At 44.0% G+C, this 288,358-nt stretch overlaps 2 protein-coding genes and 1 pseudogene across 2 annotated transcripts; 1 reads left to right on the forward strand and 2 right to left on the reverse strand.

The window, feature by feature from the left end:
- Positions 1–66,276: 66,276 nt before the first annotated feature.
- On the forward strand, positions 66,277–166,203 carry Col6a6 (collagen type VI alpha 6 chain). Its single transcript, XM_041676770.1, has 36 exons — positions 66,277–66,337; positions 68,709–69,305; positions 70,646–71,266; positions 72,334–72,894; positions 73,597–74,154; positions 76,426–77,001; positions 80,522–81,091; positions 87,879–88,222; positions 88,312–88,390; positions 91,474–91,628; positions 93,394–93,486; positions 94,721–94,774; positions 96,123–96,194; positions 96,280–96,306; positions 98,735–98,779; positions 98,871–98,924; positions 100,124–100,186; positions 103,636–103,701; positions 105,203–105,256; positions 112,822–112,857; positions 113,618–113,680; positions 115,404–115,466; positions 119,439–119,501; positions 123,363–123,425; positions 124,424–124,474; positions 128,017–128,052; positions 128,916–128,978; positions 140,948–141,010; positions 142,173–142,208; positions 142,320–142,360; positions 144,579–144,586; positions 147,905–148,398; positions 151,170–151,266; positions 154,131–154,802; positions 157,507–157,600; positions 165,945–166,203. Exons 1-36 carry the CDS (start codon positions 66,277–66,279, stop codon positions 166,138–166,140), a joined length of 6,789 nt encoding a protein of 2,262 aa, XP_041532704.1. The 3' UTR covers positions 166,141–166,203.
- Positions 166,204–168,963: 2,760 nt separating this feature from the next.
- Positions 168,964–229,190, reverse strand: Pik3r4 (phosphoinositide-3-kinase regulatory subunit 4). The gene is made up of 20 exons (XM_041677446.1): positions 228,804–229,190; positions 226,784–227,557; positions 220,788–220,921; positions 218,298–218,880; positions 215,335–215,469; positions 212,855–213,076; positions 208,675–208,848; positions 205,124–205,269; positions 203,393–203,596; positions 200,266–200,467; positions 199,050–199,237; positions 198,296–198,506; positions 188,324–188,489; positions 182,048–182,212; positions 178,752–178,963; positions 174,572–174,703; positions 171,660–171,760; positions 170,586–170,674; positions 170,246–170,354; positions 168,964–169,537 (listed from the first exon to the last, which is right to left on the reverse strand). The coding sequence occupies exons 2-20, from the start codon at positions 227,514–227,516 to the stop codon at positions 169,367–169,369; spliced, it is 4,077 nt and encodes a 1,358-aa protein (XP_041533380.1). The 5' UTR covers positions 227,517–227,557; positions 228,804–229,190; the 3' UTR covers positions 168,964–169,366.
- Positions 229,191–265,103: 35,913 nt separating this feature from the next.
- LOC121464503 lies at positions 265,104–265,587 on the reverse strand (annotated as a pseudogene).
- Positions 265,588–288,358: the final 22,771 nt, after the last annotated feature.

The raw sequence follows: 288,358 nt of genomic DNA on the forward strand, positions 1-288,358 counted from the left end.
TAATAATAATAATGCATCTTTCAGAAATAATAATAATAATGCATCTTCTAGAAATAACAGAAATAGGAGGACTCAGCCTTCAGGTTTATGTAGAAGATGTGGAAAGGGCAGACATTGGACGAATGAATGCAGGTCTACAAGAGATAGACAAGGCAACCTGATACAGCCGGGAAACGTGAGAGGGGGGGCCTCACAGGCCCCCATGGCAAACATGGTTCAGTCATATCCAGTTTCTGCAGAGAACGTGCCTCATCAGGACAATTAGGAAGCCCCATGCCTACTGTTACAAGCAATAATGATCAGAAAGATAAGTTACGTGTGTTTTGGCAAACTTCTATAAATGATCAAAGACCTAAACTGAGAGTGTGTGTAAATGGCATTTTTATTACTGGCCTGCTGGACACAGGTGCTGATGTAAGTATCATTACCCCAGAATCTTGGCATCCGTATTGGCCTCTTCAGAATGTAAATGTTCAGCTCCTGGGAATTGGAACCCTATCTCGAGTAAGGCAGAGCACGAGATGGGTTGAATGTATAGGGCCAGAGGGACAAATAGGAAAATTAAAGCCATATGTAGCCAATATCGCAATGAATTTATGGGGTCGTGACCTATTACAACAATGGAATACCGAAATTAACATTCCTGCAAAATCTAGAGCCTATATTTCTGAGAATAATATTAAAAGATATTACAAATGGAGAAAACCGGCCATTCGGGCTGTACAAGAACAAGCAATTGATGTCCCTTCAGAGATACCAACAGCCTTGCCTCTAAAATGGTTGACTGAGAAACCAATATGGACAAAGCAATGGCCTTTAGCTGAGGAAAAGTTACAGGCTTTAGAACAGCTGGTACAAGAACAATTAGATGCTGGACATATAGAAGAATCTACAAGCCCTTGGAATTCTCCTGTATTTGTGGTTAAGAAAAAATCAGGTAAATGGAGAATGGTGACAGATCTCAGGGCCATCAACAAGGTTATTCAACCTATGGGCCCTCTGCAATCTGGAATTCCTTTGCCCTCTTTATTACCAAAAGGATGGCCTCTCATAGTTATTGATTTAAAGGATTGTTTTTTCACTATACCTTTGCAAAAAGAAGATAGAGAAAAATTTGCCTTCACAGTGCCTAGTTATAACAATTCTCAACCTTCGAGGAGGTACCACTGGACCGTTCTCCCCCAGGGTATGTTAAATAGCCCCTCCCTGTGCCAATATTTTGTGAACCAACCATTGCAAATAATACGCAAGAAATTTCCCAAATCTATAGTATACCATTACATGGACGACATCTTGTTATCCGATTCAAACATGGATACCTTGAACAGACTGTTTGAAGAAATAAAGATACTTTTACCTAAATGGGGATTGCAATTAGCTCCTGAAAAGATTCAGAAGGGAGATTCTGTTAATTATTTAGGTTATAAAATAGGTTTGCAAAAAATTAAGACACAAAAAGCACAAATTAGGAGAGATCGCCTACGGACTCTTAATGACTTTCAAAGACTGTTAGGAGACATTTCCAGTCTACGACCAGCTATTGGAATAACACCTGATTTAATAATTCATTTGAACAAAACCTTGGATGGTGATAAAGATTTAAACAGTCCCAGAGAATTAACAGCTGAAGCAGAAAAGGAACTGACAATGATTGAGGAAAAATTACAACAGGCACATGTGGACAGGGTGAATCCAGAGCTCGATTGTATTCTCGTCATACTACCATCAAAAATTTCTCCTACAGGAATTTTAATGCAGAGAGATGATATTATTTTGGAATGGATCTTTTTACCACATAAACCAAGTAAGAAACTGAAAACTTATGTGGAAAAAGTCTCTGAGTTAATTATAAAAGGCAAGCTGAGACTTCGTCAACTAGCAGGCATAGACCCAGCAGAAATTATAGTGCCTTTCACTGCTGATGAACTAAAGAAATTATGGGAAGATAATGAACCATGGCAAAGAGCTTGTGCTAATTTTTTGGGAGACATTAATAACAACTATCCAAAAAGCAAGCGGCTTAACTTCATAAAGAGAACTTCTTGGATTCTTCCTCGAATCGTCCGTGATGCTCCAATAACTGGAGCCCGTACATTCTATACTGATGCCAATAAATCAGGGAAGGCAGGTTACAAATCAGAAGACTTGGATAAGGTGGAACAAAGTCCGTATATCTCTGTCCAGAAGGCGGAATTATATGCCATTCTTATGGTGCTAAGGGATTTTAAAGAACCTATTAATATAGTTACAGATTCACAATACGCAGAAAGAGTTATTTTACATATTGAAACTGCTGAATTTATACCTGATGATACTGAACTAACCTCATTGTTCCTCCAGGTTCAAGATTTGATCAGGAACAGGCTTTGCCCTATGTACATAACACACATCCGATCCCATACGGGTCTGCCAGGTCCTCTAGCACAAGGTAATGCAGAAATTGATCAATTATTGATTGGTAGTGTGCTACAAGCCTCTGAATTTCATAAAAAACATCATGTTAATAGCAAAGGTTTGAAGAAAGAGTTTTCAATTACATGGCAACAAGCTAAGGAGATTGTAAAGAAATGCCCTACTTGCTCTTTCTATAACCAAACGCCACTGCCTGCAGGGGCTAATCCAAAGGGCACCCAAAGGAATGAAATCTGGCAGATGGATGTGTTCCACTTTGCAGAATTTGGCAAATTAAAATATGTACACCACACCATAGACACATATTCAGGTTTTCAATGGGCTACTGCCTTGAGCTCAGAAAAGGCTGATTCAGTAATCACACATTTATTGGAAGTTATGGCCATCATGGGTATACCTGCGCAAATAAAGACAGATAATGGTCCAGCATATGTATCTAAGAAAATGAAACGCTTTTTTGATTATTATAATATAAAACACATTACAGGTATACCAAATAATCCTACAGGTCAGGCAGTTATAGAAAGATCAAATCGTACTATAAAGGATATGCTGAACAAACAGAAAGGGACTGAAAATACCCCCAGAAATAGATTACATAATGCTTTACTAACCTTGAATTTTCTTAACGCTAATGAGAAAGGAACGACAGCAGCAGAAAGACATTGGATAATGGAAAAGTCTGCTGAACTAAATCAACCGATTTATTTCAAAGATGTGCTGACCTCTCAGTGGAAGCCAGGAGATGTGCTACGTTGGGGAAGGGGTTTTGCTCTTGTTTCCACAGGAGAAGAAAAATTGTGGATACCATCAAAATTAATAAAGTTTCAATTTGAAGAGGAGAAACCTCTTGGAAAGGAGAAATGACAACTCATCCACAACGATGATATTCATACAGGTGGTAAGAAAAACATATAGAATGGGGGCAGGGTTCTGTTCTTATCTCCACAGGAAAACACTCATCTTTGAGAAATTCAAGGGACCCTGGATGTTTGGATACTGACAGATGGAAAAATACCTGCCCAATAGGAAATATCAAGACAACTGAATGGGTTGTGTAAGTAATATTAAACCATATTTCTAAATTTATAAAGCTGGTTTTGAAGTTGGACTCTGGCTCAGTCCCTCTCCAATTCCAAGCCTGTTAGTAAGAGAAAAACCCAGAGTTTCTGGAGTTTCTGTCTCATGTCAAGAGCCATGATATGGGACAGAAAGAAATATGAGTTTAGAAAACATCTTTGCTTCTCTTCATATCTATCATACTTTTCATTGAATATATCTATCATGTCTTTCATTGAATATATATATATATATGTCTATATGATTAATGTTTAAGTTTTTCATAATGAACAATGAGTTTTTCCTGAAGTGACATTTTAAGTTTCCAGGAAGAAGATGGGGCCCCATAACAACAACTCCACCTGGTTGATATGACGTCATGATACTGATAGCGCTACTACAAGACCTGCTTTTGATACCAGCTGCACAAGACAGTTCCAACTTGGTTAGCTGAAATGGTGCACATCTTATACAACATTTTGGCCAGACCTGCACGAAAATACTCAGAGACTATTTGCAATTTTAAAAGACATTATCTTGAAATTTAACCATCATTTTACTTTCACAGGATCCCCCAGAAAGAACGTCGCCCCTATGACAGCAGGAAGTAATTCTAGAGAACGACGTCCCCTCTCCCAGTAAAGTTTGCCCTTGGGTTTAGGGACATCATTTAGGGGTTGATTATAATTAGTATATGATTGAGGGTTGGGAGAGGAATTTTATAAGCTCAAGGATCATTTTGAAAAAAAAAAAAAAGAGGGAATGATGGGATAATAGATTTATAATTGTGAGTTACTGCTTTTAGACAAATATATTGGTATCAATTCTTGTATAATGAAACAAAGTTAAATTATATGGACTATTGTACGCATGCATGTTTCTACCTCTGTTTAAAACATTTTTATGTATTGACATATATTGTATTGATATATATATTGTATATATTTACCATATTGCAGTGTACATTTCTACCTCTGATTAAGATACTTATATAATATTTGTGTATTGATATATATTTACCTACTGCAATGTATATTTGTACATTGTTTATATTTGGAGGTCATTGTCCTCATTTCTTTCACAGTCGTTTATTGTCTTATTCTTTAAGTTAGATAGATATTGAGAATTATATAGACTAATTGTCATCTAAGTTTGTCATTTATAATTAGACTAATCAGGTTCTTTAGATATATAGAGATTATACTCAGTATAGATAGATAATCTTCAACCTCTTCAAAGAGCTGTAGAAAATGGCCTTTAATCTAACTCAGAGTTTCGTGATAGTGAGACACAATTGCTCCTGGCAACACCGCTCTATTCCCGAGAGAATGTTGAGCACCAAAAACACTCCATCTGGAGCCTTTCTATTTGGCAGAACTGGCCTTTGGGCAAAGAAATGCCCATACCTCAACCACTGACACAGATACAGAGCGTGCATCAATGGATAAAACAGGACTGTCATATCCTGCCAAGACAGGGTAAGATAGTTTTGAAAAGTTCCTTGCCTTTAATAATGGTATGTCAGTTATGTAGGCCTTAGCCAAAATTGGTTGACTCAACGTTGCAAACGAGACTTTGGGTGATTGCCCAGGTAGTCAGTTGTCTCTGTCAATTGTTGCACATTTTGGATATATCTCGTTTGTTGAGTAGTGTTTATTCCCTTCTCAGATCTTTGACTGAGTTGAAGATTATATAATTGTAGTTACTCTTTACATTATTTGGACTTCTTGAGATAGAATGTGTAGCAAAGCTTTTGTTCTCAATATTGTTTGTTGTATTTATTATTTGTTGTTATTGTATGTAGTTGTATTTGGTTTAGTTCTGTCTTATTTAGACAAAAAGGGGAGATGTAGGGATAAGTCCCACCCCTTATGGGGCGTGTTCGCCTCGGGCTAATGTCTGCCTATAAATTTGGCGAGCAAGCTCCGAGCTTCTCGCTTCTGCTTTCCTGGTCTCCGCGGGAACGGTGGTTCTGTAAGTCTATTTCTACATTAAAGCTATATATATATTTTTACACTCTGTCTGCATTCATTTACGCCGTTACAGTATAGGAAGGAAGAATTAGGGCAGACATAGCCAAGGAGAAGTCATTATCCACACTAGGTGTGGACTTCAGTGTGGCTACCTTACAGTCATCTGTGCCCTTGCCCTTAGCCCCTCATCCATGGATCTGCAAGTAGACCTAATAAATTCATGGGTTTCCCTGAATGAACTTGAACTGTGCTGGAATCACAGCTTGGTTTGTCATTAGCAACAGCAGCAACAGCATCTGTCCTGGACCTCAGTAACAAAGAAATGGAGACACACCTTTCCTAGGAATAGGACTTATTTCTAGATTATTCTCACCTCAGCTAGGCAGTCACGCGAGGCCATGATTTCAGCAGGAAAAAGGAGGACACACCACTTCCTCCCCACCTCCCAAACTTAGCTGGAGGGCTCTACTCCTTGAGCTGACAGTGTGTAGGAGGGGAGTCAGAGCAAGTGTGCTCTCCCCCCTTCTCAAGTGGTGCAGAGAGAACGCCCTAGGCTCTGCTACCTGCAAACGGCTAGGGAAACTCAAGTCCCAGGAAATAAAGCTTTCCATCCGGAATCCATTGAAGGAGTGTCCCAGCCCGTTAGGGAATCATCTCACAAATGGCTATGGCTTCTGCAGTGGCTCCACACAGGAACCCGGTTTTTATTCCTCAGAACCCGCAGCCTCAGCCATTTGGAAGAGCACCCATATCAGTTTATGCACGGAGTGTGTGTGTGCACATGTGTGCCTGCCCCTGATGCTTCTCTGCCAGGAGTCCCTGTGTGTGGGTGACAAATAACACATCTCTGAGTATCTTCAAAGCTTTCAAGAGAATAGGTTGTGGGGAGAATTCTGTAGCCAGTGATAAAAACAAGTTCAGCAGGAGAAGCTGACGCGTGGAAATAGCCTTCAAGGTGCAATGAGTTTTGTGAGACTGGATTTTGGGGGAGGGGGCAGAATCATGCAAGGGTTTTCCTGAAATAAAGTCTGAGATGTACATACATACATACACACACACACACACACACACACACACACACACACACACAGAGAGAGAGAGAGAGAGAGAGAGAGAGACAGACAGAGACAGACAGAGACAGATAGAGACAGAGACAGAGAAAATAATCTTCCTTATGGAAAAAGGCTTGAATTCTCAGTATTCCTCATTGTCTGCTATGTTCAGCTAGTCCGGATTTATCCCATGCTTTTTCAGACCTAGGCCAGCTGGCCTTGGTGAGATCCCAATAGAACATCCCCATTGTCTTAGTGTGTGGGTGCACCCCTCGTGGTCCTGAGTTCCTTGCTCACGCTCCGTCTCCTTCAGCTCCTGATTTGGACCTTGAGATTTCTGTCCGGTGCTACCGGTGCTCTGTCTCTGTCTCCGTCTCCTTTCATCGCCTGATGAAGGTTAATATTCCTGAGGATGCCTATGTGTTTGTCTTTGGATTCACCTTATTTAGCTTCTCTAGGAACATGAATTATAAGCTCAATGTCCTTTATTTATGGCTAGAAATCAAATATGAGTGAGTACATCCCATGTTCCTCTTTTTGGGTCTGGCTTACCTCACTCAGGATAGTGTTTTCTATTTCCATCCATTTGTATGCAAAATTCAAGAAGTCCTTGTTTTTTACTGCTGAGTAATACTCTAATATGGCTTTGTGGGAGCCTAGGCAGTTTGAATGCTCACCTTACGAGACCTGGATAGAGGTGGGCAGTCCTTGGGCTTCCCACAGGTCAGGGAACCCTGATTGCTCTTCGAGCAGATGGGGGGGGGGGACTTGATCGGGGGAGGGGGAGGGAAATGGGAAGCGGTTGTGGGGACGAGGCAGAAATCCTTAATAAATAAATAAATTTAAAAAAAATGACAATAACATCAAAATGAATAGGGACCTTGTAGTTTCACAGTGTAAAATAAATTTAAAGACATTCACAGGAAAGGAAGTTGGATGACTATTAAATAATAAACATATTGAATTTTTCTCACAAAAAAAAAAAAGAAAATGGCTGATTGGAGATATGTTGGTCACTATAACATAAATCTCAAGCCTATAATAAGAATCATTAGAATTTTCGGTTTCTCGATTATCTTCCTTGGTTGACTCCAGTCTACCGTAGAGACTAGAGAAAGCCATTAGAAGGGCTGGGGTTAGCTCAGTGATAGAGCGCTTGCTCTAAGCATGAGTCCAGACCCTACCCACCATGAGACTCTGGTCAGTCATTACTAAATGGATGAATCACATCCTTCAGAAATCCCGACCTACTTGTGATTATTTTTAACAGTAGAGATTTGTTGTTTCCGTGGAAGCCTGGAATTTAGCTCAGGCAGCTCAGATAACCCCATCTCCTCTGCTGAGGGATGATGGGGGAGAGCATCTTCAGGGCAGGGCCTCCACCTCTGACTCCCTGGGAAAGTCTTTCACATCTAATGACCCTTATCTGAGCTCTTCTGACCACGTGCTCATCACAACACCCTTCTCTCCAGACTCGCTATTTTTTGTTTTCATGTTTCAGGAATGGTTGCAAAGTGGTGTGATCAGGAAGCTGGGGTTATGACTTCCCAGAGCTGTTCACAGTGCTTCCGAAAGCCTGTGTCCCGGGAGTGCTCTAACTCCTTAAACATGGTCACCCGGCATACGCATGCCCCCAAGGGAGAGCACACGGCCCAGGGATTTCATATCTAAGCTGACCTTCTGAAATTTCACCATTTCAAAATGTGATATCTGTGCCTGTTGCAGAGGAATAACATGCCTAGTTTAAAAACATGAATATCTAGGAAGTGATTGAAGAAACTCAAGTCTCGCCTCCACTTGGAGCTGGAGAGTTGGGTCCGTGGTTTAGAGAACAGGCTGCTCTTCCAGAGGATCTGGGTTCAGTTCCCAGCACCCACATGGTAGCTCATAACCATTTGTAATTTCAGTACCAGGATATCTGGTGTCCCCTTCTGGCATCTGCAGGTGCCAGGCATGTACTTGGCACATAAACATACCCATGCAGGCAAAATACTGACACACATAAAAAAGAAAAAGAAATTGCCTCTGAGGAGTGCCATGCATTCTACCAAGGAGTTTCCTTACAAACCCCTGAGAACCTCAGAATCATCAGCCCCAACTTGTTGGCACCTCACACTACACTAAGAAAGGTATATTAGAGGAAGACAGATAGCGAGCATATGGAACCGTTTATAGGTGGAGTGTGGGGTAAAATGTCAGCCTTGGAAGGAGAGTGGAATGCTGATCGCTGGGGACTGGGGGAGGTGGGTGGGGTGAAATGTAGGCCAGATGGACAAAGCATTGGAATAGGAATAAGATGGAGCATTAAATAGCATGACAACTATAGCATTTTATCCATGGAATTTTATACACAGAAGGTTAAGCATAAGCATTCTCACACACAAAAAGATACCTGTTTGAAGTGATACATGCATTAGTTAGCTTGAGTGGGGTGAACACTTCACAATACGTACACCAAGCCACATTATACACTTCAAATGTACACAATTCTAGATGTCAGTGACTCTCCAATTAAGCTGAAAGAAAAACAACTAGATAAAGGAAACAAAAATGAGGAATCTGCAGTGGCGCACGCCTTTAATCTCAGCATTTGGGAGGCAGGGGCAGGTGGATCTCTGGGGTTTTGAGACCACACTGGTCTACATAGGTAGCCAGGGCGATGCAGAGAAAGCTTGTTTAAAAAAAGAAAATGAGGTAGAAACTAAAATGGGCTCATCAGGGTGAGGTCTAATCCAGCAGTCCCTTTAGAAGAGGAAATGGGGGCACCAGCAGGAATGCGAAGGAAAGGCCTGTGAGCCCTGCAGAAAGGGAAGGCCATATATAAACCAAGGTGCAAGAACCGCAAAGAGATGGGCACTTGAGTTAACTTTGAAAAGTCAATTTATTCCGTTTAAGTGTTAGGAAAACTTCGAAAAATGTCATCTACCAGATTAACCTGCCTCTTTCTTTGTGAAAAGAAAATATGTCCGTCTAAAGCACTCGCATTAGAGTTTAAACTTTTCTCATAGGTTTTATGTAACTCCTGAGTCAGAGGGACTTGTAATCAAGATATCAAATCACTGAAGATTTATCCAGAAAAATAGCACTTGTCAGATTAAGGTTAATCACATTCTAAACCAGCTTTTGATGTATTTTTTTCAATACGTTTTAATTAAACTCATTGACAGCTCACGTTTGGCTTTTGTTTTAACACAATTAACTCTTTCCCAGCCCCACACACATGGCTCAACTTCTCTGACCAGCAGAGAGATACTTCTGCCCACTTCCCTCAAATATAAGGGTGGGTAAATGTTGGCCTACCTCTGCCATGAATACCGGAGGACCAGTAGGGTCACCAACACTGCGTGAGACACAGTTTGGGACAGGCCAAGACCCTGTGAGGAGAACAGCAGTGGGCCAAGCTCCAAGCTTTCCAGCACACAACCGCAGGAGGAGTTTGCGTTCTGCGAGGTCCAGGTAACATAACCCTCAATTGGGTCATTATTTCCCGTGCTGCTTTGCTGTTCCATAGTCCTAGGGGCTTACCCAGGCACACAGACTGAAACAACATCTCCAGCAGATGTTGTCACCGTGCCCCTTTCCCGCCTCTTCTCTTAGAACTGTGCTGACGGCTCTCAAGGCTGGCTCACCGAGTGCCAGAGAGCGAGCGCAACCTTCCCAGCTCTCAGCCAACAACACACCAGGAGTTGGCAGAAAAGCAGAACTGAGGAGTGCGCTGCAGTTTCCCAGCATCCCCCAGGGGGACTGAGCTCCAGCTGTCCACTAGCCGGTGGTCTCTTGGTCACACATCCTGCGCTGGCTGCCTTGCCTTTACTATCTGACTTCTCTCCCCGAGGGGTATTGAATGCCTGCACACGAATCCTTGACTTGGGTTCTGCTTTTGGGTGGGAGTTAGGGGGAAATGAGACAGTCTCTGGCTGAGCACACGGGAGACAGTAAAATTGTTTAGTTGTACAAAACGAGAGAGACTGAGCGACTGCAACTCTTTGGAAGTACAACCCGCCCCGTATGCCTTACAAGCTTGGTTGTCTCTTACAGCCTTGTCCGCTTCCTGCTTCATTTTCTGAGTTTCAATTATGACTTCAAGTTAGTAGCTGTGTGGCAGCTTGGATGGCCTTCTCCCTGTAGGTTTGTGCACATGCGCACACATGTACACGCTCCTGCTTATTTTATTATTAAAATTTAGCTGCGTCATGGAGGCAACTCATTATTTTTCTATTATTATGCTGCATCTTCTCACAGGGCTTTCGAGCACTTGGTTATGACTCAGAAATCAAGGGAAAGTTTTTGAGTCCCCTCTTGAGGTCAAATGGTTAAGGTGATGTATCTGAGACCAAGAGCAGCATCCACAAGGGAAAGCTGCCATGAACGAATGAATCCAGGGGTCAGTGGTCAGATTCACAAAGTCCACTTCCCTCCCTTATCCATTCGCGGGAGTTAAAGTCTGGTTGACTACAGGGAGGTTCTGTGATGGAAGGTCTGAGAAAGCCTACCCTCTCCTGGGTTGTGTTTGCTGTCTGGTCCTTTAAGTGTGGAGTATTGGCCATTCAGCCTTAAGAAGGGAATTTAGAAATTTCCCATTGAACCTAATTACTCCCTAAAGGCCTATGAAAGCGAACTGACCGCTCATAAATTATACAAATGGAACAGATCACACACTGAGGGGATTTGGCTCAGCATCTCTAGCTTCTTGCCATTATGAGTGAACAGGGAAGCAACCCAGGGCTCCTCTTGTTTCCCAGTTGACCTTTGCAGCCTTCCTGCGCACAGTAGGAGCTCGAGCCTGTGGGTGTTAGTTCCTCTTCCTGTTGCTGAGACGTCATATCTGACCAAAGCAGCCCAAGGGAGGTGGGGTTTGTTGTGGTTGACCGTGAAGGCATGGTGGCAGGGGGATGAGGTGGCTGGTCACACTGTGTACAGTCCATCATGGTGGGAAGGCAGGGTGGCAGGGGGATGAGGTGGCTGGTCACACTGTGTACAGTCCATCATGGTGGGAAGGCAAGGGTGGTAGCAGCATGAGGTGGCTGGTCACATTGCATCTAGCCAGGAGTGGAGAGGGACAAAAACTGGTTGGTGTTCAGCTTGCTTTCCCTTTTTTTCCAGTCTGGAACTTGAGTCTATTCAGGGTGGGTCTTCCTGCTCGGTTAAACCTTTCTGGGAACTCACTTTGGACATATCCACAGGTGTTTCCAGGGTGACCCTAAATCTGGTCATGTGGAGAGCCATGAAGTATCATGCCGCCTCTAACCTAAATGAGGGTTGGTGGCAGGTGGCAGTCTGTCTCCTGTGGTGAGTGGTCCAAATCCACCTAACCTTGGGCTTTCCTGGACCACTTGAGCATCCCATGAGTAGTCAACATGAGACTATACAAGAACTCCCCGTTTCTGAAGCATTGCTGTAAGACTCTTCCTACAAGCATCTGATGGCGGCCTCTGGGTTCTCTCTCCCTCCCTGGCCATTCCTTCACCAGCAGTAGTCACATGCTGCAGTCTTAAGTTCTAAGGTCATTCTTGAGATGACCTGTATTTGACCTCCACCAACCTCCCTACTGCCCTCTTCCTCTCTTAAATGTCAGATATTCCTGGGACTCTGTTATCTTTGTCTTAAAAGCATCACCATCACCAGAGGTCACACCATGCCACTCTGTTTCCATTTCTCACCTCAGCCTACCTGGATGATGTCATGTCCTCCTATCTGCGTCATTACTCTCCTGCTTTAGCCACATTGGCGTTTTCTTTTTGCCCCAGTGCACAGAGATGCTCCTGCCACTCACAGGGTCTTTGCATGGACTGTTTTCCCTGCCTGCACCTCTTCTGCCGCCTCTGAAACTTACTTCCTATGTCTATTTAAGGCTCTCCAGAGCCATGGGGGCTCAATCCCTAGCTCTACAACAAAACAAAAGAAAAACAAAAACAAATACCAGTCATGTCCCCTGCCTTCCAGTAAGGTATTACTAGTCCCTCCCCCAAGAACCCCCAAAGAGTGATTTTCTTTACTTTATTCTCAGGTGTGTATCATTAGGGTTTGGAGCAGTGTCTCCCACAGACTGGGTCTCAGTGTATTTCTTCAATGAACGACTGAATGCTGAGGGGATGAATGCTTCCTGTACCTCTGCACACACCTGTGACTTTATTTACCCATTTCATCACAAACCCAATTCATGTCTCCAGTTCAGGACTTACACCAAGCCTGGACCTATCCCTGTCCACCTGACTGCTCAGTACGGTCACTTGAGCAGCTCCCAGACATGGGAGACTCACAATGTCCTAGATAGAATTCCTGTCTCCCACCTTCTTTCTCAAACCTCTCCCTCCTCCTGTGTTCATTGTCCTACATAGAGCCATGACCTCTACCCCCTCTAACCTCATTGGATATCATATCTGTTCTGTCACCACCAGCTTCCGTCATTGTGTCTCATTCCGTCTTATTGCCCCTTCCGTCATTGTGTCTCATTCCGTCTTATTGCCCCTTCCATCATTGTGTCTCATTCCGTCTTATTGCCCCTTCCATCATTGTGTCTCATTCCGTCTTATTGCCCCTTCCGTCATTGTGTCTCATTCCGTCTTATTGCCCCTTCCCTCTCTACTTTTCTCATTCAGCTCCAGGTCAAGTGTTTATTCCAAGCACCATGTTCTTACAAGCGCCTCCTATAGTGATCTGTTCTGTCTCTTTAAGAGACAAGCCATGCCCACTCCCTCCCCTGTCCACTGAGGCAGGCAGATCTTCCTTCCTGCTTGCAGCCTGAGTCTCTTAACTTTTCTGCCTCCCTCTTAAAGAGCTTCTGCCTCTCTCCACTTTTCCCCTTCCTCCCTTCCCCCTTCTCTCTCTCTATTTCTCTCTCTCTACCTCTCTCCCCCTCTCTCTCTGCCTCTCTGCTCTTCTCCCCTTCTTCATTTTCCCTCTATAACCCACTGAATAAATATCCAACCTCACTTTGCATGGCATGCCTATTCATCTGTCTTTTGCCGGCCACCTGGGACCAGCCGCCTTCAGAGACCTGTGGCCTGGTCTCGTGCACATGGCCCTTTATTAAGCTGAGGATTACCTAGTTTATCCATCTCCAACACTAGCTCTTAGGTCCCAATGACAGAATCTATGTCTGATTGTGTGCCCTTATCTTCCACATGGGATCCTAGGGATCTAGTATTTACCACATAGTAGGCATTTAGCAAACCAATAGATTCTAAGAATCTAATAAGAAAAACTACTTCAGCATAGTATTTCTTTGAGCTTTAAACTCACTATGCAGCTGAGTGTGACTTTGAACTTCTGTTCTTCCTGTTTCCTTTTCCTAAATACTGAGATTACAGGCAAGTGCAATCTGTGGAGGTCCAAAATTATGAGCCTGTTTCCAGGTCGACCAAAGGTCAGAGAGTTTGTAACTTTCCTCCAATTCCTTCAAGGTTACTGTGCTTTACCCTCAAACAAAGGCCCCACCTAGGTGTGGAGCAGAGAGTTCTGCTCTCTCAAGGTTATTGTCAGCAGGTGTGGCTAATGGCCAGACCTTGTGCTCCAGGAATAGAGAAGATCTGTTCCTACCTCAAACAAAATTATAAGGATCCAACTAAGCTCCCTTTATGGAGATAACTTGGGATTCCACCTAAGGAGTGGTTTGCCTACAGAATGTTTTGGTTTAGGGCGTGAGCACGACTTGGTGACTTGTTTTGTTCTAGCAACAGAATGTTTAACTACAGCCTGCAACTTTCAATTGGTATGTTCATTTCCTTGTATCCTGTCTTTCGTCTTATTCCTACCTTTTGAGGTCAGGGGTATTTTAAGCAGTTGGAAATTAAATGTGGGCAAATTTTCAGTACTCACATAAATTCCCTCCCGATACTATCCTGTATGTTTCTCCGTTCTATTATTTTCATTTGTGTCTTCATATGCTTTACTATTTTTCCAAATTCCCATGCTCTTAACCTGGTGAGAGGTATTTTTGTCAAGACTAGTCCCTGACAGCAATCAAGTCTTGCTTTAGGTAAGTGTGTGTGTGTGTGTGTGTGTGTGTATAAAGGATTCATTACCTCAGATTCAACAATGAATCATTACTCATAATATGAAAAGGATAAACAACAAATGAAAAAAGAGGTAATTGTTCCTCCTCAAATTGAAAACCTGCTGCAAAGGACACTATCGTGAAAGTAAAGAGCACGTAATGAGAGAAACACAGATGTACCATGGATGTAAAGGAGTGGAAACACGGATGTACCATGGATGTAAAGGAGTGGAAACACGGATGTACCATGGGTGTAAAGGAGTGGAAACACGGATGTACCATGGGTGTAAAGGAGTGGAAACACGGATGTACCATGGGTGTAAAGGAGTGGAAACACGGATGTACCATGGGTGTAAAGGAGTGGAAACACGGATGTACCATGGGTGTAAAGGAGTGGAAACACGGATGTACCATGGATGTAAAGGAGTGGAAACACGGATGTACCATGGGTGTAAGGGAGTGGAAACACAGATGTACCATGGGTGTAAAGGAGTGGAAACACGGATGTACCATGGGTGTAAAGGAGTGGAAACACGGATGTACCATGGGTGTAAAGGAGTGGAGACTGTGGGAAGCACTAAGACCTTGATAATACAAAATCCCCTTCTCCCTTCCTTCCATAACCACTAAATAAATATCCAACCCCACTCTGCATGGTGTGCCTCCATCTGTCTCTCACCTGCTGCCGCCACGTGGCTCACCACCAGGGACCAGCCACCTTCGGAGACCTGCCTGGGACTGGCTGCTCTCAGGACCCCCTGCCTACTGCCTGCTGCCATCACTGGGGACCTGCAGCAATTTTTATTAATCCATTACACCTGGAATAGGCAAATCTTGAAAGGACTGAAGGCTGACAGACAGAAGGCAGGGAGGGTTCCCTTTGACAGGAGGTGTTGTAGTGTTTCTAATAGTCACATATCTGAGAACATGCTAAATGCATTGAAATTGGTGGATTCCATATGAATTATAGCTTATGAAGACCAATACATGTACATATGCAGACTGCAGGTAGATTATTACTGTAAAATGATTCCATTTGTCACAATGCTTGGCCTGTAGGAATTTTATATTTAATTTAATATATAATATTTAATGTACAAATAGTTTATGATGGTCAACCCGGCATTTTCTTTTGACTTGAACTTTGATATGCAAAATTTATGTTTGTTTGATAGATACTTTATTTTGAAATTTAGATTTAGGGTTTTCCTGGGCTACTAGTTCTGTCTTGCCATGCTAGGCAGTGGCAGTGAGCCACTGCTCACAGTTTAGATCATCAAAGCCAGCAGAGTGATTAATCAGGGGGATGGCTTATGAAGATGTTTGCCAGAATGAAGGACGACTTGGCAGGGTTTGCAAAGGATGAAGGGGAGAACATTGGACCCTGGAAGATCCAGGAGAAGGTGAACTGGGTTTAAAGGGGCAGATCCAGCTGGGTTGAGGTTTGAAGACAGTTCAAAAGCCAGTATGGCTCTTCCCAGGCTAACAGTAGCTGACTTTCCCACAGCCTTGATTTATGAACCTACTGGGTGGTTCTTGAGTCCCACACTGTCAACAATAGAGCAGCTTGTCTTCTGATCTAATCTATCTCTAGTTGACTGAGGTTGTCAAAGACTTCAAAGGTGCCCCCAAACATGTATGGCACCCACACTTAGCCTTAAGTCACAGATGTTTCCGAAAAGGCCCGGATGCACAGCAGAGAAACACTGGCTATTGTCCCCTTGTGTCCGGAAATCATGAGCTGCATAATGATGAAAGCTTGGGGTCAGTTTAGGCAGCTTCTTCCCTCTCAAAACCCAAGAACCTCTTTTCTTCCTGTCATTTTCATCCGGGATGGGCACGAGGAAGCTCAGTTCTTTAGATGCTGGTCTCAGCTGACTCAGGTGTGAAATCAGTTTGGACAGCCCAAGACCCAAGGCATCAGCTCTGACATCAAGACACTTCAAAACAACACGCCGAAGAGCTCCGCACGCCTTCCTGTGGAACAGGCAATGAGTTATAGGTTCTTGACTCCCATGAGCCCTCTTGTCAAACTGGACTTTTTTATGAGGGAACTACAGAATGGTTGATGTTCTAGTGTGTAGAACACTTTTGCAAGTGACTTTGGGTGGGCTGGCGATTGGTGAGAAACCCTGCCCTGCTATTCAGAAACCTCAAACCTTCCTCTTTCAATACCAACCTTGGAGTCAGGGGAGCGTGCTCGGGTCCTAAGTGTGCTGTGACAAATAATAACTATAGAAGAATATGAAGACGGGGACTGCTTGATTTTAACTACGTAAGGCACAAGCAATCACTTGGGATCCACTAATGGTGACTCCCGTTGTGACTCTTGTGACCCCTGAAGTCCTCTCAGCCGCCCTCTCTCCAAACCACAGGAGGTAAAGAACCACCTGTCCTGATGAGGAGTCTCTGAAACAGAACTCAAAGCCTAAGGCCCAGGACACACAGTGAGGGACATTAGTATATGTCTTTATGCTACATTAAGAAAGGGCCTAAGGGCATGGCCAAAGGGCACAGCGGATTAAGCCATGTGCTGTCAAGCTTGGCGAACTGAGTTCAGTTTCCTGGGACCAATACGGTAGAAGGAGGGAATCAACTCCCATACATAAGTCGTGCCCCCATACATAAGTGCCCTATACATAACTTTAACTAAAAAAAGGGGGGGAAGGAAGAAAAAAGAAAGAAAGAAGGAGGAAGAAAGAAAAAAGGAAAAAAGGAAGGAAGGAAGAAAAAGAAAGAAAAGAAAAGAAAAGAAAAGAAAGAAAGAAAGCGAGGTGGAGGGTGTGGCCAAAGTGCAGCTGGTGACAGCTGGCAAATGGCCTGGCAGAGACTTAAGTTAATTCTCTGTGGCAAACCACTGCTGTCTTGAACTTGCCCTCTGCAAAGTTAAGGCTGTGCAGCAGGGAGATTAACAGGTGGAGCACAAAGCAGATTCCGGCTGTGTGTGTTCTGTTCCAGTTATCCCCCACACAAGCTTACCATCTCTTCATGCCGTTTTTTCTTCCCACATAAGATGACCACACAATACATTCCGAGAAGCAAATTTCTGGTCATCCCCAAAGCACCCTTTGTCCTTCCAGCTGCTGGTCAGGTGTTTGGAGCCCTCCCCGCCTAGCTTAGTCTTCAGAATTTGGCGCGGGGGGGGGGGGGGGGGATTGGAAGAGAGAGAGAGAGAGAGAGAGAGAGAGAGAGAGAGAGAGAGAGAATATGTTCTGGTGCGCCCTGGCCCTGGCGCAGAGAATGAAGGCAAGCCCCAAGCACGCCCCAACTTCCCCCGCCCTCCCCTTTCCTCTAGGGTCTGCAGGCAAGGGGGGCGGGTCACATCCTAGAGAAGCGGGAGGGATAGTGTCAGCCTCCAAGATCTCCCCCACTTGTACTTCTGTCAACTTCCCCAAGACTGGAGACACACGCCGGACCCTGGGGGCCACCAGGGTGGGGAAAGCAACATTCATAAGCAGAGCCAGGGACGTGGGAGCTACACCCTGCGGGACCCCGAGGCCAGAGGCTTCCCTGTCCCTGGAGAGTCACTTCCAGGTTCCAGCGGCTATCCTGCAGGGGACTGTGCGCTCTGGTTGTGCGCTCCGCAAATCTGCTTCAGGCTGGGTAGAAGTTTCCCCGAGGTAAGTCCAGGAGTCCTTTGGGAAAGCAAGTGACAGAACAGAGTTAACAAATGACCAGTGGTGGGAGGCAGGGGATCAGCCAGATGAGCGGGGTTGTGGAGGGCTGCGGCGAAGGAAAACCTTGTATTTCAACAAAGAAAACCTTGCATTTAAACGACTTGTCACCTCCAGGCAGAGTGAGAGCAGATGCACTCTCTGGGCTCCTTTAGTTTTTTCTGCCTCAGGCTGTTGGAGACTCAGCAGCAGGCACAAGCCATTTATCTGCCTTGGGTTGGGAGTTCCCCACTACACACCCGAGGTTCTCCAGGGGTGAGAGGTGCCTCACCCAGTACTGTGTCCCCACAGCCAGCTCAGGGCCTGGCGCGTGGCAGGCACATAGGGCCACTTAACTAGGGAAAGTCACTGCCAACCCCGTAGATACCCAGCTTCTAAATGTCCCTGTCCCATGCATGTCACACAGATCTATTAAAGACAACACTGGGATTTTATTGTTGGTGCAGGGGCCGAGGCAGGCAGAAAAAGTGTGTCTTTTTAAAAACCAATTCAAAGTCACACAGACTGCTTGGCTCATAATCAACCTTGCAAGTAATTCTGACCGGAGGAGGCCAGAGGAGGAAAGGAAATCCTGGAACTAGGAATGTTCTTGTCTATGTGGCCTCTTGTGATACAGCTTCTTGTGGCTCCTTTAAAGAAATCTCTAGTATGGAGATGTTTCAAGAGGACTTTTGAAAATGCCAGGAGTTAGTAGGGAGACCCCCACCCTCCCACCCCATAGTGTTGAGGAGTTGCTGAATACCTAAGACTCAGGGTAGATCTGTAGAAGGATTTTCTTAAGGGATTTTGTTGCTACAGAGTACAGAAGCCATACTGCCCATTTAATTTTTAATTTTTAAAGATTTATTTATTTTTAATTGTGTGTGCACATGCGTGTGCGCGTGTGCGCATGTGTGTGCGTGTGTGTGCATGTGTGTGCATGTGTGTGTGTGTGTGTGTGTGTGTGTGTGTGTGTGTGTGTGTGAGCGCACTCTTGGGGGAATCTGCTGCCCCTAAGTAACAGTGCTGGTGACTGGGGACTCCAGAAGAGGGCTTCTAATCCCCTTCAGCAGGACAAGTGGTTGTGAACCACTCCAAGCAGGTGCTGGGGAACCTCCTTAGTCCTGAGGAAGAGCAGTGCACTCCCTTAATGGCTGAGCCATCTCTCTGGCTGTGTGTTGCCCTCTTTAAGCTATCCGATGAACATCACTTTTTGTTTTATTTATTATTTTCTTTGCATTTCTTCCCATGCTTAAGGTTTTGCCTCAGCAGTTTCTCCTGGAACATCTTTCCCTTCAACTCAGCCTCCTCTTCTGGTATAGGCACAGTTTGTTCCCCAGGAGAGAGTCTCACCTCCACAGGGCAGGGCGCACTGAGGTGTGGGCTAGTTCTGCTCTAAGCTCTGTGGGTGTGACAGGGCCTCTCTGGTGCTTTGTTCACCTGGAGATGCTGCATGACCCAAGAGCCCACATCCAGCTCCTCAATTCTCAGACAATTCCCCTCAATTTCAAGCAAGTTTGCCCACTTGTTGGGACACCTTGAATCTTGCCGTGCGGCTGGCATCTGCCTATTCATGCGTTTGTTCTGTTAGAATGGAATACAGGCTCTTATTTTTCTTAAATTAATTGTATGTATACCTGTGTGTCTTTGGGTACTGAGGATGTGCCCTCAGGTCCTTGTGGTCCAAAGATTTTACTCTTTGAGGCAGTTCTTCACAGTTAGGGCCATGCTCACAAAGATCCAGAGACTTAAAATAATGGTTTGAAATAGCCTTAAATGTTCTCATTCTTCTGAGAAAAACTGTTCTTTCCTTCCACCCTTCCATAATATTAGAAACGCAGAGGAGGAACCAGCGAGATGGCTCAGTGGGTAGACACTTGTCTCAAGCTCAGAGACTTGAGTTCCATCCCTGAGACCTACAAGATAGAAGAAAACCTACCTCTCAACTTGTCCTCTGACCTCTGCATTTGTATCTATATCATGGCATGTTCAGATAGCACACAGACAGACACACGCATTCACACACGCGTGCGCACACACACACACACCATCACACACACACATACACACACACACACAAACACACACACACACACACACGGAATGTAAAAGGAAGGAGGAGGTGGATAAGGGTTCCCTCCCACCCATAAGTTTGGTATACTTAAGTGCTCTGTGGTAAGAAGTCAAATTTTATGATATTCACAAAGATTTGTTAAGCATTCGTTAGGAAATGAATTTTTACTTCAGGAACAAAATCCTTTGGTTTTTGCTAAGTTTGCTAGTGCCACAAATTGGACAAGAATATTGTTGTTAAATGTACAATACAATTTGTCTCAGTCCCTTCAGAGAGTCTCAGTTTATGAGTTTCAGTATTTTCAATATTCTTGTAGAGAATGTTTATTTATTCATGTAATCAGTACTGACGTGAGCTAATTAAGTCACTAAGTAAGGGCTGGGCTATAAGAGCTATGGCTAGCAATGGGTCTCTATCTATTCATCTGGATACACGCTTTGCTACATAGTCCTGCTAATATAAAGCTCCTAAAAATGACAGCTGAACCCTTCGTGAATATGCCCTGCCTCAGAATTTCTCAAAAGCTAAAATTGATGTTGTTGGCTATATTCTAAGGTAAATAAATAGGATCCAGGCTCACAATTTTTGCATTTGAAAGCAATGATTGCTCACTCTGGCAGCCCCAAGAAATGAGTATGACGAATCGAACATTTTCCATGCTTTTACTTATTTTTTTTCTTTTCAATTTGATTTTTTTTTTTGTGGGTTTGGAGACAGTCTTACTGTAGCCCTGGCCTGGTTGCAGGGTGGTGGTGATGCATACCTTTAATCCCAGCACTCGGGAGGCAGCATGGTCTACAAAGCTAGTTCTAGGACCACCAGAGCTGTTACACAGAAAAACCTTGTCTAAAAAAACCATAACCAAAACAAAAACCACGTAACCCTGGCTAATCTGAAACTTACTAAATAGACTGGGCTGGCCTTGAACTCATAGAAATCCTCCTGACTCCTGAATCCTGGGCTGAAAGGTGTGTTCCACCACTTACTTATTCTTTTATATGTGACACGAATATGATTTTTCCTTGGCGATTTCATGTTGGATAAAGCACTTTTAAGTTTATAATTACATTTTATTTCTTTTAGATGTTTGTGTGTGGGTGTGGGCAGTGGCCGGGGGAACAACACACAAGCCAGAGCATGTAGGTAGAGGTCAGAAGACAACCACCTGAAGTGGGTCCTCTCCTTCCAGTGTCTGTCTGGGGACGGCACGCAGGTTGCCAGGCTTGCCTGGTGACTACTAAACCAGGTCTCTGGTTTCCAAAGTGTTTTTTTTCTCTCCTTCTCTGACTTTTGGTTCTTATAGTAGGGGTGGCCTAAGTTTGCCCTTCAACAGACTTAGTTTTGTGTGACAGATGAGCCTGATGAAGCCGTTTGACCTCTTGGAGCCTTGCTTTGCTCCCCTTGCCCACGGAACAGTGAGCGAGCGAGAAAACGGGAGAAAACGTGGAACACAGGTGCCCCTCCAGCAGGAGGGTGGCAGGAAGAGAACCAGGCAGGCACAGCTGTTTGGGACAGCCCTGTCAATGTTGAACCCAATGTTGTTCAGTGTTGCCACCCCAGAGGATGGCTTGTTTCTGAGGAGTATTACACACGATGAGCGGGAACTTGTCAAGTGCAATCTTTCTTTTGTTCCTTGATGTGTTCTGGTTCATAAAGAAAAGGCCTGCCACTTAGGCCTGCAGATGTCCTGGAAGATGTTGCTCAGAGGGAGGGTGGGGGATGGGTGTCTGGGCTGAGCTCATCATACATGTCCCCAGAGCTTAAGCTTTATGGTTTGAGGAAACTGCCCATAGGTAGGTGACTATAGAAAGCACACTTGAGAGGAGGGAGAGATGGCTCGGTGGTTAAGATCACAGGCTGCCCCACCAAAGGACCTGGGTTCAATTCACAGCACCCACATTCTAGCTCCCAACTGTCTGTACCTCCAGTTTCAGAGGATCTGACACCTCGCGTGGCCTCTGCTGACACCAGGCAAACTTGTGGTGCACAGACTTCCACGCGTGTGAAACACCCATACATATAAAAGGGTAAAACAATAAGGTATGTTTGTTGCTTTTGAGTCTATGGATCACGGGTCTGTGATGCTGGAAACATCTTTTGAGTCCACCCCCTCCACTCCTGTGTAGTTTGATGTCAGGTATCTTCCCTCAACCCCTATATAGTTTTGAGACAAGTCTCTCACTGAACCTGAGTTCTGACTGACCAACAAGGCTCAGGTCTGTCTCCCCAGCACTGAGACCACAGTCACATGTCCCAGCACCCAGCTTTTTAGACAAAGGCCAGGTGTCCAAACTGAGGTCTTCATGCTAGCCCTGCAGGCACATTAGCCCCTAAGACCCTTTCCCCAACCCCTGCTCCGACCGTCAAGAAGGTTATAAACCTCTGACTTGGTGTGGTAATACATACCTGAAATCCCTTCCTTTGGAAGGCAGAGGCAGGAGGATCGGGAGTTCAAGGTTAACCTGAACTACATACTGAGGTTGAGGCCAACTAGGGCTACACTGGCTAGATAGATGATAGATAGGTAGATAGATAGATAGATAGATAGATAGGTAGATAGATAGATGATAGATAGATGATAGATAGATAGATGATAGATAGATAGATGATAGATAGGTAGATAGATAGATGATAGATAGATAGATAGATGATAGATAGATAGATAGATAGATGATAGATAGATAGATAGATAGATAGATAGATAGATAGATAGATAAAATTCTCCCCTAAGTATGAAGTATAACAGCGACATTCAGAATATCTATTGAGGGGCAAAGTGTTAGAGTACATTAAAAAAAAATAACGTTCACCTGCCTTTTTAAGATTTTAAAGCACTCTTCCATGGGAACCCAAGCTTTTCAAGGGGAAGAGAACAGCACTGCAGAGATCCTTTGCCACATAGTGGCTAGTTAAGAGGCTATCAAGAAATAATAGTCTCTGCCTCCCTCGGTCGCTATCCTGGTTCTCACCCTGCTTCCAAATCTGGTCTTGGAATGAGCTCACAGTCCTGGCATGGGAATTTGGAAGAGATACCCCAGGGCAGAAATGGACACTGTTTAGCCAACACGAACCATATGCCAAAGGAAAATATGTCTTGTGCTTTCCGTATCCCTAACTTTTCCCATGGGACCTGTCACTTAATAGGTAGCCAATAAATATGTAGTAAAGAAACGACTGTTAGAGTTTCCAAGTTCTGGCTGGGGTGTGTGTTTCCTTGAAAGCTGGGACCGATGCTGTTAGACAATTCAGTAATGTACAAACCTCCATGAGGCTCTGGAAATCCTTAAGCTGTACAATCGAAAAACCTATCAACGTGACGAATCTTATGCAGGATAAAGGAAGCCATTTCAATACCATTCATAGCCCTGCTGCTGAAGGTCGGTCTGGCCCAAGCAAGCAGCAGCTGGTCTACCATACTCTGAACCCCTTGATCAGCTAAGATGATGCTCAGAGTTAAGTTTTTTTTTCCTGGTTCCAACTAATATGTTTGTGGAAATTTTCTGCTTTATTTTTGGCACCAAGAACACAGTTTTTCTCCAAATGCCTGAATGGTAAAGGAAAGAGAAGAAAAATACAACATGAAAATGAATTTAGTGTAATGGACGCGGACCTCAAAATTCTCCTTGGTTTACGAGGTGTTAAATATACACTCAGTTATTTAAGCATTTATGGCTAAGGCTCTGGATTCCGCTGTTAGTTAGTATTATATGTGCTCTAACTTTAGACGGGGGACAGTTTTGCCAGGATTAGTTGACAAAGCCATTTGTGTTGGCTTGAAAAATCATAAGCTAATCAAATAGCTTGATTAATGTTTGGCAAGCAATTCTGACCCAAAGTCTCCATCATGTGGATCCAAATACAACTGAACTTTGAAGCTCATAGCAAGCCATCATATCGGATCATTATTGTCTAGTGAGGACAAAAATCATTTGGAGCATCAAATGGTACACGAACAACTTTTTGTACTTCCGCCTCACCCCAAGCTAGCATGTACAAGTGAGCGTGTGATCCATTTCCTTCTCATTCTCTCTGGGGCAGTTAGGATTTAAAATGCTAAGACAGAAAACTTTCAAGCAGGGTCCAGACCTCAGGGTCCATGGAACCCTGCTCTACTGGCTAGCAGATGATATTGGAGTCCCAACCATGTTCTCTCTTCGTTCATGTCCAACACCTTCTGCAGCCTTCTTATCTGTAGCCCTGTGGTTCTGCCTGAGAGCTGTCTCAGTCTTGGGGATCTCTCTGACTCATATGGGGTACTGTTGGGGACTTAAGAGCCCTGGGAGTAAAGCAGTACTTACATCAGGTTAAAGTTGATGAGGAAATACCCCATCTTTATGAACAACTCCTGAGGTCTGACCTATCCATTTTTCTCAGGTGGCCAAGGGACAAGTTCCAGGTGCACATAGTGGCAGATTACTTGTACATTAACATTGGTTTCCTTCCTCCTCTGTCTCTTTCCCGGCTTCCATGCTTCTAAGAGTCACTTTCCAAATAACCCAGTATCCTGGCGCATTTTTATTGTCAATGTGAACACAATCTAGAATGACCTCAGCTGGAGAATTGTCTTAATTGGATTGGCCTTAGGCTGTCTCTCTGAGAGATTATCTTGACTTATGAATGATGTGGAAGGACCCAGTCCACTGGAGGCATCCCAATCCCTAGGCAGGTGGGCTTGGACTGTATAAGGAAAGCTGTCTGAGCAAAAGTCAGGGACCGAACCAGTAAGCAGTGTTCCTCCGTGGTTCTTTCTTTGGTGCCTGCCCTGACTTCCTTCAATGATGAACTGTGATGTGGAAGTGTAAACCAAATCAACCCCATCAGTCTCTAAGTTGCTTCTGATCCGTGTGTTTTATCACAGAAACAGAAAGCAAAGCTTTCTTGTCCAGGGTCTGCTTTTGAGGAAACTGTTGCTTCTATTTCAGTGCACAGAGCAGATGATGTAATTTAGCTAGCTTAAATATACTTATCCATGATCATAGTTTCAATGGCATTGGAGCCAAATATTAAGAATGGAACTCTTGCTTTTCACACTAGAGAACAGAATTCTGTGCCTAGCTAAAGTTCTTCTACTTGTGCCTGACATGGTTGGTTTCTTAGTTCTGATTTGCTCCTAAATTACCATCGGTGTTTCAGAAACTGTCTTTTGGGACATGGAGGGAAGCAGTGAGGATTCAGCATGATCTCAGAGCAGAGGGGTCTTTTCTGCAAGCCCATAATCAGAAAAACAGCACAAAACACTGTACTGATTATGGAATGGCTTGGGGGTGCTCGTGAAGGCGAGGCTGGACCTGCATGTGCTCCCAAGGTGTTCCAGGCACCTCTGTGGGTATTCGATGTTTGCTAAGCAACGACTTTCCAGTCCTCACCTTCAGGCCAGACTCTCCAGCACTCAGCTCCAGTTCCCTGACTGCCCACAAGGAGCTTGAACCACACATGCTGCAAGCCCAACAAGCCCCATACAGTATCCAACTCCTTCCCCACTTCTATGAATGGCACAACCCAGGGGCCTCCCAGAAAGTCTCGGAGTAGCCTTGCAGCCCTGCCCTCTCCCCCAGCCCTCAAAAACCATCCCACTCGATCAGTTTCCAATCCCTAATCGTTTAATTTGATCCCAGTGATCTTTACAAACCCTCCCTTGTCCCTTGTATAGTGGCTTCCAGTTCCAACAGCGCCCTCTCTCTTGCTTGCCTAAACCTGGTCAACCTCCCCACCATTCTCGACTCTGCTTCTCTAACTCCAGCCTCCGAATTTCAAGTCAGGGGATCTTCCTAAAATCACCTGCATACACTTCCTCTGCTTAGAATGTCCTAGTGGCTCCCTTAACTTGCATATCATCATAGAACCTTCATCTGGTAATGGATGGAGATAGAGACAGAGACCCACACTGGAGCACTGGACTGAGCTCCCAAGGTCCCAATGAGGAGCAGAAGGAGGGAGAACATGAGCAAAGAAGTCGGGACCACGAGGGGTGCACCCACCCACTGAGACAGTGGAGCTGATCTATTGGGAGCTCACCAAGGCCAGCTGGACTGTGACTGAAAAAGCATGGGATAAAACTGGACTCTCTTAGCATGGCGAACAATGAGGGCTGATGAGAAGCCAAGGACAATGGCACGGGGTTTTGAACCTACGTAATGTGCTGGCTTTGTGGGAGCCTAGCCAGTTTGGATGTTCACCTTCCTAGAAATGGACGGAGAGGGGAGGACCTAGGACTTACCACAGGGCAGGGAACCTGACTGCTCTTTGGACTGGAGAGGGAGAGGGAGAGGAGTGGGGGGAGGGGGAGAAGGGTGGGAGGAGGGGGAGAAGGGTGGGAGGAGGGGGAGGGAAATGGGAGGCTGGGAGGAGGTGGAAACTTGTTTTTTTTTTCTCCTTTTCTCAATAAAAAAAAAAAAAAAGAATGTCCTAGTGACTTTGGATAAAACCTATCCCGGTTCTGGCTAAAATTCTTCCCACCATCTAACCCAGTGGTCAAACCTGTGGGTCCTTGACCCCTTTGGGGGCTGAACAACCCTTTCACAGGGGTCACCTAAGAGCATCAGAAAACACGGATATTTACACTATGCCTTAACAGTAGCAAGATTACAGCTATGAAGAAACAAGAAAAATGATTTTACGGTTTTGGGGTCACCACAACATGAGGCTCATATTAAAGGGTCCCAGTGTTAGGAATGTTGAGAACCACTCACCTGACTTGAATTCACTCTTCCTGAGTCGTTGCCTCCAGTGCCTTCTACTAGGTTTGTAGGGAGACTTTACTCTCTCTTGCTTCCTGCATTTGCGCCTGAAATGTCTTCTCCCTAGGACAGAGTTGTTCTCTAGGCTCTAAGGCCTGGCTAACTGCTTCCATCCATGTGGAGTCTAAGTACTTGCTATGCTCGTTCCTGAACTCCCTCTACTGGGAATCAGTACAGTGCTCTAGTCCTTCTTAATCAGATTGCTCTCCTGTAAACAGAGTTCTTTGACGTGTGTGTGTGTGTGTGTGTGTGTGTGTGTGTGTGTGTTTCCTCCAGGCCAGTGCCTGTCACTTAGTAAATGCTCAGCCAACATCTGTGGATAAATAAACAAGTTATATTTGGTTCTTTAAGAGATGACAAGTACTGGAGACTAAGAGATGCTCTTTAAACTTTGACTTTCCCATTGACGAATGGAAACAATACCCAAACCAGGAAGACTGAGAGGATTTGATGAAATTATGGGTTGTGGGTTCAGCACACATTTGGTGCTTAATAATAGTTCCTTTGGAGTCAGCAAGGTAGAAGTATGCTTGAGTTGGTCCTGCGACATTTTGAGATGGGGTGGGCCATGTTCCTGGAGGTGGAAGCTGAAGCCCATGTTGATAGAGTTAGTACTTTTGGATGACGCCCAGAGACAGAAAGGCGTTGATAACCCAGCTAAAATACATGTTTTTTTCTGACGTCTTTTGAGCCCAGAGTGGGCTTTTAGGAAAGCCAGGCCTCCCATAACTCTTCCCCAGTTTCCTCTAAATGAGCCTTCCCCTAAGCTGTCAGCTTCTGCATTCCCTGACTCAGAGCCAGGAACAGAGCTTTTTCTGAGAGATTTTGCCTCACTAAACTCCTCCCCCTGAGAACACTGCCTGGCTCTCCCCCTTCTCCCAGATTACTGTCAGCATCCTGAGGTGGGGCCATTAAGTATCTAATTGTTGGGCCTCCAGGGAACTGTTACCAGGGGGCTCCTACAATGTTAGGTATTTTTGCAGATGATTTCACTGCCTGGGGACACACAGTGAATGGATTCCAAGACTTGTACCACTGGGCGAGGAAGGAAAAAAGAACACATCTCAGATCTGTGTAGTAGGCAGCCTAGTACATAATTGTGGAAATTGAGATAATGGCCCTGAAGGGAGGTGCCAGGCTCTGGGGACTTTTAGGTATATCCAGCAAGTTGCTGCCTTGGTTCACTTACTTAGGAGCCATAATAGGACTGTATTCATACTGGACACACAAACTTTGCAAGTTCCCCATGGTCATATCCCAATAATTACGGGACACAAATCACTTGTAATGAACAGTTATTAAAATAGGTAAATTAGCCGGGGGTGGTGGCGCATGCCTTTAATCCCAGCACTCGGGAGGCAGAGGCAGGCGGATCTCTGTGAGTTCGAGGCCAGCCTGGTCTACAAGAGCTAGTTCAGAACAGGAACCAAAAGCTACAGAGAAATCCTGTCTCAAAAAAATCCAATAAATAAATAAATAAATAAATAAATGAATTAGGTAAATTAATGATTAATGATGTTTATATTAGGTTCCCACACCATTTTATCAGATAGACCTGACTAGATAAATCCACAAATATTCATTCTGTGGTGCAAAATACTTTAAATGATTGCTCCCTCACTCTCCAAGCCTGAAGGCTCCATTTATCTGTTAACTGACTTCTTCCTTGGGGCTTCAGCAGACCAGCAGTCATTTTCCTTTTCTCTCTTTTTGCATGTGTATATGTGTGGTGTGTGTATAGGTATGTGTGCTTGTGTGTATATAGACACATGGATGTATGAGTATACATGGACATGTGTGTAGAGGCCTGAAGTTGACATTGAGTGTCCTCCTCAATTTTTCTCCTCTTTATTTATTAAGATGGGGGGGGACTTCTTCTTAACCCAAAGCTCACCTCTTTGTCTAGTCTCAGCTAGCCAGTTTATTAGGGATCCCTTGTCTCTGTTCCCTGAGCTCTGGGGTTACAGCTATGCTATTGCCTGCTCAGCTTTTACACGGGTGCCAGGGGCTCTAAACCTCACTCCTGTTTGCATGGCGAGCATCTTATCCACGGGCCCATCTTCTCAGTCGCTGTGCCTTTCCTAGGATAAAGCTGCTGTAGATGGAGTTGCTCTGCAGCCACGTTGGTCAGCTGAAGCAGCAGGGAGGGGCGCTGAGCTGGGCAGTGCACCAGGTAGGTGTGCAGAGGACACCTGTGCTGCCCCGGCCCCTGTACCTGCTGACCTCCCCACTATGAAACTGACTATGGGTAATATTTTCTCATTTTACTGTATGGCTTAAAACAGGGACTTAACAAATCTTTTCGAATATTTTTAGTAAGTAAAAATGATTGGTTATTTCCCTAACGCTCCCAAGTTAAAATCCTTTCATAGCCTAGGAATAAAGACCCAAATCATGAATGGGTCCTGTACAGCCATGAACAGTCTGGCCACTTCCTTGTATCCGGTTTCATTCAGGGTTGTGCTGGCCAATTTTGTGTCGGCTTGACCCACATAGAGTCATTCTCGAAGAAGGAACCCCATGTGAGAAAATACTGGCACCTGATTGGCCTGCAGGGAAGACAGTCATGCGTTTTTCTTGATTGCTGATTGATGGGTGGGGGGCATCTCAGTAGTGCCGCTGCTGGGCTAGTTGTCTGAGGTTCTGTAAGAACGGCTGAGCAATCCATGAGGAGCAAGCCAGAGAAGAGCATCGCTCCAGAGTCCCTGCATCAGTTCCTGCCCTCAGGTTCCTGCCCTGACTTCTCTCAGTGATGGAGTGTTAACTGGAAGTTAAAACAAAACAAAGCCTTTCTTCCCTATGTTGTTTGTCATGGTGTTTCACCACAGCAATAAAAAGTCTGGCACCTTTCTCTATGTTCTGCTCATGTTGATGATCTTTTTAGACCCCCACCCCCGTGTGTGTGTGTGTGTGTGTGTGTGTGTGTGTGTGTGTGTGTGTATGTGTATGAATGTGTGTTCAGCTGTACCGAGGGTATGCATTTGTGTATGGAGGCCAATGGCATCCTTGAGTATTGCCTTAGGATCTGTGCATCATTCTTTGTTTTTCTATGGAACCATCTATCTTTGGCTTACAGTTTGGCAAGAAGGCTAGACTGGCTGTCCAGCAAGCCCCAGGGATCTTCTCATCTTTTTCCTAGCCCTGCAATTACAAGCGCAGGCCATGCTGCCCAGGTCTTTTGTTTGTTTGTTTTATTTTTGCAAGGTCTCTGAGAATCGAACTCAGTTTCCAATGCTCACACAGAAACACTTTACCCACTGAGTAATCTCCCCTGCTCATCTTCCAACTTCTTGACTCTCCAACTTTCCTTCCCACTCCAGAGCCTTTGTTTGAGCAATCTCTGCTTCCCAGCCAATACCACACTCCTCTTGGCCCTGGGAAGCTCCAACCATTGTGTTCTCCTCCAAGCAAGCCTTCCCAGATCTCTCTGGAATAAGTAATTCTTATCGTGTCAGGACTTACATCATCCCAGTTTAGAATAAACAGTAAATTAAACATTATTCAGCATCCTTTCATGTCCAATGTCCTTTAAAGATGTTTGAAAAGGATATGAACCAAGTCCCACTTCCAGATAAGAAACAAATGGCAGAGACGTCAATCACTAACTCCCAAGGGGAATTAAACACCCCCTTAGGTAAAGGATGAATTAAGGGGCTGGCAACTGATTGGGGTTGGGGGGGTGATTCTAGGTGAGCAGGAAGGACTCTCTGGAAAGGTGACATTTGACAGAGATCAAAGTCTCTGGGTACCAATATCTCAACATCTCTGAGAGAATATGGGAGCAAATGAAGCTAGCTGGGGCCATACCCAGGTGCATTTGTGTGTGGGGGTCCCTTCAAGTGTGGGGGTCCCTTCAAGATCACGACTGGGAGGGAAATGATCTTGGTGAGGTAAGAATGAAACTCGGTTCAACCCAACTTAGTCAGTGCTGGGCCAAAATTCCGGTGTCTGACACCGGGTGGTTTACTTTAGCCATATTTAAGCACAGAACAATTTTGGAAAAGTTTCCTCTTGGCAATTAACTTAGGCCAGTGTATACCACAAAGCTGAAGATGTGTTTACATTGAAACTTTACAAAGTGCATACGGCTTCTTCCATAAGAAGGGGTGTTTGGACTCAAAACCAGTGCTCAAGAGCAGGGGCTAGGGAAAATTACCGAGGTAAACATAACACCCGTGGGGGTCTGGACTGGCCTGGCCCCAAGATAGCTTAGAAGTCAGTTAGGCTGCTGTAAAGTACAGGTGACATCTGTCATAAAGATGGGTTTATGGACTGAGAAGTGATGCTCAAAATTACGGGGAAGGGGGTCTGGGATTAAAAAGAAAACCACAATATTCTGGAAGATTCAGGTGAAGCCAGGCCCTACAGAAAGCAAAGGATTACCAGGTTATAAACTCCATCCTTTCCCGGCGTTCTGGTGGAAGATAGGCCAACATCTCCTTCCTGTGAAGAGACAAGCCTGTGTGTCTAACTTTCCTGGGTTCTCCAGTGCTTACCTGTGTGCACCAGGACCTCTGATTCACTACACATTGGCGCCCTCAGGGAGCACGGAGGTCCGAGTGGCTAGAGTGGAGGGCTGGAAGGAAAGTTTCGGCAGATGGAATCAGGGCCCACGGGGCCTGTACCATGCAGATATCCTGAGCCTTCCGAAACTGTGCTTAGTCTAAGCATGACAGAAAGTCACCAGAAACTTCTGCGTGGCACTTATGGATCTGATTTAGAGTCTTCAAGAATTGATGTCTCTGTGAAGAACAGATTAGGTTGGGGCAGAGCTGGTGCAGTAATCCAGCTAGAAGCATCGGTGGCATGGACGTAGTTGGGAACTGGCATTTGGAATGCATTTTGAAGATATGGATTACAAGACTTATTGATGAGTTAACTGGGGGGTGTCAGAGGGACCCTTTCTCTATAGTATGACCATAATTGTACCGTCATATTTAGTGACCCTCTCCACAAGCACAAACACCTCGTTTCCTCAGTTGCTTGCTAGGCTTCATGAGGACAGAGTGCATGCATGATTTTGCCTTCATTGTATGTCTTCTGCCTAGCACCTTCCTGCCATTTAGTATGTAAAGAACTCCCTTGAATGAGAGAGCAAATGCTAAGGGATTGGATAAAGATGTGAACTAACATTTATTTCACTTTACAGGTGGGGGAAAATGAGTCTCTGAGGGTTTAAGTGACAGTGGTAACTTAGGGCCTCTCGGCGTAGACTCTGGAGTGTAGACGGTGGAGACTCCACTCTGAATCTCTCAGTGTAGACCGGAGCCTGAACCTCCACACTCTGCTTTCAGGTCTTTCTCTCCTCTTGTTCGAGTTTTTTAAGGCTCATTCTCCTGTATCAGCAGGAGGGAGGGCTTTACTAAAATGCACACTGAAAATTCCCCTTGGATAATCAGTTTGTTTAGCATGAAGATAGCAACATTATTCCAATTACTTTGAGAAAAGCTTTCACTATGTGTGTGAGCATGTGTGTGTGTGTGTGAATGCACATATCTGTGTTGTGTGTATGCATGCATGGAGGCCAGATGTCCGTATTGGGTTGTCTTCCTCAGTGACTCCCCCTTGCTTTTTGAGACATGGTCTCTTGTTGAACTAGACCCCACCCATTTGGACAGCCAGGCTGGCCAGGGAACTCTAGGGAACCTCCTGTCTCCACCTGCCCAGTGTTGAGATTGTAGCTGAGTCCAACTTCTCTGCTCCATGGTACTGGGGTTCAGAACTTAGGTTCTCAACGCTTCTGTGTCAAGCACTTAACCTACCGATCCATCTCCCCAGCCGTATCTTCTCGAAGCTTGTTTTCTTCTGAGAAAAGGCCATCAGTGTTAGCTCTCCGTGGGTAAATGTGAACCAAGGACCTCAGCGAAGTCAGCCGAAACCATCTGACATGAATCCTGTTTTGAAAGACACTACAGATCTCTTGCCAGGAGCCGCTGGTCCTTCATCTCCACACAATAAGTTAGTCATTCAAAATTGCCAGACCCACAAAGTCAGTTAGGAGGGCTCTCCTCAAGAGGGAGAGGAGCATAGAATTCAGTCAGGGCTCCCTCTGGTCTCTGGGGGACAAAGCAGCTGCCTGCAATGTAACTTTCTCAGGCAGGATCACATTCTGGGCTTTCTAATTAAATTCCTGATAAAGATGCTATTTCATGTAGCGAACAGCTGGTGAAATTGGATCCTTGCTCTGCAGAGGCTTCGCAAAGCACTTGAAATTTTCTGTGTGATTGAATAGTAATGTTTAGCCCTAGAATGCAGAGGGAGGGGATTAAAGCTAACCTACCCGCTCATCATCCCAGGCCTCCGGGGCGCCGTCCTCCTAGGTCTAATAGCTTCCTAACAACTTACTTAGTTTATTACCTTTTCTCTTTTGGTTGTTTCCTACTTACTGCTAAGTCAGTGTGGTTTACACTTCTATGTGTGTGTGTGTTGTACACATATGTTGTATTTGTGTGTATGTGTGGTACACATGTTTGTGCATATGTGTATTATGTGTGCATGTATGTATGTGTGCTTGTGTCTGTATGTGTGTTATAGATATATATGCAATGTGTGTTTTGTACATATCTGTGTATATGTGTATCTTGTGTTTTGCATGTGTGTTGTACAGTATACATGTGCATATGTTTATGTGTGTTGTATGTGTGTACATGTTTATGCCTGTTGTACATATGTGTGTTGTACATGTGTTTGCATGTGTGCCTAGCAGCACACTTACCCATGTGTGCACATGTGAAGGTCAGAGGTCAACTTCAGAGGTCCTCCCCTATTGCTCTGCCTTATTTGTTTTTAGACAGGGTCTCTCATTGAACCAAAGTTCACCACTTGTGACAATTGACTGGCCAGTGAGCCCCTGGGATCTGCCTGTCTCAACTATTCCCATAGCGCCCAGTGCTGGGAGTTCAACTGTGTGCTGTTATGTGTTGGAGATTTGAATTCAAGTCCTTTTGCTTTCCTAACAAGCACTTTACCCACTGAGCCATCTCCCCAGTACTGTTTTGTGTTTTGTTTGCTTTTCAAGTGGGGTCTCCTGTAGCCCAGGTTGGCCTCAAATTCCCCACACAGCCAAGAATGACCTTGAACTCCTGATGCTCTCCTCCCACCTTCAAACACTAGGATTGCTAGCGTTTACCACCACGCCCAGACTTATAGAGGTTAGAGATCTTTTATGTGCTCCAGTCTCCTGGAGGGACAAACATCAACGAGAAAAATACTCCAATGAATGCTCAGCCACAGGTTTGCATGGTGCTGAAGGAAAATAGAAAGATGCTAGGACGGAAAACGCAGAGAAAGGACCTGATTTAATGGAGAATGAACCAGGAGCAAGGAGAGGGATAAAAAAACGACAGAGGGGTCGGCGAGAGAGCTTAGCCAGTAAACGCGCTTGCCACCAAGATTGGTGACCTTAGTTCAGTCCCTGAAACTCACATGGTGGAAGGTCAGAACCGACTTCTGCAAGCTGTCCTCTGACCTCTACATGTATGCCATGGTATGTATTTTTAAGGCTAGAGGACGTGGCAGTAGTCAGATGGGCACAGTGTAGGACTCCTCAAGCCTTGCCATGCCTGTCCATCACCTGGGACTTCTGTTAAAACTGCAGCGTCTGGTTCAGGGTCTGTGCTGGAGAGTCTGTTTCCAACAGCTCCCCGGAGATACTGGCGATGCTGACCGAGGACCACACTTAGAGCCCGACGGAGAATGCTGGCTGTTTCTGGAAAGTGCTCCATAATAAGCTATTTAGTTCTACAGCCACTCAAGTGTGCCGCTGTGGTGGAATCACAGCTGTAGCTGGTTTGTAAACGATCAGGTAAGGCTGTGTTCCCGTAAAACTTCAATTAGCAAAGCCCGCACGAGCCTGGCCTTGCCGGCTGCTGTGAGTCACTCCAGCTAGGGAGAATCGGGTGGCACCTGGACCCTGACTCAGCTGTACCTAGAACCTTCTGAGTTAAAAAAAAAAATTCATCCACCAGACTTTTCAGATCAGTCAAATCACGCTTTCTGAGATGAGGCTGGCTGGTGAGAGGTTCATTAGCTCCAGTGTGAGGACGGCAGGTTAGGGTCTGGACCCGGGAGCCAAGACGCTTCACTCCACATCCTGGATCTTTGGCCTGTTTATCTAGTTCTGGGTACTCTGAAATGCATCTCTGTACCCTAGCGTCTGACCTAGGAGATGAAAATTGATAAAAATCGTGGGGACTGACGTAGTTGGGTGAGAAGAGAGAAACAATAGAGCGATTTCCACACTGCTCCTGCGCAAGGTAAGTCTTCAGCCCGGAGACGCTGCTAGCGTTCTGGGCCTGGGCACCTAGCACAGAGACTTTACACTCTCCGTGTTTTCCTCCATTTTTAAACAAATGGAAACTCTGCTTTCATAGCTGTTTTTGCTAATTAGGTGACCGTCGTGGTAGTTTTCAGAAGTTATTACTATTTAATTCAGGAGATGATGGCCGGCTTCATTTAGGCAATGGAACTCTAAGAAAAAGCCAGAGGTTTCCCCTGGAGGAGAAGAATTCTCTTTGCAGATTGCCTCGGCACTGGAGGCTGAACTTCGGTTTTAGTTGCCATTTCCAGTTTGTAAATTTGGGCCCCGCTAGCCCTCGTGATTGTGTGAACCGATTCTTTACATCTCTCCTAGCTGCGGCACACGCTGTTCTCCGGAGGAAGCCACTGTGCTCAGTCTGCTCAGGTTTCTCGGCCTGAATCATTTATCAGTCATTGGCTTTTGTACATAATGACGCTTTATTGCAGGAAACTGTCCCATGCAACTGTCCTGTGGGAGTCTGAGCGTCATTCTTTTGTGTACCGGGTGCCACTATTATCTCCCATGCCAGCTGTAAAAAATCAAAGCTGTCTCCAGATGGTGCCAAGTGTTCTGTAAGAGTGCAAAATTGTCTCCAATGCAGAGACTCCGGCACCAACAAATGACAAAATACAAGGTCCTTTTCTTCTACCTCCACCCCGGCTGAACCCAGCGCTATGCTGCTGCCTGTGAACCCCACAGGCTCGTCCTCATCAATTACAGGTGCCTTAATGGTGGAGGACAGCATAGTAAATTAGAAGCATGGTGGTCAAAGTACGGTGTTTAGACCAGACCACATCAGCATCACCTGGACACCGTTACACACGTAAATCCCGGCTAGAGGTACTCACACAATAAACTTAGCACTTTTTATGAAAGAAAGCTCAAACCCCTACCATCAAAGTGGGCCTCGAAACGCTTCCAGATCCCACATTCCCACTTGGCTTCATCAGCTTCCCAAAAACTTTTCACAGCCCTGGAGACTTGGGCTGCTTTTCCCTATCACTGTGGAACCTTCTGGAAGGCAGGGGTGGCCTTGAAAGAGAAGGAAATCATTTGAGCTCAAATCCTGCTGCTTTTCTACTTTGACTCAGAGATTGGAACCCTTTGTAAGTTTCGGTGTTCGCATCCCCAGGAGGGGAGTGGAGGGTGTAGAGGGTGTGCTTTATAGGCCAGTACTGGGGTCGGGATGCAGAGCGTGGTCTTCCCGTACAGACACTAGCCCCTGTGAGAGTGTGCGCTTATAGAAATGTCACTTCGGAAATGTGCCAAATGAAAGAATTTACATGTTATGTTTTGCCTTTACTTCGTTTGAATCGCATTTGAAATAATGTGTAGACTCTGAGATTAACCCATGAATTACCCAATGGAACTGTGGCCAAGGCAAAGCAGTTTGCTTAGTTGTTGATTTCAAGTCAAGAACTCATAACTATCCTCCCTGTCCCCAGTTGTCTAGGTCTTTATTCCCTCATGAGCACCTGTGTTTGACACGACGCAGGCGCAACTATATCATGGAAATAGAATTCCTGCATCCTCCCCAGCTCTCCCTCTGAAGCAGTGCTTCTCAACCTTCCTAAGGCTGTCACCCATTAACACAGTTCCTCGTGCTGTGGTGACTCCTAGAGCCTGGTGTATTATAACACATCTCTTCCATAAAACTATTTTTGTTTTCTTAAAACTATTTTTGTTGCTATTTCATAATAATTTTGCTACTGTTATCACAGTGTAAATATCTGAAATGTGACCCATAGGTTGAGAGCCCGTTTTGAAGCATTGAGTCCCTTCAGTTCTGATCTACAGCCCCTCCCCACCCAGCTGCATCAAATCGTGCCAGGTCCACGTGCTTCACCTTGTGAGTTCCTTAGGTTCAGGGCTGTGTTCACTGGGCTTGCATTTTCAGGGGCTGGTGGACCAGAGCAGCCAATCACATTCATACAAACGATGGTGACTCACTAAACTCCAGTACTGCAGCTGCCTACTGCTTCTGGGATGCCTCAAAGAACCAGACTTGGGATTCTTCTCTATGTACCAGTTACCTGCATTTATAGAACAATACATTTCAAAACCCAGTGACTCAAAGTAACAGGTCTTCCCTATGGTTCGGTGGCTGGGCTAGGTGCTGGCTAGAGTCTTGTGTGGGGTCTTGGTCAGCTGTCAAGGCTGTAGCCATTGAGATCTTTTCCAGTTCTGAGCCCAGCCATTCCCAGTTTGGGGCAATGCCTCTCTCCTGAGCTCTCTACATGGAGTTGGCCTGTTTTTCTTCAGGATGCTGTACTCAGGAGCATCTTACATGATAGCTAGCTCTGGCCAGCATAGGTGATCCTAGAGCCTGGTGTATTATAACACATCTCTTCCATAACCGGTAAGGGTGGGACCTGTCCATGCCTACCAGCCATTTATATTACTCTCTCCTGTGAATTTCATGCTCATAACCACTGTCCGTTTGTCTGTCCAGATTGGTGGTTTCTATGGGTTTGTCAAAATACTCCATATATTCCGCTTCTTCTGTTTGGTATATTTGTGACTGTTTCTTTGAGAATTTCTTCCAAAGATAAGATGGTTTTGGTTTGCTGTTTAGCATGTGGCCCTTGGAATGTCTCTCCTGTGACATGTACAGTTTAGTCTTAGCATCTAGACATCCCTTAAATAATACACAAATCCCAAAGCTGTTTTTCTTAAAACCCCAAATTTTATTTTTTCCAATTAGTTCTAAGACTGTCCCAACAACTTGATTTATCACTATGCTTTCAAATTCTTTTTCTATTGTTCCTACATTCCATTTTTTTTTTCTGACTGGTTTTAATTTTCTTCTTACTCAAATACATCCTTTAGCAGTGTTTTAGGTAAGGATTTCTTTTTTTTCGTGTTTTTTTCTGTTTTTTATTTTTCCATTTAAAAATTTCCACATCCCCCCTCCTCCCATTCCCCTCCCGCTCCCCCATTCACCCTCCTCCCTCCCTCTCCAGTCTTAAGAGAGGACAGGGTACCCTGCCCTGTGGGAAGTCCAAGGCCCTCCCCCCTCCATCCAGGCCTAGGAAGCTGTGCATCCAAATAGACTAGGGTCCCAAAAAGCCAGTACAAGCAGTAGAAACAAGTCCCAGTGCCTTAATCAATGGCTTTTCAGTCAGCCACATTCAGAGAGTCCAGTTTGATCACATGCTCGATCAGTCCCAGTCCAGCTGGATTTGGTGATCTCCCATTGGATCAGGCACACTGTCTCAGTGGGTGGACCAACCCCTCATGGTCCTGACTTCCTTGCTCATCTTCTCCCTCCTTCTGCTCTTCAACTGGACCTTGGGAGCTCAGTCCAGTGCTCTGATGTGGGTCTCTATCTCCATCCATCGCTGGATGAAGATTCTATGGTGATATTCGAGATAATCATCAGTGTGATTATGGGGCAAGGACAGCTCAGGCACCCTCTCCTCTGCTGCCCAAGGACATCCCCGTAGGCACCTGGGATCCCCTCTAGATCCAAGACTCTTGCCAACCCTAAAATGGCTCCCTTAATGTAGATATCTTCTTCCCTGCTCCTATATCCCCCAAGCTCTCAACAGTCTTTCCCTTCTCTCTCCCCCTCTCTCCTTTCCCCAATCTCACCCCCACGCTTACTCCCTTCCCCATGCTCCCAACTTTTGTCTGGTGTTCTTGTCTGCTTCCAATTTCCAGGAGGATCTAGATATGCTTTTCTTTGGGTTCACCTTGTTATTTGGTTTCTCTAGGCTTGTGAACTATAGGCTCAATGTCCTTTATTCATGGCTAGAGTCAACTAATGAGTGAGTACATACCATATTCTTCTTTTTGGGTCTGAGTTATCTCACTCAGGATAATGTTTTCTATTTCCATCCATTTGCATGCAAAATTCAAGATGTCATTGTTTTTTACCGCGGAGTAGTACTCTAATGTGTATATATTCCACACTTTCTTTATCAATTCTTCCATTGAGGGGCATCTAGGTTGTTTCCAGGTTCTGGCTATTACAAATAATGCTGCTATGAACATAGTTGCACAAATGTTTTTGGAGTATGATAGGGCATCTCTTGGGTATATGCCCAAGAGTGGTATTGCTGAATCCTGAGGTAGGCTGATTCCCAATTTCCTGAGAAACCACCACTCTGATTTCCAAAGTGGTTGCACAAGTTTGCATTCCCACCAGCAATGGATGAGTGTTCCCCTTACTCCACATCCTCTCCAGCATAGGCTATCATTGGTGGTTTTGATTTTAGCCATTCTGACAGGTGTAAGATCATATCTCAAAGTTGTTTTGATTTGCATTTCCCTGATCGCTAAAGAAGTTGGATGTGACCTTAAGTATTTTTTGGCCATTTGAACTTCTTCCATTGAGAATTCTCTGTTTAGCTTAGTACCCCATTTTTTAATTGGGTTATTTAGAATTTTAATGTCTAGTTTCTTGAGTTCTTTTTTTGATAGTGATTTTTTCTTTTATTATTAATTAAACTTTTTGATAGTTAATTAGATATATTTCTTAATTAATTAATTTATTTATTAAAGATTTCTGCCTCCTCCCCACCACCACCTCCCATTTCCCTCCCCCTCCCCCAATCAAGTCCCCCTTCTTCATCAGCCCGAAGAGCAATCAGGGTTCCCTGCCCTGTGGGAAGTCCAAGGACAACCCACCTCCATCCAGGTCTAGTAAGGTGAGCATCCAAACTGCCTAGGCTCCCACAAAGCCAGTACATGCAGTAGGATCAAAACCTAGTGCCATTGTTCTTGAGTTCTCAGTAGTCCTCATTGTCTGCTATGTTCAGCGAGTCCGGTTTTATCCCATGCTTTTTCAGATCCAGGCCAAGGCTGGCCTTGGTGAGTTCCCGATAGAACATCCCCATTGTCTCAGTGTGTGGGTGCACCCCTTGCGGTCCTGAGTTCCTTGCTCGTGCTCTCTCTCCTTCTGCTCCTGATTTGGACCTTGGGATTTCAGTCCAGAGCTCCAATGTGGGACTCTGTCTCTGTCTCCTTTCATAGCCTGATGAAGGTTAATATCCAGGAGGATGACTATATGTTTTTCTTTGGGTTCACCTTTTTATTTAGCTTCTCTAGGATCACGAATGATAGGCTCAATGTCCTTTATTTATGGCTAAAAACCAATTATAAGTGAATATATCCCATGTTCCTCTTTTTGGGTCTGGCTTACCTCACTCAGGATAGTGTTTTCTATTTCCATCCATTTGTATGCAAAGTTCAAGAAGTCATTGTTTTTTACTGCTGAGTAGTACTCTAATATGTATATATTCCATACTTTCTTCATTCATTCTTCCATTGAAGGGCATCTAGGTTGTTTCCAGGTTCTGGCTATTACAAACAATGCTGCTATGAACATAGTAGAGCATATACTTTTGTTGTATGATAGGGCATCTCTTGGGTATATTCCCAAGAGTGGTATTGCTGAGTCCAGGGGTAGGTTGATCCCGAATTTCCTGAGAAACCGCCACACTGCTTTCCAAAGTGGTTGCACAAGTTTGCATTCCCACCAGCAATGGATGAGGGTACCCCTTCCTCCACAGCCTCTCCAGCACAGGCTATCATTGGCGTTTCTGATTTTAGCCTTTCTGACAGGTGTAAGATGGTATCTTAAAGTTGTCTTGATTTGCATTTCCCTGATTGCTAAGGAAGTTGAGCATGACCTTAAGTGTCTTTTGGCCAATTGAACTTCTTCTGTTGAGAATTCTCTGTTCAGCTCAGTGCCCCATTTTATAATTGGGTTGATTAGCCTTTTACGGTCTAGTTTCTTGAGTTCTTTATATATTTTGGAGATCAGACCTTTGTCAGTTGCAGGGTTGGTGAAGATCTTCTCCCAGTCAGTGGGTTGCCTTTTTGTCTTAGTGACAGTGTCCTTTGCTTTACAGAAGCTTCTCAGTCTCAGGAGGTCCCATTTATTCAATGTTGTCCTTAATGTCTGAGCTGCTGGGGTTATACGTAGGAAGTGGTCTCCTGTGCCCATGTGTTGTAGAGTACTTCCCACTTTCTCTTCTATCAGGTTTAGTATGTTCGGACTGATATTGAGGTCTTTAATCCATTTGGATTTGAGATTTGTGCATGGTGATAGATATGGATCTATTTTCATTTTTCTACAGATTGACATCCAGTTATGCCAGCACAATTTGTTGAAGATGCTCTCTTTTTTTCCATTGTATACTTTTAGCTCCTTTATCGAAAATCAAATGTTCATAGGTTTGTGGGTTAAAGTCCGGGTCTTCTATTTGATTCCATTGGTCAACTTCTCTGTTTTTATGCCAATACCAAGCTGTTTTCAATACTGTAGCTCTGTAATAGAGTTTGAAGTCAGGGATGGTAATGCCTCCAGACAATCCTTTATTGTATAAGATTGTTTTGGCTATCCTGGGTTTTTTGTTTTTCCATATAAAGTTGATTATTGTCTTCTCAAGGTCTGTGAAGAATTTTATTGGGATGTTGATGGGGATTGCATTGAATCTATAAATTGCTTTTGGTAGAATTGCCATTTTTACTATGTTGATCCTCCCAATCCAAGAGCAAGGGAGGTCCTTCCATTTTCTGGTGTCCTCTTCAATTTCTTTCTTCAAAGACTTAAAGTTCTTGTCAAATAGATCTTTCACTTCTTTGGTCAGAGTTACCCCAAGATATTTTATGCGTGAAAGGTGATGCTTCTCTGATTTCCCTCTCTGCTTCCTTATCCTTAGTGTATAGGAAGGCAACTGATTTTTTGGAGTTGATCTTGTATCCTGCCACATTACTAAAGCTGTTTATCAGCTGTAAGAGTTCTTTGGTAGAGTTTTTGGGGTCACTTATGTATACTATCATATCATCTGCAAATAACGAAAGCTTAACTTCTTCCTTTCCAATGTGAATCCCCTTGATCCCCTTATGTTGTCTTATTGCTATTGCTAGAACTTCAAGCACTATATTGAAGAGTTATGGAGATAGTGGACATCCTTGTCGTGTTCCTGATTTTAGTGGAATGGCTTTGAGTTTTTCTCTGTTTAATTTAATGTTAGCTGTTGGCTTGCTGTAAATAGCTTTTATTATATTTAGGTATGACCCTTTTATCCCTAATCTCTCCAAGACCTTTATCATAAAGGTGTGTTGAATTTTGTCGAATGCTTTTTCAGCATCTAATGAAATGATCATACGGTTTTTTTCTTTCAGTTTATTTATATGGTGGATTACATTGATAGATTTGTGTATGTTGAACCAGCCCTGCATCTCTGGGATGAAGCCTACTTGACCATAATGGATAATTTTTCTAATGTGTTCTTGGATTTGGTTTGCCAGTATTTTATTGAGAATTTTTGCGTTGATGTTCATGAGTGAGATAGGCCTGTAATTCTTTCTTGGTTGGGTCTTTGTGTGGTTTTGGTATCAGGGTAACTGTAGCTTCATAAAAGAAATTTGGCAATGACTCTTCTATTTTTATATTGTGAAATACATTAAGGAGTATAGGTATTAGGTCTTTTTGGAAGTTCTGGTAGAATTCAGCATTGAAACCATCGGGTCCTGTGTTTTTTTTGGAAGGGAGATTTTTGATAATAGTTTCTAATTCTTCGCGACTAACAGGTATATTTAGATCATTGACCTGGTCTTGGTTTAACTTTGATATATAGTACTTATCTAAAAAAATGTCCATTTCTCTTGCATTTTCCAGTTTTGTGGCATACAGGCTTTTGTAGTAAGATCTAATGATTCTTTGAATTTCCTCTGTTTCTGTGGTTATGTCCCCCTTTTCATTTCTGATTTTATTTATTTGTGTGTTCTCTCTCTGTCATTTAATTAGTTTGGATAGGGGTTTGACGATCTTGTTGATTTTCTCAAAGAACCAACTTTTTGTTTCATTGATTCTTTGGACTGTTTTCTGTGTTTCTATTTTGTTGATTTCAGCCCTCAGTTTGATTATTTCCAGTCTTCTACTCCTCCTGGGCGCATCTGCTTCTTTTTTTTCTAGAGCTTTTAGGTGTGCTGTTAAGTCCCCAATGTATGCTTTCTCCGTTTTCTTTAAGTGGGCACTTAGTGCTATGAACTTTCCTCTTAGCACTGCTTTCATCGTGTCCCATAGGTTTGAGTATGTTCTCTCTTTATTTTCATTAAATTCAAGGAAGACTTTAATTTCTTTCTTAATTTCTTCCTTGACCCAGGTGTGGTTCAGTAGTTGACTGTTCAGTTTCCATGTGATTGTCGGCTTTCTAGGGGTGGCATTGTTGTTGCCTTCTAGCTTTAATTCGTGGTGATCTGATAAGACACAGGTGGACACTGATTTTTTTTGTATCTGTGGAGGTTTCCTTTGTTACCGAGTATGTGGTCAATTTTCGAGAAGGTTCCATGAGCTACAGAGAAGAAGGTATATTCTTTCCTATTTGGGTGGAGTGTTTTGTAGATGTCTGTTAAGTCCATTTGCTTCATTACCTCCAATAATTCTCTTAATTCTTTATTAGGTTTCTGTCTGATTGACCTGTCCATTGGTGAGAAAGGTGTGTTGAAGTCTCCTACTACTAGTGTGTGTGGTTTGATGTCTGCCTTGAGTTCTAGTAATATTTCTTTTACATAAGTGGGAGCTTTTATATTAGGGGCATAGATATTCAGGATTGAGACTTCATCCTGATGAATTGTTCCTGTTATGAGTATAAAGTGTCCATCTTAATCTCTTCTGATTGATTTTAGTTTGAAGTCAGTTTTGTTAGACATTAGTATGGCCACACCTGCTTGTTTCTTAGGATCATTTGCTTGAAAAACCTTTTCCCAACCCTTTACTCTGAGTAGATGCCTGTCTTTGTGGTTGAGATGTGTTTCTTGTAAACAGCAGTATGTTGGATCCTGTTTTTGCATCCAATCTTTTAGCCTGTGCCTTTTCATAGGTAAATTTAGTCCATTAATATTAAGTGATATTAATGACCAGTGGTTGTTTACTCTGGTTATTCTTATTGTTTTTGGTAGTAGAGTTTGTGTGTCTCCCTTCTTTGAAATGTGCTGGTGAAGGGTCGCTAGATGCCTGAGTTATTGTAGGCAGTGTTGGATTCCTTGGGTTGTGATTTTCCTTCTATTACTTTCTGTAAGGCTGGATTTGTGGCTACGTATTGTTTAAATTTGTTCTTATCCTGGAATGTCTTGTTTTCTCCATTGATAGTGAACGATAGCTCGGCTGGGTATAGTAGTTTGGGCTTGCATCCATGGTCTCTTAGTTTCTACAGTACATCTATCCAGGACCTTCTGCCTTTCATAGTTTCCTTAGAGAAGTCAGGTGTAAGTCTGATCGGTTTACCTTTATAAGTTACTTGGCCTTTTTCCTTTGCAGCTCTTAATACTCTTCCTTTAATCTGTATATTTTGTGTTTTGATTATTATATGGTGAGGGGATATTTTTTTTTTGATCCAGTCTATTTGGTGTTCTGTATGCTTCTTTAATATTCAAAGGAATATCTTTCTTTATGTTGGGAAAGTTTTCTTCTATAATTTTGTTAAAAATATTTTCTGGGCCTTTGAGCTGTGACTCTTCTCCTTCTATCCCTATTATTATTAGGTTTGGTCTTTTTGTTGTGTCCCATATTTCCTGAATGTTTTGTGATGAGATTTTGTTGGCTTTGCTGTTTTCTTTGATCAGTGCGTTTATTTTCTCTATGGTGTCCTCAGAATCTGAGATTCTTTCTTCTATCTCTTGTATTCTATTGATTATGCTTGTTTTTGTAGACTCTGCTTGTTGACCTAGATTTTCCATATCCAGCCAGTCCTCAGTTTGTGTTTTCTTCCTTTCTTCCATTTCGGTTTTCAATTCTTGAACTGTTTCCATTACCTGTTTGATCGCTTTTTCTTGGTTTCCCAGGGTATCATTTATGTATTTAATCATTTCTTCAAACTTTCTGTTATACTTCTCATCCATTTCTATAAGGGCATTTTTTACATGTTGTTTAAGCGACTCTATTGCTTTCATAAAGTCAATTTTTTCCACTTTCGTGTTAGGGTGTTCAAGTCCTTGTGTTAGGGTGTTCAAGCCCTTCTGTTGTAAGATCATTGGGTTCTGGTATTTTCATGTTTTTCAGATTGTTGGGTGAATTCTTGCCTTGGCGCCTGCCCATCTCCTCCTACGGATGCTATCTAATGGGTCTTCTAAAACAGGATCAGGTTTTCCTGCTGGCCAGGGGCCCCCGCTTACAGAATGCCCCCGCTCCGTTTCCTGGCTCCCTCCATGAGCCAAGATCCCTCTCACCACTCAGAATGGTCTTCAGGGACAGGACAAGGCTCCTCGTTTGCCAGGGACCTCACCAATAAAAGGCCTACTACTCTGCAGGCCAGCCACCAAAAAAACCTACTTGGTTTAATTGTAGTGGGACAATCTGCTCTCAGTGTGGGCTTCACTGTTTCATCTTGGACCATCCCGCGTCCGCTGCGTCTGCGCCGCAGTCTCTCCGCCACGTCTGCCTCTTGAGTTCGTTATATATTTTGGAGATCAGACCTTTGTCTGATGTGGGGTTGGTGAAGATCTTCTCCCATTCAGTAGGATGCCTTTTTGTCTTAATGACCATGTCCTTTGCTTTACAGAAGCTTCTCAGTTTCAGGAGGTTCCATTTATTCATTGTTGCTCTTATTGTCTGTGCTACTGGGTTTATATATAGGAAGTGGTCTCCTGTGCTCATGTGTTGCAGTCTACTTCCCATTTTCTCTTCTATCAGGTTCAGTGTGGTAGAATTTATATTGAGGTCTTTAATCCATTTGCACTTGAGTTTTGTGCTTGGTGATAGATATAGATCTATGTTTATTCTTCTACAGGTTGACATCCAGTTATGCCAGCACCATTTGCTGAAGATGCTTGCTTTCTTCCATTGTATACTTTTAGCTCCTTTGTGGAAAATCAGGTGTTCATAGGTTTATGGGTTAATATCTGGGTCTTCGGTTCGATTCCATTGGTTGGTGTCTTTGTTTTTATGCCAATACCAAGCTGTTTTCAATACTGTAGCTCTGTAATAGAGTTTGAAGTCAGGGATGCCTCCGGAAGTTTCTTTATTGTTTAGGATTGTTTTGGCAATCTTGGGTTTTTGAGTTTTTCCATATAAAGTTGATTATTGTTCTCTCTCAAGGTCTGTGAAGAATTTTGTTGGGATTTTAATGGGGATTGCATTGAATTTATAGATTGCCTTTGGTAGAATTGCCATTTTTACTATGTTGATCCTCTCAATCCAAGTACATGAGAGATCCTTCCATTTTATGGTGTCCTCTTCAATTTCTTTCTTCAAAGACTTAAAGTTCTTGTCGAATAGATCTTTCACTTCTTTGGTTAGTGTTACCCCAAGATACCTTATGCTATTTGTGGCTATCGTGAAAGGTGAAGTTTCTCTGATTTCCTTTTCTGCTTCTTTATCCTTTGTGTATAGGAGGGCTACTCATTTTTTTGAGTTGATTTTTATATCCTGCCACATCACTGAAGGTATCTATCAGCTGTAGGAGTTCTTTGGTAGAGTTTTTGGGGTCACTGATGTACATTATCATATCATCTGCATATAATGAAAGGTTGACTTCTTCCTTTCCAATTCGAATCCCCTTGACCTCCTTATGTTGTCTTATTGCTATTGCTAGAACTTCAAGCACTATGTTGAAGAGATATAGGAGAGGGGACAGCCTTGTCTTGTTCCTGATTTTAGTGGAATAGCTTTGAATTTCTCTCCATTTAATTTGATGTTAGCTGTTGGCTTGCTGTATATTGCTTTTATTATATTTAGATATGATCCTTGTATCCCTAATCTCTCCAAGACCTTTATCATAAAGGTGTGTTGAATTTTGTCAAATGCTTTTTCAACATCTAATTAAATGATCATACGGTTTTTTTCTTTCATTTTATTTTATGATGGATTACATTGATAGATTTTTGTATGTTGAACCAGCCCTGCATCTCTGGGATGAAGCCTACTTGATCATAATGAATGACTTTTTTTGATGTGTTCTTGGATTAGGTTTGTCAGTACTTTATTGAGAATTTTTGCATTGTTGTTCATGAGCGAGATTAGTCTATAATGCTCTGTCTTGGTTGGGTCTTTGTGTGTTTTTGGTATCAGAGTAACTGTAGCTTCATAAAAATAGTTTGGTAATGACTCTTCTGTTTCTATATGTGAAACACATTAAGGAATATAGGTATCAGCTCTTCTTGGAAGTTCTGGTAGAATTCTGCATTGAAACCATCTGGACCTGGGCTGTTTTTGGTAGGGAGATTTTTGATAACAACTTCTAATTCTTCTATTTCCTCATGACTTATAGGTCTATTTAAATTGTACACTTGGTCTTTATTTAATTTTGGTTTCTTTTACATTTTCCAACTTTGTGGCATACAGGCGTTTGTAGTAAGACCTGATGATTCTCTGAATTTCCTCTGTGTCTGTGGTTATGTCCCCCTTTTCATTTCTGATCTTATTTGTGTGTTCTCTCTCTGTCATTTAATTAGTTTGGATAGGGGTTTGATGATCTTGTTGATTTTCTCAAAGAACCAACTTTTTGTTTCATTGATTCTTTGGACTGTTTTCTGTGTTTCTATTTTGTTGATTTCAGCCCTCAGTTTGATTATTTCCAGTGTTCTACTCTTCTTGAGTGAGTCTGCTTCTTTTTTTCTAGAGCTTTCAGTTGTGCTGTGAAGTCTCTAATGTGAGCTTTCTCCATTTTTTTTTAATGTGGTCACTTAGTGCTATGAACTTTTCTCTTAGCACTGCTTTCATAGTGTTCCATAGATTTGGGTATGTTGTGTCTTTTTTTCATTGAATTCAAGGAAGACTTTGATTTCTTTATTTCTTCCCTGACCCAGGGGTGGTTCAGTAGTTGACTGTTCAGTTTCCATGAGTTTGTAGGCTTTCTGGGGGTAGAAGTGTTGATAAATTCTAACTTTATTCCATGGTGATCTAATAAGACACAGGTGGTTACTAAAATTTTTGTATCTATGGATGTTTGCTTTGTTACCGAGTATGTGATCAATTTTCAAGAGGGTTCCATGAGTTGCTGAGAAGAAGGTATATTCTTTCCTATTTGGGTGGAATGTTCTATATATGTCTATTAAGGACATTTGATTCATTACCTCTGTTAGTTCTCTTAATTCTCTGTTAGATTTCTGTCTGGTTGACCTGTCCATTGGTGAGAGAGGAGAGTTGAAATCTCCTACTATTAGTGTGTGAGGTTTGATGTGTGCTTTGAGTTCTAGTAATGTTTCTTTTACTTATGTGGGTGTTTTTATATTAGGGACATAGATATTCAGATTGAGACTTCATCCTGATGAATTGTCTCTGTTATGAGTATAAAGTGTCCATCTCGATCTCTTCTGATTGATTTTAGTTTGAAGTCAATTTTGTTAGATATTAGTATAGCCACACCCACTTGTTTCTTAGGTCTGTTTGATTGAAAAACCTTTCCCAATCCTTTACTCTGAGATGTCTGTCTTTGTGGTTGAGGTGTGTTTCTTGTAAACAACAGAATGTTGGATCATGTTTTCATATCCATTCTCTTAACCTGTGCCTTTTTTATAGTTGAATTGAGTCCATTGATATTAAGTGATATTAATGACCAGTGGTAGTTAACTCAGGTTATTATTATTATTTTTTCTTTGGTAGAGTTTGTGTGTTTCCCTTCTTTGAGTTATGCTGGTGGAGGGTTATTAGATGTCTGCGTTATTATGGGTGTTGTTGGCTTCCTTTAGTTATGGTTTTCCTTCTAGTACTTTCTGTAAGGCTGGGTTTGTGGCTACTTATTGTTTAAATTTGTTTTTATCCTGGAATATCTGTTTTCTCCATTGATGGTAAAAGAAAGGTTTGCTGGTTTTAGTAGTCTGGGATTGCATCCATGGTCTCTTAGTGTCTGCAGCACATCTACCCAAGACCTTCTGGCTTTTATGGTTTCCATAGAGAAGTCAGTGTAATTCTGATAGGTTTACCTTTATATGTTTCTTGACCTTTTTCCTTTGCAGCTCTTAATACTCTTTCTTTATTCTGTATGCTTTGTGTTTTGATTGTTATATGGCAAGGGGATTTTTTTTAATACAGTCTATTTGGTGTTCTGTATGCTTCTTATACCTTCATAGGAATATCCTTCTTTAGGTTGGGAAAGTTTTCTTCTATAATTTTGTTGAATATATTTTCTGGGCCTTTGTGTAATTCTTCTCCTTCTTCTACCCCTATTATTCTTAAGTTTGGTCTTTTCATGGTGTTCCAGATTTCCTGGATGTTTTGTGTTAAGAATTTTTTTGGATTTTCTGTTTTCTTTGATCAATGAGTTTATTTCCTCTATAGTATCTTCAGCGTCTGAGATTCTTTCTTCTATCTCTTGTATTCTGTTGGTTATACTTGTCTCTGTAGTTCCTGTTCATTTACCCAGATTTTCCATCTCTAGCCATCCCTCAGTTTGTGTTTTCTTCATTGACTTCATTTCAGTTTTCAAGTCTTGAACTATTTCCTTTACCTGTTTGATTGCTTTTTCTTGGTTTTCTAGGGTATCTTTGAGGGATTTATTCATTTCTTCTAACTTTTTGTTAGTCTTCTCATCCATTTCTTTAAAGGAGTTTTTCATGTCCTGTTTAATGGACTCTATCACTTTCATAATGTTATGTTTAAAGTCTTCCTGTTGCATGATCGCTGGATTCTGCTGTTATCATGTTGCTTTTCAGGTTGTTGGAAGAATTCTTGCATTGGTGCCTGCCCATCTCTTCCTTCAAATGCAGTCAGGAGAGTCTCGACGGTTTGGTCTGATCTTTGCTGTGGCTTACCGTGTACTTGGGTTTTTTTTTCTTGTTCTGCCCTTTCTTAGGTTCCCTCAGCACTGGAGTTGGCTCTCAGATTCCCTCCTCCCTGAAGTAGGCTATGGTGGTGGATTTAAAGACCTCGCAGATGGAAGGGTGTTCTTGGGTGCAAGCTGGGATAAGTAGAGAAAGCCAGTAGCCAGGGAGAAGCCCACTGAATGGCCAGAAAGTTTAGGGGATTGGAGGGTCCCTGTACTTGGTTCCCAGGGTGTCCAGCTTGGCGGGCACACACTTACTCCTTGGATGGATGTCCTGATACTGGATCAGGGCCACTTGCTGGCCAAGGACTTCACAGACAAAAGGGAAGGCTTGGTAGGTGCCAGCTCGGTGGAACAAAGAAACCCATGCAGCCATTGCACTCACCACTGTGTCCCCAGACTCTCAGCCTGGAAACAGGCTGAGTTGGGGGATCCTAGGACCCTGCAGATGGAAAGGGTGCTGGGGGCAAGCTGGGATGGGATAAGTAGAGAAAGCCAGTAGTCGGGGAGAAGCCCCACTGAATGGCCAGAAAGTTTAGGGGATTGGAGGGTACCTGTACTCGGTTCCAGGGGTGTCCAACTGGGTGGGCACACACTTACCCCTCCAGATGGATCTCCTGGTCTTTTTTATTTTGAGACAAGGTTTGCCCATGTAGCTTTGGAGCCTGTCTTGGAACTAGCTCTTGTAGACCAGGCTGGCCTCAAACTCACAGAGATTGGCCTGCCTCTGCCTCCTGAGTGCTGGGATTAAAGGCCTGTGCTTCCACCACCCAGCTAGGTGAGAATCTTGACATAGTTTCTGCTAGAAGTGAGGACAACAGTCACAACTCCAGCCTGGGGACTTCCTTAGCCTTTTAGGGACCCTGGCTCAGACCAGATATGGATTTGTGGCTTCACCACAGGAAAGAATTTCAGGCCTAGCTGGTGAGAAGTAGAGCTATGATTTTATAGGAAGAAAGGAGCTCGTGAACAATAAAAACATCATCGAGAACATGGGCGTGAGCTTCCCTGAGATGGAATTGTAGGAAGACACACCCCCGTGTGGGTTTGGGTTGCTCAAAAGACGATGACTGTCTTAGCACAATCCATAGACAGCATTTGGGGACTTTTAAGTTGTATTTTGAAACCTTGCTGAGGCACTGGCCCTGCTTCCTCTTTTCTTTTGCATTAGGTGAGACTGCAGGGTGGCTCCACAGATGCCTTGTATGGATTATCTGATCACCTCGAACCAAGATCCAGGAGGATTCCACATGAGTTTAATTCACATCCTTTCCCCGTAAATAAATGGGCTTTCTGGGGTGATTCCTAGACAATGGCAGGTTTATGGCTCCAAAGAGAGAAAGGTTGGAAGCAGTATTTAATTTGCTGAAATTCTTCCTTCATTGCTGGCAAGAATTTGCACCAGGCTCCAGGGTGGGGAATCTGTTTCCTCTCCTGCCATCATCGGTTTCCCGCTCTTTCTGTCTATTCCGCCTCAGTGGAAACACTCTTCACATTTGTCTCTAATTATAAATGAATTCAATATAAAAATTTGTCTATAACAGAGGTACTTACATTATTTTTCTGACATTTGTTGGCATGAATAAGAAGTCTGTACAGCATACCTCTTCACTGTTGATGTACTGAGCACCACAGAACTATTTGTCTTTTCCTGACATTTTGGTTGTGAGCCTAGCCTTTAATGACTAAGCCAAATCTTCAGCCCCGGCAATTTGTATTTCCTATCCATAACCTCTTCACAAAACCACCCCCTCTTCCCCATCTCTTCCCCAGGTTTTCTATTAGACCTGTGTCAGCTCTCTCAGCATGGTGTTCACACCTCGCCATTCACACCATGCTGTTCACTCTTCGTTAGATAATTGTAAAAATCTCCTGTCGTTGCTCCACTCTGGAAACCCAGTTGTTTGCTTTCAGCTCTCTATATAAGCAGGATGCTTACCAAATCCACTCTAGTTCCCATGGATACCCTTTGCATGAATGGCATTTTGATGTTTCTTTCAATCTCTTTTATGCTCTTTGGGGTTCAGTAGCTCTATGTCCTGTGATGATTGTCATGTGATCCTTGTGCTTTCCATAGTCTCTTTAAGCACCTTTCATATAGTTTACAGCTGCATTTGGATGGTCTTATTGCCTCATGCAAAGAGATAGAACATGGCATATAGTAATTACCTCCGTGTTGCTGCCTGGACACAGTGCAGAAAGGCAGTCCTGGTCTGTGAGTGCTTGTGACTGTGACAAATTTAGCAGCTAACTGTTGCTGTATTTGCTACAGCTCAGCATTCGATTGTAGGTGTCCTGTTTGCCACCACACAGGCAAGCAAGGCTGAAAACACTGCTCGCATTTGACCGACTGCAGAAAAATCACTGATAGCAGCATGGCTTCTGCCAGGCTCCTTAACCTTTGGATTCAGTCTCATCTGTAATACAGTCTGGATGATTTTTAATATTCCACTAGATTGTTGGGAAAATTGTGTGGCCACCTGGAACAATGTCTGTCATATAAGTAAATGTTGAGTATGAGCTGGTCTTTTATTTTCTTTGATTTTTTTAGAGACAGGATCTCATGCAGGCCAAGTTGGCCTAGAAATCACTAACCAAAAATGACCTTCCACCACTGATCCTTTTTCTACCCCAGTCCCCAAGTTCTGAGATCCCAGGTACAATGACACCTGGTTTTGTAGGATCCTGCGGATCACACTCAAGACTGTGCTTTCTAGGAAAGCATTGTGCCAGCCTTGCTATCTCCCTAACCTTGTTCTTCCTCATCTCGGGAATGGCCCTTTGTCCCATCCATCAAGCCTCTCAAGTCAAAGATCTTAAACATCATTCCATGCTACTTTTGCTCAATGCAAGGTCAGAATGCATTTTTCTTAGTTCCCCTCTCCCATCTTATTATTGCTGATATTATTCAGTGTCAACTGATGAAGAAAACTCACACCAGCCTTGCGAGGCTTCTCTCTGTGTGGTTCTTTCTAGCAAAACCTTGCTTTTCTGAACTTGGGTCTTATGGAGTCTACCATCAGCAGATGTTTGGTGAATATCTATTTTGTGCTCGCTCTGGGCTGTAAATAGAACCAGTTAACCTTGACCGTACTTCCTACCATACTAACCCAGGCATGCTTTTGATTTAATTTTGATTTAGCTACAGTTAATAAATTCCAGGGACCAATGTCTTTTATTACCTCTCTGGTTCTCCTGGGTTCCATTGGACAGATTTCACTAGCTTATGTCATTGTTGGCTTTTGTGAGTTGTATCGGTTTGGCTTTTGTCTCTTTTGTGAAATACAGAAAGCAGTAAGTTGGAGAGAGGGCTCCTCTCTTCAGACTTAATGGGATCAGCTGTAGTCAGAAGGGAGTGCCTGGTCTGGTTTCCCCTTCACTGCTGCAAAAGACAACTTCAAGAAATAATTTCAAGTACGATAAAATAATTGTGATTATAGATTATCTCGGGTTTTCAAACATATTAAGTAAGATTCCCTCATCCACAGAGAATGGGGCATTGAACTGAGCTTTGCCTTGAGGGCAGCAATGGCGCAGTGGAGGTCTCTGGAGCTGGAAACACTCAGCCTTGCCAGGCCTCAGACACTCCTCAGTGACAAGGAGAAGGGAATTACTATGAACTTCACACATATGCTATAAAGAGCCAGAGAAACAGTGACCATGGAAAGACCTGGAGAGGTACAAAAACACTGGACTCGGACAAGCCTGGACATGTGATGATGTTAGGAAGCCTGCAGGGAAAACTCAGGGGGAATACGATTTCTTTCAGGGATGTTCCTCAGATGGTGCCTTTTCTAGATCACTTGCAAAAAGTCCCATTGTAAATAGAGCAATGACAAGAATAAAAACAATGCCATCCAGGGCTGGGGATATGGCTCAGTAAGAGGGCTGGCCACAAAAGCACAAGGACCCAAGTTCGTATCCTCAGCAACCACAGCTAACTTTCTTTCTTTCTTTCTTTCTTTCTTTCTTTCTTTCTTTTTCTTTCTCTTTTTTTTTTAATAAAAGTCTTCATACAGTAATATGAGCCAGCCAGCCCAGCACCAAGGAGACAGAGGCCAGAGGATGCCCAGGGCTCACTGGCTAGCTATTATAGCTGAATTAGTGAGCTCCAGGTTCAGTGAGCTCAAATGGGATGAAAACCAACATGGGAAGACACCCAGCCTCTATGTGTACACACACACACATACACACTGCACACAGAAATAATGCCAACTAGCATTGACTTATAAAGTTAGGTATGTTATTTTCTGATCACAGAGTTAGGAGTTTGGCTAAGAAGCTTCTTGCCAGAACCTCTGGGATTTAACTGCTAAAGAAGCCACATAGCTTCACAGCCAATCTGAGTGCATATGCAGCCTGACCTGAGCATGGGCTGCTGAAGACGTGTGTTCAGTGGAGCCCACTTCCCTTTCCTCCTACCACAGTAGATCAGGAATTTGTTCTACTCTTTGGACCAGCTCACAATTTCTCTATTTCATGTCATATTTACCGTTGTGGGTGCTGGAGGCTACTTTGGTTTGGGCAGCATTCATTGTACCAGATAACCTCCAAATGCAAGGGTGTGGTATTCATTGTACCAACTTTGGTGCTTGTGGGTATGTCCTTTCCAGGTTGGCAGAGGGAAAGGACTGGAAGGGAACCCTATAGGAGACTCCTTTATTTCTGTGGGTGGCAGTTCCCACCCTGTGCCTACAATGGACTAGGAAATGTAGTCCCACCTGGAAGCCACCTGTTACCTCACCATGTGCTGTGCTGTGCTGAATGGCTGGCAGTGCCCACACAGGGACCTGGGTTGCTCCTTGATAGTATTTTGTTGTAAAACTTCTCTTTCCTCAAGTTTCTTTAACTGGATCCTGCTTGATGCCATGAAGTACAGACTTCATGGAGAAAGTTGGTATTTTGTTTTGGGTCATACTCTGCTCCTGGCATCACTGTTTCCTTTCCAGCTAACACTGCATGGAAACACCACAAGTGACAGTCTTGGGGGTCTTCAAACCCCTTTATGTGCATTTGGTGACCCAGTGGCTTCACTATTGGCCTTTCTCTTTACTCTAACGGTATCTATTTTTTCAGTGTGTGTATCATATCTACACATGTTTATTGAGTCTTGGGTATACAGAGAGGATTTATCCTCACTCTCATTCTGCCACCCAGCTCCCACCACCGGCTAGCTTTACCCAAAATAACAACACACAAATTGTATTCATTTAAACACTGCTTGGCCCATTAACTCTAGCCCTTACAGGCTAATTCTCATATCCCGATCAATCCATCTCTAATAATCTGTGTCGCATCAGTCTTACCGGGAAAGATTCAGCATGTCTGACCTGGCAGCTTGCTTCATGGCGTCTGCCCAGGAGAGGGGAGCATGGCCTCTGAGCTCACTTCCTCTTCCTCCCAGCATTCTGTTCTGTTTACTCCTCCCACCTATGTTTTAACCTATGAGAGGAAAGCAGTTTCTTTGTTATAATTAACCAATGACCTTCCTCCATCACACGGGACAGCACAGGAATCTGCAAAATTCACGCAGCTCGCAGGCTCTTTTCTCTCTCATGATATTGGTTATTCTTTGGGCAGTTTTTAGTTTTATTTTGTCAGTCACACACACGTGCAACAGCTGTAATTTTCTCTGGAAATTCTGTTCTTTTCAAATATTTTCCCCTAGGAATCAACAGGGAGCTAATGATTCTCAGATCTCTTATCTGGAATTACTAACTACAACTCCTAATCCTGGGAGAGCTGGTTAGGTCCATCTGAGAAAACAACACTTGGAATACTGACCATGGCTCCCAGGGCTGCAGACAGAGCAGGGCAAAGGCCTCAGGAACGGACATAGAGGCCACTGTTGAGAGTGCATTCCCTGGACACCAAGCATACAGTCATTGGTAGGATCTGGGATGCTCCAGGAGGGTGGAGAGATCCAGCTTTACCCTACTCAGGAGCTTATATCGGTGGGAAAAGTGTGGTATGGTGAATGGGAAGAGAGCGCCTTATCAAAGTCTGCCTTTACCGAGAGATGGACACGTGGGACCCTCTGTAGAAAAGAGAACGTATAAATGTTGAAATAAGAGTGGCGGGACTGCGTTCCCAGCACCCTGGCTGCTCTTATTACTACAGAATGGCGCCCAACGTGGGGCAACTGAATCCACAGAAAGCCTGAAAAAGCTTGGGAAAGAGTAAAGCATGTTTTCTTGATAGCAGTGATTTCTTGGATCTGCTCTGCTTGCTAGAGGCAAGCAAGCGCTCTCATCTAAGAGAGGCTTCCTGACTCAGCTTCAGCTGCAAAACCCTGCAGCTCTTAAGAGGTCCTGCCACAAAACACTTAAACAGTGTTGATGAAAAGCTGAACGCATGCTTTTCGGTTTTCAGCCGTAGCAGGAAAAAAACTGCGACGCCAGCTTTCTCGGCTGTCCTGCCAGGGCAAACTCTGACTCTTTTACGCAGGCGGTTCATGCGGTTTGCAAGCACAGGCTGCTGAAGCTCGCTTGCTGGCAGGGACCTTGAAATGCCATAGAGTTGTGCAGTAAACATGGCTACAGCCAGTACCTCAGCCATGAGGCTGGAAAGCTAAGGAATGGGCTACATCTAGCTGGCAAACAACGCCTTTAGTCCTACTGAAATTGCTTGGTAAATTAAAGACTCATGTGGTCAGAAAAAGAGAGATATACAGTAAAGAGAGATTCAAAGATAGAGAAAATTTCTGAATGGTTTAAAGTGTGTTAAAAATATATGCAGACTAAAAGTTGAAGTTCTTAAAGTAAAAAACAAAAAAAGGAAAAGAGTTGTTGTGTGTGGTAGTACACACCTTTAATCCCAACACTTGGAAGGCAGTGGGAGATTGACCTCTGTGACTTCAAGGTGTGGTAGCACACACCTTTAATCCCAGTGCCTAGAAGGCAGAGACAAACAGATCTCTGTGGGTTCAAGGTGTAGTAGGGTACACCTTTAATCCCAATGCCTGGGAGGCAGAGACAGGCAGATCTCTGAGAGTTCAAGGACAGCCTGGTCTACAGAGTTATTCCAGGTCAAAGATACAGAGAACCTGTCTCAAAAAGCAAAAAGTTAAAAGTAAAAATAAACGAAATAGAGGTTAAAACAAAGCTGCACAAAGATGGAAAATACACAGAGAATTTTGATACTGTATGCTATTATGCTCTGTTTGAATTGTTTGAATGCTGAGGAAGGAGCAACAGCTGCTAAAAGGTATTTGTTTATAAATGCTGCTGAACTAATCCAACATAAGATACTTTGAAAATGCCTTGACTTTGAAATTTGGATCTAAGGACATGATACTTTGGAAAGGAGTTTCTTATTTTGTTTTCACAGAGGATGAGACCCTGTTCATTTCTTCTATTCCGATTTGGTATGATGGACCACACCCTCCTGAAGGGTTAGTGTGAACACCTTCAGAAAATTGCTTCGCTCAACTGCCAACTGAGATGAAACTAGCACACAGGTTATACCATGAAAGACCTAATTAACGACGCCCCCATTCAGCAGGAAGCAGTTTGGAGAGAAAAAACTGCGTCCATGTTCCCAAATATGGTTTATAAACGTTCTTTAACATTTAAAGGGGGATATGATATAGATATGAATAATTTGTATTAGTATAGATTTTGCTTTATTGATAGAGATTTAAGGTCAATTTTGTTATATGTATATGCATATTTCTGCTATTGTTTAAGATATTGTGATTGTGTAGTTCATTAAAAAATGTAATGTATAATTAAGAAATAGGTTAATGGATAATCATCAGTAATGGTCAAGCTTGTAGTCATGTTAGTTAGATTTTCTAGATATATAGAGATACATTTCAGTTAGATAGACATTCTTCACATCTTTCAAAGACTGCAGAATATGGCATTTAATGTTTTAATAACTTAGGACTTTTCATGACAATGAGACACGTCTGCTCCTGGCAGCACCAATCTACTTCAAGAAGATGGGCATCGAAGAGGCACCTTATGGAGTTTTGATAGCCATTTGGGCAAGAAACTGCTCTTGCCTGGACTATTGCATAAACTGGACACAGAGAACCCGCAGAGAGAGGACTACTGAACTTGCCTAAAGGTGAGATGATCTTTCGGGGTTCCTGATTCATAAAAGAGTCTGCAAGACATTCTTCAGGACACAACAGATAGTGACTGAACTGACTTTGAAATGTCCTGCTTCATGGAAATGTCTCTGGATACCATGGGCCTGAAGGCCGAAGATGGATGCCCCAATGGTACAGAGGAACTTTGGGTGACTGTCCAGGCAGCAAAATGTCTCTGTCATTTCTAGAGTTTGAAAGTTATTTATTTCTTGTTTGCTTAGGTAATATTATATCCTTCTGGAGTCTTTGATGTAGTTAAAGAATATATAGATAGTTATAGTTTTCCTTAGTTATGAAAAAAGATAAAATAGATGTAAATATTGTAACTTTTACTTGATAACTGTTTTGTTATATATAATTTTGCTATGTTAAAGTTAAAGCCTTTTTTTGGTTTAAACAGAAAAAGGGGAAGTGATGTGGGAGTGTCATATATCAATCTGTTGATTTCATTGGTTAAGTAATAAACAAACTGCTTGGGCTCATAGCTTAGAACATAGGTGGGTGGAGTAAACAGAACAGAATGCTGGGAGAAAGAGGAAGTGAGGTAACATGCCTCAGACAGAGATGCCATGCTCTGCTCTCCTGGGCAGACGCGATTCAGCTCCGACCCAGGATGGACGTAGGCTAGAATCTTCCTGGTAAGCGCACCTTGGGGTGCAACACAGATGATTAGAAATGGGCTAAATTAATATGTGAGAATTATCCTGGAAGAGGCTATATAGAAATGGGCCAAGCAGTGTTTAAATGAATACAGTTTGTGTGTTGTTATTTTGGGGCATAAGCTAGCCAGGCGGCCGGGGTGCTGGGGACGCAGCCCCACCACTCTTACTACTACATATAAAAATATATCTAGCAGACATGAAATAATTGTCTGGGTTTGAATACTGTATTCCTTAGAGCGTTGTGCCCATGTCTCTTACTTTTTAACTTTGTAACCGCAAGTAGCTGTCAGCGGACAAAAGCACTGTGAGAGCAGGATGCGTCTGGCTCGATATTTAGTTAAACCTGCAAAAGTGCTGAGCTCTAAGTCTAGAATAAGGTTATGCAGGGGGCGGGAAGGCGAACTGGGAACATATGAAGGGGAACAATGGGGGCTATCATAATGACCACTATATCCCTTAAATTGTGATGTATTTAAAGCCAAAACTAGAAGCCAGTAGTAAAGCTGTTTATGTAACCCTGGTAAGAGAAACTCAGTTTAAGTAGAAATAAAGATGGCCTGAGCTATTCAGGGCCACTTGAGTGTAACCCACTTGGTGGTCAGAAGTTTTCCTTGTGGCGATGCCCCTTCCCTGCCTCAGGGCCTGAACCCAAGCAGAAGCTGGACCCTGACACCCACCAACAATGTTTATGGTTTCTTTGGTTATCCAACACTTATCTCTTGTTTTGGTAACAGCCACCCTAACAGGCATGAGAAGACATCTCTTCGAGTTTTGATTTACATTTCCCTGAAGATCAGTGATTTTCCCCCCACATACCTGATGGCCCTTTTCGTCATCTGGAAAAATTTCTACCCAGTACCTGGGTTCTTTTGAACTGTTTTTTAATCAGGTTGTCCATTCTGCTGTTAACATCAGTCTTCAGGCTCTCCGAGAGTGCATTGTGAGTTCTTTGTTTTTATATTAATCCCTGACAGATATATAGCTGACAGACGCTTCCTCCCCATCTGAAAGCTGCCTTTGTGTCCTGCCGGCTGCTGCTTCAGTTTGATGTACTCCAGTGAATCTGCTTTTGCTTATGAAGGCTGAACTTTGATGTGACAGCCAAACGCCAAGGCCAGGGCCACTGTCAGGATACCTCTGCCCATCCAGCTTTGTGGCTGCAGGTCTGCTAGTCAGATGCACCATTTTGAGTTGATTTCTGTGTGTAGCGTGAGTAAAAGGTCCAGTTTCCTTGTTTACGATGTGAATGCCTCATTTCCCTAAACCACTTATTAGAGAGTAGAACCTTTTTCTTGTTCTGTCTTTTTGGTGCATTCTTCTTCACATTTTTGTAGCAAGAAAGGGTTTTAAAGAGATAAGAGTCTCATACTGGCTCAGGCTGGTCATGAAGTCACTGTGTATGTAACCCAGGCTGACCTCAAACTTGTGGCCATTTTTCTGCCTTACCTTCCCACAGTGATGGGATTATAGGTGTGAGCCATTATGCTCTGTTATTTCCTTCCTTTTTTGGTGTGGGGTATATAAATTGTCTGTCTGTCTGTATGTATGTATGTATGTTCTTTTTTTTTTTTTAGTTTTTTCGAGACAGGGTTTCTCCGTAGCTTTGGACCCTGTCCTGGCACTAGCTCTTGTAGACCAGGCTGGCCTCGAACTCACAGAGATCCGCCTGCCTCTGCCTCCCGAGTGCTGGGATTAAAGGCATGCGCCACCACCGCCCGGCTGTATGTATGTTCTTGAAAGAGCAATTTATGTGTGCATGGCATATGTACACATGTGTGTGAGGACGCAGCAGAGGCCAAATGAGGACATTGGGTACCCTACTCTCTTACCCTCCACCTAGTGCTTTGAGACAGGGTTTCTCACTGAGCTTGAGACTGTGGTGGTGACTAATAAGCCTCAATTTATCCCAATTCTTGTGTCTTTGCCCATATCTCATACCAGAATTGTAGACACATGGGTGCCATGACTGGCCAGGCTAACAGTCATGTGTCTAGCCACAGGCGGCCATGTCCATTTGTTTTATTTGTTTGGTATTGGGGTTTAAACTCAGATCATCATCATGTTTGTGTGTCAAGAATGTTCAGTACACTGTGCCATCTCTCTGGTCCCCTTTGGTTTTGAAGGACAACTTTGTAGGATGGAGCATCTTCTCAACTCGAGATATTTTACTTTCTCTCTTCTTGCTTTAATGGTGTTCTGGATATTTTATGTCAAACTGACACAAGCTAGAGTCATCTGAGAGGAGGGAGCCTCAGTTGAGAAAATGCTTCTGTAAGATCAGGCTGTAAGGCATTTTTTTAAAATTAGTGATTGATGGGGGTGGGCCTAGCCTGCTGTGGCTAGTACCACCACTAGGCTGGTGGCCCTGCGTTCTATAAATTAAGCAGGCTGAGAGAGTTAGGGAAAACAAGCCAGTAAGCAACACTCCTCCCTGGTCTCTGCTTCAGCTCCTGCCTCCAGGATCCTGCCTTGCTTGAGTTCCTGTCCTGACTTCCTTTGCTGATCAACTGTGATGGGGAAGCATAAGCTGAATAAACCCTTTTCTCTCCAAATTGTTTTGGTCATGGTGTTACATACATCCCAGCAATAGTAACCCTAGCTAAGACCCATGGTTTGTAAGAAAGTTACATGTGTGTTTTAATCTTTCCTCCTCTATGGGTGAAAAAAAAATTACCCCTTAGGTTTCTTTCAAGATATCGTCTTTATCTTTGATTTTCCAGATGTTTGGGAAATAATGTTCTAGTGTGCCGTGCGCATTCACTCTGCTTGCTGTGTTCCCTGTTCTTTCTGTGCCTCTTATTTAACATCTGTCACTAACCTGGGGACACCTAACCATTTCTTTAAATATTTTTCTGTTCTCCATTCTTTTGATATCTTTGTTTCCCCTCTGTAGTCAGGCAATTCTTGGACCTTCTCTTTTCCTCCTTCCTCCTCTTCCTCCTGTTCCTCCTCCTCTTCCTCTTCTTCTTTACTTTGCTTTTTTCAGTTTGGGAGGTTTCTGCTGAGATAACTGTAGGTTTGGAGGTTCTTTCTTCTCTTGGGACTAGTCTAAAAAGCTGGTGCAAGGCAAGGCATTCTGTCTTTCTGTTACAGTGTGCTGTTTGCCAGCAGAGACACGTCTGGTCCTTCACTGGAAGTGTTTGATGTGTCACTTGGCTTTTCTCGCCTACTGTCTATTCTTTCAAATTCCTGAGCTAACCCCATCATCTCAGTTGTATCTGAGTCTGGTTCAAATGCTTGTTGAGTCTCTTTGAATTGTGGTTTTGACCTGTAATGATCTTGATAGTTGGATATGATACGGGGGTAAAATGAATTTCCATATGTAGTTGTTCAATAACTTGGTGGTCGATGGGGAAGGAGGGATGTTCTGTAGTTCTGTGGTTAACTCTTAAACTTGTAGAGAGCCTGAGCCTCCATATGTCTAATTTACCCATAATCCTCAGCCCTACCTCCACAGGGAGGGACTGACTAGCAGGAGTGGGCAAGAACCAGGCCCTTACAGTTTCCTGTGTGGACGGCTAAACACACTGAAGGCTAAAGGGGCTGTGGTTGGATATTTCCTTTCCCCAAAATCATTAGGCTTGGGAAAACTCCTAACAGATTGGACCTGGTTAAATTGTTTCTCTTAAGAGAAGACCTTACAATGAACAAATGTTGTTTTCATTGACTAGTCCTCTGAGATTTGTTTTTTCAAAGTCCAGCTAAATTTTAAAATTTTCTTTTAGTTTACCTATTTCTGATCTGATCATTTTGTGTCCTTGTTTCTCTCAGACTGTGTCTGTGTTTCCAGGTTCTAAGTGGACAGTTCTAGCTAGTGGATTTGCATTCTGAAGATTCAGTCCCCTGTGCTTCATGTAGTTGAGCCTTAAAGGATTTCCCCAAGTTTTTGTTATTGCTGCTGTTGTCTGTCTGTGAGTTAGTTCATTGTAGTACTGGCATGTACTAGGCAAACATTCTGTCACAGAGCTAAATCCCTAACCTCCTGCTCTTTAATTTACTTTTTGTTTTTGAGACTTGTTTCTTGTTAAGTTACCCAGGCTGGCCTCAAACTTACCCGGTAGTCTAGGCAGGCTTTGAACTTGGGATCTTCCTGCTTCAGTGTTGAGATTATTGGCCTACACTACTAGGTCTGCCACTATTTTTGACTATATATTTGTTTTTTTCTTTATTGGATTATAGGGTTAGATAGAAGAACAGTAAACTGGGGGCCTTCTGGACATGAGACTACAATCTCTGTGCCTCCTATTAGGTACCTCTGGAAGTGGGGTGGCATTGTGTAGCATCAAGTAACCATTTAAATACGAGCAGAGCCTCAATCACAAAGCTTTGGTTTATATTCTTTCTTCTCTGCCAAGCATCTTAACCCAGAAAAGTGTTGATTTTACAAAGTGACAAGGTTACTTGATGACTTTGTTCAAGTATGATGAACTGATGAGCCTTTGAGAGATTCTGAAGTGTGTGACATTAACAGGTAACTTGTTTGTGTCTTTGCTTTCTTTATCATCATGGAGGCCATACTCATTCATATTGTCGCACGCCAAGGACTTGTCCTTCAGCGTCTTCACATAGACCTAAGACCACCTTAGAGCATTTCCTTTTCTTCCCTTTGAGTTGGCCGGGGGTAGAAGAACCGCTTGACGGAGGGAAGTGGTGGCACCTCTAAAGGGTTAACGAGTAAACAGCCATTAAGCTTTGACACTATGGCAAAGACCCAATGTTTACCCCAGTGAAGCAGCTGATAACACTTCTGAAGAAAAAGCCAGTGCTTAGAACTGCATTCTGCATGTCCCAATTAAACAGAAATGACATTTATCTTAATGCTGCCAATGTTGCTTCTACATTCCCCTGGGCTCTAAACTATCTTATTTGATAGATATGGCCTGGATTATGAGTTGGCTCGTGTAGGACAGAAGTCTCTCTGTGACTGCTGATTTCCAAAACCTCAAGAGAAGGCTTGATCATGTTCTGAACCCTCTGAGCGCAGAGCCAATGCTTGGGTGACCAAGTTAGCTTCTCAGCTGTAGTATAAATTTCTGCACTGCAGAAATTTTACAAAGACAAGATTTTTTTTTAAAAAAAAAAACTATTTCATAACATGTAGCTTCCAGAAGAGCCACATTAACCTCTGCTTGCTTGATTCTGAATGGATGTAACACAGCAGAATACAGATTAAAAAGACCCGCACTTTGGTTTCTATAATGAGAAGCAATCAGCATTAAGATGATATCATGGTAGGAAGGTGAAGTATGCCGGGAATCCAAACTTTATGCTAATTACCTTAAGTCTCCCTTGTTCGTTCTTCATTTGCCTTTAAGGGATCAGATATTTCTGAAATACTCATGAGAAAATCTGATCATCTGTGGTAGCACACCAACCTTTAAATCGTGGGCACTTGTCTATGCTTTGATACAGTAAACATAATTTCTGCCTTCCAAGCCTTTTTACTTGGGACAGAAGATAGAGGTGAACCCTTCACCACTGAGCTCCAGCCCAGCCCAGCCCAGCGCAACCCTGCTGCCCAAGCTTGGCCTTAAAGATTTCCCTTCCTTGTTTTATTATAGCCCTCCTCTTCCTCTCTCTCTTGCCACACACACACACACACACACACACACACACACACACACACACGGAGCATTTGTTTATTCTTACATACACTAGTAACTCATGTACTGATGATACTCTTACTGTGGGCATTCTCTTTTAAGGTATCCTTATCCATTTAAAATGAAAAGGTTGGCTTGAAATGACCTCTTAGGAGCCCAGCCCCAACCCACTCATTTCCACTTGCCTGGAGCTTGATGCTTTGCATAGCTTCCAAAGTGTGAGGTGTCTAGACTCCTGCGAAGGATTGGAACCATGTCTCAAAGAGGAGAAGGTCAAAGGGATGATGGGGCAGGCAGGGAAATAAGGATAGAGTTCCTCAGTCTAGAGTCCTTTCACTGAACATATGAGCTGTTGAGCTGGAGGGGCACCCTGAAGTAGAGTGCGGTGACCATAGCTGGAATGGTGAATATACCTTTGGGTAGCAATTAAGCCAGACACTGTAATATTATTCAAGGCTCAGAAATGGACCAGCTTACTTTTTATTTACTGGGGAAATAATTGAAAACGTCCTCCATGTGCTTATATTGATTTGTAATGTATTCAATATTCTGTCTAACTCTACAACTGGCATTCCAGGGTGGCTGAAAATGCCTTTTAGGCCAAGCTGGGACTGTGAGCCCCTTGCTCTGTGTGTGTCTAGGCAAATGGGCACAAACTAAGAAGTGAGCCTTCTGTCTTCCATCAAAACACAGCTCGTGTTCCTTTTTCCTCTCTCAGATTTAAGAATAAAGCACACATCAGTGGAATCCACCTAATTGTCCATCAATAGACAAATGGATAATGAAAATTAAATATATAAGCTACATTTACATATAGAAATGCTACTCAGGTCTACAGAAAAATGAAAGCACAAAATTCATAGGAAAATGGATAGACTTAGAATGTATAATATTAAGCAAGCTCCACAATCTTGGAATAACAACTTCATGCTCTCTTTGTATACAGAACTAGCCGACGGTGTATGTGTATGTGTAAACAAATGGACATGTGGGCGAAGTATACCATGAAGGAAACAAGAAAGGCAAATCTAAGGGCGTCAAGATGAGTGAACGCAGGTTATGGCCACCAGTTATGAGCGGATAGCAGGCTAATTGTTTGCTCAGTTCTAACTCGGTCATGACTTTAGAGTGTAGATAAGTGTTTAAAATGTGTTCAATAGTGAAAGAATAAGATCCATTATGAAGCTACAAAGCTTCTATTCCAAAATAGCTACCTGTCTTGAGTTGTATAGTCTTTTGCGGTCTGGTTAATTTTCGTACATGATATTTTTATTTATAACTTTTTAAATATATAAGAAAATCTAAAATTAAAAATGAATATAGGAGAGAAAAATAGCTGGGCATGGTGGTACATATAATCCCTGGAGCCAGAGAAAGGGAGAACTCTGAATTCAAGGACAGCCTGGTTTACATAGTAAGACGTTTCAAAAATAAAAATATAAATAAATAAATGGCAATCATAACAGAACTAACTAAGGAGGGAGTGGGGAAAACAGGGTTTTCAGCCCAGACCTAGAATACAAACGGTTTAACATGAAGCACCTACTACATGTTCATGTTGGGAGACAACATTAGCCGTGTTAGACCACAGCACAGTGAACTCTGCACTGTCCTGGTGGTGAGCAGACAGGGTGCACTGAGCATGCGGGAGAGACTAATGGGAACACAGTGCGTCTGGCCACCTGCACTGTCTCTGTTCAGGGTCTCATGTTTCCTCCAGGAAGCACACCTCTCAGGGAGTTGCTTCGTTTTCCTCCAAGGCACCTCACAGGTTCGAAGGCCAGTGAACCTTAGCCAGCCCTCACCCCTTTTCACACCAAGTTTATTATCTAATGTTGTCTGCTGTCATCTACGTGAGTCTTGATTCACAATAACAGTCAAATGATTTCCTGTATCTTTCTTTTTTAGCTTTAATGTTGGGGGTTGTCAGCCTGTAACACGAAAATGCTGCTGATTTTGATCCTGACAATGGCTTGTTTCCATGTTTGTGTGAGCCAAGATTCTGGTAAGATATGGAATTGTTTCCTTGCATTATTTTGTATACACATATATACTCAATGTTAGTCAATGGGTGGAGGCCGTTTAAGTTATGGTATTAGCTTCACATTGCTTGATTTCAATGGCAGTAAGGATGTGGGGGCGAGGTTTTATCTTTTTTTGTTTCCTCATATCTGGAAATCCCAAGCTGCTGATAAAATATATGAAAGCTGTCATCTGTCCTTAATTCAGTCTACTCTAGATCTCTTTGGAAAACTCAGTCTTTAATTGTCTTGATTGCAAATGCTGCTTTGGCTGAGAGTGTAGATTCTGCAGCAGCTGCAGTGTCTTGGACTGACCGCTGCTTCTAAAGGCATCCATGTGTTTACCCTGGAGAGAGAGCTCCTAGTACTGGATGTCAGGGTTGTGGTCAGGAACTCACGTGAAACAGCCCTGCTTAAGTTGGTGCGTGGGGGCCAGCTCACATCCAGAACCACCTACACCGACTTTATAACTTTCTCTAGGATTGTGACCTTGAAATGAGCTTAGTGGAGATAAGCCAGACTTTGCCCCTTAAAATATCATTCGATGTCTCTCTGAGCCTTAAGCTTTGGAGGAAGGGTCCATCTCCACCCCCGCCCCACAATTACGTGGCTTAGACATGAAGAAGGACCTGGAACTGTCGCTTTGCTAATCAGCCAAATGCCTTTCCCACACAAAATAGAGGAGCTTCTGCATGAGTAGAAAGGCCACTGATGGTCATACAGCAAGCCACCCTCAACAGGGTTCTCTGGACTGGGTACTCAACCTTCCCTTGAAGAAGGTCCGGACTGGCCCCTCTGCTCATTTTCTCCCAAATGTTGCTGGCTGTGTGGTAAAGGGTAGAATCTCAGATTGCTGGGCGTGAGGTCACTTAAAGTACTAGAAAGGACCGATTGATTTGGTCAGATACTCACAGAGACCGAATGATGGAGGCCAGGGCTAGTTTCCTAGCAGTGGGGGGAAAAAAAAACAACTCAAAACCCAGGAACTATTATGACTTGTGATAGCCATTTATCTAGTAACCAAATGTGATGAGATCTTAAAGCGAGGAGATAGCCTGGCCATTTGCTAATCAAACCTCCTTATTTTAAAATAGAGGAGATTGCGGCTCCTGCATAGTGTCTGACTTGATAATGCTCGTAGAAATAGCTGGTGATAGGCAGGCTTCCCTGTCACTCGATCCAACTGCACTGCATTTTCTCAGATAACGTGCACACAAATACGCATGGTTTCTCTATCTGCCTTCATGATAAAGTAGTGCAAGTTCAGGGACCAGACAAGCAGCCATGAGGAAATGAAGCAAGTATGGAATCTCTCATTTTCTGTAAAATAAATATTTAGTTCCAGAGACTATCACAGTGATAGATACATGCCTGTAACTCATGGGAGGTGCTGGCAGGAAATCAAGATTTCAAAGCCAGTCTGGGATAATGATACTATGTCATTCATGCATATATATATACATACATACATATATATATATATGTATACATGTGTGTGTATAATATATATAATACACATAATCTACATGCTATTTATATGTATTCAATTATATATTATAATGACAGCACACGATATATATGTGTGTGTACTATATATATGTGCTAAGTCCTATACAACTAGCAAATTGTTAATGGTTCGAAAAGGTTTTTATATTCCAAAATAAGATATGTTTTTAATTGAAACCAAGATTATAGTCTCATTTCTTACCTCAAATTCTTTGCTGCCATTATATTTTGCATATGTGTAAATAAATGTATCAATCATAATGCTCATTCAATGACTTGCTGAATATATTATAGCTAACTTTTCCACAGAGTAAGTTAATCCTGTGTATTTGTGATGTCTTACACTTCATCAATTCAGCACTTTATAGTACAAAAATGATGTTTACAAATCAAGTAGGTAAGCTAAGGCATTGGTTAAATGCGAATTGGAATGCAAGACTTTAGGTTTCATCGCTCAAACCAATTTGGAGAAATCAGATTTGATGAAAACTTTCAGTGTGGGTGTGTGTCCCAATTCTGTAAAAAGAACAGGGGAAATTGCCCATTAAGACAACACCTCTGCCTTTTTATTTTGCTAAATTTACACATTCCCAATTTGCTAATTCTTTGCAAAATGATGTTTATTGTTGCAAAACTTTGCCATATGAAGTTGTACAAAGCACTCACACCATGAACTAAACCCTTCTTCTTCCTGAGAGATTGTGGGATGTTGATTCGTTCACAAAGGTACTGAAACAAAATTCAAAGATGAAACCAAGTTTCTGTTCACACACACACACACACACACACAGTTGGCATTAAATATGGAAAACAATTTCTAAAATTTTTGCTGTGTTTCTGACTTTATAGATCCCGAGTATGCAGATGTGGTGTTTCTGGTGGACAGCTCAGATCACCTAGGGATGAAGTCCTTCCTTCTTGTGAGAACTTTCCTTACCAAGCTGATCAGCAGCCTCCCCATAGAGGCCGACAAGTACCGTGTGGCCCTGGCCCAGTACAGCGATGCTCTCCACAACGAGTTCCAGCTGGGCACCTTCAAGAACAGGAACCCCATGCTAAACCACCTGAAGAAGAACTTCCAGTTCATCGGTGGGTCCCTGAAGATAGGGAACGCCCTGCAAGAGGCCCACAGGACCTATTTCTCTGCCCCCACAAACGGAAGAGACAAGAAACTGTTCCCCCCGATCCTGGTGGTGCTGGCTTCATCCGAGTCTGAGGATGATGTGGAAGAGGCTTCAAAGGCCCTGAGGGAAAATGGGGTGAAGATCATCTCAGTGGGGGTACAGAAGGCTTCTGAGGAAAACCTGAAGGCCATGGCCACATCCCAGTTCCATTTCAACCTCAGGACGGTCAGAGACCTCAGTGCATTTGCCCCAAACATGACAGAGATCATCAAGGACGTAACTAAGTATAAGGAAGGAATGGCTGATGACATTACCGTAGAAGGTGGGTGTCCTGATTTGCTTTCTGTTGTTGTGATAAAACACTGACCAAAAGCAATGTGGGGAGAAGGGGCTTATTTTAGTTGACAGGCTTGGGGTCCATTGTGGAGGGATGCCAAGATGAATATTCAGTCAAGAACTGAAGCAGAGGCCATAGAGGGACGCTGCTTGCTAGGCCTGCTCTCTTATGTACTCCCACTTGCTTAGGGATGGTGCTGCCCGCAGTGGGTTGAGCCCTCCTACATCACTTATAAATCAAGAAAATGCTTCATAGGCATGCCAACAGGTCAATCTGATAGAGGCGGTTTTTCTTCTAAGTGTGTCAAATTGATAACAAAATTTAATCAAGACAGTGGGTTGAGGCTGTATGCATAGGACCAATGTCAAAATGATTTTGAAAAAAATCAGTGTAGGAGAAGGATTAAAATTCTGTGAATACCCTTTTTCTCCAATAGGTGGTATTTTCAGGTATTGAATATCTCTGTATGTTCAAGAAGATCTAGTGATTGTGGCTATTTTTAAAAAAACTAATAAATCCCACAGGGATTGGTTTTCTATGACTTATTTAGCCCCAGACTAGAATTTAAAATGTTTGCAGCACCCTCTCCTTGCCACCTAGATTCCCACTGAGACACCTTCCTAGCTTGTTCTTGCTGTGGTTTTATTGCTGGTTCACTAAAAACAAATTTGCTCCTGGAGAAACCTTCAGCTTCTGGGACCACATAATGAAAAAATGGCAAGGCGCTAAAGCCAGCCTTTGATGATCCAAATCTGTTCTGAAGCAAAGAACTAAAATAATATGGTCTGCCCCAGTGCCAGGCAGCCTTGTGTAGCCAGAGCTGGATCAAGTCTCCTGGTTCCAGTCAGGTAGCATACACTCACACTGCCTATTCTGCTGTTTGATTCTGAATTAGCTTCTGAGTTCTTTACAGTCTGTCCTCTTGGTTAAATCAGTTTGAGATGACCTATTGAAGATACAGAATGCTTATAAAATATGAATCTTTACTACTAGTGCCTTTCCCAAATAATTGACAATGCAAGTGTACTCATTCTCATTTCTTAGACTTGAGCTGTTGAGTATAATGAAGGCGACACTTAAATGTTTTTCATTTAATAGCTAGTCTTCATTAAATGACTTTTCTGTGCCAGTCTCCATGCTGAATATATTATTTCATACCCTGTATCTCATTTTTAAAGCTGGGACCTGGCCCCTGTCATCTCAGCCTCACAATCATGCCATGCCTTCTTTGAGTACACAGATGAGTTCTAGTGTATGTTCTGCATGTCCTGTGAAGTCCCAACCCTCCTGTATAACTGTACTCATTCATTCCTTTCCCCACACAGCTTGCCAAGGCCCTTCTGTGGCTGATGTCGTGTTTCTGTTGGACATGGCCATTAATGGCAGCCAGGAGAACCTTGACCATCTGAAAGCATTCCTGGAGGAAAGTGTCTCTGCCCTTGACATTAAGGAAAATTGCATGAGGGTAGGCCTCGTGGCCTACAGCAATGAGACGAGGGTGATCAATTCGCTGAGCAAGGGTATCAATAAGACAGAGATCTTGCAGCACATACAGGACCTGTCTCCCCGCACAGGGCAGGCCTACACTGGGAATGCCCTCAGAAAGACCAGGAAGGAAGTCTTCAGCACACAGAGGGGCAGTCGGAAGAACCAAGGGGTGCCTCAGATTGCCGTACTGGTGACCCACAGAGCGTCAGAGGACAACGTGACCAAGGCAGCTGTCAACCTCCGGCGTGAGGGAGTGACCATCTTTACCATGGGCATAGAAGGGGCCAGCCAAGATCAACTGGAGAAGATTGCATCCCACCCCGCAGAGCAGTTCGCCTCCAAACTGAGCAACTTCTCCGAGCTGGCCACCCACAACCAGACGTTCCTGAAGAAGCTGCGGAACCAAATCACACACACGGTCTCTGTCCTCTCAGAGCGGACTGAAACCCTCAAATCTGGTAAAGCCTCACTGAGACAAGGCCGTTCTAGAGGCTTCTTTATTCTCACCTTCTGTGTGTTGTCTGTACAGAAGGGACTTGGGGGTTCTGAGGTGGGTGGGCAAACACATCTCTAATTTTAAGTTTAGTTGGGTTCTAGGAAGTCCAGCTTGGGGGACACTAAAATCTACTGCAGTGTGACTGTGGGGAAGGGAATGTCCTCTTTGGCATGGCTTTAACTGGGCTGGTTCTTTCACTATGTCCTGGATCATCATTTTCTTCTCCGTCCCTTTTGCTGATTTGCATTCTTACCTGACCAGTTCCCTTATCTTTCCTGTACTGCGTTCTTATTTCCTTTCTCTTCCTTTAACCCCAAGGCCAAATTAGAGAATAAATGGTCAACATGACTTATGTGGAAGACAAATTAATAAGTAACAATCTATTGCCTGCAAATTAAGAGAGAGAAGGGACTGTATGTTTGCATGTGCATGATATTTGTTTTATACATATGTACATATGTACTCATGGGTGCTATATAAGTATTTTCATATCTGTGTATATGTAAACATATTTGTATATATTATGCAAGGATTATTTATAGCTTCCTTACAGTATCACTGTGTCTCAGACTCAAGGTCATTGACAACATCCCTAGTGGGTCTCAGGACTAGGAGAGTGTAGAAAGTAAATAGTTTCTTCTAGATTGTAGGAAAGAGAAGTCATACGCTCACAGTGCTGTGTTACACACCATCTATTCCACAGTCGATCATTTTCCTGTGAGTGTGACTTACTAATGGAGAAAAGCAACTTGCAGAGAGCAGCTTCTAGTTTTCCTATACCTATAGCTATCTTTATCCATGGCAGAGAATCAGGGTTATAGTCTCACTGTCTGAAGCAACTCATTTCACCCAACTGATGCTGAGCCCTATCCCAAGCTGGGAAAGCAGGTCTTTGATGCTGAGAAGCTACTCCCGTCTTTCTTCTGTAGGTGTTTATCCTTTCTTTCTGCACTCCTTTCTCTCCTTTCTCTTTTCCGTTTGCCCTGAATGCTACATTCAATGTTTTGGTTCTGTTTGGTTCTGTTTTAGCCTGTGTGGACACAGAAGAAGCGGATATCTATCTGCTCATTGATGGTTCAGGGAACACCCAGCCCACAGACTTCCATGAAATGAAGACCTTCCTGTCAGACGTGGTGGCCATGTTCAACATTGCTCCCCACAAGGTACGGGTCGGAGCCGTGCAGTACGCCGACACCTGGGACTTGGAATTTGAGATCAGTAAATACACCAGCAAGCCTGACTTGGGAAAAGCCATTGAGAACATCAGGCAGATGGGCGGGAACACCAACACAGGTGCAGCCCTGAACTTCACCCTGAAGCTGTTGCAGAAAGCCAAGAAGCAGCGAGGAAACAAAGTGCCATGTCACCTTGTCATTCTGACGAATGGCATGTCCCAGGATAGTGTCCTGGAACCTGCGCACAGGCTGAGAGAGGAAAACATCCGAGTCCATGCTATCGGAGTAAAGGAAGCCAACCAAACACAGCTGCGGGAGATAGCAGGAGAGGAAAAGCGAGTTTACTACGTGCATGAGTTCGATGCCCTGAGGGACATAAGGAACGAGGTGGTTCAAGAGATCTGTGCTGAAGAAGGTAGGAGATGATGCAGCTTAGCCTTCAGACAGCAGTTCACAAAGGGACACTGTTAGTCGGGGGCGACATGCATTTTTACGTTGAGATTATTGCCCTGTATGATTATATTTTCTCTCCAGAACAAAGCAAAACCCCATGGTAGTGTAAGTTGGTATCTGATGACTGACAGAGGTGTTTGGAGGGATTCTTTCTAGTGAAGCCCTAGCAGGATGTACGAGTAGGTGCCATGTGTATAATCCAATCAAAGACGTTCCGAAGGAAAGGGGCATGGCCGTCTGATTGACATCTCATTTTATAAACGAACTTGTATGAATTTCTTTGAAGCGCTGTATCAGTGGCTTCCACTCAGGGTTTTTACTCTCTGAGGCTATTTGGTGACTTGTAGATACATTTTTTTTGTGTGTCCTAAGTAGGGAGCTTTCTTAGCATCCACAGAATGGATGAAGCAAAGGTATTTGCTAGCCATTTTATAGATCGATATTCAGAGCACTACTACAGTAAATATGACCTGGCCCCAGTGGTGCTGATGTTGAGATACTTCATTACTAAGGAACAGAATAGCCTTGTGATGCTTTGTTTTCCTGTCTTCGTGAGGCACACACCAAGCTTGAACATAGAATTATTTGTGACTTGGGTTTTCCTATGCACTCTTAATTTTTATGTTCAGTGATGCAAATAAACATCCCAGTTTCTCCCACACAGCCTGCAGAGACATGAAAGCAGACATCATGTTTCTGGTGGACAGTTCTGGCAGCATAGGACCTGAAAACTTCAGCAAGATGAAGACGTTTATGAAGAACCTGGTGAGCAAATCCCAGATTGGGGCGGACCGGGTGCAAATTGGTGTGGTCCAGTTCAGCCACGAAAACAAGGAGGAGTTCCAGCTCAACACGTTCATGACCCAAAGTGACATTTCCAGTGCCATCGACCAAATGACTCACATTGGAGAAACAACATTGACAGGCAGTGCCCTGAGCTTTGTGTCCCAGTACTTCAGCCCCAGCAAGGGGGCCCGGCCCAATGTCAGAAAGTTCCTCATTCTCATCACGGACGGTGAGGCTCAGGACCTAGTTAGGGAACCAGCAGCGGCACTTCGGAGAGACGGCGTGATTATCTACTCAGTGGGCGTATTTGGCTCCAACGTCACCCAGCTCGAGGAGATCAGTGGGAAACAAGAGATGGTTTTCTATGTTGAGAACTTTGACATTCTGCAGCATATTGAAGATGACCTTGTTCTGGGAATCTGCAGTCCCCGTGAAGGTAAACATGGGCACAGTCACAACAGGGGGGGCTAAACAGAGTTGTATTCGAATGCTATAAGTTTCATAATTGAAATGTTTGATTTAGTGCCTTTGAGCTTTTGAGTTAAATGATAGAGCCTGGGTATGGTGGTTCATGCCTGTAATCCCAGTATACAAGCTGAGACAGGAAAATGGCCATGAGTTCAAGGCTAGTCTGGAATACAGGGTAAGACCTTGGCTCAATGCTCCACTGCTCCCCAAAGGAAAATAAATCCATAAAGGAATGGTTTTGGCCTACCTAGTTTTCCCATTTGCAGATAAATAATAGTCCTAATGTGACTTACTCCCTTAAGAAAAGTGATGTTACCAGGTCTTATGTCAGGGTCCCTGGAAAGAGTGGGTTTGTCAAGAGCTCTTGTGGAAGGGGTCTACTGAGGAAGTACTTCCAGGACGGATAGAAGGAAGGCAAAAACAGAGAAGAGGTGGGACCTCTACAAGGCAGTCACTCTAGCTGAGCCTAGTTTCAGCACAAGCCCATGAACAATGTTAGAGCATGAATCCTGAAACAGTTGGCCCAGCTTCCTGATGAGGGGCCCAGTCTTATATGTCTTGTGCCATTAGACCACATGAAGGCTGCTGAGGCAGGGGTAGAGGAACATAACCTCCTGATTAGAAAGACATGTTTAGCTTAGCATCTGTTTGATCAAATGAAAAGTTTTTTTAAACTCTATGAAACCTTACAAAACATGGCTGTAGTTAGTGAACCTCAGCAATAGAATCTTCCAGAGAAGTAAATGGCAGGCTGCCCACTCTTCCTGCAACACTGCAGAATAATGGAAGCAGGCAAACCAAAGCTCCAGGGAGAAGATGCTGCTCAGTGGTAGAGCTCTCTCAAGGTCATGGACTGAACCCCAGCCTCTCACCTTCCCCCCAAAACAAATTAACAGAAGACCAGCAAACATAGGCAGTCACATTGTTCTTGACCCCTGGATTTAATGATAGAAGCATTCTGAAAATTCACTCTGAAAAATATGTATTTTCATACTTTTAAGGGAGAAAAGACATTGTCTTGTTATTCTAGCAATGGGTATGTTCAGCTCCCATTGTAGGGTTTGGTGGTAGTTATCTGTGTTTGGTAGAAGAGGGACTACATCTGGTTCCTGTTCCCTGGCAATGCCATCCATAATACGTACAAGTTCTTTGAAGGGCTCCAATGCTGAGCAAACATCCTCCCGAGTTCCTGAGTAAGCCAAGCCATCTTCACAGCCAGCAGACAGCTGGAGGGACCCAGTTTTCCTCAGCGGGGTCAGCCTTTCCTGGGAATTTGATTTTTTGGCTCCGTACACATGGCTCCGGTCAGTGTTGAGTACACTGGCTCTTGTGTTTTCAACAGTCCACCACATGACCCACAAAAGATGGAAATGTGGAAGCCAGCCAGGCACTGGGGGAGTTCTTTCTCCCAGGTCTTTTTCTCGAGAACGGATGAGCTAACATGCGTTTGGACAGCACTTTATCTAAGATTCAGGGAGAACATGTACTCTCAACATAAAGACCAAATGACTGTCTCAGGACTCCACTTCTCCAGAAAGGAGGAGATAACCACTAGAACTCACAGCTGGATGTGCTCCTTTAGATGAATTCGAAATTAGGTCTTTCCTGATCATCTTTGCTGTAGTGCTGACCTCAGGCTTAACAAGTTCACCAGAGTGTCATGTTAGGACAACGTGCTTGAGCTAAATGAGAACTGGCCTCCTTTTTATGATGTGTCCTAATAGTAGAAATAAATATTTCAAGAAAGTCAAAAAGGAAGAAAATGTGGGCTTAGAAATCAGCCAACATAGAACCATGATAAAAAAATGTAGCGCTGTTAAATTCTTTCTGTTGTTGTTTTGTCTTTTCCCCAAGGGATGCCAATAGCTTCTCAAGATCCTTATAACTTAAAAATAAGCTTGTATAAATAAAAGCATATGGGAAAGGGATCATTTATATGGGAAAATCTATACAGAGTTATAATTTTCCATTTTTTAGTCTAATGGTTGAGATTCTACTCCTGATACTTTGGGATGGCCACTCGAGCTCCTCCTCCTATGGTATAGGCTTCACTCCACACTCCTTGTTCTGAAAGCTCACCTGAGTACAGATAGCACAGCAGGTATCTTTGTTATCCAGAGAGTTGACCATCTGTGTGTTCCTGAAGACAACACCAGCCATGTAAATGGAAATTGGGGAACTTCCCACGGTGAATCTCAAATGGTTTTCTATCTTTCTTTCTTTCTTTTTTTCTTTTCAGAATGCAAACGGATTGAAGTTTTGGATGTTGTGTTTGTCATCGATAGCTCTGGTAGCATTGACTATCAAGAATACAACATCATGAAGGACTTTATGATCGGCCTGGTAAGAAAAGCTGACGTGGGTAAAAATCAGGTCCGGTTTGGAGCTCTCAAGTATGCTGATAACCCGGAAGTGCTGTTTTATCTGGGTGACCTAGGCACAAAGTTGGAGGTGATTTCAGCGCTCCAGAATGACCAGCCCATGGGGGGCAACACTTACACTGCTGAGGCCCTGGCCTTCTCCGATCACATGTTCACTGAAGCCCGGGGCAGCCGTCTGCACAAGGGGGTCCCCCAAGTCCTTATTGTGATCACCGATGGAGAATCTCATGATGCAGAGAAACTCAATGCCACCGCCAAGGCCCTGAGGGACAAAGGCATTCTTGTCCTGGCAGTGGGGATTGCTGGTGCCAATAGCTGGGAGCTGTTAGCCATGGCAGGCTCAAGTGACAAGTACTACTTCGTAGAGACGTTTGGAGGCCTAAAAGGGATATTTTCCGACGTATCAGCCAGTGTCTGTAACTCTTCAAAAGTCGGTAAGGCCTGTCAACTGAGTTTTTCCCAATTATTAAAAATAGGACCACATGAGTGAGACACCAACCCGTCACACTTGAGAACAAGTTTTCTAGGGAGGAGAGAAGGAACCGAAATCATGAAGTGGTTTTCCTACTTTACAGAATCTGAGTCTGACAGTGCTTCAAGGTACTTCATTTGTCCTCGTCCTCAAGTGAAAACCATTTGAAAACACTGTTTCCTCCCCCCTGGGCTCTTCTGACACTCGGAACTCTGCTGTTTTTGAAAAGATTCTCTTTATTAGAACATAGGTTTACTTAGGTGTCTTTTTTCCCCCTTTTAAAAAAAATTTCTTTTTTTAAAAAAAGAAAAACTTTTTTCATTTTACATACCTATCCCAATTACCACTCCCTTCCCTCCTCCCATTTCCCACCTCCCCCCCCCCCCCCAAACCCCATCCCCTATCCACTCCTCAGAGAGGGTAAGACACATTGCTCTGAGGAAAGACTACTATATCTGGGCTGAGCAAGGTGTCCATCCAAAGAGAATAGGTTCCAACAAAAGCCAGTACAAGCTGTAGGGATAAATCCTGGTGCTACTGCCAGTGGTCCCTCAGTCTGCCCCAACCATACAACTGTCACCCACATTCAGGGGTCTAGTTTGATTCTATGCTGGTTCCTTCCCTGTCTGACCAGAGGTGATAGGCTCCCATTAGCTGTTTCAGTGGGTGTCCCCATCATGGTCTTGACCTCTTTGCTCATATTCTCATTCTTCCCACTCTTCAGCTGGACTTTGGGAGCTCAGTCCAGTGCTCCAATGTGGGTCTCTGCCTCTGTTTCCGTTAGTTGCTGAATGAAGGTTCTATGGTGACATTTAAGGTAGTCATCAATCTGACTACAGGGCAAGGCCAGTTCAGGCACCCTCTAAACTATTGCTTAGGGTCTTAGCTGGGGTCATCCTTGTGGATTCCTGGGGATTTCTCTAGTGCCAGGTTTCTTGCTAGCCCCATAATGGCTCCCTCAATCAAGATCTCTCTTTTCTTGTTCTCTTCTCTGTCCTTCCCCCATCTTGACTATCCTTTTCCTCAAGGTATTCTCCCCCACCCCTTCTCCCTTCATCCTCTTCTTCTGCCCTCCCTTCTCCCCTAACCACCATACTCCCAATTTTCTCAGGAGTTCTTGTCTATTTTCCCTTCCCAGGGGAACCTATATGTGTTTCTTTTAGGGTTCACCTTGTTACTTAGCTTCTCTAGGGTCATGGACTATAGGCTCGTTATCCTTTGCTTTACAGCTAGTATCTACTTAAGAGTGAGTACATGCCATGTTCATCTTTCTGGGTCTGGGTTACCTCACTCAGGATGGTCTTTTTCTAGGCCAACTCTGCCTTCTTGGAAGGGCAATCATCCATTGCCTGAAGTCATTTTTACCTCAGGCCAAATATCCTTGGTTTCTTTTTGGATTTGTTTATGGTCCAAGTTCATTGAAAAAATAGACTTGGGTATTAAGCACTTTAGTCCAGGCTCTGAGGGCTCTATGACAGAGAGCAGCCGGCTTCCCTTTGCCCATCTTTCCATTCTGGCAGCTAGAGGCCATGTGACTGTGTGCATGTGTGTGGTGTGTGTGTGTGTGTGTGTGGTGTGCACGCGCGCGTGCGTGCGTGTGTGCACGCTCATTCGTTGTTCACGCATTCAGCTGACATTTTGCATGTTTCATCTAACTAGACATGGTGCTGCATATCTTTAGTTCTAGTGTTTGGCAGGCCAAGGCAGTTTGAGGCCTTCCTAGGCTACATTCTTGAGTTCCAGGCTAGACCTGCTTTATCATGTGAGCTCATCTTTTCCTTCCCCCACCAAAAAAAAAAAAAAAAAAGCGTGAAAGAGAGCCTTAGCCTTTTTTCTAAGGCCTTTCACAGGAAGAGACGGAATTTGCTTTTCACAAAGGCAGACTAGTATTTGGAAAAACATAAAAGCAATTTTGTGCTCTAAAAAATAAATAATAAAGATGTTTTTATTAGAGGAATTTCTGTTGGTTCACAATTCCAACATGTGGGTACAGTTCTTTTTCAAAATTATTTAACTTTCCTGGTTTTGTTTGTTTGTTGTGAGATTTGCCTCCTTAAAATGTAGCCTCTAGCTTTTTTTCTGGAAAACTAGCAATCTTTCTGTTTGTTACTAGAAACGAGGACAAATCTTTATTTCCTTGATAGCAAATGCCTAAAATTTGGTCTGCCCTTTTATTCTCTATGGAAGTTGACAACTGCAATTTCGGACTGAAATGTCCCCGTCGGGAAAGGAAAGGAGAAAGGTGAGAAAGGAGAAAGGAAATGCGAATCTGAAGCAGAGTATAATGAGTTCATCCACTCCGGAAGGATCCGTATTCACCGTGCCTTCTTTTCTCTCATCTGTGGCAAAGCAGCCACCTTTTGCCTTTTCTGAGACCATACTGAGAGCTAGGTTGAGGCTGAGAAGATGGCTTAGAGAACACTTGCTACGCAAGCAGGAGAACATGGGTTCAACCCTCCAGCACCCATGTAAAAAGCTGGCTGTGCCTGTCAGCCTTGCTCCATGGGGGAACTGAGACATGAGGGGGTCACTGGGGCTCACTGGCTGTCAGCCTAGCTCCAGCTTCCCTGAGACCCTGTCTTAACGGATGAAGGTGGGGAGGATAAATCATAACAACTGATTCCCGTCTGGCCTTCATGCATGGCTGCACACACCTACATACTAATGTACATACACCCTACACACACTTACATATAATTTAAAAAATTAAGTTGGGTCAGTGTTGATAACCCTGGAAATTTGAGGAAGTGACAGGGCTTAGCAGAAAGCTAGCAGAGGCAGACGAGTGTGTGCTGGGCATAACCTATCTATTAGCAATGGCCTCTCTTGTTCTTTGTTTTGTATGTGTCACAATCATGCAATGGGATAATCTCTGACTATATTCCATTATGTGCTCAAAACCATTTTTTCTTAAGTTGATATTTTTGCCTACATACACCAGAGAGAGGAGGCTGATAGAAAAGTCAGACAGAGAGCAGAAAGCATGCTTTTTAAACAATTTGCCCTAATAAACCAGAAAAAAAAATTTATTGGATCAACTGGACCAGGGAGGCCAAGCTAATAATACTGACCATCTGCTTCTATTTGAATCTCTGTGCGAGCATGTGTTAATGTTGTTTGCTGTGCTACTACTGTCCCTGGCCTTCTTGGAAAGTGAGGCTGAGATCGCAGATGAGGAGAGAAGTCTTTGTATAGCACCGCTGTCGGTTCTCTGGCATGTCAAAACAGAAAATGGCGCAAGACCAAGCAGACAGAGCCAAGAGAAACACGGAATGGATGGGTTAGCAGTGCATGGCTCCTGCTGTCTTTATGAAAGGATCATTTGTATTTATTTATTCTCCAATTAATGTGACCACAGAGTAGCATGAGATAAGGAACCAATATGAAAATACTATTTCTGTAGAGCAACAGATGTCCAGTTGACTCCTGGCAGGTTAAAGAAGAGTCTCCTGGTCTTAACTCATTTCCTTTCCTCTCTGTAGATTGTGAAATCGAAAAGGTTGACCTCGTTTTCCTCATGGATGGGTCAAACAGCATCCATCCAAATGACTTCCAGAAGATGAAGGAGTTTCTGGCATCAGTTGTTCAAGACTTTGATGTCAGCCTCAACCGAGTGCGCATAGGAGTGGCCCAGTTCAGCGACAGCTACAGATCGGAGTTTCTGCTGGGGGCGTTCACGGGGGAGAAGGAGATCTCCTCCGAGATTGAGAGCATTCAGCAGATCTTTGGATACACCCGAATCGGAGACGCACTCAGGAAGGTGAGGCACTACTTCCGGCCAGACACGGGCAGCAGGATCAACGCAGGGACCCCTCAGGTGCTGTTGGTCCTCACAGATGGCCGGTCCCAAGACGAGGTGGCTCAGGCCGCTGAGGAGCTGAGACACAAAGGTGTGGACATCTACTCAGTGGGCATTGGTGACGTGGACGACCAGCAGCTGATCCAGATCACAGGGACAGCAGAGAAGAAACTGACGGTGCATAACTTCGACGAGCTGAAGAAGGTGAAGAAGAGGATCGTTCGCAACATCTGTACCTCAGGCGGTGAGAGCAGTAAGTATTGAGTTCTTCATTTTGATTTCCCCCGCCATCTTTGTTGACATTTTCCTCCAACTGTTTACCTCCCCTGGGCCTGCTGGGAGAATTTAGATTTGGGCCTCTGGATTTCAATTTGAACTTTTTCACAGCTATGAAGTATGTGTATTTTGTGAGCCGTGGAATGAGAAGCAGAGTGTTAGAGACCCTGAGTCTTCTATTCACAGTGTCTCCCAGAGGAAACATGACTCCTTTGTGAACAGAGATGCCTGGCTTCGGAAGGTGTGAGGGAGAGGCCATTGTTCACATTGTTCTGCTTTCAGAGGTTGCAGAATGTGTCACAGAGAAAATGAACTGCCTGATGGATTTTCGTTGCCTGGCAATAGGCCCACAGTGCCAGCAAAGCTCCCATGTAGAGAACATCTCTAGGTCTATACCTTTACTAGAAAAATTTACCACAGAGGTCAATAAATATCTTCTTTGGAATAGTTACATTTGGGGGCTGGAGAGTTGAATCAGGGGAGTGTTTCTATGCAATAATCATGAATTTGATCCCCAAGACCCATATAAGACACCCAGATGTGAGCCGGGCGGTGGTGGCGCACGCCTTTAATCCCAGCACTCGGGAGACAGAGGCAGGCGGATCTCTGTGAGTTCGAGGCCAGCCTGGTCTACAAGAGCTAGTTCCAGGACAGGAACCAAAAGCTACGGAGAAACCCTGTCTCGAAAAATCAAAAAAAAAAAAAAAAAAAAAAAAGACACCCAGATGTGGCGATATATAGCTGTAATCCCAGATCTGGAGAGACGGTGACAGGGGGATCCCTGGGACTTGCTGGAAAGTCAACCTAACCTAGTAAATTAGTTCCAGGCATTGTGAGACTCTATCCCAAAAATAAGTCTGTGGTACACAAGGGGTTGACACATGAGGTTGACATCTGGCCTCCAGGTACACATATCCATACACACTCAGGCACACATACAAGCACATGCATACATGCGCACACGCACGCACACACACACACACACACACACACACACACACACACAGAGAACATTATGACATTTTTATGGTAGGTTGAGTGTCTTGAAAGAATCGCTCTTCCTTTTCTTATGAATGACACCCTATGGATTGGTGATTACTCCATCCCAGTACCCCTGGTGAACATTAACCACAGACTTCAATCAAGGAAAGAAAAGCTACAGGCTCATTTAGAGACAGACACGACTTCAGGTCTCTGCTCCATGCCATCTTTTCTTGGACAAGTTGCTTCATTTTTTAAATGAGTTGAATGTTTTCTTTGTGGGATGTGACTGAGCAACACCAAGCTCATCTCCGTGCGGCTTATGTGAGAAAACGCATATTCACACCTGCCTCTCAACAAGCCTGCCACCTACCATGGGATCATCAAGTTCCTCTGTATCAGCCAGGGTTCCCTAGAGGAACAGAACTGCTAGAATGAATCTCTCTTTATATAGAAAGGGAATTCATTTGAGTGGTTTACAGGCTGGGGTCCAGCTAATCCAACAATGACTGTCTACTGGCAAATCCAAGAATCCAGCAGTTGTTCAGTCCACAGGCTGGGTGTCTCAGCTGGTCTCCAGGAGATGGCTTGGCTCCCAAAGAAAAAAGGCTCTAATGCCAGAGGAGGAATGGACTTTGCTAGCAAGGGTGAGAACAAGGAGGCTAAGAAAGAGAACACCCTTCTTCCCTGTCCCAGAAAGAGGCTGGACCACAGAGGTGTAGCCCAGATTAAAGGTGGTTCTTCCCATCTCAAAAGACTTGGACTAAAAGTAGATCTATCCATTTCAAATGATTTAATTAAGAAAAAATACTCACAGGTGTGTCTAGCAGCTTGGGTTTTAGTGAATTCCAGATGTAGTCACGTGGACAGCCAAGAATGGTCAAAGCACCCTCCATTTTTGCCTACCACTAACCCATTAAATGCATTCATAAGGGCTGGACATTCCCTTTAGTCACCTTTATTAAAAGACTGAGTCTCCTCTTAGTGATTAATATGCCTGCCCCACTGTAACTATAGAAACTTTAAGTTCCAGTCAAGGTTTTACTTTTCCAGCATGCTACAGGCTGCTCACCTGACACAAAAGACCAGGCCACACGTGGGCGACATTTCTCCCATTGTTCCTTTCCTTACCTTCCATACCACCCCTTCTGTTAGGCTTTGCCCTGCTACTTCTGCTAGTGTTGGTCTCTGGCCATTCTAGAATGGACTGGAGAGAAGAGAAGAGTGGGAGAAACAGAAGCATTTTGCTCAGAGGCACTTGGCAGGTGGCAGCCACTGGTTTTCTGGTAGCCCACACCTGAAGCTGGGTCCTGGGGTAGGAGCATCCTTGAAGTTCTTCCTTCCTCCTATCACCTGTAATCTTACTAAAGCCAAAAAAAGTTTAGGGGAATGTCTCAAATAGTGTTCCTTTGAGAAGATGTTGTGGAATAATCTCTTTGTACACTGTGAAGATTTGTCATTCGGACTAGGTTAATAAAAAGCTGAATGGCGAATAGCTAGACAGGATTTTTGGAGCAGGGAGGATTCTGGGAAGAAAAAAAAGTAGAGTTACCGGCAGACGCAGAGGAAACAGACATGCAGGAAAAGAGTCATGCAGCAGCACATAAATGAATAGAAATGGGTTAACTTAAGTTATAAGAGCTAGTTAGAAACAAGCCTAAGTGTAGGCAGAGACTGCTCATTCATTTCTCAGTGGCCCACACCCGAATAATAACATAGAAACTATACTAATTACAATACTGTTTGGCCAATAGCTTAGGCATACTTCTATCTAACTCTTATATTTTAAATTAACCCATTTCTATTATTCTGTATATCGCCATGAGGCTGTGGCCTACCAGTAAAGTTCTGGCTGGTGACTGGTATCTTTCTCCTTTGGCACCTACATGGCATCTCTCTGACTCTGCCTACTCTCTCTCTAAAGATCTCTGTTCAGATTTCCTGTCTGGCTTTACTCTACTAAGCCATTGGCCGAAGCAGCTTTTATTACACAAGGAGGTAGCCCTTTGTTTGTCCTTGCCTCCCGGCTAGCTTACACCCGAAATAACCACACAGAAACTATATTCATTAAAACACTGCTTGGCCATTAGCTCTAACTTCTTATTGGCTAACTCTTGCATCTTAATTTGACCCATTTCTATTAATCTGTGTATCGCCATGTGACTGTGGCTTACCAGCAAGATTCTAAACCAGTGTCTGTCTCAGGCAGGAGATCCATGGAGCCTCTCACTCTGCCCTCCTTCCCAGCATTCAGTTCTGTCTTCTCTGCCTACCTAAGTTCTGCCCTATCAGGCCCAAAGTAGTTTCTTTATTCATTAACCAATGAAAGCAAGACATGAACAGAAGAACCTCCTACACCAAGCTTCTTTAATAACCATTGGAAATAAAGCATATTCATCTCATACAGAAGGGATTCCCACATCATCTAAGCTATTGGCTGAGCTTTTATAATTAGTAAGTCTCCATTTGGTCATTTGGGAGCTGGCAGGTAGGACAGAAAAATTTGCATGCATACAAGAAGAGATAGGTATGTCTGGATTCAAGATTGTCCATATCCCTTCCTTAGCCCCTGAACATCTGGAGATGATTCTGGCTCTTTTTTTTTTCTGAGCGCTCCCTGCCCCTCCTCTTGAGTGGAGGGTGTGGGGATCCTGAAACAGTTCCTTTTACTGCTGGCTTCTACCAGTTCCTGAGGCCACAGCAGCAGGTCCAGAATGCACAGTCCTGGAAATGACTGCTCCTTTTTTTGCAGGAACCCTCGGGCTTGCTCTTTGAATTTCTAGGCTTAAGTTAACTTGAAACTGCTTTTTTGAGCCCCTTTCTCATGAATTAAAGGAGAAATTGCTTCTCTTTGTGTGTGGGAGAAAGCTCAGAATACATCAACAATTCTCTCCAAAAGTATTTTTCCAAGCTCCAGCCTCACACCTTTTACAAGAACCCAATGGGTAGGTCAAAGGTTGAAGGTCATGAAGTTGGTCAGGGGCCGCTGTCTTCCTGCATTTTGCTTTAGACACTGCTCTGACTTTGGAATGTGTCTGGTTATTCCAGCCAAGTCTTCTCCATTAATTTTCTATTTCACAAGAGATGCTCATTTTAAATTATTAGGTAGAAAATTATCTTCGAACACTCTAGTTTTTACTTGAGTGCATGAGAAAGTTTAAAAATGGGAATCTTAACTCCAAGTAGTGAGTTATTTTTTAAAGAAGCAGTTGCTATGCCAACGAGATGGCTCTGACAGGAGAGGCACTTGCCCCTAAACTGGCAACCCGAGCTCCATTCTGGAACCCACATGGCTCAAGGAGGGAAATGAGCCCTGCAAGTTGCCCTCTGACCTCACCCCCATGCAGGGCCCCATAAACAAATATCTTTAAAGCCTTTTTTTTTTTAAAGTAAGGAAACAAGCATGGATATGAAAAGACAAAGTGCTCTTAAGATAAACTTGAAGTCGTTAGCCCAGTAAACAAGAATGCAGGGCTTTGAAGTCATCCCATGAGCTGAGGGCTGATGAGGCTAGCATGGGCCCTGATAAGGCTTCAAAGGCATGCGCAAGGATGTTATGGGATGCCTGCTCTGAAATTATAGAATCCTCCAACCACAGAGGTCAGTCAGTAGTTTGGTGTGTTTTAAAGTTACCCAGGCTTCAATCTGGACATTTGCTTGGCTTGTTTTGGGGGTTTCAGTTTGGTGCTGGGTGCAGGGGATTGCCTTCATCCATGCTAGGCAAGTGCCACTGAGCTACACTCCAGCCTCGTGGTTCCTCTCCTCCATAAAACATGCTGAACGTTGGGACACAATTACTATTTGAGTCTTATTTTCCCCTTCATAAATCCTGGGCATGCTTAAGAGTCTCAAGGTGCACAATGATTCAAAATGGAAAACAAGGAGCAGCTGGTGGAAATGCCCCTCACAAGTAAAGTCTTTCCTCTTTCACCCAACAACTGAGCCCATTTTCTTTAGGACCACTGGTGCCTAATCTTATTAATGTACCTCAGCCTGCAACAGTGTCTTGATTCCCCGCCCCCCTGCCGATTTATTTATTGTGTGCATTTGAGGGTGGGGCACGTGTGCCACAGGCATGTGGAGGTCAGAGGACAACTTGGCAGGAGTCAGTTCTCTCCTTCGGCTATGTGGGTTGTGGGAATTGAACTTGGATCATCAGGCCTGGCAAAAGTACCTTTCCCACCTCCTCACTGGCCCCAAAACAGGATTTTTTTCATACTAAGAATATGCTACCATCAGCTCTAAATAAAGACCTTGACAAATAAAAGAATCAGATAATTAGAATCAGCTTTGGGGCCGGGCATGGCAGACAGGAGTATGACTATCCCATCAAATCTGCTCTTTTGTATTCTTAGTTGAAACATATAATCTCTTGGTTTTTGTGGTTAAGAAAAGTGACCCTAGTTTAATTCTTCATGACCTTTGAAAATCAACCTTATCCTGCCTAGTTTACTTCTCAAACTATCTCTGCCTCCCGTGAGTTTAGGTCGCCACTGGCAGATTCCCTTTGAAGCAAGCCTCCTCATGGAAGACTCCAGTTCCCCAAATTTCTCAGGCACAGATCTTTCTGGGCCAATCCATGAGAATTTTCTTGCCAGCTTCTCCTCATTCCCCATTGCACTTAGTCATGTGGCTGCTTGGCCTGGACTTGTTCAGCGAGTTCTGTTCCATTGATTATGATATTATGGAATCATTTGCCAATTTTGATTAAACATGAGGGACTTAGACTGTGTTTTTGGCATACTAGATGCCAGACACACACACACAATCTGAAAACTGCTGATTTAAGCAATGTATATAAACATTTTTTTTAGCTTTTTAATTTGTTTTTAACACCAAGTTCCATGTGTCTAGAAGGCAGGAAAAGGTTGGAGCGAGTTAAGCAGCTCAGACATTCTTGAAAGAAAAGCACGCGTACCATTAGAATTTTATCCTTCTCAAACTATCCGCCTTTAGGGAGTTCAGCTTAAAATATCAAGCCCATCCAAATGTCTTCGATGCTGAAACTTCCCAGGAGTTAATGAGATAACAACAAAGACCTTTAAATGCAGTACCACTCCAAGGCTCTAGAATCCCGAATGGCAGTGTCCTCCTGGCTCCCCAGACGGCTGACTCCTAAAGGCATGGACAAGTTGAATAACTGAATTGCCAGGTCTCTTCACCTGGAGGACTTAAGAAAGATCTCAACAGTTTTTCCTTCCTTCCCTCCTTCCCTCCTTCCCTCCCTTTTATATTGATTTCTTCTCTGGGTGGATGTTAAAGATGATCAAAATTGACTCGATGCTTCTAGAAAGATAAATGAGCCAAACTTTCCTGTGTGCTTTTTTTTTTTTTGCTTCTGAATGACTTTCTCTGTTCAAATGTTTTTACTTTTCTCTCTCTCCTATTATAATTTAATATTTGTCAATGACCTCAGTTGTTAAGTAGTGCTATCGGAATGTGTTTTAGATTACTGCCATTTCCACAAGATGCCTTAGAGTTACTTAAGGGATTGAATACATCACAATGTGTTTTTAATGGCTAGAATAGGATCCTTTAGCATTTTGGTTGTCGAAGAATCATCCAGATTCAATTCCAACTGAAAAAAAAAAAGTAGTCTTATTATCCTACAAGTCATTGAAGAATGAGTTTGTGGTTTTTCCCTGCTCCATGCTTTTCCTTGTTTTCCTACTTTCTACCTAGAATAGAAATTGGACGTCTTAGCCCCTAGAATCAGACGTGCGTCAGAATCACATTAGTGTGGTGGTAATCCTAACAAGAGACGCTTCCCCCTTGCATCCTAGATTGTTTTGTGGATGTGGTTGTTGGATTTGATATCTCAAGTCAGCAGAGGGGGCAGACTTTGCTCGAAGGTCAGCCTTGGATGGAGGCCTACCTCCAAGACATCTTAAGGGCCATCAGCTCCCTCAACGGGGTGAGCTGCGAGGTAGGCACCGAGACTCAGGTGAGCATCGCTTTTCAAGTGACAAACGCTGTGGAAAGATACCCCTCCAAGTTTGAGATCTACAGCGACAACATACTGAGCAGCCTGCAAGGTGTGACAGTGAACGGGCCGTCCCGCCTCAACACAAACCTGCTGAGCTCTCTGTGGGACACTTTCCAGAATAAGTCCGCCGCCCGAGGGAAGGTAAGATGGAGTTAGTTCGCATGTTGATATGCGGTTTTTCAGTAAACATTTTGCTAATTTTTCCCTCATTTTTCTAAAACCTTCCCTAGGTGGTCCTTCTGTTTTCAGACGGCATGGATGATGATACTGAAAAACTGGAACAGAAATCCGATGAACTCAGAAAGGAAGGTACTGAACTGGGGGAGGGGTAGGAAAGGGGTGAACTATTTTTACTTATTTTAGATAGGCTTTTATTTTGTAGCCAAGGCTAGCCTGGAGCATCTCATGTAACCCAAGTCGATCTCAAACTCAGGGCAGTCCTCTTCTTAATCACTTGAGTGTTGGGATGACAGGTACGAACCACTATGTCTGGCTGCTTATTCACTTTGTCATTTCAGAACTCAACTCCATTGTTTCCAGGTATGTTACTGACCCTGAATTTGGCAATCATGTCCCCTCGGAGCACTTGGATCTCTCATGCCTCTCATGGTCCATGTGTATAAAACAGCACACTGACCAGAGCTCTGCGCTTCACCTTCTTACTGTGTGTGTTCTTCGAGCCTTTCCTGGAGGCGGCTCCTTCCCATCTCCCCGCATGTTGTCAACATTGCTACTTCTGTCGCATGGCAGTGAACAGGAACAAGTGGCCAAGGAACACAAGTGCTGGATGGCTTCTGCCAGACACTAACCATTTCCAGACTTGCAAGCATTTTTTTGGACGAGTTTCCTTGTGTGCTGGGGTTTTGTAATTCTTTCCTTCGGACCGCAGAAGGACCAGCCTTGATGGTCATGCAGCCTCAAAGCACAGGAGCCACGCATTTAGCTTTTAGCACCAACAGCCCTCCTGACTTCTCTATTCAAGATATGGGGCAGTAGAGGCAAAAAGTAACCACATGTTCTGAATCAGGACCAGTTTCCCATATGTGGGCGCTGCTCTCACACCCACATATTCTTTGTTGGCAGGATCACCCACCTGCCAATCACTCAGAGCTGTATAGTCTCTGAAGAATTGCCATTGGGAGTTCCATCACCCAGAAAGCCACTTCCCTCTTTCTTGGGCAGTATGAGGAGCTGGGCCTTGGTGTGTGTCAAGTGACATGGAGGCTGTGATCTATGCTCCAGAACTCTCTGAGGTCAAGTCATAGCTGGGGTATTACTTGGGTACTGCCCTGTCCTTCACATCCTTTCTTCTGGGGACTTTTTAACATATTGTATGTATCCAAACCGTACATCAGGGTCTGCTTCCAGGGAGCCTGGTCTAGTACAGGGCCTGCCTATTGGGTTCACTAATGTGGGTTGGCCAGAAACTGTCTTTCCTGCTAAATTCTCTCCTTAACTTAAATTTCAGAGTTCTCTGGATTTACAGCTATACAGTAAAGGTTTTTATTTTACCCTTTATTTATATTTCTAAGGCTTCATTCTCTTTATTCTATCCAATCTTGGTCTTTGTTTCTGAGTTCTAAACAGATTTTCATTAGGATTAAGGATAAGACTTTGGGTCACCTAATTTGAGAGGACAGTTTTGTTGTAGATGAAGAGAGACAAGTTAAGTTATAAGAGCCAGCTAGAAATGAGCATAGATAAAGCCAGACATTCATAACTAACAATGAGTCCCATCTGAGCAGTGGTGGCATACGCCTTTAATCCCAGCACTCGGGAGGCAGAGGCAGGTGGATCTCTGTGAGTTCGAGGCCAGCCTGGTCTACAAGAGCTAGTCCCAGGACAGGAACCAAAAGCTAAGGCGAAACCCTGTCTCAAAAATAAAAAAAAAAAAGTCCCATGTCATGATTTGGGAGCTGATTGGTGGCCCCCCAAAAAGCCTGTTACATGCATAAACTTCAGAAGATATATATTCAGAAATATTTAGACTCTTTGATAAAGGAACAAAGGAATGGTGATGGTAGCATCCTCTTAAGAACATCATAAGACTCTCAAAATGGACAAGGAAGACCCTTGTCCCTGGCTTCCCAGATACTTCCACTGATGATACGCTGACCTAGGAGGCCGCTTTAGTTCAAGATCACATATCATACAGACTAGGCAGTCCTCATGCAACAGGAAGAGAGGAGAAAGTAATGACAGTGGGCGTGGCTCTGTAATTTATGCATGTAGACTGGGTTTGAGTTAGTTCATTACGATTTAAAAGTCAAATGCCCTAGAATTTCCTCAGGGGTTCTTTATTCTCACAACGTTTGGAGCTTTCTCTTTCTTGGCTCGTAGAAGACGTTATTAGGGAGGCTGTGGGACTCATTATTGAATGTGTCTGAAGGGAGGAGTACTGAACACTCCAGTTCTGAGAATGCTCATAAATAATAGTTCTGTGCATATTTCTGACATGTCACTATCCCATGGATCTCGTAATGCTCACATTTTGCATTTCCTGAATGTGTAAGGAAAAGCAGATGGGGAAAGACTTTCCTTTTCTGACTAGATCCAGAAGTTATAGTTGGAGCGCCAGTTCCTTATGAGGTCATTGGAAGCATCCATTTTATTATCTGTGTGTGTGTGTTAGTTTGTGTGTATCACATGTGTGCAGGGGTCTTCAGAGACCAGAAGAGGAGCCGGATTGATATGTGGTTTCAAGGCACCATGTGGGTTCCTGGAACCGAACCCAGATCCTCTGCAAGAGCAGCCAGTGATCTTAACTGCTGAGTCGTCTCTCCTGCCCATAAACACCCATTGTGTGTGTGTGCGTGTGTGTTTTGTTTTGCTTTTTTTTAAAAACAGAACTAAGGCTTGAACCTGGCCCATCACACATACTAAGCAAGTTCTCTGCCTGAAGGTTTTGTTTAAATATGCATTCGAGATCAGTAGATATGGATTAAGACCTAAAATCCTATATTTCTCTTTGGAATTGGTCATTTTCCTGTGCAATCTGTATTTTATTGAAAGATACTAGCCATTATGGGTATATATCTCAGGAAAGTCTGTATTTCTGAGATCTCCTAGGCAATTCTGACATTGTGGCCTTAAGAATCTTATACATAGGATAAAAACTGTAGGGCATTCACTTTTTGGATGCATGATTTCCTCTGTACTGTAGCAAGCGGTGTGGGCCTTTGGCTTACTCAGCGGCTCACTTCAGTAACGTTGTTGTGAAATCCTGTACACCTGCCCCTTCATCTCCAGTTTGAGTCTCTCAACGGTTGTGCTATTATTTGCTGGCATTGTGTCGTGGGGTTGACAGGTGTGGACAGCAGAAAGCAGCAGTTTGCCAAGGCTAGTCATTTAAATGACCCCAGCCTACTTCACCTGGAGAATATGTTGAACAGGCCTGAATGCCCTCATAACCATTGCTGTGGACGGAGCTGCCGATACCAGTGACCTGGCTGACCTTCTCTACATTGAATTTGGGAAAGGATTTGAGTACAGAACCCAGTTCACAATTGGTATGAGGAACCTTGGGAGCCAGCTGTCAAAGCAACTAGTAAGTTAACAGAGCAAAAGCTGGAGGGTTTGAGCAAATGTCCCACTTCTGGGCTGTAGTCTTACCCCTAATAGTTTAAGACTTCGGTTGTCTCATATGTCAGTTTAATATTGATGGATAAGGGTATGAACTAATACTGACCTTTTAAGTAAAGATGCGGTGGGCCTTTATGAATTCAGCCTAAATGAGAGCATGTTTGAAGTGTTCTATAATAGCGTAGCTCAAAAGCATGTTCAGCAGATGCACTTGGAACAAAGGAGGTAGCAAGAGGAAGAGCAAAGAGAAAAATAAGGAAATACTTAACCAGCACTGGCCGTACTGGCTGGATCACAACCTACGCGTGCTAGGACACTAAGATGAGCTTGAGTTATGAACAGGCCCGGGCTGTTCCCTCCACCAGCAGCTTCTCAGGTTCCGTGCAGCTCTGAGTGTCACAGTGATGAGTTATGAGCAGACCCCGGAGCCGTTCCTTCCACCAGCAGCTCCTCGGGTTCCATACAGCTCTGAACATCACAGTGTATGGTGACTCTAATGTTCAAGGTGCACTTTCCCTGCAGCCCAGCCTGTAAGTGACAGCCCACTGCATGTGGAGTTCAAGCAGAGCAAGAGCAGCCTGCGCTGAGTGTGGGGGAAGGGTGAGGGGTGCAGGACCTCCTGGGTGGACTTTCTGGGTGAGCGATTTCCTTAGGTTGTCTCCACACTGCCAGACCCTTGTGCTCTGCTCAGTTTTTACAACCTCATACCCAGATACGATGCATCCTCGCTATGTTATTTCAGAAATATACAAAGAATCAAGCCCAAGTGTGAGCATTACCAAGTCCAAGTCTGTAGCACGTTGCTGATTTCACTTTAATGAGTGGTTAATGGTTTAGAATTAATTTGTTTATAATTTATGGAATCCCTACTAAGTATATCAGAAAACTTTCCATAGAAGGGCTGTTTTCCCCCCCATGAAAATGAAGTATAGCATTTACTGCAAACTGAATTTTCCTAAATGAATCTGCTGGGCCAATTGTAAAACAAATAAATAAACATTGTGGTAGATATTCAGGAGATGTCGAAGCAAGTCCAGGGTGAAGTTCCCTCACGTTTTAAATATACAATAAGTTTGCTTTGGCCGTCACACAAAGGGAGCGTTCTTGTACTCATACCCTCTGTAGCAAATGCTTCTAAAATGCTGGCAAGCAGTTGACATTTCCAAAGTCCCATCAAACTCTCCTGGATGTTTCCAAGGGACTTGGTTCCAAGCAGTGTTTCGGAGTACACTGTTCAACTCCCTGACAAGCTGAGAGTTTACAAATGGAGCCAGGAGAAAGCAGCACGCATTCATTTTGCTGATCAAAGCATGTGGGCCAGGATAGGCAGAGTAGTCAACAATGAGCAAAGCCTAGGGGAAGGTAGCTGGGGCGATGGCTCAAGTTCAATTCCCAGCACCCACATGGCAGCTCACAGTTGTCTATAACTCAAGTTCCAGGGGATCTGACACCCTCACACCAATGCACATAAAAAATTAAACAAATTATTTAAAAAGTTGGGGTAAGGTATGTTGACAAGAAGCAACCCCATTGATCATTTCATGTGCAGTGAACTGGCCAAGGCTGAAATGAGACCATCTGCAGAAGTCAAACACTTTTGAGTTGGTCAGGAATTCCTTATAGGGAAAAGATGTCAGGACTTGAAGAAAAGGTAGAATCAGCCATCTTAGCCTTGACAAGGGATTGGGGAATCGATGACACTAAACATAATTATCCTTATGTTCCCCAAGATCAATGTTGCAGAAAGGACCTGCTGCTGTTTGCTCTGCAAGTGCACAGGAGGAGACGGCACCATGGGGGATCCGGGCTCAGCAGGGAGAAAGGTGACTTTACCTCAGACTTGTGGTTCCCATCATTTGGATTGCAGCAACCCTTTCAGATATGAGTTGGGGTAGACACAGAAAGATGTTACCTGCCATACCGAGCCCCTGGAGGAGGCAGACAATGATGCTACTCCTTCCCCATGTCAGATTAGATAGTTGCCATTTTCCTTGATCTTCTAAATTAGAGTTGTTTGGAAGTTCTTTGGGGGTTTTGGGGAGACATAGACATCAGGATCCTGGACAGGCCCAGTGTTCAAGCAGCAATAGCCATGCAGAAGAACCGAGTCATCCTCAGGCCGAGTGACGAAAGGTTCACACCAATAACTGACTTCCCTTTTTTAACCTTGGCAGTGACATCTGCCAAGTCTGCTGAAAGTCAAATTCGGGTCACTCTGCCATAGCAAAGGGTATGACAGTATTGACGTCCCCAGATGTATATGCTTATGTATCCTTGCATGAACATACTATTTCAGACATTACGATGTGTTCAAATATGTACAAACACACATTTAATGATTTCCATACTGCTACCTTACATCTGGGTTGGATATCTGGCCACCCTGCATAACAGTATGGCTCCCCTAGCACCAGAATCATGTTACTGAAGGAAGCTTTGGATTCATTATTTCTAGAATGCTTGGACTTCATAGAAGGAGAACGGCAGAATTTAAAAATGTATCAAAAAGCCAGAATAGAAGGAAATGTGTGTGGTCTGGTTTTCTATGTGTAGCAATAAGTCCTAAAAAGGAGAAAAAGTTATTTTGCTTAAAAGGATAATTTTGGTCTGTCAAGAACAAGTATATTTGCCTAGAGAGGAAAGCCAGTTCTGTTGGTATTCCTGGAGACAGCGAGAGACAGTGTGCTGGCACAGGTACGCACATGTGACGTGCACATGTACATACTCATGCATGCACATGCACAGCTACCACCCCACATATATACATGCACGTATTCATATACATGCATGTATTCATGCACTTCCATCTACATCCACAGCTCCCCCATGTATATATACATGCACAGATATGTACACATCCTTTTGAATATCTGGAGGCTTGTATGGTAATTCTCTTTTTGTTTGTGTAACCACCACTAGCTTGAGGTGGAAGGCCAGGGACATTTTCAAGCTCTTGCATTGCACATGAAGTCTGCCCTCAGAGTGGTGGATCTGCTCTGATGTCTCCCTGCCCAGTCTGTGGAGTGCTTATGTTTTCTCCTTTCCTTTTTTTTCCAGGGACCCCCAGGTTTTAAAGGCAGTGATGGCTACCTGGGAGAAGAGGGCATTGCTGTAAGTCACGACCTTTTACAGCTTACGTATTCCTACAAACCTAAAAGGGGAAACAAAGAGCAGTCTGAGGGTTCAGATGCAACATCTCAGTCTTTCCAGAGTCTCCTTGTGCTTGGTAACAAGTCTCCTTGTCGGTTATGACCATACCTCCTTGCTTTGACTTATCCACTTACACTGCACAGTGAATTGGGTGTGAAAGGTAACGTCTTCACCATAGGCACCGCATCCCTGCCATATGCCCAAGCCATTTTGTAAGAATTAAACCAACTCACCGCATCATTTATCAGGAGCCCTTCTCCCCTCGCGTCTCTCTCCCTTCCTTTCCTCTCTTTTCTTCCTTCCTTCTCCCCCTCTTTTCCTTCCATGTATCCAATCATGCATTCATCTGACAATACATATTGAAGCTTCTTACTATTTACTTCACTGTTTGCAAAGGACATTGATACACAAATACCTATATATGTGCTCCCCATGCGAGCATCCCGGAAACGAGAAAACCCTAGAAAACAAGCACAGATGGTCCTACGTTAGGGACCGTTCACACGGTGAGAAGACAAACAAGGTAACTGTCACACTGCTCTACACATGGCTGCGCAGAGGCAGGGGGAGGTAATGGTATTGAGCAAGACCAAGAATTTAATGGCTTAAAGACCACCAAGGGGAGGAAAAGGCTTCAAATGAGGGGTAAAAGTTAGGCAGATACTTGAAGGGTGACAGTGAGTTTCTCTGGGTAAAGCATTTGGGAGATTGCATTTCACTGTGAAGGGGAAGGGAGAACCGTGAGTTCAAGGACAACATGGAGTCCAAGGACTGAGAGTGGGCAGACTGGCACCTGCTCAGCATGGCTGGAACCCAGGACACGGCAGAAGTCCGCTGGAGAAGACGGGCTTGTGTCCAGATGATGGACACTGATGGTGAACATACGAGTGTGAATGATGGGGCTGGTCTACTCAGGCAGCATCATCGGTGATGCTCAGACCGAGGTCATAGGTCAAAGTCTTAAAGTCACAGGGACCCGGCAAAGAGTCCTGGAATCTTGGCTGAGGGCAGAATGAACACACATGTGACGGATGCTAAAAGGGAACAATGTGGTGGCCACCTGGGGAGAGGGAGGCTCCACCCAGGCAATAAGCAGGTGGCATCCAAAGCAAAGGACTGTCATCATTGTAGTTCTGATTTACTTCCATTCTTGAGTCCTGGCTGGAGTCCTGGAACGTAAAGTCATGAAGAGCCAGATGTTTTCTTAAAAATAAAACAAAACAAAAAAATTTGTCAAGTATCCCAGACAGATCCCAGATCATAAAAAGTACACACTCATCTGGATTTGTGCTTTTCCACTTTTCCTCAGGGAGAGAGAGGAGCCTCTGGACCAATGGGAGAACAAGGTACTAAAGGATGCTTTGGCAGCAAGGGGCCTAAGGTGAGGATTCTATAAGATCTCGTGACGTCATCTTGGTGGTTGATTGCATTTCCCATACTGATACTGCTGTCCTTTCTGTTATCAGGGAGCCAGAGGACTCAGTGGAGAAAAGGTACAGTGCCAGGCCCATGTAGTTCCCTCTCTCTCTCTCTCTCTCTCTCTCTCTCTCTCTCTTTCTTTCTGTACCAACCATTTCATTTAAGTTTTCTTTTTTTAATTTTTGAGATTATAATTCCAATATTTCTATCTTCCCTCTCCTTCCAAACCCTCTCATACCCCTCCTTTTTCCCTTTCAAATTCATGGCCACTTTTCCCCCCACTAACGGTTATTGCATGCATATATGTACATGCATATAAAAGCAACCTGCTCCGTCTATATAATGTTACTCATACATACGTTTTCAGGCTGGCCATTTGGTATTGGATAGCCGATCGATCACTGTGCTCTTCCCTGGGGAAGACTCTTTCTCCTGCTCAGCATCCCTTAGTTGATTGCAGTTCTTTGTGTAGGATTTGGGCCTTTCCCATCCACCTTGACATTTTTATTGTTGCTGCCCTTGTTTAGTTCATGTTTAGGAAGTCATATTGGTGAGGTTTTGGGAGAGTAGCTTCTGGCACTATGAGGAGACAGTCTCACAGCAAACTCCCTGATCTCCTAGCTCTTACGATCTTTCTTCGCCCTCTTCCACAATGTTCCCTGGGCCTTGAGGGCAGTGGTGTTTTGTAGATGTACCCATTAGGACTATGCTCAAAAACTCTGCATTTTGATTGATGTGGCTTTCTGTAGTGGCTTCTGTCTGCTGCAGGGAGAAGTTTCCTTGATGTGAGGGAAGGGTTAGGACTACACTTATCTGTGGTATAAGGACAAATGTTTAGATTGTTGTTAGAGAGTATGCTGTTGTAGGTTCCCTTCCAAGATCCATGACTTCACTAGCACTGAGTGGTTGGCTAGGTTTCGAGTACCATGTTTTCGCTCTTGCTGAGCAGTTATTACCAGTTAGAGAGTGGTTCGTTACTGCCAAGGTGGACATGACACGCTGTACCCTGTGGTTATTGTGCCATGTTGGTCATTGTGATTCATAAGCGTCCATAGCTGGGAAGGATGGCCGGCTGCCTCCCTTCTTTGGAAGCTTGCATGATGCCTTCTGATACCATGCAAGCTTGTCTTCAGGGAGGAGGCATCCAGGTCAGTTCCGGTTCCGGGGGTCTGGGGTCTGGGTCTGAAGTGCATGGTGTCTTCAGCAATAGGGACTTACCCGCCACCTCTCTGGGGCAGGTAAGTGAACAGGATAAGAACAATAGGCTGTATGTTTTGGGAGTTGTTTAGACAGCCCTGGCCAACAATCCAAAGGAGGGCCTCTTGGGTCTGCTATTGGGTTTTTTTTTTTTAGGTGGTCTTTGGCTCTTAGAGGAAGCATTGTCAGCCCAGATAAGAAAAGTTCATTAGAACTGTCTATATGTATTTATATGCTGAATTTACATATATTATAGGGTTTTAAGTAGATAATGACTCATTATAGATTTATCAGACATCCTTATTGCTATTTTACCCACTTTCCTCCTTCAGTCCTTCCTCCTGCTCCCTCCCTAAAGAGCCTCCCCTTTTCCATTTCCCCCCCTCAGATCACTTGAGTTCTGCTATTCCTCCTCACCCTCCTCCCACCTTCTTCCATATCTTCCTCCTCCTCCTCCCTCCCTCCCCTTTCCTCCTCCTCCCTCCCGCTCCCTGAGGAGCACTTTCCCATGTCCCTAATCAGATGGCTTGTACCTGGCTATCGCCCTCTCTATTGCTCCCCAACCTCGCTATCCTGGCAATGGTTCTGTTTCACATTCCTGTTTCTGCAGTTACTCCAGGCTGTGTGCTCACACGTGAAGATTTGGATGGAGGGCTCCGGTGAGAGCAAATGCGCAGCATTTGCTTTTCCTCACCCAGTGTGACCTCTTCTAGTTCCATCCATTTACCGGCATAGTTCATGACTTCCTTTTTCTTTACAGACAAATAGTATTCCGTAGCGCATCCGCACCACAGTTTCCTAACTAATCCATTGGCTGAGGACATTTAGGTTGCTTCCATTGCCTAGCTATTGTGAAAAGAGCAATCACAGAGCTGAGCAAGTATCTGTGGAGGACGATGCTGAGTCCTTTGGGCATAGACTAGGGAGTGGTACAGCTGGGTTATATGGTGGGCTTATTTTTAGCTTTATGATAATTTTCCATGTGGATTTCCATAGTGACTGAACCAGGTTGCAATCCCTCTGGCAGTGGATGAGGCTTCTGTTTTCCCTGCACCCCTTCTAGCATTTGTCATCCACCATTTTGTTGGCATTTGCCAACCCAAAGTTGTCTTGATCTGTGTTTTGTTTCTTCCTCTCTTTGCAGGCTCTGTTTATTAGGACAGTTTTCTGTCACTAAAAGCCACCTTTGACAGTACCCGGCATCCCCTCTCGAGGAGGCCAATGCATAGCACAGAACCCTTGAGGCTGCTTTTGCTTGGCATCTGGCAGATGCGCACTATATTCTAACCACATCTGTCTTCGCAGGGAGAAGTCGGGGAGAATGGCATTGCCGGACTGAACGGAGAACAGGTACCATGGTTGCCGTCCACCCCAGATACCCTCCTCCGTAGGCTCCCGTGGAGAAAATGAGAATTTGAGCTTTTCCTTCTCCATCTTCTAGGGTGACAGTGGGATTCCTGGAAGAAGAGGAGAAAAGGGTGATGAGGGATCTCAGGTAGGGATCGAGACTCAGAAACTAGAACCCTGCACTCTAGGGGAAAGGAGGGTTTATAAAGTAAAACTGCCCTAGGCATGTCTACTGGCTCTGGCTCCAGGCTTGTTTAGAGACAAGTAATCATGAAACCTGATCACATATGACAGTAAACATTGACTTCTCATGGGTCTGTTGGGTTTTGCTGTTCATGGTTGAAGGTGACTAACCTTGACTCAGGTCTATATGGTATATATGTGATTCTTAGCACATGGGCTATACCTTTTCTGCAGAGGGCAACAAGACACAAACAAGGTCTCATGTGGTGTCTTAAGGTCTTATGTCTCTTATGGCAACATGCCTTCCCTTGCCTTGATGCCTGTGGAGTGAGACAGCACTCACCACTGGGGAAGGGCCAGACATGGTAGCATATACCTTTGGTCCCAGCACTCAGCACTGGGGAAGGGCCAAGCATGGTGGCATATACCTTTGGTCCCAGCATCCTCAGGAGGCAGAGTCAGTTAGCTGTTTGAGACAAACTTGGTCTGCATAGTGAGTTCCAAGCCAGCCAAGGCTACGTAGTGAGCCCCTGTATAATCAAAACAACACAACCACCACCCCCAAACACACTGACAGAGAGTCTTGCCCACTGTGATTGGATATTAATTCACAGTTATGTGAGAAAGAACCAGATTCAAGGAGGAAAAAAGTATTGGGGTCACGGAAGAAACACATTAAGAACATGGGGGAGATATTGACTGGGGTCTGTGGCATGAGGCAGCTGAAGAGAGTCCACGGCACTCCTTTCCTTCTGGCACATGGGGACAGCCACCCCCCAGGCTCTGCTGAGTCTTCATGGTGTGAGCAGTTGATCTGAAAGCCCACTTTTCAGCTGTTGCAAGATATCCCTGGGCAACTGACATGAACTTCGAGTCTCTGCTGCCTCATTAAAACAAAATATTTTTAAAAAATCCTTTGTAGAACATTGACAAGCAAGGTATTGGGAGCACAGAGTTCACGAGTGCAGTAAATAACGGAGGTCAACACTTGAATTGCTCATTTGATGCCAAGTTGCTTATTTGTGGTCCGTTTTCCAGATTAAAAACAACCTCAGTGGAAAAATATTTAATTATCCAAACCAGAGAGGATCTAAGTCCTTTATGCTTATTAAGTTTATTAAAAGCCTCCCATCTTGTTCTTGTTCTGGTCTGTATTAATTCCAGGGAAGTCCAGGCAAGAGAGGGACTGCTGGTGACCGTGGAGCAAAGGGCCTGCGAGGAGATCCAGTAAGTGTGGGGGCTGTGAGATCTGTATGGGCTGTGAAGGGTTGGGTGGGCTGCCTGGGCTTCGTACCATAATTAGGGGTCCCTTCCATGAAGGGAAGGTGTTCCATTTTAAGGCACTGTGGACATACTCCTGAGCTTACAGCCTTGAAGTCCTAAGTGGAGATGTTAAATGTTTCTTTGCCTATGTCCTCTTCTTATTCATTTTTGTCCTTAAGAGCAAGGAAAAAGAGCTGGGCAGTGGTGGCCCACGCCTTTAATCCCAGCACTCAGGAGGCAGAGGCAGGCGGATCTCTGTGAGTTCAAGGCCAGCCTGGTCTACAAGAGGGAGTTCCAGGACAGGCTCCAAAGCTACAGAGAAACCCTGTCTCAAAAAAGAAAACAAAACAAACAAACCAAAACCCAAAACCAAAACAACAACAAAAAAAAGAGAAAGGAATTCTAATCCATCCAGTTATTTTCCTAAACACCTCAAAATACAGTGCATGGGAGAAACAAAGTCCCCTCTTTTTGTCTACTCCCCAAGACTCTGTCTTTTGAGACTAGCAGCCTCACCTTCTCAATTCCAGGATTCTATCAGGTGATCCTCAGGATGGTAAGGTTCCTGCTATTGCGAGGTTCCAACCCAGCAGAGCAGGCATACCCACACCCATGTGTGAGCACACTGTGTCAGTGGCAGTTGGTGCCATGGGTTTGCCCTCACCGTGCCCACAGTTCAGTGACTCTCCAGAACCTCCATGAACAAGGACTTTCTCAAGAAATGAAAATGTTTCTGGGGCTTTTTGACGAGCCGTAACATGCAGCCTTACAGTACCCAACTCTAAAAGTGTGGGCTCAGTCATGGGAAGATGCTTGTGTAGTCATCACCCACATAAAGAAATAAAACACACCTGAATCCCAGAAGTCCCCTTGTGCATGCTCCAATCGCCCCACACCCTCCCAGAGTCACCACTGTACTAGCTCAGGGTATCAGTCTGCACTGTCCTTGAGCTTAGCGTGACTGGGATCATTGTGTGTGCACTCTTCTGCATCTGGCTGCTTTGGCTCTGCTCTACGACCATGAGATGCGTTCACATTGTCTGTAGTAGTGATCACTTGATTCACTACCATGCAGTATTGCATTGAGTGTGTATCAGGTATTTATCCATATTGATAGATATATGGATCATTTATACTAATATAGTACTGATGTGAAGATTCTTCTGCATGTCCTTTGGTATACGCATTACATCAAGTATATAGTTTAGGGACAGAATATCTGGATAGTTGTAGGGTTAAGCCAGCCCCTTGAGGAGGCAGGTTTGCCTCGGGCGAATGCATACCGATAAATGGGCGTGCAGGAGGCGGCTCCGCCCTTTTTTCCTTTCCTACCTCCTGGGCAACGTGGAAACCTAGGTTCTGTAAGTTTATCATTAAAGTGGTAAATATTCTTTAATATCTGCATTGCATTTATTTACGCCAATACAGATAGTGACATGTATTATGTACATGAGCATAATCTTTACAGTTCCCACACATTTATCAAAAATCTTGTAGTGAGCTCCTCTCCCACCACATGAGCAAGGTCATTGTACCATGTATTGATTAGAAACCCCATGGTTTATAAAAACCTGTTTTAAAAGATGCTGAAGAAGGGTGTGGACACCTGGGCATCGATGGGACATTTGCCGGATATCCTCTTGGCAATTTGGTGCACTATGTGTCAAAATTGAATGTGAAGCATGCATCGAAAATAACTATTTATGAAGCAGAAGGGCTGATAGGAGATGGCTGAGTGGGTAAAGGCCCTTGTCATCAAGTCTGAGCCCCCAAGTTCAGTCCTGGGACACACCGGTAGATGGAGAGAGCTGACTCCAGGAAATTGTCCCCTGACTGCCACACATATGTTATGGCACACATGTGCCCACAAAGTGTGCAATTCTTTATATGTTATCCTTCAAATTAAGGGCCTCGTGTGCTCAGTGGAATAAAGTTCTAGACTTGAGCAGGGCATGTTTACATGCCCATTTATTCCCAGCACTGGGAAGGCAGAGGCAGGCAGACTTCAAGGCTATCCTGGTCTACATAGAGAGTTTCCAGACCAGCCAAGGTTATGCCAGAGGACTTGTCTCAAGATGAATAATAAGTGAATAGATAAATCCCGCCGTGATCTTCCTTCTCCTGATCTTCCTCCCCAGAATACCACTATCCAGTTGTTTGATTTAGGCATGTCCGTGTTTGGTGACTTAAGAGACACGTATTTCAGCTTGAGGAGGAAATGAAAATGTAGAAAGTGATCCTGTTTGGTAGGGTGGGGGATAAAACAAAATGTGCCTGCACATTTTAATAATAGCAATCATGTCATAAATCCAGAGTCCTCTCTTTTTCCCTATTAGCTTATAAGCTACTTACATCCCCATCTAAACACTACTTTTTAATAGAGGCTTGCTAAGTGTCTGGAACAGTGCCTCATCCCTGTTGGTGATCGCAAATTACTTATTGATTGATTGGAGGTAATCTTGGGCGCAGGTCAGCAGAGCAGCCCTGCAGCTGGCCCTCAGCAGGGCCGCATCGTTGCTGTTCCTTCTCGGCTTATTGGAGCATCGATTAACTTGACTGGCTCAATGGATGGTCTCCGCACCAAGCGCATACAGTTTGACTGTGGTCCCTGCACCCCAAGTTAGAAAACTTTATGGTTTTTGCCTGCTAAGGATGGTGTCTCACAATGGTGCTGTTTCCAGCAAGTTGATGCTGGGATGTTGGGATGAATATTGGGTGTTCTGAGACTTTCCTGAAGCAACACCAACAAACATCTGTCCACCCAGATAACAGTTCAAGGAAATGATTGCACCCAAGTCTAACCTAGTGAGCCAGTGAGTTTATTGGAGTTTCTTATGGGAACATGAGAGGGGTTATTTACAGGAGCATGGGTGACTCGGGAGCAGCTGCATCACTGGAAGACCACCCTAGCAAAAGAGGGAGACTCAACAAAATCCACATCTCTAGGGTTCCTTGCCAGCTCCTAGGCAGCTCCCCCAGTGTCTCCCTTGCCTGGCAACTGTTACTGCTTATCCAGTGTGGCAGGTGTGTGGTCCTCAGCATGGGTCAGAGTGTGTGTGTGATTGGGATGAACCCATCACAAGCATTTAACTCTCCCAAGAGAAGAAGGTAAGCCTACCAGTTCTCAAGTGCAGATTTGCTTAGGACTCACGGACAAGCTAAGAGATGGGCTGGTTTCAGCCCTATGGTAGGACACAGCTCTGCCCCCTTGCTTCCCTTGGTCATGCCCTCTGTGCCCAGGTCTTGCTTTCTCCCCATGTGTCCACCTTGGGTATCCACTCTGAGTCTGCTCATAGCAAGCCAAGGAGGCAAATCAAAAAGCCACTTGTCACTTCCGCCCATTTCTGCTCTCTTTGATGAATTTGCAATTCATTAAAAATATGTTCATTTTTTCTTTATTTTCTCCTTTGTAGGGGATTCCTGGACTTGATAATGACATACAAGGACCCAAGGGCTTGAAAGGAGACCGTGGAAGACAAGTAAGTATGTGGGCATTTGGTAGTAAGCTTGCTGCATGAGGTTCTGCAGAGGCTGAGAGACTCAAGGCTTTAGTCGTAGAATAGAGAACACCTGGGGAGGAGTTGGGACTAAGAGAATATACTTAGTGCAGAAAAAAATATTGTAGGAATAAAAAAAAAAACCCTTTCACTCCTGCTTATTTCTTGCTGTGATACATTAAAAACATTGTCAATTTCTAAATTTGGGATGACTGGCTGCCCTAAGCCACACCCATGAGGCCTTCATGAACACCAACATCTAAGCTCCGGCTTAATAGAAAGATTGTTGTTAAAGGTCGAGCAAGGTTGATGGCCTTCCCAGTGTCCAGGGGACACACATGCTAGGAAGACACGCCCCCTTAGCCTGTGATGGAAAGAGCTGGCATGGATGGCCCCTCCCCCAAGGCAAATCTCTAGGGATTGTACTGCAGTCTCGCAGATCACAATTTAATCCCTTATCCTATTATTTAGGATTTAAAAAGCAATGTGGCTAATGGGTGTCTGGTTCCTCTTAATGAGCAGGCCCCCTTGAGAAGTCCTAGTAGGGAAGGAGCCCGGTGTGGTAGGAAGGAGTCGATGGTGCTGTCTTTTTTCTCGGGCTCTGTCCATGGTTCACTTTGTACACAGGGCTCCACTCTATAGAAACCTTGATTTTTTTTTCTTCTTTGCAGAATATAGTAAATATTTGTGTGTTCTTGGTTAACAAATTATTCCATACTTTTTGCATGGAGTTGGCATAAGGAACTGGGGGGGGGGGGTGTGCTTTTGAGGCTTTATTCATGGGAAGATGTTAATCTATTCAGGATAGGCAAAAAAGCAGCCCAAAGGTAGAAATCCCAACTGGGGTCTGGGAAGATGGCTCACTTGGCTAAGTGCTTCATGTGAAAGCAGGAGGACCTGAGTTCAAATCCTCAGCACCCACTTAAAAAGGTGGATGTTGTGGCATACGCCTGTAATCCTAGCGCTGGGCAAGAAGATCCTGTGCACTTTGACCAGATGGTACTGCTGAATCTGTGAACTTCAGCTCCAGTTAGAGACCCTGCCTAAAAATAATAAGATGGAAAGCAATTGAGAAAGACACTCTGTCAACATCTGGACCTCCACACACACCCAAATATATGTACGCACCCTGCATAAATGCATACATACACACCCACACATGTACAAAAACCCCCACAAGCAGTGCCTCCCAGCCATATTCATGCCATGCTAGGTGACTGAGTGAGGCGATATGAGTTGTGTCTCAACATGAATTACTGTCAATGAGCAGTTGGAGCCTGAAAACATGGCGTCGGAGTTGTAGGGCTGTTCCCCATGACACACACAGAGATGTGACTGATGACCAACGGAAGATAGTTTCACACTTCAGGGAAAGATGACCCCTTCCCTGGAATAAGCCCTTCTGGTACATGAGCAGGTGTTAAGTTAGAACCCCATCAGTGATGGGATGTTGTGGTCACACATTCTTTTGTTCCTCTGACAGGGTAGAAGAGGCTGGCCAGGCTCTCCTGGGACACCAGGCTCCAGAAGAAGGACGGTAAGAGCTCCCCAGGGAAAGAAACTTCTAGACCTGGGGTCCCATAGCTTGAGTTGTGATGACAGTGGCTGACTGCGGGGAGTCAGTGGGATGGTCACTGGGTCAGGGATGCTATCTCAGGATGGGGCTGGCCTAGTAAAGTCCCTGAAGTTTGGATAAGAAAGTGCTAGCTACAGGGGAAATTATGCATAGGGAAAGACTACCACACAAAGAAAACCAATGAGTGTGGCCAATCGGGGGAAAGTGGCCAATGTTTGGCCCACTTGATGAATAAACTGACGTTGCCAGTGATGTTACTTGATGTCCAAGCTCCTGTGTCTGCCAAATTTTATGTCTGTTAAGAAAGCTGGGAAGAAAACCCATTCTTCCTTCCTCAGCAGCCATTGATTGACAGCCTGAAGTTCATCTGCTTTGACAGGTCTACTGCTGTTGTCAACATGCAGGACTTGTTTAGACAACAGAATGTTGAGATTTGAAGGGTGTGACATCCCTATCATGTCTTGGGGTAAGGGGTGATGGAAGGGTAGGAATTATGTTAAATATAATGTACTCACATGGAATTCTCAAAAATTAAAAAGAATGGAAATGACAAAACAGCAAAAAAGAAATGAAGAGAGGGATTGGTAACCAAGAGGTAGAGACTAGGTTATTGGACGACTTAGGGATTCTGATGCTGAGGTAGAACCCCCAAAGCAGCTTGGGGAGGGAGAGGGTGTGTTTCAGGTCACACTCCATCACCGAGGCAAGTCAGCGCAGGTGCTCAAGGCAGGAATTGAAGCAGAAGTCATGGAGGCATGCAGCTTACTGGCTTGCTCCTCTTGGCTCGCTCAGCCTGCTTTCTTATACAACTGAATATCACCTGTCCAGCGGTAGCGCCACCCACAGTGAGCTGGGCCCTCCTACACCAATCACAAATCAAGACAAAACCCCACAGATGCACCTGCAGGCCAGTCTTATAGAAGGATTTGCTCAATTAAAATTCCCTCTTCCTGGATTTGTCTAGATTAGTGTCAAGTTGACAAAAGCCAGCCAGCACACTGTGGAACCCTTTGCGGGGGGTGGGGGGGATATTAATTTGCTTTTAGTTTATTTTATTGGTTTTGCTTAAATCCGCGCTTTAAAACGCTCTATGTATGACTGCTTAGAAAAGTGCACAAAGATTCCAAACAGCAAGCCTTTATCCAATAAGAGATTATTTAATGGAATTCGCTTCCACACCTGCATTAGAGTCTAAATTAGACCAATTTTGTCTCATTTTGCAGCATTTTCTTTCTCATTCTTTGTTTAGCTATCCAGCCTCCCTCGAATTCCCTCACCCGACCCCTCGAAATACATAATGTCTTCAAATTGAGCACAAATGGAACACTGGTTGAGCGGATGGCGCTTATGATGCATTGTGTTTTCTGGGCAGATGCAGTTGATGAAACCAGCTCTTATCCCCCATCAGGAAAGGATTTTTGCCTCTGGAAGCACACCCCTGTTCTTCACAAGGCTAGGAAATGAAAGGGCGGAGATTACATTCAGAACATACAGAGTGTGATTGCTAGCAACCCAATTTGCTAATGCATATGCAGACGAGGGGGTTCGTCCTCCCCGCTTGGCTTTCTGGAAGGGCATCCTTGAAGGCTTCCATCCCCCTGCAAACTATTTTCATTGCTAAGAATATCACCCAGGAAATCCTGGTGTGATGGGATGTGTATTTACTGTTTTGTGGCCTCCAGAGGCCACACCAAACTGCACAGCTTCTGAGGAGGAGCCGCCACTTTGGAGATAGATGTCTCTGTGACATGCAGGAGTCAAAGCAGGACTTTTGACAACTGACGAACCAAGGGGGCCTCAACGAGTCCTCTTTTGTGCAACTCAGCAAAATCAAAACACACAAACCGTGACCCCGCCTTCAAGCCAGAGACAAGGACTAATACTGCCCAGCTAGTTCTGCACCTGGACTGTAGGGAGAAAATCCATCCACAGCCACTCAGCTCTGAAGCCAGGGTCAGGTTTCTCTCAAGGTGACAGTCACCACCCAGAAAGAGCTGATGAACACAGCTCTGCAGATTTTCATTGTTGATTCTGAGAGGAGCAGGGGACAGCCCCATACATCCCAGGGAGCAGAGGAGGCAGAAGGGACAAGGAAACCAGAAGCTGAGGCCAGGACGGCTGCAAAGAGCGAGGAAACAGGAAGTCAGTAGAGATTATGACACTGGCAAACTGCTACCTTTGGGGGCTTCATGTGAGTCTAAGATTTTCCTAAGTGCTTAAAGATAGAGGAAGATGTAAAAGCAAGAATTCCCTTAGCCCCAAAGTCAGTGTCTCCATGTCCCACCACATCTCTCCAGGGAGCTTCAGTCCACAGGGGTCCTAAAGATGGCTAATGTTTGATGTCGATGAATCAGATGGCTAATGACATCCAAAAAGACAAATTAGCCCCTCCCCCATTTGAAGAGGAGTTACTCAAGGGGAAAGTAGAACTCTGGCAAATAGTTCAAGTCTGAAAGAAATGAAACCCTCAGTTTTGTTCTGAATAAAAGCTTAAAGAATTGCCAGGAGAGCCAGGGCAGTGGTGGCACACGCCTTTAATTCCAGTACTCTTTTGAGTTCAAGGCCAACATGGTCTACAGAACAAGATCCAGGATAGCCAGGGCTCTCAGAAAAACTATGTCTCAAAAAACAAAATACAAAAACAAACAACAACAAAAAAGAATTGCTAGGACAACAGAGCATGAAAGGTGTCTGCTGGAAGAGCTTGGGGAACAAAGCAATAGCAAGAAGGAAGCGGCAAATCTACTGCATAGCAGAAATGTTGTCTTCAGGCTCCAAGTTCTTATTTTCACTTTTCCAGTTAAAGTAGATGCAATACTTACATTTTTAGATTTATTTTATTGTTCTTGTTGGTTTATTTTTTATGTATACAAGTGTCTGTCTATATGTATGTGTGCCATTTCATGAAGTGCCTGTGGAGGGCCGCAGAGAGCCGCTAGAAGGAGAGCTGCCCTGTGGGTGCTGGGAACTGAACCTGAGTCCTCTGGGAGAGCAGCCAGTGCTGACCCAACTCTCCAGCCCAATACTGAAATTTTAAAATAGCATAATCACATGGTCCCCTTTTCAATAAAAGTGCCACTGTTGAAGAATTCTGTCAGAAAAATCAGGAATCATGGCTATCAAAAAGCTAATAATTATTTCTCTTCTCTAGACATTTTAAAAATGTTTAAAAGTTTTACCTGTAGGAATGTATGTGTACCTTGGCCTGCTGCCCTCAGCGGTGAGAAGAGCAGGTCAGATCAGATCCCCTGGAACTGGAGTTATAGAGGGTGGGGAGCTACCATGTGGGTGCTGGGAACAGAATCTGGGTCTCTGAGTGAGCAGCAAATGCTCTAACCTCTGAGTCCTCTCTCTGACCCCTGATGCATGGGAGATTTGGGGTGATTTTAACATTTTTGTTTGATCAGCATTCATAGGGCTTATTATTTTTTTGTTTGTTTGTTTTTTGATTTTTCGAGACAGGGTTTTTCTGTGGCTTTGGAGCCTGTCCTGGAACTAGCTCTGTAGACCAGGCTGGTCTCCGAACTCACAGAGATCCGCCTGCCTCTGCCTCCCGAGTGCTGGGATTAAAGGCGTGTGCCACCATCGCCCGGCTAGGGCTTATTATTTTTATAATTGCAATGAAGTTATTCTTCTTTAAAGAAAAAATCTGTTGTTTATAAAACAATAAAAATATAGGTAGAAATTGGGCGGAGGGTGAAACTCTGTGGCCAAGTGCCTGTCTAATATGGCCAAAGCTTGCAGTTTCATTGCTAGTGCTTCATATACCCACAAAATGGGTCTAGATGCATCTAGATGAAGATGGAGAACATTGAAGAACCCTTAGTACAATAAAATCCTGCTGAATTGGCAAGTGATTGGAGGGTGGCCATTATTGGCAGGGGCAGGGTTTGGCAAGTAAGTGATGGGCTAGTGGCCAGTAGTGGGGAACATGGCAAATGATTGGAGGATGGCCAGCAGTGGAGGGTGGGGCAGTGATTGAAGGGTGGCCAGAGGTGGGAAATGTGGCAAGTAAGTGACTGGAGGGTGCCCAGTGATGGGGGTGGGGGTGGCATGCAGGGAAATGGAGGCCTGCTGCTCCAAGGCCATCTCTCTTCACTTGGCAAACATTGAACACCAACAATGAACCGGTAACTCGCTGTGTACTAGAGTTCTCTGCAGGAAATCAGAACCAGGGGGTAAACCATAGCAAAGTCTCTCCACTCCAGCATGCTGGCATTTATTTGAAGCATCGCTTGCGGTGAAGGGCTACATTATGCATGGGAAGATGTAAGTTTCTCCCTTGACCTGTGTTCACTGGGTGCCAGCAGCACACCCAACAAGAAATGTTCCCCAGACTTTGCTAACTGCTTCCTGGAAAGAAAGGAGAGAAACCCCTCTTCTACTTGAAGGCCACTGATGGGAAAGGAGGCAGGCCTGTTGGGTGAACAAAATGATATCAGAGCAAGGCGGCCAAGAGACTAGCCTGGTCCAAGGGCAGGGAGGGAGGACCACGGCCAGGAAGCACAGCCCCGGGCACTGGTGGGAAATGGGAGGGGTGGCTGTGTCTGGACCAGACTGCTGAGGATGAGAACAGATCCTCTGCCAGGGGTAATGAGAAGCAACTGTGGCCTCCACCAAAGCAGCCTTCCATTCCAGTTTGGTCCAGATTGCTTTGGTTGTGCTTTCTCCATTCATTTTCCTGGGAACCTCTTTATAGGCCTCCCAGAGTGCTCCAGGGCAGCATCATTGGGGATGAGCCTGCCAGTAAGATTCAGAATTCGTGGGGTGTCTGCCATTAATATGTTGCTTGCTTCTTTGTCCAGACTCTTTGTCCAGAATCAGTCATGCCTATACAGAAAACGGGGTCCTCACAGGTACCCAGAAAGCCAGGCCAAAAGGAACGTAGAATTGGGGACTCTGTCTTGCATCATTTTCTTCTCTGCTGCCCCAAGGGGACTTTCCTCTCTTGATATGCCCACTCACATTTGCTGTGAAATACAGTCTGGGTTGTGACCGGAACCCAGGCTGTCTTTGAGTGCACCCTTCTGATGGTCTGTGATTGTCTTTCCTATGCAAAGCACTTGAAAATGTAAGGGAAAAGCTGCAAGATCATTCGCCTCAATTCCTTGTCTGCTTTCTGTATCTCCTGTTTGCCAAGGTCCCTCTCCCATGATTTTGTAGCTTAAATCAGCGACCATGCTAGGTGGCCACTTTCGGGTTTGTTCCCTTCTCTTTTATGGCTGTTAGATTAAAGTCTGTCTCCTCCATTAGGCCTAAACCCCCATGAACAGGGACAGGGGTCAGTTTTTACTTAGGAGGGACAGGGACACCAGAGAGGCATTTGTGGTATAGTAATTTATGTCACTGAGCCCTTTCAAAAATGAGATCTTAAAGTCCCAGGGGAGCAGAGCTGAAGAGATAGCTTAGGGGGCCATGCGCTTGCAGGGAAGCCTGAGAACTGAGACAGAGTCCGCGGAACATAACCAGGTATGGGGGTGTACCCGTAATCCCGGCACCGAGAAGCCAGGCTAACAGACTCCTGATGGTGGCTGGCTGGCCAGCCCAACCTCATCAGTGAGCTCCAGGCCAATGGAGAGACCCTGTCTCAAAACACAAGGTAAATGACAGCTAAGGAATGCCACGGGAGGCTGGCCTCTGGCCTCCATGTTCATAGTCACACATGTGCATCTACATACACAAGCAAATGAGCATACACAAAAGGCCAACAACTTACTACACAGGCACAAATGTTGGCGTGTCACGCACTGGCAGGAGAGGAACATTCTTCACGTGGAGGGCTGCTTTTAAAACCGACTAGTAACTTGCATTCTTCTCGGCATTCTCAGCTCCTCCGCTGCAGCCAGCTATGTTCCCATAAAACCTGCTCCAACCATGGATAACTATGCCACACTGAGTAGTAGGGGACAAACCTCGGCCAGACCCCTAGCAAGGCAGTCTGCCTCTCAACTTGTCCTTGGGCCTATATCTACCACCCCTCCTGTTTTCTGCCTTGAAGTTGTTACCCAGGCTGTGTACAAATCCCCTGAAACCAATCTCAGAGACATCTCTAGGGAGATTTTCCCACGGGAGCGACTGGATGTGATCTCTGTCTTTGAAACTGTCTTCCCATCCTTAGGCATAAGCTGTATTCTGCCTTGTAAATGCTGGTAGTGTCTATCCCTCCTCCCCCAATACTCAGAGTGAGGGTTTCCTGTGGTCAGAGATTCGGGGCTTGTGTGTGTGCATTGGGGGGCAGAGGCCCAAGCTTGTCCGCATGCTCATTCTCTCTTGTGTCCCATCAATTGTCCTTCAAAGGGTGGCAGATATCTTCAGAATAAAGTGATCTGCTGGATATGTCTCTGAATGACATGGAATCGAATTGAATGGGGGCAATTCTTTGTGCTAGAGGGAACAGATTCTTTTTAAACTTTAAAAACTTATGTGTGTGTGTGTGCCAGCATATGTGTGTGCAACCACATGTGTGCAGTTGCTCATCAATGCCAGAGGAGGACTTTTGACCCCCTGGAACTGCCTGCTGTGGGTGCTGGGAACTGAACCAGGGTCCTCTACAAGAGCAGTCAGTGCTCTTGAACCCTAGGCCTTCGTTCCAGCCCTTTAAAAAACGACTTCTCTTTCTTCTCTAGCAGAGAATTGGGGCCTTGATGATGACTCATTCTTGTTGGAGAGAAATGGGACAGGTCCCTATGCACACACCTCTGCCCCTTAGATGACAGCATAGTTTGAAAGACACTTAGCAACACTGGCCTGTCGGAACACGTCACATGAGTTTCCAGTGAGACAATGCTGTCTGGTGGCTATTGAATTGTATAACCCTAGATGCGAGTTTTGCTCGGACCTTACTATATGACCAAGTCAGACAGGAAAATGTGATTGTCTCTTGATTTTCCAAATTGTGGACTATGGATTGGAAATGCACCTTGAACTTTGACCTCACACAGAATAAAAATTCCCCTTCCCTTTTTAACAATGTTATTTGGATCAGGTGTTTTATTGATACAATGAATTGAGTCACTTTTGAATATTTGAGATGCTTTCTGACAGCTCATCCCATTGCTTGGCTCTAAAAATCAAGCTAGTTTGGCTCTTTGAGTTCTGGTCTCAGAGTGATGTGAAGTTCCTGGAGGCGATCCTCAGCTTTTCCTTTGGCGCCCTGCCCTTTGGCTGGTCCCTTCCTGATTCCAGCCTTCCTTTGTAATCCTTGGGGGAAAATAAGAAAGAATTTAAAATTCAGGTCGGTGTCGCAGCTCGCAGCTACTGAGCGGCTCTGGTCAAGTTTAGTGAAGGTGGGTTGCTGGCTATGATCAGTTCTCCATGTATCTCTGGGTTCTGGCTGTCTATGATTTCAGTTACCTGCATCGAAATTCAGATTGGCTGTTTTCACAATGCACTGGATAATTGAATGAGTTAAGCACAATGTGGAAGTTATTTATGTCCGTACCTTGGGGTAGCCAATGCTAATTTAAATAATATATTGCAGCATCTTTTTTAAACCAAGAGTATCTATCTTTCCCCTTTCATTTTAGGCAATTCATGGCCGAAGGGGACATACAGGCCCACAGGTCAGTGATAATTTCTTTCTCTTAACTTCAGATGGCAAGCAACTCACTCACAAAATGGGAGCTAGAATAAAGATGGTAATATCTCCTCCCAACTTCAACTTTTGGTTTTTGAGGACACTGGTTGTAGAATAAATTATTAAAAAATATTAGCTACAATTTTAAGAATTCTAAATGAAAGGAAAATTGGGGTACTTTATTTAAAAATTTCAACAATTAAAAATGTTTAAACATAAAAATGATCAAAGATGCCATTTAGTCCAATGGTTAAGCTTCATTTTGTTTGGCTTTTGAGCACAAACTCTAAGTAACCTTTCTTGGATTTGTAATAAGGGATCCTCTCTGACTTAGAATTTGTGTGAAAACCCCATAGACACCCAAAGAACACACTGAAAGTTGAATACAAATGGGATATTCTGAGTGCCCTGAAAACACAAGTGGAAAGTTGTGCCCATCCCTCTATGCACCCTGGCGGTACACCCTACACTGCTTCCTGAAAGCTCACCCTTTAAGAAAGAGCAGCTGTGGCCTAGAATCTTGCAGGGCACACATGCTCAGATTAAAAGCACAAGGAGGGTAAACAATAAACCCACCCTCTGTCCCATGGTTGCACCAGAAGGAAGCTCCACAATCTGAAGGATGAAAGAAACCTTCAGTGTTTGCAAAGACTCTTTGTTGCCCCTGAAAAGAAGTTTCTAATCTTGCACATGAAGAGACAGCATTAATGGGTTGATAACTCAATTCTTTTTTTTTTTCACCACAGGGCAATCCAGGCATCACAGGCCCAGATGGACTTGAAGGTTCACCCGGACTTAAGGGCCCTCAGGTATGCATAGAGCAAAAAGAAGCATCTGTGTGTGGAGAACCTATATAGCCTGGATCGACCCCTTCATGTAGCCTGCAGAATTACAGAGGCTTGGGAGTATGTTTAGGTCAATAAAACAAATAAGCAATGAGTCTTGATTTGTACAGAACTTTGTCTCTTTTATCCGAGTTCTGTCCCTGTCAAGAAGTGGAAAGAGATGAACATGCTGGGCAGGATCGTTAGGATAATCCAGGAGTCCTTGAGCCAAGGAAAATATTGAGCCTTGAATTTGAAGACTGTGGTCAGTTTAGCACTGTAAGAGCTCAGCGTTGTATCTGGGACGTCCGTGGTGTTGAAACATTGGCTCAGCTCAAGGAAAAATTTGTTCTAAGTGCAGCTGGAGGTTTCAGCGGGGTGATCTATAGCGTGGCACCCTGCCTGTCCTTTCCAGTTCGCTCCTCTGAGGAGCTATCTCCAGAACTTTTCTTTCCAAGGAGCAAGCCGTAGTTGGCGCTTTGCTCTGGTCGTATGAGCGGGGAGGGACTTGTGCCAGAGAGGGCAGAGCATGGCCCAAGTCAACAGTGAGACAGGAAGGGAGCACATGCAGAGAAGGAAGAAAGAAGCTGGGCTGGCATGTAACTCAGCGGTGGGACACCTGTGTGGCATGCCTGTGTAGCATGTACAGGCCCTGGGTTAAGTCTCCAGCATGGAAGGAAAGAGGTGGGGAAGCAAAGGAGGAGGGAAGGGACCAGAAGTCAGACCATTAGAATAGTATTTTTCCTCTCTCAACTTGGTTTTGAATGTATGAAAAACAGGTGCACTGTTAGGCAAGACAACCATTGGTTTGATTGTTTGAGGGTTTAAAGCAAGTACATAAAAATAAAGGAATTCTAGGTTGGCAGTTTGTGTGTGGAAGTTGGGCAGAACACATCAAAACATCAGAGAGACACTTTGTGACACGCCGCCATGATTTCAGCATGGTAAACAGCCTTCCCCTCAGACTGCCCCCCCTACCCGTTTGATTGCCTTTATTTGCCGTTACGTGCCTGCCAAGGAACACTCAATTCTCTTCCTTTAAAGTGAGAAACATTTGCTGTTGGGCTCGCTGGAAAGTATCCCCATAAATCGACTGCCTTTATCTCGCGCTATGCGGGTCACAGCCAGCCTTCCTTCTTTCGGTTTATGGACCTTTTTTATTTACAGCACAATTTAAAATGGAGCAAAATACCAAACACAGCCTTGAAGAAAGTTTCTCTGCAACCTACTGAAGCCATAATACTCAGGCAATAGAATCTTCCAGAAGTAGAAATATCTAAATTTCATCTTGCTATGGAATGTATCTTTTTATGACCCATCTTGGTTGTGGTTATTGAATATTAAATGGATTGAAAGGTTCTGGTTCCTGATTTACATGATTAAGAAAAACACTTTCCACATAAAAAGCATATGGCTTTCAGTTAATTTTGAAGGCCAAGAGCAATTGGCAGGACTAAAAATCTCAGTTTCGGGTGTTTCTTCCAGGCCCTAGCTCCTTCAGCTATACAGGCTCCAGCACCTCAATTTCAGACTGTCCTGTGGTGCACCTACGCAGATGAGGAAGAACTCAAGACCCACGCAGTAGCCACAGCATGATTTGGCTCCCTGACCAGTTTCTATGTCACCTTGACTTAGTGTTTGATTTTTAACGTACAAGTTTTCTGTTCTTGCTAAGGGAGAAAATAACACTTTCTTTCTGTGCATTTAGGGCCTGAGAGGAAAGACTGGTGAGAAAGGAGAAAGAGGATTTCTGGGAATGAAAGGTCCCCAGGTAGGTAAGGAAGCAGCAGCTGCATCTGGTTTTGACTTTGGCTTTAAGGTGGATGCTTTTAGTAGGGTTCTTCTCTAACAGTGAAATCCACACTGCCTGCAGACCAAGTGTGTCAAGTTTGACCTGGGTGTGAGAAGTGGCAGATGCATCGTACCCTGGTCCCTGCTTGTCATACAGACTGTTAATAGAGGCAGAAAACCTCCTCTAGGTAGACATCCTTGCCTCTGGTCCTCGGCTGAGGTTAACAATTTTTCCTGGATGCTATCACTTGCTCACAAGCCACTTGGAGTTCCCTACCCCACCTCCTGGGGGAGCTAGAGAGCTGGTTTGTTGGTTAAGAGGACTTGCTAATTCTTCCAGAGAACCCACATTCATAACCTCCTGTAACTCCAGTTTCAGAGGATCCAAAACCCTCTCCTGGTCCTCAAGGCACCCACACACATATGGCATACATGCACATACCCTCACATGCATACATATAAAAAAGGTTTGGGTTTTTTTTTTTTGAAAAATTATCATTTCCCAGGGAGACTAAACCATTTTACTACCTGGAGCTGTACTCAGAACCCTTAGAATTTCTGAAAGTGAAGACATGGCGTTGATAATTCTAAATTCTCCTCAGATAACACCAGAGTTGGGAACGACTACCCAGCACCCACACTTCTATTTCAGCGTGCTCTCAGAATCCCCAGGGGAGTGTGTTAGGGTGCAGGTCCTCAGAGGGTCTAGACTGAGGCTTGGAGTTCTGTATGTTCGGTGTGTCCCTAGTTGATACTGATGCTGCAACTCTGGACCACACGTTGAGTAGCAAGGCCCTATGTGGTCGGCTCCTTGTCTATGGCTAGCATAGCATGTATCTATCTTTTGGTCTCTTTCAGCGGGTTGCAAGCTCCATCCATGTTGGCGTCTTGCTTATGCTGCATCCCCAGAGCTTAGGTCCACAGTGCCCGGCACAGCAGAGTTTAATACATTTGTGTAATGAATCAAGCAGTAAATGAATGAACGAGACCTAGTTGGGACCTCCACCCTCCGCTATTAGCAGTATCAAGGGAATGCATTACTTTGCATCCATTAAACTGGGCAGAGGCCCAACGTTTAAGTGACTGTGCTCATCATGAGAATATTTAAGGGGCTATTTGCATAGAGTTGTATGTCGTGACATATTGGTGTAAAGTACATTAATAACCGCCTGTGACGAGGCTTGTTCCTGGTTTTGATGAAAGTGCTCTTTCCAAATGCATGAAAACTTCCTAATTGGATAGCAGAATTAAACTGGTGATAAAACTCTTCTGCATTCACTTCTTTAATTCATTTCCAGCTGGCTGGCACCACAATGGAGATTTTTATTTAAGAAAATAGTAAGGACAAAGGAAGACATATCTCATCTGTTGATATCAAATACTGATGTGGATGTGTAAATGAGTTGAAATCCAAAGACCTTGGTCTTTCTTTTGCGCTAGGATCCAAAATGGTATCCAAGACTGTTAGTTAGAGTAATTCTTCCATTTGCCCCGTGGGACACCTTCATCCATGGGTCCTTTTAATCTCGCTTTGGCAGGATGTGGCACAGTCATAAATCATCCAGCCTTTGGCACTGCCAGCTAGTCAAAGGCACGTCTCTCTAGTTCACTTCCATTTGTCTGGCTGGAAAACCTCCCTTTCTTCCCCGGCTTGGTTTTTGAGCAATACCCTGCTTGTCGGCCTGTTAAAAGGCAGTTTCGAAGACAAGTGGAATTTTCTGTGTTTGGGACATGATGAATGGGATCTCTAGATTGCTGTTTCCAGAGGAAATTCACAGAGACAAACACAGTCAGGCGCAGAGGGGAGTGTTGTTCATTATCGGCTCTGCAAACCCATCGCCATAGGTCCCGTATTGTTTTATGGCACAGGAGGAACCCTCCAACAGAACAGTGTTTTCTAGCAGCAGGCTTGAAAGCTTTCCCTGGGACTTGCATCTTGAGAGGGACGTGATCTGGATGGATGGCGTACCGGAGGCTTATTGAGTTACTCAGAACTCGGTGTTCTACATAAGTGAGATGTGCTAGTCCAGCCAATATGTGTCTGCAATTAAGAAGCAAGCCCAAGTTGTACTATGCCCGGGAAGATGTTTTTGAAAGGGATGAAAGAGTACTTGTACCTTTTTGTGTCCCATCTTTTGTTTCTCTAAAATTTCCAAATGCTAGGAAATCCGGTGGGAAACCAGGTCAAAAATATTGACTGTACTTGGAGATGTAACTGTTCCTTGAATATGTGTTCTTAGCTAGTAGCGTGCACACCAGCAAGGCTAGAAGTAGCCAAGCATTGGGTTCTTCTCTGTAGGACCAGCACCCGAGCAGGAGGCAGGTTGAACCCACCAGGCTCAACTGGATAGTTTCATGTTCGCGGTTCTTTTAATGGCCCTGGTTAAACTCAGAGGGTTATAAAACAAAAAGGGACTAAGGAAAAAGGGGGCTTGTAAGGAAGAGGAGTTGGCTGGGGGGAGAAAGAGGGGCAGGGAGGATTAGACTAATCAGACTTTATTTTACACATGTCTGAAATTGTCAAAGACCAATATATGCAAATAAATGCTAGTTTGAAAAAAGCAGAGACGGAAGGATTAGGAGTTCAAGCTTTAGCTACATAAAACTATATTTCAAAAAAAAAGGTGTGGAGGGAAAGGGAAAAGAGTCTTAGGAGGAAGGATCAGAATTGTTTCATGCAAATGTGGGGAACAATGTGAGATTTCTGTTGTCTTCCCAGATTGTGCCATAGTAGTCACGGACATTGAATCTGGAGCCAGGTTGCCTGGGTCTGGTTCTGGGTTTATGCGTGTCTGTCTCATCTGTGTGACCTTGGATAATTTACTTAACCCTGGACATCTCCTGCAAAAGAATAGTAGTAGCAGTTAACTTCATTGGATGTTGTGAAAATTAAATAGTTTGATAGATGTAAATGCTTGCAACCATTACTTGCATAGTAAAGACTGCATAAATATTTTTATTACTACAATATTGTGTCTATATTGCTGAATTAAACAAGTGTAGCTTATACTTTTATTTGTTTGTGTGAGAGTGCACACATGTGTACTCACCACAGTCCACATGGAAAAGCCAGAGCGCCAGTTGGAGGAACTGGTTCTCTCTTACCATGTGTGTTCCAGGAATTGGACTTGAGTCCTCAGGCTTGTGACAAACACCCTGGCCCACCGAATCACCTCCCCAAGCCAAAAAGAGGTGGGCTATGGCATAGAGTATGCGTCATATTTTGAAGGAAACGCTGCCAGGCATAGAACAATATGTAATCCGTGTCATAATAGTCGGGTTTCACCATCCTGCAAGATTTAGACTGGATGGTCCATGCACTCGATCCTTGTACCGGTTTGACAAGTGTTTATAGTAAGTGCTGTCTAGTGGTGGCCCTGCTTGAGGACCCCAAGATGGCACTGCTGTCTGCTAGCACTTTCTGAAACCGTTTCAGAAGCTTTAGCCTGTGCCCACAGACACAACTTTTGTCACAGTGCTCTTTGGTTTTAGTGAAACTTTCTCAGCTTTCTAAGGCACATTTCACGGTTTGCAAATGAAGATAAATATGCCTTTAAAAAACAACAAACAAAAATTAGTCCTTGCCTGTTGTAGAAAGCCTTCTTTGAAGACCAACCCTTTGGGAAGCTTTTTTTTTTTTTTTTAAAAATGTTAGACACTTCAGCAACATCTGTTCCCTGAGCGAAACAGTGGGAACCTAGACTCTGCTTGGACACAGACTCACAAGGAAGTGTAATCATTTAGGCCACATCTGGCTGGGGTTACTTATTAATTTTCCTTTATTTACTAGTCTTTATTTGACAGCCGCAATATATTTTTTTTCCAGAGCAGGATCAGCTCAGCCCATAAGTCTTCTCCCATCTGAACTTCATTTTCTGGAGATGTGTAAAAGTGTTGAGGGAAAGCTGCGCTTTGTCTCACTGTATCTGCATCAATCCTTGTTTCATTCCAGGGGCCTCCAGGACCAGGAGGACAAGTGGGGAATCAAGGCCACTTGGGAAGCCAAGGAAATAAAGTAGGTCACATTCTTTAATTCAACCCCTCCGATGTTCAAGTTTGTGTTACCCGAGAGAGCTGTGGCTGGCTGGCTGAGCCAGAGCCCTTTCAACACAAAGGAAAACACATCTTGTTGCCCCTAAGCTCTGGCTTGATGCTTGGAGAGCCAGAGATCTCTAAGGACCTGGGTGTGGACCAGGATGAGGTCAGGGACTCCAGTGTAGCATAACTGCACGAGGGGCTACACCCCATTCAACTGAGGGCTCTCAGGGGAAGAAGGCTGCTCTCCCGTCCTCTCTGTACCATCCCTTCCTTCCTACCTCTCTTGTTTCTCCCTTCTCATGTGAACTGTAGGCTCAGGCTTCTGTTGTGCTGGAAAACTGGGTACAGGCAAGCAGGGTCATCTGTGTATCTCTAGTGCTTAAAACACAGCCTGGCCTGGACCAAGAACTTAGTATTTATGAATGAATGCAAGTCGAGGAGCAAGATACATGGAGCATGAAATCAGGCCCAAAGAATTTAGAACATCTTGAAGGCAGCCGTCTCTGGCATAAGGGAGATAAGGGGAAAGAGGTTGGAAATTGAGGTTTAAACAAAGTGGTTAGGAGTATTTCTGTGCTGGAGAAGGAGACATCAAAGAGGATTCACGCTTCGAGAGGCCTTTGGAAGACAAACACTTTGAAGAGCAGAGAAGGAAAACGGGGAGGGGTAGGAATGGGCAGGAAGCCGTGGGGTTTAGAGCATCCTAGGAGGAATTATTTGAAGAATAATTATTTGCCTGAAATTTTTCCTGTCTGGTGGGCACATAAAGAGCAAGGTAGTCTGTGTTTGGATCCTCAGTCTCTGGTACAGGGCTGTCTACTTGTTTCAAAGCAGTTGTATAGACACAGCCCAACCCTTAGGCAACATTAAGTGGACAGCCCAGTGAAGATGGTTTTGGTTTTTTGAAGGGTGAGGGCCTGGAAACAAGGAGACTAGTTGGTCCCTCTCATTGTCCCCAAGAGCAGCAGTGACTGGAGGATTAGACAGGATGAAAACGTGAGGTGTGATGGCTCCATCCAGCTCTTCTTGGAGAGAACTGGTGCAGAGGGAAAGAGCTAGAAAACCTAGGGATCCCAGGGAGCAGTGACCCCATCCCACAGGCAGAGGTTGTGAGGAAGAGCGAGAGTGAGAAGGAAGGGAATCTTTGGCCCTGGGGCTAGAGGCAGGGCTTAGGTCAGCTTGGAGATGCAGGCTTCTGAATCATACAGAGTAAAGGGACTTTTAAGGGTGCCTGTTTATAAGAAGGAAGGGAAAGAAAGGAAGATGATCTACCAGTACAGGAAACTTGAGGCAGGGAAGCAGAAAAGATACCATCTCATCTGGTGATGAACAGGCTTTGAAGATTAAGCCCCCAAGCGCAGCCGTGGACAGGAGAGAGGGACGAGTCAGACTGCCAGGCAGTGAACACAGTGTCAATGCAGAGACAGGGATACGGAGCAGATGTCTATGCAGTCCAGGATTCCTCCTTTAAAGGGGAGAAGAGGCTATCTCTGCTTGAGCCTGATGGTGTCCAGGAAAGCTTGGAGTGTGTTTTCAGTGGGAGGAAGAGAGCAGTGTGTTAATGGGGAGAAGAGAAAGGAGAGGAATGAACGCCTGAGACAGACTAGAGAAGCTTTTCAGAGAGTGGAGGAGTTGATTGCTAGAGTGAATTTGAGGCACACACAGTGGCCTTTGTATTGGAGAAGTGCCAGGGAGGGCTTGTGACGGAGGAGAGTGGGAAGCAACGTGAAGACAGTTTGCTGGCCTGTGTAATAAGATACGAGGGTAACCAGGACAATCACCTTCATAAGGAAGAGCTTTGGGGCACTGGTGTGGCAAGAGTGGTCAGAAAGTGATAGTTTAGAAGAGGAGCCATACTGGCTTTGTGTCCTGTGGTGTGCTGTAAGGGAAGTGGTACCCCTGGTGAGAATAAAACTTCCTTTTGGATGAAGCAGTGAGTGTGTGCGCGCGCACATGTGTGTACGTGTGTACTTGTGTGTGCATGCATACATGTGTGTGCGTGTGTGTCTGATTTATCCTTGCATGTAGTTCACCATCTTAGCCACTCAGTGCCATGAAAATGTCCCCATCATGATCCAGGAAGGAATCTTACTACTGTTATAAAAAATTAGCAAAATTGTTTCCCAGGATGACCTATGCAAATACTCAGCCGTGAGGCCAGCAGATGTATCAGCCTAGAGGTCTGAGTGCAAACAGTCAAGGAAGACCTCTGGCAAGCAGGTCATCTACCATGGCTTATAAACCAACCTCAGCTACTTGGGAAAATGTACTTGGGGTCATGAAGGAAGATGAGCTTGCTTTCTAAGAAAATAAAACATTTAGTTTGGAATAGTTTTAGATGTGCAGAAAGGCAGCACAGAGAGACCGAGTCTCAGGAGTCCTCAGCACCCCATGCATTTACCTCCCCCCTGACCTGTTGGCTGCGGTCACTCGTGCTGGGCACAGAGGACAACCAATACTGATGCACTGTATTCACCCAAACCCATTCTTTAGTCCCTTGTTTCCCCTAGTATTTGGTCTTGGTTCCAGGTCCCCAGGAGTTCCCCCAAAGTGATGTCTCCATAGATTTTTCCAGACTCTGTTTTTGAGTGACCTTGACGGCTTTGAGGAGCATCGGTCAGGTCCTTTGTGGGATGGCTCCCAATTAGAGTTTGTCTGATAGTTTTGATTAGACCAGGTCTGTGGGCTTTGAGGAAGGAGAACGTAGGGATACAGTGCTGTTCTTACTGCATCTTATTAAGGCTAGAACACGCAGTGTGGCCTTATTCTATGGCTGCTGATCCTCACCACCTGGTCGGTGTCGTATTGGTCGAGCTTCCTCTCTGTTAAGGTTGGTGCTTAACTCATCTTGAAAAACAGAAAGGTCACCCCATGGGTGTGAGAACTGTGAACGCCGGTTCTGAAATAGGAGGGTGATGCAGAATAGGAGGGGGCGATGGAGGTCGCCATCCCCAGGACTCGCTTTCTCAGAGTGTCCTCGGGGTCACCTGTGCTCCCACAAGCATCTAGGACGTATGTGCAACAGCCAATCCCCACCCCCTTTGAATGACTCTCATGCTGGAGTCAACAATACGTGCTTCAAGACCTCCCACCTGACTCAAGTTCAAGAACATCCACTTTAAGGCAGGAAAGCAGGGAAGTCAGATGTCTTCCCCAGGGCCAAATAAATGGTTACTCAGTTACTGGTAGAGCCAGACACAGAGCGCGGGATCGCTGAGTTTAAACGCACTAGAGTATAGCCCGGGTAGGAGTTCATCTCAGTCAGTAGTGACACAAGAAATCAGTCTGCTGGGGTTTTGGTTTGCACTGGGGCACTTGCCTTGCTCCTAATTTAGCCAACCGACTTTAAAGTTCCCATTTTTAATAACGATCTTGGTGTGCCTGGCTTCCTTCACTCTCCCCTAGCTCTGAGTTCCATCCATTTCTGTGACCCTTTCTTGGTTTCTTCTATCCTACCCTACAGAGTACTTTCATTTCATATGCATTATACCCACATCCGTGGAAACACACACACATGCACACATGTGATGGATGAAGGAGGCCTCTTTGGCCAGCTACAGCCATTCCTTACCTGTCATTCATACAGTATGCAACCCTGAAAACAAACCCGTTACTGCAGCACATGGGACTTAAACAGTGCCTGGTGCCGTGATTTCTGATTTGCCTTTACACAAACAACCTAATGGAAGTCGGGTGTGGGGATTCCTACCTGCGGTCCTAGCACTAATGGGCTGGGGTAGGACTGCCACAAATTCAAAACCGACCTGGGACTCAGAATGAGATCCTGTCTCTAACAAAACAACTGACTTAGGACCTGTTTCATTATTCTATTGGACAGGGAGAACCTGGGGACCCAGGGGACAAGGGAGCTGCTGGTTTTCCAGGTCCTCGGGGCCTACAGGTAAGTTAGCTTTCACTACCTTTAACCAGGTCTTTTTAACCTTTTATTTCAGTAGTGAATTAGTTACTTTCCTAAGAAGGAACAACAAAGTAAAAGTTTGTTTTGGCTTAGACATCAAGGGGTCTAGATCCATCATGACTGGGAAGGAAAATAGGCAATGGCCTGGGACCCTGGCCACATGACTTCTGTAATCAGGAAGCAGAGAATGAACAGGAAGTGGACTATAAAACCTTGAGGTCTCCTAATGGCTGACTTCCTCCAAGGCTCCACCCATGAAGATTCCACCACCAGCTGAGGTCCAAGTGTTCAAACACATGACCTCTAGAGGACAACATTCACTCACAGGACGAAGGTGCCTGTGCCATTTCTGAGGGATGCTCAGAGGAGCTTTAGAGACACTGTCTCGGTCTAGCCTTGGAGAGTCCTAGCTGTAACTGAGCCGGGCATCACAGTCATTTCGGATTGGCCAGCTTTTCCAAGGCAGCTTTTCTCAGGAGATGGTAAAGCAGAGTAAGCTTTCCATGTAGCATCCTCTCATGACCCCTTCTGACCTTTTGTCTGCAGGACCTCTTTATCAGAAGCCATTCCATCCTCCCCACATGGCCCAGGGCTTCTACAAGCATCAGACAGTAGTCAGTGTGCGGGTGGTTTGCAGTGTTTGTTCTGTTCGGTGACCTGGAAATAGATTCGAGCTGAAGTGTTAATGTACAGAACTCTCCAAAGAGTTGGCTAAGAAGGCTGCCTGGCTTTCTGGAAGATTCCGGGATGCCCAGAGTATTCTCTTGACATTCACAACTACACGAGTAGCTCTAATTGCTAAGTCTATGGTTCAGGAGCTTTTAGCACCATCTTTAGTGTCCCTGTCACCCACCAGCTAGAGGACCCTGCTGCCTAGTTGTCCCTGATTAAACCCAAAAATCTACCAGCCATGTCCTCCTGTAAATAAGCCCGCCTCTATTGCTACTCTGGGTGTGTTTGATTGGTTTCGTTGATTACAGGGTGATGATGGCAGCCCGGGATATGGGAGCATTGGCCGCAAAGGGACAAAGGTAAGTCACACCCACCGAAGCTGGACCTAGTCCATGCACTTCGGATTACTTGTTTGGCTTGCCATGGTTAGGAGAAAGAAAGCGATCTGTAATTAGTCTCATACCATAGAAAATCTATTTTGATAGTTCACTCTTTGACGTCCTGTGGGCAATATGGGAGAGAATCATGCCACGGTTCTAAGGGGAAGGTGAAAATTGAAAGTTGAAAATGAGTCCTCTGTGTTTTCCTGTGCTGTGTGGCTGTGGAACATGGCCTGGCATGTTCTGGCTCGAACTGCCTCTAGTCTTAGCAGTTCTGTGTGTAGTTTCACGCAGCAGCCAGTTCACATTTTGTCTTCCTACTGTTACGATTGCTTCAGCTACTAGCGAGAAATCTTGTAGCATTTTCTTAATGCATTTGCCCAAACAGTAACTTAAAAATGATTATATTGTTAACTGGATATGGAAATACCTGAAAAGAAGGAAGTTGACTAAAGACAGTGATTTTGATATGCTAATAATAACCTCTTTAAAATTATGATCATAAGTGGTTGGGAGGGTGGTTCACTAAGTAAAGCATGTGCCTTGCAAACATGAGTTCCTGACTTCAGTCCCTAGAACCCATGTAAACAGCTGATGTAGGGGACACCTGAAATCCCAGCGGTGATGGGAGCCAGAGACAGGTGGCCCCCTGGAGGTTGCTGGCCAGTTAGCCTTGCCTACTTGGTAAAGCTCAAGGCCAGCAAGAGACCCTACCTCAAAACAAAGGCATAAGGTACCTGAAGCCCACCCACCATCCGAGGTTCTTTCCCGTCCCTGTCTGCGTGCACCTACACACACGTGCATGCACAGACCCCCATACTTATGTGTGTCCACATGTAATCTTCATGAAAAATACCCAATTATTATTACAAAACACTCAGGAAATATAAAGATACCTTTTCTGGAACAAAAAAGTTAGAGATCCATGATAAAGATCTTAGAGATATGAAGTCTAAAATAGTAGATAGGATTAGTGCGCTCCAAGTGGAGTCCCAGGGGGATGATGCAATGATGTGGGATGTCTTTGCATATGTGCTGCTGCTGCTGATGATGTGGGATGTCCTCTGTGTATGTGCTGCTGATGATGTGGGATGTCCTTCTGTGTATGTGCTGATGATGTGGGATGTCCTTCTGTGTATGTGCTGATGATGTGGGATGTCCTTCCTTCTGTGTGTGTGCTGCTGCTGATGATATGGGATGTCCTTCTGTGTATGTCTGATGATGATGTGGGATGTCCTCCTTCTGTGTATGTCTGATTATGTGGGATGTCCTGTGTTTGTGCTGCTGGTGATATGGGATGTCCTTCTGTGTATGTCTGATGATGATGATGTGGGATGTCCTTCTGTGTATGTGCTGATGATGTGGGATGTCCTTCCTTCTGTGTGTGTGCTGCTGCTGATGATGTGGGATGTCCTTCTGTGTATGTCTGATGATGATGTGGGATGTCCTCCTTCTGTGTATGTCTGATGATGTGGGATGTCCTGTGTTTGTGCTGCTGGTGATGTGGGATGTCCTTCTGTGTATGTCTGATGATGATGATGTGGGATGTCCTTCTGTGTATGTGCTGATGATGTGGGATGTCCTGTGTTTGTGCTGCTGGTGATATGGGATGTCCTTCTGTGTATGTGCTGATGATGTGGGATGTCCTTCCTTCTATGTGTGTGCTGATGATGTGGAATGCCCTTCTGTATATGTGGTGCTGATGATGTGGAATGCCCTTCTGTGTATGTGCTGCTCTTATTGGTTAATGAATAAAACTGCTTTGACCTATGGCAGGGCAGAATATAGCAAGGCTGGCAGAGATATATAGAGACAATAAGCGAAGTCAGAGAAATGCCATACAGCTGCCAAAGGAGAAACAAAAGAGGGATCTCCACCCACAATCCAACATGGTGTTGGGAGGAGAAGCCACACTGCTAAAGATTTTTGAAAATTAAAACTCAAAATGAGAGATTTCAATAATGTTTGTTAGAATATAGAATAACTGAAAACAGTATCCCACAGAAAGGGAAACATTTAATAGCCTGTGACATTGAACATTAGACTCTATAAAATTAATACATATGAAGTTTATTATAAAAATGTGTGGACATGGAAGGGACAAATGGGCCTGCATATGTGAATGTGCAGACCAGAGGTTAGCAGGCGGTGGGGCTGGGTAGATCTTCCTATATACTATACTACCTTATTTTTTGAGACAGGGTCTCTCACTAAACATGGAGCTCTCTGATGGACTGGACTGACCATTAATTCCCCCAGGATTATCCTGTCTTTATCCACCAGTGCCAGGGTGCCAGAGTGCCAGGGATCAGATTCCCCTTCTTGCAGACTGAGCACTTTACCCACTGAGCCATCTTCCCAGACCTCTATTTAAAATTTGTACATAGAAACTTCAAGTAAAGGGTCACAGTATACTGAAAAGAACCCTCATGCTGAAAATGCATTTTTAAAAGCCAGAAGGAGCTAGAACAGGGATATATAACAACTCTGGGTAGGAAGACTCAGGTAGTTTTTCTTCTTTTTGCCTTTTGAATTTTACATGTGTAAGGATTTCTTTTACATCAGAATAAAAGGTTTATGTTTTTGTAGATTAGTGATAATTAGAAGTTGGAAGTGGGGAAGAAGATGGGAGGGGTGTTGATGTGTAAATTCCAGCCACTCTGGTACCACTGGCCATAACAGGTTTGTCAACAGCTTTAAAGCGCTAAAATAAAATTTAGAGGGTGAGAGATAGCCTTGTGTGTAAGAATGATTTCCATGGAAGCAAGAAGACCTAAGCTCAAATTTCTAGTACCCATGGAAATGCTGGTCATGGTTGTGATGCTTTTAACCCCAGCATGGCGGGGTGGGGTAGAGATAGCCAGAATCTGGAAGTTTTCTGGCCAGCCTAGCCAGTTTCAGTGAGGGACCCTGTCTCCAAACTAAGATGGCGAGAGTGACAGAGGAAGACACATGGTAACCTCCTCTGACCCTCCTGGCACACCCATGAGTGTGCACCCCTTCACACACACATGGACGTACAAAAGAGAAGCAACTTTATTTTAGGTAAAATACACAAATGAGGGTAGGAAGGCTTTTCAATGAGTCTTTGGTCAAAGTAAGGTAAGCGGGGGACCCTAAGCTGAATGGCATGGTTGGACTCCATTGACTTCCTAAACCTTTCCATTGAAACCCACTTGAGAGAGGTTACTCATCACTTGGAGACATGTGGCCAAGTGACCCCCTCTCCTGTCACATGGCCCTTGGAGAAGACTCAGGCTGTTTGTAATTCCCCAGATCACTCTCTCCTCAAATACTTTCTGCCTTTCCTCTTAGCCTTCCATCTTGCTTATGTGCCCATGAGTAGCCGGGTTTGGAAACTGGAACTGGTTTCTCTGATAGTGCTTCCTGGTTCCAGGAGGTCCAGCCCTTCCTTGGCGCACAGACATGTGAACAAAGAAGGTGGTAGAATTAAAGTCAATATAAACAAATCTACTTGGGCCAAGTGTGTATGTATTGACTTCCTATGTTGTTGATTGCAGGGGCAAGAAGGATTCCCTGGAGAAATTGGACCAAAGGTATGTGTACTTCACAGTCCAAGCCAGGGACTGTGTCTTAGGACAGTTAGTGAGAAATAATATTCTACCACAGGGTGAGGTAGCATAGGAAAGAGACAGGTTGCTCCCGTCAAGTTATAATATGAACTATTTGTTTAGGAACATAAGAACTTTTAAAATATTCCACTTCAAGTTTTTAAATGTATAGGTAAAGGGAGAAAGATGACCCTTTTGAAAGTTTTCTCAAATATTCTCCTTCCCTAATTTTCTTATTGCTTAAGCAGTGGTTCTCAACCTTTAAAACAGTTCCTCATGTCGTACTGAATGACCCCAACCATAAAATAATTTTCATTGTTATTCATAACTGTTAAGGATTGTAAATATCCCGAGTTTTCTAATGGTCTTAGGCCATCCCTGTGAAAGGGTCATTCAGTCCCCATAGGGTCAGGACACACAGGTTGAGAACCGCTGGCTTAAGGGGAAGTAAAATGTAGAGAAATAAACCAGATGATGAGATGTTGCCTGGCTTGAGTTTCCCCAGTGTGTTTATAAAATCTGCTGTCACGTGACGAGCCACCTTGATGTTTTCAGTATCTCTGGAAAGTTGTACTGAACTCCATAAATGTCAGGCCCTGTGTGCGGTAAGGTCAGTAAGGTCAGAAGACCAACAAAAGAAGCCCTTGGTTCTCCAAGGAGCCCGAGTTTGGGTCTGGAAGACTGAACTGTGAACCAGTGATCAGACGGTGTGCTGTGGAGAGATCACACAAGGCAAAATGTATATGGCTTTACATCTGAGTCAGTTTATACAAATATAGATGTGCCCCTGGGACCTTTGTGTTTGATTTCAATGTAATTCTTATTTTCATTTTGATATATTTATTCAGGGTGAGACTGGGGATCCTGGGGATCCAGGACAGGCTGGTCCCAAGGGAGCCAGAGGTAGAATGGTAAGCAATCCATTCAGAGGATAACATCAGATACTGTTGTGTTACGAGCGGCAGGGCTGCGTCCCTGGCAAGCGGCCGCCCGCATGGCTAGCTTTACCCGAAATAATTATACAGAAACTGTATTCTTGAAACACTGCCTGACCCATTAGTTTCAGTTTCTTATTGGCTAGCTCTTACATATTGATCTAACCCATTTCTATTAATCTGTGTAGCCCACGAGCTGGCTTACCAGGAAAGATCTTAACCTGCGTCTGTCTGGAGTGGGAGAATCATGGCGACTCCCTGACTCAGCTTCTTTCTCCCAGCATTCCGTTATGTTTACTCCGCCTACCTAAGGGCTGGCCTATCAAATGGGTCTAGGCAGTTTCTTTATTAATAAGAAATCACTCCCACATCATTTCCCCCTTTTCTGTTTAAACAAAAAAGAAAGGCTTTAACTTTAACATAGTAAAATTACATATAGCAAAACAGTTATCAAGCAAGAATTACAGTTACAATATTTATATCTATTTTATCTTTTATCATAACTAAGGAAAACAATAACTATCTATTCATTCTTCAACTCCATCAAAGACTCCAGAAGGATATAATACTACCTAAGTAAACAAGAAATAAGAAAACTCTAGAAATGACAGAGACATCTCACTGCCTGGACAGTCGCCCAAAGTTCCTTTGTACGGTTGGGGCATCCATCTTCAGCCTTCAGGCCCATAATATCCAGCAGACATTTCCATGAAGCAGGAAATTTCAAAGACAGTTCAGTCACTATCTGCTGTGTCCTGTAGAATGTCTCGCAGACTCTTTCATGAGTCATGAACCCCAAAAGACCGTCTCACCTTTAGGCAAGTTCAGTAGTCCTCTCTCTGTGGGTTCTCTTTGTCCAGTTTATGCAACAGTCCAGTCAAGAACAGTTTCTTGCCCAAATGGCTATCAAACTCCATAAGGATCCTCTTCGATGCCTATCTTCTTCTTGAAGTAGATTGGTGCTGCCAGGAGCAGAGTGTCTCATTGTCATGAAAAGTCCTAAGTTATTAAAACATTAAATGATATGAAGAATGTCTATCTAACTGAAATGTATCTCTATATATCTAGAAAATCTAACTAACATGACTACAAGCTTGACTATTACTGATGATTATCCATTAACCTATATTTCTTAATTATACATTACATTTTTTAATGAACTACACAATCACAATACCTTAATCAATATCAGAAATACATATACATATAACAAAATTGACCTTTAAATCCATACCAATGCAAATTATTCATACCTATATCATTTCCCCCTTTAAATGTAAAAGAACATTTATAAACAATATTTTGGGAACATGGGCACAGTTTTTTCTCTCCAAACTGCTTCCTGCTGAATGGGGGCGCTGTTAATCAGATCGTTTAGGGTGTAACCTGTGTGTCAGGTTCATCTCAGTTGGCAGTTGAGTGAAGTAATTTTGTGAAGATGTTCACAGCAACTTTTCGGGAGGTCGTGGTCTATCATACCAAATTGGGATAGAAGAAATCCACAGGGTCTGGTCCTCTGTGAAAACAAAAGAAGACCCTTTCCAAAGTATCATATCCTTAGACCCAAATTTTGAAATCGTAATACCTTTATATCCATTATGGTTTAGCTTGGCAGCCCATGTAATGAAATGTCTGTCTGTACTTAGCTCCTTTACAGTCAAAAATTTTAAAGAAAACACAATGTACATAATCCAGACTCTCTGTGAATTTTCCATTTTTACGTGGCTTATTTTTCTTTATTTCTTTTAATCTCTTAACTATCTGTACTCTGTCTCTTTAAAGACTTTACCCTTTTTTTTAAGACATTTGGTTTATTCTCTATATTCTTATTCTTCTCTCTCTCAAGCCTATGTACATTCATCCAACGCTGTGATCCACTGAGGTCTGTTATGTCTGAATCTGTTTTATTGTGAATCTGTAATATTTTTACTATCCAGGAGCATTTCTTAAAATGTTAAGCACTTCTTAAAAACTTAAGTTGCACCATGTACAGGTAATACGGTACCACCTGTGTCCTGCCCAGTCTAAACCTTAACTGTGCTGTTATTATGGTAATTACGGTAGTTCCTGCCAACCAGCACAGTTCAGCAAGGAGCAGCCGCTCCTGCCTCAGATCCATTTGGTGCCCCTGAGCTGTGCACAGTTCCAGGCACACAGCAAGTCCTCATTGGAGCCGCACTCAGTAGTTTAATTTTGAGACTGAGCATGCAGCACAGAAACTCTTTTTATCCAAGTTACAACCAAATCTGACACGCAGAGCACTGCGCAGTCTGAAAACACGTCTCTTTCACCATGCTCTTCCCCCTGCCTAAGCCTGATTCTGCCATCTGCCTAGGTGCAGGCGGGGAGCTCTGAGAGCACTCTCCTTCTGATCCCAAGCGGGAACACAAACATCCAGTCCCATAAAATCCATTGAAATGCTTTAAAGCCAGAGTTTGCACTGGTGGCACAGTCCCAAGAAGCCGCACTTTAAAATGACGCAGCTTTTTTTTTCTGTTGCTGTTGCCGAATCAGGAAATCTCTCTACAGCATGCCACCAACAAACAGCAAAAATCTGTGTTAAAGTCTCTCTCCCTTATTTTTAAGCCTTCTCAGGTTTTTAAGTGGATTTAGTCCATCACGTCGGGCGCCACTCTGTTGAAATACGGAGCGGCGGGGCTGCGTCCCCGGCACCTGGCCGCCCGCACGGCTAGCTTTACCCAAAATAATTACACGGAAACTGTATTCTTTTAAACACTGCCTGACCCATTAGTTTCAGTTTCTTATTGGCTAGCTTTTACATATTGATCTAACCCATTTCTATTAATCTGTGTAGCCCACGAGCTGGCTTACCAGGAAAGATCTTAACCTGCGTCTGTCTGGAGTGGGAGAATCATGGCGACTCCCTGACTCAGCTTCTTTCTCCCAGCATTCCGTTCTGTTTACTCCGCCTACCTAAGGGCTGGCCTATCAAATGGGTCTAGGCAGTTTCTTTATTAATAAGAAATCACTCCCACATCAAGATACTGTGTGTGGATGTTTGGGGCAGGGGGAGAGAGAGAGAGAGATTATGTTCATATGTATGATGAGAGGGTGTATATGCATACATGCCAGGTGCATATTCATGTATGTGTGCATATAGAGACCAGATATCAATGTTAGGTGTCTTTTTCAATTGTTTTTCATGTTTCTTTTAATATTTAAAAAATTATTCTAAGTATGTGAGTGTTTGCTTGCATGTATGTAAGCATACTCGTGCATGCCTGTTACCCACAGAGACCAGAAGTGGGCATCAGATCTCCTGGAACTAGAATTACATGCGGTTATGAGCTGCCAGGTGGGAGCTCAGGAGCCAATTCCAGGACTTAAGCAAGTGCTCTTCACTGCTGGGCCATCTCTCCATCCCCTCCATCTTATTGTTTAAGACGGGGTCTCTCACTGAACCTGATACTTACCAGCTCAGCTACACTTGTTGTATGACGAGCGGGCTGCGTCCTGCAACCCGGCTAGCTTAACTCTGAAGTAATCACATGGAAATTGTATTAATTAAATTACTGCCTGGCCCATAGTTCTAGCCTCTTAATGGCTAACTCTAACATCTTAATTCAACCCATTTCTAATAATCTGTATGTTACCACGATGTCGTGGCTTACCTGGAAAGATTCAGCATGTCTGACTCTGGCGACTCCATAGTGGCTCTCTCTGCCTGCCTTCTTTCTCCCAGCATCCAGTTCTGTCTTTCCCGCCTACCTAAGTTTCTGCCCTATCTAAAGGCAATGAAAGCAATACACCATACACTGAGTGGTCAGCAAGGCCCAGGGAAGGGAGCTTGCCTCTGCCTCCTGATTCTGGGGTTATAGGTACGCACCACTGTGGACGGCTCATATATGGTGTTAGGAGTTAAGTCCGGTCCTCATCTTGAACAGTGAGCACTTCATCAACTGAGCCATCTCTTCAGCCCTCAACTCCCGCTACTTTGGTAGATTCTCTTTCATGTTAATAGTCGTTAGCATTGCTATTCTTAAAACAAAAACAAAACAAATTTGAAAATGTGTGCAATTTTGGCTAAGGTCTACATGTGTAATAAAAAGTAGACCTGGCACTTCTCTCCCAATGCCACCAGGAAGGCAACGAACTGTTTTAGTGAACAAATTTGTCCAGTCTGTGGTCCGTGTATCATTCTTAACCACGGAAAGTAAGACGTTTTAAAGGAATTTCTGTGATCCAAAGTAGGTTCTTGTACTGAAAAAAATATCAGTTTAATCCAGTCTTCCTGGCAGACCTGATGAAGACTAATGCCCATTAACATCTTGCTTTTATTATCAAAGCTTTTGTTGAACTGCTTTTAATGCGGTGTCTATTAAAAGGTCCTCTCCTCGTTTCCCGGGTGTTTTCTGAGTTTTACGATATTTCTGGGTGTCAAACCAAACATGTCTTTATAAGTTTATGGGAGAGTTGAATATTACCTAATACTCTGACAGTAAACACAACCTCTGGCATGGGCCACAGGAGTCAGTCTCCTCAGGTTATAGATGGTTAGAAACGGAGGTGGTAGCACGTGCCTTTCATCAGTATTAGGAAGACACAGACAGAAGGACCTCAAGCTCAAGGCTCTCCTGGGCTAGATAAAAGTGAGACCCCAGCCCTCTGACACCCCTATATCCAAACAGGCTGGAAAGTAATATTGAGTTGGAAGTGTCACCCCAGCCTGGCAAGCACTTGGACTCCAACTCCCAGCCTGCCAAGTGGTGACCCCTCCCCAGGGATGGTCAGGATCATTCCCACAGGGTATTTAGGCTTGCGCTGAAAAAAAGGAACACATGATTTGGGGTTTGCGTGTGCAGCTCCCTCTGTCTTCCCCTGCCATGCTCCAGGCCACCTGGGAATATGCCATTTATTAAACACAAGCATTTAATTTGGTCTAATCTGATTTAATTGGAGTTTTTTGTGTTGGCGGAGCACCTCGTATTTTTGTTAACTCCCGTGTCTCCAGAGAACAGAAGAAGGGGATATAAAAGAAGATGGCACACTTGCATTCATTGGTTTTAGATCTGTTTAACTGAGATTTTGTCATGAGCCACTCTTAGGTCAACTGTTACTGCGACTTAAAACTCAGGAGTTAAATATTAGGGAAGACAGAGAAATGATCACCTGCTCATTTTCCACATCCCCTGATCAAAAAGGCCCACACATCTCCCTCGCCTCTCCTTATTCCTTCTGTGTGTCCCTCTAGCTACCTCTGAGTCATCCAGAAAACTCTATGGTCCACTCTGGCTAGCTGAATGTGGACTCCACACTCTGAACCAAGGTCAGACTCTAATGGCAGTCTCAGAGCTGAGTGGCAACACAAACAAATTCTCCCCGACAACAAAACTGTCTCTCAAAGTCTTTGCTTCAGCTGGATAGTGGTGGTGCACGCCTTTAGTCCCAGCATTTAGGAGTTCCAGGACAGCCAGGGCTATACAGAGAAAACCTGTCTCAAAAAAGTTTTTGCCTCTTTTCTTTCTGAAGAACCTTGGTTGGGAAAAAAAAAACTTGTCTATGACCCTGTCCATGAGCAAGGTCTTAGAAAAACCCTGATACCAAAACACATACTTGAGATGGTTTTCCAGTTTGTCTTCACGGTCAGTTTTACTCTTGATCTAGTCTTTCTCTACACACTGTAATAGGAACTTTATGTATAGGGGTCCTGTTTGGAGGCTTTAACGCTTCAAAACAAGGAAAACAAGGAATATCCTCTTCCCCCTGCTGCTCCCCAGGGGTGGGGGTGGGGCTGCCTCCAGCTATAATTCTTTTCCTCCTTTATCACTTTGCCCTCAGCAATGATGAAGATGAAGATAATTAGGAAAATAATTAGAAAAGGCTTTCAAATTAAGCCAGATGTCATGTGCATTGAAACATCTCTGGATCATTTCCCTTGGCTTATTAATGGGGTGCTTTAGCCTTGGACACAAGCAGCATGCTAACAAGCTCAGCCATTTGTTGGGGCCCCTCCCTGTGATGGTGCATTAATGGGTTTTTAGTGTACTTAACCAAAGTTAGCCATGCAGGCTCGGTGTCTGGGCCTCTGCAGACACATTTTTGGTTCCTTCCTTGTTCTCCATGTTGAACTGTTGGAACTTACTAGTTTTTCCCTCTCCAGCTGCCTCATCCCCCACCCCTTGACATGAGTAATATTTGGATTTGGAAATTGGAGTTTAAACATTGAAAATGCCCAGGTTTTTCTCCTGGAAGAGCAAATGTTTTCTCTGGAAAGATTTAGCCTTAAATTATGAAAGTCTTTCAGGTCTCTTGGAATTATTCTAAGTTGGAGTTCACGGAATCTTCACCTTGATATTTTTCTTTAAAAAAAAGTCTAAAACCCTGTTTCAGCCGAGTATGTTTGTATGTTTGCATGTGCATTGAAATAAAAAACAAAAGCAAAAAAAAAAAAATCTTCAAGCAGGTTTCAAGCAGGGACCTTGGACCTGGGCACTATCACTAGCTGGGGTTGGATAGCCTTCACTGGGGAGGCTGCCCCTGGGCAGTGTGGGCTGTTCAATTGTATCCTTGGAGCCTTCCACTGGACTCCAACCATCATCACCCGACTTCCCTAGTGAGAGCAAGCTGCTATGTCCCCAGAAACTCATCCTCTGAGGTGGCAAAACCTCTCCTGATGGATGCTCCTGCTTAAAGAGTCAGGCAACATCTTAAGTTTCCTAACTTTAAAATGTCTTCCCTCTATCACCTTAAAAAATCAATTTAAAGAGAGGTGGCTCTCAGGTAGAGTGATTGTCTGCTGTACCCAAGGCCCTAACCTCATCCCTCTCCCCTTAGCACAAGAGAAAATAGCAGTCCCACCCTCTCTCTACCTCCTTCTATTTCCTGGTCTCCAAAAAATGGTTTTCATCATGAGTGATTGTTTTAGAATTGGCAGTCTGTTTGCATTCCTGCTTTTTGATGTTTGAGTATTAAGGTGAAGGTATTTTCTACTATAAAGTTGGGGGTCCCCTCTGTTGACCTCACATTGCTCTTCACACTCTCTGAAGACGTTTGCATGTGCAGCAGGCCTGGTGTCCACTGCTGCTCTGCAGGGGCCCGGCACCAGGTTCTGAGATCCCCTCCACCCCACCCATGTCAGGTCTCTCCCTCTCATCCCACTGTCACACCCTCCTGGACTTCCATCACAGAAACCTCTGCCAGGAACCTTATCACTGTTCTGGTTCCCAGTATCAGAGGATTCAGTCTGTAGTCATTTGGTTCACGTCTGGCGGCTCATGGGTGGGGAAGAGAGGAAAACAGAGGACTGAGGTCCCAATCTAAGCTTTAAGGCACACTTTTGCTCTTTGCGCGACTTACTGATTTACTTCCTTAGGCGTACCTTTGTGTGACTTACTTTCTCCAGCTAAGCTCTACTTCCCAAATCTTCCAAAACCTCCCCGCATAGGGCCAGCATCTGGACACCAAGAGGTCAGAACATAAGCTGGGGGAGAGGTCATGTCACGTGCAAACATGACACGCTGCTAAGAGGAGATGACTGGCAGGAACAGTTGATGATACTACCAGCATCTGAAAATGATTTTTGTTACCTCCAGATGTGTCAATATTTTGGCTAGTGCACAGCTCTGGGCTGGACATACTTCCTTGGAATTTTGAAAGCAGTTATGTTTTCTGTTATTTCTGGGCTCTTTTGTTGCTTTGGGAAGTCCAAGGCCATACAGATTCCTATCAGTCAGTGTTTTTTCTCTGGAACCCCATAAGATGGCCTCTCGGTCACTAGCGTTTCAATCTGCCATGGGTTTTGCAATCTGGCACATGGCCCATTTTTATCCATTTTTCCTGAGCATTAAACAGGCCCCTTGGCCCTAGAAATGTGTGCCCTTTTTTCTAGAAAATGCTTATTCTTTTGTTGGTTTGTATCCACTGGCTCTAGTGTTCTCTATTTTATATTTTTAAATACCTATCATTCAGTGTAATAATATAGTCCTTTATTTTATTTCTTATTGTATCTTATTTTTTAACATCTCTTTGATGTTTTTCTCCTCTTTCTGAGACGGTTTCTTGATTTTTATTTTTAACATATATCCTATACTTTTACCTTTGTTGCTAAAATCTGTCCCTTTTCGGTATTATACTATTCTTGTTTCATGATTAAGCATTTTTCTCTTATCTCTCTGAGGTTATAAATGAGTATTTTTGGCCTTCTTTGCTCAACACAGTTTGTTTCCTTCAGTTTTTTTCTTCTGTTTTGACTTTTATCTCTCGTATGTCTCAAGAATGAGCTGTGCATTCCCATTGAGAACTGAGTACAGCAAAGTCTGATCGGGAACCTGGAAGACACGATTGGAGTTTGTCAGATATGCATTCACTGTACAATGATCTGATGGGCCTCTCTGCTTAACAACCCTGCAACTTCCTCTACCCCTTTCTGGGGAGCTCGGATCTGGATGCCAGTTTTCTAGAAGACACAAGGGCAATGAGAGGCTCTTACTCACTCAGTGTGCATATTTTCATTGGTCTCCTGGTTCAGAGTGGTAACACTGGTTCTCAGCTCTACTGAGAGTCTCACTCCTGTTTTCTTTGGTTTTTGCTGATGGAGAAAGGTGTATCCAACTACCTGTTAAAAGCAGAGAGTGGAGAATTCATAGAGTGATTTCCCCACTAATCCTCCTTATTTAGCCTCTTCCCCTCTGCTTCTGGAGGCACCTGCCCCTCCCCCCATGGCTCCCGAAGCTGGGCCTTCTGGGAATGTGGGAAACCAAACGTGCTGGTTCTTGACTTCTCTGCTGCCTGCTCAGGATTCACATTCCTCAGGTCTGCCACGCCATCTCACACACACTTGATTGCTTTCCAGGCTCCCAAACACTAAAGCTTCTTCTTTTTCCTTATCCTGTTGATTTTTACTTAAAATCTATTGTTAAAATATTAGAAATGGACAAAAGTATTCAACTTGCCTCCCTTTTCTCTTGAAGCTAAACATCCCTTTTAAATAAAATGAAGTCACTAAGTTCTGTTTTTTTAATACTGTCAATATTATTTGGACACTGTGGAGACATTAATGATTCTTCTCCACAGGCCATGCTTTTATAAGTTAATTTTTAGATAAATTCACTTATTACTGTAAAGAATATAAATCCTGTAGCATTAAAAACCTTGTGTGTATGTGTCTATCTGTGGATATGTGTATGAGTACAGCTGTATGTAGAGGCCAGAGGCGAGCATTGGGTCCCCTGAAGCTGGAATTACAGGTGTGGGGACCACAACATGGGTGCTGGGAACCAAAGTTGGATCCTCTGGAAAAGTGAGAGGTGATTTTAACCTCTGAGAAGTCTCTGTAGCCTCCTCTCCAGTGGCATTCTGAATGAAGAAAACAATGTTGTTTCTTCTTAAACAAAATCTATTGTTCTTATTAATTTTCCCCTTCACTTTATCCCCTGCCTCTAGTTTACCCAGAAGATCTTATCAATTTCCCCTTCCTAGGGCTATCCATGTATTCCTCTTAGGGTCTTTCATGTTCCCTAGCTTCTCTGGGACTGTGGATTGTAGCCTGGTTATCCTTTGCTTTGCATCTCATATCCTCGTATGAGTGAATAATACCATGTTTGTCTTTCTTGGTCTGGGTTACCTCACTCAGGATGATGTTTTCTAGTTCCATCCATTTGCCTGCAAATTTCATGATGTCATTGTTTTTTTACAACCGAGTAATACTCCATTGTGTAAATGTACCACATTTTCTCTAACCATTCTTCAGTTGCGGGGCAGCTAGGTTGTTTCCAGGTTCTGACTATTATGAATAATGCTGCTGTGAACATAGTTGAGCACATGTCCTTGTGGTATGATTGAGCATCCTTTGAGTTATTACCCAAGAGTGGTATTACTGGGTCTTGAGGTAGAGTGATTCCCAGTTTTATGAGAAACTGCCATACTGATTTCCAAAGTGGCTGGATAAGTTTGCATTCCCACCAGCAGTTGGAAGAGTGTTCCCCTTACTCCACATCCTCTCCAACATAAGCTGTCATCAGTGTTTTTTATCTTAGCCATTCTGACATCCGAGTCATTTTGAGTTGCATTTTTCTAATGCCTAAGGATGTTGAGCAATTCCTTAAGTGTCTTTTGGCTATTTGGGATTCTTCTGTTGAGAATTCATTCAGAGAGAGCAATGAAAGAGATATCTTGATAGAGGGAGCCATTATGGGGTTAGAAAGAAACCTGGTGCTAGGGAAACTTCAAGAAATCCACAAGGATGACCCCCAGCTAAGACTCCTAGCAAGAGAGGAGAGAGTGCCTGAATGCTACCATCTTCTCCTGTAATCAGATTGATAACTACCCTAATTGTCATCAAAAGACCTTCATCTCCATGGGATGGCAAAAAGAATGGGACAGAGAAGTGTGCCCTGGTTGTACAGGTGAGGCTCGGGTGTATAAGTGGTACACAAGAGCAGATAAAACCAGATTTTAGTTGATAGGTGTCCTTGAGTCAGGAGAGTTGATACAAATGGTGAAGTGCCAAGGGCTGGTGCAGGTGTTGGTGTTGTCTGGAGATCACTTTGTAAGTTGGTCTTGGCCCAGACAGCAGGAGTGACCTGTAAAATATGCTTGAAAATGGATGGAGTTAAAATAGCCTTTGGAGACTGTTAGTTTTTACCAGACCTGATTTTTGATACAGCAGCAGAACTTTTTCCCAGGAACCTGTAGGTATCTGTAAGACAACTGGAACAGATTTACATCTTGGTGTCATAGCAAAAGGCTATGGCTTTGGGTTAAAAGGTAGGAACATTTTAGAAGACAATTAAAGGGAATTGGAAACTCTGAACCTCTGAAGATAAATTTGAAACCTTTTAGTCCTGGACTATGAAGCCTGTTAAAAAGGCACACCTATATTTTAGCAGGAAACTTAACAAATGAAGTATTGAGTTACCAGTACCTTAAGTCATCAAATGCCATTAGACAGATCTAAGGGGCATAAATGAGCAGAAACGAAAAAGCGTTTTTAGCTTTGCAGACAGTCCCAAGTCTCTCCATAATCTTTGGAGAACACCAGCCTAGAAGTAGTGTTTGCTGTTGAGTACAAGAGGCTTAAAGATTTTTCTGTAGTTTGACCTTCCCTGGTGAGGGATTACCGTTTGGTGGGCTTTCTCTGAGGTGGAGTTTGGACTGAGGCAACTCCCAGGGGAGAAAGTTTATGGCAGGAGCTGGGGTGAAGCCCCCAGCCAAACACTAGCAAGTGATCACAATTGTGTGCGCATGTATATATCTGTGTGTATGTGTATGTGTATGTGTGTGTGTTTCAATTTAGTTACCTTCTTGTTCTTAAGAAAACCACTTTTTCTTGATCCAACAATTCTAGTCTTAGAAATCTTAACTAATCATCAGAATTGTGTATATAACTTCATAATCATATGCTTATTAACAGCATAAAAATTAAATGCCAACAGCAAGGAACCAATTAATTAAATCATGCCTTCTTCACATAGTAAAATACATGAAGCCATGAGACCTGATTTTGTGTATAAGAATATTTAGTGACGGAAATATGTATATATGTATGTATGTAAATTTAAAAGGTAGCTGAGAGCCAGGCATGGTAATACATCGCTGTCATTCCAGAGCGCGGGAGACAGAGGCAAGATTAGTAAATTGAAGGCCAGTCTTCTCTATACAGGAAGACCTTATGTCAGAAACAAAGCCAAAATAGAGGCTTTGGGAAAAAGTATGATACAAAACAGACTTTAAAAAGACATCTTTTTAAATACCAATAGAACAAGAAAAGTAGCAATCGATTAATAAACTGTGTGAAGAACAGGCTGTTGCTGGGGGTCCCCTTCTGTGTGTTTTAGAAATCTGTCCATTTTCTAAGATGAAAATGGATGGATGTTGTTGCTTTCAGAGTTCTACTTTTAAAATAGTGTCAGGATTTTAAGTTTGCATTTAAACCGTTCACATGTTGTCTAGAACATAATTGTAAAGTGAACCCATTCTGCTTCGAGGTTCCTGCTGGGCAGCCAGGAGATCCAGGATCCCCTGGGGAGCCAGGACCCCCTGGACGGAAGGTGAGTGGGACTACTTCCTGTGAGCTCTTTGTGCCTTAGCGGTCAGAGCATGGGCACACCCCTCTCCAGGTGCACACAGCTTCTTCCTCCACTGTTTGGCCACAATTTCCAATATTTTGTATAAGGGAGAAAATGGGGTCAATAAGTATATCTCTTGGGAGGGAGGGAATGGAGGGAGAGCGTGAAAAATCAGTCCAAAACGGGGGAAAGTATTTTCTTTTGCATTTATAGATTTATTTAGTTGGGAGGTGGGGCATATGTCATGGCACACTTGTGGAGGTCAGAGAACAACTTTGGGTCGTGGTGACTGAACTCAAGTCATCGGGCATGGCTGCAAGTGTCTTTACCCATTGGGCCATCTCGTTAACCTGAGATTTCGTATTCTTCTCAGTGAGCTGGGTTAAGGTCCAGCCACGGCCTCCCTCCTAGAGGAGCAAGTGATGAATGAATAAGGCCGGGAGTGTGTGATAGGACAAGCGGTGAGCGGCGCACGTGATTAAAGCTGCTGCAGTCCTTCCTGGGGAGCATACCTGGGAGTCTGGGTGGGGCACCCCGCATCTCCCTTTGATGTTTCTGTTTGAGAGAAGTCAGATTCTTCCCGTCCCAGGAAGGGGTTGCAATAAGAAGTTCAGCCAGCTTTGTTCTTCCCACCCTCCACCCGGACATTCACGTGTCTCTCTTCATTTGGGGAAGAAGCTGAGATTAGCTCTTCAGGTGTTTGAAGCTAGCCCCTTTGTGCCTCAGCCATGGATAGGAATGCGCTCGGCTAGGCTTTGACCACTACTCCACTATTTACGGTGGAGATCCAACATCGGGTAGAATACTCCAAGACTTGGGCACAGGAGAGGCAGCTGGGGAGCAGGTGGCTCCGTCTTTCTGAGTTGTGAGCTGAAACACCCGCTCCGAAGATCTGTGGGCCACCGTTAGGTGGGCAGCTCTGTCAGGTTCTGGGCATCTCTGCCAGGATTTGGGGAACTTAACCTTGGAGGCGTGTGTTTGTCTTCACGGGGCGGTGAGTGCCCTACCTGTGTTCTCTGCTCCCTTTAACTCCACAGGAAGAAACCCTTTCCTAAGGGCTCCTCGGGGCCGCGTTGGTGCATAGCCTGGCTACTGAGGCATTAGTCTGCAGCCCTAAAACAAGTTTGCTTGTTTCTTTTCCTAGGGTATAAAAGGGGCCCAAGGAGTGGCTTCATTTTCTGTAAGTATCTCCTATGCCAACACGGTAACCTGAGCATGCCTTTGGCTTCATGTATACACTTCGTGACCCAGGGACATGGTTAATTCTCCGTGTTTTCTCTTTGAACTACAGACATGTGACCTCATTCAGTACGTGAGGGACCACAGTCGTAAGTATCCTGCTTAAAATGACCCCCGCCCCACCCCCATTCTCGCAGTTCTCTTAGAAGGAAGTTAGGAACTGGGTTCTCAGAACAGATGCGGTTGGTCAACCAGTCTCTTCTCATGAGAGATGGCTTGAGTAAATTTTGAGTCCACAGGGAGGAGGGGGTGGAGCCTATTATACTAACCCCCTCTCTGGCTGCCAGCCTGTGTGCTGTGTAGTTATGTACACTGGGGGCTTTAAACCCGTAGAAGATGGAGGTCAGAACTTTCCCAATGGTCAAATAAGTCAGGGAAAAGAAGAGTCATACCGAGCTGAGTTTAAGATGATTGATTGTTAATGTCAGATAGTAATTGACGAGATTGGGTTCGACAGTGTGAAGAGGCAGCTGTGATGTATCCTGGTGAGAGAGTGGGTGGGTAGAGTGGGTGGGTGAGAGAGTGGGTGGGTAGAGTGGGTGGGTGAGAGAGTGGGTGGGTGAGAGTGGGTGGGTGGGTGGGTCGGAGGGTGGAAGCCCCACTTTTGGTTTATGCTCTATTTCTCCTTTTTTGGAAAGGTGAGATTGACTGAAATGATTGATTGGCTTATAAAACTCACAATAATGCTTATTCTGCCAATAATTTTCTCTCTCAAAATTATAAAAAGCAAAAAGGCATTCAGATTTGGCAAAAAGCTCTTTGAATTTGAGGCCCTTGTAACAGGGTATATTCTTATGATTATAAATATCAACTAATGTTATAATTCTGTATTCACAAACACCTTCATTGTGTCAGCTGCTCATTGAAATATACATAGTACTTCTTGAGTAAACATGGCAAATGAAAGGAAGAGTTAAAAGTTTCTTCAAGGCATTTTTTTTTGAAAAAAACACAGATGAAGCATAGCCCATTTCTATATAGGGCATTATTCCAAGACACAGAGATTTTAAAAAGCAAACATTTGTTTTGTATGTTCATATGTGTGTGTGAGCCCCAGAGTGTCTGCGCAACACATGCATGCAGTGCCCGTGGAAGCCAGAAGAGGGCATCGGATCCCCTAGACTGGAGTTACAGATGGAGTTACAGACTGGAGTTACAAATCAGGTCCTCTGCTAGAGCAGCACGTGCTCTTAACCACTGAGCCATCTCCCCAGGCCCAGAGCCACAGAACTTTAATGGTTCTAGAAGCCATTCAGTCAAGCTTCTCAGGACTCTGCCTTTCCGAAGCAGAAAGGAACGCTGGTGGGAATCAAAGCCTGTACCCGAGTCCACAAAAATAGGTCATTTTGAGGTTGAATTAGCGCAGTAGGTTTTTTTCCTAGCATGGGAACCAAGCGGACAGTAGTCATGAGTGGCAGAGCCAAGAGTGGGGCCTGATCTTTCAAAGTGTGAGGATTCCATCTAGCACATCTGGTCCAAAATTACATCTGGCACACAAAATTACTTAAGGAGTATGACTTAGAACATAAAAGCACATGGCCCTGTGGACATAGTCAGGACTCCTCCCAGACTGGGTCTTGCAGAGGAGGAAACCTCTGCAAATGAGTGTCCCGAAGCAGCACTGCCCAGTAGAACAACCTGACGTGGTGGAGGTGCCCCCTGCACCATTCAGCAGCCTCACTGCCAGTCACGTGTGGCTTTGGACACCAAAATGTGAAGAATGTCACCTAGAAGCTAAATTTTTCACTTGATTATTTGAAATTTAAACAACTATGCATGACTTGTGACCAGACACTGCAGGTCCAGCCAATATTTATTTCTTTCAGGGTATTGGTATTAACTTTTAATTGCATGATACAAAACATGTCCCTATACAGGGTGACCCTCCCAAACCCCCAAACATTTTGAGTTCTGACACAATGTCACAAGTGGAAAGTTCACACCTGCCCTCGTGTGACAAGCTGTAGTCAAAACATAGCACCCTAAATACAGTGTATAAGGTCACCTTCGTTTTACACAACGTCAGTGTTTATGAAACAGAAGGACTTTTGTCTTGAGACTTGAGTCTGCCTCTAAGAGATCTTACTGGGTTTATGTATAAATATCCAAAACTGAAAAAAAATCTGAAATCAGTAACACTAGTGGTCCTAGCCTTTCAGATAGAGAAACTCAACTCAAGCAGACATATACTATGTGTGCATAGAGACATCAAATTTATATGTACGCACATAATTGCATGGCATGCATATATGTGTATATATTTGATCTCGGGGTGTAGGTTATTGGTGGAGCACAGTCCCCAGCACTGCAGAAGACACAGTGGTAGAGTCCTTAGCTGGTCATGAGAACGTGAGAGAAGTCCTGAGCTTGGTCCCCATTACTCCTATACCTCCTTAAAAAAAATAAGAAAGCCCAACAAAAGACACATACATGTATGTGTGCATTCGTGTATTGAATACACACATGCATGTATGCACATATATAGTTGACATCTACAGATTTGTACATGAGAAATTATAAAGAGAGGTTGGGTCCCTCTAACTTCCCAAGTTGAGTTCAGCTCCGCAACATCATGTTCTCATAGACATGGTTTCCATCTCCGGCATCTGGCTGCAGGGGCTGATTTATGGCTGTACATTGTCCTACTTCCCCTAGCTCCTCCCCTCTGGAGGGGATCCTGCTCTACCAGGATGCAGGCCAGGCACAGTCTGCATTCTCTCTAGACTGTCTGCGGCCTTGAGTTTTGAGTTCAATATGCAAGCAGGCAGGACTTCACTGCTCTGGTTTCCCTGTGCACTCTAGAACCCTGTTTGTCCACTGAGGAATAACCCCTCCCTTTTGTTCTTCCTCCCCAGCCTGCGGCGGACGTGGTGAGTGATCGTCATTTACCTTACCGCATGCACTGCTCCAGCTCTAAGGTGCCCCCGCCCCCCTCCCCCGGTCTGGAAGGATGAGGTCAAGCATGGTGCTGCCTGCCAGTTGGTAGAACTTGGACCCAGGCTTCCTTTACTCAGACTCACAGCAGACCCTTGCCTCTATGACTCTATGCTGAACTTCACCGCTGGGAGGCCCTTTCATTGTCAATAACTTTCTAATGGCATACATCACCATTCACCTCACTATCTGATTTTTTAAAAATTATCTTTCCTCCCTCCTCCCCTCTCTCTTTATCTCATCTTCTCTCTCCCATCCTCTCTTCGTCTCTCTTCCCACTCCACCTCTCCCTTTCTCTTCCCCCTCTCTGTCATGTAGTCTCTGTAGTTCAGTGATTAAGAGGCAGAGGGCAGAAGGAAAATAGGATCAGATAACAAGTGAGCAAGACGTGCGGTGGAGATAACGCCGAGACTTCCATAGCTCAGGCTTAATGTTAATTGCCAACCTGGCTCGGTATCTTTTAGTCTCATTTTAATGCCAAGGCTTAGTGCGTGATATATTTGTATAACCCCATTATCAGCCTGATATAAATACACAAATATATACATACACGTGAATGTATGTATACATATGTATATATGCATATATATCCCCTTATATAAATTCAATAGCTTTTACCCTCTGCTGATTCATTCCTTCAACATGGATTTATTGAAGGCCTTCTTTAATCTAGTCTCCTGTTTTCTGCTGGGGACAGAGTTGACAGCAGACAAGATTCCCAACCTCACACATTTCCATTCTCAAGGGGAGTCCAGATAAAAAACAAAAGAATTCAGAATCTGAGATAAAGCACAGGCTTCACTGCAGCTAAATCATGTCCGGGGGATGGGTATGCTTTGGACCAGTGTTCCTCTCTGAAGCAGTGAACTTGAAGTCAGGACTAAAGGAGCCACAGTTTTCTAAGTGCTGGGCTGGGGAATTCAAATACCAACTCCTTAGAACAAGGCAGACCTAGACATCCCCCGGGAAGCAGCAGAGCCCACTAACCCTGTGGCTCAGTGATGGGGACGACCAGCACATTAAACAAATAGAGGCGGAGCCTAGAGGCTACAGCAGGCTGGTTGTTGCCGGCTAATATATGGGGTGGACTAAAAGTCCGCTCTGAAGGAAAATCAGTTTGCAGAAAATAGATGGACTTGAGATGCACGATGTTAAATGAGGTCACATAATCTCAGAAAATCATGTTCTCCCTCATAGCCTGTCATACGTGGGGGTACTGTATGACATGCAGAAAGGAGAACAAGAAATGGCAAGTAGGCGGTGAGAAGGACCGGATGCAGGTAAAGACACAGTTATGGAAGAGGATATAAAGCTAGTTGCTTTTTTAGTTTGAACTGTGTTGTGGATGTTTTAGGTTCTCTTGTGCATAAGTGGATACAAACAGAATCAACAGTGAAAGCGTAAAATCGAATGTGAAGCTCTCGGCTTCAGAGCGGCTAGTCTAACGTATAGAAGCTCACTGGGATGTATAGACTTCGGGTCTGGCTAATCTGTTTATTATAAGGAAGTTTCAAATAAACAGTTTTAATTATTGACAGGGCCAGAGGATGAGTTGGTAGGGTAGTGGGTGTGTAGGCAGAGATGTCGCCTGCTTTGTGATGGCAGAAGCCATCAGAGTGTGCTCTCCAGAGTCCTTGGGGCTCCTGGAAGCAGTATGTTGGCTTCAAGGCTAGACTTTGAATTAGCCCTTAAGTAATTTTTTTTTTTTACCTAGAAAAAGAAAAGTTTTTCTGTGCTTTCAGAGGGTGCTGTTAACCTTTACTTCTCTGTACCTCTAAATTATTCCGGCATCATTGCTGGGTTTTGTACCCTGTACAAAACAACCCAAACACAAAGCTAGAAGCACCAAATTCACACTTAGTTAGCATTCACCTTTTAATTGTAAAATTAACATCACTTCGATTTTGAAAAACATGCTTATCCCAGTAATTAGAGTCAGAGGCTAATACATTTTGTTCCATCTCCCCCAAGATGGATTAATTTGGCTTTCAACAAGTGCTATAACTGGTCCTGGAATCATTCCTTTTGTCTGTGACGCTCTGGAGTTCAGGATGACCTTGAACTTCTGATCCTCCTGGCTCTACCACCCAGGTGTGGGATTACAGGCATAAACTGTTGTATCTGTGTGATAGGGTGCTGGGTCTCAAGCCCAGGGCTATGTACTTGTCAGGTGACACCATACTGAGTAAGCTACACCCTAGACCCTTATCCTCCAGGGTTTTTAAAAATTATAGAAGGAGTTTACATAGTTATTTCCTTTAAAATCCTTTTTACCTTGTTTTTGTTTTCTCATTAAGTGAAAACAGTTTGTGGTTTCCCATGATTAAAGTGAAGACACAAAAGTCTACGCCTCTGAGCCAGCTCCTGGAGGGTAAAGGATATTGTCAAAAAGGTTCCACTGTTTAGAAGGAACTGGAAATGAACTTACAGATTTTATCCCTAATCGTGCTGACTTTAGACTGTTTTCTTTCACGTTCATCTCAGGAGAGCAGAGCCAGCTTTTAGAACAGCGATTTTAATGATTCAGGATGTAAACATTTAATATTTTATATGTTTTAATATTTGGGTTATTAATTATTTAATGTTTAAATATTTGAATAGTTAGCATTTAAACGATTTTGTTTTCCATGTATTGCTTTTAGGCAAGCGTTCTACATGATAAGAGGCATTTTGTGTATGTGTATGTATGTGTGTATCTTTCAGAAAAACCTGAGTGCCCAGTGCATCCAACTGAGTTGGTGTTTGTCCTGGACCAGTCCCGGGACGTCACGGAGCAGGACTTTGAACGGATGAAGGGGATGATGGTTTCCCTAGTTAGGGATGTCAAGGTCAGGGAGACCAGCTGCCCTGTGGGTGCACGTGTTGCCATCCTCTCCTATAACTCCCACACCAGGCACATCATCCGCTTCTCAGACACCTACAGGAAGGACCAGCTGCTCAGGGAAATTGAAGCTCTTCCTTATGAGAGATCCTCTGACAGCAGGGATATTGGCAAAGCCATGAGGTTCATCTCCAGGAATGTCTTCAAGCGAACCCTGCCAGGGGCTCACGTGAGGAAAATCGCCACGTTTTTCAGCAGCGGTCAGTCGGCCGATGCCCAGTCCATCACCACGGCTGCCATGGAGTTCAGTGCCCTGGACATTGTGCCAGTGGTGATTGCATTCAGCAATGTGCCCTCCATCAAGCGTGCCTTTTCGGTAAGCATTGCATAAAACACTGTTCATCGACTTCACCAATATTCAGAAACCTCCTAAGGAAGTGTATGGCTACATTGTCTTGCCTTCAGAACAAGGTCTACTTTCTTACAGAAGCCAGGTCTACCTACCCAGGGGTGGCACCACTCCCTGTGGGATGGAGCCTTCCACATCAGCCATTAATCAAGACAATACCTCACAGACTCACCGCCAGGCCAGTCTTAAGCGGCAATTTTTCAAATGCAGTTCGTACTTCTCAGATAACTCTAGCTTGGGTCAAGTTGACATAAAACTAGCTAACATGCCGGCTCCCCCCAACCCTCTCTGTGCATTCTAAAGAATGAAAACTTTTTCATTTCTTTCTCCTGTGCCATCTTACGGGGTTCTGTGGCGCCTGTGAAGGAAAAGCAGTCCAGAACCATCCAGAGAGCGCCTGCACCGTCATCCGCACGCAGTCAGCTGTGCTCTCAGCCATGCGGCTGAGGCCTTGCGCTTCCCAGGAAAATAAGCAATAAGAGAAAACAAACACAGAAACTTTCATTTTAAACCCCCAGCTCACGCTCAGTTTAGGGAAGTTTTCTGCCACTACAGTCACTGCCATAGTAAGCAGTGGGATCAGTGGTTCCAAAACCACATCTTCCAGACTTTCTGAAGAGTCTTGCTGGGGTGTTGGGAGCGTGCAGGTTACCTGTGGGCCCTCCCTAATAGAACAATTGATCAGCATCTTTGAGGACGACCTGCGTTTAGCTTTCTATCATCGGGAAGATGCATGACTAAATGTGAGCATCCATTGTTCAGCGGGGCCGGGGCCAGAAACGTGCAAGTTGTTACACTGTAGATACACAGAACGCAAAGCTAGTTAGCAGATGGCAGTGTTCCCTGGACAATACCCTGAGAAATGTCGCTCTCAATTAAGATCCACGGCTAGGACTCTGAAGCGGCTGGAGCGTGGAAGCTGGTTTTTGTTGGGAAAGAGCAGACCTGGCGCTGAAGCCTTGGGGTCCCCACTCCTACCCTGGGCTCACTTTTGTCTGTAAAGTGATGAGGCTGGCTACATGGTTTCTAAATTTTCTTCTGGCTTATTCTGATTCGTCCTTGCAGTCCACTCCTACCCCAGATGGCTGACCCCTACTCCCTGAGCTGACACGACATGGCTTGGTGTCTAGTCGTTGTTTATTGACAGCCCTTCCCCCTGAGAATCCATTTGCACAGCCCGCAAGCAAGCGAGGCTGACTTTACTGAAGATAGCAAGAGGAAGCAGAGTATTGCATTCCACTATGCGAGGTCCCTGTTCACGGCATGACATCTCCTGTCCCCTTCACTGTCCAACCTCCATGCCCACCCCCGTATGACACATCATGCTTGCTTTTGTTGTTTTCTGTTTCTTTGTCTTTCTCTGGTATACTCTGAGCCTTTCTCCATGGATTTGTGTCTAACAGTGTAGCCCAAGTCTCCAGTTCTCACAAGATCTCAGTCTTCCACTCCATCTCAGAAAGAATATCAAGGCAAAGTCCTGGATAGCCAAAGAGGTATCTGGTGAGCACCAGTTCCTCCATCTATGGTGCACAGGACAGAAAATGGGCAGAAACAGCTAAACCTTGGGAAGAGCCCCTTCTTCTCTTCTCCTTCCTCCCCTTCCTCAGCCCACACATGGAATATGCCCCCAGTCCCACGTCTCTGCAGACTCTTGTCTCTAGAACAGCCCAGCAGCCCCCAGGACTCCAGTTCTCGGCTCCTGAAAGAACAGTTCAGTCTGGTTCATGTCCTGCTCTGGTCCAGGTGGCTCTGCTCAGAGAAACGGTGTAACCCTGAGTAACCAGGACCTCCATGGTCGCACCTCCATGGATTAAAGGTGGGAGTGAGACTTGCCAAAGAGAGAGGAGAGCTATTAAGCGTCTAAGAATGATTCACTGAGAACATCATCTGACCCATCTCAGTCACAGGATGGGGCCACTATACTTTTCCTTCATCTACTAATATCTCACAGTTGACAGGCAAGTCCGTGGTCAGTTGGAGCATCCTTATCCATGCTCTCTGAGCTGGCCCTGGCTCAGTCTTCAGTCACTCATCACTGTTCAGGTGGAGCAAAGGTGTGGTTCACTTGAGACACTGTAGCTGTCTCTCAAAAGCACCAACGGTGTGGAATAGGGCCACTCGTGCCGGGGCACTAGTCAAGACTGCGCCCTCGCGCTCCCTAGGTAGGCTGCTAACAGTACTGCTGCCACGAAAGGATTGAGATTGTTCGGGGAGGAGACCCACCTGGGCCTGGGTCTGAGCATCTCTGCTTTAGTGCCTAGTTCACCAGAAAGGGAAAACAATGGCATGGCTAATTTTGGTTGTCAACTTGAGTACAGCTTCTTGGTTCTCTGGGACTTGGGGTGAGGCCAGGGGAAGCGGGGTAGGAATAGGAGTTTCATTCTTTTCCATAATGAACTTGAGTGTAGACTGCCTCCTTTGATCAGCTGATCATTTCTCTGCGCTTCAGTCCCTCTAGATGAAGAATGGAGATGGGGCTATGCCCTGGCTAGCTGGGTGATGGATACGAAATGTTTTGTGGTCCCGGCTGAGCCACAAGGCACCCATTGTGTGCCAGTAACTGCTTTGCAATGGTGAGCTCTCCTGTTTGGCAGCTCAAGGGGAGAACCCCAAAACCAGCTGGGCCACCTCCCAGCAGCCTTGTGGGGTTGCCCTCCCCTGACCTCAGCTCTTGAGCCGGGCTGGAAGGTTCCTCCAAGCCCAACCCGCTCAGCAATTCTTTCCCTTGCTTCTTCTAGATTGATGACACGGGCACATTCCAAGTCGTCGTGGTTCCCTCCGGGACTGACGCAGCGCCAGCGCTAGAGCAACTCCAGCGGTGTACTTTCTGCTATGGTGAGACCCACGGGGACAGGCGAATTTGATCAGGCCTGCTGAGTGTGTTGAGTCACCCTTGGCAGAAGCAGCTGGAGCTCCGCCAGAGGGAGATGCAGGGCCCGGAGCAGGCCTCGTCGGGCTTGGGGTGCACACTGCATCTTCCACAGATGCAACCTCTCAGTTCAGCCCGCAGGGCCCCCACAATGGATCCCAGGACAAGGGTTACTCTCCTGCCCCCTCTACTTGAGCACAGCTTCCAGGAAACAGCGATAATTTAAAACAATAGCAACAGCGAAACATTAGTCTGTCCCCTTGCCAAGTTTTTCGTGCTATTGAGTATTTTATATGTGTTTTCTAAATCTCAAGTGTTCACAACTCCCAAGAAAGGGCTTTAGGGCAACCTGGCAGTTTCCTTTCTGGGTGGTAATTTGGTTTTCAGTGCCATAGGCGTGGAAGACAGAAAGTCCTACATCCTCACCCAGGAGTCTTCATAGACTCCCCGAGTTAGGCATCAGAGAGGTGTGGAGTACCAGTTGTGGTGTTTTATCCGGCCTGTCGGTCTAGCTGGAAACAGTCTCCCCCCTCCTCCATTTGATGCTCCAGTCACCATGTGGAAACCATGGAGTTCCAGGTGGTTGTGACAGCAGGCCGTCCCCACTGTGCTGCTATAGGCTGGGCACTGTTCTAAGGACGCTGCATGATGCCAGCTACGATGGCAACAGTTGTGACTTAAGCTATTGGGTTTCTTATGCTCCAAGCATGGTTTTAATTGGTTCACATAAATTGCGTCTCTCTAGGCTCGCAACCACACTGAAATGCTTTAACTATTATTAGTGCCACTGTACAGGTGGGAGAAATCAAATGGAGGGATGCGATATTTTTTCTCAGGGACACACACGCAGATCAAGTCCAGGAAAGCTGGCCCTGAAGGACCTTTCATTTTTGCAGACAGCAAGCCTCACTCTGTGCCCTGAAACTCTCCTTTTGGACCTGGAGAGGATGTCTGAAGCCTTCTCTATGTGTGTCAGTGGGATGCTGGGGTTTGCTGTGTAGATGAACTTACACAGAGAGTGGAATTCTGCGACGACGGGGACAGTGTCCAGGTTCCTTCTCTGTCTCCCTCTGCAGCCCTGGAATCAAACTCTCTGCTCACATAGTCAGTTCTGTGGATTGCACTGGGATTTTTGGGTCCTGTCGCCCACCCCCACCCCACACCGCTGAAGCACTAAGATTTGTCTACCCTATCCATTCTTCATTGCACCCCTGAACAAGTCAGTTCCAGCTGTGTGCTGATGTGCCGCACAGTCAGTAACTGCACACGTGTGACTGGGGAGAGATTTTTGGCTCTATGCCTTGGCTTAAACCCTTGTTTTGTCTCCTACGCATATAATGGAAGATATCTGGCTATCATTTCCTGCAATTAAAAACCCCACAAAGCAGAGAAAATGGGCAGCCTGCTGTCCCTAATTTTAGAAACTGCTCTGCACACAGGTGACGATTCTGTCATCTGACCATTATGCAGAGTCATAAAATTTCACTAAACTTCAGGAAGGGACATAGGCAAAGCTAACTTTATTGAGTCCATGAGCAAGCATGAAATTAGGACGATTGTTACACCCACAGAACCTTCATGTTAGTCACTAAGTTTTCCACTTAATAGCTGATGCTTGTGGTCCATGCTGGTATCTAAGTTCCATCTGCATGCTTGCTATCCCATTTGTCCATTGCCCCTGTGAATTTTCAAGAATGCGTTCCCCCCTCAGACATCACATTTACTGTCAGCCTTGCAAAGGTGTCTGGGTCAGCCTGATCCCAGTCAGGTATAGCTACCTCCTCAGTTGTGCAGAGGAACTGTGCTCAACTGTGGCTTGGCCAAGATGATACCATGTTTGTCATGTGATAAGAACCTAGGTATCCCAGCTCTCAGGCGAAGGGGCCATCCTGCTACCTCATGTGTCCTGCGTCAGTCAGTTCTGTTAAACTAAATTAAGTGGCTTCTGAAACCATCTAACAATAAAACACTGACTCGTGCAGCCTACACGGTAGCTCAGCAGGTAAAGGTGCTTGTCCCCAATCGTGACAGCTTGCGTTCAATCCCCAGAAGCCAGGTGGAAGGAGGGGGCTGACCCCTGAAGGTCGTCCTCTGCCTCCACACAGGTGTACACAAATAAGTAAACGTTGAAAAGAAACTGCCATAGACTCCATATATGGAAACTTCTAGAAATACGGTGCATCCTTCGTAATGACTTCTCTCCTGCTTCAGCTGGTTCTATGAAAATAGATTAAGTGACTTCTAGAATTATCCCACTTCCCATTTATCATATTCCTCTGAGCATTCTTTGTGGTCACATTCAATAAAACTGACTTTCTGCTTTTCTCCTGCTATGCATGCATAATGAGAGAGGCGTATGTATAAAAATGACTTCACTTTATGGAAGAGCTTTTTTAGAAGGGGCATGAAGTTGTGAACTCTTAGTTAAATTGAAATAAGAGATCCATTGCCTTTTAAAGCTTAATTTTCAAAGCAGAGGAGTTTTTCACAGCTAGTGTAGTGATTAAGGCCCTTGGCTTAGCCTGCATACTGTCAACAGCTAAGGAGTGTGTTCTTACAGTATGTTCTAGAATGTAGGAGATGAATTTCTCACTTAAAACTTTATAGACAGAATACAACTTAAAACAATTGGTGGTATGGAACAGAGTCAGAGGCTCCTGGGTTGGTATCAGATCTGGACCTTTTGGTGGTAAACGCTTACTCTTGGTGTTAAGGACAATTATTTTATGCGCTATGACTATGTAGTTCCTAGATGCTCAAATAGCCAGAGTGGAATCTTTCCACTTTTTGTCCGTATCTGTTTAGTAACTCTAAACGACTTGGTTTGCAGACCCATGCAAGCCGGATGCTGCTTGTGACCAAGGCAAACCACCCCCGGCACAGTCCTACCTGGATGCTGCCATCATGCTGGACGGCTCCCGGCACGTGGGGAGCGCAGAATTCGAAGACATGAGAGACTTCCTGGAAGCACTGCTAGATCACTTCGAGGTCACTCCCGAGCCAGAGACATCTGTCACTGGAGACAGGGTGGCCCTACTGAGCCATGCTCCCCCCAACTTCCTACCCCACAGCCAGAGGAGTCCAGTTAGAAGTGAGTTCAACCTAACCACCTACGGCAGCAAGCGCCTCATGAAGAGGCACGTGGAGCAAGCAGTGCAGCAGCTGAACGGAGACACTTTCCCTGGCCACGCCCTCGGGTGGGCTCTGGACAATGTCTTTTTAAACACACCCAACCTGAGGAGAAACAAAGTCATATTTGTGATATCGGCTGGGGAAACCAGCCACCTGGACGGGGACACCTTAAAGAAAGAGTCCCTACGAGCCAAATGCCAGGGCTATGCCCTCTTTGTGTTTTCCTTGGGCCCTGACTGGAATGACAAGGAACTGGAGGACCTGGCCAGCCACCCTGTGGACCAGCACTTGATTCAGCTTGGCCGGATTCATAAACCTGACCATGGATATGGTGTGAAGTTTGTGAAGTCCTTTATAAACTCCGTCAGGCGTAAGTCATTCATACAAAACTCTTCCTGTACATTAGCATTTGCTTAGTATCCTCCAGAAGGGCAATGACCTGGCGCATGCCCTTGGTTTGACACCTCTGGTTTGTCTTCAAGGGCACTGCAGATCAGAGAGGGAAATGTGTGACTATGGAGGGCGGGAGGGACGGCCCTGGTTTCTAAGCATTTAATTTTCTGGCTCATCTTTTTTATGCCGCTGGTTCCTATGGAGAAGCAATCAAAACAAGCAGCTGTCCACACATCTGTCTGCATGGAGAGGTGGAGTCTGGGGATGTGAAGTCACAGCCTGGACTCTGGCTCCAGAGCAGAACCCTTGTCACGTGACACTAGCATACTGCCCTTAGTGTGAGGTTTCCACAGTTAACACAAAGAAGCCAAAGAAAGAATCAGACAATTCTTGGCTTCGCTTTGGCAAGTTCCAGAGTCAGAGCTGGGAGTGGATGCCATTTTGTCGGCATGGCTTCGCACAACTGTCTCCCAGCCTCATGGCCTCTTAGGATCCAGTGGTGAGAACCAGTGGCTCCCATAAGGAAACAAATGTGGGCAATCTGAAAAATACGCAATCCATTTTGGATGCAGCGGGACGGCTAAGGAGGAGCCATGGCCGGATACAAGACTGAAGGTGGAAACGCAATGGGCTGATGTCTCAGTGTTTTTGTCCCCAGGAGTCCAGATAGAGAAAAGGGAAAACACAGGCTGAAGGATGACTGAGTCCCTGCCTGCTAGTTCCCAAACTTGTATTAAACCGGGAAGTGGGTGAGTGCAGGTCAAGAGAGACTACTGATGAGGCTGATGCCACATCTTGTCCGGTGTGAATCCAGGATGAGAATGAACAGTCAGAGCTGGTTAGGGATGCGGGGTTCAGGCTCCACCCAGATGTTCTGAACCAGAATGTGCATCTTATCCGAGCTCCCAGGAAATTCACATATATGAGATGGTTTCAGAGACACAGGTATGGGGAGAGTGAGACCCCAGAGTGAAGTTTATTTTGAAATGTTCTGGAACAGAAATTCCCATAATGAGCTAAGGGCAAGGTGTCACCCTGAAGGGAGCCTTTTACAAGGGATGAGCAAAAGACCAGTTGGTAAAAAGAAGTATATTTGATGGCCCCTGGAGATTGGAATACCTGGGAGCTCCTTCCTGGGATCCCTTAATCCTTCCTGATGTTTCATGCTAATGCACCCAATCACATGACCAGATAAGGCAGCACCTCGCCCTGCCCTCAGGGAAAGGGCAGGTAGCTCTCCTGGAAACTACGGAAAGCACTCTCAAACTCTGGCTACAAGGTAGCTAGCTATTCTATTTCCAGAGCTTTCTAGACGTCTAGAAGGCACCATCTCTAAAAGACAGCTGCAGAACTGCAGGAAGCCACTTCCGCCACAGCCCCCATGGTCACACTCTTTCAGCACAACTGAATTACTGGCCCCCTACTTTGAGCCACTATTCAGGTGTCAGGCTTAAGGAGCAGTGTAGTCTGCTTCCCTTCTGAAGTTCTGGAAGCTGTGGGAGTGTTGGATTCATTTGGCACATTGCCATAAATCAGACAGCAAAGCAGGGGCCACATCAGGGCAGTACATTTCCTTAGGGAAGCAGCTCAACAACTCTCTCCTTAGAGTTCACAGGAGACATGAAAACCCAAAGCCAGACCTGGTGGGTGCAGTGCACACAGGTAATTCTTGTTCTTGAGAGGTAGAGGCAGGAGGATTGTTGTAAGCCCAAGGCCAGGCCAAGCCACTCAGAAAGACCCTCCTCAAAAAAACACAACACAACACAACAAAAAAATACCCTAAAGGTTAGGTACAGCACAGTATTGGGTCATATCACCACATACTGCCCTTCCTGTAATAGCAATTTTGAGGGCAGGCTCTGTTACAGCCCAGGAAACGCCTGTTAGCTGGAAGACCCACGCAGCACCAGGAAGGGGTGTGAGTGAGGAGTGGAGGGAGGGAGACAATGTGCCTGTGAGCCAGAGGACAGCCTCAGTTGTCGTCCTCAGGCAATTTTTGAGACAGGGTTTCTCAGTGGCCTGGAACTTGTCAAGTAGGCTGGCTGGCTAGCCAGTGAGTCCTGAGGATCTAGCTACCTCTAAGGTTGCCTCTCCAGGGCCAGCGTTGTAAGTGCTCGACGCTGGGCCTGGCTTTTCCAGAAAGATATTTGTTTAACAAATCTTTTTTTACTTCATGCCTTCAGGGCATGTATAACACATTTTAAAATTTTTTTCCTGTAAAAAAATAGCTTTTGCATTTTTAAGTGGATTAAGGCATGCTTTAGTGTTATGAAAAAATAATACTCTTCCAAATGAAATGAGGCGATGAATTAAACCCAAAGGCACTTAGTTTGCTGCTAACATAAAGGCCATAAAGGGACTACCCGGTTCCCTTTGCATTTTCATACTCCACAAAAACAAATAAAATACTCTAATTAGTTCCTATCAGAGACAAGAGGATTATTCGGACTGACTGGCTCATGACGGCTAAATGACTTTAGGAGCGACAGGCATCTCCGTAAAAAGCTGTTTGCATTTGCCTATATGTTCACTAGAGACCTCTCTCTCCAAACTTAGCTTGGGGATTTCCCTGAGACATTTCTCACGCCTGGTGACCATCTTGATGGACGCTGGGAAATGAAGTGCTACTGCAAGGGACAGACATGGTGACAGCCTTACCCAGGCCTGTTTTCTGTCTCTAGGTGGGATGAACAAGTACCCGCCTGTCAACTTCAAAGCCAAATGCAGCAGACTCAGCCCTCCAGATTCGAAGCTACGCTCACACCAGTTTCAAAGGTACCGTGTGCTTGGTGTGATTTCACAGGTGGATGTGTACCCCTCCTTAGTCTTTATTTTTATCCTCCTTTTCTCCCTCTCCCCTCGCCCATTCTAGCCAGACATAAATCTGTTCTACATATTATGATTTAAGGGAGCAAGAGATGTTTTTTAAATCCATCAAGTTGATCTGGAAATAACAAAATAGTATTTTTATTATTTTAAATGACAAGTTTAATTATTGAAACAAAGCATTCAGTGGGACATCCCAGTGGCAATGAGCATGCCCAGTGGCCAGATCTTGGTTTCCAAACAGCATTGTGCATTCAAAGGAACCAGGGTTTCTTGGTGCCTGAGACATGTCCAGGATCTGGTGAGGAAACTCCAATTCCAGCCTGAGACATTCCAGAGTTATTCCAGAAAGCAAAAACAGTATGAAAAAAACAAAACAAAACTAACAGTGTCGTGTCAAAAGGTTAAGTGAGTTGGTTTGACATGATTCCCATGGGCCTAATCTTGGACAGCTGCAACTCCAGAAAGAATGAAGGCGATGGATTAGAATGCACTGAGTGGCTCAGTTAATGCATTACTGTATGCATGGCATGTGCATGATCAAGGCGCGCGCGCGTGCGTGCGTGCATGTGCGTGTGTGTGTGGCGGTCAGAGGACAACTTTGGGGAGCTATTCTCTAGCATCCACTCTGGGATCCAGCAGTCTAACTTTGGGGAGCTGTTCTCTAGTGTTCACCATGGGGTCCAGCAGTCTAACTTTGGGGAGCTGTTCTCTAGCATCTACTCTGGGATCCAGCAGTCTAACTTTGGGGAGCTGTTCTCTAGCATTCACTGTGGGATCCAGCAGTCTAACCTGAGTTATCAGGTTGCACAACAAGTACTCTATCTGCTGAGCCATCTTGCTGGGCCCACATTGCATGGTTTAAATCTATAAATCTATACACATTCTCAAAAAGAAGGATAGAGAAAAACCTTTTCTTTATATACTAGATAATCTAGAATGTTGGATAAGAAAAAGGTCACCAATTTGTAATCATAACGCTACTTACAAATATAATGACTGGTTATCAGGTTACAACAATCATTAGTGGACAGGTGCTTGTGCCGCATGGCCCCTGCGGTGCTGGTATTATGTACATTCTGAGGTGATGGGTTGGAACATGCAGTGCATCACCCGCGTGAAGTTCTTGCTGGAAATGTTTGACCTGAGGCTAATGAGGAGGAAATCACTGGGCAACCCCAGGACGTGGAGTTATTAGATCATAGGTCTTATGAATAAAGGGATAAGTAAGGATGAAGGGTTCTGGAATGAGAGAACTAAAGCGAGGGCAGCCAACTGTAATTCTGTGAACTTTAATTGGATCCTAGATCAGAGGGAAGAAAAAAAAAGCCTATATAAAAGTGATTTGGAGAACATCAGGGGAAATTTGAGTGTGGACAATTGAAGTGATTGAAACGAACGTTTGGGCGTCCTGGTGTGCAGGAAAGAATGTCTTTACGAGAAGCTTGCTAGAGAATCTGAAAATAACATGTATGACGGTTGCAAACCCAGACTTAGATGCGTCTTTGCTTGTGTGTGTGTTGTATGCGTGTGTGCATGGATGTGTACATGTGCGTATGTGTAGAGGCCTGATGTCGACCTCAAATGTCTTCCTTGATCAGCCTGCTTATATATTCATATATTATATATATTCATATACATATATTATATATATGAATATATATAAGCAAATTCCCTCCATGAGGTAGCTTGATGTTTTTATTCCCTGTCTTTATCCCCTGCCATGATGGAATTACAGGCAGACTGTTAAACACACCTTCATGAGTTCTGGGGATCTGAATTCCAGTCCTCAAGCTTGTGTAGCAAGGTCTTAACCCACTGAGCCATCAGAGAGATAGCAGCAGTTCTGCGGTAAGCCACAGTGAACCAATACACAATAATACACTGGCCACAATCAAACACCATCACCTGACTCACACTTAGACAGACATCGCTGGCATTGTGCCTCCCCTGAAGTGTGTGCATTCTAGTCTGTGTGGCTGCCAATCATTCCAGCCTAGGTGCTAAGAATCCCCCAGAAACCCCTGTCTGGAGGCTCCAGCTCCCCTACAGCAGTAAGAGATCCAGGGGAACTGTCCAGCAGCAAAAACTTCCTGAAGTCCAGCCTGAAGCAACCTATGAAGTCCGTACAAGAGTAGGGCTCCCCCTACTGCAAGTGCCCGGAACTGAGGAAGAGGGATCGGCTATGACTGGATGGGTGAGCCGACTGACTTTGGTGTGGAGGAGGAAACCTTATGGCTGGGGTAAAAAGGCTGAGGAAGGAGTGGCAGGTGCGAAAGCAGCCTCAAGGCATTCTGGGGGGCTGTGTGTGTAGGCGTTGTTCTCTGCAACTGCTCTTAGTTTTGAAATCGGGTTTTCTAAGCGATGGAAAGATGAAGCCCTCGGGATTTAGCCTGTGCTCACTTGCAATCTCCCTATTGCTGCCTCCCCTGAACCAGCCACTGTGGCATCTTCTGGTTTACTCGGTCTTTCTTCTCCACTCTCTTCATAGGAGGCTTGTGGCCAGGAACTCTGTACTGGGAACCAGTTTGAGCTGGTGACATCCCTACATTTGTCTTTGTTCCTCTCCAATCAGCATTCCTGGCAAGAAGGTGGTGATATTTGCGGGCACTGTGTATCCAGGGGCTAGGATAGCGGAGGAAAGGGGCTCGGTTTCTGGCCATCTGTCTAGAGGATGGCAGGCCAAGACGTGGGATGGGGTCACCAGAAGGGTTGTGCTTCCCCGTGCCAGAGCTCAGTGTTAAATGACAAATGAAAAATTGCCATGGGCAGGGAGAGGGGACATCCATAGAAGAAAAAGTTTTTATTCTGCCTTTTGACTCAGGCTTGAATTTTTGTTCTTCACTGGGCTTCACAAATATGTAGCCAGCTCAGAGCACAAAGGCAGGTGTCAGAGCCAACCTACTACACACTCAAGAGGCAATTCTAGAAACTGCTTTGTTGGAAGAGCAAGATGAGTGGGGAGAAGAGGATCCACAGGGCTTTTGGACAGGTAATTTCTCCTTCTCCAGTGTCCTAGATACACAAGAGGCTCAGCTTCTCCCCTGAATCTAAAATAGTCAAGTGGCTGGGGCATCAAGGAATAGGGATGTGAAATTTATACCAGTCTGTGAACTCCCTGATGGTGTAACCACCCAGAACTCCCCAGGCCTTCTCTAAGTAACCAAAAATTGTGATGAAAGCAGCCACACAGGTGCCTCTGAAGCTCCGTGCCTCGACCTTTCCAGAGGAGGGAGGCAGAAAGAAACACAGGATTGAGGAGAATAGAATGCCTGGGAGACACAAGGTGCAGCCAGCTGGATGCCCTGACAGTGACCCGCACTGGAGACCCGCCATCCTGAGGGTGACCCGCACTGGAGATACCCGCCATCCTGAGAGGGACCCGCACTGGAGATACCCGCCATCCTGACAGTGACCCGCACTGGAGATACCCGCCATCCTGAGAGGGACCCGCACTGGAGATACCTGCCATCCTGAGGGTGACCTGCACTGGAGATACCCACTATCCTGAGAGGGACCCGCACTGGAGATACCCGCCATCCTGACAGTAACCCACACTGGAGATACCCGCCATCCTGACAGTGACCCGCACTGGAGATACCTGCCATCCTGAGAGGGAACCGCACTGGAACTGTTAGATCAGTCTGCAGTAGAGGTTTTGGGAAAGACACACAGAAGCTGTTCCATAACAGATGGAGAAGAAGGGCCCCTACACTCGCCACCAGCAACCACGAAGACAGATGGCCAGAGGGCGAGACTGCAGGACAGCTTTGTGTAAGCACTTAGCTCTGCTCCAAGATAGTAAAAGACACAACGCCACCTACATACTGTGCCAGACTCCCAAACGGGCAAGCAGAGCCTGGAAGGGTGGATGGTAAAAATGGACAGCCACCACTGCCGTATGAACCGACAGCCACCACTGCCGCATGAACCGACAGCCACCACTGCCGCATGTTTGCCTTCCAAAGTGCACGATTATTACCATCAAAAGAGTTCTAAATAGAAATGGCCTTATCTGCGTCATTCAGCTCGGTGCCTCCAGTCATCAAGTATAGCATAGCTGTCTCCTGTTTATCTGCACAGATGGGGAATCTGTGACCACAAAGAACGGAGATCTACAGTTAGTCCCCACCTGTCCCCCGTTTTTATCTAGAACATGCCACATCTTGCTTTCTACAAGCTTTACTAGGGCTCAAGTTGAAAAATTGAATAATTTCATCCTATTTCTGCCCAGAACGCCTGTGGTTGGAGTTACCAATCAGCAAAGAATTCCCTTCAACAAGACATAACAGGAAAGACAGAAACAACACTAGGTAGTCAAGTGATCCTTATCAAATGCTTTAGCAAATACAGATGTCCATCTATAACATAGTAGAAAAAGGAGACCCGAAGAGAAGGCATGAGCTCAGTATGCAAACACTTGCCTTGTAAACACTGAGGGTCTGAGTTTGAATCTCCAGAACCCATATGAGAGGCAGGTGCAACAGGACCTGGACACCCATAGGCCACTTACTACCAGTCAGTGAGAGACCTTGTCTCAAACAGAAGATAGACGCTGCCTGGGGAGCAATTCCAGAGGGTGTGCTCTGACCTGCACATGTGCATCCACGGGTGCACATACACATGCAGGGACACACATACAAATCCACATGTGCATCCACGGGTGCACATACACACGCAGAAACACACATACAAATCCACATGTGCATCCACGGGTGCACATACACACATACAAATCCACATGTGCATCCAGAGGTGCACACACACTTGCAGGGAACACACATACAAATCCATCAACAACAAAAAGGCTTTTTAATGTGTTTGACCCTTTAGAGAAAAAGGTACCAGGATCCGGCTTAAAAGTATTGCCAAGCTAATGATTTTTTTTAAAGATTTTTAAATATATGCATGCATAGCCAGTGGTGAGTATGTGCACATGAGTGTGGGTGCCCTCAGAGGCCAAAGGTGTTGGAGCTGGAGTAAGACAGGTGAGCTGCCCTAAGCGGGTGCTTGGGAACAAACTCTCTCTAGCTGTTGTTTCTTTAACAAAGCTAAGAGAGGTAAAATAATAAAGGAGGTGGGAGAGGAAGGAGAATGACATACACGGAGAGAACCAAGCCTTGAGAGAACAGTGCACTTGAGACTCAAAAGAAATCCCTTGCAGGGAGGGAAGTGACACTGGATGGTGTACAGGTCCCATGCAGGGATGGCTGCATACCCATGTGCATATAGGCAGCACTATTTGGGCTAAGGATTATTAATAACAAAAAAGGACATTAAGTTGGGAACAAAATGGGATGGGGGTAGTAAAGGAAATTGGAGGGTAGTGGTGGATGAATATAATAAAAACGCATGGTGTAAATACATGGAAATTTTAAGTCTTTAGAGAATCTCACTCACAAGTACTGCATCGACATCGCTTCACGCCTCCAACTCCTTCCAAATCCTCCCTCCCAAATCCACGAATTCTTGTTACACAAATTACACACTATATGCACACATACATAAGCAACCTCTGGGTCCACTTAACCTTGGCCATATGTACGTGTGCAGGGTTGATCACTCAGGATTGGAGAACCTCTGAGGGAGCTTGTCCCTGGAGGAAGCTGTTTCTCCCACTCTCAGAAGCCATCGGCCCCTGCAGCTCTCCGCCCAAGGGCGGGAGCTTGTGTAGTTTGCCCATGCACGTGGACATTCCACTGTTGTCAGGATGCGGGACTTGTTCCTGCAAGCATACTGTTGAGAGATCGTGTGTGCATTTCCACTGCCATGTCTAGGGGGCGCTATGTAGGAGCAGGCACCCTGATCCTCTGGCTCTTAAAATCTCCCCACCCTCTCTTTTACAGTGTTCCAGGAGAGGCACAGGGATTGCATTGCAGATGGATCTGTTGGGGTTGGGTACCCCACTGACTTATTCTCTGCACTTGAAGCATTGTGGATCTTTATAGCAGTCTCTGCTGCAGAAAGCAGCTTCTTTGGTGAGGCTGAGCGATATTCTTCTATCGGCATAAAAATAAACATTTAGGTTAGGAATTGTATTAGTTTAAGGAAATTTCAGTAGAACATTCTCCTCTGGAATCTGTGACCTCTCCAGCCATGGGTAGGTGGCCTGGTCTACAGTAATAAGTGTGAACTCTCTCCCACTGAGCAGGCCTTAAGTTCAGTTAGATAGCTGTTGGTCATCCAACAAAGGGGGCCATTACTGCACCATCCGAGATAGCTTGGTGGCCCAGTCACTGTGGCTCACAGGCAGTGGGTAGGACTGCTCCTCTCTCTCAGTAGCTTGCATAGCACCTTTTACTACTAAGAGCTGTTCTTGAGGAAGGCTTCCAGATCAGTTCCAGCCAAATTCCTCCAAGTCCCGCGCCCAAAGTGCATGGCATCTCGGCAATAGGCTCTAAACTTCAGTTTCCATAGGCAACCAAGAACATCGGCAACAGCTCATATTGTTAGGGAAACTTGTATTCTCCTGACCAACAACTTGAAGGGGGGTTCCCTTAGCCTGGGACTGCGGTTTTTGCTAGATGGGGCATAGCTCTTGGGGATAGCACCATCACCCCGTGTTGTAAGACCATTAAAATATAGACACACAAAACATGTATATGTACACACATATATATATGTACACTTATGAAATGTCCCTGTATGTTTTTTCAAAACTTTTTTCTCTCACCTTCTTCCCCCCTCGCATTATCACATACCCCCAGTTAAAAATCCACCCCATTTCCCATCCCCCTTCACAGCACCTATCTCCAACTATCCTCCTCTTCAGAGCTATTTAAAAGAATTCCTCTTCCATGATCAATAATCATGTTCTATGCATATAGATAATTGTGACTTGGGAAAATCCAATTTGTAATATTTAGTGTGGAAATGGGCAGGTGTGAGGAGACTGCAGGCTGCTGCTGAGCCATGGCTGCTGTTCCTACTCCTGGGTGCTCGGTCAACTTTGTCTCCAGAAGCATAGGTGGGAAGGACTGAGGGACACCATGAGCCGTGTCAGAAGCTCAGGCAGAGCTAGTCTGTGGGTGGCATGGTCTTCTTTGTTTCTGCCACCTCACTCTTTCTAGACGAAAGAAAAGGAAGCGGTGTGAGGTGGGCCTCTGGCAGGGTGTGCATGCACTCAAGACACGGAAAATCCACATCTTCCCTGTATTTTCCCGCTGTGCTCGTTCTCTGCACACTGGTGTTTGTGAGAGGCTGGGTGCATTTTACAGCTAGCAGGGTGGCCGTAAAGCAGACCAGAATGGATTCCACAGTTCTGATCTTGACTTTTCCTGACCACAATTCCAAGAATTTTGAATTTGCAATAATGTCTTAAGTAAAAGTCTAATTCAGCGCACGTTCACCCTGGCCTTAGACTTAGGGATGGTGGGGTACAGCTGTAGCTCTGCCACTGTCACCTCTTTATACTTCATTCTCTTTGTACCCAAATGAGAACCATGGCAACAAGACTTGACAGCAGCTGTTGCTTTAGCTGCTTGTTTTGGGGGGTACTCCTAACCCCAGGACTTGTTATGCACCCGCCAAACAGTTCTGTTGTGATCTGTGTCGTCCATAACACACCTACCTGCCTTCTGCAGGGCAGATGGTGGGAGGGAGAGTGGCATCCACACAGCCCGACACTAGACAAACACTGAGAATGACTATGGGAGGTGGTGCTGTCCCCTGAAACTTACCCTGGGTGGTAGAAGTGTGGACTGCAGGTCATGAAGCTGTCTATAAGACGTGGAAGACTCTGACCATGCTAAGAGTTATGAGGAAGATAAGTGTCTACTGAAAGGTAGGGAGGGCGAGAGGAACTGGGAAATAGGTGAGGCACTGTCTGACCCAAAGTGTCAGTAATTAGCAAGACCAACCACGTGGAAATCTGGAATGGAATGTGCTCCACGAAGGAGAAATTCTGACACTGGAATTACACTTCTGCATACTTTAAGATGTTAAATTTGTTAATTTCTGCTAGGCCAGTGGTTCTCAACCTGTGAGTTGTGACCCCCTTGGGGTCACATATCAGATATCCTGCATATCAAATATTTACATTACGATTCATAATAGTAGCAAAATTACAGTTATGCAGTAGCAATGGAATTGGCGGGGGGGGGGAGGTCATCACAGCAAGAGGAACTGTATTAAAGGGTTGCAGCATTGGGTAGGTTTAGAAGCACTACGGTAGACCAATGTAAACCTCTACTTTAGAGATTCTTACAAGTTACCCTGGAGGGGGTGCAGTGAGGAAGAAAGGGAAATGGGGAGCCGGGAGGGCTTCCTCACACTCTTCTCTTCTGCTGTGCAGCTATGTCTCAGAACCACAGAGAGCTATCCTCAAAGAGCACGCATCGGAGGCAGCAAAGCTCTTTCAAGATAAAAAACGTCTTTCAAGTGCACTGAGACGGGGCCGAGATGCTATTTCAAGTCTTTCCAGGAGCAGATTCTATACCTTTAAACACGGGAAAGGGGTGACCAAAGCTACGTTTGCACATGGCAAATGAAGTGATCGAAAAGCCTTGGGGATTTAGCCATGGTCTGACTCTGAACCAAACCCACTCCTGAACTCTGAGGTACTTAACCGGCTGCACACCAGCATCTGGATGGCTGCTCCAGAGGAAAAACAAGTCCGTGGCTGGAGACAATCAGGTACCTCGACCCCTACACTCACGGTATTAAGGTGAATCTTGTAGGTTTACTTGACGACTCCTGACAGACAATCCCAGCACTCTGAGAATGATAGTTGGAACTATTACCATTAGGAGATGGAAGATTGAAGGTTGTGTTTTGAAATGTTGAATGGAGACCTAATTTTGAAGTTGATATTTTAGCAATGTATGCATGTAAACTTTAAATTGCAACCCTCTGCTCTTTTCCAAGCTGCCCCTTTAATGTTCATCTGTTTTATCAGACATTTAATGTCGTGGAGTTCTCAAACATTCACCCAAGAAACTGATGCTGTTTGTATGTCCTGGTTTTGGAAATCTCACCTTCCTGACTTCCATTTCAGCATTGTCTTGGCAGACTGGCTGGCCTGGGGCAGGCTTGTGCCTCTGGCCTCCTAGAGTTGTCTGCCTAGTCTGGTAGGAAGCAGGGAGTGGCTCTCTCCAGCTCTCGCTCTTCCTAAACTCTGAGAAACTCACCGGTTCTCCGGGAACCCGAGTCACGCTCCTGGGCTCCGCGTTCTGTTCGGGACTTCCTGGCAACCTGTCTCAGGGCTCTCTGCTAAGGTCATTTATTAAACCTTTACCAGTCCATTTGTTCCCCAGACAGGAAGACTGACAACACACAGTGCCATGATTTGGGCTCTGAGTTGCTTTACCCACTGGGTAGCAAGCATTTGAGCCACAGTGAGCAGCACCAAACAGGACTGGCAGAGCTCAGAGTGACACTTAAATGGCACTGAGCTTGGGGTGTAAGAAAACCCCTGAAACTTGATCAAACACCAGAGGCTAGAGTAAAGTCAGCAGGACGTCTTAGAGTCCAGCCTCTCTAGTATTCCATCATGGCTTCGTCTCCCATCCCCACCCATTCCTTTATTCTTAGGATGAGGCTATTTCAACAACTAAACATCAAAGCGGCACTATGTTCACTGTTCAAACCTCACCTCGGTTCACAGCTGGCTCTCCAGCTGGCAGTGATGGCGCCACCAGGCGGAATGTCGGTCTTCAGAAAGGAAGCTGTGTGTGGATGTGTGGAAAGTAGTTACTGACACCAGAGGCCAGCAGAGTGTGTTCAGATTTTCTTTCGGTACCTCTGTTCAGGGAATCTGGAAGCACGAACCATGGGCAGTATTTTTTCCTTTAGAACCTTTGTGCCACCACTCCCAGGCAACTGCATGCGGACAGCTCCCAGAACCTCTGAGGAGCATGAGGCCTGGGAGTGACAGCCAGTCTGTACTCAGGTGCACGTCGGCTTCATGTATCCTAAAGGTGCTCCGAGGCTCAGGAAGATTCATCACGGGAAATTGCTGAGCAATATTTAAGAGGGCTTTTAAAAGCAGGGCTTTTCTAAGTAACTTTGGTTGAACAGATACTTATTGTTGGAGATACTTTGAAAATGTCTATTTTTTCTGTGTTGGTAAGTTACAGTACATTTAAAAAATTACTTGATTAAAATTATTTTAGCATTTGGGGCCATATTTTTAATCCTTAGCAGATTAAAGGTCTGAAGATTGCTGAAATCATTCATTTTTTGAAAAGTCAGTCCCTGGCATTAGAGATGGGTTGGCAGTTAAGAGGCTGCTCCTTCCAAGAGCAGGAGTTGAGTTCCCAGCCCTCCAGGCTCACAGCTGCCTGTAACTCTTGCTCCAGGAGATCAGACGCCCTCATCTGGACTTCCAGGGTACCACACATACACACGTACAGACAAATTAAAACTTTTAAGACCTCAAATCCCTAGATTTATGACTTCTGTCTCCAAAAAGTAGAAATGGGAAAAAACTAAGTTGACTAAATGTAGTAAGGCTGAAGTTAAGTCGGGAAACAGTCAGCACCACTGGTGCACTGGGCTTCAAAATACCTGTAACTGACCACAGTGGGTCTGCTGCCCATTAGCACGAGACCACGCGTCAGAACCAATTCAGGGAAATACTTCTTTCAAAGAGGGTGACTTGTAGGACACGTGTGGGAGCAATGGGGAGTAAATGGAGGATGAGGCCAGGTCTCTGCCAAACACTCCGTTACCCAACTGCTCCATGCCTGAGGCCCATTCGCCATGGGACAACCCTCCCGCGCACCCCCTACAACTCTCTGGTCTTAGCACACAAGATGTACAACTGAGCAGTGACCATGCCAAGCCCCTAAAGTCTACAACTCCAGTCAGAGCCAACACTGCCAACTTTGACCTTCTGAATGACTGGCATCTCGTCACACCTCTGCAGTCTAAGCCATCCAGAAACGGGACATGCCAACTGTCGGGAACCAAGCGGGTCTGTATAGAACAGAGGGTTATGAAAATGTGCGTGGTATTTACAACTCAGCTGCATTTGTCCTCAAACTAACTTCAAATTAGAATATTCTGAACACCATAAGCCCTTTTTAAGGTGAAGAGAATTGGGTTGTCTTCCAAAGTTCTATCTGACTGGAAAAGCAGCTATGGACCTTAGAAAGTTTGACATGTTTTTAACTGGAGCATTCTCTTGTTTGTGCATTAATTAAGTAATTTCTATTGGAAAACACATTGATGGGATTTTGGTAGAGCCTAGAACAATGATGGTCAGGCAGGGCCACACTGCTCTCGAGCTGATGCACAGGAACTCGACTCAGGGCCACTGTCCACTACACTTGTAGGAGAGGAGCAACAGCCCCCGTCATAGTTCATCCCTGCTTCTGTTTACTACTGTAATGTTGCCCCAACACGCCCCAATTCTCAGGATGCTTGAATAGATTTACTTGCAGTTTGAATAGCATTTATAATAACAAAAGTATGTTTATATAATAGCTTATAATCATTTTCCATACAAAATAAACTGACATCATATTCATCTTCATTTTTTACATTCCTCACCTGTTCCATATACAGTGAGAACTTCCAGACTGTGCTATCTGGCCAACTCTTCAGAGATGCACATGAATAAGTGTGCCCTGTCAGCCTTACCCACGGTGGCTGAGATTTGTTTAGCCATGAAACAGTAGTCCAGACACTTCAAAAACCATGTTCTCCAGAAATCCTTTTCTTGAATTATGGTACATTTATAATTTTTACAACATTTTCTACAAGTCCGCAGGATTATTTCCACACCTTCACAATCCCGTCTCTAGAAGCAGTCACGATGAAGCCCTGAGTTGTCTGGAAGGTGGCAATGTCTGTGATGATGTCATGATGTCCCACGGGAAGAGACTCTGGGCCCCTTCGAGGGGTGTCATCACTTGGTCCTACCTTCTGCTTATTCTGAATTTCCTGTTAGAAATCCAAAATCAAAACAAAGGCTTCAAGTTAAACCTGTGCGGATTCTACCTCCTGACGTATCCTGTAGCTAGGAAGTTAACACCTGTTTAAAGTCGTCAAGCAGCAGAGAGAAAAAATCCAGAGTAACCTTTGAGGTCCCCAATCATTAGATTGTATAAATGGGTCAGCAAAGTCTGTGTGCACATTAACATTGAAGGAATAGAGATATACACTTGATATTCTGGCGTTTTTAAACACTCTTATAGAATGCCTACTCTGGCCAGCATATCCCATATTCTCTAGGTCAATAACACGTGCTTTTGGAGGTGGGGAGTCAATGGCCATGCTGGGGTCTCAATTTCCTGTTAACTATGTAATCTGGGACAAAAGCTAACCTTCCTAGTAACCTGTTACTAACCTTCTCACTCGTAAAAGGAAAGCAGTATTTCTTAATGTATTTCCTGGTCCTTTTTATACCGTGATAAAATTCATCTTTAAACGTTTAAACGTGAGAGAGTGAGGTGCGATGGTGTCCAGGTACAACCCCATCACTGAGGACCGAGAAGCAAGAACAGCGAACAGCTGCGGGGCCAGACCCTGGCTCCTGGCCCATTCTTCCCACCACAGAAAGAAAGACAGTCTTTAAAAAAACCTTCAATTATCAATCCTAGTCAAAGCCATCTTCGGGCCCACAGTGTTAGAGGAAACCAAGTCCCATACCTGGACGACTTCTGTGCCTTCTATTATCTTCTTGTAGTAGGACACAGACGGAGGACTCGCGCTTCCAGCTACAACATAGGACCTTTCTGGGGAAACCAAGTCCCAGAACCTAAGGGAGAGGAAATAAACGGTGGTAAGAGCTACAGTTAATATTATTGGCTTACACAAAAACAATTAATGTATTAGGAAAAGATTTTGCTAGAATCAGTAGCATGGCATCAATAGCTGTCTGGCAAGGTCCTGATGAGTTTAACATCACACAACCAACACCGAGGACCTCTTTTATAAACCAAAGCATCCTTTCATGTTTAAATCTAGAGCAGTCTTTGAGACACGGCACCTTATTTTCATGTCTGAGCCAGCTGTCAACAGGATAGGATTTCCATCTGCAGGACTGCAGTAGATGCCATGGACGCTATGAGGGGAAGGCTTGAAAGGAAGAAACATGAGGTCAAATAAAAGACATCAGCATATTCCATAAATGACAAAGTCATCTTTAGTAGAAGTGAATTAACTGTCAATAGCTGTACAGGCAGCTCATACTTCAAGACATGTGACCGGTGTAAATGGTCTCTCATCCTTCTCTCCAGGGGGAAACTGCAGGCCCTAACTAACTGCTTTGAAGGGCTGCAGGCATAGCTCAGGGTAGAACATTCACACAGCAGTGCAAGGCTCTGTGTCCAATGTCCACTCCCAAAAGACCCCCAGGCCGAGCACGGTGGTGTGCACCAGTAGTTTCAGTGCTCTGGGAGGAAGAGTCAGAATCACCAGCTCAAGGCCAGCCTGGGCTACACAGTCAGACCCTGTAAGATGGTAACTTCAGAACACTTTCCAAGAGACCTAAGTAAGCGGGGATCAAACCTTTCCTACGCTTAGCTAGGTTGTCAAGACACTCCTGGAAATAAGACCAAATCTATCCCAAGAACCACTCCTACAAGGTACAGATGCTCAATCTGTGTTGGGGATCTAGCCCAGGGCTGTTTCTAATCTAGAAAACTGGCTGTTCACCTTTATGGCCTGACCAGGAGCTACAGCTCACTGCCACACTCAGCATCACAAGAGGACCAGAGCACAGGCCACTAGCCTGGGAAAAGATCAAAATTCAAAGCTTATACTAGTGAATGCATATTCCTTTTACACCACCATGTAGAGAGAAACCCTAAGCCAGGGGACCCTCTGCATTCTCCAGTAAATAAGCTTTGCTTGATCTGTATCTACAGGAGCTCCAGTGCGGAGTCCCAAACATCCAATGGAGCAGGCCCAGCAAGCTAAAAGAATGAGAAAACAGGCACAATGGTCACATGGTAGTTCATGTTATTAAAAACACAAATTAGATATAAAATTCCTAAGAGCATGCTGGCTAAAATGCCTAACGATGCTTAGGATGGAGGTGCAGTGAACACTGGCGACAAACCTGTAATTCAGACAGTGGCGGCGCACTGCTGGCCCAGAGCGTCAGTCTCCTGTCACCGGTCTCCATGTCCCACATGGAGACTTCATTGTTGCCCTGCACAGCTGAGAGACAAAGACAAGAACTGTTAGCTCTTCTTTCACATCCGGGCACCAAATGCAATGCAGGCTGCACCTATTACCACGTGTTTCCATCCTGCAAAAATCCCAGCACAGCTTCTCAGATTGGATGGGTGAGAAAACTGTTCTAGATGCTGACAGTGAATATGTACTGCACTCCAGCCAGATCGTGAGGAGACTACGGAGTGGAAAGACAAATGACATAGATTTTCCCTCAAGAATCTACAGTATAAACAGAGAAAGGAAAAAGAAAAGACACATGGAAATAGCCTGTCTCGTGGGCTGAGGCAAAACGCCCTACCCAGGCCCAGAAGGGCTGGACAGATGGAATAGCAGGTGGCCCATTTTAGGCAGAATGAACCAAGTAGGCACAAGTTCACGGCGTTTTGATCTAACTAAAGGACCTGTGTGACAGGGATAGATGCGGCTAGGAATCTGACGGAGAATCTGTCCCTTAGGTACTGTGCTGGAGGGAGTGACAATATACCAGAATTCATCCTGTCCTGGTGACTGAGGGGAAGATGGCAAACAGAGCAAAGAATCTGCTGTTGTAGGGAGCTTCCACTCTTGTGGGGTACTAAAGAAGCAGAAGAGAATGGACTAATCAGTGAGGCTAGAGCAGACAAAGGGGATGACGGGAGAAAGCACAGGGTGAGTGTGCACTGCACTCTCTGAGGTCTGGCCTGTATGAATCACACACTAGGCTCCTGTACCATCTGGCTTCTAGATAAGCTTGATCTGTAGCAATCTAAAGAGAAAAAGGCTACCAAAAAGCTTCAGGTCCTACTCCAGAGAACCTGTAAATGTTGCCTTAAATGACAAAGTGATTTCAAAGATGTAACTAAGGCTTGAAAGGGGTGAATTATTCAGGATTATTCAGTGGGCCCTAAATACAATTGTAAGCATGTCTGTAAGAGGGAGGCAGACTCATGATCAACACCAATTAGTCTATTAGTGCTCTGTTTCCGCTCTGAAGAGGGGACATTAGCCAAACCACATAGGAAGAGCAAGCAGTGGAGTCTCCACAGCCTCCAATGTGGCCTGACAGTACACTGACTCCGCCCACAGAACGCTTACAGCTCAGACTTCTAACTTCAAATCATTGTCTGTGTTGATTCAGCAAGTATGAAGAGCACAGACAGTAGACCAGCAGCAGAGGACAAAGATGGGTTGGCCTGATGGGGAGATGGCTCAGAGGGTCAAAGTGCTTGCTACACAGCTTTATGGCCCATGTTTGATCCCTAAATCCAAGTAAAGCCCCAAAAGCAGTGGTGCACATCTGTACTCCCAGCATTCTAGAGGCCAGATGGCAGGTGGAGACAGGAGACTGGCCTGGAGCATGTAAGGCAACTAGTCTAGAGAATGGAACTCAGCGACAGAAACAGGAGGGAGCCTGCCTCGAAGACAAGCAGGAGAGAAGGGACTAGAAATTTTTCCCTGACCTCCACATGTGGTGCTCGGGTGTGTGGGAGCCTGCTCATGCTCCCCTCTCCTCCCCACCCACATAAGTAAATCACTGTTCCTCTTAAGGCGGCCCTTCTAGTCAACATCTTTGTAAACTCCAATAACCAGATCCCCACAGCACCTCCGGCCTCTCTACCCACACCTGTGTTCAGGAGCCTTTAGAAAGAAGCCCACCTTGTTGGGATCCTAACTGGATGGAAAAGCCCACACAAAACATTTGAACCATGGTAGAGTTTGGCTGTTTCTTGGTATATTTGTCTATTTATCCATTGCTATGACCTGAGCAAAATGACTCCGGGTTTATTTTGGCTCACCAATAGTCCATCATGGCAAGGAGGCGAATGGAGCAGCTCATGTCACAGTGCCCAGGGAATGGCTGTGCTAGCTGGCCTTCTCCTGTCCCCACGTTTACTCCAGAGTGTGGACCGTATATATAAGAGAACAGATGAGAAACCTAAAACTACCAGGAGCTGTACCTGTCAAGCACAGCTGTGCTGCCTAGACTGATATAACCTCGATTCTTTTTGTTTTGTTTTTTGAGACAGGGTTTCTCTCTTTAACAGCCCTAGCTGTCCTGGAACTAGCTCTAATAGACTAAGCTGGCTCAAATTCAGAGATCCACCTGCTTCTGCCTCCCAAGTGCTATCACTTCCTGGCTTCACCTCAATTCTTACAGGGTATTTTCAAGCATTCCTTACAGATAAGGAAAATTAATTTCAAAGATATATCTAACCGAGGCTGGAGAAATGGCTCTACAATTAAGAGCACTGGCTGCTTTTCCAGAGACCCAGGTTTGATTCCTAGACTTACAACCTACCTCCAGTCCCTGGTGATATGACATCTTTTTCCAGCCTCCAAGGGCGGTGCATAACAGGCATGCAGGCAACACACCCATACACATTAAAAAGGCAGCTCAAGAGCCAAGAGGTGGCACATGCCTTTAACCCCAGCACTTGGGAGGCAGAGACAGAGGCTTTTAGGAACCCATTTCCTATGGCGAGATGCCTGGCTTAGCCTTGATGTAGGAAGTAGGAGCTTGGTCCTGCCTCAACTTGATATGCCAGGCTTTGTTGACTCCCCATGGAAGGCCTTACCTTTTCTGAGGAGTGGATGTAAAATAAATTAAAAATTAAGATGAGAGATGGTGGAAGAAAGGAGAATAGTGGTAACGGTTGACAGTGTCAGTTCTGACTTAAAAATAATGGTGCGCAGCTTCCATATGAAAAGAATCAAGCACTTGGTTCATATGTGAACTAAAAACTCTAAGAGCAAGAGTCTCAGCAACAACACACAATGTAATTTCCCAGTCCGAGCGTGAGCCCTGCACCTTACCTGCAATTACCCAGGACTGGTACAAGGGGTGCATGGAGAGGCGCCGGATGCGAGCTCTGGAGGGATGGCAGTGGCTGGAAATCGGCAACTGGAACCTCATGTCCCAACATGCCATGGTACCGCTGCTCGTGCCTCAAGTTTAAAAGGCACAAACCATTAAAATCTAAGCAAAGCACACAACACCACATTTACAACAATGGCAAACGTGTTGCCTTTAGATGAATATACTTTTAGATTTTTGATCTATGTCTTGCTGGCTGGCCTGGAACTTGCTATGTATTTTGAGGCTGGCTTCAAAGAGATAAGCCAGCTTCTACCTCCCTAGTACCAGGATTAAAGGCATGCACAACCATACCCAAGCCTGGATAAGGCGTTTTAGAACTGTTCTGGTCACTGAGATAAAGTCTTTGTTGCCAGGCCTGGTATCACAGGCCTACTATCTCAGCTACTCTGGAGGCTGAGGCCTGCCCGAGCTACAGAGAAAGTTCAAGACCAGCCTGAGCAACTTGGTAAAAACAGGATTGTGGCTATAGCTCAGCAGGGCAGTGCCTGCCTAGTGTGCATAACCCTGGAATCAACTCCCAGTACTGCCAAGAAGGGAAGAGAGAAGTCTTTGCCCCCATGAAGTTGTTTCTCCAGTTTCAAATAGCAGCCATGGTTATCAAATAACAGCCATAAAGCACTTATCATAATGCAATTACAGTGCAGTCTAATGAATGTAAATTCAAAATGAATAATTCATTAAATACTGGTGCTGTTATTAACTGCCAAGGCACACACAGAACCAGAGGCCATGGAGAAGGCAAAGCGGAACTTGGCAGTCTCCAATTCCACAAGCGAGATGGACAGAAGGACAGTGGGTCCCGCCACGGCTCTCTGCCACACTCCATGACAATGATGGAAACAGCCAGAGGTGGCATCAGTGCCTCCTAGAGCTGCTCGGGATGCCTACGACACCGCTTTCCTCCGGGAACTTGCTGGCTATGCGCTCTTCTGCACTGCTCTCGATGGTACCATCTTCCAGAGTTACATAAAATGAATACAGGAAAGGGTAGATAATAAGGAGAGTGCAAGCTAAGGAATCCGGAACCTAAACTCAGGCCCAGACACCTTAACTTGTCTGGGTATGAGAGACAGACGAAAACACGGTACTTTCAAGGAGCATATTCAAAGCAGTCTGCAAGGGAGGGGTCTGGGAGAGTGCTTGCCTAGCATATGAAGTCCTGGCTCCACGCCCAGTACCACACGAGTCAGATGTCGTGTTGCCCAGTACTGGGGAGACAGAGGCAGGAAGGTCAGAAGTTCAAGGTCATTCTGAGGGATCATCAACCAGCCTGGTTACATTAGGACCCTGTCTCAAATACAAAAGAAATACACACCACACCATGGGAAAAATGTGACTCTTGAAAACAGAGGGAAAGGGGGAGAAGGTGGTGAGAAACAGTGCAAAGGCCAAGCAATATAAGGTGATTAGAGGCATACAGAATTGTCATTATAATTAGTGACATACAGAACTGTCACTATAATTAATGGCAATGCATAGTATTTTCCAAATACTGAAGGTTTTAAATAATTTTATCACAAAATATGTGGTGACAGATTTCCTTCCTAACTACCTGATTTAATCATTTATCAGTATAAACATGTGTTGAAATATCACATTGTATCCCCTAGATACACAGTAGCTTTACTGCAATTAAAACTAGAAATTTAATTTTTTTTTTAAATCAGCAATCCCATTCATGGATATATACCTTACAAAAACAGAATTAAAGTTTTTTACAAAAACCTACTTGCAAATTTACTCAAAAAAGCCCCAAACTAGAAACAATTCAGTCATCCAATTGGAGCATAGGTGGTCAGCACTCAACTGTTCATAAATAAAATGAAAAAATAACTTAAAACTCCTCATACATGAAAACAATGGAGGAGCCTTACAGAGTTTGTTTGATAAAAAGAGATAACACGGACACCACATGATTCCACTCCTGTGACATTCTGAAAAGGGCAAGAAACAGTGGGGACAGAAAATGGAAGAGGGGTTTTACATTGGTTAAAAGAAAAGGACAACAGATACTGGTGAGGGTGTGGGAGAAGCAGGGAGCCCTTTCTCAGGGCTGGTGAGGATGTGGGAGAAGCAGGGAGCCCTTTCTCAGGGCTGGTGAGGATGTGGGAGAAGCAGGGAGCCCTTTCTCAGGGCTGGTGAGGATGTGGGAGAAGCAGGGAGCCCTTTCTCAGGGCTGGTGAGGATGTGGGAGAAGCGGGGAGCCCTTACTCAGGGCTGCTGGGAGTACAAACAGGCACAGCCTCTCTGGAAGTCAGTGCGAAGCTTCCGGAAAAGGCTAGAAACAGATCTACCGTGTGATTCAGTTATACTGATCTTGGGCAAACACCCAAAGGACTCTGTACCATCCTGGAGAGACATCTGCTAATCCATGTTCACTACTGCTCTATTCCCAATAGTTAGGAAATGGAACAGCTCAGATGCCCATGGACTGTTGAATGGATAATGAAAATGTGGTACCTATACTCAATGAAATTTTACTCAGCTGTATAGAACACTGAAATTAGGAAATTTTAGGGTAAATAGATGGGACTAGAAACATCACACTTACATAATAAAGATCCAGAAAGACAATATCACATGTTCTCACTCATACAGAGCCAAGCATCAGATTCTTAGAACTGTGTTACACTTGGAGCACTTTTGAATCCAGGAAACTAGAAAGGAGCCATGGGGTGGGGAGGGACATCTTAAGAGAGGGAAGACAGGGAAAAGGGGGATGAATGGAGGGTAAAGCAAAAGAAGGATGGGGAGGATAACTCACACACTCTCAGAAGTGTTCAGTTGGAGCTGCCCTACACAGCCCCCCACAGAAGCCACCGTGTCGGGAAGACCGGAAGCAGTCATGGAGGACCTGGGTAGCACAGTGTCATGAACTCACATAGCTGCGGATGTCTACACAAGAGAGGCCAGTCCACAGTCTAGCACGGAAAGGAGGGGCTCATGATCCCTACCAACAGAGAAGACGGCAGCAGTGGACCGGGCTAGCAGAAGGAGAGGCGGTGTGATTGAAGCATGCTGCCTCTGGTTACCAGTGATCTGGTGTGTGCCCTCTACCAAGGCATATGGGCAAAGCACATTAGACTCAATTTTTCTTTCTTTTAAAGAAACATGACATTGGGAAGGGGTGTGGGAGTGCACAGGGAGAGGTGAGAAGTGAATATGATCAAAATACAATGTACACATGTATGAAATTATCAAAGACTAAACAATATAGTTTTCAAATAATTTTAAAAACTGGTTAAAGGCAATTTTCAGAAGTCACGTGTATTCTGTTTGTGGTAAGGGTCACAGTAGAGTGTATGATTTTCCGAACTTAGAAACACTTCAAAAACAAAATATAGATGAAAGATAGCATGCATCTTCAGTAGAGGGGAAAGGGAGAGGAAGATGACAAACAGAAACCCACTGTTCTGCTTTTCCTGAGCCCTGTGATGGATGCTGCCGCTCACTGCATCTTCAAAGCAGCCTTTGAAGGAATTAGTCCCATTAGAAGATGAAGATGCTACGACTCAGAATTAAGTAGCTTGCCTGAGGTCACAGGAATTTCAAGTGTTGGCTCAATCTCAAATGCTGCCCTTCTTAAATTGGAGCTTCTCCAACAGCCCAGAGAAGTCCAGCAGCTCTTACCTGCTGCGAGCACAAGACAAACGCTGGCTTTTGTCTTGAGAACGAGAAGCTGCTCTGTTTCAGGATGCTGACTTCACCCTTTCACATGATGACACAGTCTCACCTAACCTAAGCTGGCCTTGAACTCACTGTGTAGCTGCGGTAACCTGAACTCCTGATCCTTCTGCCTTTATGGGCCAAGCACCGTGACCCCAAGGGTCCATACTCTTACTCAACCACCATGACTGCAAGGCCGTGCTACCATACCCTGCAAACCATACTCTTTCTCCTACTCCATGTATGGTGATAGAGAAAATGGCCAGGGCCTTAGGCATACCAGGCAAGCACTCTCGCAGAGCTACACGTCCAGCCTCATACAAGTCTCCAGATGGAAAAATAAACTGTAACACATTATAAAACATAGTAGTTATGAAAACAATGGGGATGGAAAAATCACCAGTAAAGCAACAGGAGAAGCTGACTGTCCCAGCACAGCTGCTGGCTTACCTATGCAGAGCCAGCACTGGTGGATGTCCACAGCGAAGGAAGTGATGAGACCCGACTTTAAGTCATGCTTCAGAGTCCATGCATTGCTTGAAGACCTAAGGTCCCAGCCAACCAGAGAGCCATTCACAGTGGCGTAGGCAAGGACAGACTGGGCTCCAGAGTTGAAGTGCTGCATGTCCACCACACATCCATCTTCCTTCTGATCCAGAACCCTGCAGAAACACAGAGGTACATACACAGGCTTTTCCAGTCACTGAAAATGAAGCACGGCTTTCCACTGGAGATAAACCAACAGCCTATCCATGGGCAAAAAAGAAAAACTGGGCATTTGGAGTGGTGCGGCTTGAGAGGCAGAAAGGGCAGGAAAAGTATGAGTCTGAGGTGGACCTGACCGATGGAATCAAGGTCCAGGACAGCCAGAGCTGACACCCTGTCTAAAAAGAATAGAAATAAAATAAAAATTATGTGACCTCAACAAGTATAGATGAATATTTTTTAAAAATTTCAGACTCAGAAGAGTGTGAAAAATTTCTGAACATTTTTCCTCAGTTTCTCCTCATATTGCCATCTTCTATAACCAGAATATTTATCAAAACTAAGAAACCAACCTTGTTTTAACAGTAATAAAATTAGCTCCGTGTGTGAAATACAAAGACTATTATAGATACATAGATCCGTAATACATACAACCTCCCCCGCATAACCACACAGAACCGTCTGGCACCCTCTAAAGTACCCTGCGCAGACTGGCTGTAATCTAACTCCATCCGTCCTCTCAACTTGTGGCAAAGACCAATTTTGTTCCTTCCCAGAATGTCATATAATTGGAAACATGGGACAGATAGTCTTTTGAATCTGACATATTAATTAGAAAAAGTTATTTCAGATTCGTCAGTGCTGATGCCTTGACCTAATAACTCACTTCTTCATATTGCAGAGTTCTATTCTATTTCATGGCTATGCCAGACTGGTTTTGGGGGTTTTTGTTTGTCTGTGTGAAGCTGAGGTTCTTCTAAACCTAAAAAGAATGCCACATGGCTGAGGGCACAGCTCAGCAGCCGAGCACTTGTGTTTGGTCCCAGTATCACAAATAAGGAAGAGGAGGGAGGAAATACAGGGAAGATAAAAAGGGACAAGATTTTAAAAAATCAGCTGGTAACTTATTTTAATATTGAGTTATATGTACCTCTGCTGCATATTCTATATTCTTAAAAATGCCAAAAAATCACTCCTACTTTCTGAACATAATATAGGCTACAGTTTGCTGACCTTTTCTTAGACAAACATTTATAGATATTCTGACTATATTGATTTTTAAAATATCAAAACATTAAGTAAGTTGTTAACGGTTTGTTCCATCATATTTTTTAATTCTGTGTGCTCATGCCAGATAAGGCCATCAGATACCCGGAAACTGGAGGTACAGGCAGTTATGAGTGTCTTGACATGCGTGCTGGGAACTGAACTTGGATCCTCTGTACTGAACTGACAAGCCATCGCTCCAGGCCATGGTCATAGTTAACAAATGAGTAAGTTATGATGGCCAGGTTACTTTGGAGCACAGTGAGGCACGGTAAAATCTAAACCATCGAGCAAGGTCTCCTGACCGAGGCAGTAAACGTTCATCTGTGTAACGAGCAACGTGTGCAATGCAAAGTGTCTGCTGAGAGAACCGTGCAGAGTGTGTCCCCTTTCCTGTCCGTCTGCGCCCCAGGGGCACAATCCTCAAACAGGACACTCTGCCAGTAGTGTAAATGAACAGTGAGAACAAACAGTCGTCCTCTGCTGAGACAATTTTAAGGAAAACCGGCAGCTATTTGCTGTTAGAGTCATCAATACGTCCTGGCTAAAGCCACTCAAAAATATTTAGTGATTGTGCTGAAAATATACCCTTTTTTATAAATGCAAAAAAAGCAAAGCAAAACAAACCAACAAAGATGTCCCCAACAGACATTCCTTTCTACCTTAAGCTACACAAGGACCTCAAAGCAGCATTTTACTAAATTAAAGTCTTGTTCTGCTTTTTCTGTGGGGCGCACTCCCTCTTCCCAGCATGCTCTTCTCAACCACCCCGCTTTCACAGACTCGCTCGCCTCTAGTAGCCCCTTTCACTGCCTGTGTGCACGTGCGCATGCACTTGGTCATGCGTATGTGTGTGAGCATGTGAGAACACAGTGCACACTCAAGGGTCACAAGATAACCTCGGGTGTTCGTGCTCAGGCACCCTCCACATTTTATTTGAGACAGGGTCTCTCTGGCCTGGAACTTTGGTACATAGGAAGGCTAGCCGGCCAGCAAGCCTCCAGGGATCTTCCTGTCTCCCTCCATCTCGCTGTACTAGGGTTACAGGCATGTACCACCTTTATTTGGGTTCTAGAGGCCTGAACTCAGGTCCCCCTCATGCTTGCAAGGCAAGGACTGCACCAACTGAGCCTTCTCCTCAGTCGTCGTCCATTGCAACTTGGTACGTGTCTTCCAGGGGGACATTACCACACTGCGCTCCCACTGTCTGTGAACTTGCCTTTATCTCCCAGTAGACTAGATTCTCAGAGACCACAATGTAGGACTGTCAAGTTGGCTCAGTGGGTAAAAACACTTGTCACCCAAGCCTGACAACCTGAGTCTGACTTCCAGAACCCATAGTAAAGAACTGACGCCTCAAAGCTGACCTCTGACCTCTACAAATTCCCTGTGGGACCCATGCACCCAAACACATAATTTTTTTTAAACAGAGGGAGAACACAATGTATCTATATCTGGAATCTTTAATGCCTAACAATGATGGGGGGGAGGTTGTCTTTCACTTCTTTTACGTTTAATCTTTGACTATTAATTTACAAAGAAATGAAATTTGTAAACAAAAACCAATCAACGTTTTATTTTAGAGTGATAAGCAAATCTTTGTCTAAAATATTATCAAATTCAGGTATTTTAGTACCAAGCAACAGAACCTGAGTTTTCTTAAATGATGAATACTCATTACTCGCTGGGAGTTAGACAATCTTTCTAATCCCTGTGTCATTTAGGAAGATTCCAGACTACAGTGATGGAGTCCAGGCTGCCCCTGTCTGTGCACTTCTGACAAAGTGCAGAAATTAAGATGCCAAGGCTCTGCCCTCTAAAGCCAAGCACATTCAGGTATTCTGGGTCAAGAGCAGCTCCCTGCACTGCAGGGCTCACGCGGATTTTACAGCGGAGGATGCCAGTTGATCCACACCAAACTAATTGCAGGCTGGGAGGTGGAAGCTACCACACAGTACACACACATGCAAGGTTAAAGAGACAGCAGACGGTACCTGCTTTGGAGAGGGTGGATTTTAGGAGACTTGGGTAACTTAGAAGCCTCAATTCCAAGGAGCTGAACGGCACCATTATCAGATGCTATGGCCAAGTAGTGGGAACCTTGACAAAATGTTAGTGTCTTGACTCGCCCTCCAATTCGGCTGTACGTAAGAATAGACCTGAGTGAAAGAAACAGAAGACCATTTCTGAAACAGTCACAGGCATTATGGCTAACATTAATTCACACCGTTATTAACAAAGTTATTACCCTGAGGTCCATTTCATCCTCACGATTTCTAAGAGATCAACGCACAAACCTCCTTTTCTTCACCGTCCCTCTTCAAGCACTCTGTACTGTTACAGAGACTGCCCCTGCCCCCCAAGTTCCACACCAGCTCTCCAACTTGAGCAACACTTTAACTCCCATATTCTTCAGCTCTTCTTTAGCCCTGAACACAGACTGTCATTGTCGGGAAAGCTCTGACTTCAGAAGCGAAATTCTGTCAGCAGCTACCTGTATGACCTCTGTCATGATCTGTACTTGGGTTTCCTCATCCACAAGGTACCTGATCTAACAGGATGGGAGCAGAGGTCCACTAAACCGCTCACACATGTGGACTTAATACAATATCAGCCTCAACACACGCTGGCCTCTCAAGCTGCCCCATCCTTCCTTGCTTGCTGGCAGGGTTTCTGAGTGTCGGACAACTACCTACCATCAGCACCACCTAACCAGTCACTCCCCAGAGTCTGTAAGCACTTACACTTTTAAACAACACCAGATGACTTGTTATTTTTATGTGTCATTCCTCTCTGATTCACTTTCCTTACTAACAGCTTTACTGTACTACAGAGTACCTTTAGAGTGGTCTATTTACTGCTACTGTGGGAAAATGAGATTGATCTTTATGTAAAGATTCTGCATTCTGTCTTCTCATTTGTTTTTTCTCATATACTAGATCATGCCGATCGCTAACAAAAATAATTTTATATCTTTTTCTCATTTGTAAACATGTTACATAAAAATGTGTGCAGGTATGTATGCGTGTGCACACGCATGTATTCATTATCTAAATACCCTGGCTAGACCCTCCAGTGCAATGCTCAGTGGAACTGGCAAAAACACACATTCTTCTCTTATTCCTCATTAGAATGCCTGCACAGTAATGCTTCACAGTAAGTCCAGTGTCGGCTGTAGTTTATGGCGGTGGCTGTGATTATTTCACCGTTACTAATTCACCAAGTTGGTTTTTTTTTTTTTTTTTTTTTTTAAATGCCGGCTTTCTGGGCTGTCCTGCCAGGGCAAACTCTGACTCTTTTTTTTATATATATATATTTATTTATTTATTATGTATACAATATTCTGTCTGTATGCCTGAAGGCCAGTTGAGGGCGCCAGACGTCTTTTACAGATGGTTGTGAGCCACCATGTGGTTGTTGGGAATTGAACTCAGGACCTTTGGAAGAGCAGGCAATGCTCTTAACCACTGAGTCATCTCTCCAGCCCTCACCAAGTTGGTTTTAACTACCAAAGGGTAGACTTTGTCAAATGCATTCCCAGGGTCTGCAGGGACACTGTGGTTTCTGCTCTTTACTCTCCTCCTATGCTGCATGTTGATTTCTGTACACTGAACTAGCCTTGCCCCCCCCCCCCCCCCACCACCCGTGACAAGCTGTCCTTGTTCAGGGTATATAACCCTTCCCACTAGTCAGTCTACAGGGTGCTGACGGACTGTGGCACAAGTCGCTAAGTTCCAGGTGATGGACCCTGACTACAGTGTCACAGGCCGAGTTCAGAAGAGTTCCCTTATTTCTCAGGAGCCCTCCTGAAAAATAGACTCTAATTCTTTAAATGCTGAGTAGAGTTCATCAGGAAGCCCTCGGCCTGGGCCTTTCTTTGTGAGGAGACTTTCTCTAACAGAATCTCTTAATTTTATGTTGTTTGTGTGTTCTATTTCTTCTTCAGTCACTTTAAGCAGCTGTGGCTTTCTCTGAATTTGCCCATTTCATCCTAAGTTTTGGCATACAATTATTTACAGTAGTCTTTTTCTTCCGACCATAATATCCCTCAGCTAAAATTCTGATTGAGTAATGAGTCTATTTTCATTTCTTTAAAACAAAATGCTTCCTCTCCTAAAAATTGTTCAGTTTTGCTGATCTTTACAAAGAACATTTTCTGCTTTTACTTTTATTATGCTTTTCTAGTCTCTATTTCATCTTTCCTTGTTAGTCTTCTTCCTCCCACTTCCTCTGGACTGCACCAGCTCTCCTTTTGTTAATTTGTTACAGCTAAATTGCTGATTTGACATTTTTTTGAAATATAAATTAATATTTACGGGTATACATTTCCTCAACTCTCCTTTAGCCATGCCCCATCTTCTGGTCTGCTGTGTCTGCATCTTCACTAACTCAAAGGACCTTCTCTGAACCGCCATCAGCCATATGTAGCTTCATCTCCATATATAAGTGAATTTCTCAAATTCCTCTCTACTGTCACACCCGATTTTACTCCACTATAGCTGAAAAATAAACCTTATCCACTTCAGTGCTTTTACATTTATCGACACTTCTTTTATGAACTAACCCACAGTTAAGTCTGGAAAATACCCCACATACACCTCAGAAAAAAATTATATTCCAGTATGGTAGAGCTCCTTCCCTCTCTGTCAGATGTGATTACAGGCAGCGCTGTTCAAGGCCTCTGTTTCTATCCACACTGAAAATGGGGTGTTAAAGTCGCCTGCTATCGTGGTTAAACTCTCACTCTTTGCTTCACCTATGCTGTTAGGTGCCTGTGTTTGTAACTGGTATGCTTCCTGATGGGCTGAGCTTTCACCCTGTAGAATGTCTGTGTCCTAGGAGCCGTTTCTCTGAGGATTTATCTTCCTCACCATTCGCTGGGGTGTGTGGTTTATCTTTCTGGTCCTTTCAACCCATTCATGCCTTTGAATTTAGATGTCTTTTTTCCATAGAGCATAAAGCTGGTCCCAACTGTGTCCTCCTTTCTGCCTCTTTTACTTCCTCATTAGTCACCATGGTTACTAATCAGGATGGTGTATATCTGACATTTTTCTACTTCTTCCTGGTTTTAACTGGGTTTCCTCCACTGCTGTCTTTTTTATTAAATATTTTTCAATAGCATTTTAATTTCCTTGGTTTTGAGTTTTACTACAAGTTTCTAAGCTTTTAAGAAGTTACTAATACAATTAACATCTTTTTAAAAACTAAATAACAGCAACTTAATTTAAACACACAAAACTCTGTTTAAATACTATATTCCTCTCTCTTTCTGGTCAACTATTGTCATGAAGTATATTAATACACTGTGTTATAAACGAAGGGTGAGTATTGCTGAGGATAAAAACAACTTGCTTGGAGGTTTGAAATTTCTACAATAAAAGGTTGGTTTAAAAAAAATCTATACAATGGAGAAAAGAAAGCATCTTCAACAAATGGTGCTGGTACAACTGGATGTCTGCATGTAGAAGAATGCAAATGGATCCGTATCTAACACCCTGCACAAAACTCAAGTCCAAGTGAATCAAAGACCTTAACACAAATCCAGAGAAACTGAACCTGACTGAAGAAAGTGGGGAACAGCCTTGAACTCATTAGCACTGGAGATAATTTCCTGTACACCAGTAGCACAGACACTATGATCAACAATAAATAAGTGGGACCTCATGAAACTGAGAAGCTTCTGTAAGGCAAAGGATACCATCAATAAGACAAAACAGCAACCTTCAGATGGGAAAAGATCGTCACTAACAGCACATCTAACAGAAGGTTGATCTCTAAAATACATTAAAAAACAATCAAGACACTAGACACCAAAAAAAAAATAATAATCCAATTAAAAAATAGGGTACGGACCTAAACAGAGAATTCTCAGAAGAATCTCGAACAGCTGAGAAACACTTAAAGATATGTTCATCATCTGTGGAGGCCAAAAATTAAGCCTATGCCCACCAAAGGTCAGAGAGTTTCTTCAAGGTTATTGTGCTTCCACCACAAACAAAGGTCCCACCTAGACCAAGAGAGCTCTGCTCTCCCAAGGTTATAGTCAGCAGGAGTGGCTAACAGAGAAGTAGACGCAGTCAACCTCAAACAAGTCTAGAGAGCCAACTAAGTTCCAGTTCCCTTAAGGCGGAAACAGTGGATGTCACCCAGGGAGTGGTTTGCCTACAGAATGGTTTGGTCTAGGGTGTAAATGTGAATTGTTTTGTTCTAGCAACAGAACGTTTAACTACAGATATAGCCCCCGACCCTCAAGTGGTCTGTTCATTTCCTTGTATCATGTTAACACAGTCTTTTGTCTCACGCCTCCCTTTTGGGTGTGTGGAGGGAGACAGTGCGAGAGGGATGACTGGAAAGGGCGGCTTTAGAGTTGGACAGAAGCCTGGTACAAGGGAAACTTCCACAAGTCTAGGAGAATGGTCCCAGCTAAGACTCCTGGCAGCAGTGGATGCACAGACTGAACTGGCCATCCTGTGACTGGTTTGGTGATTACCCTGTTGTCACTAGAAAGCCCTCATCCAGTGACTGAAAGAGGCAGATTCAGAGACTGAAGGCCAAACATTGGAGGCCTATTGAGGAAGCAGAGAGGTTAGGAACATCACAGGAAAACCCACAGAAATTACTAGCCTGGCTCATGGGAACTCAGAGTGTAAACCAACAAGGGAGCATGCAAGGGACCAACCTAGGCCCTCTGCATATATGTGACAGTTGTGTAACTTGGTCTATTTGTGGGACTCCCAGCAATGGGAGCAGGGGCTGTACCCAGTGATTTGACTGGTTCTTCAGAACCTAATCCTCATGATGGATTGCCTTGCCCTGCCTGAATAATACAGGGGGAGGTGCTTGGTCTTACGGCAGCTTGATATGCCATGCTTTGCTGAATCCCAGGGAAGGCCTGCCCCCTTCTGAGCGATTATTGAGGAGGGTAAATTAAGGGGGGGGGGGGGAAGAAAGTGGGAGGAGAGGGAGGAGGGGAGACTATGGTTGGGATGAAAAATAAATTAATAAAATAACTACACAAAACAAAAATAAAATTGCTACGTACACCTATGATTCTTTTACTGATTTTTCATTTATATTCTATTCAATACAATGCCAAGAGAGAATAAACACAGAAATAATAAGTATAGTGTAAAAATCATAGTGCCCTTTAAACAAAATACACAGCCAACCCCCACCTTACCAGGCCGGGAAACAAGAAGTTACTTTTAAGTTACTTTAGCTGTCAAGGGTTTGATCTGATAGCATTTTAGCTAATTATGCTCTATGAACTAACAGGAAAGGCTGCAGAGAGCTGCACACATCCTTCCAGAGTAGATGAGACTCCTCATGTACAGCAGCGCTTCTGGCAGAACCAATTAGGCAAAGAGCAAATGGGAAAATGGCAGGATTAAATGCGAGCGGCACAGAGACTAAGCAGAGGCAGGGTGGGGGAGATGTGTATCATGTTGTCCACATCTAAAGTCCATAGAATATTCACGTTTATCAAATTCATAACCTGGGCATTTAAAGTCTCAAAGACGCTGCTCATAAAAGACCAGGTTCCAGGGAGTGGGGTCTAGCTTTCCCGATGCAGCCGTCCACCCCACTGTACTGTTACTTCCGTTCATTCCCTTTTGATCTATTCAGTGAACCAGCTTGCTCAGCCATCACAACAGAGGCAGAATCTGGTCACTGACACTGTCTACACTGCATCTCCTTGCATCACCAGAGCGAATATTCCTCCAGCTGCCGCCGCCTTACCCTTTCCATCCTGCTCTCCACACACGGCCAGGGTCATCAGGATCAGGACTTCTCTGGTTACAGTCTCCAAAGACACCTCCCCCCTTACTCAAAGTCCCGAGAAGAGCCCTCAAAATCCTACATAACTGGGCCCTCCTACTTTTTTCCCTCTGCCTGTTCTGCTCAGGAGACAGAAAACTTCCTGCAAGGAACGACTGACCAGGTCCCTACCCACACCCAGGGCCTCAGAAATCCCTAGTTCCTCTGCCCAGAACACTCAACATACCCATGTGGGTCTTTCTCCCTTCTTTCAATTTTTTCCTTGGATTCATTTTACTCAGTGAGGAATTCCAGATGGCAACAATCCCCAGTTCCCTGGTCACCTAACATAGCTTTCCAACACTTTATTTACACATTACATTCCCTGCTCTCACTTCCCACCAGATGACCAGAGGCACAGGACTTTAGTTCACATAGCCCTAGGAATCCCTTGCTCCTGCGCAGCCCTGCTGCAGAGAAAGCCCTCCATAAGCACTAACGTGACGCGTTACCTCGTCGTGGTGGTCTTCCCCTCCATCTTCTGACTGTTCCAGATTTTCACAGTGCCATCATTCGAACATGTCGCGAAAAGTAAGTGCTCATCAGAGACTCTGATTCGATTCACAGCAGATCTGTGCTCATGAAGATGTGCTACTAGTAGCCCTTTAGGCCGCCACCCTGAGAGAAAGCAAAAGTGCATCTTAAAACGTGGCTGAGAGACACGGTTACTCATCAGCCTTTAGCTACAATTACCAACAATGAACTTAAAGCAATTGTAAGAACTAACCAAGTAAGAGGGGTCTCCTGGACTGTGACATATTACTAAGATACCAAGGTAGAGGTTAAGTACAGCTACAGAAAGACTCCACCACGAGGCCTTTCAGTGCTGGAGAGACGCAGCAGTCAGTGACCCCTTAGAAAAACACTGACTGCTGATTTAGAGCATGACTCTTCTAGCCTAGACAAACAGCTTGGAGGTCAACTTCGAAGCCAGAAATGTACAAAACCCTATTGTGGGAGGTCCTTCTGCTCCTCCAGCCAATAGCTGCTGAGATATCAGCCCATGGGGGCGTGGTTTCTCTCTTTAAAAAAGCGGCCACTTCCCTCCTTGCTCTCTCTTTGCTTCCTGCTCTGCTTCAGGCGACTAGACTCCTTCCTGATTCCGCAGAGAGCTGTTGTCTGGGACAGTGATCTATAAGGTTTTTCCCCTTTAAATAAATACTACCCTATTAATCATAATTCCAAACTGGTGTGGGATTGTTTGTGATTTATGCCTTCATCATCTGGCACCCGAACGTTTGGTTTTAGGACCCCTCCTTCCCCAGCTCGGCTGCCTGCCGCCAGTTCAGCTTGGTGCGAGCCCTCCCTCCCTCAGCCACCGCGGCCTGTGCCTTGCAGCCTGTGCCTTGTGCGTGGAGCCAGCAGTTTAATATAAATTATCACGCACTGGCTTTTCTTGCCGCAGTTCTACATATTTTTCATTTAGACACCTCAGACTGACTTCAAGTCCCCAGGTACCCTATCGTCTGCCTCCCCATGTGGATTTAAACTCCACAGGCGCGCATAGTCTCTGCCCGCGTGGTTTGCTCTGTTCTGAGTTGTTTTCAAATCTCCCTTGCAAGCGCAGCTCTTAAGCAGGGCGAAGCAGAGCATGCGGTTGCTGGTTGCCAAAAGCTGCAAGCCCTCAGGGCGACTCTGTCACGTGGAGGCACACACGGCTTCCGGGTTACTCTTCTCTACCCCTGGATTCTAGGTTTATGGTTCCGTGAACGGAATTGATTTAATTACATTTACTTTGTTGAGCAACTTGCATTTCACAGTTTTTAACAAATACTAGGCGAACACTGAAACAGGACCCCGTTTTCGTCGCGACTTGGCAACAGCGCCACCTGCTGGATAACAGGTAATATGGCCGTTTTCGTTTCCAACACAAATTTTACTGTTTTGTTTACTAATACAATGGGTTATATCATGCAAGGTTTATATGACTATGGGGATAACTTAATTTACTGGTTACTAGGTTTCAGTATTCTTTTGAATATTCTATCATTTAGTAAGATTATGGCACTCCTAAGAACCATACAATATTTACTAGAAACTCATGCAGGTCAGGAGATTCAGGATTCAAAAGAGACAATAATAAAAAGACTTGAAATGATTGAAGAAATTATTGGAGCTGGTGAACAGAGTAAGAAGGCACAAGGACAGGATACAATGCCACCACCAGCTAATAGAACTGGCTTACCCAGGGTTTTAGCGACATACCCTGTAATTTATTCTGACAAAGTGTCAACTTCTAAAGGCTCAAAGGAAGTCAGAGAAGCTAGATGGATGCCAATAGCAATGAATGATCTAAAAGAAATTAAGCAAGTTACTGTTAATTTTGGCTTGCACTCTGCTTATATTAAGGAAATGATAAGGACTTGGGCTTCTAATGCTAGAGCTACCCCCTATGATTTCGATCAGGTAGTGTCTGCGGATTTAGATGACGGACCTTCCTTGATGTTTGGAATCTATTTCAGAGAAGAATCCAAACATATGGAACAGTAAGGAAGAGCAAAATGTGTGGAATTTCCCACGATCAAATTCTTGGTGCAGGAGAATATGCTGATCCACAGGTCCAAGCTCTTTATGACGAGGAAGTACTGTTTCTATGTCACCAAGCAGCTTTAAATGCTTGGAATAGGATACAAGATCCAGCAAAAAGGATTGAATCATATACCAGGATTAGGCAGGGAGAGAGAGAACGCTTTATTGACTTTTTGCAAAGATTAATTAAGGCTCTGGATATAGGGGTAACAGACCCAGAAGCTAGACGAATACTTCTTGAATCTCTAGCTTTCGAAAATACAAACATAGAACGCAAAAAGATAATTGGGCCTTTAAGGTCGAGATCAGCACCTATGGATGAATGGATTCAGCATACGATGAATGTTGAGACGTTTAGCTATAATGATGAATCTTGGGTAGGAGAAGCGATTTACAAAGCAATGAGGAGACATCAAACTGCCAGGTGTTTTAATTGTGGTAAATCAGGACATCTGAAAAGGGATTGCAGGCAAAGAATTTCTAGGAATATTATCTCCTCTGGGAATGACAAAAATAGGAGACCTCGGCCTTCAGGTATATGTAGGAGATGTGGTAAAGGCCGACATTGGTCCAACTAATGCAGGTCAACAACAGACAGACAAGGCAACCCGATATCATCGGGAAACTCCTTGAGGGGCCTTTCGCAGGCTCCCAAGCCAACAGTGGCCCAGTCATTCCCAGTCACAGTGGAGAACGTGCCTCACCATGAAAATTAAAGGCTCCAATTTCTGCTGAAAAAAGTAATACTGGTCTAAATGATGAATTACGCGAGGAGGATGAGTCAAAAGACCCAGTAGGACAGAGTAAACGTATATTTTGGCAGACTTCTATTAACGATCAAAGACCAAAGCTAAGAGGCTGTATAAATGGCACTTTTATTGAAGGCTTATTAGACACAGGTGCGGATGTAAGTATCATTACTCCAGAATCTTGGCATCCGAATTGGCCTCTTCAAGAGGTAGATGTTCAGTTCCTGGGAATTGGAACCCTATCTCATGTAAAACAAAGCACAAGATGGTTTGAATGTATAGGGCCCGAAGGGCAAATAGGAAGACTAAGGCCATATATAGCCAATATTGCAATAAGTTTATGGGGCCGTGACCTGTTACAGCAATGGAATACCCAGATTAACATTCCTGTAGTTCCAGGAACTCATAATTCTGGGAAGGATATGATGAGGTATTATGGAAGAAGGTCACCAGCCATTCAGGCTGTGCAAGAACATACAGCAAATACCAAACCTTTAGAGGTACCAACAGCCCTACCTTGGCTAACTGAGAAGCCAATATGGATCAAACAGTGGCCTCTAGCTGAAGATAAATTACAGGCATTGGAACAGCTGGTGCAAGAGCAACTAGATGCTCACCATATTGAAGAATCAACTAGCCCTTGGAATTCTCCTGTGTTTGTTGTAAAAAAGAAATTTGGTAAATGGAGAATGGTGACAGATTTAAGAGCTGTCAACAAGGTAATTTAACCTATGGGCCCACTACAATCTGGAAGTCCTTTGCCTTCTCTATTACCAAAAGGATGGCCTCTTATAGTTATTGATTTGAAAGATTGTTTTTTCACTATACTATTACAAGAAAAGGACAGAGAAAAAATTGCCTTCACAGTGCCTACTTATAATAATTCTCAGCCTAATAGGAGATATCAATGGACTATCCTCCCACAGGGTATGCTCAATAGTCCTACATTGTGCCACTATTTTGTAAGTAAGCCATTGGAAATAATTCGTAAACAATTCCCCAAGTCCATAATTTATCATTACATAGATGACATCTAGTTTTCTGATTCAAATAAAGATACTTTAGAAAGGATGTTTGAAGAAGTAAAGAAAGTCTTGCCTAGGTGGGGATTACAAATTGCCCCTGAAAAGATTCAAAGAGGAAATTCTATTAATTACCTAGGTTACAGAATAGGGTTAGAGAAAATTAAAACGCAAAAGGCACAAATTAGGAGAGACCGGTTAAAGACTCTTAATGACTTCCAAAGATTGTTAGGAGACATTTCTAGTCTACAACCAGCTGTTGGGATAACACCTGATCTAATAGTTCATTTAAACAAAATCCTAGATGGTGATAAAGATTTGAATAGTCCAAGAAAACTAACAGCTGAAGCAGAAAAGGAACTGACAATAATTGAGGAAAAATTACAGGAGGCACATGTGGATAGGGTGAACCCAAATCTTAGCTGCATCCTAGTCATATTGCCTTCCAGAATTTCTCCTACAGGGATTCGAATGCAGAGGGAAGATATTATTTTAGAGTGGATATTTATACCTAATAAACCAAGTAAAAAATTAAAAACTTATGTGGAAAAAGTCTCTGAATTAATTATAAAAGGTAAGCTGAGACTTCGTCAACTAGCAGGTATAGACCCAGCAGAAATTATAGTGCCTTTTACTACTGAAGAAATAAAAAAGTTATGGGAAGACAATGAACCATGGCAAAGAGCTTGTGCTAATTTTTTGGGAGAAATTAATAGCAACTATCCCAAAAGTGGTAGACTTAACCTCATAAAGAGAACTTCTTGGATTCTTCCTAGAATTGTACGTGATGCTCCAATAACTGGAGCCAGTACGTTCTATACTGATGCAAATAAATCAGGGAAAGCAGGTTACAAGTCAGATGAATTGAGTAAGGTGGAACAAAGCCCTTATAATTCTGTCCAGAAGGCAGAATTATATGCCATTCTTATGGTGCTAAGGGATTTTAAAGAACCTCTTAATATAGTTACAGATTCACAATATGCAGAAAGAGTTATCTTGCATATTGAAACCGCTGAATTTATACCAGATGACACAGAGTTGACTTCATTGTTTATCCAGGTACAAGACATAATCAGGGAAAGGCTTTGTCCGATGTACATAACACACATCCGGTCCCATATAGATCTGCCTGGTCCTCTAGCACAAGGTAACGCTGAGATTGATCAATTATTAATTGGAAGCATGTTGCAGGCCTCAGAATTTCATAAGAAGCATCATGTCAATAGTAAAGGCCTAAAGAAAGAATTTTCCATTATATGGCAACAAGCTAAGGACATTATAAAGAGATGTCCTACTTGTTCTTTCTATATAATCAAACACCGTTGCCTGCAGGGAGTAACCCAAAGGGCACTAAGAGAAATGAAATCTGGCAGATTGATGTGTTCCACTTTATGGAATTTGGTAAATTAAAATATGTACACCACATCATAGACACATATTCAGGTTTTCAATGGGCTACTGCCCTGAGCTCAGAAAAGGCTGATTCAGTAATCACACATTTATTGGAAGTTATGGCCATCATGGGTATACCTGCACAAATAAAGACAGATAATGGTCCAGCATATGTATCTAAGAAAATGAAACGCTTTTTTGATTATTATAATATAAAACACATTACAGGTATACCAAATAATCCTACAGGTCAGGCAGTTATAGAAAGATCAAATCGTACTATAAAGGATATGCTGAACAAACAGAAAGGGACCGAAAATACCCCCAGAAATAGATTACATAATGCTTTATTAACCTTGAATTTTCTTAACGCTAATGAGAAAGGAACGACAGCAGCAGAAAGACATTGGATGATGGAAAAGTCTGCTGAACTAAATCAACCGATTTATTTCAAAGATGTGCTGACCTCTCAATGGAAGCCAGGAGATGTGCTACGTTGGGGAAGGGGTTTTGCTCCTATTTCCAAAGGGGAAGAAAAATTGTGGATATCATCAAAATTAATAAAGTTTCAGTTTAAAGAGGAGAAACCTCTTGGAAAGGAGAAATGACAGCTCATCCACAATGATGATATTCATACAGGTGGTAAGAAAAACATATAGTACGGGGGCAGGGTTCTCTTCTTATCTCTGCAGGAAAACACTCATCTTCAAAAAATTCGAGGGACCAGGATGTTTGAATACTGACAGATGGAAACTATTTACAACCCAATAAGAATTGGCAAGAAAATCAAACAGGTCTCATAAGTACAATTATTCTACTCTTATATTTAAATATGTATTAAGGTGCATTTATTTATAAATATATAGAGCTAGTTTTGAAGTTGGACTCTGGCTCAGTCCCTCTCCAATTTCAAGCCTGTTGGTAAGAGAAAAACCAAGACTTTCTGGAGTTTCTGTCTCATGTCAAGAGCCATGATATGGGACCAGAAAGAAATATGAGTTTAGAAAACATCTTTGCTTTTCTTCATATCTATTATACTTTTCATTGAATATATCTATGACTTTCATTGAATATATACATATTCATATATATATATATATGATTAATGTTTAATTTTTTCACAATGAACAATGAGTTTTTCCTGAAGTGACATTTGAAGTTTTCAGGAAGAAGATGGGGCCCCATAACAACAACTCCACCTGGTTGATCTGACGTCATGATACTGATAGCGCTACTACAAGACCCGTTTTGGCTACCAGCTGCACAAGATGATCCCAACTTGATTAGCTGAAATGGTGCACATCTTATACAACATTCTGGCCAGACCTGCACAAAATACTCAGAGACTATTTGCAATTTTAAAAGACATTGATCTTGAAATTTAACCATTATTTTGCTTTCACAGAATCCCCCAGAAAGAACGTCGCCCCCATGACAGCTGGAAGTAATTCTAGAGGACGACATCCTCTCTCCCAGTATAGTTTGCCCTTGGATTCAGGGACATCATTTAGGGTTTGATTATAATTAGTATACGGTTGAGGGTTGGGAGGTTGGGGGAGGAATTTTATAAGACAGGGTAAGATAGTTTTGAAAAGTTGCTTGCCTTTGAAAATGGTATGTCAGTTATGTTAGGCCTTAGTCAAAGTTGGTTGCTTCAACGCTGCAAACGTGACTTTGGGTGATTGCCCAGGTAGCTAGTTGTCTCTGTGATTTGTTGCATGTTTTGGAAGTTGTTTTATTGAACTTCCTAATTACCCAGGTAACATTATTTTCCTTCTCAGATCTTCGACGGGGTTGAAGACTATATAAATGTAGTTACTTTTCTCTCATGACTTGGCCAAGTTATTTATTATACAAACCCTAACTAAGCTAGTTAGAATAGGATATTTGTACTTACTGTATATAATTTCGTAGTAGGTTTAAAACTCTCTTACTTAAACAAAAGGGGGAGGTGTTGCGGGAGGTTCTTCCGCTCCTCCAGCCAATAGCTGCTGAGATACCATCCCATTGGGGCGTGGTCTCTCTCTTTAAAAAAGTGGCCACTTCCCTCCTTGCTCTCTCTTTGCTTCCTGCTCTGCTTCAGGCGACTAGACTCCTTCCTGATTGAGCAGAGGGCTGTTGTCTGGGACGGTGATCTGTAAGGTTTTTCCCCTTTAAATAAATACCACCCTATTAATCATAATTCCAAACTGGTGTGGGATTGTTTGTGATTTACGCCTTCATCAAAACCCCAGCTTGGGACACTAGGGTGACCCCGGCTATTGGTGAGGTTCAGTGAGCTTTCATCCTCTCACTGTGACTCGGGACATATGACTGATCAAGGGGGTGGGTTATGCACATAAATAACATGTGGGCCCAACACTGCCCAGGTCACATGACCACCCAGATGTTAGTTGGGTACAGTGGCACACACCTTTAGTGCCAGCACTTGGGAGGCTGAAAAAATGAGTTCAAGCCTGGTCTTCATAGCAAGCTCCAAAAGACCTACGGCTACTTAAACCTGTATAAAAACGAAACAAAATGAACAAAAGAAGCAAAATACCCAGACTTTTACTTTCTTCTTTGCCTGCAATCACTTCTTCTGTGGTATAAACACACCAGAATTAGAAATTACAGCCTTAGACTCTACATGGATTGGATTTCCAACTACTTTTTAAATGGTGTCTAGAATTTTCTATATTTTATTATGCATATTCTTTTCCAAATAATTAATTTCCCCAAATTTACAAATTCTGAGACCAAAAATCATTATCTCAAATGACCTCAGCACCCAGCATAGGTCCCTGCACATAACTGTCTTTTAACTTTATACAAAACTTAAATTAAATATAACATCATATGCATTTAATATTACTTAATTTTAAAATAAACCAAAAAGTTTTACTGAAAATCAGACCTACAGTGGATGCCAACACTGTGCCCGAGTGGCAGCAATGTCACTTTTGAATGACTTTTTTTCTTCCCAAAAAATAAAAGCGAAACCAAGATTCCCCACAAATGTGACTTACTTAACGCTGAAAGCGTAGTTCCCCCGGACTGCTAAGTTACCCAAGTGGGAAGACAATGGCTAAGGATACACTCACTCTGAGGGACCAGGGAGTCTACAAGATCTGCAGGGTAGAATGAATATTTTACAACCTCTCGAGTGTGGAAAGAAGAAAAAAAATTAGAATTTAGCAATCACTGCACATTCCTGTGGTTACTGCATAAAATGTGTAACTCCATTTATGTATAAAATGCTACCTACAAAGAGAGAGGATCATAAACAAGACTGTGTATTGCCACCTTTTTATGTTCTTAAGCAGATCTGGTAAGTGGCATTAGCTTACATCAAAGAAACAGCTTGAAGATTCCAGGTATTTATTTTGATAAAATCACCTGACTAGACTCTGCTTGGCACTTCAATATTTTCTAAATTTTCAAGTGTTCTCCATGAATACTTCCTGAGACTAATCAAAGCTCACAGGAATTTCTGTGAGCTTTTCAAAGTCTAAACATATAAACATATTGTGCATTTCTTCTTAGTTTTAAAGTGAGCTTCTATTACAGTTGAAATATTGAAATTCATTCATTTTATTTTTTTTCTTTCTTTCTTTCTTTTTTTTTTTTGTTGTTGTTGTTTTTTGAGACGGGGTTTCTCTGTAGCTTTGACGCCTGTCCTCTTATAGACCAGGCTGGGTTCACAGATCCACCTGCCTCTCAACTGCTGGGATTAAAGGCGTGTGCCACCACTGCCCAGCCTTCATTAATTTTTTTTTTTTAAATCTACAAACACAGACTCAGAGAGCAGCCGCCATTGCACAAAGCAGGCTGCCACACAAGTAGACCACACTCTGATGCCAACGACCTCCCCTTTCGAGTCAAACCTCTCAGAATACAGGAGCATTTTTTACCAAATTCTTTAGAAGTTTTGTGGAGCTTTTCTGTTGCTTTTTTATGTGCATGGGTGCCTCAGCTACATGTCTGTGTACCAAATACATGCCTGATGCCCAAGGAGGCCAGAACAGTGAGCCAGATCCTCTGGAACTCAAGTTATAGATAATTGGAAGCTACCATGTGGGCGCTGGGAATCAAGGCCAGGTCCTCTGCAAGAGCAGTCAGTGTTTTTAACTGCTGAGCCGTCTCTTTAGATCATTTTGCCAGATTCTTAATGTTGGTAATCAGCAAATGCTGGCACTCTGAGTTATTCTGTCTGTTCCAGTCTCCATATTTTCAGAATGGCCTAGCTTTCTTTAGTAATAACATTAATCAGAGGGGAGAGTCACAGCAGGGGTTTACCCCTAGAAACCTGATGTTCTTGAAGAGGCAACATGGAAGTGGGGAGAGGCTTGACACCAAGACAACACACCACAGCAACAGCCAGGAAGAAGGAAGCGCAGACAGGCTAATAAGTGACTGGCCTGGATGCGACGCTGCAAGTGGCTCAAAGCTGAAGATCCCAAGTCCACACTCTGACTCAGGTTTCTCACCTATTGCTTCTTGTCTGAGTGGTTCTCACTCCTCTATTTTGTACGTGTTGCCTGGTGCAGGCTGAGGGGCCCTTTCCAAGGCTCTCGAGGGCAGAAGTGTTTCAGGTGTCAGAGGCTTTCATGTGCCTGCCTACCCATAGCTTGTCATCAGAAATGCTAAAGCTCCTAAACTCTTTTGGATTAGGGGTGCTTCATTTGGCTCAGTTCCTACATTAGACCCCAATCCTGGGCTCAAGGCCAGGGTGCAGGAACACGACTCTCACCAGGTGGAGGCGGTTTGCTCTCCCACTCGGCGTTCTCCATCATCTGCTTGGCGATGCGCTCCGCATTGCATTGTTCCCGCTTCTGCTGTATGAGCTGCTGGAGCTCGGTCTTGCAAGTCGTGATCCGGATCTGGTAAGTGGACGGCAGGACTGTGCTACTTAAAACCTGGATCACTGGCTTCTTACTGGGGGCATGTGCTACTTCTGAGACCTGAAAACAGTATAGATCTGTGTCTCAGCAAGGTACGGTTAAGAGAAAAGTGTTCCCATGGTGCATCGATACATCACACCAGATTGTGTTCCTTAACAAAACACTAGTAACTCAGGTGAAAAGAGCAAGTGACATTTCACCTGGTCTGAGCTGGTTTCTTCACATAAAACCATGACTGGTTGGGGCAGTCACAGACTCACTCCAAATACATCACGGCCATCGTTAATATTTAACGTGCACAGACAATCTGGAAATCCACCCCCGAAATATTTTTGGGTTTCGTTAAAGGAAGAATAAAAAGATTTAAAAGTTTTAAAATGTTCTCTGTAGCCTAATTATGATCTCAGCTCAGTCTTTAACCCCATTTCAGTTTGCTTTATTGGCACATATTTTAAATGGGTGGCCTTCTCCATGCTTAAGGAATGGGTTCCTCTTGGCTATACAACTGAAGCAATCTTAGGAACCATCTTGGCTGTTCTACCGCACACAGCCTTTCAACACACAGAACTAGACATGAGGTGACCACAGCCTACATGACAGTACCTGCGGAGAGGTTGACAAAGGGACACCAAGAGCAGCAGAGGACTCAGAGCGAGGTGGCTTCCCAGTCTGAACCACCTCGTGATCACTGGTTTTAGGCAGGGCCTGCGGTATATTCGGTGGTTCCAGGGAGCCGAACATGCTTTTCCATTCTTCATTTACATTGGAGTCTTGTTTTACATGTTTTCTAGCTATGAAATACATGTGGAATAGTTAGTCTGAAAGGTAAAACCACTGTGACTTGATTGTCTGTTTACAAGAGAACACAATGGACCTTACTTCCTGTGTGTTCCTATGGGACATTTTTCTTAAGCTCTATGTCCTTGTATGCACGTGTGCAGATGCGAGTATGTTCAACTTATAATCTCAGCATATAGAAATATTTATTCACCTCCAATTTTGCTAGCACTAAGAACTGTCCATCTGTATTGATCCAGGTGGAAAATGGATAGTTAATTTGCATTTATTTAATTATTTACATTTCATTTATATGTATTCTGTTCTACCAATTATTTGCTTAAATCTTTCACTTTTTTCCTCTGGAGGGCTTGCATTTTTCTTATTGATCTGTATGGGTACTTTATACATAATGCGTGTAAACCATTAGCAATCAAGTGTAAACACTAATCCCAAAGCTTACTTCAATGTAATTCATTTGCTGCCCTAAAATATGATATAGACACGGGGAATTTCAAAGGCACATACTTAACAGTGAACTAATGCTGAAGAAAGGCTATGCACAAGACCTCAAGAGCCTCACAGAAACGATGTCAGTGTCACAGGAGACGAGAGCCCCAAATATCTAGTGCTCAGTAGAGGCTAAGGATTCTTTGGCCTCTACTCTTTTTAATTCCACTGTTTGTTTCAAATTCATCGGGTATTACCTACTAATACTACAGAAACTTGTATCTGATTTTATACAGGCTGGCTTTATCAGTTAAAGGGTTAGAAAACCGAGCTTGAATCATGCCTTCATGAATCAAGCAAGGTCTTCCAGGGGGAGAGTTCTGGAAACTGACCTTCTTTTGACAGAGCTGTGACTCCACTGCCCGACTCTTCCTCTCCCACGTCTACTTAATAAGTACCTAGTCACTGCACTTCAAAGTTCTCTATCTGGGAAACGGGGGTGGCGGTGTGGGGGCTGGAGGTGTATTTACTCCTTATTAACTAATACCAGCCTACAATATAACTAACAAGATGAGCACATGGATGTACTAACCCCGTTTCTCGTCCGGTTCTTGTTTGGTTTTAACAAGATCAACTTGTCTCCCAGTGATGCCTAAGGCCGCCAGGTCGATCACACCTTTCTGGCTGCTGTCCTGCAGATGGCTCTGGTCCACTGCATTCGCTTTCGCTCTGTTTGATTTCATCATGAAGTCCTTCAGTGCCAGAAGCTTATCTTCCTCTTCTTCTGTCATCCCCTAAAACCAAATTCAACCATGTATTTTGGGTTAATTTCAAAAGCAGAAACAACAGGTCACAGGATGACTAATAAATGAAGGTTCAACTTCCAATTCAAACTGAAAAAACGACGAAGAGAAGCAAGAAAGCAAAGAGGAAGCGATCCCTATGGCTCCTCTAGAGCACTCGGCCACGGCCACCTTCTCCACAGACCATCTTTATCTTTACATCCACGGCCACCTTCTCCACAGACCATCTTTATCTTTACATCCATGGCCACCTTCTCCACAGACCATCTTTATCTTTACATCCATGGCCACCTTCTCCACAGACCATCTTTATCTTTACATCCATGGCCACCTTCTCCACAGACCATCTTTATCTTTACATCCATGGCCACCTTCTCCACAGACCATCTTTATCTTTACATCCATGGCCACCTTCTCCACAGACCATCTTTATCTTTACATCCATGGCCACCTTCTCCACAGACCATCTTTATCTTTACATCCATGGCCACCTTCTCCACAGACCATCTTTATCTTTACATCCATGGCCACCTTCTCCATCAGACTCTTTTTACACCTCTGTTGACAACACTGTATTACAGGTTCTCTAGCTTCAGTAGGGCAAGGAAAACAGATGCTCATTATGAGATAAAAATGAGTGAGACACCTGTTATTCAACAACTATTTTACACAGTATTTGCAGGGAATTACAAAAAAATCAAAAGAAACACACAAGCAAATTATTAGAACTAAAATGTTTTTATCAAGTTTTTAAAAAGTATTTTTTAGTTTATTTTATGAGTGTTTTGCCTGCATCTGTGTGTGTGTGCATAGTGATATTTTATTATGTTTTAATAAATAAAGCTTGCCTAAAGATCAGAAGAGCAAAGCTAAGCCACTAGAGAGGTCAGGCAGTGGTGGCACACACCTTTTAATCCTGGGATTTGGGAGACAGAGGCAGGTAAATCTCTGAGTTCAAGGCCATCCTGGACTACACAAGATCAATGCAGAAACAAATCCAGGTGGTGGTGGCTTGCACCTTTAATCCCAGCACTAGAGGGAATATAAAATGAGAGGGGTTATGCTGCTTAGCCTATGGTTGCCCAGCCTTGGTCGCCCAGACTTCTCTAGTGGCTTGGCTGCTTTGCTTTTCTGGTTTGCAGGTTGACCCCCAATATCTGTCTCTGGGTTTTAATTATTCATGCTACCACATACAAGCCTGAGTGTCTGGAAGTCAGAAGAGGACATCTCTTGGAACTGGAGTTATAGATACTGAGTTACCACGTGGGAGCTGGGAACTGAATTAGAATCTTCTACAGGAATAACAGTCTTAACTTGCTCAGCCATCTCTCTAGCCCGTTAGGAAGTTTTATAATGTCCATATGAAAATTATCCACATAAGATATGAGATTTAATATAGAATTGGATTTTTTAAAAGCAAACACAGGACTGGAAGATGGCTTGGTGGTGAAGAACATTTGCTGCTCTCCCAGAGGACCCAACACCTATGGCTGATGGCGCACAACTGGTTCTAACTTCAGGGAACCCAGTGCCCTCTTTGGGCCCTCACAGGCACTTGCACACACATGGTATACACTTACAACAGACAGAAGCACATACGTGTAAATGAAAAATGGATTTAAATAGATACAATTTACAAATCAAATGTCGACGCTAGTCATGGGGTCCACCCCTGTAATCCCAGCACTTGGGAGGCTGAGGCCCAAAGACTATAAATCCAATCCAGCCTAGGGTACAAAGACATACTGACTCAAAACAAACCAAACAAAACCACCTAATTATAAACAAAAACCCAGAATATCCACAATAAACGAGGGACAAAGCTCTGCAGCATAACCCCGAAGACATCACTGAGTAAAGATGACTATGAATGGAATGCACACTACGCCCTAGTGACCAGCAGAGATAACACTGCTGGACTTCAGTTCTTTCTTCCAGGCTCACGGCAGTATCAACAAACACCAACAGTGATTTCATTTTATGAAGTGACAAGCTGATTTCGGAAATTCATAAAGAAATGTGCTGTCTTGGTTATGCTTGGCCCTTTCTGTACACGTGAGGTCAAGCCAGCCAGGGTTAGAGTGAGACCCTGTCTTAAAAGACAATCTCGAAAACAGTGCATTATTTTCCAGGTGAGACACGGCTGGTAAGCATTCTCTCTATGAAAGCATTCTACAGAGCTAATGGTGGTTGTCCCTAGTATATACTCTATGTCCACAGAGTACCAGCAATCGAGGCTTCATTTAGAAGCACCTTTATTCCAATTCTGATTCTAGGTCCCATACATTCCATATAAAACAGAAAAATGAATCTAATTTAGTATTTCAAAAAGGCCCTACTAATGCCAGATAAAGAGGGTTTTTACTAAAATTTTTTTAGTTTTTACGGAATTTGTTAATTGATTCAAATTCAGACTTAAACACAACAGTGAACCACTGGCTTCTGCAACTGAATTCACCGTGGAGCCGAGCTGATGCAGCTCTTTGCACACAGTAAGAAGCAGGGTCTGGACTGAGCCGAGAGGGACTGTGTCACACCTGCATTCTGAAATATCTCTTTTAGCTGAACTTCATTATATTTCGGCAAAGTATAGAACTGAACTACAAATAGGACTTAAACCCAAGGCTCTTCCTGTTCTCCCAGAAATCACAAAAGGAAGTTTATAGGTCTCCCTAGACTCCTTATTTAGCCTAGCGCAGTGTTTTAGATGAATCCTATTGCCTTTGCGTAGATACCACAGAGCGCGCGCGCGCGCGCGCACACACACACACACACACACACACACGCGCGCGATATTGACAGATTTACTTTCATTTGTCATGACATGCCCTAATCAAAAACATCTTAACATCTAAATAGGTGCTTCAGCACTGTCATGAGACCCATTCACAGGAAAGGCCTGAGGAAGGCGCACACCTGCGAGAGCAGTTTCTTCAGAAGTTGAGCTATGGCGGGGTCCTCGGGAGGAGGGCAGTCGAGAAGAGAGCCATTCCGCTTCTTCTGACGCATGTGCAGATGTCTGAACAAGCTGGTGATGTCTTTAGACCTCAGAGCATAATCAAATATAGAGCGGCTCACGGGCTCTTTCAGAACACTGAGCAGGACAAGCTTCCTCTCAATCTATAGTAAAAAAGCAAAAACAGCTAGTTAAAACTACAGTACATAGAACAATCTGTGTAAAGTTAACCAAAGTATTTATTATCTGAGAAAATAATGTTTGTTTCTTTTTCTCCTTAGGAGACAAACAGGACACTAGCCAACTTTAAAGGCCTAAGTGTCCACCCCACCAAAGACTAAGAGTAAATACCCAAAGGCGAAGGTTTCAGGGAGTCAGAGCAAGTCATTCCTGACCCAGAGGTCAGAGTACTTCCCAGGTCTACAAGCCACCCACGGTTCACAAGCCTAAGACACGGGAGCTGGCCGAGACCTGAGTAACCACTGCACAGGGCCTTCCTTTCAGTTTCCACATTTCCCCAACAAACCCAAAGCCTTTAAAACATTCTCTCCAGAGATCAAGACTTCTTCCTCTAAGTAGGCTAGAAACACTTAAGGACGGCTATTACCATCAGTGAGCAAAAGAACAACTCTTCCTTTTCTTCCCAGTGTTGGGAGACAGAAGCCAGGTCCTTGCACAGACAGGCAAATGCTCTACCACTGAGCTATATCCCAACAGTGGCTTTGTGAGACAGGGTCTTACTATGTAATTAGCCCAGGCTGGCCCTGAACTCAACAACCCTCCTTTTGCCTTGGTCTCTTGGGAACTGACACTGTAAGCGAGCACCTCCACACCCAGATCTAAAGAGCATTCTTCGGACAGAATTAACTACTGCAGCTGAAACTTGGGCTACCTTTGTCTAATCAAAGGAAGAAACAAGGCCTGGAGAGACAGTCCGCAGTGCTGACTATCCTTCTGAGCTGGGAGGCTCAAGGTCGCAGTAACTCTAGCCCCAGGGGATCCAAGCCCCCCCCCCCAGCACTGCATTCACGTGTACAAACTCAGGCTGGGACACACACGTAAACGCCAAATTAGAACTTTAAAAAAAGTTTACAATTTAAAATGAAGAAGGGTAAGACTCATGAAACATGAATAATTAGTCCCTCAATTTTTGATCCTGGCTTTGAAAATATAAATCAATGATAATACAAAGAATAAACTAAAACTAGAGCACGTAGTCAAGGGCTAGAGTGATGTCTTAGGGCTAAGAGCACTGGATGTCCTCCAGAGGACCAGGTTCCATTCCCAGCACGCACATGGAGCTTCACAACTGGCTATAACTCCGGTTCTAGGGATCTAGCACCTTCTTCTGACCTCCCTGCGCACCAGGCATACATATGGTATACAATACACAACAAACATTCATGTAATATATCCACACACATAAAATCTTAAAAAATTATAAAACTTTAAAAATAAACAAAGAGCAGCTACATTATACGATACACAAAGAAAACGGAGCCTGAACTTCTGTATGCCACACTACATGTGACTACATGTGACATAACAGACTCCTGGTAGTGTCTCTCCTACAAGGGAAGTCGGTTTATCAACAGTACTAGCTTGAAAGGTGTATGAGAATGTTCCAGATCAACTTAGGGACTCTTCAGGCAAAATTGGAAAGGACTGGTCACAAGCGGGAACATGTCTACCTGTATTACTGGCTGGGTAATGTATGGGTCAAGATAAGGCATCAACTTGCAGTAGACATCAGCAGTACTGATTTGATGAGCTACCACCGTGATGAATCCCACTGCTCCATAGCGTATCCACAGATTAGGGTGGCACAGGAACGGAGCTAAAAGGGGAAGAAAGAAAGATACCAGATCAAACCAGATTCACAAAGCAAAACTTTAAATTTTAAGATCATTCAAATCCTTATATTATAACAATCTGATAAAGACATCAAGGCTGAGTGTTACCTAAAAGTTCTTACACATATTGGCCTGAAATAGAAACTCAATAAAATGAAGTTATAACACTCCCTATCATACTTACCAGCCATACCATAAAACTAACCTTTGTAAAACTTCTAAATTTCTATTTTTCAGAGTTGAAAATGTGTTAGCACACACTCATTTGTAGTGCTGAATTAAAATCTACTGGACAGAGACATAAAAAATGCCAACACCACCCAGGAAGTGATCCACTTTACCCCACGGGTTCAAGATGGCAGCTGCCACACAAGCGGCAGAGACATGGGGTGGGGGGTGTTTCTTCTCCATGTCATAGCATTGAGAAAACAATCTGACCCCTCTGACATTCTTTTTAATGCGGGGTTTGGTCAAATCTAGCACATAACTCTAAGTTTGCATGTCGTGGTGAATCAAAGAGTAGAAAAGTAGCACACAGTGTGTCCATTTTTCAGCGTTCAAACTGTAAGATTAACACAGGAAGCAAGAATGCCTTCCTTCTTTTTAACAGTTTTATGCTCTGAGCCTAAATCATTTATTCAACTAATCAAAGTCACAATAACACAATAACACGATTTAGAGTAAAATTCAAACTTCTAAAACATGACAGTTGCATGAGCTCTAAGTATGCAAAGATATACTCAGAGTTGTTTATCAGAAGTCCAAGGGAGCAATGATGTAACCCGTCATCATGTACTAGTGATGCTTACGTGAAAACAGAGAAAAACACGCTCAAAGTCCCCTCTTCAGGGTCACCAACCCTAACACCTGAGTCAGAGCCCTGGGACCCAGGTAAAGTGAAAGGAGAGAACCAACTCCACAGAGTTGTCCTCTGACCTCCACAGGCATCCAATAGCATGTGCACATATGCACACATGCATGTGCTGGAGCGCACACACAGACACCCACACAAAGTAAAAGAAAATCTCTCCTCAAAGTTCTCACATGGTCTTCTCATTACTCATGAAGGTTTTTGTTATTTCACAATCCATGCACAGCCCCGATCCATGTGACAAGGAAGAACTGGGGCTCTTCCCTTTGATGTAAAGAAGGAAATTAGGGTGCTACATCTAACATGCACAAAGCCCCAGAGTTCAACCCCAACAATCTAGAACAGCAGGAACTGGCAAAGCACCTAGAACCTCTAGAAAGCACAGAGCCGCAAAGGCATGGCAGGGGCTGGGTGCTGGGCAAGATTACTGACCCCAAACTTCCCATATGTATGTTTCCTGTGCACTTGTTGTTCATAGGCATACCTCCAGCAGCCCCTTAGTCAATGGACGTTAGCAAAGGGGAGTGTGCTGCACAGCTCGGCTTGCTCTCTTGTGCTTTGGTCACCCTATGAGAACAGCTGGGACAGCCTCAACTACGACAGCCATGGCCCCACAATGAGATGGATGAATTATGCTCTAAGACAAAGGAGATGCACAGCCCAAAGCAGAGCCACCCACACAGCCCATAGATGGAAGACAAGAAACACAGTGCAGGGTTTACTAGGACCCCGTGGCTCACTGACACACTGCAGGATCGCAGCAGTGATTAGAAACACAGTTCAGAGTTTACTAGGACCCCGTGGCTCACTGACATACTGCAGGATCGCAGCAGTGATTAGAAACACAGTTCAGAGTTTACTAGAACTCTGGCTCACTGACACACTGCAGGATCAGAGCAGTGATTAGAAGTAGTGCAGGGTTTACTAGGACCCCGTGGCTCACTGACATACTGCAGGATCGCAGCAGTGATTAGAAATAGTGCAGGGTTTACTAGGACCCTGTGACTCACTGACACACTGCAGGATCGCAGCAGTGATTAGAAATAGTGCAGGGTTTACTAGGACCCCGTGGCTCACTGACACACTGCATGATCATAGCAGTCATTAGCCGACAAAGTACATCAAATCCTTAAGTCTGAGCTGAAAGAATTTCTCAGAAAATACAGCATCCAATCTTTTCTCTTGACTATGCTCCAGTTCTCTGGTGACAAGCACAAGGAAAGCAGAGGACTGAGAATTATCTAACCAGGAATAACAGTTCTTAAAAACACCTCCAAGGAAATCATGATAATCAACCGTTCTCACCTCAGAATTGCTATGCTAAGTCAGTGTGGGGGGCTCATGCCTGGCATGCTCACACTGGGGGAACTGAAACCAAGGCAAGAGTCAAGAGTTCAAAGCCAGCCTGGAACTTTAGTGCTAATAATTGGATACACAACATATAAAGCACACATTGTATCAACAACATAAAATACAGGAGGGAATAAATGTGTAGGGGTTTTGGGTTTTTGTTTGTTTGTTTTTTGTTTGTTTTTTTTTTTTTTTGAATTTTCGAGACAGGGTTTCTCCGTAGCTTTTGGTTCCTGTCCTGGAACTAGCTCTTGTAGACCAGGCTGGCCTCAAACAGAGATCTGCCTGCCTCTGCCTCCCAAGTGCTGGGATTAAAGGCGTGCGCCACCACCGCCCGGCTGTGTAGGAGTTTTGTGCAGGTGAAAATTAAATTTGTGTGGCTTTAAAGAATCATAGCACTTTAAAAAATTATCAGATCACAAAGCAAGATGACAAGAGTAAGACCAGTATAGAGGATTACAAAACCATCAGAACCAGTAACAGAATACTAATGCGTCCCTATGGAGTACTTAGTTCAAATAAAGATGGGTTTAGCTTTACAATCAAAGGACAAAGAAGCTGAAGAAACAAAAAAGAAAAGAATGTAAAGACATGACAATACTGAAAGCCTGTGTATCTTGAAGAACAGACACACTGCAGGCATAGGGTCGGAAAAATATCATCACCAGTTAACTCCTGTGATAGAGGGCATCTAGAATATATTTAAATATTTAAAAAAAACTAAAATACCAGACACCAAGAAAACAAAAACCCCAATTAAAGCGGGGAACAGAACTAAACAGGGTTCTCAAAAGATGAAACACAAACAGCTGAGAAATAAAGAAATTCCTACTACAGAGACACCTGCTCATCCACGGTCATTGCTGCTCTATTTGTAAGAGCCAGAAACTGGAAACAGTGTAGGTTCTCTTAACTTAAGACTGGATAATGAAATGTACATTTACACAGTGGAGTATCATTCAGCTGTTAAGAAGAATGAAAATATAAAGGATTCAGGTAAATGAACGGAGCCAGGAAAAAAAATAATAATCATGAGTGAGGTAACAGACTCCAAAAGACAAATATTATGTTTCCTTTTCTATGTATTCCTACTCTATCAGAATAAAATTATATGAAATTATTCCCACATTCAAATTTCCCATCCTAAGTCTCAAAACCAGAAACTTACCAATATCACTGGCGAATTCATAGACGTGGGGTTTCTGCAGCAGCCCCAGCTGGCACATGCAGGTCAGGGCATTGAGAGCTTTCACAATGACAAACTCCTCAGCATCACTGAGGCCTTGCTGGAGCAGGGGTTTGAGGATGGAGGAGCTCTGCCACCCAACATAGGCAGCAACACCTGAAAGGGAAGGCAGTGTTACTGTCACTCAACCCCTGGAAACGCAGGCCACCACCAGGCAGCGTGGTACAATGAACACACCTGGAAACGCACGCCACCACCAGGCAGTGTGGTACAATGAACACACCTGGAAACGCACGCCACCACCAGGCAGTGTGGTACAGTGAACACAGTGCCTGGAAAATGCACGCCACCACCAGGCAGTGTGTTACAATAAACACAACACCTGGAAACACATACCACCACTGAGCAATGTGTTATATAACAGACACAGTAAGACACTAATTAGAATCGCACTTCCTTCCCAGCACAATAAACAAAAAAACCCCAATCAAGACAATCGTCCAGAAATTTGGGGACACCAGAACTTAAAAAGAGAAAATACAGGTCTCCCCAAACTGTCAATAATAATAATAATAATAATAATAATAATAATAATAATAATAATAAAACAAAGTTAAGTCACTTTAAGACATGCAAGGACTATAGCAGTTTACCTCCTAGACAGTTCTTACTCAGAAGTTTCCTGAAAACAGAACTCTAGCAAAATAAACAGGAGGTGATAAATAGGAGAGGGAGAATCTACAAAACAGCAGACTTAGCCCTAGGGATTCAAGGAGGAAAACCTGCCACGACCTCCGGTCCAGTTTGACACAAAGTACTTCAGGGCCATGTGGGGCTAGAGAGGCAGCTCAGCTGGTAAAGGGCTGCAGTGGAAACATGGGGACCCAGGCTTGTCTCTCCAGTCCACAACCCGCACTGCAAGGAAGCCATGCAGCTCACTCCTGAGCAGCTTGGAGGACTGGAAGGGCTCCAGCTTCAGGGACCTCATCCCAGAGCAGTAAGGGGAGAGGAAACACAGGAGACAACTGAACCTGACCTGGAGCTGCCACACATGCACACGTATACTAGTGTGCACACAAAACCACATGTGAAATGATTCAAGAACACGTATACATATGACATGCAGAAACACATGAAATGACCCACACAGACATGTACACACACATGCGCGCACACCCACACCCCACAGTCAATTTCAACAATAACACAAGGAGGAAGTGGGATAGACTGTAAGCAACAAATAACCCTGGGAAGAAAGCAGAATACTGAAGACAAGGAAAGCAAATCTAGAACTCCAGAGTGAATAACAGGTCACATCCAAACATGAATACATTAAAATGCAGGATGACTCTAGTCCCTGCGAGACAAAGGCAGCCTCTGCTGCAGCAGCCGCACTTGCAGCAGGGAGGGAGCAAACCGGAGTGACTGTCTGACACTTGTTCTAATGTCAATGTTATCCCGATCCTTACAGTAAGTCTATGAAAACACTTCAATGTTAATTATAGAACAGAAAGTAAATGTTTGCTGTGGCGGTGAAATGATTAGGAATTCAACTAAGCAAAGGAAGGGTGCAAATGTGCAGACGGGAGAGGCTAGAATCTCCTTCTACTACAAATAATAATTTAAAATAAAAGGGCAATAATAATAAAGTAGATGTCTAAAGCCTGGGTGAGCACACTAAGACAGAGTAGCACGGTATGAACAAGGAAGTCAGGTGTGACTGCAAGTCAGCTAAGCCTTCACCCTGGGCCATGTGTGGTGGCGCACACACGACCATCATCACCCTGAGCCATGTGTGGTGGCGCACACATGACCATCATCACCCTGAGCCATGTGTGGTGGCGCACACATGATCATCAGTATCCTGGGCCGTGTGTGGTGGCACACACATGATCATCATCCCAGATTCTGTATTGAGCTTCAGGATAAGTTAAGGCCAATCTAAACTACACAGTGAGACCTTACTTCAAAAAATAAAACTTGACAATTATTCTTTAAATACATTAAAAAAAATCAAATTAAAACAGAGAAAAGGATTTGCGTTAAAAATGAGAGTTAATGCCCATAAAAATACCCACAAGCATAAATGTAAATTCATGCAAGACAAAGAACCAAAATAATAAAAGATAATGTAAAATACAAACATAGAAACATCAGAAAAAGGTTTTGTAGCTTGACTAGCAAGCAAAAAGCATACATGAAAACCTGTTGCTTTAACAAATAAAGATTAAGTAAAGACCACTCTTGGCCGGGAGTGTGTTGGATGTAATCATCTAAAGTTGATGGAGTAAAAATTAACATAAAATGTCAACAAATTTAAAAACATGTTCATATTCTTTGTTTATAAAAAGAATACTTTGTTGACTGAATAGTAACTAGAATGCTTCCTATGAAAGCTATGTTCATATTCTTTAACTCAGTAATTGAAATAAACTAAAATGTATATATACGTATGTATGAACATGTCTGTGCAGCAGGACCATGCCTGTTAATTTTGTTTTGTTTTGTTTTCCAAAATGACAAAAGGTAAGGTCACCAGGGAAAAGGGACCCTCAGTGATGAACAGCCTCCTTCAGACTGGCCAATAGGCAAGTGTATAGGTCATCTTCTTGATTAATAGTTTCTGTGGGAATGCCTAGCCACTGTGGGCAGTGCCACCCTGGATAGGTGGTTCAGTAAGCAGCATTCCTCCGTGGCCTCTGCTTCAGTACTCACTTCTAGTTTCCTGACCTTAGTTCCCACCCTGACTTCCCTCAGTGACGGGGTGTCGGCTGGACACGGTCTTTATCACAGCAGCAGCAAGCTAACTATAAAAATCTCTCTGTGTACCCAAGCAGAACCCAAACTTTATGACAAATTTTATACTTCTAGGGCTGGAGAGATGGCTCATTGTTTAAGAGCATGGCTGCTCTTCCAGAGGACTGGGGGTTCGATCCCCAGTTCACATATGGCAGCTCACAACTATCTGTGGCTCCAGTTATAGGGGACCTGACACCCTCATACAGACATTCATGTAGGCAAGACATCAATAACATAAAATAAAAATAATCTTTAAAAAATGTATACTTCTAGCTACAAAGACTAACAAGATCTAAGTAGGTCACATACTAGCAGTTGGTGGCCACTAATCCATACTGTGACATAGTGAAGTTATAGACTTCCGCCACCTGAGTGACAATGACAATGGCTAGCATCGTGTTTCAGAACAAAGTCCACGAGACAGCACATGATCATACCCATATACGTAATCACGCTAGTCACTTACATAAGCATGTAAGATTCCCTGTGTAATATGATTCAAAATGAAAACTAATAGGTGATTTCAGCACCTGGGAGGCAGAAGCAAAGCATACAGAATTCCAGGCCAGCCTGGGCTACATGGTAAGACTTTCTCAAAATACAAAAACCAAAAACAAATACAAAAGCTAAATATTCAAAATATTCAATTAAAAGTTCAAATGAATTTTGGTAAAATTATTTATTGGAATAAAAATATTAAGAATCTATTGGAGTATAGTTTCAAAGCTCAATTAGAAATGTTAGGAAATACTTAGATTTTTTTTTTAAATGTAAAACAAATTATCCTAATTTGTACTATTATATACAGTACCTAATGTCAGACCTGAAGACCTGAGTTCAATCCCCAAGTCCCACCTAGTGGAAAAAGAAGACCAGCTCCCTGTTACCTACCCCTTGATCTCCATATACACATTATGGTACATGCGCCCCATCCCCAACAAAACAAACAAAATACATTTAACTTAAAAAAAAAACTTCTCAAAAGAAAATTACAATATGTCTGCTGCAGAAAATTTGACAACTATGAAGACCATAAAGCAAACAATTAGCTACTATCCCGGCCGAGCAGATGCCAGGAATCACGTGAGTGCAGCCTCTGCCCTAACAGAGTAGCTTCTGTGCCTGCCCCATTATAGCAGTGGGGTCACACCGAGGTCTGAACGCCCTCAATCACCTCTGCGTACTTTATCACCTTCTCAGGCCACTGTGCCTAATGACCGTCACTACAATGCAAGTAATTAAACTGCTCCTTGATCAGTTACATTAAACAGAACTTGATCATATCATTAACGATCTTCCAAACCAACGGAAAGATTGAGAGGGTAATTTATAATCGTAAGGATGAACACAACAACCAACATACCGACTATACTGTCAAAGAAGGCGCCACGCAGGTGCCAGTCATTCTTATCGTTCAGGAAAGTGATCATGTGGGACAACAGCACGTCATTGGCTTTTTGACGCCCGAAGAAGACGCACAGACGTGTGATCCCGTTCTCCATTAATGTTTGTTTCACGATATTTTCAGGGTCGCTTAACAAAGTGACCACTTTCTGCTGAACCATTTCATGTAAGGCTTGGAGCTCTGAAAAACAGAAAGGAGGATTGATTTTCTCCCACACATGAAGACCAAGCATTTCCTATTTTGTCATTTTGGTTGAGACACGGTCTCGCTATGTAGCTGTTGCGCCCACACTGGGCTTGAACTCATAATTCTCCAATATGGCCTCCAGAGTGATGAAATTACAGGCATGCCCCCCTCCCCGCACCTGTCTTCTTTCTGTCTAATGGAGTAATGGAATGACTGCGGAGCCTTCCCACATAAACCCTGTGTGTGCCGAGCCTTCCCACTGGTCACAGGTCTGTAGGTGGGATGCCATGAGCTCACTGTGTGTGCCGAGCCTTCCCACACTGTGTGTGCCGAGCCTTCCCACACTGGGTGTGCCGAGCCTTCCCACTGGTCACAGGTCTGAAGGTGGGATGCCATGAGCTCACTGTGTGCCGAGCCTTCCCACTGGTCACAGGTCTGTAGGTGGGATGCCATGAGCTCACTGTGTGCCGAGCCTTCCCACACTGTGTGTGCCGAGCCTTCCCATTGGTCACAGGTCTGTAGGTGGGATGCCATGAGCTCACTGTGTGCCGAGCCTTCCCACTGGTCACAGGTCTGTAGGTGGGATGCCATGAGCTCACTGTGTGCTGAGCCTTCCCACTGGTCACAGGTCAGTAAGTGGGATGCCATGAGCTCACTGTGTGCCGAGCCTTCCCACTGGTCACAGGTCAGTAAGTGGGATGCCATGAGCTCACTGTGTGCCGAGCCTTCCCACTGGTCACAGGTCTGTAGGTGGGATGCCATGAGCTCACTGTGTGCTGAGCTTTCCCACTGGTCACAGGTCTGTAGGTGGGATGCTGTGAGCTCACTGTGTGCTGAGCTTTCCCACTGGTCACAGGTCTGTAGGTGGGATGCCATGAGCTCACTATGTGCTGAGCTTTCCCACTGGTCACAGGTCAGTAGGTGGGATGTTGTGAGCTCACTGTGTGCCGAGCCTTCCCACTGGTCACAGGTCAGTAAGTGGGATGCCATGAGCTCACTGTGTGTGCTGAGCTTTCCCACTGGTCACAGGTCAGTAGGTGGGATGCTGTGAGCTCACTGTGTGCTGAGCTTTCCCACTGTTCACAGGTCAGTAGGTGGGATGCTGTGAGCTCAGTCACCATCCCACAAAGCACCTCTTCATTTATGAGCTCAAGAGGAAATGTAGGAAGAAGCCTCAGGAAGCAGCACTTGTTACCTCCCTCAAAGATCAACTCAAGCAAGGCCACTAACATGCCACACTGACCCAGCATGTAACTTCTAAAGTTGATTTCATGTATGTATTTTATGTATATATGTATTTTGTATGTATGTATGTATATGTATATATGCACATGTTATTTCATGTATATCATAAGTTCTTTATATGGTCTGAGCAGTCTTCCTCTCTGACCACATCTCCTGCTCATTCTCATTTGTCTGTCTTGACCCTTGCTAAAGTCCACTCTGAGAGCACAGGTCACAGTTCTTGCCATTTCCCTATTGTTCCCTCGCTACAAAACACATACTTGACCACCTCTCGACTTTATGAAAAGGGGCAAAGCAATCCTACGCTGCCCAGTGCTACTCAGGAAAAGCTGACATCTGGTACAGAAAACTACATGCTCATTGAGGTGAAGGAAGCTCCAGCTCCTCCAAAGCGGACAGCTAAATTCATTGTCTGAAAAGGTTCCGTCTCCTTTCTGACGCCCACGGCATACAAATGTATAAACCAGATTTCTCTAATCATTCGCAACTTAAACCAGCACAAAGCTGATTTAATTCTACTTCTGAATCTTTGGCTAAAAATCTGTCCAAAGTTTTTACAGATACAAAGAAACCTAAGCCACCGGCCTCATTGAGTTTAATCATCACAGGTGATTTAATCATCACAGGGAACTTTGATATGTAAACCAGAGACATTAATTACTGAATCAGAAGCTCTCCTAACTAAGATACTCAACACTTGTCATGCAAGAAGAAAGGGCTTAGGTTCTTTAGCAAGGATGTTTCCATTTTTAACGAGAATCACACAATTTGGCAGCTTACTGCTCACACGACTCCGGCTGAAGTAAGTGTGGAATCTACAGGGCCAAGTGGATCACCTCTAGTTAACAGTGTGTAAGGACAAACAGACAGGATAATGTGCCGGGCCCTTCAGACCCTATTGCCCGCTGCTCCTTCCCTTTACAAGAGGAACAAAGGACAGCTTTTGCAAGTTACCATCAGCAACCCAGTGTAAACAATGGGAATTCTAAGAGGAGAAATAACACCACCTGTGTCGTAGTCTCCGTTTGGATGTGTGGCTTCATCTGCCTCTTCGCTATCCGGGTCGTTCTCCATGTTGAGAGTTTTTAGCTGCACTAGCTCCAGGAACCGCAGAGCTGTTTCAGCCAGTAGAGCGATGTTTTCTAGAAGATGCCACCAGAACAGTTACAACCATGACCTCCAATCTTCAAGCTGCTCATCACTTTTCCTCCCAGAGTCCTTTAGCTTTTCTGAGACAGGGTCCTGTGCACCCCAGGTGGCCTCAAACTGGAGCTTCACCTACTTCTGCCTCCAGAGTGTTGATGGCTGCAGGTCACCATAAGGCCTGGGATCCCCAAGTCCTTATGCATCTAAATATCACTCAAGAAATCCACAGGAAAAGCAGAATTTTGCAAGTTAGCACTTAATCAGTCTCTGTGACTGAACACACAATCTATGACAATCTCTAAACAAAAAAAAAAAAAACAAGAAAAAATTCTTCATTTGTAGAACCTGTCTAAAATAAAGTATGCAGTTCTAATGAGAGAAAAAGAGAACATGCTTCATTCTTTCACAGAGCCAGCCTTTAAAGGTAACCTGACTAACACAGAAACATTAGCACCAAAGTAACATCACATGGGGCCTTGGGATCTACCAGACCAGGCCTCAGCCCTCAAGCCTGACACCTACCAGCTTTCTGTTTCAACAGCCTGCGTTTCGGTTTCTTCAGATAAATGAGGAGTCACGAGTGCCTTAAAAAGCCGTTACTAAACTGAATGGGCCATCGTTAGACGCTGTCCAAGTACATCCTGAAGTCTCAGTGGAGAAAGGGTGAGACTGCTGGTCACACCTCTGCATCACTGCCTTTGCTCTGACACTCTTCACCACTCAACAGGTCCCGTCCTCGGGGTGCTGTCACCTGTACCGGTTACATCTGTTCCTCACTGTTCTGTCTCCGTCCCTACTCTATTCTCTCGTCTTCTGCGTCTGTGCTTCACCTATGACACCAAGCAGGAAAGACTGCGCTCTTCTTCCTTAGCAGTGAATAACACTCAACATACAGTAACTACCTTAAACTGGAACTAAGTGCTAGAGATCAAATCCACAGCTTTACACATTTTCTTACTTTGTAACGTCTATGAAACCAAACCCACCCTATTGTAGTTGAGTTTATTAGATACAGCAATTCCGTTCATGTTAGGGTACCCACCATGGCCAGGTTCAACAATGCTCAAAATAAAACAAAAACTTGGGCTGGGAATATGGCTCAGTCAGTGGTGCTTACCACGCAAGCATGATGGCCTGTGTTCAGATCCCAGCACCCATGTGGAGAGGTGGATGCGGGAGCACAGGCCTATAATCCCAGTGCTGGGAAGACCAGAGACAGGGGATCCCTAGGGCTTGCTGGCCAGCCAGCCTGGCCAGATTAGGGAGTTCCAGGCTAACTGTGAGATTGTCTCAAAAATGAAGGCACAGAAATAAAAAGACACCAGTCGTCCACCCCTGCCCTTATATGCACATAGACCGTTCCAGAGAGAGAGAGAACCGCATAAACATGATGTTATCCCATAACACCCTAACAGGAGAAACTAGGGGCTACGGTGTAGCTCAGCAGAATACTTGTGTACCAGGCAGCACAAAGGCCTTGGGCTTGATCCCTAACACCAAACAAATAAGACACCGGAGACTTCTAGGTCATACCTGATAAAAGCCAAACTCTAAACAAACATATCCACATCCCAACTACCTGTGCACTGTCCTCAGTATCCACGGCCGGGGAACCCTAGGCCTCCTCTGCAGAAAGTGCCATCGCTCGTACACACTCTAACACGTCTTCCCACTCCTTCCAATCACCTCTAGACTCCGTTTCAAACTACTTACAGCACCTAACACAGCACCATGGAAACAGCTGCTGTACTATATTGCTGTTCTACAGGGGATGACCAAAACAGCTATATATTTTTAATAAAGATTTTTCTCAAATATTTTCAATCTTCGGTTTGCTGAGTCCACAGATACAGAAGCCACAGACACAGGGGGCTGGCCATATACCTTTATGATCAGGAAAGACTTTTTCCTGGGCCCCTTAAGTCTGGGCAGTTTAACTCGCCATTAAGTCCCACTTTTCAGTCCACTTTATACAGAATATGTCTATGCCAGCACCACTGGAGATGAAAAGAAATCCTTTGGGCTTGTGCCTAAATATAAAATACTATATATATATACTGTCCAAAACCCAGCTTTCATGTATTCTATTAACGTCGATAAGCAAATGATAAACTAATAAGCACACGGCTTTTAAAGTATGGCAATATCGTCGCCACATGCGTGTTCTACATATGTAAAGATTTCCAAACAGAAGGTCCATTTCCATTAGCTCATAGATATAAATTATGGATTATGTAAATGTCTCAGTGATATTTCCCATGGTGAAGTAAGCATTTAGAATTAGCTCAAGGAGCTAAAAACATGAATTTTTGCTGTTGGGCTTTGTGAGGGAGAATTCTAAGCAGAACAAGTAGGTGTGCGTGACATACCCATCTCATCAAGATGTCACACATCCTGAAAACTAAAGTAAGGAGATGGGGACTTAACTCAAACCTCCCTTCAACACCACGGTCTTTCTCAATAGAAACAGAACATTCTGCTCTGAAATAAGAATGTTTGCTCAGAGAAACTTTGAAAGATCAGAAGAGGTACTTGTAAACATGAGTCCTCCTCCAGCTAAGTGTACTATTCCAGGTCAAACTGTGAGAGTTCACACTGTACACTTCTGCAGATGGTAATTCTAATCCTTTTAAATGTACACGTATACACAAAAGTTGAGCCCCAGGAATAGATTAACTATAAATATTAACATGGATATGTGTATTCATAATTCAAGAGCAAAATTCACACAAGGAATTCCCAAAGAGATCAAAAAGTCAAGAGGTATGAAAGTCAGTACTTGAAAAATATGCGCAAGGCCATAGTTAGGACAATGAACTCTTACCAGCATAGGCAAGTCTGACGATAGTAGCATCGTCTTGGGCCAGGTGGGCTATGCCTGGGAGAATGTACTCTGGATAGATGTTGACGTCATTACGAGGAACCTCTTGGACAAGGGCAAGAACTTTGGTGAGCGTCCTCAGGGCCTCAGCCCTCACCCTGGGAACGGAGTCGTTGCTGAAATGTAACAAGTATGGAGTGATCCGGTCCAGCAGGATCTCCACACTCAGCCTAGGGGCCAAATGCAGAATGAGCTCCAAGGCAGCCAATTTGGAGTCACAGGACTTCAGGGTCTGCAGGCAGGACGTTATGACAGACACCAGGACAACCAGCCCGCTCTCCTTGGGCTCCCCTTCTGCTTTTTCTGGCAAATCATGTCCACAGAGATTGTTAATAATGTTGCCCAAGTCTTTCCGTATGACCAAAATCCGCTCATCGGCAGAGAGAAAGGTTTCCTTGGCAAACTGAGCCATATAAGGCTGAAGGAAAGTGTAAAATATCTCGGGGAAGGCATTGCCACGCTGCTGCTTCAAGTAATCCTCAGCCTCCAAACGCTTCTCTGGCTCACGGTGGATCATCTGAGTTACCTATGTGAAAGGAGAAAGAGAACAGGGTCCATTTTAGAACAGGAAATGAAAGCAAGTTGGGATGGCTCACACCTATAACCCCCACACTCTGGAGACTTGGGCAATGCCAACAGCGTGGGCTGTGTGACAAGTTCAAGGCCAGCCTCCTGAGTTGTGGTAATAAGTTCAAGACCAGCTTGGACTACAGAAGATCTCATATACACCTACCTACCTACCTACCTACACACACACACACACACACACACACACACACACACACACACGTTAGAAGACAATTATATGTAATTTAAAGAATTTCTGAAGTAATTCTGATATTTTCTTTGACCATGTAGTCCCGGCTGGCCTGGAACTCACTATGGAGACCAGTAAGTTCTTTCTCAATAGAAACAGAACGTTCTGCCCTGAAATAAGAATGTTTGCTCAGGGAAAACTTTGAAAGATCAGAAGCAGGTACTTGTAAACAGAGATCCACGCCCTTCGCCTCTCCTGAGCACTGGGATCAAAGGCATGCACCACCATTTTCAGCTACCTTTTTTTTTTAGAACTACAAAATAATTGTGTCTCTCCCAGAAGGCAACAGGACTCTACACACTAAGGTGCAGAGAGTCTGGTATAAAAGAGGTCACACCCTGTTTGACATTTGTTATTAAAAAAGCAACAAGCCTTCAGAAAAAAACAAAATAACACATGAATCTGGAAGAAATTATAGGACTCCTGATATCATTTCAGAGCCACAACTAGGAGTCCTGGTTTAAACTATACTACCACAAATCCAAAAGATTAGCACATGGTTTAAGTGTAGTTTAGTCCAGAGGAGAATCAAAGGGCTAGTAACGTAGCTCAAGGATGGAGCACGGCATCAGTGTGTGAGGTCCTGTGTGAGGTCCCAGCACTTCAAAGACATAAATAATAGGATACAGAGATGGCTCAGCACCTAGGAGCACCTCCTCAGCCCCCTGCACCCACAGCGAGTGGCTCACAACTATTTATAACTCCAGGCGGATAGAGGGGATTGAACACCTGAACTCTGCACTGGCACGCTCTTCACACACACACACACACACACACACACACACCTCTGAACTCTGCATTCACATGCTCTTGAGTGAGCGCACACACATACACATGCACACGCACACGCACACACACACACACAATCTTAAAGGAAATAAAATACTTAAAAATGTGTGATGTGGGAGTCCCCTCTGTGTGCTGTGATTACCATTAATGAATAAAGAAACTGCTTTGGACCTATAGCAAGGCAGAACTTAGGCAGAGAAAGCTAGGCTGAATGCTGGGAGGAAGAAGGGCAAAGTCAGAGAGAAGCTATGGAGCTGCCACCAGAGTCGGACATGCCAAAACTTTGCTGGTAAGCCACTGCCACGTGGCAATACACAGATTAATGGAGATGGGTTAAATTAATATGTAAGAGTTAGCCAATAAGAAGCTAGAGCTAATGGGCCAAACAGTAATTTAATTAATACAGTTTCTGTGTGATTATTTCGGGGCTCAGCAGCCAGGAATGATCAAGTGGCCTCCTCCTCAGCGGCAAGCTCTATCTCAGGAGTTCGGTCCACCTCCAAATTCCGCCCAAAGCAGAGTCAAGATTACCATGGAATAATGGATTCATTTTTCTGTATTTTTCTTTTAATGTCAAATGTGCTTTTTTAAAACAGTATATTTCTTTCTAATAAGGTATCAAAGGTATGTTTATTAGTACTAGGTTTTGTCCCAACTTTGTTGTGGAGGAGGGACTGGGCATGGTGGCTCATGCCTGTATTCCGGCACTCTGGAAGCTACGGCAGACGGCAGAAGGCCTGCCCTGAGTGAACTGAGACAGTGAGTTCCAGGACAGCGAGGACACATTCCCATTAAAACTGTACAGCAAATATTTGCAACATACTTACCAATTCTCTGATACTGCGATCTTCGATCTTATTTAGCACTTGTTCAGGGAAAAAATGTCCATTCCTATATGCCAGTAGCTGAGAGAGATCGAACAATGGTACACCTTCCGTGAAAAGCTCAGCTATCACACAGCCTGGAAAACCGGACATAATCCATTAGAACATGAAGAGATCACGTAATATAGAGCAGAATTCAGAAAAATCACAACACTCAAAATGCAAAAATCAACTGAATTTAAATGTTTAATGCAATATTAAACATATTGTCTAATTGCTTGTGGCCAGGGTATAAAAATAATGACAATCATTCACTTTTTTTTTTTTTTACAAAAACATATACACAAAGGAGTTTAAAAGTCACAAGGAACCCTTTAGTACAGAAACACAGCATTAAGTTCACAAGAACTACAAAGTAGTAGGTGCTGCTTCTAACAGGCGCTACTAGCACTGTGTGGTAAAATCCTGTCTTCATAAGCTCCCCTCCTAGAAAGGCAGACAGAACATAACCAACAAGTGAATTTGATTTCTAGTGCTAAATATTACAAACATACACCAAGTCTTTAAAACGTGGGAGCAAATCAGAAGAAAAGGGAAATAATAATTCAACTACTTTGCATTAACCTTCAATAATTTTTTAAGTACCTACATTCTCAAAAGCACAAAGCAATTTTGATTTTTTTTTTGTACACAGCAATTTTATTGAGTCATTAAATGACATGCATTTACCAAGTCTTTTAGACCTTAAAAAAAACTACTGTACAGCCTTGGACCTGCTGGGCCCTCTGGCGAGAATACTCGCCCTAAGTACTAGTGGATCTGACCTCCACCTCCTTTAGTTCCCGGTCAGTCGGCAGTAAATCCTTTCTTAATTATCTGTTTAAGATTTCAGGAACCACTGGGTGTGGTGATACACGCCCTTAGTCCAAGCACTTTGAAGGCAGAAGGATTTCAGTAAATTCAATGTCAGCCTGATCTACAAAGTGAGTTCCATAAGAGTCAGGGCTACAGAGACTTGTCTCAGAAAAAAACAAACAAAAACGAAAACAGATTGCAAAAGCCACTACAGCTCCTCCATATTCTTTCCTTTCACTAGTATTTTTCCAAACAGTACCCACTGTGGACTATTTTATGTTGCCTGTTTCTGTGCCCACTAAAATACAAACTCCATAGGATGTTTTTCCCCAATTTTTGTCCACTGAAAAATCTGTCTGATGTGAGATTCCCCTATGTATGCTGTGAATATGTGTTATTACCATTGGTTAATAAAGAAGTTGCTTTGGGCTACGGCAGTGCAGAATAGAGCAAGGCAGGAATTCCAAACAGAGGTAGGAGAAAAGAAAGTGCCAAAGGAGACAGATGCCAGAGAACCTTACCAGTAAACCACGAGCCTCATGGTGATACATAGAATAATAGAAATGGGTTAATTCAAGATGTAAGAGTTAGCTAGAAACATGCATGAGCTAACTGGCCAAGCTTTGTTGTAATCAATATAGTCTTTTTATAATTATTTCAGGTCTGGGATGCCGGGAAACGAACAAGCAGCCTCCGCCTACACCTGTCAACTAACATAATTCTAATAACTAATAAACATTCAGTAAATTTGCTAATTCCTATTTATACAATGTCAATTTCAGAATAAAGGACTTCCAACAACAGTTATTTTTAAGGAAAAAAATCAAGTTCTGAGGCCAGTAGAATGCTCAAGGAGTAAAGACCAGGACTGATGACTAAGCTCAGTCTCTTAAATCCACATGGTGGAAGGACAGAACCATTCCCATGAGCTCTCACCAACCTCCAACATGCACCAGATATGTGCTCGCTTGCACCCCTTGCAGCTTCTCCTGCACGGTGCGTGGGGGGGGGGGGCAAAACCAAGACATAAAGTCATTTAAAAATACTTAATTCATCATATGTAGGCAGGAAATAGAAGATCTGACCCAAGCTATAAACTAAGTAGATCTAACAAACGTCAGTACAATATCCTACCCATGACAGCAGAATACCTATAGAACATACACTGTCTAGATGAGACCTCAGCCCTGTGGTTTAGATAAACTTCTGGTGTACTCCAAGGCTTCCTGTGTTCAAATCAGATCCCCACTGTGAGGTAATGTGGAGAAAGCTTAGTCTGACAATGGTGTCAAGAGTTGAGGCCTCTGGGAAGGAATCAGAATTAAATCATTAGGGAAACCTCTTTGACTGAATCCAGGAAGCTTCACAAGAAGAGAAACCAACACAGAGAGACATGTGTACCACTCTAACCCTCTGAAATTGAAAACCAAATTGAACACTGTCCTTTTTTAAAATTGACTTGGTCAGGGTGTTTTACCTCAGAATAGAAAAGTAAGCAAGACAACTCCTAGACAACTAATGGATCAAGGGAACCCAGGAAGAGCAGAGTGGTACGGCATTCCTGTAAGGCCTGCTACATGGGAAGCCACATATGTGATCCCAGCTACAAGGGAGGCCACACATGTGATCCCAGTTACATGGGAGGCCACACATGTGATCCCAGCTACAAGGGAGGCCACATATGTGATCCCAGCTACAAGGGAGGCCACTAATGTGATCCCAGTTACATGGGAGGCCACACATGTGACCCTAGCTACATGGGAGGTCACACATGTGATCCCAGTTACATGGGAGGCCACACATGTGACCCCAGCTACATGGGAGGTCACACATGTGATCCCAGTTACATGGAAGACCACACATGTGACCCCAGCTACATGGGAGGTCACAAATGTGATCCCAGCTACATGGAAGACCACACATGTGATCCCAGCTACATGGAAGACCACACATGTAATCTCAGCTACATGGAAGACCACACATGTAACCCAGTTACATGGAAAGCCACACCTGTAATTCCAGAGTGAAGTGAGAGCCTGTGTTCCATTCCCAGTGTTGAGAGGAAAATCAAAAGGAAATTACAGAAGTCTTTGGGATAAAAACAAAAAACACACAACATAAAAAAAAAACAAACAGAAGCAGGTGGGTCTCTAAGAGTTCGAGGCCAGCCTGGTCTACAGAGTTCCAGGACAGGCCTCAAAGTTACATACAAAGAAACCCTGTCTCAAAACAAAAACAAAAACAAAAACCAAACAACAAAAAGAGAAGAAAAAAAACTTTAGGAATACCCTTTCTAAGTCAGGCCTGGCAGAACGGCTCCTGCAAACAAGGGGGACAAGAAAAGAAAGGGCCATTCTGCCATCAGCGAAGTGGTGACCCCAGAGTCTACTGTCAACACTCCTAAGTGTGTCTGTGGAGTGGGCTGCGAAAAGTGTGCCTCTCAGGCACTTGGAGACATCCAGAACTATGCCATGAAGGACGTGGGAACTCCAGATGTGCGCACTGATGGCAGCAGAGCCTTCGGGGGCCAAAGGAATAAGGAATGTTCCGCATCATAGGTACGAGCATTAGTCCAGGGAACACAATGAGGAGTTGCTAGACAAGCTCTACACCGTGGAAATATGGGATCCTGTTACCTGGCTCAAAAATCTACAGTCAATTAAGATGTGGTCTGATAAGTGTCAGAGAGTTATAAAACTTCTTTTAAAAAAATATAACCAGCAATACCACTCCTGGGAATATACCCAAGAGATGCTCTATCATATGACAAAAGCATTTGTTCAACTATGTTCATAGCAGTATTATTTGTAATAGCCAGAACCTGGAAACAACCTAGATGCCCTTCAATGGAAGAATGGATGAAGAAAGTATGGAATATATACACACTAGAGTACTACGCTGCGGTAAAAAACAATGACTTCTCGAATTTTGCATGCAAATGGATGGAAATAGAAAACACTATCCTGAGTGAGGTGTCCCAGACCCAAAAAGATGAACATGGGATGTACTCGCTCATAATTGGTTTCTAGCCATAAGTAAGGGTTACGGAGTCTACAATAGGTGAACCTAAAGAAGCTAAGTAAGAAGGTGAACCCAAGGAAAAACATATAGTTATCCTCTTGGCTAAGGGAAGTAGACAAAATTGCCGGGGAGAAAATTGGGATCTTGGGGGTAGGGTGGGATGGGGGTAAGGGGAGATGGGGAGAGAAAAGGTAGAAGGGAAGGAGGGGGGAACTTGGGGAAACAGGAGGATTGGGATAAAGGAAGGGTGGATAGGGGAGCACGGAACCACAATTCTTAGTTAAGGGAGCCACTTTAGGGTGGGCAAGAGACTTGACCCTAGAGGGGCTCCCAGGTGCCCAAGCTGAGGTTCCCAGTTAGTTCCTTGGGCAGCTGAGGATAGGGAACCTGAAATGACCCTATCCTAGAGCAATATTGACGAATATCTTGCATATCATCATAGAACCTTCAGCTGGTGATGGATGGAGATAGAGACAGAGACCCACACTGGAGCACTGGACTGAGTTCCCAAGGTCCCAATGAGGAGCAGAAGGAGGGAGAACATGAGCAAAGAAGTCGGGACCACGAGGGGTGCACCCACCCACTGAGACAGTGGAGCTGATCTACTGGGAGCTCACCAAGGCTAGCTGGACTGTGACTGAAAAAGCATGGGATAAAACTGGACTCTCTGAACATGGGGAACAATGAGGGCTGATGAGACGCCAAGGACAATGGCACGGGGTTTTGATCCTACTTAATGTGCTGGCTTTGTGGGAGCCTAGCCAGTTTGGATGTTCACCTTCCTAGATATGGACGGAGAGGGGAGGACCTAGGACTTACCACAGGGCAGGGAACCCGGACTGCTCTGTGGACTGGAGAGGGAGGGGGAGAGGAGTGGGGGGAGGGGGAGAAGGGTGGGAGGAGGGGGAGAAGGGTAGGAGGAGGGGGAGAAGGGTGGGAGGAGGGGGAGGGAAATGGGAGGCTGGGAGGAGGTGGAAACTTGTTTTTTGTTTTTGTTTTTGTTTTTTTCTCCTTTTCTCAATAAAAAAAAAATATATAACGACTGGGCAGAGGTGGCACACACCTTTAATCCCAGCACTAGGCAGGCAGAGACAGGTGGATCTCTGTGAGTTCAAGGCCAGCCTAGTCTACAAAACAAGTTCCAGGACTGCCAGGGCCACACAGAGAAACCTTGCCTCAAAATAATCTAATAAATAAATGAGTAACACTCACATGGGCCCAGGGAACAGCTCAGTGAGAAAAGCACTTGCTTTGCAACTATTAGGCCCTGAATCAAACTCCAGGATCTACATAAAAAGAAAGCTGGGCAGGGTGGTACATGCTTGTACTTCCAGAGCTGAAGACACAGACACAGAAAAGATCTCTGGGGTTCACTGACCAGCAAAGCCTACATGGTAAGCTCCCTGCCCAGTAAGAGACCTTGCCTCAAAAATAATAGAGTTGGCAGGGAACTTAGCACAGTATGAAGGCCAGAGACAACCCTAGGTGTAGTTCCTCAGGTATTGTCCATTGTACACGTGTGTCTGCATACATACGTACATACATACGTACGTGCATACATACATACACACACACACCCCTGCACACGCACCCCTGCACACACATGAATATACAAAGACAACAAAACCCAAAACACTGAAGGACTCACTAGTACTTTGAGGAAATGCACAGCTATAAATGTCAACATTGAAGGAGCATCACACACTGCCCACACCAACTACCAAAGCTAACTCCCAGTCACTGGGAGGCCTCAGCTGGAATGCCATCGCCCTACTGGAGGCCTTTCCGGCACTGCCTCCCTACCTATCGCTCCCACTTCCTTACTATGAGTTTCCGTGAGAGCATCTTATGCTTATCACCGCCAGAGCAAACACAAGGTGAGATGTACTTTCATGCCGCCAGCATGGCACAGCGTGTGTTTTGAATGTTTAGATGAATGAAAAGCACTCTGCATTTTTCTCATCACTTAAGCACAGCCACGGAGAAAACCATATATCTATCTGAAAACAGTGTAAAAAAGGCATGCTAAGGAATGTCTGGAAATCTGGCAACTTACAAAAAGCTAGATTTCTGTGTCTGACAGTTAAAATATGCAAATTAGCTAAACTGACCAACTCAGATACCTGCTGAAAAGATGTCCATGGCTCTCTTCAGCTCTCCCCGTGTCCTCTGATTGCTGTTTAGGTCCACGAGGGGAGTTGAGGGATCTCTCATATATTCCAGCTCGGTGGCGAACATCCCACCATCGACAAACCGCTCAGGAGCTATATAGCAAGTCCTCCTGCGCGAGGTGTCGAAGAAATAGTTGAAATCTGCTGGATTGTCCTCTGGAAGATAAGTGGGCTTAAAACTGGCAAAATCCGTTAGAAGAACCCAGTTCCAACTGGTGACCATCACATTCTCAGTCTTGATGTCGCCATGTCGGACTCCAGACTTGTGGGCCTGGTCCACGGCTGTCAGGATCTGGAAGGCGATCCAGCGCTTCTCGATGTTGTTTAAGAACGGACGGGTACTGATGCGGTCATAGAGGTTGTCTCTCACATACTGCCTAAACAGCATGGCTGCCTTCTCGGACGCTTTTTCTGCTGCTTTCTGGAAAGGTAGGCAGTTCTGTGCAGAATGAAGTCTGATTTTCAGTTCCTCCAGCTCTTGTTTATAGCTCGTTAAAGGCAATGTGGGATCCTGAATTGCAAAGACCTTCACTACCACCAGGCCTTCCCGGTGCTTTGCTCGGGCAACTTTAAAAAAACGAGTACTTCCCAGACTCTTATCATATTCAAAGTCGTGGATATCTGAGAAATAACTCTCTACGGAGAGAATCTGGGAAGGAGCAATGCCCGCGAGTTGATTTCCCATAATGACCAGCACCTCTGGGTCGGCAAGTTAAGATGTAATACCTATTTTAAAAGATGGGAAAAGGGAGAGACAGATGCATATTAAAATGGAAACAAGGAAGCAATGGACTTGCCACTATTTGGCCTTTTCCAAAAAGATAGGCGCAACATTTTCTACTGAGTGTATGAATGAGCATCCCAGAGCAGTATTGAATTCAGGAAAATGTACCTAAATAGAGTCTAAATTTTAGATGTTTTTAATCTAAAAAGGTGGCACTATTTTGTGCCATCCCTTCCAGGAGCTGAACTGTGTTTTAGAAGTTCTGGGGTTTTGTTGGTTGGCTGGTTGGGGTTGGGTTTTTGAAACAGGGTTTCACTGTGTAGCCCTGGCTGTCCGGGAACTCACTCTGTAGACTAGGTTGGTCTCAAACTCACAAGAAATCCGGCTGCCTCCACCTCCCAAGTGCTGGGATTAAAGGCGTGTGCCACCACCACCTATCTTGAGCTATGCTCAAATAGATGCCTTTGACGTTTTCTATTTTTATTTTTTGTCTTGCATAGCCCAGGCTAGGCATAAAACCCCCTACAATAGCCGACTGACTTTAAACTTCAGATCCCCTTGCCTCCACCTCCCAAGTGCTGGTGCTCCATTATGCCCAGTGTGACCCCTTCAACATTAAGCTAAAGAGGTTAGAGCGTATCCACTGATACGCAGATTCTAAAACATGGCTGCATCTTTACTGCGTTCAGCACTGTGTTTGGGGCTATGAAAGTCGCAAAAGTGCTGTATGACTCAGTCCTTGTCTAAGAAAACTTCAGCTTACTTGCAGATAGAAAACACATTTACACGTATAAAAGAATCAACTGAAGCCGGGCGATGGTGCGCACGCCTTTAATCCCAGCACTCGGGAGGCAGAGGCAGGCGGATCTCTGTGAGTTCGAGACCAGCCTGGTCTACAGAGCTAGTTCCAGGACAGGAACCAAAGCCACAGAGAAACCCTGTCTCGAAAAACCAAAAAAAAAAAAAAAAAAAAAAAAAAGAATCAACTGATACAAATGGGCCACTTAATCCCTGCAAGGGTCAGACTAAAATCTACAAAATTAGCATCACCTGGGCCCCTCCAGCCTCATCGCTGTTTGGCTTCCCACCACCTAAACCAAGGCAAACTCGTCTGATTTGAAACAAGAAACCCCGCCAGAGCCATTCAATAAAAGTAAGCCAAAATGCAAACTTCCCCAAGTTACCTAATCCCATATTTTGCAGGAACTGCCTCCCTACCCCAGGCTTAGCACTCAGGGAAACATTTACCCCAGGCCTCTGGCAACTCAAAAGTCGCTGACAGATCCCAGAGAAGTCTTGGCAGAGCTCTGAGGGACTTGGGCGTGAACGGTTGTCGGCAGGAGAATGTTTTCTGTGAGGGGTCTTCCTTCAAACGCAGGACCTGGGTAGTTGCGGGAGGAGAGCAGAATTGTCCAAGACCTAGAGCTGGGGGAGAGCAACTGGGAGAACAGGCACACTCGGGACTCCGGACACCCAGCAGAGTCACCGCCGGCTCCTCCCCTGCCGCCCTGGGCCCGCGCGTGTTCGAGTCCCGCGATCCCCGGGCCTTTGCACCAGCCCAGTGCCGGAGCGGTGCCAGCACCCGTCCAGGAAGACTACTTCACCCGCGGCGAATGCTGAACTCCCGGGAAAGCCGCCTAGTTGACCTCACTTCCTGTTGAGAACGGAAGTGACGGAGGGAAGTTTGAGGAAGTGTACAGTAGGAAGCTGGTTGCTAGGAAACGAGGGAAGGGGTGCGGCCTCGCTGTCCCAGGCAGAAGGCGCTTTTCTCTAGTAAACTCTGGGGCCACTGGCTCTCAGGAAACTTAACCGCGTACTTAGGAAAACTAGTGCCCCAACCAAATTGGATTTCAACTTTATTGAGAAGAAATTTATGTGTCACAAAGTTCATCGGTTTAAAAAGTGTACAATTGGTGACCGGCACCTTTAGTCCCATTACTCAGGAGACAGAGACAGCAGATTTCTTGTTTGCTTGAGGCTAGCCAGGGCTACAATGAGATATCTTTTCTCCAAAAACAGTATGTATGTATGTATGTACACGCACTTTTTTATTATTTTAACGGCAGAACCAAATACAGTTTTGACCCCACAGCGGTAGTAACTGCTTGCAACGAACAACACTGGGCATTTTGACTGGGATTGGGGAGGAATCCACGCTCTGCCTCTGCATGCTGAAGTATTAGCTTCTAATGTATTCTAGGAGAGAAACACTCATTTTCTTTAGTGGGGTACCCATTGAGTACCCGCCGTGCTCCATGGGTAGTTGAACACTCATTACCACATAGATGATCCTGCCTAAACTCAGTGAGTCTTGGAAAAAGAAAAGAAAAGGAAAACAATGTTTGAAAGTGCATTAGGAGGTTGTTTAATAAGAGTGGGGGATTGCATTAATTAGAATGTACTTTATACATGTGTGAGATTGCCGAATAAAAAAATCAAGTTAAAAACACTTTTCAAAGTGCCAAGAGTCACTATTTTAAATTTTTTTAGTCATTTTATTTTTAAAGGTAAAGTCTCATTCTGTATTCCAGGCTGGCGTGAAACTGGTGTCCTCCTGCCTCAACCTCCTGAGTGCTGCAATTATAGCTGTTCATCGTGGTAAGTAGGGATGGATTTTAGCTGGGGCTGTGTTCTAATTTTCTTTCTACTGCCGTTGTGGAGGATGTTGAATGAGAATGCCCCCCCCCCCCAAAGTTCATATATTTGAACGTCTAATCCCTAGTTGGTGGATTGCTTAGGGAAGGCACGGAGGTGTGGCCATCTTGGAAGAGGTGTGGCCATCTTGGAAGAGGTGTGGCCATCTTGGAAGAGGTGTGGCCATCTTGGAAGAGGTGTGGCCATCTTGGAAGAGGTGTGTCACCAGGAGTAGGCTTTGAGGTCTAAAATGCCTGTGCCAGGCCCATTTCTCTCTTCCTACTGACCAGGATGTAGCTCTCAGCTATTTCTCCAGTATTATGCCTCCTGTTGCTGTCAGGCTCCATGCCATGGTGACAATGAATCTGTAAGCAAGCACTAGTTAAATTGAAAGACCCTACAGACCCCCTCCTCAAAACCCACAGCTAGCATGCTCCCGGGGGAACGTCCTGTTTGCTTTAAAAAATTCTCCGGATCAGCAGCCAGCCTGCTCCCGTAAGAACATCCCATGTGCCGGGCGGTGGTGGCGCACGCCTTTAATCCCAGCACTCGGAAGGCAGAGGCAGGCGGATCTCTGTGAGTTCGAGGCAAGCCTGGTCTACAAGAGCTAGAGCCAGGACAGGCTCCAAAGCTACAGAGAAACCCTGTCTCAAAAGAGCAGGAGATAGAGATAGGAAGACTGCAAGGCAAGATGTCAATAAGATAGGATGTCAACAAAGCAGGTTAGCTATAAGATAGGAACAGGATGATTGTTGCCAGGCATCCATCCTGAGAGAGGAAACCATTCATGCCCCCCCCCCCCCCCCCCGCCGCATTCCAATAACCACGCTTTTGCTTCTGTGAGCTTGCTTCTTGCTGACACCCTTGCTGAGAGAGGAAACCATTCATGCCCCCGCCTCATTCCGGTCGACCGATAACCACGCTTTTGCTTCTGTAAACTTGCTTTTTGCTCTTCCCTATAAAAAGCCCGCCCTCCAGTTGGCAGGTGCGCAAATCTTCTGAGAGATCTTGCTGCCCACAGGTACCTGTGTCTACTCAATAAACCTCTTGCGATTTGCATCCGTGCAGTCTCGGCCTGTTCCTTGGCGTTGGGGAGGTCTCCTCCCGAAAAGAGGTCCTCGTCGAGGGTCTTTCAAAATGATTTTTGTTGTTGTTGTTAAGAGTTGATGCCAGCTGTGGTGGGGGAAGTAAGGGTCAAGTCATGCAGAGCCTTTAGGCCAAGTTGAGAATTAAAAAAAAATTATTAATTCTTTGAGGCTTCTTTAAGAATCACATTAACACCCCTTCTCCTCTCCCAGACCCACCATACCTCTACACCTGCTCCCAGCGTCCTCTCTCTTTCCCTCTCTCCTTCCTTCCTTTTTTCCTTCCTTCCTTCCTTCCTTCCTTCCTTTCTTTTGTAACCCACAGAGTCCAATTTGTGTTGCCAGTACAGTTTTTCATAATATGGTTTCTCTATTAGATGTTTAAAGTAGTATAAATCAGAAATCTAGATACAATGTTAAAATATCTCCTTGCTATCCATTGGAGCTTGAGCAACAGTCTGAGGTAATGAATCCTTTACACACACACACACACACACACACACACACACACACACATATTTGTATGGGGGTTATTAGAATGACTTACGAGTTGGCCAGCTAGTCCAACGATGGCTGTATACCAGCAGAAGGTCCAAGAGTCACCTTCACGACTCAGTTCACGAGACTGGATGTCTCAGGTGATCTTCAGTATATCCTGGAACCCCAGAGAAGTTGACTCTAATGTTAGTGCAGGAATGGACTTGCTAGGGAGATTGAGAACAAGCAGGCAGAGAGAGAGGCTTACTTTTCCCATGTCCTTTATATAGGCTGCCAGCAGAAGACACAGCCCAGATTAGAGCTGGGGCTTTCCACCTCAAAACATCTGGATTAAAGATGTGCCTTTCCAGCTCAGAAATCCAGATTAGAAGTGCATCTTCCGCTTCAAATAATTATTAAAAAATAATCAAAAATTCCTCATGGATATGCCCATTCATTTGAGAGGTTTCATTAGTTCCAGGTTTAGTCAAGTTGACAAGCAAGGGTAGCTATCACACCCCTGTGACATTCGAGACAGGCTTTCTCTGTGTAGCTTTGGAGCCTGTCCTGGAACTCACTCTGTAGAGCAGGCTGACCTCGAACTCACAGAGATCCACCAGCCTCTGCCTCCCAAGTGCTGGGATTAAAGGCATGTGCCACCACCACCTGGCCCCTATTACATTCTTAGGGTCATGCATTTTCTCAGGACCTCCTCTCTGTGAAATCACTGGATTGGGGAAGTAGCTATTTGCATTTTATATCCTTTCCCTACAGACGTGGGTGGCTCCTGTTCAGGACCTCTTCACACCTAGAACAGTGCTTGACGTTAAAAATAATGTTGAATTAATAAACACGGGCTTTATTGAGTTATGACCACTAAAGATAAAAGCATGCGTTCCAAGACTAGGGATGTCTGCCATAACTATAGGAATTAATTCAAGCACACAGATCACCAGGGAGATTTTAATATCCAATTTATAGCATGTTTGTGAATGCTCTGAGCATCATTCTAAACAGTGCTATGAAATCCAGCATGTTTGTCTTGGTGAAGATGATTCCCCCTTTTCTCCATTTGCCCTTCCCCACTATTTCATTTTGTGAAATAACTCATGAAATATTTTTTGATCCTCTGTGTGTGTGTGTTTGTGTGTGTGTGTGTGTGTGTGTGTGTGTGTGTGTGTGTGGTGTGTTTTGGGTTTTTCTTTGTGTTGGTTTTTGTTTGGTTGGAGTTATGGGATTTTGTTTGTTTTAGTTTTAGGGTTTGTTATTTTTGTTTTGTTTTTCTCTTTTTTATTTTTGAGACAGAGATCACCATGTAACTATGATCATTCTGGAACTCACTCTGTAGACCAGGCTGGCCTCAAACTCACAGAGATCCCTTTGCCTCTGCTTCTGAACACCAGCATACCTGGTTTTGGTATTTTTTTGGGGGGGGGGAGTGAATTCACTGGTAGTATTTTCTTTTAGTTCCTCTCTTTTCTATTCTCTTTTCTCTTTCTACCTTTCAGCCCTCCTTCCCCAGTTTTGTTTTGTGGTACTGAAGATCAACCCTAAGGTTTTGTGGAACCGAAGATTGGCACTAGGGTTTTGTGGTACTCAAGATCACCCTGGGGTACTGAAGATCAACCCTAAGGTTTTGTGGAACTGAAGATTGGCACCAGGGTTTTGTGGTACTCAAGATCAGCCTGGGGTTTTGTGGTACTCAAGATTGGCCTGGGGTTTTGTGGTACTGAAGGTCGGCCTGGGGTTTTACACATGCTTTATAAATAAACTATATATAATAACATTGAACTATATCCACAGCTTCTCACTGTTTCTAAACATTAATTATGGCTTCCTATGGGAGATTTTCTCAAGGAAATTTATTTAATAGTGTTTAGAATAATTTTTTAAAAATTACATTTTCTTGTTGTTTGCGTTGTTGCTAAAATTCCCTATTTGGGGGAGGCGCAAACAATGTGTACCCCTCTTCCTAGGATTCCAACAACAAACTGAGGTATGGCTCCATCAGAGTCCCCCAGAGGAATCAATGAGTTTATTAGACTTATTTAGAAAGCAATGGATAAGGGATTACAGGCAGGAGCATAGGTGACCTTAAAGCTACCACACTGGAAGTCTGTACACTGCAGGGATGGTGGCTTCCTCATGGCTGTGTGGATGGAAACCCTTGTCCTCATCTTTTGCTACCCATATCCTTTGGCCCCTCCCACAATCCCACATGCAGTAAAGGTTGGGAGGGGCAGGTGAATACTCAGGTCGGGTTCCCGTGGCCCACCCTGCCCCTTCCTTCTGTGAGAGAACATTGACAGTCACCATGTCCAGCTATAGTGGTCTTTTCCTCACAGGCCCAGGAGAAATTCTGAAAATGGTGGCAGTTTGGCTTCTAGAAGGGACCTATACAACACTTATGAATAAAAATTCGTAAGCATAGGAACCAGCAAGACTAGGTCCATTCTTTTGTGTTTGGTTGGTTGATTGGTTGGTTTGATTTGGTTTGATTTTTTGAGACAGAGTTTCTCTGTGTAACAGACCTAACTGTCCTGGAACTAATTCTGCAGACCAGGCTGGTCTTAAACTCACAGAGATCTGCCTGCCTCTGCCTCTGCCTCCTGAGTGCTGGAATTAAAGGCATGCACCACCACCACCCAGCACACAGGTCCATTCTTTAGCTAGTAGCCACACATACTCCTTTAGATAATACACCCTAAATGTCTCCTTCTGCAGAAAGGAGATGTTTTTTATTTTTTTGAGAGCTGCTGTTCTTTGAGGACTATATCTCCCAATCTTTGCTTCCAAGTAGGCCCATTTGACTGTTTTTTTTTTTATTACATGAAGTTCAAGTCTGGCGCCCAGACGTGTGGGTAACTGAGTCCACAGAAAGCCTGAGAAAGCTTGGAAAAGAATAGAGTAAAGCATGTTTCTTGTGGCAATTTCTTGGGCCTGCTCTGCTTGCTAGAGGCAAGCAAGTGCTCTCATCTAAGAGAGGCTTCCTGACTCAGCTTCAGCTGCAAAACCCTGCAGCTCTTAAGAGGTCCTGCCACGAAACACTTAAACGGTGTTGATGAAAAGCTGAACGCATGCTTTTCAGTTTTCATCTGTAGCAGGAAAAAAGCTGCGCCGTTTAAAAATGCCGGCTTTCTGGGCTGTCCTGCCAGGGCAAACTCCGACTCTTTTACGCAGGCGGTTCCTGCGGTTTGCAAGTACAGGCTGCTGAAGCTCGCTTGCTGGCAGGGACCTTGAAACACTGTAGACTTGTGGCACTGAATGCGGCTCTGGCCGGTACCTCAGCCATAAGGTTGGAATGGCAGAAAGCTAAGGAATGGGCTACATCTAGCCAGCAAAGCCACGGCTTTAGTCCTACTGATATTGCTTGGTAAATTAAAGACTCATGTGGTCAGAAAAAGAGAGAGAGATACAGTAAAAAGAGAGATTCAAAGACAAAGAAAATTTTTAAATGATTTACAGCGTGTTAAAAATATATGCAGACTAAAAGTTGAAGTTCTTAAAGTAAAAAACAAAACAAAAAAAGCAAGAGAGTTGTTGTGTGTGGAAGTACACACCTTTAATCCCAACACTTGGGAGGCAGAGGGAGATTGACCTCTGTGACTTCAAGGTGTGGTAGTACACGCCTTTAATCCCAGTGCCTAGAAGGCAGAGACAAACAGATCTCTCAGAGTTCAAGGTGTAGTAGCGTACACCTTTAATCCCAATGCCTGGGAGGCAGAGACAGGCGGATCTCTGAGAGTTCAAAGACAGCCTGGTCTACAGAGCTACTTCAGGTCAAAGATACAGAGAACCTGTCTCATAAAGCAAAAAGTTAAAAGTAAAAATAAACAAAATAGAGTTAAAATAAAGCTGTACAAAGATGGAAAATAAACAGAGAATTTTGATACTGTATGCTATTATGCTCTCTTTGAATTGTTTGAATGCTGAGGAAGGAGGAACAGCTGCTAAAAGATTTGTTTATAAATGCTGCTGAACAAATCCAACATAGATATTTTGAAATGCCTTGAATTTGAAATTTGGATCTAAGGACATGATGCTTTGGAAAGGAGTTTCTTATTTTGTTTTCACAGAGGATGAGACCCTGTTCATTTCTTCTATTCCGATATGGTATGATGGACCACGCCCTCCTGAAGGGTTGCTGTGAACATCTTCAGAAAATTGCTTCACTCAACTGCCAACTGAGATGAAACTAGCACACAGGTTATACCATGAAAGACCTAATTAACGACGCCCCCATTCAGCAGGAAGCAGTTTGGAGAGAAAAAACTGCGCCCATGTTCCCAAATATGGTTTATAAACGTTCTTTAACATTTAAAGGGGGATATGATATAGATATGAATAATTTGTATTAGTATAGATTTTGCTTTATTGATAGAGATTTAAGGTCAATTTTGTTAATATGTATATGCATATTTCTGCTATTGATTAAGATATTGTGATTGTGTAGTTCATTAAAAAATGTAATGTATAATTAAGAAATATAGGTTAATGGATAATCATCAGTAATAGTCAAGCTTGTAGTCATGTTAGTTAGATTTTCTAGATATTTAGAGATACATTTCAGTTAGATAGACATTCTTCATATCTTTCAAAGACTGCAGAATATGGCATTTAAATATTTTAATAACTTAGGACTTTTCATGACAATGAGACATGTCTGCTCCTGGCGGCACCAATCTACTTCGAGAGGAAGATGGGCATCGAAGAGGATCCTTATGGAGTTTGATAGCCATTTGGGCAAGAAACTGCTCTTGCCTGGACTGATGAATAAACTGGACACAGAGAACCCGCAGAGAGAGGACTATTGAACTTGCCTAAAGGTGAGATGGTCTTTCGGGGTTCCTGATTCATGAAGGAGTCTGCAAGACATTCTTCAGGACAAGCAGATAGTGACTGACTGCCTTTGAAATTTCCTGCTTTGTGGAAATGTCTCTGGATACTATGGGCCTGTAGGCTGAAGATAGATGCCCCAACGGTACAGAGGAACTTTGGGTGACTGTCCAGGCAGTGAGATGTCTCTGTCATTTCTAGAGTTTTGGATTTCTTGTTTACTTAGGTAATATTATATTCTTCTGGAGTCTTTGATAAACTTGAAGAATGGTTAGTTATAGTTATAGTTTTCCTTAGTTATGATAAAGATTATTGTAATTTTTACTTGATAACTGTTTTTGTTATATGTAATTTTGCTATGTTAAAGTTAAAGCCTTCCTTTTTTTGTTTAAACAGAAAAAGGGGAAGTGATGTGGGAGTGTCATATATCAATCTGTTGATTTCATTGGTTAAGCAATAAGGAAACTGCTTGGCTGGCCCTCATAGGTTAAAACATAGGTGGGAGGAGTAAACAGAACAGAATGCTGGGAGGATGAGGAAGTGAGCTCAGACTGAGAGCTCTGCTCTCTGGAGCAGAGACGCCATGCTCCCAGCTCCCATGCGGACACGCGCGATTCAGCTCCAACCCAGGATGGACGTAGGCTAGCATCTTCCCGGTAAGACCGGTGCTCACAGATTATTAGAGATGGGTTGATTGGGATATCAGAATTAGCCAGTAAGGGCTAGAGCTAAAGGGCCAAGCAGTGTTTAAATGAATACAGTTTGTGTGTTGTTATTTCAGGGCATAAGCTAGTGAGGCGGCCGGGGTGCTGGGGACGCAGCCCCGCCGCTCTTATTACTACAAAATATACATTTAACTTTGAGGTCAATGTCATTAACAAGTGAATGGCCTCCACTTTCCCCTGCAGCTGAGATGCAGTGAAGCCTCAAAGCCCCCTAACGAGGCACTGCAAGATGACAGGAGCCTGTGTTCTTGAATTACAGCCTGGAAAAAGACTGTTAAACAGGCAAAATTATGCAAAATTTTTACATAAGCAAGAGTAAATTATTAAGTCAAGGATCTGAAATCTTGGAGTGAATCCTCTTCAGCAGCTACCCTTGCCTCCCAAGTACAACCATCAGGTTCCTCTCTATCCCTTCCTACATCTTCCTGACCGCTACCCCACCAGGGCTCTCCTGGGAGGTACCCACATGAACTCTCTGCTCTCTTTGAATCCTAAGAAAAAGGAGGTTGTAAACACCACATGTACACAGTCGCACATGTAAAATGATTGTATCATGATTACCGTGTAGCCTGTAGCGTAGCAATCAGTGCCCACGAGGATGATCGGGAGAGTCTAAAATCCTTGGTTGAGAAGTTATGGAGTAACAGAAGTCGCATCTCATACAACCATGGAAATAATTAGAGATTACTTTTTATGTTCAAACTGGGGGTATGAGGAAAAGTTTTTTATACTGGAAAACTACTAAACATCTATATAAAAGGCCAAATAACATAACTTAGAATGGTGCACAAATAGTATGAGGCCTTTTGATCTTCTACGGTAGGAAGTATGCTATCTCTTGGGAGGCATTCTTGCCAAGAATATCTAACCTGAACCTAAGCCCCTAATCTTCTAGTCAATATGTTTGCCATGTTTGACTGTGTGTATTTGAAGTGTGCTCTCTCCCAACTGAGATGTGCTTTCATCTGAGTTTGAGGTATACTGGTTTACAGAGCGAAATGTGCTTTTAATGTTAAATTAAAAAAAAAAAGCAAAAAAAAACTCATACAGAATTTTTAAAATTTATACTAAAAAGGAAAAAGAGTCTGTTGTTCCTGTGCTGAAGTCATGCTCTCGTGCATTGGCCGTGGCGGGGTTGAGAGGGATGGGGAGGGTCCAGCAGCAGTGGGGGTGTGGGCATGGGATGCACACCCGTGCATCACTCTGCCGGACACCGTTTCCCACCCTACCCCCCACCAGTTTCTCCTCTGTGCATTTGAAATGACATCACAAAATCAACTCAAAACAAGATAAAGATAGGAACAATAACTATCGCTTTTTCAACTCAAAACAAGATAAAGATAGGAACAATAACTATCGCTTTTTCAACTCAAAACAAGATAAAGATAGGAACAATAACTATCGCTTTTTAAAAAACAAATCAAGAAATCGCACTTAGAATTAGCGACTTGAAGCGCCATTGGATTTTCAGTTTAGCTGTGAAATTACAGCAGCGGATCCCAGCAGGTAACTTCATGGCTTCCACAGTTCTCTTTGCCCAGCAAAGGGACATAAACTAGTTACCATGAAAAGGAATGTTTCTTCTTATATCAGTTCAAGGTGCAAGTTTCCCTCTTTGAATCTGTTATAAAAGACATTAGTTAAGAGCTAGGCATTAAGCCACGTGCCTTGACCCCAGCTACCCAGACGGCTGAGGCAGGAAAACTGCAAGTTCAAGGCATGTTTGACTAGGTAGCAAATACAAGACCAGCTGGGCAGCTTAGGGAGACCCTGTCTCAAAATGAAAACTAAGATTTACTGTGATTTATTCACTAGTGGTTTGGAAAGACATGCTTGCAGCAACTGTAGGATGACACCAGGTGTCTCCCCTCTGTCACTCTCCATCTCTCACTGAACCTCACCCTTTTTTCCCCCAGCTAGGCTGGCTGGCAGCAAACCCCATTGACCTTCCTGTGTCAGCTCTAGCCAGTGCTGGGTTACAGGTGTCTGCAGCCACACTCGGGTGCTGTGGATCCAACTCAGATGGTCCTTCTCTGCGTGGTTCTATGTCATTTTGTAGAAGACCCTGAGCAGCCACAGACTTTGTCATCTGAGAGAAACTCTGAAACTAGTCCCCACGGTTGGAGAAGAACAACTGAATATTTATTCATATATATATATATATATATATATATATATATATATATATATACTGTTTCAGGCCTGTAGATGCTGCATAACGGGAGGATACATGTAACATCAGAAATGGGAAGTGCATGTTAAATAGGAATAGTCAGGTGGTGGAGGCTATGGGTACACAGAAGGCCTTTGTATAGATAATGTGCATTTATTGATTGGTGTGTTTGTAAATATTTGACTGGAACAAATGGTCATTTCTGCCATGTCAGCTACTACACACAACACCCAATCCCGACTAGAAATTCCTTTGTCTCCTTTTGATAGAGTCTGAGTAAGATGACTATAACACACCCACTTTAGATTGATTAGACTCTGGGTACGATGATGACTTATAACACACACACACTTTTGATTGATTCAAGTCTGAGAATGATGACTATAGCACACACACATATGCATGCACACATGCATGCATGCACACACAAATGCATCACACACGCACGCACACACCCTTTTGAAAAAAGTGCTTGGCTCACACTGCAGTTGCAGTCAACCTGGCCAGGAACTCTGTGTGTCCAGGCTAGTCGTTAGTGTTCCGTGATTCTCCTGCCTCAGTCTCCCAAGTATGAAGACTGCAGGCATGAGTCACCAAACTGAGCTTCTCATGCTTCCTCTCATGGCCACACAGCATCACACAAAGAGCAATGAGGAGAAATTGGCCAATCACCCGTTTTTACCTTTGGGCTTCCGCCAGTCTTGCATATAGTGCAAAGCCTGGAGATACGGTGTGATAGACTTAAAAGTCACGAGGCAAGGTAAATATAGTAACAGAAATGATGGCCTAGAAGCAAATTGTGATGGCTATTCTTGGTTGTCAACTTGACTATATCTGGAATGAACTTTGATCCAGAAGTGGAGACAGACTTCTTATCCAGACCTGGAGGTAGGAGGACAACAAGCCTTTGATCCAGGTGAGGCTGGCAGGCATACCTGTAATCTGGGCCACACCTTCTGCTGGAAGGACAATAGAAGAAGGAGGAGGGGTGGTCACTCTTTGCCTGATTGCCCAGCCTCATTAGCACATCCATTCCTGCACTGGCACTGGAGCCTGCTTCTTCGTGATTCCAGGAGATACAGACCCACTGAGACACATAGCCTCGTGGGACTGAGCAACTACTGGATTCTTGAATTTTTATTCACAGCTTGCCATTGTTGAACAGCACCCTGTAAGTCATTCCAATAAATTCAACATATATATATATATATATATATATGATGGCCATAGCACATGCACACATGCACACACATACACACACCCTTTTGATTGATAGAATCTGAGTATGATGATGACTATAGTGCGTGCACACACACACACACACACACATATATATGAAAGAGAGAGAGAGAAATTCATTCTATAAGTTCTGTGACTCTAGAGAACCCTGACCAACAAAAAAGCTTTGAACAGCCAACAGTCCTGACCGCTGCACTGTTGCCTGGTTTCTGTGATTTGTACCCACAGATCTCCCTTTGCTGACACAGTGCCGTTTAAAAAAAAATAGTGAGCTCATTTATCTTGTTCTAGAACTGCTAAAGTCATTTAATTCCAGGGGACGTCATTGTGCGGAGTCTGCAATTATAGTGGAGACGGTTTTTAGATTACAGTCTGACCTTTACAGTTCTCTTGTTTGTAGCAGGTGGTTGTACCCATGTGGCTTGAAAAATAGAACTAAACCCATGGCCTTTAGTTCATGTGTCTCTAGCAACTGAAAGTGGTTTGCTGGTGAGAAAGAAAATGGCCCGGAAATGTTAATTGATTCAGTTTGACAGTGCCTGCCATGTCGTAAATCAACAGCATGATGTCTGTGGGAGCAAGTGAGGAAGACGGTGGCATGGAGGAAGAGCTTGGGACTTCAGGGATGGGGTAGTGGGTTTTAATAATTCTGTTTTGTTTCTGATATAGCTCAGGAGGGTTGAGGTTCTTTATCCTTATAGGATACGTGTCTGTGGTGGGAAAGCGTGGCATGGCATCAGTATCATAAACTAATCCTAATTCCAATAAATACCAGGGTTTCTTTAAGTTTAGTGCGCGCACACACACACACACACATATTTGTAGTCTGAGATTGCTCATTTGTTTCCTGGCTGCCAAGACCCAAATAATCAGACAGAAACTGTATTAATTACAACACTGCTTGGGCAACAGCTCAGACATATTTCTAGCCAGCTCTTACATCTTAAATTAACCCATTTCTATTACTGTGTATTACCACAAGGCTGTGGCCTACAAGTAAGGTTCCAGTGTCTGTCTCCTTTGGTAGCCATGATACATATAAAAAACCTATGATACATGCCTTTCAGGATAGCTAGGCCATGCCAACTCCATGGTTCCCTGCAAGAAAGAGCCTGTGGATGACACCCGAGACCAACTTCTACCCTCCTCATGCACATACAGGTACATGCACTCACATCCCATAAACATGTATGAATGCTTATACACATGCATATACTTACACATGAACATGCATACATAAATGTGCACGTGCGCGCGCACACGCACACACACTCTATTCTCTCTTTCTGAATCTGGCAGTCCTACCAGGGATAGGTTGTCTCTGCTCCTTGATTTCTGTATCTTTAGGCAGAGGCTCACAGACTGAGGTTGAAACCATCTGATAAAGGGCTTTCTCACAGGTTTGGAGGTAGGTGCTGGGTGCGGAAGAACCCCCCATAGGCACAATTGTCAGCCACAGTACCCACACATAAACTTCCCATGGGCGTCCTCAATGTGGAAGATGGGTTGTGAGGGTAATCCCCCAGAAATCAGAAACTAGGTAGATGCTGTATTGTTTTCTAGAATCTGACTTTGGTGACATGATGTATAATCGACTGTCATATAGTAGGGAAAACATTTTAAAAACATATACCGAGGCTCACAGGAAAGGAACGTGGACCCTCCTTCTCCAACACACACACACACACACACACACACACACACACACACACACACACATGTTTGTGTGTGTTGGGTATCTCCAGCCAGGTGTTGTAGTACACACTTTTAATCCCAGCACTCAGTAGGCAGATACTAGGAGTTTGAGGAAAGTCTGCTCTAGATTGTGGAGTCTAGCAAGTGAGGCCCACAAAATGAGACTTTGTCTCAAAAAAAAAGAAAAGAAAAGAAAAAGAAAAACATACATACAACACACATACACACACAGCTATCTTTGAAAAGAGCTAACTCTCCCACTATCATCTTACCCTACTTTGGTAATGAACAGCCATGCCATATACATAGGTGGTTTGTTTGTATTGGTACTATCCATAGACAGGAAGGTAGAAATTGTTTGCTACTGGCATCTAGTCCTTAGAGATCAGAGATGCTGCTAAAATATCCTGCAATGTATAGAATATTAGCTCCAGGGAGAAAAAGGAGGGAAGAAGGGAAAGAAAGGGAAGGGAGAACTTACCCGTAATTCAGACTGAGAAGTCCTGCCTTAGAATGCTGGCCACTATACCAGTTCAGAATGGACATCAGGCAGAGAAGTCTATAGAAAACATAAAAATCCGAAGGGGTTGGGGAGATGGCTCAGCCATTGAAGTACTTCTTGAGGAAACATAAAGACCTGAGTCAATTCCCTGGAGTCACTGAGGCGTGCTATCTGTGGTAGTTTAAATGTAATGGCCCCATAAGTTCATAGGAAGTGGCACTATTAGGAAGTATGGATTTTTTGGAGTAGGTATAGCCTTGTTGGAGGAAGTATGTCACTGTGGAGGTGGGCTTGGAGGTTTCCTATGCTTGCCATAGCACCCACTGTGTGAGTACACTTCCTGTTGCCTGCAAGATGTAGGTCTTTCTGATGCGTCTCTAGCACCATGTCTCCTGCACACCACCATGTCCCACCATGATGATAATATACTAAACCTCTGAGCTGTAAGCCAGCCCCAGAGAAATGTTCTCATTTATAAGAGCTGCCATGGTCATGGTGTCTCTTCGTAGCAATAGAAACCTAACTAAGACACTATCCCACCCAGCTTTTTCCTAGTGCAGAAGAGGCAGCGACAGGGGGATCCCTGGGGCTTGCTGGCCAGCCAGTCTATCTGAATCTGTGAGCTTCAGGTTTAACAAGAGACCTTTCTCAAAAAATTAGATGAAAAAGCAATTGAGGGAGGCATTTGAGGTTGACTGCTGACCACTACACATGTGAATACACACACACACACACACACCTGTACCTATATGATCACACAAACAACATGCATACACAAACACATTGAAAGCCTCCCAACTGAAATACCTAATTGGATATTTGGTGTTTGCAATTAGCAGAGCTAATGTGGTCTACAATTAGCAGAGCTTATGTAACGTGCTGAGCGCCGTGACAGCTGTCTGTGAGCTAGGAGAGCTTCCTAAATGCACAGCCTGTGATTTATACCTCGAATAGTCTTACACTGAAGAGGCACTTCGGTCACTGCATTGTTCTGCGCTCAGTGCCGTGGATTCACAAGCTGCTTAAAAGAGTATTTGTCTTAGAAATTGCTTTCTGTGAGGCTGACCATTTTCTTCCATATCCTGAAATCTAAGCACTGGGAGAAGTAAACAGTCTCAAGGTAGGGCACGAAGAGAGGGCAAGTTCTTAGGAAGCTTTGCACAGCTCTCACTGAAGATAGCACACAACCCTGATTTTGCCATTTATCCCTTATCATGGTGGTCATTCCCTGCAAATAGAAAGATACCTAATTTTTAAGTGCTGGCTCCCTTATAAAGATGAAAGCCCCAGGTTTTCCTGTCCTCCTCAGCATGGTCCACTGGCTGCACACAAAGCAATTATAACTCTCCAGTCAGCCCTTTTCCATTTGATAGCATCAGCATTTTTGCCCGGGGCTGCTGCTTCTCCCTCTTTTGATGAACAATAGCTGAAATAATGGGCTAATTCACTTTTAAAAAATCTATTCCTGTTGCTTTCTGCAGTCCAATCCAATGTTAACCCAAGTCTTTCCTAATTAAACCGAGGTCATTCAATTATGCATGTTAATACGTGATGATTTCTCACAGTACCAGAGTGAAAGAGATTCATTAGAAAATTTCTGAAAGCAAAGGCGTTAAAGTAAGCTCCGAGGCAGACAAATTCAGATCTATTTCAATACCTGTCTTAAATGTATTTCCAATCTCTTTAGGGAGCCCAGGAGCATCGGCGAAGTTTCTCAGAGTCATCCTAACATAATCCGATGTATCTCAAGCCTGTAAATATGATTTGGGGCAAGATGCTGGAGCTACACCATGAGCCGCAGAGAACAGTGAAGCCATGTTGAAATCAACACTAGGACAATGAATTCTTGTTCTCAGAGTGTGTTCGAAACCTCTCTAGGGTTTTTCAGCTATTCTCTCAGAAATAATCGTGTCTTTCCACATTAGAAGAGATGGGACAGAAAACAGCTTGAATGTGTTTAAATGTTTAAGATGAAGCAGTCACAACAAATAATTGAGCAATAGAAAACAATGCCTTTTCTTCCTGGTTGGGGGATGGGAATGGGCAAAATGAACAGAATTCCACTAGGGGGCAGGGCATCCCTACGGAGGGTCAGAGCTGAGGGTGACCGGATTCCACTTGACAAAGGTGACATCCCGATCAGAGCTGATTTGCCTAACGTACTTGAAGCCAGGAAGCTTTGGGGTTAAGTTCCTGTATCCCACAAACTATTTGAGGCTGTACATGACTGCAATTCCGTCACTACCCATGAGGCAGGGGCAGGAGAGGTTCAAGACCATCCTCGACTACATATTAAGTTTGATACCAACATGGGCTACATGAGATCTTGCCTCAAAAAAAAAAAAAAGATACAAGAAAACAAAATAATGTTCGTTATTAGACTGGGTTGTACTTAGGCCTACTATTCCAATTTATTTTATTGAGTTTACATTAAAATTTATGGTATAATTTATCTTGAACTATTTTAATGAGCCCATTTCCCTCTAAGAGCTTTAAGTTCCAGGGAGAATTTTTTCCTGTAGGAAAAAAGACTCTTTTAGCCACTTTAATGTCTAGAACATCATTATCGTATTTTTATTATTTATTTTTATTTCCTAACTGAATGATCTGCTGACATACCAATGAAAAATGGAGTACAGAGATAACTTGTCTCTCTAATGCTTTAAACATTTTTCCCTCCCTAGAGGATGGTCTAGCATAACTCTGTAATGTTCACTGAAAGAAAATTTCATCTGATGAAAAACGGGACTATTTAATGCATTTTCAGGCACAGCAATTACTTTTTATGAAATGATTACTTAAGTGTAAATTCCAGTAACCCTTAGGAGTTCTTTTACAAAATAACCATGTGCTCCAGATGCAACAGGGCGGTGCTTAACTGAAGGCTAAAATAGCCCATCTCTGACAATGAAAGGTCATTCAAATAAAGATTTAATGCCTCCTAAATTATAGTGTGAGTCAAATGGAAATATTTAATTTATAAAACCTTGATTTATATATGTTCACTCTGTTCTTAGCCTTTTGAAAGTAGCCGACTCACACACCTGTCAAGTGAGGAAGATCAATGACAGAGCTGTCCCAGGCATTCCCTGCTACCGCAGATACTTGACTAGATTCCAGATGCTATTCCTGCATCCATAGCCATCACCAGCATCTCTGAGATGATCATCATCCCTTCCTCTAACACCACCACTACATCCCTTGCCCCGGGGGAACTCAGTGTTCCTTTTTAGAAACCAACAACCCTGCCTACTTATTTGATCCTACCTGGCCAGGTAATAGAGAGAACTGGCTAGGGAGTAAAGCACGATCTTTTCTTATGAAACTAGAAGGGCCATGCACCCACCCCCTTGATATACTCCTGGAACACGAAGCTTATTATGATTCCTAGAATATAATCAGAACAGGAAGTCAAGAAGCTGTGTTTCTACCACCCACCTGTCACAGGTGTGCTCTGGAAGACCCTAGGGAAGCTCTCATCACGAATGGACTCCAAAAACCAAGCGCCTCTATAAGATTCTGATGCTGTAATTCTGCTGGTTCTTCATGCTTGAGAACTACAGGCTATAGATGAGCCCCTCAACACATCTCCAGTTCTGGCGTCACAATGCTCCCAGACCTAAGTATTCTTTGATTGATAGCATAATGGCCAGAATGTTGAGTCCTGTGAGGCTGAACTGTAACACCCGGTTCCTCTCTGCCCAGGGAAATCTCAATCTGAATTAGGTGTCAACGGGTGAGCCTGGAACATGCTTGGCGCAACAGCTCTGTGACTGTCCAGTCTCCATTTCTGTTGACGGAGAAGACCTGGCAGTTCTTTCATGAGCTCCAGGATGTGAAGGGGGCCGGGGGTCCAGGGCTGGAAGGCAGTACAGGTTTCTAAAGGAGTAACATGATCCACTGTCACCTGGGACTATCCTGGATGACTCCGTTCAAAGCTTTGACATAATCATCAGGGACTCTGAAAGTCAGATTCGCACCATGGTGATATAAGGCTTGCATAGATTCTTCCTCAGCTCTGTATCTAAATAGGGTACGGAAGCAACAACCCATTTCAGAGTGCTCCTCTTCCTATAGCAGGACGCTATTTGCAAATACCTTTTAAAAATAGATATGTTGAGGTGAGGTCTGAAAAAAAATGCTTTAAAAAGACAGTCTGAAAAGTGCTTGCCCTGGGATCACAAAAACCACAGGGATTTTGAGCTCCTGCATGCAAGAAAAAGCAGGTATGGTAGCATACACTTGTAATCTCAGTGTCAGAGAGGCAGAAAAAGGTGGGTCCCTGCGGATCACAGGTCAGCCAGCATCGCCTGCCTGATAAGTTCCAGGCCAGTGAAAAGACCCTGTCTCCAAAAAATTTGTACATGATACCTAAGTCTCCTTTTACAACACTTCAGGGTCAACCTGCACCAAGATGAGATGCGTGCAGTAAAAGAACCACAAGCTGAAGGACAGGCCAACAGACACACAGAAACTCAAGTGATGAAGCACAGTTAATAAAAGTTCAGGGTTAGAAATTGGGGTTCAACCTGAAGACCCGAAAAGCACAATAGCAGTTACTGGCTCTTTCCTCAGCCTCAGTCTGAAATGGCGATCCTGCCTCCAGGAATCTCAGAAAGAGACTGCATCTGAGAGCTGTCTCACCCTGTCTTATATTCCTCTCTAGGGCTGGGATTAAAGGTATGCACCACTGGGATTAAAGGTATGTGTCATTGTGGCTACTAGGATTAAAGGTGTGTGTTACCATAACCTGGTCTGTAAGGCTGACCAGTGGGACTGTTTTACTCTCAGATCTTCAGGGAGTCTTTATTTATTAAAATACAGTTAAAATGCTACAAAGTGGTAGCATCCATACAACCCTCCTCTGTAGTGATAAGAGCGGCGGGCTACGTCCCCAGCACCCTGCCGCCCACATGGCTAGGAGCTGCGGTGGGCTGCGTTCCCACCCAGCTCCACATGGCTAGCTTTACCTGAAATAATTACATGGACACTGTATTCTTTTAAACACTGCTTGGCCCATTTCTATCTAGCCTCTTCTAGGCTAACTCTCACATATTAATTTAGCCCATCTCTAATCATCTGTGTTGCACCCCAAGGTGCGCTTACCGGGAAGATTCTAGCCTATGTCCATCCTGGGTCGGAGCTGAATCACCTCTGCCCAGGAGAGCAGAGCATGGCGTCTCTCTCTGAGGCGTCTTACCTCACTTCCTCTTCCTCCCAGCATTCTGTTCTGTTTACTCCACCCACCTATGTTCTAAGCTATGAGCCCAAGCAGTTTGTTTATTACTTAACCAATGAAATCGACAGATTGATATATGACACTCCCACATCACTCCTCTCATTGTTAACCCCCTTCCCCATGACAAAGGCCACTTCCGGTCTGCCCACCCATCACCTCTTCTCCTAGCCACTTTCTGTGTGCCTCCTAGAAAGTTCCTCTATCTGGCTACCAAGATCCTCTCCTTTGCCTCACCCCTCGATGCCAAGCCCTGCTGAACCAAGATAGAAAAGACGTAGTGGGCTCCTGAGTACATCTGTGCTCACTGCAGGGTTTGGTTCACTGAATACTGGTTAGCTGGAGTGACAGTCATGGAATTCTGCCTTGCATCTTGCAGACAGAATATACCAGAAAATGTAAAGTTAAATGAACAAAGAAGGTAACAACAAATACCTCCTGTGTCAGTCACCTGAAATGGCTCAGACTTACCTGTGCATTGTCCCAGAGACACAAAGGAAAGGTAAGCAGCTGGTGACACTTTCCAGATTGGCTCACAGTACCCTCTCACACGCCATGACATTGACTTATAGATAGCTCTTTGTTTCACAGTTCCTACTGAGCTGTATTGAGGACCATGCCACACCCTCTTTTGTTTTCCACGACAGCTCCACCTCTTGTCCTCACCTGTCAGGTTGAGTGGCCTCTCTGTTCTGGCCTTAGTTTCCCAGTGATAGGAGAAAAGAGAATGTATGGTTTTAAAACGAGACAAAACTTGTGACCAAGATCCTTCCTCCCCGGCTTAGAAGCTTAGATTCAGGGTAAGCTGTGTAACACAGCTGACAATGGATCCCAGCAAATACCTAACCCATAAAAAACCCAATTTCCCCATTCCAAGAAGGCTAAGCTCGCTGATGGCAGCAATTAATATCCATCTGCGTTCTTTTACTAATGTAGATCCCATGTGTAGGTAAGGACTTGGCGGGGTGACAGAGGATAACTTTGTCTAGGGGCGAAAGTAATTTATTAGGGGGTTGTGAAGAGAGATGGCAAGTGTTCCTTGAATTATGATAAGACATTGCTCAGGGAGTTTTATGAGTAGCAGTGTTTTCGGTGTGGCTGGTTGTGATGGTCTCTGACTTTTCAGAGGGTGACCTTTGAATTCCCCACTCAAATCCTGAAGCGGGAGGTAACGTTGTGGGATGCTTTCAAAGACTTCAGTACTTCATGCCTTGCTTTAATTAGCTCTCCCCGGTTGTGAACTTGGGCAAAGATACAAAATGCTGTTGCCCTGCCAGTGAGCTGGTCACTCCTGTGGAGACGGATAAATCATTCTTGGACCAGCCAGAATCCTCAGCACATGGTAGAGTTGCTGGTGCGTGGGATGCAAATTAGTGGCCCAACCAGGAAAGCAAGGCAGAGGATGTGGACTGTGTGCCAAGTGGGCCAAAGTTCTGGCGCTCATTTGGTGATAAATATCAGCCCTGGGCATGCTTTCAGCGTTTAAGTCAGGACTATTGATACAGTAGCTGGGACAAGTGAGTCTCTCACTTTTAGGTCACCCCGGCAGTTGAATCATCAGGCCTATGTCACCTTTCCTGGAGTCTCTCCTTAAGGCTTTGTGATGGTTCCTCTTGAATGTCAGCTTGATTGGCTCCAGCGATGCCTAGATTAATCAAGTGTACCTCTGGGCGAGTCTGCAAGGAAGCTTCCAGATTAGACTGACGAAGAAAGAAGCACCCACTGTGGGTGACACTATCCACTAAACTGCAGCCTAGGTGGAATGAAAAGGGAAAATGGTGGAATAGCGGGAGTTTGCAAATGCAGACATTTTCTCTCCTTATCCTTTTCTCCCCCTCCCCTGCCCCTACTTCCTGGGTGCCCCAGGTGAGCTGTTCTGCTCCCTGACATTCCGCAAAGCTCTGTAACCAGGAATGAATGTAATTCTTCTTCCACTAAGTTGTTTCACTCAGATGTTTTGTTATAGAGGCAAAAAAAAAAAAAAAAAAAAAAAAAAAAGAGGCTATCACAGTTGTTTTACAGGATGACATAATTTTACATCTACTCAAGTGCCCTGGTTGGTTTTATTGTCAACCAAGAGTCACATGAGAAGGGGGAATCTCAGCTGAGAGATTGCTCAGATCAGATTGACCTGTGGCCGTGACTGTGCAGGGTGTTCCTGGTTGTTGGTGTGGGTGGTGCCGCCCCTGAGCAGTTGATATCAAACTGTCTGAGAAAGCAGACTGAGCATGACCAGGAGAGAATAAGCTGCAAGCAGTGTTCTTCCCTGGCCCCTGCCTCGGCTCCCATTTGAGTTCCTGCCCTAACTGCCCCCAGTGATGGCCTGGAACCTCTGAGCTGAAATAAACCCTTTCTTCCCCAGGATGCATTTGGTCTGTGCTTTATCACAGCAAAACAAAAGGATACTAGGGCACCGCGTGAACATAATTTCTATAGAATCCATTCCAGATAGTGCAGATAAATCATATATTTTTACTGCTTGAATGAGGCTCAGTGGAAATGGTCTCCTTTCAAGAAGGATTAAAAACAATTAGGGCACATTAGCAAAACCCATACTGAAGAGCAGAGTGCCCACGTGAATCAGGATAGAGAGCAAAACCAGCCAAAAAGCCAGACTTATGAGCTGGCAAATTAGGCAGCATCTGTGCGGCTTGGCAGAGTTATTTAAAATAACTTCACGTTGCTCCAGATGAACAAGCAGCACAGTCAGAGAGGCTCCTTGACTCAGACGGGCTTGACTGAGACAGGACCAGCGACCTCTTGTCTCTCTGGCTTGAACCTCCAGCTTCACTGATTACTATTGGGATAGTGGGTGGGAGAATGTGAGGTGGAGGAGGGGTGGTGGTGGTGTGTGTGTGTGTAAGGATGTGCAAAACGCTCACCCTGCCTGACCATGTTCCTAGGCCTCTCCTCTCCATGTCTACTCATACCCATGGGTCAACTTCCTGCGTGATCCAACAACAACTTCCTGTTAGACTTGAAAGCAGTGGTCCTCAACCTGGGAATCAGGACCCTTCTGGGGGTTGAGCAGCCTTTTCATGGGGTAGCCTAAGACCATTGGAAAACATGGATATTTACATTACAACTCATATCAGTGGCAAACTTACAGTTATGAGTAATGAAAATGATTTTATGGTCGGGGTCCCCACAACATGAGGAACTGTATTAAAGGCTAGCAGCATTAGGAAGGTTGAGAACACTGCTTTAAAGGAAACTGGTAGCGAATAAGGGCCCTTGCTGTGTTGCCTAGAGACCCGAGTCCAACACCTTGACCCATGTAAAGGTACAAAGAGAGAATGTATTCTAAAGTTGTCCTTTGACCTTCACACATACCCATACCCATACATGTGTACACACACACACACACACACACACACACGTTAAAATAAAATTTTGAAAAATTTGAGGGAAGTGGAAAGCTGGAGAGATGGTTAAGATTAAGAGTACTAGTTGCTCTTCCAGAGGACCTGGGTTCAATCTCCACCACTCACACGGTGGCTCACAAGCATCAGTAACTCCAGTCCCAGGTCATGTAACCACCTTCTTCTGGCCTCTTTGGGCACAGTATGCACAGATGCATAAACATATATGCAGGCAAAACACTCATGTGCATAAAATAAAGATATGGGAAATTCAAAAAATAAAAAGAACTTAAAGGAACTAAAAATATTATTTTTTTCTCATCACCTACCAGCTTCCTTCCTTCCCTTCTTTGTGCTTGTACTTGGAAACCTCATTGAATTAATTTGTTATATAGCTTCTCTGCTCTCCTTAATGACAGACACTCAAAACCATTGAAGTTTTTTAACTTCTCCATTGTCTCCTGCAGAGTATTCATGGCACATGTAGGTCTCCAATAAATGTTGACGAATGTATGCATCCTAGATGAATGAATGAATGGATGAATGGATGGATGAACAAGTGAGCTGCTTTTAAAGTTGAAGATGTGTTGGTCTTGGGGGCACCCTCCTGTAGTCTCAGCACTGAGGAGGGAGGCAGAAGCCGGAGGATCAGGAGTTCAGAGAAGGCTTGAGTAGAGCAAACAGGAGGCCAGCCTAGGTCACTTGAGACCTTGTATCAAAAACATAACAAAGTGAAGATGTAGGATATCCTGTGTCCTCGAAATTCTGATTATGTGTTGATTCCTAGACAAAGTCTCCCAGATGCATATTTAAAGATGTTACTGGAAGCAGTATGCTATAAAAGCAAAGATTAGAAACATATATATTCATTATCAAGGGATTGGACGAATAAATCAAGGTTCATTCCCATTCCAGTGATGGACTATATGCCAGTGAACACTTGTAAACTTGGTTATCAATGTAGTATCCCCAAACAAGATGTTCACTGAGAAAAGCCAGTTGGTGAACGAGACTCCATGTCTCATATAAACCTTGAAAACACAATTCTAAATGCTTTTCACATATAGATAACTACCGGGGCCAAACACAACGTGTGACTAAGAAAGACTCTTGTCCACATCTGGATTACAGCTGCTTCCACAGTGAAAGAGGTATGAAGACTGACAGAGTGAAAAAATGAAACTGTGTTCAGTCTTTAAATAATTGTAGGATTGGGGCTCTAGCTCCGTGATAGGATGCCTGCCTAGCAGCTGTGGGGCTCTGGGTTCAATCCCTTGCAGTGGGGAAAAGAATCTGTTTACACTTTTAAGCCGTGTATAACTCCGAGCACTCGGGAGGCAAAGGGTCTCAAGTCCAAGACTGGCTCTGGTTACCTAGCAAGATGCTTCCACAGGCAAAATACTAAAAAGCTAAACTCGTGTGAAGGGAATGTGACAAGATAATAGGCTCTGGGGCTCGACCCAGTCTCCAGGTCCCTATGATACTGCCCATTTTTCATATTTAAAATGACTTATTAAGGAACAGGAATATGACTCAGCTGTCAAGAGTGTTTGCTATATAATCGTGAGGACTGGAGTTCAAATCTCAGCCCCCATAAAGCATGCCCTGCAAATGCCTGTAATTCCAGCTTGGAGAGATCCAATGCCGTCTTCTGGTCTCCCCGTGTGTGTTCAGGCGCATGCACCTGCTTGCACGGACACAGGCATATAAGCAAATGAATAAAAAAAAATGCTAGGACACAAGATAATTATCTAAATAAATAATTAATTAACAATGGAGCTCATTGCTAGTAATGAAATTACTGGTCCTTCTCCAATCTAAGTTCTTTCAACAGTCTGGGAAGGGAAACTGCAGGAAAGGACAGAAGGTAAGGGCGTACACGAAGCAGACACTCCAGTGCTCCAGAGAATGAGCTCCCGTTGAGGCCCAGCTACCTGAGCGTCGTCTAGAATGGAAGGCAGTTCCTCTTCAAGGCCACCAGTGGCCATAAGACAGTGAGCATGGTGGGGCAGACATGTCAGTCTAGATTTTTGCTAGTGTCACAGACACCTTCTGTAGCTCACATTCTAACACTGCCTGTCTTTGGTGGGTCATGTCACCTGTGTATCAGGGACTAACAATATTAATGCACAATTGGATTTTTAGGGAAAAATAAGCCACCCAAATCCTGCCTGATCTTTTCTTACATTCTTATTCTTGTTGAAAAGGTTTTAAAGCTGGGTGTGGTGCCTCACACCCATAATTCCTGCACTCAGGAGGCTAAGACGGTTGCCATGAGTTCGAGGTCAGCACAGTCTACAAAGTAAGTCCCTGACTTTAAAAAGTCTTCTGAGGAGTGGGAGCTATCTCAAAGAGTCCCACGGATGAGATAGCTTCATCATGAATGAGGGTAGCATTTCCTGGGGTCTTACATCAAGTATCTTTAAACCCATGTATTTATTATCACACACACATACATTTATTTTGGAGAGACTATATTGAATCAATCACTTGTCTTTTTTTTTTTTTTTTAAATATTTATTTATTAATTTATTGTGTATACAATATTATGTCTGTGTGTATGTCTGCAGGCCAGAAGAGGGCACCAGACCCCATTACAGATGGTTGTGAGCCACCATGTGGTTGCCGGGAATTGAACTCAGGACCTTTGGAAGAGCAGGCAATGCTCTTAACCTCTGAGCCATCTCTCCAGCCCCCTCAATCACTTGTCTTAAAAATTAAAAAAGAAAAGAAAAATTCACCTTATTTTTTCTATATGACTTTTTTTTTTGAGACAGCGTTTCTCTGTATAATCACCCTGTCTGTCTCTCCTGGAACTCATTCTCTTGACCAGGCTGGCCTCAAACTCACAGAGATCTACTTGTCTCTGCCTGCCAAATGCTAGGGTTTAAGATGTGCACCACCATCATCTGGCTTCTATATGACTTTAATCACTGAGGTGGTTTGAAAGAGAATGGACCCATAGGCTCATATATCTGAATGCCTGCTCCCCAGTTGGTGAAACTATTTGGGAAGGATTATGAGGTATGGCCTTGTTGGAGGAAGTGTGGTCACTGAAGGAGGTGTATCACTGAAGAAGGGCTTTGAGGTTACAAAAAAACTCCCGATATTCCCAGTAGTGGATAAAGATATGAGCTCTCAGCTATCCCTTCACTCTGCCATTATAGATTCTAACCCTCTGAAGCTGAAACTCAAATTACACATTTTCTTTTCTAGATTGACTGGGCTATATCATTTTATCACAGCAATAAAAAACCAACCAAGACAATCACTCTAAAAGCCAAGTACAGAAGGGATGAAGATTCTAAAAATAGAGGAAAAGGTGTGAAGACAATTGTTACATTGCAGTCCTTGGAGATTGAATGGTCGTTGAACATCCATAGCTGCTTGGGGAATAAGAAGAGAGAAGCATGCAGCAGGCTTCCTGATGAAGCACACCACCAATGAAACAGGATTGCTAAATCTTGAAACCAAAGAGGCCTTTATATCTAAATACTGATTTACAGATGAGGGCAGATAGAATGTGATAAATATAATTGATAAACACACCCCACCATGAAAAAAAAACTATAGGAGAAATTTTCTAGAGCGTGTGTGAGTCTATAATGAAGTAGCTTCAGGAACTGGGCATGGAGGTATATGACTACATACAAGCATTCAGGAAGTGAATGCAGGAGGGTCAGGAGTTCAAGGTCAGCCTAAGCTACAGAAGACCCTGTCTCAAAGCGACTAAACCAAATCAACAAATAGAAAACAAGTAACTGCAAAGAAGAAGAGGAAAAGAAACCTGTAAATTAAACCAGGACTGTGACTATGGGATGTCCAGAATATCTGGAGAATGTCTTTTGACGTGAAGGGTGAACTCAGAGACACTCATGTTAAATAATTTGTTAAGCCTCTCCAGCCATGGTTGAAGGCAGAAAGTCTGCTGAACACAAGCATTGAAATTTAACAAGCCAAGGAATAGAAAAACATAATGCTTCTATTCATTTGTTCCACACTGAACTTCAATAGGCCTGTAAATTACATGATTCTTATCAAAAGCTTTGAGAGCGCATGAAGCAATTATGGAGAGATTGTTAAAAAAAAAAAAACCCACGACAGGAGTGCAGCTCCGTGGGAGAGCCATGAGCGCGATGCTCTTTTGATTTCTGATGCTGGGAGGAGGAGGTATATGGTGATGATTATATTGATTTGGCTCTTAATTTCCTGGACATAAATGCTATGTGCTGTTTGCCAAGAGAATTTTGAGGCCATATTTCCCATTTCCTATCATGTCATCAAGAAGCAAAACATGAAAAGATAAACACAAACTTGTTACCCCGAGTGTAACGATGCAAGAAGTCCAAATATCAAGCCATGGACACAATTAATTTGAAGTATTTAGATGCTGTAGGACAAAATGAAAATTTCCTTCCTACATTTTAAGAGTACATGTTCTAGCTTGTTTCTCTGTCGCTGTAACAAATTAGCTCTGACCAAAAATCACTCAGGGAGGAAAGGGTGTGTTCCATCTTCCTTTTCCAAGTTACAGTCCCTCATCATCGGAGGTCAAGGCAGGAATCTGGAGAGAGGAACTGGAAGAGAGAACACACCAAGGACTGTTGTTTTCTGGCTTGCTCCCAGGCTTTTGTTCAGTTACCTTTCTTCTATATTCCAATGCCCCTCTACCCGTAATTTTTATCACCCATGGCGAGCTGAGCCCTTGTACATCAAGAAAATGCCACACAGACATGCCCACAGGTTATACTGATGGAGGCTATCCCCCACTTGAGACTCTTTCTGATAACCCTATGTGTGTCAAGTTGACAGGTGAAGCGAACCAGGAGAATAAATACTGTCCTCAAAGCCAAAACACAGTGCAATATATTATGATATATTATATCCTATCTTAATGTATTTCCTGAAGATCACACCTATTGTAGAGCTTAAGCTGACCAGCATGCATTCATGCTAGAATATTGGCAACAGTTACCTCGATTTTATTTATATTAGGAAGTATATTTAAAATAAAAAGATTTGTTGGGGTTTTGTTTGTTTGGTTTGGTTTTTTTTTTTTGTTTTGTTTTGCTTTTTGTTTGTTTGGTTTTTTTTTTTTTTTTCAGGACAAAGTTTCTTCGAGTAACCCTGGCTGTTCTGGAGCTCGCTCTCTAGACCATGCTGGCCTCAGACTCACAGAGATCTGCCTTCCTCTGTCTCCTGAGTGCTGAGATTAAAGATGTGCACCACCACCACGTGGCTTAATTAAGTTTTATAATAATTATCTAATTTTGCTCTAATTCACTCAATTACTAGATACATAAAAATGGTGTTAGAAATCCAAAAGGAGAGATGGCTCAGTAGTTAAAAGCACTGATTGCTCTTCCAGAGGACGTGGGTTCAGTTCCCAGCACCCACAGTTGGCAAATCACAACTGTTGTGGGCACAGAGGTCCTTGTACTCACAGAGAATCACTAAGAGAACCAGGAATGTTAGTCTTGCAGGAGTGTCTCCTCCATGGAGAAGATAAAAATCAAATGCCTGAATTCCATCCAGAAAGCTGGGAGCCAAGCTTGTTAATGCCCTGGTGACCTTTTTGCTATCTGTGGAGGCGGACCTCACCCACTTTTAGCTTAGAAGCAGACTTCACCCAGATTCCCCAGAACGGCTATCCCAGACTCTTCTCTCCCTAGCCCTGTTACCCATCCTTAGGGAAGATGTCACAAGTGTATTATGACCTGCTGATCTCTGTGCTGTTGGTCAGAGACCACACTGTGTTCTAGGCCTTTTTGTTATAGAACCCACCCTCATGGTCACATGTACTATGTAAAAGAGTCTTATGTAGACACACCTTAAGCTTCATTGTGCACCTGGAACTGGACTGATTGTTGCCTAGAAACCTTTCCCTAAATTGCAATGTTTTAAATATGCTGACAATGGACTGCCTGCTATTAGACTCAAGTCTGATCCAGGTTGACAAAGTCAATCTGCACCAGGTTTTCATTGTTATCTCATCCTGAGGTTTGCTTCCCTTCCTGGATACCTGCAGGGACCCCTTCCCACAACCACCTGTAACTCTGGTTCCAGGAGATCCAAAGCCCTTTCTGACCTCCATGGTAACAGTAATGCATGTGGTACACAAACAATATGTGCAGGTAAAATAATTTATTTTTAACTTAATAAATTATTTTTAAAAATAAATTAAATATTTTAGTACATAAAACATAAATAAATGATTGTTTAAAGGGGCGAATGGAGAAGTGGCTCAGTAGATGCCTGTCTATTGCACCATATCACCCTAGCTCAGCTTCTGTACGTGACCCTCTAACATGACCCCGTCCACCATTCAGTCTCTTCCTCCTGCTTGTGGCACATGAAAGTAAGTTCAAAATGATTAGTGCACAGGAGACGCAAATGAAACCACAAGACAGCACGATGCGTTCACAAGAGCAGCAGAACTAAAATGTCTGAGAATGCAAATGCTGACGAGGATGTGGAACACACTGCATAGCTGGTGGGGACTGAACAGGGCACAGCCGCCTTCAAAGACAGTTCCACGGTTTGCTTATGAACACACGTCTGTCCCTGTGTGTGTGTGTGTGTGCGTGTGAATACTCACACATATATACAGTACCTACGTGGAGGAATAAAATCATATGTCTTTGGAGTCTTTAAAAATGTTTAAAACAAAACAAAAAAAATGTTTAAAACATTCGACCTCTAGGAGGCAACCGAAAGCAACAACAATAGGCTATATTGTTTTGGGAGTCACCCAGACCACTCTGATCAATGACTCAAATGGAGGTTCTTCATATGTGTGTGTGTGTGTATTTATGCGTTATATACACATATATGTATATACACATATATGTGTGTATGTGCATATCATATAATAATATGATCATTTTATTTTTAGGTAAAGTTTAGGTAAATATAAATTAATATGATTCCATGAGGGTTTATTGAACATCTTTAGAGTTATTTGTCCTTTCTCCCTCCTCTCCTTCTGTATTGACTTCCCTTCCCCATCTCAATTAAACGTCCCTCCCCACTTCCCATTTTCCACACCACCTGTATGCATCCCTCTTTCCCGTCTTCTAGTACCAACCCTGTGGTCCCTTTTACCTCCCTGGTTGTACACTCGCGTCCGAAGATTCAGCTAGGAATCCCTGATGAAAAAGAGAGAATACCCAGCTTCTGTCTTTCTGGGTTTGGGTTGCCTCCACCACAGAATATTTTCTAGTCCTTTCTGTTTACTTCGTGATTTCATTTTTCTTTGGAGCTGATTACTACTCCATTGTGTACATGTACCGCGTTTCAATAGTGACGCTCACATCTTAGCGGCAACCAGCAGATGTCTAATTGAACTTAAGGCCGTTCAACAGAAGGGAAACTTGCTTGGTATTGTAAACCTAGCCAGCCACATCGGGCTACTGAGACCATGGATCTTAGAGGAGAGCCCACAACCCTAACTTTGCTAGACCAGTAGGATTTCTGGCTGCATTCTAAAATGTATCCTTACATCTACAGATAAATGTGTAACGCTCATCCCTCATCAAAGAAGCGTCTTTGCAACAAACGGAGACCATCAGAGAAAATCACTACTGGTCATAATGCAGACATCAATCAGCCATGGGATGTCCAGCCCCAACAGACACAACTACATCACAGCTCCTGAATATTCAACTCAGGGAGCCTCTCAGGAGAGGGGAGTGGCAAGACTGTGAGAGCCAGAGGACCAGGACATCAGCTGGGAGCTTGTGTCACCTAGAATGACAGGGACACACACCTACGATGCCCAGCAACATGGCTACCTAACCAAGACCTGCACCATGAGCAATAGCAATAGACACGCTAATGTGGAGGGGGAAAGGCACAGGATTTTATGCCTAGATAAAGAACTTCTCACCATGACTGCTGAGAGAGGGAGAATTAGCCTGTTCTGGGGGTGGGAGCTCTAATTATCCAATACAAAATGGTTAGCTCTGAAGTCATATAGATAATGACCAACACTAAACAGACTTGTTTAGCAGGTTGTATTTATGTTTATATGTATGTATGTTTATAAATATGGATACACCAAATGTGTATATACATCAATCAAAAGTACAGGCCATCAACTGGAAAAGGAGCAAGGGAACACTCTTCTCTCAACAATGGGAAGTATTGGAGGGAAAACAGGGAAGGTGCAAGTGATATACTTTTTTTTCTTTGGTTTTTCAAGACAGGGTTTCTCTGTGTAACAACAGCCCTGACTGTACTGGAACTTGCTTTGTAGACCAGGCTGGCCTCGAACTCACAGGATCTGCCTGCCTCTGGCTCTTGAGTGCTGGGATTAAAGGTGTGCACCACCACCACCTGGTCCAGCTATAATATCTTAATTAAAAATTAAAAGAAGAAACATGACAGATCCCACCTAAACACAAACCTCAGGAATGTGAGGAATGTGGACAGGCCTGTCCTTCATACTTAAAAATTTCTGTGAGTCAAATGGAGAGAAATAAATGTTCGGAATGTGGGAAAGTTCTGATGCCCTCACCCTTGGGGTAAATGTCAGGGGTCACATGGGAAAAGTTCAACAGACACATGAATAGAGAATGTGGGAAAGCCTTCAACCATTCTTCATGTGATATTCCAGAGGGCCCCACCTCTTTTTAAATGGTGTTTGCCTAGGGTCTAAACACTTTTAATTATTGTTAAGAATGTTAATCGCCTAGATCTTTATTCTAAGGTCCCGTTTATATTTTTATTTGTTTTATGAATGAGCAAACTGTCCAGAGTGGGTGCTGGACCCTTGAGTGACAGCTGGCAGACTTCTTTCTGGCAGCTGTCAGTCAAGGAGCCCCTGCTTTGGCAACCAGCCAGTCTGTCACCTGCCTCGACAACCCTCTCCTCACTCCTAAGGAAGTCCTCTCCAGCTTTTTTTTTTCTAAAATTTATTTATTTATTGTGTACACAGTGTTCAGCTCTTCAGCCTCCTTGTATGCCTGCATGCCAGAAGAGGGCACCAGATCTCATTACAGATGGTTGTGAGCCACCACGTGGTTGCTGGGAATTGAACTCAGGACCTCCGGAAGATCAGCCAGTGCTCTTAACTTCTGAGCCATCTCTCCAGTCCCCTCTCCAGCTTTAAGAAGCATTTCAGCCATGCTGCTTTGCAAGTTCTGCCTTCTGCCTCAGGAGGCCTTGCTCCCATTGCCACCCAGGACAAACTGCCCAGCTTCTGTTAGACTATCCCTCAGCCACGACAAATCCTGTGGCTTCTTGGTGACCACAACCATCCTGCAGCTATTCTTGCTGTGGAAAGGGGTACCTCTCTTCAAGGACACAACAAAAACCTTACCATCAGTGCATCTCCATAGTATTCAGTTGGTGCATGTGTTAGACAGGCAACAGGTGATAGGATTATCACAGAAGCCATGTGCAAGCATGCCATGCCCCTCCTGGGACTGCTTTCAATTTCCCTTCTCTGGTCAGTCTGGAATACTTCTTCCAGGTGTTGTAATATTAGGCCTCAATAAAGGCTTCTCCTGGATAGTTTATATTTTGGGGGTGAGTGGGGGTGGAGGAGGGGGTGGAAGTTCAATACAGAAACAGAAGTTACAAGAGTGATGACCACTGACAAGGAGTGGGAGGAAATGGCAGCTGCCAGTCGTCAAAGGATACAAACATAATTGTGTGGGCTGGATCAGTCTAGACATTGAATTGAGGAGTGAAGGTCACTGTTAAAAGCGTTATATTGTATACTGAAAAATTGCTGCAAGCTGGGTGCTTTTACCAGGCACACACAAAGGAAGCCAACTGCACGGGATGACAGATCTGCAATTTGCTTCACAGCAGCAACCTTTCTGCCATATACACACACATCAACATATGTGCCTTTATTTTAGACACATCTTAAATATAACAAATGAATTGTTACTTACATTTTTAAATTTTATTTTATGCGTATGAGTGTTTTGCCTACAAGTATGTATGTACATCACATGAGTGCCTGGTGCCTGTGGTCAGAAGAGAGTGCTGGATCCCCTGAAACTGGAGTTACAGATGTTGGTGAACCACTAACTAGATGCTGGGAACTGAATTCCAGTCCACCATAAGAAGTGTCTTAACAATTGAGATATCTCTCTAGCCTGAAAGAAATTATGTATCCTCACAAGAAATGGTCACAAAATGTTCATATTAATTTTGTGATAGTAAATAGTGGAAACATCCAAAATTTCTAACATAAAGTCCATGGGTCAACTAATTGAAGTGTATTAGTATAGTAAGAGGTCACTTGTTTGTTCCCGGCTGCTCAGCCCCAAAATAATTACATGGAAGCTGTATTAATTAAATCACTGCTTGGCCTATTAGTTCTAACTGCTTATTGGCTAGCTTTTACATCTTAATTTAACCCATTTTCATTATTTTATATTTTACCATGAGGTTCGTGGCCTACAGGCAAGGTTCTAGCATGTCTGTCTCCAGCGGGTGGCTCCATGGATTCTCTCTGACTCCGCCTCCTTTCTTCCAGCATTCAGTTTAGTTTTCCTTGCCTAGCTCTACTCTACCCTATCATACCAAGCCAGTTTCTTTATTCACTAACCAATAAAAGCAACACATAGACAGAAGGACCTCCTATACCATTTTCCCTTTTCTGTTTAAACAAAAAGGAAGGCTTTAACTTTAACATAGTAAAATTATATATAACAAAACAGTTATCAAGCAAGAATTATAGTTACAATATTTATATCTACTTTATCTTTTATTATAACTAAGGAAAACTATAACTATCAGTTCTTCAACTCCATCAAAGACTCCAGAAGGATATAATATTATCTAAGTAAACAGGAAGTGCATTGTAAGCAACTTCCAAAACTCTAGAATTGACAGAGGCATCTTGCTACCTGGAAGCCAAAGTTCTTCTGTATCATTGGGACATCCATCTTTAGCCTACAGGCCCATAGAGTCTGGCAGACTTTTCCATGAAGCAGGGAATTTCAAAGACAGTTCTGCCTATATTGGCAGTTTGTTTGTCAGTCACTTTCTTCTGTATCCAGCAGAATGTCTGGCAGACTCTTTCATGAAGCAGGAATCCTGAAGGATCATCTCTCCTTTATGAAAGTTTAGCAGTCATTTTTTTTCTGTGGGTCCTGCATGTCCAGTTTATAAAGCATAACATCAAGCAGTCCAGGCAAGAGCAGTTTCTTACCCAAATGGCTAGCAAACTCCATGAGGAGCCTCTTTGATGTCTATCTTTCTCTTGAAGTAAATTGTGCTACTAAAATCAGATGTGTCTCATTGTCATAAAAAGTCCTAAATTCTTAAAACATTTTAAATGCCATATTTTGAAGGTCTCTGAAAGATTTGAAGAATACCTATCTAACTTAAATCTATCTTTATATATCTAGAAAACAAAACTAACATGAATACAACCTTGATTATTATATATGATCATTTATTAACCTATATTTCTTACTTATACATTACACTTTTAAATAAGCTGCACAAACACAATACCTTAGTCAAGAGCAGAAATATACATATAACAAAATTAACTGTAAATTTGTATCAATAAATCAAGATCCATTGGTACAAATATACAAATCTCTATAGCATATCCCCTTTAAATATAAATAAACATTTATAAACAATTATTTGGGAATTTGAGCGTAGTTCTCTCCAAACTTCTTCCTGCTTTTTGTTGGGTCAAGTAATTTTTTGAGGGGTGTTCAAAGCAACCTTTCAGGGGTTCTTGGTCCATCAAACCACATTAGTCTGGAAAGATTCTAAAGGTTCTCATCCTCTGTGGAAACAAAAGAAGAACCTTAGACATATCCTTAGACCAAAAGCAACATATCCTTAGACCCATATTTTGAATTCAGGATACCTTTAAAATATATATGTTAGGGCTGGAGAGATGGCTCAGAGGTTAAGAGCACTGGCTGCTCTTCCAGAGGTCCTGAGTTCAATTCCCAGCAACAACATGGTGGCTCACAACCATCTGTACTGACATCTGGCGCCCTCCTCTGGCATGCCGGCATACATCAAGGCAGACTGTTGTATACATAATAAATAAATAAATCTTTAAAAAAATAAAATAAAATATATATGTTGGTTTACATATATGAAATGCCTCTCTGTACTTAGCTCCTCCCCAGTCAAAAACTTCAAAGAAAACACAATAATATACATAATCCAGACTCTCTGTGTATAGTCCATCTTTATGTGGCTTATTTTTTACTCTATTACTTTTTAATATTTATTTTATTATCTTTACTCCTTTAATCTATGACTGTCTGTACTCTGTCTCTTTAAAGACTTTGTTTAATTTTTAAAAACCATTTATTTTCTTTTATAATTCTCTATACTCTTTTTTTCTCTTTCCCAAGCCTACATACATTTATCTATCATTGTGACCCATTTGGAGTTTTTTTTTCATCTGAATTTGTCTTTATTGTGTATCTGTAATCCTTTTCTGACCAGATGGCTTCTTAAAATGCTAAGCACTTCTTAAAAACTTAAGCAATGGCATTACTAGGGGAAATACGGCCCTGCCCCTTTGCTCCACCCAGTCCAACATGGAAGGGCAAAGGTCTGTTTAGCACAAGCCATGCTCACAGCCCCATTTTCAGACACACAGTGCATCTATGCTGCATTTAAGCAAGTTGTAGCACTCTGCTCATAGACCCCATTTAAATGTTCCATAGCTGGACCTTATCAGAGTTCATACTGGCAGCATGGCCCAGGAAGCTGCTGTCTCAAAACCATGCACTGTTTTTCTGCTACTGCTGAATCAGGAAGACCTCTCTTAAAGAAGCTGCAGCATGCTGCCAGCAAGCAGAGCCCATCCAGAAAAAAAAAATGTGGCTAAACTTTGTTTTTTGTGTGTCTAGAGTTCCTTTTCAAGCTTTCTCGGGTTTTACGTGGATATAGTCTACTACGTTGGAGTGCCAATTTGTACCCACACCATATTAGTAAAATGAAATATAATCTAGCAACAAGACATAATATAAATTGCTATATACAATGTCAAAGATGATCTCTTCCTTTTCTTCCTTTTTTTTTTTTTTTAAAGACAGGATCTCACTTTGTAACCTTGGTTGGCCTGGAACTCACTATATAGATCAGGCTGGCCTCAAACTCATACAAATTCTCCTGTCTCTGCCTTCAGAGTATTGGGACTAAAGTCATAGACTACCATGCCAAGAAAGAGCAGAGATAATTCCCAAAGGACTGTGCCAAGCCAAATAAGATGGATATTGAGTATGTAGTATTCCCCTGAAGAAAGTCTATATTAGATCACACTAATCCAAACTGAGAGAAAGACTAAAGTGGGTTGGGTGGCTGAGGGAAGAGTGAGTGTTCAGCATTTCTGAGGCCCTGGATTTGATCCCCAGTGTCAGGGAGAAAAAAAAAAGACCAAAAGTGTGGCAGGTGGGGAATCAGCTATTAAGTATATGCTGAGACATTTGGGAGAGACAGAAATAATCCATTCCTAAACAAAGATGGTAATTGTAGGATCTAAACATCTGCTGAGACACATCAAAATGTAAATTTGAGTCACTTTTTTTTTTTTACACAGGCATATAAACTATTTATTAACAGCAAAGGCCCAGGGACTCATTTCTTCTTGGATACACCCACAATGCGGCCCCGGCAGCCAGTGGTCTTGGTGTGCTGGCCTCGGACACGAAAGCCCCAGAAGTGGCGCAGCACTCTATGTGCCCGAATCTTCTTCAGCCGCTCCAGGTCCTCGCGCAGCTTGTTGTCCAGGCCGCTGGCCAGAACCTGGCTGTACTTCCCGTCCTTCACATCTGTCTGTTCAAGAACCAGCCTGGGATCTTGTACTGCCGGGGATTCTGCATGATGGTGATCACACGCTCCACCTTGTCCTCCGTGAGCTCTCCAGCCCTCTTGGTGAGGTCAATGTCCGCTTTCCTCAACACCACCTGAGCGTATCTCCGCCCCACACCCTTAATGGCAGTGATGGCAAAGGCTATTTTCCGCCGCCCATCGATGTTGGTGTTGAGTACTCCCAGGATGTGTTGGAACTTCTCAGGGATCACGAGAGACATGGCGGCGGCACAATCGGCGGCGTGTAGGCCTCCCGTGGAAGACTTGAGTCACTTTTATTATACTCAATTTCTAGTTAATAAACTAGATCTAAATAATTTCTAGAAGAAACTATACATTAAAAGTGCTAAAAAATAATGGACCCATAAGATCGCTCAGAGGGTAGAGATGCTTGCTGCCAAGCCTGACAGTCTTGAGTGGATCCTTGGACCCTACATGGTGGAAAGAGAGAATTGACTCCTGAACGTTGTCCTCTGACCTCCAAATGCACACCCTGGAAAATATTTATGCACACATGTACTCATACACACAGAGACACAACAAATAAATGTAATAAAATTTTTAAGAAACTAGAGAGTGGGTCAGTGGTTAAAAGTTCTTTCTTTTGCAAATATCTGGGGTTTGCTTCCCAGCACCAACATGGTGGTTCACAACTGTTCACAACTCTAGGTCCAGGAGATCTAACATCCTCTTCTGCCTCCATGGGAACCAAGCACACATGTGGAGCACAAACATGCATGCAAACACATAAAATGAGATAAATCTTTTTTTTTTTAAAAAAAAGCCACCAAGAAAGCAAGGTCCTCTAAATCAACATGAGGAAACCTCATAAGAACCCACAAAATGGAAGCAGCATGGGCAAGGCCTGTACATGTCTGCACCAGGTCCTCTTCATTTATATCATGGCTTCCAGGTAAGTGTTTTCATAGGATTCCCAAGTGTACAGACGAGGTCTCTGATTCTTGTGCCTTCTCTTGGGCTCTTTTTCTTCTTTTGATTTGTCTTGTTCAACTTCAAGGTAATAGTTTAGATTTTATCTTATTATATTTTATTTTATTATATTTTTGAGTGAATGAAATAAAACCTAGCAATTAGTGTAAAGTTTAACAATCAAACTGTCATTTCTATCTGGTAGGATGTGGAAAAATTAGTTTTCTCCAATGGAGTGATACTGGGCATATCAACCTCTCCAGTGTAGGCCCCATGTTCAGGCAGAGTTGATCAATATATAATGGACTCCAAACTTTTTGAAAATGTGCTTTTATTTGGTTATAGCTTGATGTATTTTCCCCTTGGGTGTTATTCTCTTGTCTTGTGTGTGTAGGGGGATTTGCTGTACTGGTTTTGTCTTATGAGAAAGAGCTTCAATTTGGGTGAGTTAGGGAGTTGGGGAGAGGATCTGGAAGGACTTGGGGGAGGGGTAGAACATGATCAAAATATATTTAAACTTAAAATTTGTTTTAAGTAATAAAAATAATAAGAAAATTTAAGTTCTAAAAATATTCAGTAGGTTACAGTCCCATGACAGAGTTTCCTGGAAAGAGAATCTTGAAGACACAAATCATCCTGAGGAGGAGGCAGAAACAAAAGATGAAAATGGAAATTCACACAGCAGGCTTACAAAATAATGACAATGATTATGTTTGCATAGTTTGGGATTGGGGTTGGATTTTTGTTTTTGTTGTATTTCTTTTGACAAAATAATGTTTTTGAGAAGTAAGTCTTTATTATTTTTCCATCATCATTTAGCAGTAATAAATCACCTTTAAAAACTCACCAGTGATGAAATATTACAGATTTTAAATAATGTTTCTCGGTATTTTGTCTGCTGGATTTGCAGGGATCTAAATGGCTGTGTCTGGTCCTTGCCCTACACAGTTTAATTATCCTTATCTACTGACTCCTGGCAATCTCTCACGTGCAGGGTGTGCTGTAAATGAATCTGTGCCTTTTGTGAAATCCAGAGTTCTCTGCCCTTCCTCTTGGCTGGTGACCAAGAACTCAGTTGTATCTTCTCTCCCTACCTGAGAGAAAAACCTCACAAGACAAACGACCAGAGAATCGCATCTTGATATGCTGGTGGAAGGCCACACAAGTGACTCTTATATGAGCCACTTTTGTTACACGATGAAACATGATGTCATAAGCAGAGCTAGCCATATGAGCAGAAGAAGAGTTGATGGAGATGCCAAGTCTAGACATTAAGAGGACTGGACTGTCTCTCAAAATTGATCATCCCTTGCAGACCAGTATTCAGGACTTATTCCTATAGCTCAAGCTATATTTGTAAAATAGATGATGTTTTAGAACCCCTTCCACACCAACATTTTAGCATTCTTGAAAATGGCTTCATTGGCAATCTGGTCTAAAAGCAAGTTCTAGGACAGCCAGGCATACATACAGAAACCCTGTCTTGAAAACAAAACAACAACAACAAAAATGTGGCTTCCTTGGGCTATACCAGGCCCACACACATTCCCACACAACCTGCCTAGAGTTAGTTTATGAATGTGTGTACATGTATGTACTCAGAAAACATATACGCAGACTTTGAATGATGGGAATGCTTTCTAGTTCTCTCATCCAAGTTGTCCCTGCTTCTCGTTGTCTTTGAACTTGTTTTTCTACATTTATTGTTGACTTCTTGGTCTGTCTCTTGAAGCAGAATCTCATTCTGTAATCCAGGCTATGTTGGAACCCAATATGTAACCCAAACTGGCTTAGGATCCTTGATGATCTTACAGTCTCCGTCCCCCAAGGACTGGGATTACATGAGTGAACCACCATACCCAGCTTTGACTTTTTTTACATTCTGTAAGAAGTTTTTTTTGTTAATTTTCACTTTATTAATCCTCCTATAAAATAAACTATTTTTATATTTAATAGAAGGAAAGTTATTTTTACCCTTTGTTTATTTTTTTAGCTTTGAACTTTTAATAATTCTTGCATAGAGAGACGGACAGTGTCTTAGTTAGGGTTTTAATTACTGCAAAGAGACACCATGACCATGGCAACTTTTATAAAGGAAAGCATTTAATTTGGGTGGCTTACAGTTTCAGAGGTTTAGTCCTTTATCACGATGGCGGGAAACATGGTGGCGTATATTTGCCCCATTTTTAGGTGATAAGGATCAAAGCTGTGACCTTGCACATGTTAAACTTCTGTTTCCCCAGAAAGCTGTTAGCTGAAACTGATGGACAGGACACTTTGAAGCTGTGCTAATATGGGAGCCATCCCTGAAGGGCACCCGCCTCATTTAGCTGCTAACAAAACCACTTTATTATCCAGGCCAAGAAGACCTTTAGTAGAAATTGTCAAGCAATAAATTGCTTCGATAGTCTTTTTAAGACACTAGTCATTCTTTGCTGTGGCCATCAGGACTCATGTATCACATTATATTCTTTATTTAATGTTCTTTTTAAAGATGTGTGTGTGTGTGTGTGTGTGTGTGTGCATGTATACACCCACACACAGGCAAGGGAGAACATGCGATAATTCTGATCCTCTGGAAGAGCAGCAAACGCTCTTAACCACCAAACCATCTCTCTAACCCGTCTATCACTTCCTTTTTAAAAACTAAAAAGAAATCAATTTTATTTCATTTGTACAAGTGTTTGCTGCATGCCTGGTGCCTGTGAAAGCCGGAAGGGAGTGCCTGATCCCTTGGAACTCGAGTTATATTCAATTGCGAGCAGCCATGTGGGTGTTAGGAACCAAACTGGTCCACTGAAGAGCAACCAATGCTCTGAACTGCTCAGCCATCTCTCCAGCACCTCTGTTGTTATCTTCTTACTCAGCCTCAGCACAGGCATGCCCTTCCCCTGAACCGGTAGCATCAAGCAAACACTGGAATCTCAATAAATGTTACAATTCACACTGTCAATTGGAGACACTACAGGTCTAGACTGTTGGGGAGTTAGTTCTCCTTGTTGGCCAACCGGAGGTTTTGGTGGTAATATGGGGAGCCAGCATTCAAACAAGGGCTATTTGTTTCTAGTTTTGGCTTTTAGAAATAAAACTGCTGCAGACACTTTGTACACATTTGTTTCTTTGACTTGTTGATGTTTTTGTCTGGTTCAAGGAACTCTTATTCAGGAAGATGAAAGGCACAAACACAATGAGCCCCTGGTGAGTGTGAAGCCAAGGGAGGCTGGTAGAGAGATATATGTCACCAGAAGAACAGTCCATCTGGCGTGTGCCTGACAAAGTCAAAATGAGCACAGCTATGGTTCCTGCAGTAATACTTACAATAGCCAAGCAGGGAAACCACCCATCACTGGACGGATGGATAAAGAAAACACGTGCTAACGGAATCTTACTCAGACACAGAGGAGAAGAAAATGCTGTTTGCAGGAAAATGGGTGGAACTGGGATCATGGTGCTAAGCAAAACCGACCACATTCCAAGACAAATGTACATTTTCTCCCATGTGAGGAATTCAGATCAAAATAAAAAGGACATAGACATAAAAGGGGGATTATTTAGGAAGAAGAAGCAGATAAGTAGGAGAGGGAAGGGGGGCATAAGAAGGAAACAGGTGCGAATATGAACAATGTTTATCATATTCATATAAATGCTGTGTGGAAACCTCTTCCATCCTGTATGTCTTCCTTCCTCCTCTTCCTCTCTCTTTTTTTTCCTCCATCCATTCCTCCTTTTTTTTTTTTCCTTTTCAAGTCAGGCTCTCACTATGTAGCTTAGGCTGGCCTTGAAATTGTACTCCCCCTGCCCCTGGTTCTTAGTGCTGGAATCACAGGTATCCCACAGCAAACCTGACTTAAGAAGCAGCACTGGTTAGGACAGCTATCAACTCGCGACTCTGCTTCCCCCACATACCCACCATTTCTAAGTCACCTGACTGCTCCTGTGGGAATGTAGGTAGGAGTCCCTCTGCCAGCCAGGGATAGGGAAGAGCCATCGCAGAGAGCCAAGAGTGAGTTTTCCGGGAGAGGACTTTGCCCACTAGAGTCTAAGGGATGAGGCCCCTTGCTATGCACGGAGGTCAGCAAGCACAGATAGCAGAGATGAGTTAGGATGTCTTGACCTATTTTGAAAGTTAACTGTGACCCAGTGCTCTGCGGAAAGAGACTGGCAGTGGAGAGGCACAAAGGAACAAATATCCCAGCGGCCTCACTCGGTGTCTCTTGCTCATCCTTGTTAGAAGTAACGTTATGAAACACTTACAGTTGGAGTGCTGCAGATGCAGAGAGCAGTTAAAAACAGCTGCCCATTGCTAAACTGAAAAAGTTCAATGCAATCCGGAGTCTTTTATGCTATGAAAAAGAAATTAGTCATTAAAGACCATTACAGCCTTTATTCTGGGAGATGTGGGAGCAGAACAGAACGGAAATCAAATGCAATTCCACATAATCAATGGGGATCCACGGACCCCAGAAGTCAAGACTCTATGTTCATTGAAGAAATCTTTTTATTTGATTGTTTTAGTGTGTGTGTGTGTTTTCCCCAGACTTGGAAGAATGTGTTTGGAAGGCCTGTATGTGCTCGGTCATAATAGGTCCATTAACAGAAGGAAGTGGTCTGCCTGTGCCTCCTGCCAGGAATTACAAAGAGGAAGGCACTCCTTCCCACCACCACATGGGGGAGGGAGAAATTGGCTTTTCACATCCCTTCCTATACATTTCTGCTAAAACTGTTTAACCCTTCCATAACTGGTATATCTCTATCTACTTGGCCTCAGGTCACAGTTTGGGGGAAACTGAATTGTCACTAGGGCAGAACAAAAGGGTTAGGGTCTTGAACACTGCCCTTACCCTTGCTCCTTTGTCCTGAACCTCAGACACACCAGCTGCTGGATGTGATGCTTCTTCCTGGAATCCCAGCATCTAGGAGGCTGCTGCAGAAGGACCTGCTGTGAATCCAATGCAACTCTGGGCTACAGAATGAAGCCCTGTTTTAAAAGCAAAACTAAAAAGCCCAGGGAGTTGGCTCAGTGTGTGACCTGTTTGCCTTGCCAGCATAAGAATTTGAATTTGAGCCTCAGAACCCAGGGTAAAAATGCCTGGTGAGGTAGGGTGCGCCTGCCATGGCTGCACTGGGGAGGTGGAGTCACACAGACCCTCAAAGTTCACTGCAAGTCAGATTAGTCTATTTAGTGAGCATCATGGACTTGCCAGAAAGGGAGAGACACACATGTGCGCCAGCACACACATGTACAAATACACACATACACACACACACTAAACAACACATAAACAAATGAGAGTGTTGGGGATAGAAGAAGGCAGGCCAGCAGAAGGAGTGGGTGGTATCTGAGGGTTTCTATTGCTGCGAAAAGACACCATGACCACAGCAACTCTTATAAAGGAAAACATTTAATTCAGGCTGGCTTACAGTTCAGAGGTTTAGTCCATTATTGTCATGGTGGGTAGCAAGGGCAGCAGGCAGGCAGACATGGTGCTGGAGAAGGAGCTGCGAGTTCTACATTCTGATCCACAGGCAGCGGAAGCAACTGTGTGTCATGCTGAGCATAGCTTGAGCAAAGGAGATCTCAAAGCCCACCCTCACAATGACACACCTTCTACTCCAACAAGGCCACAGCTCCTAATCGTACTACTCCCTTTGGGAGTCATTGTCTTTCAAACCACCACTGGTGGCTTATGGAAAAGGACAGGAGGAAAACTCTCAGGATACTTAGGGACAGTCTTAGTAGCATGCAATCTTCCACATCCCCTGTCGCTAAAAGAATACTGGTTTCTACAGGGGGAGGGAGGGAAACCGTGTGTCTGTGCTACATTTATACTGTTTAGGAACCAAAGAATGCAGACCAGCCATCGTTTGTCACAGAGTCTGATGTGAATCCAATGACTCCATCAGATGTCAACCGTGAAGACAGATGGGAGAACAGAATTCGACTTCCTGGCAGTTTGAGTGTGGCTCTCTTGTTTATTCCAGACCAGAAGCTGCTGCTCTCAGCCTGTCCCCAGACCAGGGCAGGTTTGTCAAGATGGAGTCTTTGCTCCGCCTGTTTGCCTGTGGTGCCTTCCCAGGTTCCCACTCCGGCTTTGGCCCTAGCCATCTATAGTTTCAGCCTGTCAGACAACCTGAACCTTCATAGTTTAACCCATGGATTTCACTCTCAGTTCATTTCCGGGCTCTGCCTATACCTCTAAAGTACAGCTATGTGCACCACATTGGGCTAACAGATGCTATTTCCAATGCTATCTCTCATCCATTAAATGATGGTCTCTACATTGCCCACTCTGGTGCCTGCTCATGTTCACTCCTTGGCGAGTGACAAGTCAGCAACCAGATCTCTCATTTTGATCCCAGGAACAATCTGGCCTTCTGGTCTACCCACAGCTGTTCTTGAGCAAGTTTGGAGCAAAAGGTGGAGGCCAGCCTGCCAGCTTGTTGTGACTTTCATGGAAGGGACCAATTCTTAACTGATAAGGACAGAGAATTCTAGTCCCCCAGATTTCCATCGCCAGAGCCACTGAGTGAGTCACACAATGCTAGGTTCAGATTTTGAGGATAACCCTTTGACAGACTGGCATTTCTTGGTCTGCTCTTGAGAATACATTCAATACACATCAAGGTCACTTTTCTTGCTTCCATTTTTGAAAACTATTAAAATGAGAAGCATCTCAAGATATTCCTCTAGCCTAAATCAGAATATCTCAGTCCTTCATATCATTTTGTTGTTGTTGCTTTAAAACTTTCAGACTTTTGTTCTGCTCAGAACAATGCTGTACTTAGGTTTGGTCACTGTCTCATTGGCTTTGTATTTTCATGTTTGTAGGGATGCATGCAAACCAAAATGATGGCCGGGACAGTTCCAAAGGTTATCATTATGGAACCATTTATAGTTTTTAAATGTGAGGTACAAACCAGTTTCCTTGGTTACATCAGTTGTCGGCTCCAATGGACAAAAACCAAGCTAGACCTTTCACAGTGAGTCTGTGGAAAATGTTAAGGATATAAAACGCATTTAGGAGATATTAGAGAGCATCCTAGAAAGAATTAGGTTTAATGCCCTCCATTTTCTGTGTAATAACCTGTGGCTGCCATCCCTCTGAGCTCATCAGTTTCAGTAGTACAAGGTATTTCTGGAGGTTATAACCACAATTAAGCATATACATTGGGAGCTCACTGTAATAAGTTCACCTAACTGTCTCTCTCTCTGCAGAGCCAACTTTGTAGCGACCCCTGTGCTGAAGCATTGGAGAACACATGGCACTAGGCTAAGCAGCTCCACTGGGTCAGGAGCATCCTTTACAAGACAGCTCCATGATCATGATTATTGCAATGCACTTACGAGGTTCCCAGCTTCTTGGAACCTTTTTTTCACAGTGCATAAGGACAGGGAAAAGGTCCAATGGTCTCAATCTTTTCAGATCTAACATCACATCATCTCATTAATCTTCTATTCCACAAATTATGCTTTTATTAGTCAGTCCAAATAAATGATTAGCTGACAGGAAAGATGAAGGGAATCTCGGAGAGGGAGAGTTTCAGCACAAAGCCCCACAACCCTCACCACACTCTCCATTCTCAGATGTGGACAGTGGATTTTTAGGTAAAGTACAATTCAATCATCAGAGAGACAGCCCCTGTCCCCAAAGGACAGTACCATACCCAAGCCCTCCTTTAGGGAATCCCTGGAACTGCAATCGATCAAGGGTTTATAGAACCTGGAGTAGTGTGAGTCTATATCATAGCTGGGGTTTCTATTGCAGTGACAAAAACACCATGACCAAAAGCAACTGGAAGAGGGAAAGGTTTATTTGGTTTATAGGTCACAGTCCATTATCCTGGTAAGGCAAGGCAGGAACCTGGAGGCAAGAACAGATGCAGAGGCCGTGGAGGAATGCTGCTTACCCGATTTTCCTTGTGGCCTGTTCAGTTTGCTTTCTAATATCATCCAGAACCACCTATCCAGAGGTGGAACCTTCTACAGCGGGCTGGGCACATCAATCATTAATCAAGAAAATGCCCCAAAGACCTTCCTACAAGCCAATCAGGTGGCAGGGGCAATTTTTCAAATGAGGTTCCCTCTTCCCAAATGACTCAGGCTTATGTCAAGTTGACAAAAACAAACAAACCACACAATAACTAGCACTGGTAGTATTAGGAATAGAGGCTGTGGTGGACCTGACTGGTTCCCAACTGGACCCTCAGTCTGGCAAATCTTTGCATAATTCTCCAGTACCCACGTACTTTGACACTAACATTTCACCCCAATGACCTTCTAGAAGTGTGTTCTTGGGTCTTGGGGTTAAACACTGGCCAGGGAAGGGGAAAATCCAGAACCAAAGCTCTCCTTTCTCTCTGGATGCTAAAACACACTCCATTAATCCCAGGCATGCACGATACCTTCTGAGCTATCTACGACACTTCCATCGTCCCTGTAGCATCAGACTGAGTCTGGGACTTCCCCGGAATCCGTACTCTTTCTGGGCTTCTCTGCCTGTTTACTCTGCTTCCTGACACCCTTAGAAACTTCTTTTGGAAGCAATTTGCTTATGACAGTGCCTGGTGTAGTCCAGGCAAGCCTTGAATTCACTGTAGAGTCTAGGATGACTCGTGATCTGCCGGCCTCCTCCTCCCAAGTACAGGGATTACAGGATTACATGCCTGGCTTGAGAGTACTTTCTTAATAAACCATTGTACCCAAATCCTTGGCTCAGTCTGATTCTGGAAGAGCTTGACCCCCAACACCGTCTAAATGCCACTATTTAAAGGTCACTTACTATCTGCTAAATGATGTGTGTCAGAGAGCCACATTCAGCCAGTAGGCTACTAGTTTGTAATATCTGCCTTAACTGAAGAAAACATTCCCAGGTGATTGAAGAAAGCAGGGAACTTGATAAGGGGGGGGGGTATTGAAAAGTTTGACATAGATGCTCAGTCTCCATAGGCGTGTATCGAACGCCTGTGTCTGTCATGAGCTCTAGTTTCTAAATGTCATCTGTTCCTTCTGCTCTACATATCAGCACTTGCTGCTGTAAATGTTGGAGAACAGGAACAGAGTGAGGTAATTCCTGGACTGGTTTATGATGCAGAGTAGAAATCACTTCCAATTCCGTATTTTAGAGACGCCATCGTGCTCTTTGTGCTAATAATGCCTGACGTTTGTTTAGTGTGTTATTGTTTTGGGAGTGCTCTGCAGTGGTATTCTGTGCAGCTCCTATGACGTCTCTAGGATGGATATTATGATCCTCATTTCAAAGATGAGGGCTGTACTCTGAAAGTTGCAAATCAGATAAATGGGGCCATAAAATGTGGATGTTTTTCTAGCATATAGAGAAATGGGGGAATGACCCACTGTCTTTGAAACCTGGCGGCTGCAAACCAGAGAGAAGTAGGAGAAAAGTGTGTGAGAACTGGGCTGAACAGAGAGAATTCAAAACTAACATGAAAAGGGCAAGGAAAGCAGAAGAAAACAAGGCAAAGGTGACATAATGGAGAGCTGGGAAAGTGGCCAAACCGACAGGGAGGCCAGGCAGCTACAAAATTAGGTCTGAAGAATTCTGCCTAAGTTACATATTCCAAAGTATTAGCTACACCGAGCAGGGACTATGGCTTAGCAGAGCAAAAGCTGAAATCCAGACCTGAGCTGGGTACCTCTCTGCTGGTACAGAGATTATCTAGTATGCACGAAGCCCTGAGGACTGTATGAAACCCAAACACCCCATGAAACCAGGCATGGAGTGAAGAAGGGATGAAATTATGATTTCAAGTGGAATGCCATGGTTGGATGTGGTGATGTGTGCCTATCACCCCAGCACTCAGGAGGTAGAGGCAAAAGGATCCCAAGTTCAAGACCATCCTCTAGTATACAGTGAGTTCAAGGCCATCCTGAGACATGTGAGACCCTGTTTCAAAAACAAAACCAGAGACTCCCAACACAGAAACTGAGGTCAGTTTGGGTTTATAGACCAACATATTGATGATCTGGAGTTACAATTTTTTTCTGTCTGCTGGTCAGTTTGACTCCAGAATGTCAGCTGTGAGACTATGGAGAATAGTCAATCAAAGTAGAGACTCCTAAAAAACAAATAAATAAAATAGACTCCTAGAGACCACTTGTATATTGAAGCCCCAACTCTGTCTCTCGGGAGCTATATGACCATGGATATATTGCTTAGCACGTACTATGGTTATTGGCAATTACTTGGTGGAGATTGTAGCTGGTATAAAGAAAGGACTGGGGGCGAAGAAACCAAGCAAATTATTACAACTGGGGAGTAAGGAAAGTAATTAAGGAAGCATCTAACAGAGAGTTTTATCAAAGGCCCCTGGATGTCTTTGGAAAGGGTGGTAGGCACTGTGGTAAGAAATCACTGTCCACATTTAACGGTTCCATTTTCCTCTATAGCCTGTAATCCTCACTAGGTTGAGAACATGTAGCCGTCTTTGTAAGTCTCTTAAGGCTGGGAACTTGGCAATGAAACTGTATTTTGTCAGCCTTTGTTCCTTTTTTTTAAACTATGCAAACACAGAGAAATTTAATTCAATTTTACATGAATCCTACAAATGAGAACATTTTCTAGAAACTGTCCTGACTCTTACAGCCTTCTGTTGGAGAGAATTCGCACCTTGCAGTTGGGGAAAGGATAATGTTGTTTGAAACGGATGTTTTAGCTGGAGGTTTGTGACATAGGAGGCAAAGGCAGAAGGATGACAAATGTAAGACTAGTCTGGGCTACACAGAGAGGCCCTGCCTTGAAAGACCCACCTTAGGGCCTGGGGATGACTCAGTGAGTGAAGTACTTGCTTTGCGAGCATGGGAGCCTGAGCTGGGGTTTTCAGCATCCACACCTCCAGGCTTAAGAGGATGGAGACAGGTGGATCCTGGGAGCTCATTGTCCAACCAATCTAGCCAAACTAGTGAGCTCCGGGTACAGTGAGAAACTCGGCTTTACAAAGTAACACAGAGGGGCTGGAGACATGGGCCAATGGTTAAGACACTGGCTGCTCTTCCAGGGGACCTAGGTTCAATTCCCAGCACCTACAGATCAGCTCACAACCCTCCATAACCACAGTCCCAGGAGTTCTGACACCTTACTCTGGCCTCACTGGGCATGAGGCACACACATAGTGCACAGGCACATGCAGGCAAAACATCCATATACATAAAATACAGTGATTTTTTTTTAAATGGAGATACAGGGAAGATACCTGACATCAACCTCTGGCCTCCACATACGCACACACACAAGCAACACACACATATGGCACATATATACCACACACATAAAAGAATCCACAAATAAAATAGAATACGTAGTGATGTGGGATCCCCCTCTGTATGCTGTGAATACCATTAGGGCCTGTGGTTGGGCAGAACTTATATAGGTGGGGAAAACTAAACTGAATGCTGGAAGAAAGGAGGCAGAATCAGAGAGAAGCCATGGAGCTGCCTCCGGAGACAGACGCACTGAAACTTTGCTGGTAGGCCACGACCTCATGGTGATGCACAGATTAATGGAGATGGATTAAATAGAGATGTAAGAGTTAGCCAATAAGAAGCTAGAGATAATGGGCCAAGCAGTGATTTAAATAATGTAATTTCTGTGTGATTATTTCGGGGCTGGGCAGCCAGGAACCAACAAGTGGCCTCCTCCTTGTTTGATGGAGGAGTGATGGAGATAGTTTTTATAATGTTAATGTGGATTCAGAAAGACTCAGAGTTCATTCAATTATTGCCTGTGGGAGCTATAGAGATGGCTCAGTGGTTAAGTGCACTGACTGCTCCTTCAGAGGACCCAGGTTCATTTTCCGGACCCTTTTGATACCCCCAACCATCTGTAACTCCAATCCCAAAATATCAGTCACCCAATTCTGGCATCCATGGGCCCCAGACACACACATGTTCACAGCTATACACACAGGCAAAACACTCATATGAATAAAATAAAACATAATTAAAAAAATTTATTGCATGTGCATAGATTATTTATACAAGCTTTGCGTCACAAGAATTTGCTTGGGTAAGAGGAAGACCATGGCCTCACCCTTATTAGAAGGCTGGTTTGAAGGCACATAGCAATGAGAGTGATACAGAAGTGAGCAGGAACGGCAGGACACTCAGACTCCACAGAGGATCTGGACTTGACATTCTCCCACACTAATTTTTGAAGCCCAGAACATATGATTGACCATGCTAATTACATTTATCCCATGCATGACTTTCACCCCCCCCATACACCTGCTTCAAATGATGTCACAGCTATTTGAAGGAAGATCAGCGAATCGTTCATCTTTTCTATTATATATGACATCGCACTAGCAACCCATCCATAAAGATGAATTAACTTTCTAAGAGCTCTGGGAATTGCAATTTCTACGGCTATTTAGTGCTTCCTAAACGTGAGCTATGGCTGCTGTGATAGTTTCAGGAGAACACTCCTAAACCCTTTCCTTTTTTCCTTCCAGACAGTGTAGGCTCTGCTTAGCGCTGGACTGGCAGACGGCTGGATGAAGTGCAGCAAACTCATTTGCTGAAACCATTTCCGCAGTCTGAGAGATAATGAAAGTGAGAGCCAAGCGTGAAAGGGGCTTGAAGATAACCTAAAAGTCACTCCAAGCCCCTGCTGAGCAACATTGCTAGAGGGGCTTGGTGATCTGAAAATGGACCAGTGGGCATGGTCCTCTCTAAACTACCATTTATGAGTCTCCTGTTAGACTTGGTGGGAAAGCCCAAATGAACAAAACTTTGGAACACCATTCTTGAGGATGTGTGTAGCCTATATAGGAGGAAAGAAACATAAACATACATGAAAATCGGCCATAAAAACGAACCAGATTGGATGGCCTCTGCATTTCCACTGCAAATTTCTCAGTAAGAGAAATCAATTTATGCAGTGAAAAGCATTTAGGCTTGTACAGCTGTAAAATCCTAAGATCTGGAGGGCTACAACTGGACCAGTCACCAGCGTCCTAAGGACTTCTATTTGTTTCAACTCATCTTGCTTAGACTACTCTCCCTCATAAATCCAGAAAGATGGTCATTATCCAGGCTACTATAGTTCAACCTTGCAATGTCCGCAATGGGCTTGTGATTTGGACACTTGCTTCCTAGCTGGTGATGTCACTTTTCCAGGCCAGGGTATCTTCAAAAGAGGTAACTTTGAACTTTGACCCATCTGGTCTGTGATTCCTGGTCTGCTTATGTAAGGAATGTAGCATAAATAATAAAAACACAGAGACAGATATTGGGGTTCAACCTGAAGATCAGAAAAGCAAAGCAGCCAGCCACTGGCTCTAATCTCTACCTCAGACTGAAATGGTGATTCTGCCTCCATGAATCCTCAGGATGATACTGAGCTGAGAGCTGTCTCCCCCCATTTTATATTTCTCTCTAGTGCTGGGATTAAAGGCATGCACCACCATTGCCCAGTTTCTTTTTCCTTTCCTTTCCTTTCCTTTCCTTTCCTTTCCTTTCCTTTCCTTCCTTCCTTCCTTGCTTCCTTCCTTCCTTTTTTTTTTTTTTGTTATTCAAGATAGGGTTTATCTGTAGTTTTGGAGCCTCATCCTGGAACTTGCTCTGTAGACCAGGCTGGCCTTGACCTCACAGAGCTCCACCTGTCTCTGCCTACCTCTGTCACCGCCTGGTTTCTATGGCTAACCTGTATGGCTGCTAGAATTAAATGTATGTGCCACCACTGCCTCATCAGTGTAGCTGTTTTACTCTCTGATCTTCAGGTAAGCTTTATTTATTAAAATGCAAATGAAATATCACTAGAAAGGCGAATATGTTCCCGCTGCCCTGGATTCCACCATGCCTTCCCCTCCACAATGAACTGAGATCTTCTAAAACTGAGTCAGGGTAGATCTTTCTTTCCATGCCTTGTTTCTATCCAGTATTTTGTTATGGAGACTCCAAAGGAAAGAGACACACAGTGCATATTTGAACGTCAAGCAAATCATCTGAAGAAAACAGTTTCCAGTAGTCTAAACAAAAGTTGTAAAATTCATTGTGATTTCTAAAGCCAATGGCGACCTGGTGACAGGTGTAACCGTCACTATGAGGCAACAGGGACACTAGAGAGAAGGCTCAGCAGTTTAGAGCACTCCTTGCTCTTGCAGAGGACCCCGGGTTCAATTCCCAAGAGCCACCTGGTGTCTCACAACCATCTCTAGATGCAGTTCCAAGGGATCAGAGGTCCTCTTTTTACCTGGAAGGGCATCAGACACGCGGATGGTACACAGACACACATGCAAGCAAAATATTCATACACCTAAAAAATAAATTGAAAATATATGTGCATAAAGCAACTGGGACATAGATTTGGAACTAGAATCAGGATGAGCTTCTTTTGCCCAAGTCCCTGGGCTGCATGAAGGAGGAATCAGTAAGCAAGGGTGATGAGCTGTTAAGAATGGGGAAGGGAAGATGAACATTGTACGGGTAGTCACCTAGGCCAATTCAAGAACGTCTCAAATCTTCCCTAGGCTTGGGCTAGGGATTCATAATTTAAAACATTGGCTATTTCAGTGAAACCTTTGTTGCACATGTTGCAATTTAAGCACATGCGTTTTTCTTCTCTGAAAAGGCACAAATTCCCTTAGGCCCCCTAACACCTGCTTGCGTATTCGAAGAGGGAGTGCTTATACTTGTGGTAGATTTAAGACTTCTCTAATTCCTTCTACTTCTCCAATTTGCTGAAGTGATATGTTAATGAGGAATGAGTTGTAGCTAGTCTTTCTCTGTCGTGCTTGCTACCACCCCAAATCATGACACAGAGACTTATTCATTATGGAAGCTTGGTCTTAACCTAGGCTTGTTCCTAAATGGTTCTTATAACTTAACCCATATTTTAAATCTATGTTCCTTTACATGGCTTTATTCTGTACTGCCATCCTGCTTCCTCTGCATCTGGCTGGAGATCCTATCTTTCTTTCTCTCACAGCCCTCTCTGCCCCCAGAAGTTCTTCCTAACCTTTTCCTGCCTAACTAACGGCCATTCAACTCTTTATCAAACCAGACACAGTGACACATTTTCGTCCAGTGTAAAGGAATATTCTGCAACAAGGATCTAATTCAGGGTGTAGGCACACTGAGAGTGGGGGACTGTCTTCATTATTAATCAATGTAGGAGGACCCAGCCCACTGTGGGCAGCACCATTCCCTTGTTTGGAGCCATGAGCTGCGTGAGTCGAGAGGGTTAGTTCAGAACTGAGCAGCAAGCAAGGAAGCAGGGATCCAGTCCTTCCTCTGCTCTAGGCTATAGACGTGATGTGACTGGCTGTTTGAGTTCCTGCCTTGACTTCCCCTCAGTGATGGACTGAACCTTTTCCTCCTCTAAACTGCTTTTGATCCGGGCATTTTGTCATCGCAACAGAGATGAAACTCGGACAACTCTTAAGAAAAAACTATCCCCTCATATTATGTAAATTACAAGGAAAGAATAAGTGTCAGCACCTGCAAGTTTGTCACTTAAAAACTACCCCAAGGTTAATATATTAAAATAAACTATCCCTCAGTATTCAAACGGTGGCCCCAATCACTTAGTTCTCCTCTAAAGCCAGGCTTACGAAGTGGTGTGGGTCAAATGCAATTACAATATAGAAATGATTAATGATTTGCATATGCTAATAACATTTTTATAGCTCTATTTCAAGTGTCGCTGATTAACTGATTTTAAACAAGGTTACTCAGGCTCCACAATGTAGGCAAAATGGACCTTTTGCTGTCAATGTCAGGAGAAATTCCCTGACTAAAACAACTGGAAAGGTTAAAAAAAAAAAACACCCACAATTATATAATGTTGAGTTTAAGTAAGGGAGAAAGGGACTCGATTAGAGCCAGGCCAAAAAAAGTAATTAGGCTGCCCACACTTGTCGGCATGAACTGGAGCAGGAGAAGTGAAACTCTGGGCAGGAAATGGGAGGAAAGTGTCAGGGTTCTGTCACCTACATTAGTTCGCACAAAGGCACGCTTTTGGTGACATTCTTAGTTCTCAGTCCTGCGAGAACAGCTACTCTTCTCTCACAAGTGTCCAAATGTTCCTGGGAGTCTTAACCCAGGCTTCTCTCTAACAGTTGCATCATTACAATTCCAACTGCCTTTCACGTTCTTTTTTTTTTGTTGTTGTTGTTGTTGTTGTTGTCTTTTAAAAACCAAATGTTCTTCTCAGGGTCACAGAAGCTGGGATATATAGAAAGCAGGATGCTCACGGGGTTGCAGGACCTTGAGAAGATGTGGAAGCAACGGAACTTGTATTATATGCAGTGGCCCGGCTAATTCAAGAGAACACTTTGGCTTGTTGGGGATATTTCCAAGGACAAGAAGAAGTTGCTGGAGCTAGTGAAGTAGCTCTGGTGGCAAAGTGCTCATTCCACAAGCGGGAGGATCCTGGCTTTGATGCCCAGCAGCCTTGTAAGATGCTGAGCATGCCTGCAATCTCAGAGCTGCGAAGATGGAGACAGCAAGGATCATTGGTGAGCTAAGGAGCTCCAAATTCAGTGAGAGACCCCAACTCAAAAGACATGACAGAGAACAAGACACCCTGCATCAACATCTGCCTTCCACATGCACCCACACACATGTATATGCGCACATACACACACACACACACACACACCCCTTTTTCTGCTCACCCTAACATGCTTTTCTGATATAGTATATGCTTATTTATTATTAAGCATTATTTTAAATTAACATGCTTTTAATAATTATGTTTGCTATATAATAATCATACAAAACATTTCTGTTTGACAAAGAAACATACATGCATGTTGACAAGTTCTCACAAATCAACTGCTTTTTCTTCCCCATTTCTGTTTCCGGGTCACGTGTATGTGTTTATATAATTTAAAATTTTAACACTCAACAACTTTACTTTCTACTTTATTTATTTAACCTTGAGTGATCATCACTTTCCAACGTGTTACCATGAGCCATAAGTTGTGTGTGTGTATGCACGCGTGTGCATGTGTGTGTACATGTGAGTGCTCATGGACAGAGGACGACCTTCACGTGTAGGAAGCCTTTCTACCTTCTTTGAGACAGTCTCTTTGCCACCATGTAAGGCACATTAGCTGCCCCAGACCGTCTAGGGATTGTCCTGTCTCCACTTCCCATCTCTCCAGAGGGGGACTCTGATGACAGGTGTCTGCACTCCTGCAGCCCAGCCATGGTGTGAGCTCTAGGAACCTGAACTGTTTGTCAAACCCTCACCCACTGAGTCATCTCTCCAACCTGGTATTCTAAATAATTTCATGATGATTAAGATAATAGACCACAATTTATTCAACCATTTTTTCTGGTTGAATATGAATTTTTTAAATTCATTTTTAAATTTTTCATTGCGAATGCAGTTACCATGAATTTCATCTTGCACAAGACTTTGTTTTTTATGTTTCCTTAGGACAAACTCAAATATCTCTCTGTATTTGTGTGTGTGTGTGCAAACGCGGGCACACTTGTGTGTACACAGATGCACACGAACACTTTCTTTCCTCTTTTTGGTCTGTTGTGTTGTTGAAGATTTGAGATTGATTTTCTGTCTGGATGGCCTATCTGTATTACTGCCAGTTTCTCCTTTCAGGTCTGGCAGCAAGTGCCTTATGCACTTGGTGTTCGCATACCTAGTGTGTACGTCCACACAGCTGTTAAGCTCTCCTGTGGAATCGTCCCAGTCATCAGTGGGTAAAGACCACCTGGGCCAGTAGCGGAGCGTTTTGGAGTCAGCCTTCCGGAGGTGCAGCCCCTTCCGCTTTCTTCCAGCTACCATTTACATAAGAAGGCTTCAGCCTTCTGCAGTCTGTGCGCCCTAGAATCTAAAGAGAGTTTCTTGCAAGTCCTGCAAATGGTTGAATGTTCTCATTTGATTTTGTTTTTCACACCCATCCAGCCACTCCGTGCCTCTTCACTGGGCGGTTTAGTTTCCCTAGATTACAGCTGTTATTGATAGTTGATAGGGGAGAGGCTTACTGCCATGCTGGTAATTGTTTCATTTGCCCAAGGTTTTGGTTTTTGTTTCTTTTTCTCCGTCTGTCCTCCATTTGCTGTCTTTGTGTTTTCTTGCTTTCTTGCATTGCTAAATTTTGATTCATCTCTTTCTCTTTTGTGGCACCAGCACAGAAGTTTCCACTGTGATCACTGAGAGGCTCAAATAAAACACCTAATGGTCATAACAGGCGAATTTAAACTTTTAACAATTTCTCTTGCTTGAAAGAGCTCAATGCCCCCTCCATATTCTATACCATTAATGCCACAATTTACAATTACACATTATATACCATTAATATAATTTAGATGTTATTGCTTGTAACACTCATTCCTTTTAGCTTTTTAGTAATTACAATAAATTTATCCACCCACAAAATAGTAACACAATATTCTTTTCTGTCTATATATTTATTAGCAAGTGTAAATATTTTAATGCTGCCATGTTGCTGTTTAGATTTCTCTCACTGTGGAATTCTCTTTAGCATTTCTTATGCAGAAGAACTATAAGAAAATCCTTCATTTTTATTTATCAAAAAAAGTATCATCTTATTGGGTGGTGGTGGCTCACACCTTTAATCCCAGCACTTGGAAAGCAGAGGCAGGTGGATATCTATGAGTTCAAGACCAGCCTGGTCTACAGAACAAGTTCCAGGACAATCAGGGCGACACAGAGAAACCTTGTCTCAAAAAAACAAATATATATAATCTCTTCATTTTTGAAGGATAGGTTTTCTAAGCATAAAATTCTGGGCTGGCATGGTTTTCTTCCAGCATTTAGAACACATAATTGCTTTTCTTTCTGGAATATAAAACCATAATAAAAGTCTACCTCACAGCTGTTAGAATAGCAAGTATCCATTAGACAAGAGTGTATCATGAATAATAAAAACCCAGAGACAGATACTGGGCTTCAAGCTGAAGATCAGAAAAGTTAAACAGCCAAGCCTCTAGAGAAGTCTTACTTCTACCAAGGCTGGGCGATTGCAGACTGAACCCTGAGTCTCTGTCTCCTCTCATTTTATATTTCCTTTTAGTGCTGGGATTAAAAGCATGTGACTCCCTAGTACTGGGATGAAAGGTGTGAGCCACCAATACCTGGATCTGTGTCTGTATTGGTCTTGTGTAACCCAGGTTGGCCATGAACTCACAGAGATCTGTTTGCTCCTGTCTCCCAAATCCTGGCAATAAAGTTGTGTGATACCACGGTCTGGCCTCTAGTGGCTAAGTTTTATCCTCTGACCTTCAGGGAAGCTTTATTTGTTAAAACATAAATAAAAATCACTATAAAAGAGATAAGAAGTATGGCTGTGATGTAAAGAAGGGAGAATGCTCCTACACTGTGGGTGGAAGAACAAACAGTAAAGCCACTCTGGAAAACAACATGGAAGGTTCTCTAAACCCTAGAAACAGATCTACCACATGACCCAGGAATCCCAAAGGCAATGAAGTCAGTGCCTGATAGAGACATCTGTCCTGCCATGGTCATCCCTAGAGCCCATCAGTGTAACTGAATCTGTGAATATTAAGTTCAGCGAGTGACCGTCTCAAAACATAAGGACAGAGCAATAGAGGAAGCCATCTAGTGTCAACCCTTGGTTGCCACAGGAATGTGGACACATACACACACATACACAGATACAAACACACAAAAAGAAAAACTATCTTACCTCACTTTAATGTAAACTCCAAAACCTCAAACATATAGCAAATAGTTACTTTTCTTGTTGCTATGATCACGAGAAGTAACTTGAGAGAGGAAGCAACTATTTCAACTTCCAGTTTAAGAAAGGATCCAGGCACTGTGGCAGGGAAGGCGTGACAATAGAAGTATGAGGTGGATGGTCATGCGTGTCCACAGGCAGGAAGCAGAGAGCTGACAGGAAATGGAGAAGAGCTACCAAACCTCAAGACTTGTCCCTGGTGACCCACTTCTCCAGCAAGGCTCAACTTCCTAAAGATTCCACAACCTTCTAAAACAGACCTTAACTGTGGGCATACGTGGGCATACGTGGGCAAACATGAGCTTATGGGGGGTGGGCTCCATTTCACATCCAAACCACTACACTTAGAAACAGTGGGATGGTAGTTAGCTATTGTAGAATATTCTTTTATACCATGTGAAGATGTACCACTGTGACTGGTTCAATAAAAAACTAAATGGACAATAGCTAGCCAGGAGGTATAGGTGGGGCTTCTGGACAGAGAGAACTCTGGGAAGAAGAAAGGAGACAACCAGCCAGATGTACAATAACTAGGATGGGCATAATGGAGATGAGGTAACCAATGCTTGGGAGAACGTAGATTAAAAAGTATGGGTTAATTTAAATCAGAAGAGCTAGTTAGAAACAAGCATAAGCCAAGGCCGAGCTTTCATAATTAACAACAAGTCTCCATGTCATTTTTTTTTTTTTTGTGAACCGGCAGCACCAGAAGAAAAGTTCATCTATGGTAATCAGAGGGGAAAGGGTTTGAATGGGAGAAATACAGGTCAGAAGGTGTGACAATCGAACTATCTGGCACAGCCTGAGGACCACAGTTAATAATACTGTGTTGTTTACTAAGAGTTTTTGAGAGAGGGAGTGTATGTGCTTTTTTTTTTTAACCATAACTAAAAGGCATTGTTCTAAGTTAATTTGTTTGACAAGGTACTGTGGGAGCACATTCTGCTCCGTTGGCCTTTAAGATACCAGCCCACTTGGGCGTGGTCTTTTATACTGTAAATACAGCTGTAACGCCCGCACTTACTCTTTTGCTTCCGGCTCTCCTTTCTGCTGCTATTCCTGTTCGTGCAGAAGACTGTTATCTAGGATAGTGATCTGAAAGTTTCCCTTAAATAAATAACCCTTTATTATTCATAATTCTGAAATAGTGTGGGATTATTTTGTGACTTCCGTCATCATCAAGTCATCATTTTACTACATGCACACCAATGCATCATGGTAAATACTTTACATATACACAACTTCCAAGAAATAAGCACCTTCTAAGAAGGGGAATAGAAGATCAAGTACAGTGACTCACACCTGCAGTCCCAGGACTTGGTAGGAGGATTGCTGTAAGCTTGAGGTCAGCCTGGAATATACAAGGAGTTTCAGGACATCCAGAACTCCAGAATTTGATCCTATCTACATCATAATAAAAAATAATCAATGTTTTATGGCTACTATTGCTGTGATGAAACACCATAACCAAAGAAACTTGGGAGAAAAGAGTTTATTTGGCTTACATTTCTACATCACAGTTCACCATCAAAGGAAGTCAGGACAGGAGCACAAGCAGGAGAAGAACCTGGAGGCCGGAGCTGATGCAGAGGCTATGGAGGGTGCTACTCAGCCTGCTTCCTTATAGAACTCAGGACCACCAGTCCAGGGATAGCACCATCCACAATTAATCACTAATTAAGAAAAATGCCCTACAGGCTTAAGTACTGCCCAGTCTTCTGGAGTTATTTTCTTGACTGAGGATCCGTCCTTTCAGATGACTTTAGCTTATGTCAAGTTGACATAAAACTATCAAGAACAAATAATAAAAATAGTAATATAATAATAACAACAATTATAATAATATAAAGAATGCTGAGAAAGAAAAGGGAGATTGTAATGATATTTTATTTGTGTTTTAATAAAAAAAAAAAAAGCTGGCCCAAGGATCAGAGTGCAGAGCTAAGCCAGGGAGTGGTGGCACGTACCTTTAATCTCAAGACTCAAGGCCACCCTGGGCTACAGAGATTGAATCAGTCTAAAAAGAAAAATTTAACACACACAAAAGCACTCCAAACACTTGGAACTCACAGGCCTTTAATCCCAGCACTAGGGAGGTGCCCCATGGAGGTCTCTCACCCACCACACTGCCTGGGACTCATGGCCCACTGGGGGGAACTGCACCAGTCCCTGCCTGGAACTGGCTGCTCTCGGACCCGCTGCCTGCTGCCTGCCACTGCTATGGGACCTGTGGCGTGGTCTTGGAACCCGCTGACCACTGCCACCACTAAGGGATCTGCAGCATTTTTACTTAAACCATAACAGAGAAAGGGGGAGAGAGAGAGAGAGAGAGATCACCAGGCAACTTGAAGGAATTAGTTCTCCTTCCACCACGTGGTTTC

Source organism: Microtus oregoni, unplaced genomic scaffold (genome assembly GCF_018167655.1).
Source record: "Microtus oregoni isolate MIOR12 unplaced genomic scaffold, Mior012 000028F_ref0000031, whole genome shotgun sequence".
Lineage (NCBI taxonomy): Eukaryota > Metazoa > Chordata > Mammalia > Rodentia > Cricetidae > Microtus > Microtus oregoni.

Excerpts from the sequence above, each read along its gene's own strand:
- Col6a6 (XM_041676770.1), top strand. The coding sequence starts at position 66,277 with ATGCTGCTGATTTTGATCCTGACAATGGCTTGTTTCCATGTTTGTGTG. Across the intron at positions 88,223-88,311 it reads AGTCCGCCGCCCGAGGGAAG|GTGGTCCTTCTGTTTTCAGA; the intron begins GTAAGATGGAGT and ends AACCTTCCCTAG. Across the intron at positions 148,399-151,169 it reads CCATCAAGCGTGCCTTTTCG|ATTGATGACACGGGCACATT; the intron begins GTAAGCATTGCA and ends TGCTTCTTCTAG.
- Pik3r4 (XM_041677446.1), bottom strand. The coding sequence starts at position 227,516 with ATGGGAAATCAACTCGCGGGCATTGCTCCTTCCCAGATTCTCTCCGTA. Across the intron at positions 171,761-174,571 it reads CCAGTCCTGGGTAATTGCAG|CTGTGCAGGGCAACAATGAA; the intron begins GTAAGGTGCAGG and ends TTTGTCTCTCAG. Across the intron at positions 170,355-170,585 it reads GGCTCAGACATGAAAATAAG|GTTCTGGGACTTGGTTTCCC; the intron begins GTGCCGTGTCTC and ends CCTCTCCCTTAG.